At 44.3% G+C, this 218,725-nt stretch overlaps 8 protein-coding genes and 1 non-coding gene across 22 annotated transcripts; 4 read left to right on the forward strand and 5 right to left on the reverse strand.

The window, feature by feature from the left end:
- Positions 1-19,095: 19,095 nt before the first annotated feature.
- Positions 19,096-28,094, forward strand: LOC100380698 (cell division cycle protein 23 homolog). Of its 2 annotated transcripts, none has more exons than XM_014129368.3 (16): positions 19,096-19,366; positions 19,633-19,705; positions 19,824-19,961; positions 20,107-20,149; positions 20,273-20,378; positions 21,482-21,614; positions 21,795-21,972; positions 22,067-22,164; positions 22,248-22,329; positions 22,555-22,708; positions 23,032-23,151; positions 23,277-23,352; positions 23,469-23,530; positions 23,621-23,699; positions 26,992-27,111; positions 27,279-28,094. In XM_014129368.3, the coding sequence occupies exons 1-16, from the start codon at positions 19,260-19,262 to the stop codon at positions 27,429-27,431; spliced, it is 1,722 nt and encodes a 573-aa protein (XP_013984843.1). In that variant the 5' UTR covers positions 19,096-19,259; the 3' UTR covers positions 27,432-28,094. The 2 variants fall into 2 exon arrangements, with proteins under 2 accessions (XP_013984843.1, XP_013984842.1); XM_014129367.3 differs by having other exon boundaries at positions 23,621-23,714; positions 27,279-27,710.
- kif20a (kinesin family member 20A) lies at positions 27,725-34,866 on the reverse strand. 3 transcript variants are annotated; one of them, XM_045690092.2, is made up of 17 exons: positions 34,706-34,866; positions 33,356-33,552; positions 32,581-32,706; positions 32,349-32,468; positions 32,116-32,254; positions 31,817-31,992; positions 31,622-31,721; positions 31,215-31,427; positions 30,914-31,100; positions 30,624-30,767; positions 30,356-30,524; positions 30,108-30,254; positions 29,783-30,025; positions 29,439-29,670; positions 29,250-29,341; positions 29,003-29,140; positions 27,725-28,529 (listed from the first exon to the last, which is right to left on the reverse strand). In XM_045690092.2, the coding sequence occupies exons 2-17, from the start codon at positions 33,536-33,538 to the stop codon at positions 28,173-28,175; spliced, it is 2,766 nt and encodes a 921-aa protein (XP_045546048.1). In that variant the 5' UTR covers positions 33,539-33,552; positions 34,706-34,866; the 3' UTR covers positions 27,725-28,172. The 3 variants fall into 3 exon arrangements, with proteins under 3 accessions (XP_045546048.1, XP_045546049.1, XP_082814379.1); XM_045690093.2 differs by having other exon boundaries at positions 33,356-33,541; positions 34,706-34,833; XM_082958253.1 differs by having other exon boundaries at positions 33,356-33,579; positions 34,706-34,819.
- An 841-nt stretch (positions 34,867-35,707) lies between these two features.
- On the reverse strand, positions 35,708-35,780 carry trnaa-agc (transfer RNA alanine (anticodon AGC)). The gene has a single exon. It is a non-coding gene; the product is annotated as a tRNA-Ala (tRNA).
- Positions 35,781-35,807: 27 nt separating this feature from the next.
- brd8a (bromodomain containing 8a) lies at positions 35,808-51,129 on the forward strand. 3 transcript variants are annotated; one of them, XM_014129371.3, is made up of 20 exons: positions 35,809-36,068; positions 36,722-36,818; positions 37,054-37,123; positions 37,428-37,477; positions 37,673-37,795; positions 38,137-38,217; positions 38,477-38,541; positions 38,943-39,085; positions 39,302-39,493; positions 39,640-39,727; positions 40,071-40,217; positions 40,678-40,811; positions 43,037-43,496; positions 43,639-43,676; positions 43,808-44,076; positions 44,183-44,275; positions 44,389-44,457; positions 46,544-46,826; positions 49,540-49,584; positions 50,429-51,129. In XM_014129371.3, the coding sequence occupies exons 1-20, from the start codon at positions 36,050-36,052 to the stop codon at positions 50,486-50,488; spliced, it is 2,526 nt and encodes an 841-aa protein (XP_013984846.1). In that variant the 5' UTR covers positions 35,809-36,049; the 3' UTR covers positions 50,489-51,129. The 3 variants fall into 3 exon arrangements, with proteins under 3 accessions (XP_082814380.1, XP_013984846.1, XP_013984847.1); XM_082958254.1 differs by lacking the exon at positions 40,071-40,217 and having other exon boundaries at positions 35,808-36,068; XM_014129372.3 differs by lacking the exon at positions 49,540-49,584 and having other exon boundaries at positions 35,811-36,068.
- Positions 51,130-51,727: 598 nt separating this feature from the next.
- Positions 51,728-71,602, reverse strand: djc18 (DnaJ homolog subfamily C member 18). 2 transcript variants are annotated; one of them, XM_014129240.3, is made up of 8 exons: positions 71,008-71,602; positions 62,500-62,674; positions 62,143-62,288; positions 57,419-57,613; positions 57,163-57,275; positions 56,544-56,653; positions 53,333-53,505; positions 51,728-53,179 (listed from the first exon to the last, which is right to left on the reverse strand). In XM_014129240.3, exons 1-8 carry the CDS (start codon positions 71,132-71,134, stop codon positions 53,055-53,057), a joined length of 1,164 nt encoding a protein of 387 aa, XP_013984715.1. In that variant the 5' UTR covers positions 71,135-71,602; the 3' UTR covers positions 51,728-53,054.
- A 6,747-nt stretch (positions 71,603-78,349) lies between these two features.
- On the reverse strand, positions 78,350-82,257 carry ecscr (endothelial cell surface expressed chemotaxis and apoptosis regulator). 2 transcript variants are annotated; one of them, XM_014129374.3, is made up of 11 exons: positions 81,909-82,257; positions 81,552-81,602; positions 81,233-81,349; positions 81,077-81,130; positions 80,765-80,887; positions 80,264-80,395; positions 80,037-80,132; positions 79,175-79,208; positions 79,004-79,074; positions 78,722-78,810; positions 78,350-78,593 (listed from the first exon to the last, which is right to left on the reverse strand). In XM_014129374.3, the coding sequence occupies exons 1-11, from the start codon at positions 81,964-81,966 to the stop codon at positions 78,585-78,587; spliced, it is 834 nt and encodes a 277-aa protein (XP_013984849.2). In that variant the 5' UTR covers positions 81,967-82,257; the 3' UTR covers positions 78,350-78,584. The 2 variants fall into 2 exon arrangements, with proteins under 2 accessions (XP_013984849.2, XP_045546052.1); XM_045690096.2 differs by lacking the exon at positions 81,552-81,602.
- A 473-nt stretch (positions 82,258-82,730) lies between these two features.
- On the reverse strand, positions 82,731-142,470 carry LOC106563625 (protein phosphatase 3 catalytic subunit alpha). Of its 2 annotated transcripts, XM_014129375.3 has the most exons (14): positions 142,160-142,470; positions 121,708-121,908; positions 113,419-113,543; positions 112,292-112,403; positions 105,314-105,459; positions 104,805-104,944; positions 98,642-98,719; positions 98,403-98,497; positions 90,126-90,251; positions 89,762-89,845; positions 89,420-89,504; positions 89,141-89,238; positions 87,348-87,398; positions 82,731-84,643 (listed from the first exon to the last, which is right to left on the reverse strand). In XM_014129375.3, exons 1-14 carry the CDS (start codon positions 142,212-142,214, stop codon positions 84,453-84,455), a joined length of 1,587 nt encoding a protein of 528 aa, XP_013984850.1. In that variant the 5' UTR covers positions 142,215-142,470; the 3' UTR covers positions 82,731-84,452. The 2 variants fall into 2 exon arrangements, with proteins under 2 accessions (XP_013984850.1, XP_013984851.1); XM_014129376.3 differs by lacking the exon at positions 87,348-87,398 and having other exon boundaries at positions 142,160-142,469.
- Positions 142,471-146,898: 4,428 nt separating this feature from the next.
- LOC106563627 (ubiquitin-conjugating enzyme E2 D2) lies at positions 146,899-153,674 on the forward strand. The gene is made up of 7 exons (XM_014129377.3): positions 146,899-147,139; positions 150,651-150,714; positions 150,997-151,028; positions 151,118-151,195; positions 151,405-151,510; positions 152,796-152,889; positions 152,994-153,674. Exons 1-7 carry the CDS (start codon positions 147,116-147,118, stop codon positions 153,037-153,039), a joined length of 444 nt encoding a protein of 147 aa, XP_013984852.1. The 5' UTR covers positions 146,899-147,115; the 3' UTR covers positions 153,040-153,674.
- An 8,834-nt stretch (positions 153,675-162,508) lies between these two features.
- Positions 162,509-187,797, forward strand: LOC106563628 (CXXC-type zinc finger protein 5). 6 transcript variants are annotated; one of them, XM_014129382.3, is made up of 4 exons: positions 162,566-162,664; positions 162,791-162,848; positions 175,859-176,852; positions 186,501-187,797. In XM_014129382.3, the coding sequence occupies exons 3-4, from the start codon at positions 176,046-176,048 to the stop codon at positions 186,543-186,545; spliced, it is 852 nt and encodes a 283-aa protein (XP_013984857.1). In that variant the 5' UTR covers positions 162,566-162,664; positions 162,791-162,848; positions 175,859-176,045; the 3' UTR covers positions 186,546-187,797. The 6 variants fall into 6 exon arrangements, with proteins under 6 accessions (XP_013984854.1, XP_013984857.1, XP_013984853.1 ...); XM_014129379.3 differs by lacking the exon at positions 162,791-162,848 and having other exon boundaries at positions 162,509-162,664; XM_014129378.3 differs by having other exon boundaries at positions 162,575-162,848.
- The last annotated feature ends 30,928 nt before the right edge of the window (positions 187,798-218,725 follow it).

Consider the following 218,725-nt stretch of genomic DNA (forward strand, 5'->3'; position numbering starts at 1 on the left):
TTTCTCTCCCACTCCAGCCCATTGCCCCGATCTCCAGGGCCACCAGTCACCAGAGCCCATTCCCCTTCACCTAAACACACACATCCACATGTACACAACCTGCCTTAACTACAACAGGCCTAAGCTGTTCCCTCCAATTATAAGATTTGTCATCTCAAGTCACGATTTGTCATCTCAAGTCACAATTTATCATCTCAACACTTGAATTTAACCTGATAGTCTAGATGTATGCATTCTGGTTCCGTTCCCAGGTCTCGTTCAATTTAATGCAGTCATGTTGTTGCAGTACAGGTGCAAGCAAGCAGAGAGACTGTTGCTGGGCTCTGTTTCTAGCATTCCAATTATGGTCCCTATATCGTCGTGCTAAAATAAATGGAGGGGGCTACAGGTTTATTTTTTACCAGCAGCAGCAAGCTCCTATCTACAGCAATTAGGGGGATATGAGGCTGACTGACAGTAATTAATGGATCATATCAGCTGGTCCTGGGGGGGGGGGGGGGCAGATTTGGAGATGGGACAGGGAGGCAGGCAAGTAGCAGCCCAGCACACACACACCAGTGCGCTACAGTTAATGGTCCTAATGCACTGGCCGGCAGATAGCGTTCCAGATTAGCCAGGGGACGGACGGTCCTATCTACACTAATTTAATCAGCCAGCTTCCCCTGGACACTTTTATTAGCGTACTCTTTTTACTAATTCACTCCACTGAGAGAGAAGGGAGGGATCCTAGGAAAAGACAGGAGAAGGAGGAGACAAGGGAGCGGGCCACAGAGAGAAAATAATACATGCCTGTGGTCATGCTAAATGATATGTAAGGATGAAAAATGGATCCTTATATTTATTTATTTAATCAAGGACGGACTCTTTCCAGTAGCTTGGGCTGCAAACCAGAGCCACACACTGCAGCATTTTAACATATTCCACCCTATTTATTTGTCACGTCAGAAGGTCTCTCAGAATGCTATCACTTACCCACCTTTCCCTCTCCTTTACTTTCATCAGCTCTGTTTGAATAGAGCCTTCAGCAGCCTTGTACTGTTACCAGGCACAAACACATTGTTTTTCAATATCAAACCCACAACTAAAGAGCTTTAGATTTGTATTAATTATTGTGCTATACTCAACTGTTAAATTGTAAAGCTATTGTTTTCATCTTTATTGCATTTCTCTTGACTTGTAATCTCTGCTCTCATCTCAACTGAGCTCTTCTTGCCTCTCTGTCCCATTGACAACAATTGCCAGTACCATTGTCTTCTTCAATGTCTGTAGTTATATGACTTGTTTTCATCACTCAGGAACATTCTTGATGTTTTTGCAATCAGCTCCCATTGTGCCCCTGTCATATACAGTAAATGTATCTGTGGCAATGATGTTGTATGAGGCTAGAGTAAACGTCTTCCTTTCCTTTTTGCTTCAACAGAAAAACAGCAAGACTTTGTTCACTTGCAAAACAAAACCCCAAAGCAGGCTAAGTCAGAAGATACTATTCACAGCCATCTTCTGAAAGCTTTTCACCTCTTTATTTCCCACATTGTAAATTTGATTTCCTACGGTACAAACAACTCTGACATGTCAACATTAGCTCATGCTCTTATAAGATGTGAAATAGCAGTTGATTCACTTGATTGGAGCATAACATTGAGGGGAAATTATATTTCTAAAAGAGGAGCAGTTACTTGATACAAGGTTAACATGGGAATAATCTTTAATATTTTTGTACTCAAATACTAATTGAATTCACTCTGCTTGCAAAATGTATTGTTGTGAGAGAGCCCTGGCTTAACACTTGTGAAAGTGATGAATTCCATCCTTATTAGGATAGGGTAATGTAACTTTCTCTGCTAAGCATTGAATAAGCGTCTCTGCTGGATTTGAGTAATGTCAGGTCAGGGTTCATTAAATGAGTAGAAATCCCAAGACATAATTTGCTCCGGAAAACTATTAGTGTACATTAAGAATGTTTACACAGCCTTCAGTGTCCTAGATTATTCAACAATCGTTGTGATTCGGTAATGTGAAAATTCCATTATGTGCCATCTCAAAGCTGTTTTAGTTGAACATCCAAAATTACCTTCCAAGAATCTGGGCAGGGGACAGAAGTTCAAGAATGATGACTACTCTCCCACCCTTCTCCTCACCCTGCTCTGCTCTCTCTTTTTCTCTTCTCTCTCTCCCCCCAATTCAAGGGGCTTTATTGGCATGTGAAACGTATGTTAACATTGCCAAAGCAAGTGAGGTAGATAATATATAAAAGTGAAATAAACAATAAAAATGAACAGTAAATATTACACTCACAGAAGGTCCAAAAGAATAAAGACATTACAAATGTCATATTATGTACAGTTGAAGTCGGAACTTTACATACACTTCGGTTGGAGTCATTAAAACTAGTTTTTCAACCACTCCACAAATTCTTGTTAACAAACTATAGTTTTGGCAAGTAGGTTAGGACATCTACTTTGTGCATGACACAAGTCATTTTTCCACCAATTGTTTACAGACAGATTATTTCACTTACAATTCACTGTATCACAATTCATGTGGGTCAGAAGTTTACTGTGCCTTTAAACAGCTTGGAAAATTCCAGAAAATGATGTCATGGCTTTAGAAGCTTCTGATTGACTCAAATGATGTCAATTAGCCTATTGGAGGTGTAGCTGTGGATGTATTTCAAGGCCTACCTTCAAATTCAGTGCCTCTTTGCTTGACATCATGGGAAAATCCAAAGAAATCAGCCAAGACCTCAGGGAAAAAATTGTAGACCTCCACAAGTCTGGTTCATCCTTGGGAGCATTTTCCAAATGCCTGAAGGTACCATGTTCATCTGTACAAAAAATAGTACGCAAGTATAAACACCATGGGACCACGCAGCCGTCATACCGCTCAGGAAGGAGACGCGTTCTGTCTCCTAGAGATGAACGTACTTTGGTGCGAAAAGTGCAAATCAATCCCAGAACAACAGCAAAGGCCCTTGTGAAGATGCTGGAGGAATCAGGTACAAAAGTATCTATATCCACAGTAAAACGAGTCCTATATTGACATAACCTGAAAGGCCGCTCAGCAAGGAAGAAGCCACTGCTCCAAAATCGCCATAAAAAAGCCAGACTACGGTTTGCAACTGCACATGGGGACAAAGATCGTACCTTTTGGAGAAATGTCCTCTGGTCTGATGAAACAAAAATATAACTATTTGGCCATAATGTCCATCGTTATGTTCGGAGGAAAAAGGGTGAAGCTTGCAAGCCGAAGAACACCATTCCAACCGTGAAGCACGGGGGTGGCAGCATCATGTTGTGGGGGTGCTTTGCTGCAGGAGGGACTGGTGCACTTCACAAAATAGATGGCATCATGAGGCAGGAAAATGATGTGGATATATTGAAGCAACATCTCAAGACATCAGTCAGGAAGTTAAAGCTTGGTCGCAAATGGGTCTTCCAAATGGACAATGAACCCAAGCATATTTCCAAAGTTGTGGAAAAATGGCTTAAGGACAACAAAGTCAAGGTATTGGAGTGGCCATCACAAAGTCCTGACCTCAATCCTATAGACAATTTGTGGGCAGAACTGAAAAAACGTGTGCGAGCAAGAAGGCCTACAAACCTGACTCAGTTACACCAGCTCTGTCAGGAGGAATGGGCCAAAATTCACCCAACTTATTGTGGGAAGCTTGTGGAAGGCTACCCGAAAAGTTTGACCCAAGTTAAACACTTTCAAGGCAATGCTACCAAATACTAATTGAGTGTATGTAAACTTCTGACCCACTGGAATGTGATGAAAGAAATAAAAGCTGAATTAAATCATTCTCTCTACTATTATTCTGACATTTCACATTCTTAAAATAAAGTGCTGATCCTAACTGACCTTAGACAGGAAATCATTTGCTAGGATTAAATGTCAGGAATTTTGAAAAACGGAGTTTAAATTTATTTGGCTAAGGTGTATGTAAACTTCTGACTTCAACTGTATATATACCGTGTTGTAACAATGTGCAAATGGTTAAAGTACAAAAGGGAAAATAAATGTACATAAAAATGGGTTGTATTTGTAATGGTGTTTGTTCTTCACTGGTTGCTCTTTTCTTGTGGCAACAGGTCCCACATCTTGCTGCTGTGATGGTACACTGTGGTATTTCACCCAGTAGTTATGGGAGTTTATCAAATTTGGGTTTGTTCTTTAATTCTTTGTGGATCTGTGAAATCTGAGGGAAATTTCTGTCTGTAATATGGTCATACATTTGGCAGGAGGTTAGGAAGTGCAGCTCAGTTTCCACCTCATTTTGTGAGCAGTGTGCAGGTCTGCCTTCGGCTGCCTTTCTCAATAGCAAGGCTATGCTCACTGAGTCTGTACATAATCAAAGCTTTCCTTAATTTTGGGTCAGTCACAGTGGTCATGTATTCTGCCACTGTGCACTCTCTGTTTAGGGACAAATAGCGTTCTAGTTTGCTCAAGTAATTATCTTTTTGTTTTCTCATGATTTGGTTGGGTCTAATTGTGTTGCTGTCCTGGGGCTCTTTTTGTATTTGTGAACAGAGCCCCATCATCAGCTTGCTTAGGGGACTCTTCTCCAGGTTCATCTCTCTGTAGTTGATGGCTTTGTTATGGAAGGTTTAGGAATCGCTTCCTTTTAGGTGGTTGTAGAATTTAACGGTTCTTTTCTGGATTTTGATAATTAGCGGGTATCAGCCTAATTCTGCTCTGCATGCATTATTTGGTGTTTCTGCATGCAGAGTCTAATTCCGCATGCAGAGTCTCAATTTGGTGTTTGTCCCATTTTGTGAATTCTTGGTTGGTGAGCGGACCCCAGACCTCACAACCATAAAGGGCAATGGGTTCTATAACTGATTCAAGTATTTTTAGCCAGATCCTAATTGGTATGTTGAATTTTATGTTCATTTTGATGGCATAGAATTCCCTTCTTGCCTTGTCTCTCAGATTGTTCACTGCTTTGTGGAAGTTACCTGTGGCGCTAATGTCTAGGCCAAGGTATGTATAGTTTTTTGTGTGCTCTAGGGCAACGGTGTCTAGATGGAATTTGTATTTGTGGTCCTGGCGACTGGACCTTTTTTGGAACACCATTATTTTGGTCTTACTGAGATTTACTGTCAGGGCCCAGGTCTGGCCGAATCTGTGCAGAAGATCTAGGTGAATTTAACGGCTTTAACGACTGTAGGCCCTCCTTGGTTGGTGACAAAAGCACCAGATCATCAGCAAACAGTAGACATTTGACTTCAGATTCTAGTAGGGTGAGGCCGGGTGCTGCAGACTGTTCTAGTGCCCTCACCAATTCGTTGATATCAGGGGCGAAAATCTGACATCAACTTTGGAGGGGACAATTACATGAAATTTTCTCAAGAGCAATTCCTGAGGGGGACACCAAAAGTAGTGCTGTAACACATAGCCTACATTGTAATATGGTAAATGTATATTGAGGAACCAAAGAAATAAGGTGTTTGCCGTACTCCTAACTACCGGTACCCAAAACTACACAACTAATCACAACAGCAATACCATTGCCTTTAACAAATCTTAGTTCAGTCACCCGTTTAAGTTGAGAGTGGGGGTATCCATGGCATTTTCCAATTATGTTCCTATTTTACAAGTCAAAAAAATTGAGAACCTTTCATAATGTTGCCAAACATAGACTCAACAAACTTACCTGAGACTCCCTGTCTCTGCCAGTCTGTCCCTGCATATCTGTCCCCAACTCTGCTGTCTGTGTGCCATCTGTTGCCTGCTCTGCCTAATGACATCATTGTGAAACATTTCCATTAGAATTTCATTTCTTTCTTATGAACATTTTATCAACTAGTCTTTGAGATATTAGGCTACTAGGGTTCTTACTATGCGTTTTGGTGTATTGAAAAATACTCTGATGTCCGTCTTTTATTTTTCTGCCATTTTTCTACCTGGCTGGCTGGCTGGCTACACACACAGTGTGTAGGTTATTTACAGTAGGAGATGGGCTTCTATCATCTTCAATCATTCTATTTGGGCTTCGATCTAAAACGTAGCTAGCAAATGTGAAACGGATTAAAATGACAAGAGTTGACAGCTGTATGAGTTCACCATTTACACAACATATGCTGCAACCTTTTGTAATTTTAATAGTTTGTTTCATATTGGCTGGCTTCCAACAATAGCTGAATTTGCAAAGCTAGCGAGCACCAATTCAGTTTCAGTGGTGTTTGCTATAATCTTTGCTACCCGGGTTAAATAAAGGTGAAATAAAATAAATAAATAAAAGTTCCCTTGCGACAATTTAGCTTTTGCAACGAGACCATTAAATATATTTAAGACAATGGTAGAAGAGAGTGTAGTTCTGTTCAGTTTGGATTTCAGTTTATCGCTAACCTTATCACAGGGACTTTGAAGCACTAACTTACATCATCTGCATGCTGATCTTGGAATAAATTGACGATAGCAAAGATTCCATCTTTGACGACACCACATAAATGGAATAGGTACTAGCTAGCTTAATAGTTCATATTTGCGCACTAGCTCTGCATATTCAGCTAGTGTGTGTGCACGATTGACTGGATTAACCTCACGTCAGTTATGTGCATTGAGTGCCTTTCAGACAGTAGATACGACCTCTCTGTTACCTTGCAGGCTAAGGAACTGGCAGTGGATCAAACCATTGTGAGGCAAAGGGTGGGAGGGTCGCAATCTTTTGAAACTTAAAAACGCACAATTAAGTGTCTATAATCAGCACAATTGCTTTCATTGCGTATTATTAATATTATTTAAATTACATAGTTATGTTTCAGTGATATATTGGGGGGGACAAATCATATTTTTTCCAGGATGGGGGGGTCGTTCCCCCCCGTCCCCCCCGGATTTTCCGCCCCTGGTTGATATATATGTTGAAGAGAGTGGGGCTTAAGCTGCATCCCTGTCTCACCACACGGCCCTGTGGGAATAAATGTGTGTGTTTTTTGCCTATTTTAACCACACACTTGTTGTTTGTGTACATGGATTTTATAATGTCGGATGTTTTTCCCCCAACACCACTTTCCATCAATTTGTATAGCAGACCCTCATGTCAAATTGAGTTGAAGGCTTATTTTTTAAATCAACATAGCATGAGAAGACTTTGCCTTTGTTTTGGTTTCTTTGTTTGTCAATTAGGGTGTGCAGGGTGAATACGTGGTCTGTCATACGGTAATTTGGTTAAAAGCCAATTTGACCTTTGCTCAGTACATCATTTTCACTGAGGAAATGTACGAATCTGCTGTTAATGATAATGCAGAGGATTTTCCCCAAGGTTGCTGTTGACGCCAATCCCACGGTAGTTATTGGGGTCAAGTTTGTCTCCAATTTTGTGGATTGGGGTGACCAGTCCTTGGTTCCAAATATTGGGGAAAATGCCAGAGCTAAGGATGATGTTAAAGAGTTTTAGTATAGCCAATTGGAATTTGTTGTCTGTATATTTTATCATTTCATTGAGGATACCATCAACACCACAGGCCTTTTTGGATTGGAGAGTTTTTATTTTGTCCTGTAGTTCATTCAAGGAAATTGGAGAATCCAGTGGGTTCAGGTAGTCTTCAATAGTTGATTCTAAGATTTGTATTTGATCATGTATATGTTTTTGCTGTTTGTTCTTTGTTATAGAGCCCAAAAGATTGGAGAAGTTTTTTACCCATTCGTCTCCATTTTGGATAGATAATTCTTCATGTTGTTGTTTGTTTAGTGTTTTCCAATTTAGAGTCTATGGATTCTTCAATTACATTGAGCTGATTTCTGACGTGCTGTTCCTTCTTTTTCCGTAGTGTATTTCTGTATTGTTTTAGTGATTCACCATAGTGAATGGCGTAAACTCAGGTTTTCTGGGTCTCTATGTTTTTGGTTGGACAGGTTTCTCAATTTCTTTCTTAGGTTTTTGCATTCTTCATCAAACCATTGTCATTGTTGTTCATTTTCTTTGGTTTTCTGTTTGACATTTATAGATTTGATAGGGAAACTGAGAGGTCAAATATACTGTTAGGATTTTCTACTGCTAAGTTTACACCTTCACTATTACAATGGAACGTTTTGTCCAGGAAGTTGTCTAAAAGGGATTGAATTTGTTATTGCCTAATTGTTTTTTGGTAGGTTTCTACACTACATTCATTCCATTTATAGCATTTCTTAATATTACTCAGTTCCTTTGGGTTTGATGCCTCACAATTGAGTATTGTTCTGTTCAAGTAGACTGTGGTTTTGCTGTGATCTGATAGGGGTGTCAGTGGGCTGACTGTGAACACTCTGAGAGTCTGGGGACTGTTCTGCTGTGATGTAGACGTGGTCAGGGTCTGAGGACTGTTCTGCTGTGGTGTAGACGTGGTCAGGGTCTGGTGAGGACGTTCTGCTGTGGAGTAGACGTGGTCAGGGTCTGGGGACTGTTCTGCTGTGATGTAGACGTGGTAAGGGTCTGGTGAGGACTGTTCTGCTGTGGAGTAGACGTGGTCAGGGTCTGGGGACTGTTCTGCTGTGATGTAGACGTGGTAAGGGTCTGGGGTGGACTGTTCTGCTGTGATGTAGACGTGGTCAGGGTCTGGTGAGGACTGTTCTGCTGTGGAGTAGACGTGGTAAGGGTCTGGGGACTGTTCTGCTGTGATGTAGACGTGGTAAGGGTCTGGGGACTGTTCTGCTGTGATGTAGTCGTGGTCAGGGTCTGGGGTGGACTGTTCTGCTGTGGAGTAGACGTGGTCAGGGTCTGGGGACTGTTCTGCTGTGATGTAGACGTGGTCAGGGTCTGAGGACTGTTCTGCTGTGGTGTAGTCGTGGTCAGGGTCTGGGGTGGACTGTTCTGCTGTGGAGTAGACGTGGTCAGGGTCTGGGGACTGTTCTGCTGTGATGTAGACGTGGTCAGGGTCTGGGGACTGTTCTGCTGTGATGTAGACGTGGTCAGGGTCTGAGGACTGTTCTGCTGTGATGTAGACGTGGTCAGGGTCTGGGGACTGTTCTGCTGTGATGTAGACGTGGTCAGGGTCTGGGGACTGTTCTGCTGTGATGTAGACGTGGTCAGGGTCTGGGGACTGTTCTGCTGTGATGTAGACGTGGTAAGGGTCTGGGGACTGTTCTGCTGTGATGTAGACGTGGTCAGGGTCTGGGGACTGTTCTGCTGTGATGTAGACGTGGTCAGGGTCTGGGGACTGTTCTGCTGTGATGTAGACGTGGTCAGGGTCTGGGGACTGTTCTGCTGTGATGTAGACGTGGTAAGGGTCTGGGGACTGTTCTGCTGTGATGTAGTCGTGGTCAGGGTCTGGGGTGGACTGTTCTGCTGTGGAGTAGACGTGGTCAGGGTCTGGGGACTGTTCTGCTGTGATGTAGACGTGGTCAGGGTCTGGGGTGGACTGTTCTGCTGTGATGTAGACGTGGTCAGGGTCTGAGGACTGTTCTGCTGTGATGTAGACGTGGTCAGGGTCTGGGGTGGACTGTTCTGCTGTGATGTAGACGTGGTCAGGGTCTGGTGAGGACTGTTCTGCTGTGGAGTAGACGTGGTAAGGGTCTGGGGACTGTTCTGCTGTGATGTAGTCGTGGTCAGGGTCTGGGGTGGACTGTTCTGCTGTGATGTAGACGTGGTCAGGGTCTGGGGTGGACTGTTCTGCTGTGATGTAGATGTGGTCAGGGTCTGGGGACTGTTCTGCTGTGGTGTAGACGTGGTCAGGGTCTGGGGTGGACTGTTCTGCTGTGATGTAGACGTGGTCAGGGTCTGGGGTGGACTGTTCTGCTGTGATGTAGACGTGGTCAGGGTCTGGGGACTGTTCTGCTGTGGTGTAGACGTGGTCAGGGTCTGGGGTGGACTGTTCTGCTGTGATGTAGACGTGGTCAGGGTCTGAGGACTGTTCTGCTGTGATGTAGACATGGTCAGGGTCTGAGGACTGTTCTGCTGTGGTGTAGATGTGGTCAGGGTCTGGGGACTGTTCTGCTGTGATGTAGACGTGGTCAGGGTCTGGGGACTGTTCTGCTGTGGTGTAGACGTGGTCAGGGTCTGAGGACTGTTCTGCTGTGATGTAGTCGTGGTCAGGGTCTGGGGTGGACTGTTCTGCTGTGGTGTAGACGTGGTCAGGGTCTGGGGACTGTTCTGCTGTGGAGTAGACGTGGTCAGGGTCTGGGGACTGTTCTGCTGTGGAGTAGACGTGGTCAGGGTCTGGGGACTGTTCTGCTGTGGAGTAGACGTGGTCAGGGTCTGGGGACTGTTCTGCTGTGATGTAGACGTGGTCAGGGTCTGAAGACTGTTCTGCTGTGATGTAGACATGGTCAGGGTCTGAAGACTGTTCTGCTGTGATGTAGACGTGGTCAGGGTCTGAGGACTGTTCTGCTGTGGTGTAGACGTGGTCAGGGTCTGAGGACTGTTCTGCTGTGATGTAGATGTGGTCAGGGTCTGAGGACTGTTCTGCTGTGGAGTAGACGTGGTCAGGGTCTGGGGACTGTTCTGCTGTGATGTAGATGTGGTCAGGGTCTGAAGACTGTTCTGCTGTGATGTAGACATGGTCAGGGTCTGAGGACTGTTCTGCTGTGGAGTAGACGTGGTCAGGGTCTGGGGACTGTTCTGCTGTGATGTAGATGTGGTCAGGGTCTGGGGTGGACTGTTCTGCTGTGATGTAGACGTGGTCAGGGTCTGGGGACTGTTCTGCTGTGGTGTAGACGTGGTCAGGGTCTGGTGAGGACTGTTCTGCTGTGGAGTAGACGTGGTCAGGGTCTGGGGACTGTTCTGCTGTGATGTAGATGTGGTCAGGGTCTGGGGTGGACTGTTCTGCTGTGATGTAGACGTGGTCAGGGTCTGGGGACTGTTCTGCTGTGGTGTAGACGTGGTCAGGGTCTGGTGAGGACTGTTCTGCTGTGATGTAGACGTGGTCAGGGTCTGGTGAGGTCTGTTCTGCTGTGATGTAGACGTGGTCAGGGTCTGAGGACTGTTCTGCTGTGGAGTAGATGTGGTCAGGGTCTGGTGAGGACTGTTCTGCTGTGATGTAGTCGTGGTCAGGGTCTGGGGTGGACTGTTCTGCTGTGATGTAGACGTGGTCAGGGTCTGGGGACTGTTCTGCTGTGATGTAGACGTGGTCAGGGTCTGGGGACTGTTCTGCTGTGATGTAGACGTGGTCAGGGTCTGGGGACTGTTCTGCTGTGATGTAGTCGTGGTCAGGGTCTGAGGACTGTTCTGCTGTGATGTAGACGTGGTCAGGGTCTGGGGACTGTTCTGCTGTGATGTAGTCGTGGTCAGGGTCTGAGGACTGTTCTGCTGTGATGTAGACATGGTCAGGGTCTGGGATGGACTGTTCTGCTGTGATGTAGTCGTGGTCAGGGTCTGGGGACTGTTCTGCTGTGATGTAGACATGGTCAGGGTCTGGGATGGACTGTTCTGCTGTGATGTAGTCGTGGTCAGGGTCTGGGGACTGTTCTGCTGTGATGTAGACGTGGTCAGGGTCTGGGGGATGGTCTGGTTAATATAGCACTGTGTCATGCCAGGGGATGGTCTGGTTAATATAGCACTGTGCCAGGGGATGGTCTGGTTAATATAGCACTGTGCCATGCCAGGGGATGGTCTGGTTAATATAGCACTGTGTCTTGCCAGGGGATGGTCTGGTTAATATAGCACTGTGCCATGCCAGGTGATGGTTTGGTTAATATAGCACTGTGCCATGCCAGGGGATGGTGTGGTTAATATAGCACTGTGCCATGCCAGGGGATGGTCTGGTTAATATAGCACTGTGCCATGCCAGGGGATCGTCTGGTTAATATAGCATTGTGCCATGCCAGGGGATGGTCTGGTTAATATAGCACTGTGCCATGCCAGGGGATGGTCTGGTTTAAGATAGCACTGTGTCATGCCAGGGGATGGTCTGGTTAATATAGCACTGTGCCAGGGGATGGTCTGGTTAATATAGCACTGTGCCATGCCAGGGGATGGTCTGGTTAATATAGCACTGTGCCAGGGGATGGTCTGGTTAATATAGCACTGTGCCAGGGGATGGTCTGGTTAATATAGCACTGTGCCATGCCAGGGGATGGTCTGGTTAATATAGCACTGTGCCATGCCAGGGGATGGTCTGGTTAATATAGCACTGTGCCATGCCAGGGGATGGTCTGGTTAATATAGCACTGTGCCATGCCAGGGGATGGTCTGGTTAATATAGCACTGTGCCATGCCAGGGGATGGTCTGGTTAATATAGCACTGTGCCATGCCAGGGGATGGTCTGGTTAATATAGCACTGTGCCATGCCAGGGGATCGTCTGTGTGGAAGATGAGGTTACTGATGTTTCCATTTTTATAATAGTCAGCAAAAAGTGATATTTTCTTGCCTTATCATTCTTTTCATACAGAGGGTACTGTATTTTAATTACCTCTGAACAGCGGGAGGCAGCTTCTAAGGCCTCTCCATTTGGTTGGCGTAGACTGTGCGACTCTCCTGCCATTGTTGGGCTAAAGGGCTTTGACACCTCTCACTTGACACGTCAGTGCTAATTGAAGTTGTATCAAGCTTGGCAGCCTTAATTTAGCATTCAGTTCTTATAAAGTAATGTAATGTATTTTCTTCTTGGCTTTTGGAAATAAAATATAGCTTCAGACTAAATATTACTCACTCAGTTCCAGGTTGGATGGTGTTTTCAGGTTTCTGTTGTTTTCCAGAGCATTTGCTGTATAGCTTTGGAATAATAATATTTGGTAGTTGTAAACCTTCCAGGTGATTCCGTAATTCCGTCCAAAATCAGGTTGTAGGTTTTGACTTTTGATTTGGAGTGAAGGTTATGTTGTAGAGGGTAACATCCTGTATCTCTCTCAATTCAATTCAATTCAATTCAAGGGGCTTTATTGGCATGGGAAACATATGTTAACATTGCCAAAGCAAGTGAAGTAGATAATATACAAAAGTTAAATAAACAGTAATCTCTCTCTCTCTCTCTATCATCGTATCTCTCTCTCTCTCTCTCTCTCTATATATATATATATATATATATATATATATATATACACTGTGCTACCTCTGCGGAAGCACAGTTCCCGCTCAGCCCAGTCAAAACTGTTCGCTGCTCTGGCACCCCAATGGTGGAACAAGCTCCCTCACGACGCCAGGACAGCGGAGTCAATCACCACCTTCCGGAGACACCTGAAACCCCACCTCTTTAAGGAATACCTGGGAAAGGATAAAGTAATCCTTCTAACCCCCCCCCCCCCCCCCCCCCCCAAAAAAAAGATATAGATGTACTATTGTAAAGTGGTTGTTCCACTGGATATCATAAGGTGAATGCACCAATTTGTAAGTCGCTCTGGATAAGAGTGTCTGCTAAATGACGTAAATGTAAATATATATAGTCAGTCTATATATATCTCTGTGTCTGTTTACCTCTCGTTCATGTTGACATAGAGATTATGGAGGAGGGGATAGAGCTAAAGAGAGGCTGGGCAGGGGACAGAATCTCTCTCTCTCTCTCTCTCTCTCTCTCTCTCTCTCTCTCTCTCTCTCTCTCTCTCTCTCTCGGCTCCTCAGTACACCTGATTGGTTACATCTGTTTGGGAATTAAGTTAAAGTGGACTGTCATGCTGCTAGACTCACACTCTCATCCACACAAGACCCAGTGAGTTACATACAATATGAAATTATCAGACTTGGTTTAATTAAATCTGAGGGGAAAGGTTGGTTCTTTCACATAAAAATTGTGATGAGCTGACTGATTTAATGTAATGTATAACCAGGATTTATTCCTTGATTCCTTATTTTCACCACCAGACAACCTCTAAGCTACATTGCCATCTGTGAGCAGCCTATCAAAACCCACAGTCCTCAACAAGGGACCAAAACAAGGGATTGTATCACATTACAGGAAATAATAACCTTGGGATAAAACAGGGTGTTGACTGAGCTATTCCATATGTGAGATGCATTTACTGAAAAAGTTAATGTATTATATCAGTGATACTCCATTGATACCTAACCCCCATCATATTTTTCATTATAGGTTTACCATTGGATGTTTTTCTCGGTTAAAACTCAAACACACTTCTCCTGAAACTACACCCCATCCAACCAACCCCCCACTTGTCCCAGGGGACACATTAATCACATGCCCTAAATACGGCCCCCTTCCCTCCATGCCGCCCTCTCTGGCTGCCTCCATGCCTAGACATTAAACATCTGTCTCAGTCATTATCCCCAGCCTGACACCTCTCTGGAATACATCATACAGCACCTTGTCATAAAGGATGTGTCAACTACCTCTCACCAAGGTGTGTGTGTGTCATTATTCACATTTGCATGTATACTCTTCAAAATAAAACGGCTACAACCACACAATACAACAGAGACAAGTGTTGTGTTTGGAAACAATAGTTCAGTCAGTCAGTCAGTCAGTCAGTCAGTCACTCGGTCTCTGTCTCTGTGGTGCAGCCAGGGGCTCAGGTGGTGGCTGCCCTAATGAGGCCAAGCTTTTGGCTGCTATCCTCAGTCCAACGTGACGTCATCATCACAGCCTCATTACTGGGTCCTGCACCCGGCCTCTCAGGTCTGGCTGAGACGGACTGTGCTGATACAGTAGGATCTCACACACTCATACACAAACACATTGACAATGCTCAGAGACGTGGTGGCATAGAATATACGGTATACTTTGTGCCCTCTCCCCCCACACTGCCAGAAGAGAAGAGCTGAGGATACAGAGCTGAGGATACAGAGCTGAGGATACAGAGCTGAGGATACAGAGTTGCATTAGACGAGGATGGGAAGAGAAATTGGATGTGAAATGAAAGAGAATTGGGAGGTGTAATAAAGGCGACTACCACTGAGAGATACTGTGAGAAAGGTGGAGGTTACCTCTGTGTACACAGCTTTAGGACCCATGGTGCAGGGCTCTGTGGAGCACATCAGAGGCACACTGTCCCTTTTAATTACGCAGCAATCTGTTTCAGCAACTCCTTCACGCAGTTCACTGCTCTACCTGCAGGGCACAAGTGTGTGTGTGTGTGTGTGTGTGTGGTGTGTGTGTGTGTGTGTGTGTGTGTGTGTGTGTGTGTGTGTGTGTGTGTGTGTGTGTGTGTGTGTGTGTGTGTGTGATAGAAGCATAAATAGAGAGAGAAAGAGAGAGGAGGAAGGGAAGAAGGAAGCGGAAGGGAGGAGGAGGAGGAGGTGGAGGAGGATAGGAAGGAAGGAAGAGAGGGATGGGGCATATAACCTGTCTTATTGTGCCTCTTTCAACCTGCTCAGTGAGCCATGTGGTTGCACTTGTAAACTCTCTGGCAATACTTGATTACCTTGTCAGTCTATTACAATGGCTTTTGAACTGGAGGAGAGAGAGAGAGAGAAGCAACTGAGGGGATGTGTACTGAGAAAAAACAAAAAAAACGGAGAAAAAGGGTGTGCTCTGCTCTCTGCTTTTTTTTATATGTCTATAGAGAGATAGCCAATGGCCAGTGCAAATGTGTCTATCGAGAGATAGCCAGTAGCCAATAAAAATGTGTCTATAGAGAGATAGCCAATAGCCAATAAAAATGTGTCTATAGCAGTGGCAATTTTAGCATGTAAATCTTGGTGGGGCAAAAAAAAAAAAATGGGACACATGCCAGCAAAGCCACAACACAACACTAAACAATACATTAATTGCACTATAACGGTGACAAAAGGTGCCCACAAACTGTTCTACATAAAGCTGTCCCAACAGCAGAGTCCCAACAGCAGTCCCAACACCTTACCACTGCTGCACCTGGCGATCAGCGGAGCCTTGTCTGGCAGCGAAACAGTTCATTCAGCTTCATTTACTGCATTTAAAAAAACATAGCTAATATAGCTGACTTGCTTAAACAAATGTGGATTCTATTGACAATTGAGATGTACAAACTATGGCATAAGGGGACGACAAGCGGATAAGAGGCAATCCGTAATTTCAATTAAGACAGTAATGCAACGATGGATGTAGTCAATATAACTATTTGTTCAGCACTTTTGAAATGTACAGCAACAGAATTCAGAACATGGGCTGTTCTGACAGTGTACTGCTATCAGTAGCACTGTCAAAGCTGTACAAAAAAAGTTTGCAAACAAACACACACCGGCCACGAACGATGTGTTTACAATACCGCGTTGGTGAAAATAGACCAAATTATTAGGGTGAGGCACATGGGCTACTAACAGCTTACTACACAACATACACTTAGTATTACCTTCTTAGTTACAGTATACATATCTCTCTGGCATCCTACATAATTTATGAAGCAGCATAAGACATTTTTGGACTCACTTTGTTGTGATGTGCTTGAACAGGAAAGTGGTGCAGCTTCGTGGGCAAATTTTGTCATCAAAGAGAAAGATGCCGGACTTACAATTCCGAGTTGAATGACCGTTCAAAATGTATTTTCCCAGTTTGCGCTGTTTATTCCCGACTTCCCAGCTGCAATTAGCCACTGTCACCGATTCCTTACATTGTTGAATTTGCGATCTCCAAATTGTTGTGTAATGTTTATGTCCAATGAGCATCGATATGTTTTATCTATATTTTCTCTTCATTATTTATCTTCATATGACAAGGATTTTTTTATTTTATCTTTATTTAACTAGGCAAGTCAGTTAAGAACAAATTCTTATTTTCAATGACGGCCTAGGAACAGTGGGTTAACTGCCTTGTTCAGGGGCAGAATGACAGATTTTTATCTTGTCAGCTCGGGGATTCGATCTTGCAACCTTTCAGTTACTACTCCAACGCTGTAACCACTAGGCTACCTGCCGCCCCGATTAAAAATGATTTGCCAGTAGACTTAATTCATGATGATGACTGCTAGCTAAGATTGTGAAAGTAAGTTGACATGATCAGTCTAATCAAAGCTACAGTACATATAACGTGATTTGACGTCATTTCTGTGGCCAATGACCTTGAGCTTTTTTGGCGGAGCACTTCTAATGTAACTCTATGGCAGCACCCAAAGGCCTCACATTGTTGATGTCTTCTCTTACTAAAGGCGGGTGACGTAGTGTCCCTATGAGTGACAGAACACTGAGCCAATCACGGTGCAATGCTGAGCCAATCACGGTGCAATGCTCCTATTTTCTGCTGGCCTGCCCCACCAACACAGAAAGCACTGAGTTAGGCTGAAACACCTGTATTTTGGAGCTGCCTGTTTGTATGCGGCTTTATTAACTCAATTATATATATATATTTTTTTTTTTCATTGTTTTCAAACTGATATATGACACGTATTAAAGCCAAAATAACATGCAAAACAGGCAAGCCCCCCATAAAAATACATATACATATATTTTTCAAAAAGCCCCACCTGCCCTGAATGACGGGTCACCACTGGTCTGTAGAGAGCTAGCCAATTGGCAAGAAAAATGTGTCTATAGAGAGATGTCCAATAGCCAATAAAAATTTCCACAAAAAGATAGCCAATAGAAATGTGTCTATAGAGATAGCCAATAGCCAATAAAAATGTGTCTATAGAGATAGCCAATAGCCAATAAAAATGTGTCTATAGAGATAGCCAATAAAAAGGGTTGCATGCACATGCAGCACAACCTATTTCATAATTAGTAGGTCTATCAAACATGCCAGTCACTTTTTCTTCTTTCTTTCTTTCTTTCTTTCTTTCTTTCTTTCTTTCTTTCTTTCTTTCTTTCTTTCTTTCTTTCTTTCTCTTTCTTTCTTTCTTTCTTTCTTTCTTTCTTTCTTTCTTTCTTTCTTTCTTTCTTTCTTTCTGTACAAGGGTAGGGTGGTATGGTCCCAGCTGTTGTCTGTCTTCCCCAGCTCTCCCAGAGGAGGCTCCCAGGTAGAACCATGCCGCTGCCACATGCCCCAACCCCAGGATCTGTGCTCCACATAGCAAACGACAGATTAGCAGCATGAGACACAGTGTGCAAAACACACTCATACAAGCTGTTATCATAGCAACAGTCTGTTCAGAAAGTGACAACGGCAAGGATGTTTTGCGTCATGTTTGAGCCGAAATGCATTATGATCTCGTTTAGTCAGCAACGTTGAGATGGCAAGTTGTGAAGGGACAATTCATATGTACAATTCTGAAGGCACAGCATGAACAGGCACAACAGGAGTATGTGTACCTTGCCATTTAAGCTCTCTGTCTTCAATGCAAGGTCCAATCAATGTGCCAAGGCACATGTACTGGCACATTGATATCCCCTTGATTTGAGGACCGTTAAGGTACATGTTGTGCCTGTCAGATGTTTGCCACTGTGAATTTTACATAAGAATTGGCCCTTCACAACCTGCCATCTCAACATGGCTGGGACATAAGGGTTAGTATAGAGGGTAAACTGGGATTTTGTGAGTGGAACCTCAATTGCTTGCTGTTTGTCAGTAGCTAGATTTCCATCCAATTGGTGACAAATTTTCATGCAAATATTCTAAAATATGCATAAATAAAATATGCGCATTTTCCCACCAGAGATGTGTTTCCATTAAATTGACCTGATGCCTATAAAAGTATGTGCTGGATGACATAGTCCACATAAAACTTACTTTTGCGGTTAAATTCAAATGTAGCGAATAAAACATATACGTTTTCCATCGCATTTTCAGCTCTATTGGTGGTTTTGTCATAAAACATTTTGCGTTATATAGCGAATGTTTCTATTCTGGTATTGACATGTGGGCTCTAGACAACACTTTGCAGATACAGTGCATGTATAGCCAACACGTTGAGATTATTATGGACAAAGATTCGTTTTATTTGTCAAATGGCAGCCAAGCATCGATCATCATAAGACCCTCGATATTTATTGGAAAGGTGCATCAAGCTCATCACTGCACTTTCACCACCCTGTGAAGTTCATCATAATGTATTTAATCTGTAGCCTAATAAAGGGCATGCTTTCCCAAATCGTAGTGGGAGGACCATACATGTCATCCCGTGACTCAAAATGTACTTTGATATTATCAATATTTGCTCATAAAATCGTTTGATTTGTCAACATTTGGAAAGTTTACCGACAAATGTGCTGTTTCCATCAGGCCTGTCATACATTTTTTTATTCGACATACTGGAAACCTAATTAGCTGTCTTGACAGTACTGTAGCAAAATGCATCGTGTTCTGTGGTACAGGCTGCCACCCTCTGGATACATTCTGAACGGCATTGTAGTTGATTTCCATCTCACTTACAAATATTTAGGTAGCCTATTCTTAGAAGACTTCAACTCATTTCTAAAACTTTGTTACATTGCAAAGAAGAATTTCAGGTAAACAGCTGAAAAGCTATTGCTATAAATCGATTAGCCCTAATACTGTCCAATCGTGACTTGTGTTTTTATGACGTAAAATCAAGGTATGAAAAATGGCGGCCTTGTGTAGTGAGTTTGGCGATTTAGTTCAAATTAAAAAACAGCTGATCACTGTGATATCGCTTTGTAAAGAAAGAGGACTTGTACATAGCGTGAAATGGTAAGAAGCTCTATTCTTGATGTTATGATCATTGTATTTATTTCAGTGAAGAATAGCTTCAGTTGGTGAACTCACAGTTGTTAGCTAGCTTGTTAATGCTAACTAGCTATCCAACGATTAACTTGCAAGTCTTGTCAAATCTAGCCTATTTCTTTTCAGACCGGTTCAGGCTCTTATTTTCTTAATACAGGTTCATATTGAAGTTGATAAAACATTGAGTTAACTACGTCAGTGATATCACCGATGGTTGTGTGAAATTATTTTAGGGCTTCAGAGTTGGCATTTGCCTTGGACCCCCTTCCCAAGAATGAATTACCTCCATCGGCAACTTTTACTGAGGTTTGTGGCTAAAGATAATATTTCCCTTGTTAATGCAAGAACAAGTTGCTTGTGTTTTTGAATTGGAGGCCATTTGAGTGATATGTACAATCTGTTACCTCTGTCATCCTGGTTGTAGGAGGATGCTCAGGACCTGGATGTTCTTGGCCTGGCCAAGTCCTACTTTGACCTGAAAGAGTATGACCGAGCTGCCTACTTCCTTCGCGGCTGCCGCAGCCAGAAAGCATACTTCCTGTACATGTACTCTCGCTATCTGGTGAGAAGGTGTTTCAATTCACAGCAACATCACCTCTAGAAATCTAGTTGTCAAAATGGGAATAGAGACAATACATTTGTCCAGAACACTTGGAACTCCTCAATGTTGTCAAATTCTGACACTCATCTGTTTCCTTGGTTTCCAGTCTGGAGAAAAGAAGAAAGATGATGAGACTGTGGACAGCTTGGGTGAGGAGCTAAGCTTTCTATGCCACCAAATAAAAGCATCAATGCCACCTAAATCAAAATTGTGTCTCAAGACAGAGTTCAATGTCTTGATTTGTTGTTTTTGCCTGCTGTGATTGGCTGCAGGGCCTCTGGAGAAAGGTCAGGTGCGTAACGAGGCTCTGCGGGAGCTGAGGGTGGAGCTGAGTAAGAAACACAGTGCTGGAGAGCTGGAAGGATTCACTCTGTACCTGTAAGCACCTCGCACTATCACACACACTCAAATCAAATGTTATGTGTCATATGTGCTGACTACAACAACCTGTATTAAGCAGTGAAATGCTTACTTACAAGCCCTTACCAACAATGCTTTAAAAATTGAAATAAGTGTTAAGTAAAAAATAGAAAATTAAAGTAACTAATAATTAAAGGGCAGCAGTAAAATAACAGTAGTGAGGCTATATACAGGGGATACCGGTACAGAGTCAATGTGGAGGCTATATACAGGGGATACCGGTACAGAGTTAATGTGGAGGCTATATACAGGGGATACCGGTACAGAGTTAATGTGGAGGCTATATACAGGGGATACCGGTACAGAGTCAATGTGGAGGCTATATACAGGGGATACCGGTACAGAGTCAATGTGCGGGGCACCGGTTAGTTGAGGTAATATGGACATGTAGGTAGAGTTAAAGTGACTATGCATAGATTTATAAACAGAGAGTAGCAGCAGAGTAAAAGAGGGGTCTGGGTAGCCATTTGATTAGCTGTTCAGGAGTCTTATGGCTCCGGTACCGCTTGCCGTGTGCTAGCAGAGAGAACAGTCTATGACTAGGGTGGCTTGAGTCTTTGACAATTTTTAGGGCCTTCCTCTGATAACGCCTGGTATAGAGGTCCTGGATGGCAGGAAGCTTGGCCCCAGTGACGTACTGGACCGTACTCACTACCCTCTGTAGTGCCTTGCGGTCAGAGGCCGAGCAGTTTCCATACCAGGCAGTGATGCAACCAGTCAGGATCTGAGGACCCATGCAAAACCTTTTCAGTCTCCTGAGGGGGAATAGGCTTTGTCGTGCCCTCTTCACAACTGTCTTCGTGTGTTTGGACCATGATAGTTTGTTGGTGATATGGACACCAAGGAATTTGAAACTCTCAACCTGGTCCACTGCAGCCCCGTCGATGAGAATGGGTGCGTGCTCGGTCCTCTTTTTCCTGTAGTCCACAATCCTCTCCTTTGTCTTGATCACGATGAGGGAGAGGTTGTTGTCCTGGCACCACACGACCAGGTCTCTTACGACCTCCCCCATATACGTGTACAGTGAGTCTTTAACCTCACAAACCTGTGCGTTTGTGCAGGTATGGGGTGGTTCTGCGTAAGCTGGATCTACTGAAGGAGGCGGTAGAAGTGTTTGTGGAGGCGACCCATGCCTTACCTCTACACTGGGGAGCGTGGCTGGAGCTCTGTAACCTCATCACCAACATTGACATGGTAATACACACACACACACACACACACACACACACACACACACACACACACACACACACACACACAGATAATTTCTCCTCTGTACCCACTACAGTAGTTCCCAGATCTACTGGACTACATTACATGTCAATGAACTTATATAGAATATTACAATGATATACTTGTGGCTCCTCTCGTCAGCTGAAGTCCCTGTCTCTGCCAGACTGCTGGATCAGAGACTTCTTCATGGCCCACATGTACACAGAGCTGCAGATGATCAAAGAGGCCCTGCAGAAATACCAGAGTCTGATTGAGTCCGGCTTCTCCAAGAGCACGTATATCATCTCACAGATTGCTGTGGCCTACCACAACATCCGAGGTCTGTCAAGTCAATAAAGTAATATGAAGAAACATTCTGCTAGGTATTTTCTTTCCTCTATTCAGTTTCACACCTATCCTTTTCTTTGTCATAGATATTGACCAGGCTCTGGCTCTGTTCAATGAGTTGCGGGAGCAGGATCCCTTTCGCATTGAGAACATGGACACGTTCTCCAACCTGCTATACGTCCGTGTGAGACCCCACTTAATTGACTGTCTCCATCTGTCGGGCTCTGTCTTTATGAACATGTCTGACTGTCTGTTGTGTTTCCACAGAGCATGAAGCCAGAGCTCAGCTACCTGGCCCACAACCTGGTGGAGATAGACAAGTACAGGGTAGAAACCTGCTGTGTCATCGGTAAGGATTCTGCCACTACACAGCTAAACAGGACTGAGAAGAAAAAAAAGCAGGACAGAAAACCACACCTCTTCTCAAGTCAAAGCCGGACATAAACACCCTTACCAGAACTCTTTACTATGTTCAGTAATCACAGACAGACCTTTCAGGACTTAAGAAGTACAACCAACTCTACCTACAAGTGATATGTTATGTTTCTAACGAGTGTATTCTGTCTGTGTGTAGGTAACTACTACAGCCTGCGGTCGCAGCATGAAAAGGCAGCGCTGTACTTCCAGAGGGCTCTGAAGCTGAACCCTCGCTGCCTGGGAGCCTGGACTCTGATGGGCCACGAGTACATGGAGATGAAGAACACCTCTGCTGCCATCCAGGCCTACAGGTCAGACTGACTGTCCACTATGGCATGGCTTAGAGCTGGGACAATAAACCAAAAGTTATGGATACTGACCCAACCAGTCATTTATCGAGGACATTTTACTGATATTGATAGTAATGAGTAATTTTTACTTGAGAAATGTGAAGTTTGCTAGGGCTATTTCAAACAGGACAATTTATAGCAACAACATTCAAAATAGTAGTGGTTTTAAGGGTAATATAAAGAAATAACTGGTGCACACCACACTGGCATTACTGATCCTATGGGTCTGAGAGAGTTGTGCTCCATGCTTTTCTATTTCTGTGTATGTTTTCTTTGTTGGTCAGGCACGCTATTGAAGTGAACAAACGAGACTACCGTGCCTGGTATGGCCTGGGACAGACCTATGAGATCCTCAAGATGCCATTCTATTGTCTTTACTACTATCGAAAGGCCCACCAGCTCAGGTGTGTGTTTGAGTAAAAACCAAGGTAGAGGGTTCTGTTGTCAGTGGGTGCTTGGTATCGTGTAGTAAAGTCTTACCAAATCCTTACATACTGTAGTGTGAATGACGTGTCACTGTGGCCCTCAGGCCCAATGACTCTCGTATGCTGGTTGCTTTGGGAGAGAGCTACGAGAAACTTTCACAGCACGTCGAGGCAAAGAAGGTTAGCAACAGCAGCATTCTCTCTACCATTATTTTTCATTTTCCTGTAGATTTGAATGTAATATATGAACCACTGCTGTGATCTGTCATTAAGTTTTATTCTTCCTTTTTGTGCAGTGTTACTGGAGGGCGTACTCTGTGGGGGACGTGGAGAGAATGGCTCTACTGAAACTGGCGAAGTATGGACATCAAAGCATGTATATGTGTGGGTCCACTTAATGCTGTGTTGAGACTTTTTTATATTCCCTAATACATATGTATGTTGACAGACTTCACGAGCAGCTTAATGAGTCTGACGATGCGGCCCAGTGTTACATCATCTACATCCAAGACATCTTCTCCTGTGGGGTGAGCAACCCAATGGTGTGTGTGTGTGTGTGTGTGTGTGTGTGTGTGTGTGTGTGTGTGTGTGTGTGTGTGTGTGTGTGTGTGTGTGTGTTTATATTACACACACACACAGTACCAGTCAAGTTTGGACACACCTACTCATTCAAAGGTTTTTCTTTATTTTTACTATTTTCTACATTGTTGAATAATAGTGAAAACATCAAAACTAAGAAATAACACAGATGGAATCATGTAGTAACCCAAAAAGTGTTAAACAAATCAAAATATATTTTATATTCTTAAAAGTAGCCTTGATGACAGCTTTGCACACTCTTGGCATTCTCTCAACCAGCTTCATGAGGAATGCTTTTCCAATAGTCTTGAATGAGTTCCCACATATGCGGAGCACTTGTTGGCTGCTTTTACGTCACTCTGCGGTCCCCCACTTCCCAAATCATCTCAATTGGGTTGAGGTCAGGTGATTGTGGAGGCCAAGTCAACTGATGCAGCACTACATCACTCTTCTTATTGGTCAAATAGTCCTTACACAACCTGGAGGTGTGTTTTGGGTCATTGTCCTGTTGAAAAACTAATTATAGTCCCACTAAGTGCAAACCAGATGGGATGGTGTATTGCTGCTGAATGCTGTGGTAACCATGCTGGTTAAGTGTGCCTTGAATTGTAAATAAATCACTGATAGTGTCACCAGCAAAGCACCATCACACCTCCTCCATGCTTCACGGTGGGAACCACACATGCGGAGATCATCCGTTCACCTACTCTGCGTTTCACAAAGACACGGCAGTTGGAACCAAAAATCGCAAATTTGGACTCATCAGACCAAAGGACAGATGTTCACCTGTCTAATGTCCATTGCACGTGTTTCTTGGCCCAAGCAAGTCTCTTCTTTTTATTGGTGTCTTTTAGTAGTGGTTTCTTTGCAGCAATTTGACCATGAAGGCCTGATTCACACAGTCTCCTCTGAACAGTTGATGTTGAGATGTGTCTGTTACTTGAACTCTGTGAAGCATTTATTTGGGCTGCAATTTCTGAAACTGGTAACTCTAATGAACGTATCCTCTGCAGCAGAGGTAACTCTGGGTCTTCCTTTCCTGTGGCGGTCCTCATGAGAGACAGTTTCATTATAGCGTTGATGGTTTTTGCGACTGCACTTGAAGAAACTTTAAAAGTTCTTGAAATGTTCTGGATTGACTGACCTTCATGTCTTAAAGTAATGATGGACTGTCATTTTTCTTTGCTTATTTGAGATGTTCTTGCCGTAACATGGACTTGGTCTTTTACCAAACACTTTTTGGGTTACTACATGATTCCATATGTGTAATTTTTTTCATTTTGATGTCTTCAATGTAGAAAATAGTAAAAATAAAGAAAAACCCTTGAATGAGTAGGTGTGTCCAAACTTTTGACTGGTACTGTATGTAAATGTGATATTTCAATTTTTTTGCATTGTTATTATGAGGGTATTGTGTGTAGATTGATGAGGGGAAAAAAATATTTAATCAATTTTAGAATAAGGCTGTAATGTAACAAAGTGGAAAAAGTCAAGGGGTCTGAGTACTTTCCGAATGCACTGTATCTGTTTTACAGTTTAGAAATTAAAGCACTTTATGTATTTAGTCACCCATTTGAAGTTGTCATAAATATTTGGACAAATTCACTTAGTGTTTTTGAGTATGGTATTTGGTCACATTCCTAGAATGCAATGGCTACATTACATTGAACTAGTGGCTCTACAAGCTTGTTGGATGCATTTGCACTTTGTTTTGGATTATGTTGTGCCCAATAGAAATTAATGGTAAAAATGTTTTGTCATTTCGGAGTAACTTTTAATGTAAATAAGAATAGAATGTTTCTGAACACTTCTACATTTTAATGTGGATACTACCAGGATTGCAGATAATCATGAATGAATTGTGAATAATGATGGGTGAGAAAGTTAGACATATCATACCCCCAAGAAAAATGGCCACTGTTATGGTGAGAGGGGGGCATTATCTTTGCATCTGTAGCCAGGTTTGTGCGCAATGACGTAGTGCACATAAAATGTTGTTTTGTGGTTAAATTTCAATGTACCAAATAAAAAAAGTTAAATGGGTTTCCATCGCATTTACAACTCTGATGGTTTTGTCACACAAAAATGTTGCGTTATATAGCCCACTCTGGTCTTGGCATGTTGCGCTCTAGCCAACAGCTTGCAAAGTAGGGTAGGCTACCAACATGAGATTTTTATGGAGGAAAAAGAGTGAGATTATTTGTCAAACAGCAGTCAAGCATTGATCATCATGTCACCAGAATAAGAGCCTCTGTATATTGGAAAGGAGCATCAAGCTCCTCACTGTGCACTTTCACCACCCTGTGAAGTTTCTAAATGATTTCATCTGGAATCAAATAAATGTTTTCCAGGGTTGTAGTGGGAGGATCACACTCCATATTGCGTGACAGACACAAAAAGATCCCTCCTTGTCTAGTGTTTTTAATTGTGTCGACATTTGGAAAGTTTTCCCGACATTTTGCTGTTTCCATCAGGCCTGCCATGACACTTTCTTTTACTTATCAGACCTAGTTCACGCTCATAAAAAAGGTTGGATGGAAACCTGGTCAGTAACTTTCTCACTCATCATGATTATCCGTAATCATGGTAGCATCCACATTGTGACAAATAATATTTTATTTGAAGTGTTGAGAAACATTTTATTCTTATTTAGAATAAAAGTTACTCCAAAATGACACATTATTTACCATTCATTTCTATTGGGCACAACAATCAAAAACAACAAAGTGCAAATGCATCCAACAAGTTTGTAGTCATTGCGTGCTAGGAATATGGTACCAAATCTAAACTTCTAACAATTTTATTCACAATAGGTGAATTTGTCAAAATATTTATGCCTTCAAATAGGGCGACTAGATACAAATTACTTTAATTTCTAAACAGTAAAACACCCTCAAATAAAAGGTAACATTGTGTACTGTCACTTCATATAAAACATTTTATCGCAAATCCAAAATGCTGGAGTATTGAGCCAAATTGTTATGTGGGTTATTCCATAGGTATGTTTTAAGGAATGTTTGTACCATTGAGTCAGTCTAGAACCAGTCCCTGTGTTGGCACAGCTGGGGGCATATTCATTATGCCGATTCTGTTGCATAACGTTTATTCAAACGGAAGCAAAGAGACCTACCTAACTTTGTTCAATGGAAACTCGTTTTGCTCAGTTTGCTTCCGTTTTAACTGTAAACGGTTTCCATTATGAATATGCACCTGGAGTTAGTGAAACGTTTGTGCTTACAGGAGCAGCTGGAGCATGCAGAGGTGAGCACGGCCCTGCGTTACCTTGGCCAGTACTACTTCAAGAACAAACTTTATGACGAGGCTTCACTGTGTGCACAACGTTGCTGTGACTACAATGACGTAAGCAATGCCTCCAGTTGAACTGTTGTTCGTGGGAAAAAGTGTCCCATATCGAAATATCTACATACACTACTGCTTGTCCGGTACAGCTAAAGTGTCAGTCCTGTTGGAGTTGCAGACCAGATTTATTTATGGTGCTGGCTGATTGCTTTGGTGTCCCTCTACAGGCACGTGAGGAAGGCAAGGCTCTACTCAGACAGATCTCCCAGGTCAGAGACCATATGGAGGCCTCATCCACAGACCTGTTTGGACCGCTGTCCTCCAACAACACCCCAGTTAGGAGGGTGTCTCCCCTCGATCTGTCCTCCTTCTCCCCCTGACACACCACCCCACTGGCTAGCTGAAAGCTCTGCATCACTTTGACTAATGGGACAATCTCATCTCTGCCTTATATCCTGTTGGTTCCATATACAGTTATGGTGAATTAGTACTTAATGCCATAGAAGGAGACTGAATGTCTACCCTTATACATAATGTAAATATTTTCTGTGTATGTTTACATGTCGGTGCAGCAGTTGCCACCCTACTTTTGAATATGAAAGAATTCTCTGAACCATTGACAGTTGGGAGTGTTATTAAATCAATGGAAAGTAACATTAGCATGCAGTTAACATTTTTCTTTACAAGAATTTATTATAAATTTCACTGTTGCACCAAAGTATATTGAAAGACTGGACAAACATTGAAAGCAAAACCTTTACATTAGAAACATTTAAACTAAATGTCTAATTGTAACAACTCTTAAAGCACTTTAGCATGAGGTAATATGTGCATCAGTCCACATTCAACCAGAATCTCAAATGTTACCCTGCATTTTGACAAACATTTATTCTCAGATCAGAAACTGAAAAGTTGTAGCATTGTGTTTAATACTCAGGTATTCCAGAGTCCACTACAAAAACAACTTTTGTATTCATAAGGAAGATAGCTTAGCAGTGCAGATACTGTAGTAACACTTGAAATAAAAAGGCATTTAAAAACAATTGCAAAATAGTACAGATTAACAATTGTTTGCATAACGGTAGAGGATAAAATCAGCATCCTGACTTTTAGTTCTCAAGTCAGCACTTGGTAACCCTGTACCTGCCAGAGGGGCCGGGACTTGGGGGAGGGGACTGTTGGCGGGAGCGAAGGATCCGTGAGTAGGGTGTGGTTTGAGGTTCACGGGGGCGTCCCTGTTGTCTGCTTCGTGACGGGGTGTGTTGTGGGAAAAGGGAGCGGAAGAAGTGTCGTTTCTCTGGGGGCTGGTTCTCAGCGTTGCCTGCTGCCCCACAACCCCTCTTCTGACAGGAGCCGGGAGTAGCAGAGGCCGAGCCACAGGGGGGCATCTGACCCATCTGGGCCAGGGTCTCCGCCTTCCTCCTCAGGTCAGCCTTGACCAGCAGCAGGCCGTTCTGTAGCTCTACCAGGGTCTGGTCCTGAGGGAGTGGACAGGGTGAGGGGTGGACAGGGTTCTCTTCTTTACACTGGGGGGGCTACGAAGTCTACCTCCCACAGATTTCCAGTTGAATTCTGCCCCTTTGAAAAAGCATGTAAAACACCAACTAGTAGCAGCCCTCCCCTGCCTAGGATCACTAAGAACAAAGTGTCCCCTCCCGCCTAGGATCACTAAGAACAAAGTGTTCCCCTCCCCTGCCTAGGATCACTAAGAACAAAGTGTTCCCCTCCCCTGCCTAGGATCACTAAGAACAAAGTGTTCCCCTCCCCTGCCTAGGATCACTAAGAACAAAGTGTTCCCCTCCCCTGCCTAGGATCACTAAGAACAAAGTGTTCCCCTCCCCAGCCTAGGATCACTAAGAACAAAGTGTTCCCCTCCCCTGCCTAGGATCACTAAGAACAAAGTGTTCCCCTGCCAAGGAATGAAGTCCTATTGAATTCTATAGGTGTGTACCTGTTTGGCCAGTGTGTGGTCTGCAGCGGTGAGCGCATGGCGCAGCCTCTCCCCTCCAGTGTTGCGGCAGCATGCCCTCTCTCCAGACTGCAGGTTCAGACCCAGCCTCTGCAGGTCCAGACGCAACTGACGCAGGTTCTGCAGCAGAGGCACAAACATGTTAAAATCCCAGCAATAGTTAGTGTTTAATACAAAAAGGTACGGAGGTAATGTGAGAGGAGACTACGCCCCTGGCTGGAGTACCGACCCTCTGGCCCTCCCCCAGCTTGCGGTCGGCAGCGTTGGTCAGGGCGTCGGAGTGCTCTGGTGGTGTGAGCTGCCCCTGGACGCGCCTCAGTTCTGGAAGAGAGTTAGTTATAAAGACCCATGCCATTTGCCAATCAATCATCTAGACTTCCCTCGTTCCCAATTGTCCTGGTCCTCCCTCTCCTCTTACCTTGTGTTTTCTCCAGCAGCTCAGCACGACACTGGTCCAGCTCAGCCCTCACTCTGCTCAGCTCTCCTGTGGTTGTGGAGGCCAGGCGCTGGGAGCGACGGGGCGTGGGACCCTCAGCCTCTCCCCCCGGGGCTAGGGGTGGGAAGAGGGGGAGCGGGGCTGGCTCTGCTAGGGACACACCTCCCTTTTTCTCCAGGGCTGCAGTCAGTGCCTCAATCTGTTCATCACGCTCCTAGGATGGGAGGGAAGGTGGAAAGGAATCAACCATCTGTAGCATAGAAAACTCTATTCTAAACCCACTGAAAGACCTGATAACTTCATCTACAGACTGTCCTATCCCTCACCTCTATTTCCTGGTTGTAATATCTCTTGAGGCTTTTCTGCAGGTTGTTGATCTTGTCCTCAAACCTCTCCTCCATCAGAGCCTTCTCTGTCTCCAGGGTCTGGCTGAAGTCCTTCTCCATACCAGAGATGACCTCCATCATCTCAGAGAACACCTGCTCTCTGACGGTGGCCTCCAGCACCTCCTTCTCTTCCCGCTGCCTCTGCACCTCCCTCTTTAGTACCTCGATGGCCCGCAGCAGAGCCTGAACACAGCACAGACCCAGTCAGTCACTGAGGTCCAACACACACAAGTTGACATTTCATTCAGTGGGACGGAGGACATACATCTGAATCAAACATGGTGATGTCCCCATCTTCATCACTGTCCTCGTCTTCCTCAATCAGAGTGCTGTCATTGGAGTGAGGCTGGGGCTCCCGCAGCAGGGACAGGATGTAGGCCACCCGGGTCTTGGTGGATGGCCCATGGACCAGCTGAGAGAGGAGACCAACGACAGAGGTCACAACCACACCCACTGAATATTTCTCTGAAACCAAGGCTGTATTATTAACTGCAAGGCGAGAGCTGTTTGTACCTGTGTGGCGATGGCAGAGAACTTGAGGGCCTGCAGGGTCTCGTCGTAGGTAGAGGCACAGGGGTTGATGTTGACCACCATGCTGGAGCGCCCGCGGCCGCAGAAGAAGCCCTGGAGGACCCGGGTCAGTTTACTGTCTCTGAACGGCACCACTTGAGGGGGTCGCGACCTGTAGGGACAGGAGAACGTGTCATCTGGACAGTACAATGCTGGGATGCATTTAATTTACATTTGATGAATTCCTCTTGTTTAGATGTGTGTGGCCTACTTGTTGTTCTGGTTGTGCCTCAGAGCAGTGATACAGCGGCCCAGGGTGTGGAGGGAGGTGTTGATATTGTTGGCCTCCTTCATCCTCTCCTCGTTGTGCTGGTCCTTACAACGCTCTGAGCCAGCCAGGTCACAGACAGACAGCCTAGTGGGACAGAATCACTATTATACTAAGTCACAGACAACCTAGTGGGACAGAATCACTACTACTACCACCACCAATGTCAGATCAGACAGAACACTTAGGATAAGACAGTAGGTTGGAGAATGAGAAGCCTGGATGGGACGTACTCGCTGACACGTGTGGCCTGGCCCTGGTTAGCCTCTGGGTGGACGTGCAGGATCCGGGTGGAGAAGATGCTGTGGCTGCGGCTGGAGTTGTGGTTGAGGTGAGTGCTGGCAAAGCTCTGGTTCCTCCGGCCAGCCCTGAGCACTCTCCAAGCCTCCACTGCACTGCGGACCTGCACCCAGGTGAGATCTGCACAACACAAAAACAAAGGTCAGTAATGTGAATAAACTACAATGAAAAACATTAATACTATCTACATATTAGATATTATCTACAAGCATGTTCATAGTGAATGTGTGTTACCCTTGACGTAAGGGTTCCCCTGCTTGTCATCACTCAGCCGCAGGATGGCCCTCTTCTTAGGCTGGAGGCAGGGCGGAGCCTCAAGCAGGTCGTACAGGAACTCATTGTAGATCTCGTAGAAGGACACCCACACAGAGAACTGAACCCCCTCCTCCAGCTCCTCCCCTCCACTGTGAGACAGGCTGTCTGGCTCCAGACACACACTGTCAGAGTCTGCTGGGAGACAAGGGCGTGTTAAGCAGTGACCACACAACCTCCAGGATTATACTCTACATACTACCAATGCCTATATAAAAAAGCAGCTTTGTAAAGCGGTGTAAATGCTGTATAGGTCTAAATCTAGACTTGGCTTCAGGGCCCACCAGGCGTCAGAGAGCAGAGTCATGTTACACTCTGAATGCCCTCACCCTCTAGCTGGGTGGCGATGTGGCTGGTTATGGAGTGTCCACCGATACCGCTGTCCCAGGTACTAGTGCCGCCTCGCATCCGAGAAGTCATGCCATCCTCCTGTGATAGAGAAGACACAGGGAGAGGTGAACGTGGCATCATGTGACTTAGTTGACAAATGATTCCAGAGTGATTTGTGCTTCTGTTTCCCTCACATCTTTGAGCAGAGAGTCTCTGCGGATCTCCTCAGCCCGGACCTCACCGGCGTCCAGCTGGCGTACCTCCTGGTAGAGGACAGGCTTGAGGTCCATGGCCCCGTAGAGACGGCCCTGCAACTTCCTGAACAAAGACACCAGGGCCCGGGGCAGGAGGCCCGCCTCACGACCCACTCCTACAGGGGAAAGGTCACGTCAGTACTTTGTGGTACCCATCGCCACTGTATACTTAGCAAACAGCTAAACCAAGAGTGGAAATGTCTAGCTTTCTGTGGTTACATCAACCAATCCTATCTCACCCTGAATGGTGTAGGTCTTGCCAGAGTTGGTGACACCATATGTGTAGAGGAGCCGACTCTCTCCACGAAGCACGTCTCTCACCATCTCCTTCATGGTGCTCTCGAAGAAGTCCTGCTGTTTGGTCTCTGGACCAAAGATCTAGAGGTACACATGAAACGACATCTGTGATTAATGTAGTATGTGTCATAGTATAGTCTTATCTCTCAGGTCTTGTGTGAAGGTGAAACTGTACCTGTGAGAAGCTGAACTTGTGCATGCTCTGGGCGACTCCCCTCTCTGCACTCTTCATGTTCTGGGAGTCTTTGGGGGCTTTGAGCATCAGGCTCTCTTCGTTTTGCACACACACAGAGCCCTGAAATGAGAAGAGGGGAAATAACACCTGTCTCACAAGTACTTCAAAGTTGACATGGAGAATAGGATGGGACGATAATAGGATGGGATGGAATTTAGAGTGCAGATCGTACCTGATCCTCTCCTCTTTCCTTCTCTCCCTCAGTCAGGGGGCGGATACGCAGAAACACCTTCACTTTGTCAGTGTTCCCCTCACCACCGCTGCCTTGTCTGATCACCCCTGGCTTTGCCAATGCTTTCTGAATATTGGAGGAAAGAAAGTGGTGATAGTACTGTTCTGTGATGAACAGCATTGTTGAACATTTTCATACTATAGGCCTATCACTGACCCCCCCCCCCCCCCCCCCCTGTGTAAATCAGCTACACACTTAGAAAGTTCCAATGGAAATCTGTGTTTTTGGCGCAAAATGTTTATGAATGTACAAATGACAAGCAAAAAATGTCATACAGGATTGATAGGTCAGTTAGAGGGAGTAGTCCCTAAGCCAACAGCTTGTGTAACGTCTGACCAGAGAATAAAGCATTCATGTTTGTGAGTAATAAAGCACTTGTGAAAAGATGGCCCGTCTCATTGCCTTGTGACAAATCACTGCAACCAATAAATAACTGTCTAGAGTCTACCCTAATGCCCGTTGCAAAGAAAATGACAGTCTGGGAAAACTGAACCACTGTCCAACTTCACTGTCTTCAAAAAGAGTTGTATCAAGTGTTGCAGAATAGTCCGTGATGAAAGGTGTCTCTAAATAAGCCGTGACCACAATGTAGTGTTGTGCTACCTATTAACATTACATTCACTGATAAACAAGTACTGGTAGGCCTGTAATAAAGGAACCTTAAATATGTCTTGAGTGCAGAGTGTTATGAGTTCAGTCAGAGCTAAGGCCTCACCTCTCTGATGGATGGCCGAGGTTCTAGTCCAGGGGAGATGATGGAGATCTCAGGCAGAGTCACTTCGTTCAGTCGTTGTCCTACCAAGCCACCGATGTCAGCTGCCGTGGATTCAAACACAGCCATGCCCCCCTCCTCCTCGTCAGACAGGACTCCACACGGAGATGCCATAGACAACGCCATAACCTGTTGGGTGACTGAATTGAGATTCTGGGATCACAGAGCTGTCAAGAGTGAGTGAAATCTACATCAACACGTTTTCCAGGTTTACTAAAATAACTTTCATATGTAGAAAAGGGAGGAAGGGAAGCGCTGCTAAGGTACACAGTAGTAGGTTTTGGTAGACAGAAGATGCTCTTTGGTAAAGGGGTAAATTGGTCATCAAAAAGAAAGGAGGACCAAGGCACTCTTCATATAATGAATTAAAATGCCTTTATTTGTAAGGCATTTTGAATGGAAATGTTCAACTGGTCTGGCATGTTGAACATGCCATACAAATAAAGGCATTTTAATTCATTATATGAAGAGTGCCTTGATCCTCCTTTCTTTTTGACATCTTTCATGTGTATTTTACATTTTACTCATTTAAAAACTTACAGTAATGATTGCATACATTTTAAGCATTTTTTCGTACTAGTCCCCCATGGGAATCTAACCCACAACCCGGCGCGTTATGCTCTACCAACTGAGCTTCACGGGACTATGTAACTTGTTACAAGGCAATCTGATTAGAAGGGAACCTTGGATGACTCGGGGCCAAGTCAAGTTTGCTGGTCTGCAAAAGACTGGTGTTTATTCTAGAGGGTTAACTAGCCCAGTTTGTTTTCAGATCTAAAAGTGGTTTAAAGTCCAAAGTCCCACCTCGCGTGCTAGATTCAGCCACTTCCATGCCTCAATCCCAAATGAAATTATGCCATTACTGATATTTTTAGACATCTGAATACATTAGCTACAGGGCTGCTGCTGCAGTGTTGAAAACGTGGCCCAAACTTTTGAACCAACATAAAGCAATCCATTGGCTGGCTTGGTGATTGGCAGGTACACGCAAACAGACTAACTGCTTTGTCTAACTAAACTGCCTCGGTAACTAACAGTTATCTAGCAAATAGTTTCTTAATTAAGATGTGTTGCATTTAATTTACAAAATAAAAATACATTTGTAACGCGCTTTTCATTGTACAATAATAATCTCAAATGCACTAACGTTACCTAGCAAGCGCTGATTAACGTTAGCAAAAACAAGACAACTTAGCTGGCTAACGTTCGCCATTTATCTAGTAAAGGTATTTCGCTTCAGGTAACGTTAGTTTCATCAAGTGAATGCTCTAATTCTACAGTAAATCAAATTACCTCGTCAGTCGCGGTGAGTTATCTTCGTAAATGCAACCACCCCCCCAAAAACGACTATTTTAAACAGAAACAACTTGCTCTATCTAGCCATGAAATGCTACCTGACAATGCCCCTTGTTTTGTGCATAGACACCTCACTCAAAGGCGTCCACTGAATCAACCAATTCAAACATCGCGCTTCACGTGCACAACCAATCACAGGATAAAGATTACACAGACGCCACACACAGACCTTGACCAATAGGAAGCTCGTAACTACAGACAAAAATTACTAGAGGAATGCGAATTTAGAAAGTGTTTATTTGATCATTTGAATGTTTTAGCTAGTTATGTGTGTGTTATTTTATATCTACAAATGTTCTAATACTGTTATATAGGAAAATAGCCCTGGATTAAAAATCATCCCGTTCCAGTCCAGGGCGAGGTTTACATTTGGTTTACTCAAAAATTATAGAACTAATCTGTTATCTGTGGTTTAGTCTGTTCTGGGTCCGGGAAACTAGCCCTATACATCTATGGGGGGAACTGCTGACAAACCAGTGACTGTGATTACAGAGCAAGCAAACTGTGCGTACAGGGATGGGATTATCCCATTTCTGCCACAAGAGTAGCGATTCAGGTTTGAACAGAAAACTTGAACCAGGCAGGCAGCATCCCTGTAGGCAAAGAATAAGCACACAGCCATAAATGTCCTGACTCCCGACCTCTTGGTAGAATACTTTTTTTTTTTTCATGTTTTTGTAACAGGGCGTTCCATTGAGACCAGGTCTCTTTTGCAAGGGAGCCCTGCATTTTACAATTACACTACAAATAACACGGGAAATACACCAGAATATAATAATACAAAGAGAATACAGAAAAATAAAGCACACTCAGGAAAAACAATCACATTTCTCAGCAAACTGTTTTTCAACATACAGACAGCAATTAAAATAAATCAAAATCCAAAAGGTGTGACATCAATACAAGATTTTTTATTTTGTAAATTTACAAAACAGTTGTTGGAGGATGCGGGCATCGATCCCGCTACCTCTCGCATGCTAAGCGAGCGCTCTACCATTTGAGCTAATCCCCCGATATGTCAGTGCCGGACCACCGGACTATTTAACCCTGTAGTTATTTGATTCGTCGCTCTGCGGTGCTGTACATATAATGCAAAGAAAACATGAAATAGCGCAGATAATGTACATATCATTATAGTTCTACACAGCGGCAGCCACAGTGAGTCTACGCAAAATAAATATTTCCCCTTTTCTCTTTTTTTAATCTGAATGATCTAACTTGGTTTACTGTAGACCGAGTGGGTGGGTGGAGTGAGTACAGTATCTGCTATATAACAAGAAGATGGCGAGCGGGGTTGGAAGTGAGTAAATGAGCCTGTTGTCAAATTATATGATTTTTAATGCATGGCAACCAGATGTTCATGAGTCGTTTGCACTATAGTCTTGTGGATGATGTAACGTTACACGGCATTGCTAATCGGTGAATTCTTAATAGCCTACCCATGCTGGCATGAGCTTTGAATGAATGGCTCACTTTTCCCTTCTCGCTAGACAACGTTAGCTGACCAATTAGCAGAAGCTCGCTAGCTAGCTATTCTAAGTCACTAGCAAAATATTGCTAGTAGGTGCTTGTGCGGAAGTTCATCCTTCCATATGTCTGATTAGAAAGGTGTTGAGATGAGTGCTTCATGACTTTTGAAACATTCGTAGGGCATTTTGTAACAGCCCTCAAGATGGTAGCTAGCTTTAGGAAGCGCAACATTTATTTTCACCCCTCCTCCATACATGGCTTTGCTTGGTTTTCAGTGTGGCCTAACGGCCTCAGCTATTTATCTGGGAGTTTATTTCATAATAGTTGTACCTAGTTGACAGCAATGGGATTTGTTTAGCAGAATCTTGGGACATCCTGACCTGTAAAATAGGATGTGATTACCAGAAATTGTATTTTTGGATATTACATGTCCTGTACTGACTCTGTCCATACCCGTACTTCCCCTCCACTCCTTATCTGCAGAACACAAGTTGCTCTCCATGGGGCCAACGGAGCCATGGTCGGTGAGGGAGAAGCTGTGCTTGGCTACCTCTGTCATGAAGAGCGGGGACCAGAACTGGTAAAGCAGCACACGTTTAGGCCTACATCATGTTACTGTTCCTATGTTTTTGGACAGACCAGTCGAATCTTAGCCAGCCACCAACTTTCACTGAGTAAAGACTTCCAGTAATGGAAACAAGCAGTAGTCCATCTGTCACACAATTGATAATGTGAGAAAAGATTTTGGAATAGAATTGGTCAGTTGAATAGGAATTGTGATGATGCAATAATAGGATATCTATCAATACCCACAGGGTGTCTGTCAGTCGAGCCATCAAACCATTTGCAGAGCCAGGACGACCCCCTGATTGGTTCTCACAAAAGGTAGGATATGCTCCAATAAATGAACACCATGAACAAACAGGAACCTGATGATAGCATCTGAAAGAGATTTGCATTTGCTGCCCATGATGATGCAGTAACCTTATGGACAGGGGTTGATTGAGTGAGAGAGGTGGCATGGGTCCTTTGCATTAACTCTACTTTCCCTAGCACTGTTTGTTTTCCATCAGTGTTCTCTTCCACTGCCCTGGCCTGTCAATAAACTGAGTACATATATGCAGCCTGTTGAAATAAAGGAAATAACTGGCTTATCTTCTCTCTTCCTATCTCTCTCCTTTTCTTCTAGCACTGTGCCTCCCAGTACTCAGAGCTCCTGGAGACCACAGAGACCCCAAAGTGAGCACTGTTATTTTCTGTCTTTTTCTGTGTGTGGCTGGATCTGTGATTGTTCAGTTGTTGCATTTCCTATGATCAGAGGGGGGGGGTTGGAGAACATGGGCAGTATGTTAGTGTGAAGGGGGAGGCATTGGTTTATGGATAACATGCTCTTGTCTGGATGGCTTATGTTAATGGCATGGTATCTCTCCCCAGACGGAAACGTGGTGAGAAAGGTGAGGTGGTGGAGACGGTGGAGGATGTCATAGTCCGCAGGCTCACGGCAGAGAGGATTGATGAACTGAAGAGACTGATCAAAGACACACAGGAGAAGCACAGGTACACAGATTGTGGCAGGTAGGTAGCCTAGTGGTTAGAGCGTTGGGCTGGATCGAATCCCCGAGCGGACAAGGTAAAAATCTGTCGTTTTGCCCCTGAGAAAGGCAGTTAATCCACTGTTCCCCGGGCACCAAAGACGTGGATCTCGATTAAGGCAGCGGAAGACACATGTCAGTAGAATACATTCATTTGGACAACGGACTAGGTATCCCACTTTCCCTGTGTGCAATCTCTGATAGAGGGACAATCTATTCAAGAGACTATAATGGCCTTCAGTAGATATTTTCTGCTACTTGATTGACCCAACTCTGATGTCAGTTGTTGACCTGCTGCATTCACAGGAAGCTGAAGACCGAGGCAGAGCTGATCCAAGCCGGGCACCTGGACTCCAAGCTAGAGGATCTATGGGGAGAGATTGTGCAGTATGACCCTTTTATCTGTCAGCCTTTGTTACTATTTCTTCATCTATTTACATCACAGGAGGCTGCTGAGGGAAGGACGGCTCATAATAATGGCTGGAATGGAGTGAATCGAATGGTATCAACCACATGGAAACAAGGTGTTCGATACCATTCCATGTATTCCGTTCCAGCCATTACTATGAGCCCGTCCTCCTCAATTAAGATGCCACCAGCCACCTGTGATTTACATGTATATTTGTATTCTTTCTGTGCCTGTCAGGAAGAAGAAACAGGAACAGGACGAGGCAGACGTGAAAAGGAAGGTCACAGACACAGCCTATCTAGGTAAAAGATAACCCACTTCATGCACACCACCAGCTGCTTTTGCCTGTAGCTTTTCTTAATCTACTCAGTAAATATAACCGTATTTTCTGCTATTGCTCCGTGGGCACCCCTTTGTATATGTCTCACTCCAAACATTGTAAAACACAATATACCAGATAGTATACAGGTTGCTGAAGATGTAGTTATGTTTCTTCAATGATTCAATAAACCCACAGGGGATGTTGAAATTAAAAAACATCATGCCAAGGGGTTTGGATGAGGAGCTCTATCAGAAAGTATACCGAAGGCTGAGATAGATGTGTACACAGCCACAAAGGTGGTCAAAGTGAATAGTAGATCAATTGTAGTGTGATTGGTCAAACTAAGAACAGTCTCACCCCGCCGCCCCACCCCCCTTCCAGCCAGACAGGCGGTGAAGAACACCCCTAAACGAGTGCCCAGTGTGACCGTGCGCTCTCCCCTGGGGTGCGGCTCGCCAAGCCTCGAGTTCTGCCAAGGGGACACACCCCAGAGCACACCCGAGGACCCCAGCACCTCAGTGACTGTGAGTCCCTGTCAGCTACAGGGGAACGGGGCAGGGGCAGGGGCAGGTAGAGAGATGATTGGAGTTCAGTAGAAACATTCTTGATTTGATATCAATTAGATGTGGTGGAACGTGCTACACAGAATGCCTTTTCCTCGGCCTGCCTGCCTCTCCCTTGCATGTTATTCTCCCCCTGTTCCCTTTTCCCAACTTCATTTTCTCCCCTCCTCTCTCTAGGCACCAGGAGTAGCAGGGTTCATGCCCCTGACTGAGGCCTGTGGGCTGGGTGGTGCAGAGTCAGGCCTGGGCACTGTTCTGGATGAATCCCCACAAAAGAAGCTCTTGGGCCAGAAAGCCACGCCGCCACCATCCCCTCTCCTCTCTGAGCTACTGAAGAAAGGGAGTCTCCTGCCCACAAGCCCCAGACTGGTATGTCTGAGAGGAAATAGTATTCCATAGAGATTGTTCACTTTCATAAGATTTTAAAATGTAACTACCCATAGCCATTTAAACATCTCAGACACACCGTCAGATGAATCCTCTTGCAGCTACAGAGTGCTGTGTTTGTCTTATAGGTTGGAGATGGCGACCTGCCTGGTAATATGACAATAGCACATGACCTACAGCTCACAGGCTCTGTTCTACCTGGCAGTCTAGCAACAGGTACACACACTCATACTTGTCAGTCCCTCCAGGACTTTGCAATTCTGCGATCACAACTTTTTTTTGCAATATCAACAATTCCCCACATATTAAATTTGACCAATTACCACACTATTTCCTCTTAAAACTGTCTGATCACCACGTTACAAAAAGAGGGCTCGCAATTTGAACTAATCACAGCATTTTTACCGCCTAAATTAGTTCAACAAACGTTTTCCCCATCTAATAGTTCAAATGTAGTATTGCTTAGCGTTGCATTTTGATTAGATCAAGGCTCTGCCTGCTCTCTCTGCACGCTCTGTGTGTGTGTGTCCGCGTGTGTGTGTGTGTCCGTGTGCGTTAGGTGCCCCTACACTTTCTCGTCTGCTGGAGGCTGGGCCTCAGTTCTCAACTCCGCTGGACTCCTTGGCCAGCAGCACAGACTCCTCCAGTGTCCTTCTCACTGCTGCTTCACCCCCCACTATGGACTCCCCTGCCTCACTACACACAGGTCTCTCCCTTTCCCTTCCTGCCTCCCTCTCTCTGCTTCTATACTGTACAATCACTGCCCATCCATCCTCTTCATTTTTCCGTCAACACTTCTTCCCAAGCATCTCCTCTGTGTCTGTCATCAGATTGTGGCCATAAGTGTGTGATCAGTCTGTCACCTGAACGTCAGACTCCTGTACATGACTTGTCAGTCCATCTCATCTCCTCCAACATGAAGCACATCCCCATGATTATGTCCTCAGTCTGTTGTCTTTACGCAGAGATTGGATTTGAATCATATAAGGCTGTTAGTAATCCCTGTGTGTGTGTGTGTGTGTGTGTGTGTGTGTGTGTGTGTGTGTGTGTGTGTGTGTGTGTGTGTGTGTGTGTGTGTGTGTGTGTGTGTGTGTGTGTGTGTGTGTGTGTGTGTGTGTGTGTGTGTGTGTGTGTGTGTGTGTGTGTGTGTGTGTGTGTGTGTACAGGAGGGAATGAGGTGGGGGCCTCCCAGCCTGGCCCAGGGGATGGGACAGAAGAAGACCTAGTGACGGTGTCTTACATGGCAGAAGAATTGGACCTGGAGACAGTGGGGGACATCATCGCCATCATCGAGGACAAGGTGCTCCTTCTACGCCTCACACACCTAAAAACATGAGATGTGTTCGAATACCCATACTAACATACTGTATACTACAGTCGTGGCCAAAAGTTTTGAGAATGACACAAATATAAATGTTCACAAAGTCTGCTGGCTCAGTTTGTATGATGGCAATTTTCATATACTCCAGAATGTTATGAAGAGTGATCAGATGAATTGCAATTATCCTGAGACCATTCATGTGTGGGGTTGCTTCTCAGCCAAGGGAGTTGGCTCACTCACAATTTCGCCTAAGAACACAGCCAAAATAAAGAATGGTACCAACACATCCTCCGAGAGCAACTTCTCCCAACCATCCAGGAACAGTTTGGTGACGAACAATGCCTTTTCCAGCATGATGGAGCACCTTGCCATAAGGCAAAAGTGATAACTAAGTGGCTCGGGGAACAAAACATCAATATTTTGGGTCCATGGCCAGGAAACTCCCCAGACCTTAATCCCATTGAGAACTTGTGGTCAATCCACAAGAGGCGGGTGGACAAACAAAACCCCACAAATTCTGACATACTCCAAGCATTGATTATGCAAGAATGGCTGCCATCAGTCAGGATGTGGCCCAGAAGTTAATTGACAGCATGCCAGGGCGGATTGCAGAGGTCTTGTAAAAGAAGGGTTAACACTGCAAATATTGTCTCTTTGCATCAAATTCATGTAATTGTCAATACAAGCCTTTGACACTTATGAAATGCTTGTAATTATACTTCAGTATTCCATAGTAACATCTGACAAAATATCTAAAGACACTGAAGCAGCAAACTTTGTGAAAATTAATTTATTTGTGTCATTCTCAAAACTTTTGGCCACGACTACATACTTAATGGGTATATACAACATACTATTAGTTAATTTTAGTATACTGTAAATAAACGGTATCCTTTCAGTTGGGCATACTAGCGCTACGCCTGTCTACCGGAAGTTGATGCTGTTGCTATGCAACCTTTTGCTAGCTTGTTAGCATAACAAATGACTAGCTAGACATTTTACGACTTCGGGTGTGTTAGTAAATTCAATCTGGAGTACCAGAGTGCATTCTGGGCATTCGTAAATTCCTAGCATTGTCAGCGTTTCCCTCTCGGAGTGTTCAGAGTGTACACTGGACGCTCTGGCCGAGGAGTAGGGTTGATCCGAGCGTTCGTTCTGACCATCACAACACCGGCAGTCAAGCTCACAAGCTAACTGGCTAGCCACTTCCAGACACATATGAGAGAACACCTCACTCTGACCATTTTACTCGCCCTAGCAGAGCTGGTTAGTCTGTCTTCATGTTATCCAGACCGTTGGTGACTGTAACTGTGCTGCTGAAAACAATGTAATTACGCTTTTTGCCGACGTTTACTGACACCTGCCATATTCAATGGGTGTTGAGCGTTCGTAAATTCATCAGTTATTCTGCACTCTGGCACACTAATACGAGAGTGTTCTGAAATCAGAGTAGATAGCCAGAGTGAATTTGTGTCCATTGAGAACGCACAACGACTATACCACTTAGCTAAGAATGATGTGAATAATCAAGTCAATACATGTTAGTTAGATATCATATAGTTATTAAACTGGCAAGTTCAATGTATTAGTAGCCAACTAACTTTAGGTAGCTAGCTAACTAACATACCGGTACCTTAAATGATATGCTATGTGGTGCGTAAAGGATAGCGTAGCCAACATACCGGTATATACTGCTGTAATGCTATGTGGTGCGTAAAGGATAAGGATAGCGTAGCCAACAAATTGTCAGCCAACATAACTTGTAGCGTAACTTATTTGAAAAGTCATTACTTTATTACATTGCTCCACATTTTCTTAACATTTGTCATAATTAGTTAAAGCAATGAATTTGTATCCGCTCTCATCGGACTTATTTTCTTCAAATCTGAAAACGTTGTGAAGCCACGCCCATTTTGGGAAGAATTGCATTAATAGTGAAATAGTGTCCACTGCTTGTATACTTCGTATTTTGGCGAATGTAAAACGACATCCGGGAACTTTTGGCATACTAACTATATCCATATTATGACCAATAAGCATACTATATACAACATTTCCGTCACAAATAGTATGGTTAGTGCGGTTAGTAGGAGTATTCGAACACAGCTATGGATTGATACTCAACTGTTCTGCCTATAAAGCCATAGTGATATCAGCCTCCTGCGGTGTCTTAAAGTGACAAGCTGTGACCTGTCATCCTACAGGGTGATGAGAATACTGAGGCTTTGGATGCGGCTGCAGTGGAGGCTGCTCTGTCCCTGTGTGAGGAGACGGGCCATGCCCTGTCTGGCCATTGGGAGCCAGGGCCCTTCAAGTCCCCTGAGTCTGACCCTTCTGGGGCCTCACACCTCTCCTCCCTCGCTGGCAGTCTGGAGGTGAAGAGGGAGGTCCTGCAGTTACGGCGTGGGACCTCTGCATGTGACAGCCAGGACAACTGTCCCTCAGGGTACCCGCACCCCCTGGGCATCAGCGGCCTTCCTCCCTCCTCCTCTTCCTCCTCCTGCTCGTCTATGATGCTGGAGCACAGCCAGGCTATTGGGGCTCGTCTGCAGCCTGGGGCCATGGGCGGGGCCGATGGGGAGGGAAGCCCATTCTCTCCCCACGCCACCATCAGGTGTGAGAGTGAAGAGTGGACGCAGCAAGGAGCTGACACCCCACATGCAGGTCACTCATAGCCCTGGCACATCAGACTGACAGTCATACACAGAGGCTCAGACACCTGCCTTGGGCACAAGCTCTTGAGTAAACACGTTTGCCACCTGTTGTCATCATCTCTTTCTCTTTTCACTTTCTCTTTCTCCCTCAGACTCCGAGGATTGCCCCATGACAAGAAGACATTCCAAGGTACACCTCCCTCTCACTGAGGAGAGAACAGGCTTGTGCTGCTGATACCTGTTGTCCTTGTGTTAGAACCTGAAATCCACTGTAGATCCATCCAACTCACTCTCTCGCCCTCTCTCTCTGAACCTGTGTAGGACGTGAAGGAGGAAGAGGGGGTGAGTGACGGAGAGGAGGGGAGTGCCTCAGAGACTAAAGAGGGCCTGGATGGGGATGGGGGGGATGAAGGGGGGGATGAGGAGGGGGACGGAGCAGAGGCCTACCTGTCGGAGGCAGAGGGGGAGACCGAGCTGGAGCCCCCAGCCAGTGAGAGTGAGGACGGTTACAGTCTGCACACAGCCTCCTCCTCTCTGCAGCTCCACACCACTGCAGACTCTATCCCCAGCAGCCCTGCCTCCTCCCAGTTGTGAGTTCCACACACACACACACACACACACACACACACCACACACACCACCAAGCATGTCTATATCTGGTCAAAACTCCCTCTCTCTTTTTCTCTGTCTATTCAGTTCAATGTGCAGTGAGGACCAGGAGGCCAGACAGGCTCAGAAGATCTGGAAAAAAGCCATCATGCTGGTATGGCGTGCAGCTGCCAATCATAGGTAAGAATCTCACTCATGGAACCCTGGGCTATAACAGGATCCTACCTGCACCATGCTCCAGGCCTCTCATTTCAGCTTTTGAAAGTGATATATTTGCTGTTTTCCTGATGCAGGTATGCTAATGTATTCCTGCAGCCTGTGACTGATGACATTGCCCCAGGGTACCACAGTATTGTTCACAGGTAAGCACTGACATAAGGAACAGGTAAGCACTGACATAGGGAACAGGTAAGCACTGACATAGGGAACAGGTAAACACTGACATAGGGAACAGGTAAACACTGACATAGGGAACAGGTAAACACTGACCAATGACATAGGGGAAACAGGTAAACACTGACCACTGACATAGGGGAAACAGGTAAACACTGACCACTGACATAGGGAACAGGTAAACACTGATCACTGACATAGGGAACAGGTAAACACTGATCACTGACATAGGGAACAGGTAAACACTGACCACTGACATAGGGAACAGGTAAACACTGACCACTGACATAGGGAACAGGTAAACACTGACCACTGACATAGGGAACAGGTAAACACTGACCACTGACATAGGGAACAGGTAAACACTGACCACTGACATAGGGACAAGGTAAGCACTGATCACTGACATAGGGAACAGGTAAGCACTGATCACTGACATAGGGAACAGGTAAACACTGACCACTGACACAGGGGGAACAGGTAAACACTGACCACTGACATAGGGAACAGGTAAGCACTGACCACTGACACAGGGGGAACAGGTAAACACTGACATAGGGAACAGGTAAACACTGACCACTGACATAGGGACAAGGTAAGCACTGACCACTGACATAGGGAACAGGTAAACACTGACCACTGACATAGGGACAAGGTAAGCACTGATCACTGACATAGGGAACAGGTAAGCACTGATCACTGACATAGGGAACAGGTAAACACTGACCACTGACACAGGGGGAACAGGTAAACACTGACCACTGACATAGGGAACAGGTAAACACTGATCACTGACATAGGGAACAGGTAAACACTGACCACTGACACAGGGGGAACAGGTAAACACTGACCACTGACACAGGGGGAACAGGTAAACACTGACCACTGACATAGGGACAAGGTAAGCACTGATCACTGACATAGGGAACAGGTAAGCACTGATCACTGACATAGGGAACAGGTAAACACTGACCACTGACACAGGGGGAACAGGTAAACACTGACCACTGACATAGGGAACAGGTAAGCACTGACCACTGACACAGGGGGAACAGGTAAACACTGACATAGGGAACAGGTAAACACTGACCACTGACATAGGGACAAGGTAAGCACTGACCACTGACATAGGGAACAGGTAAACACTGACCACTGACATAGGGACAAGGTAAGCACTGATCACTGACATAGGGGAAACAGGCAGGTAAACACTGACCACTGACACAGGGGAAACAAACAGGTAAACACTGACCACTGACACAGGGGAAACCGGTAAACACTGACCACTGACACAGGGGAAACAAACAGGTAAACACTGACCACTGACACAGGGAACCGGTAAACACTGACCACTGACACAGGGGGAACCGGTAAACACTGACCACTGACACAGGGGGAACCGGTAAACACTGACCACTGACACAGGGGGAACCGGTAAACACTGACCACTGACACAGGGGGAACCGGTAAACACTGACCACTGACACAGGGGGAACCGGTAAACACTGACCACTGACACAGGGGGAACCGGTAAACACTGAGCACTGACACAGGGAACAGGTAAACACTGACCACTGACACAGGGGAAACAAACAGGTAAACACTGACCACTGACACAGGGGAAACAAACAGGTAAACACTGACCACTGACACAGGGGAAACAAACAGGTAAACACTGACCACTGACACAGGGGAAACAAACAGGTAAACACTGACCGCTGACACAGGGGGAACAGGTAAACACTGACCACTGACACAGGGGGAGCAGGTAAACACTGACACAGGGGAAACAGGTAAACACTGACCACTGACACAGGGGGAACAGGTAAACACTGACACAGGGGAAACAGGTAAACACTGACCACTGACACAGGGAACTGGTGCTTTCTTTGCTGGCTTGGCCTTCCCATTCAATCTATCTGTCGGATAACCTGACCACGCTCCTCTCTCCTCACCCCTCTCTCTCTCCTCCACCCCTCTCTCTCTCCTCCACCCCTCTCTCTCTCCTCCACCCCTCTCTCTCTCCTCCACTCCTCTCTCTCTCCTCCACCCCAGGCCCATGGACCTGTCCACCATTAAGAAGAACATTGAGACAGGTCTGATCCGCACCACGGCAGAGTTCCAGCGGGACATCATGCTGATGTTTCAGAACGCGGTGATGTACAACAGCTGTGACCACGACGTGTTCCACATGGCCCTGGAGATGCAGAGGGACGTCCTGGAACAGATCCAGCAGTTCCTGGCCACACAGCTCATCATGCAGACCTCCGAGTCTGGCGTCAGCGCCAAGAGCCTGAGGGGCCGAGAGAGCACCCGCAAGCAGGACCCCTCGGACAAGGTGTTCTGCTCATTGGGACGGCACGGGTAGAGGGTCTATAGATAAGAATGGGAGGAGAGGAGAGAGTGGGGGAGAATGGAGAGTCCAGGAGAGGAAAGGAAGGTGAGGATTTGGGGATGCAAGGAGAGCCAGATTAGGGGTCCGTTTAACCTCAGAGGAAAGGAAAGGGCACAAGTCTCTTACCATTGGCAGGCAGCAAAACACAAGTGTTTTCTTAATACATGATCTGTGCTTCACTGTTCATTTTATCCATTTCCCCATTGACATCCTTCACTATTCTCCACTATGAGTTGTCATGGATGGAGACCATACGGTTGGTTGGCTTCATGGGCTTGGATGGTGTTAAACTCATGATAGTAGATAGGAACCTGACTCCCTCAGATGTATGTCTGGTAATACTGTTGAATTGCATCACAGACAAGGACACAAAATAGTTGAAACACATGCACTGCTCCCATACCTGTGCATATATAAACTCAGCAAAAAAAGAAACGTCCCTTTTTCAGGACTCTGTCTTTGAAAGATAATTAGTAAAAATCCAAATAACTTCAGATCTTCATTGTAAAGGGTTTAAACACTGTTTCCCAAAAAAGTAATGAACATGCACCTGTGGAACAGTCGTTAAGACACTAACAGCTTACAGACGGTAGGCAATTAAGGTCACAGCTATGAAAACTTAGGACACTAAAGAGGCCTTTCTACTGACTCTGAAAAACATCAAAAGAAAGATGTCCAGGGACCCTGCTCATCTGAGTGAACGTGCATTAGGCATTCTGCAAGGGCAATAAATTGCAATGTCCGTACTGTGAGACGCCTAAGACAGAGCTACAGGGAGACAGGACGGACAGCTGATTGGCCTCGCAGTGGCAGACCACATGTAACAACACCTGCACAGGATTGGTACATCCAAACATCACACCTGCAGGACAGGTACAGGATGGCAACAACAACTGCCCGAGTTACATCTGGAATGCACAATCCCTCCATTGGTGCTCAGACTGTCCGCAATAGGCTGAGAGAGGCTGGACTGAGGGCTTGTAGGCCTGTTGTAAGGCAGGTCCTCACCAGACATCACCGGCAACAACGTCGCCTATGGGCACCAACCCACCGTCGCTGGACCAGACAGGACTGGCAAAAAGTGCTCTTCACTGACGAGTTGCGGTTTTGTCTCACCAGGGGTGATGGTCTGATTCGCGTTTATCATCGAAGGAATGAGCGTTACACCGAGGCCTGTACTCTGGAGTGGGATCGATTTGGAGGTGGAGGGTCCGTCATGTCTGGGGCGGTGTGTCACAGCATGATCGGACTGAGCTCGTTGTCATTGCAGGCTATCTCAATGCTGTGCGTTACAGGGAAGACATCCTCCTCCCTCATGTGGTACCCTTCCTGCAGGCTCATCCTGACATGACCCTCCAGCATGGCAATGCCACCAGCCATACTGCTCGTTCTGTGTGTGATTTCCTGCAAGACAGGAATGTCAGTGTTCTGCCATGGCCAGCGAAGAGCCCGGATCTCAATCCCATTGAGCACGTCTGGGACATGTTGGATCGGAGGGTGAGGGCTAGGGCCCATTCCTCCCAGAAATGTCCAGGAACTTGCAGGTGCCTTGGTGGAAGAGTGGGGTAACATCTCACAGCAAGAACTGGCAAATCTGGTGCAGTCCATGAGGAGGAGATGCACTGCAGTACTTAATGCAGCCTGGTGGCCACACCAGACACTGACTGTTACTTTTGATTTTGACCCCCCCTTTGATCAGGGACACATTATTCCATTTCTGTTAGTCACATGTATGTGGAACTTGTTCAGTTTATGTCTCAATTGTTGAATCTTGTTACTTTCATACAAATATTTCCACATGTTAAGTTTGCTGAAAATAAACGCAGTTGACAGTGAAAGGACGATTATTTTTTTGCTGAGTTTAGGAACAACGTGAGACAAAGGTCACTGTGAGTCCACGCAGTTCAATTTCTCACAACTCTCAATCTGATGCATACCTAACATGCACACACTTTCTTGTCCATCCTTTCACAGCCTCTGTGTCTGTTGGCTTTTTGTGTATGTGTGTGGGTTTGTGTGCACGTGTATTTTGTGTGTGTGTGTGTGTACCTCAGCTTGTTATATAATGTATGTGAAGACAGCCATGGCAATACTCCAACCTTGTGTTCCTCTGGAATTTCTCTAGCTCTGGCTGGTAGATAGCAGGAAAGAAGGTCACAGTTTAGGGAGACAATCTATTTTCAATTTAGCGGGACAGATCCAATTTTTATTATAGTATTTGAATTTTGCTATGCTACAAAATGTCATATTTGGTCACATGGTACATATTGTTACATATTGTCACTGGGATGTTTAATCACAAAAAATGGCTCCAACAATTTCTACATAATCCAAGTGAGGATTGGTTTCCCACCTGTTTTAAGAAAAGAAGTTGCCTCAGTTCTTGAACCACTTCTGTGAGATGGGTTCTGTACCTGCTGCTGTATGTTTGCCCACAGGGTTATATCGTATACAGTATTTATAGTGTCCACGAGTAGGGGTGTGCATTTATGTTATACCCTCTCTTGGATGGGTCTGTATCTTTTTAAGGTGGCGTATGTAGTTCTCTTTTCTCTGTTGTCGGGATGTGTGCTCCACTGCTCCTCTTCTTTCCTTGTTTTCTGTGTGGGTGTGTCTTTGATCCCTCTTTCTGACTGTATCCTTTGTCCTCTCACAGGACAGTGTCCCCATGGCCTCTCCTGCCTTCCTTCTCTCTCTCTTTGTAAGTACCCGGTCTGCAGTTTATGACCTGCAAGACTACAGCTGGGGTATTCACATTCTGCAGCTTATGACCTGTCAGACTACAGCTGGGGTATTCACATTCTGCAGCTTATGACCTGTCAGACTACAGCTGGGGTATTCACATTCTGCAGCGTATGACCTGTCAGACTACAGCTGGGGTATTCACATTCTGGCCCTAGGTCACATAAATCAAATTCAAATCAAATGTATTTATATATCCCTTCTCACATCAGCTGATATATCAAAGTGCTGTACAGAAACCCAGCCTAAAACCCCAAACAGCAGGCAATGCAGGTGTAGAAGCACACTGCTTGAATCAACTTTTTCAACATTTCAATGAAGTTACGTTGAACCAACGTGGAACAGACGTCTGTGCCCAGTGGGTAGTATTTTCTATTTCTTACACTTCCCCCCTCTCTCACTCGCTCCTACACACACATGCAGACATATAGCACAAAAACACAAATTGGTTCACTTTCATGCACACAAGCTAATAGACTCAAGCATTTTGGTTTGTAATTTGCATTGAATCTAAATGTTTTTTTATTTTACCTTAACTGACTTGCCTAGTTTAATAAAGAACAAATTCTTAATTTCAATGTCGACCTAGGAACAGTATATCAGGGGCAGAATGACTGATTTTTTATCTTGTCAGCTTGGGGATTTGATCTTGCAACCTTTCAGTTACAAGTCCAACGCTCTAACCACTAGGCTACCTGCTACCGCTGAACGACTGTGTTTTCCAGGGTGATGGCTAGTTTTTCAAGCTTCTGGTTGCTTTGGATCAGAGTTAACCCATCTCTTCTCTGTGCCTGTCTATACAGGATGGGGGCACCAGGGGGCGCCGTTGTGCCATAGAAGCCGACCTGAAGATGAAGAAATAAGCTGCAGGGAAGCAGCTGAAGACTGGAATACGTCTGATTGGTGTCCTCCATGGTCATGTCCCACTTGATTACGCTAACGAAGGACACCACAGTTGGGGTCAATGTCGTTTCATGTCCCGTCACTTCAATTGGACATGGCGTGACATGGCGTGTCTCGCTGAGAGAGCCATTCCTGAATTGCAGTTTAGAGAAAACGCAACGACAGCTGGGCGATAAACAAAAATCCATATCATGATAAATAGAATAAGTTTATAACATTAATGTGCAGCAGTTCTTTATTACCTTAATAACTAGTACTTTGAATGTTGTAGCTATCAATTGTCCCATTTAACTATCACCCATATTAGCAGACTCATTTAATTTCAAACTTCACATTTCTCCAGTATAGGCTTCTTATCATAATGAAAGACATCAGCAAAAAGTCCACGATAAGTGGTCGGTGTCGATCATTTCCGGTTTATCGTCCCAGCTCTAAACTCAACCCCAGCACCGAGAATCACTTATACCCCAACTCCTGAATGTGCCAACAGAAAACATATAGACCTTGCATTGTGTATGTCAATTGTTTTAAGTCCTCTGTATAGTATTGTACAGGCATGTCCTTTGTGTACATATGGTGGCCCAATAAATATTTGTCGCAAGATTGTGGTTCTCCAACTCAAAGCAAGTAGTGTGTGATAAAAAAAGCTATAATCCTTAGTTGACATGTCAATTTTTGGATTTAAATTAATGGTATCTATTGATTCTTGAAAAATAACTTCAATGCCTAAAACTAAGCTGTTGTACCCCATCAGAACCCAAAATATAAGACTGCTGTTCTCCAATGTAAATGAAAACACTGTTGAAACAAATGTCTCATGGATGGTTAGTCGATGCATAGCTCTGTCTATGAGAGTGGTCACATTTCTCCAGGCACATCCCTCAGTTTTTCACCCAAAACAGAGGCGGGGCGACTGCTTTGATATTGTTTCAATTAAGGTTTCTAGCTTCAAAAGAAATCCAACAAGGACTAAGGCTGGGATTTAATATGATTGTGTGTTGTCGACAATGTTCAGAGACCGCAATCACGGTAAACGCTGCATATGTCAGCTCAATCGAACAATTTGCATTGTCGACAGCGCAATCAGGCTGAAACTCTGCTGTCAGAGCTGGGGTGTAACACCAGTAGGGTGAGAGTATAGCCATCTGGATCAATGCTCTGTAGACATACTAGACAAAAGCAACCCATAGACACCAAGGGATTGTTTAACTTTTTAATAAACCAGCTTGAAAACCTGCTCTGACAGCACAAATCAACTGGACACCAGAGTTCAGCCAAGAGGGTCTCTAGCTAGCATCAGGGCTAATCTGTAATCCATTACTGCCCCAACCGCATCCTGTCTGTCTGCCACTAGTGTGGCTGTTAACCCTTCGTCTGCTGGATTTATGATCTGACTAAAGGAAGGTCAAGCATTAAAAGATTACTGAACAAATGTTCATTTGGAGAAATGTTTGAAAGCTCTTAGTAAAGTAACAGTTGATTAAATGAATGGGCAGGATGAGTGGATTTCTCTTAATAGTCCTTTCCAGAGGTGTGCTGCAGCAGCTATTGACTGAGCACCTGATGTGTAACAAGGACATGGATAAAAGAGAAAGAGGGCAGAACATGGGGCTGCATGCATTGGGGAATAGAGACTAGGACAGCAGGTTCCAAATATTACGTCATCAAGAAGTGCTTCAGAATGAACCAGAAGGACCAAATAATGGACAAGTACAACTATGGCAACGCCGTTTGGCAAAGTCTTAGAGCACAGCAAAATTAAAGAAAGTATCAATGTATTTCACTTACAATCTAACTGCAGATTTCTGTTTTAAGTGAATCTAATGTAGTAGAGATATAGTACATAGCTCTGGCCTTTAACCAGCAGGCATGACAAATCTACATTTTCTTCACAGTTTAAGACCATATAGATCTGTCTTTTCAAATAGAAGCTCTCGTTTGCCTCAGTCTCTGGAAACCTATTCTACAAGTTAGTGGTTTTCAGGTCCTTGCATTCTTTCTTCACAATTAAGAATGTTCTTTCCAATTAAAAAGTGACTCACTGCTCTTTCCAAGACCTACACAATATACTCCATTAAACTCACACCACAGAAACAAAACATGGAAATAAATGAGTAACCCAGCAGCAATGCTAACATGTTTCAAACAGGTGACTAACAAAGTGTACGTGTGAACAGAAACGTTGTAAGCAAGCCTATATTCCTTAATGTAAGGAAGCAGTAACAAGGCTCCTGTACATCAATAAAACAATCCCAGAGCCAGCCAGACTGGGCTTTATGTTGTTATCCACAGAGCCAAGGTGGGCAACTCATAGTACATGCACCTCCACTTTCTTCCATCCGAGATGAGAGAAGGCACAATGTTTCAGATCAAAGGGCTTTGGCTACCACTGTGCTCTATCCAGAGAAGAGATGTTCTTCAAAAAAGTGACCCGATTCAATAAATAAAATAAATAAACCATATTAAATTATTAAAGTGTAGAATTCCCAGCTGGAAAGAGATGCCTCCCTCTCCTGTCTAAGCCCCTCATTCTCCTCTCTGTCGGCCCACAAAGCGGTACAGCTTGTCACAGTTGTCCAGCTTCAGAGACTCAGCCTTCGCCTTCAGTCTGTCATCACGGTACAGTTGTGCAAGATTCGCCAAATCCGACTCTGAGGAATGAGAAAAACATCAGCTCATATATGGATACATTCATACTCTACAACATGAATAAACCATGTGTTGACTGAGAGAGCCACACGTCTCAGGTGGCTGTCAATGGGGACAGAGCCAAGCTGCCAGAACCTGAATGCAGCTGGACTTACTCTGTTGTTTCTCCTTCCAGCAGCTGCTCTGCAGGTGTTCGATGTAGTCACTCTCTATGGTCTTCTCCAGCTCTTCCAGGGACTCCCCACGGTACTCCTTCTGGAAGCCCTTGTCCACGTAGTAGGGAACACCCATGTTCTGGGTCTCCCGGGATACCACCAGGCCCATGGCCCTGAAATAAACATCAAATCAAATGTTATTTGTCACATACATATGGTTAGCAGATATTAATGCGAGTGTAGCGAAATGCTTGTGCTTCTAGCTCCAACAGTACAGTAATACCTAACAAGTAATCTAACAATTCCCCAACAACTACCTAATACACAAATCTAAAGAGGTAAATGAGAATATGTACATGTAAGTATATGGAGGAGCGATGGCCGAGCAGCATAGGCTAGGTGCAATAGATGGTATAAAATACAGTACACACACACACACGTGATATGAGTAATGTAAGATATGTAAACATTATTAAAGTGGCATTATTTAGAGTACATTGTATAAAGTGACTAGTGATCCATTTATTAAAGTGGCCAGCGATTGGGTCTCAATGTAGGCAGCAGCGTCTCTGAGTTAGTGATGGCTGTTTAGCAGTCTGATGGCCTTGAGATAGAAGCTGTTTTTCAGTCTCTCGGTCCCTGATTTGATGCACCTGTACTGACCTCGCCTTCTGGATGGTAGCGGTGTGAACAGGCCGTGGCTCGGGTGGTTGTTGTCTTTGATGATCTTTTTGGCCTTTCTGTGACATTGGGTGCTGTAGGTGTCATGGAGGGCAGGTAGCTTGCCCCCGGGGCGGGCGCCGCCCCCCTGTAATACAGCCCAACAGGATGCTCTCGATTGTGCATCTGTAAAAGTTTGTCAGGGTTTTGGGTGATAAGCCAAATTTGAGCCTTCACCACACTATCTGTGTGGGTGGACCATTTCAGTTTGTCTGTGATGTGTATGCCGAGGAACTTAAATCTTTCCACCTTCTCCACTGCTGTCCCGTCGATGTGGATAGGAAGGTGCTCCCTCTGATGTTTCCTGAAGCCCACGATCATCTCATTTGTTTTGTTGACGTTGAGTGAGAGTTTGTTTTCTTGACACCATACTCCGAGTGCCCTCACCTCCTCCCTGTAGGCTGTCTCGTTGTTGTTGATAATGAAGCTCACTACTGTTGTGTCATCTGCATGATGATTGAGTTGGAGGCGTGCATGGCCACGCAGTCAAGGGTGAACAGGGAGTACAGGAGGGGGCTGAGCACGCACCCTTGTGGGGCCCCAGTGTTGAGGGTCAGCGAAGTGGAGATGTTGTTTCCTACCTTCACCACCTGGGGGCAGCCCGTCAGAAAGTCCAGGACCCAATTGCACAGGGCGGGGTAGAGACCCAGTGCCTCTAGCTTGATGATGAGCTTGGAGGGCACTATGGTGTTGAATGCTGAGCTGTAGTCAATGAAAAGCATTCTTACATAGGTATTGATTTTGTCCAAATAGGATAGGGCAGTGTGAAGTGCAATAGAGATTGCATCATCTGTGGATCCGTTAGGGCTGTTTGCCTCGAAGCGAGCATAGAAGTAGTTTAGCTCGTCTGGTAGACTCGTGTCATTGGGCAGCTTTCGGCTGTGCTTCCCTTCATTGTCTAATAGTTTGCAAGCCCTGCCACATCCGACGAGTGTCAGAGCCGGTGTAGTACGATTAAATCTTAGTCCTGTATTGACGCTTTGCCTGTTTGATGGTTCGTCGGAGGGCATAGCGGGATTTCATATAAGCTTCCGGGTTAGAGTCCCGTCCTTGAAAGCAGCAGCTCTAGCCTTTAGCTCAGTGCAGATGTTGCCTGTAATCCATGGCTTCTGGTATGTACGTACGGTCACTGTGGGGGACGACGTCGTCGATGCACTTATTGATGGAGCCAATGACTGATGTGGTGTACTCCTCACTGCCATCGGAGGAATCCCAGAACATATTCCAGGCTGTGCAAGAAAAACAGCCCTGTAGCATAACATCTGCTTCATCTGACCAGTTTTTAATTGAGCCAGTCACTGGTACTTCCTGCTTTAATTTTTGCTCATAAGCAGGAATCAGGAGGATGGAGTTATGGTCAGATTTGCCAAATGGAGGGCGAAGGAGAGCTTTGTATGCCTTTCTGTGTGTGGAGTAAAGGTGGTCTAGAGTTTTTTTCCCTCTGGTTGCACATTTAACATGCTGATAGAAATTCGGTAAAACGGATTTAAGTTTCCCTGCATTAAAGTCCCCGGCTACTAGGAGCACCGCCTCTGGGTGAGCGTTTTCTTGTTTGCTTAATACAGCTCATTCAATGCTGTCTTAGTGCCAGCCTCAGTCTGTGGTGGAATGTAAACCAATATGAAAAATACATATGAAAACTCTCTAGGTAGATCGAGTATCTCATGATAAGCTGTAGACCACAGTACCTCAAGCGAGCAATAGCTTGAGACTTCCAGTGTGATGGCGATTGCATCGTCTGTGGACCTGTTGGGACGGTATGCAAACTGAAGTGGGTCTAGGGTGGCCGGTAAGGTGGAGGTGATATGATCCTTAACTAGTCTCTCAAAGCACTTCATGATGACAGAAGTGAGTGCTACGGGGCGATAGTCATTTAGTTCAGTTATCTTTGCCTTGTTGGGTACAGGAACAATGGTAGCCATCTTGAAGCCTGTGGTGACAACAGACTGGGATAGGGAGCGATTGAATATGTCGGTAAACACATCAGCCTGCACATGCTCTGAGGACGCGGCTAGGGATGCCTTCTGGGCCAGCAGCTATGTGAGGGTTAACACTTTGAAATATTTTACTCACGTCAGCCACAGAGAAGAAGAGGGAGGGGGGTGCAGGCCTTGTTAGCGGGCAGCGACGGTGGTACTATATTATCATCCAAGCGTGCTAAGGTGTTTAGTTTGTCTGGAAGCGTGACGTCGGTGTCCGTGACGTGACTGGTTCTTTTTGTAGTCCGTGATTTCCTGTAGACCCTGCCACATACGTCTCGTGTCTGAGCTGTTGAATTGCGACTCCACCTTGACATACCGTCAGTCCCACTAAATGTTTACAAAGGATACCCAATACACATCACACCTCACCCTCTTCAGGGTCCTCATGCACTCTGCACCCAGCATTTGACAGTTACCATGCTAACAGTCTGTGAAATAGGTTCATATGGAGTCTATTTGAGAGACAAACTTATCATCAAGAAGCTTGGTTGATGTTGCAGTGGACTCACGGTTTGTAAAAGAGACCGTAAGGAGGGTTGGTGGCCATCAGTTGGGTCACAACAGATATGAGGATCAGCACCAGAACAGGAAGAAGCTGCAGGAAGGCTGTGAAGGTGTTCTGCTGAGGAAAGGCAGAACCAGAAGAAGTTCATAAACCCATCACATAACTGGAAATACATTTAAATCAATGTACAGTAACGTTTCAAGGACTCGTTTGCTTACTGCAACAACAACAATCTGGTCTAGGCATGGTGAAAGCTTCTACTCTTATTCACAGCTGGTCTGTTTCACTGGTCAACCTTCAACCCCCACTGTAACTGATCCTCTTGGAGCAGCATAAGGTTCTCCATTTAACTGCCTATTGCAGCACCTCAGAGGGAGATGGTATCCAATGACAAACAGGATCAAATCTAAAACCCCCACCCAACCTCAGGGAGTGGAGTTCTTTCAAATCAAGGTCCAGCATCAATTGTAAACCCATAAACACATCAGCTGTAGCTCTGTTGGTTAAACTGTACACCCATAGGAAATCAGCTGTAGCTCTGTTGGTTAATCACACAGCCACAGAACATCTATGAGTTGAACTGGTGGGATTTTCTGAGATCTCTCATGTGGGCACCGACTGACCTGACTGCGGTTCTCCCCCACCTCCTCCTCGCGCCTCTCATATGCACGTCGCCGACGAGGCTGATAGAAGTTAGAGTAGGTGGCTCCTCTGTTGGTGTACACATGGATGTTGCCTGAGGGAGCGGAACAGACATGATTTACATGCTTTGAACTACTTAGCAACAACTGACAATGAGTCACTCAAATCCAAAATTCAAGTAACAGAGATAAACGCACATACCAACTCTCTCTTTCAGAAACACACACACAAACTGACCTGTGGGAAACCTTCCTCCAAAGAAGATGTTGAAGAGTTCCTCAGGGGAGATGTCGGCCTCAAAGTCCCTGTTGAAGTTGCGGTAGTGTCCGTGGCGAGCGTGGGCGGTGCTCTCAGACGGAGCCTGTTCTCCATATTGGTCATACTGATGACGCTTCTCAGCGTTGCTGAGCACCGCATACGCATTGCCTATGGCTGTAAAGAAAAAAATACTTATCAGGCCAACGATTTGGTGCCGTCTGATGTACAGAGCCACAACAGCATGAGAAGGGAGGAGCTAGTCTAATTATCTGCACCGGCAGTTCCACAAAAATACAAATCAAATCTAATTTTATTTGTCGAATGCTTGGTAAACAGCAGGTGTCGACTAACAGTGAAAGACTTTCTTACGGGTCCTTTTCCAACAATGAAGAGTTAAAGATAAATGTAATACAAAATGTAAATAGTGACACAAGGAATACATACAGTGAATAACAAGTAAAAATAACATGGCTATATACAGGGAGTACCAGTACCGACTCGATGTGTAGAGGTACAAAAAGTGCGAGTGTGTGTAGCGTCAGTATGCTTGTGTGCGCATGTACAGTTGAAGTCGGAGGTTTACATACACTTAGGTTGGAATCATTAAAACTCCTTTTTCAACCACTCCACAAATTTCTTGTAAACAAACTATCGTTTTGGCAAGTCGGTTACGACATCTACTTTGTGCATGACACAAGTCATTTTCCCAACAATTGTTAACAGACCTATTATTTAATTTATAATTCACTGTATCATAAGTCCAGTGGGTCAGAAGTTTACATACACCAAGTTGACTGTGCCTTTAAACAGCTTGGAAAATTCCAGAAAATGATGTCACGGCTTTAGAAGCTTCTGATAGCCTAATTGTCATCATTTGAGTCAATTGGAGGTGTACCTGTGGATGTATTTCAAGGCCTACCTTCAAACTCAGTGCTCAGCAAGGAAGAAGCCACTGCTCCGAAACCGCCATAAAAAAGACCGACTACGGTTTGCAACTGCACATGGGGACAAAGATCGTACCTTTTGGAGAAATGTCCTCTGGTCTGATGAAACAAAAATATAACTTTTTGGCCATCATGACCATCGTAATGATTGGTGGAAAAAGGGGGATGCTTGCAAGCCGAAGAACACCATCCCAACCGTGAAGCACAGGGGTGGCAGCATCATGGTGTGGGGGTGCTTTGCTGCAGGAGGGACTGGTGCACTTCACAAAATAGATGGCATCATGAGGTAGGAAAATTATGTGGATATGATGAAGCAAGATTTCAAGACATCAGTCAGGAAGTTAAAGCTTGGTCACAAATGGGTCTTCCAAATGGACAATGACCCCAAGCATCTCCAAAGTTGTGTTAAAATGGCTTAAGGACAACAAAGTCAAGGTATTGGAGTGGTCATCACAAAGCCCTGACCTCAATCCTATAGACAATTTGTGGGCAGAACTGAAACAGTGTGCGAGCAAGGAGGCCTACAAACCCGACTCAGTTACACCAGCTCTGTCAGGAGGAATGGGCCAAAATTCCCCCAACTTAATGTGGGAAGCTTGTGGAAGACTACCCGAAACATTTGACCCAAGTTAAAACCTCTTCGGGCTAGGGGGCAGTATTTTCACGTCCGGATGAAGAGCGTGGGATATGAATATAATTGGTAGATTTGGATCGAAAACACTAAAGTTTCTAAAACTGTTAAAATTATGTCTGTGAGTATAACAGAACTGATATGGCAGGTGAAACACCGAGGACAAACCATCCCCCCAAAAAAGAAAAATTCAGCTTACCTCTATTTTCAATGGCTAGTACTATAATTATAAGCCCAAATCCTCCCAAATTGCAGTTCCTAGGGCTTCCACTAGATGTCAACAGTCTTTAGAAAGATTTTCATGCTGGTTTTTGGAAAAATTACCCAGAAATTGTAGTTTTTCTAGGTGGCTCCCATTTTGGCTTGTAGTGTTTCAATGCGCATGGACGAGTGCGCATTCTTTTTGTTATCTCCGGTAAAGACAATAACGATTCTTCGTCTTAAATTTTATCGTTTATTTGCGTAATAGGATACCTAAGGTTTGATTATAAACGTTGTTTGACTTGTTTGGAAAAGTTTAGCAGTAACGTTTGGGATTCATTTTGTATGCATCTTGACAGAGGGAAACAGTGGATTCTTGACTGAAGAGCGCCAGCTAAACTGAGTTTTTATGGATATAAAGACGGACATTATCGAACAAAAGGATCATTTGTGATGTACCTGGGACATTTTCGAGTGCCAACAGAAGAAGATCAAAGGTAAGGCATTTTTTATATCGCTATTTCTGACTTTCGTGTCACACCTCCCTGGTTGAAAATGATTTGTTATGCATTTGGATGATGGGGCGCTGTCCTCAGATAATCGCATGGTTTGCTTTCGCCGTGAAGCCTTTTTGAAATCTGACACCGCGGCTGGATTAACAACAAGTTAAGCTTTATTTTGATGTATTGCACTTGTGATTTCATGAAAGTTTAATATTTAAAGGCAATGCTACCAAATACTAATTGAGAGTATGTAAACTTCTGACCTACTGGGAATGTGATGAAAGAAATAAAAGCTGAAATAAATCGCTCTACTATTATTCTGACATTTCACATTCTTAAAGAAAAGTGGTGATCCTAACTGACCTAAAACAGGGAATTTTTACTAGGATTAAATGTCCGGAATTGTGAAAAACTGAGTTTAAATGTATTTGGCGAAGGTGCATGTAAACTTCTGAGTTCAACTGTATGTGTGTGTTGGGGTGTCAGTGTAAGTGTGTGTGGGTAGAGTCCAGTGCAAGACAGTAGGTGCAAAAAAGGGTCAATGCATTTAGTCCGGGTAGCCATTTGATTAGCTATTAATTCAGTCTTGTTTAGCACTCTTATGGCTTGAGGGTAGAAGCTGTTCAGGGTCATGTTTCCAAACTTGTTGCATCGGTACCGCTTTCCGTGCGGTAGCAGATAGAACAATCTATGGCTTGGGTGGCTGGTGTCTTTGACAATTTATTTGGGCCTTCCTCTGACCCACTGGCCCATGCCAAATATCTACAGCCTCCTGAAGGGGAAAAGGTACTGTCGTGGCCTCTTCACAACTGTGTAGGTGTGTGTGGACCATGTTAGTTCCTAAGTGATGTGGACACAAAGAAACTTGAAGCTCTCTCGACCCGCTCCACTATAGCCCCATCGATGTCGATGGATGTGTGCTCGCCCCTCTGTTTCCTGTAGTCCATGATCAGCGCCTTTGTCTTGCTGACGTTGAGGGAGAGGTTGTTGTCCTGGCACCACACTGCTAGATCGCCGACCTCTTCCCTATAGGCTGCCTCATTGTCGTCAGTGATCAGTCCTACCACCGTTGTGTTGTCAGCAAACTTGGTGTTGGGAGTCGTGCACGGTTACGCAGTCATGGGTGAACAGGAAGAGGGGGACTGAGCACATCCCCCGAGGGGCCCCTTGTTGATGGTCAGCGTGGCGGATGTATTGTTGCCTACCCTCACCGCCGGTAGGCCCGTCAGGAAGTCCAGGATCCAGTTGCAAAGGGAGGTGTTCCGTCCCAAGGTCCTGAGCTTGGTGTTGAGCTTGGAGGGCACTATGGTGTTGAATGCTGAGCTGTAGTCAGTGAACAGCATTCTCACGTAGGTGTTCCTTTTGTCCAAGTGGGAAAGGGTAGCATGGAGTGCAATAGAGATTGAGTCATTTGTGGATCTGTTTTGGCGTTATGCGAATTGGAGTGGGTCCAGGGTGTCTGGGATGATGGTGTTGATGTGAGCCATGAGATGCCTTTCAAAGCATTTCATGGCTATATATGTGAGTTCTATGGGGCGATGGTAACCTGCCTAAATAACTTTGGCGTTCTTGGGCACAGGGACTATGATTGTCTGCTTGAAACAAGTTGGTATTACAGACCGGGTCAAGGATTGGTTGAATAAAGGACAGCAGGTAGCCTAGCAATTAAGAGTGATGAGCCAGTAACTGAAAGGTTGCTGGTTTGAATCTCCGAGCGGTGACAAATCTGTCAATGTGCTTTTGAGCGAGGCACTTAACCCTAATTGCTCCTGTAAGTCGCTCTGGATAAGAGGTTCTCCTAAATGACAAATGTTTTGGGGGTTTTTAAAGGATGTAAAATGTCAGTGAAGACACTTGCCAGGTGGTCAGCACATGCTCCGAGTAAGTATCCTGGTATTTTGTCTGGCCTTGCGAATGTTAACCTGTTTAAAGTTCTTACTCACATCGGCTACAAAAAGCGAGATCATACAGTCGCCGGAACAGCTGGTGCTCTCATGCATAGTTCAGTGTTGTTTGCCTTGAAGCTAGCATAAAACGGTAATTAGCTCATCTGGAAGTCTTGCGTCACTGGGCAGCTCGGGGCTGGGTTTCCCTTCGTAATCTGTGATACCGCAATCATCCAAATTAACGTTAGTGATCGCTGTTCTGATGTCCAGAAGCTGCTTTTGGTTTATAGGAAATTGCGAGACATTATGTACAACAAAAAAAACACCAGAAAATAGCAGAATTGGTCAGGAGCCCGTAAGATTGCAGCTATCCACTGCAGCGCCATCTTCTTACAGTGGCCCTATTTATTTATAATTTTAGGAGCACATGAGAAATTCTCACATGATCATCTAATGTGACCAGAGGAGGAGGAAGATCTGATACCGATAAGTCCTGGATCAGGAGAGGGAAACACAGCAGTAAGAGGCATCCCTTTACCTTTAAATGCATCTGTGGCTCCCGGGGCACAATTCTTATCAGGATGGAACTTCAGTGCCAGCTTTCTGTATGCTTTCTTCAGATCTTCATCACTAGCGTCTTTAGGAACGCCCAGGATCTCATAGAAATCCTTGCATTTCTTTATCCTGCATGGATCAAACAAAACAAAGAATCTTATGAAATCTGACATCACAACATTAATGTGTACAATGTGCACTTTTACTGGGTGGACATCTTAACAAAATGTAGCTGTGGTCTCGGAGTGCTCAAAATGAATGATGGCCTATCACTAAATAAAATATAGAAAAACTCAGGTAAAGACAGTGCGAGTATGATTTAATACTAGGGGGCAGGTACCTGAAAACACCCTGACGCTGATCCTCTGTGTAGGTCTGCTTTTCCTCACTGGCTCCTCTGCGTGCCTCCTCTCCATCCCCGTCCTCTTCATTTGATCGGAAGCCACGTGGTGGGGGTATGTGGGGCTCCTCTGGAGCAGCAGAGCTCCCATTCCTCACTATGGCATCAATTAGCACTGACGGAAGACCGAGAGATCAGGCAAGCGGGTAAATATCAATAGATGAGACATCAAGACTGAGGCTGGCTAAGATTAACTTTTGGTGTGGCGCGGGATCTTCCTTGATTAAAAGAGTAAAAAAACACAAAACAATTTGCGATTGTTTATACCGATCTAAAGACAACACATAAATCCACAATACTTTAGGCTAGAAACAAGCAGTAAAATGCCAGTGAAAGACGTGACTAACATGCTGACCAGACCGCATCACGCCAATGTTGATTTGTATCCTCCTACACCAGACATGATCAGGACGCGCAGGTTGAAATATCAAAACGAACACAAACTATATTAATTTGGGGACAGGTAGAAAAGCATTAAACATTTCTGGCAATTTAGCTAGCTAGCTAGCTTGCTGTTGCTAGTTAATTTGTCCTGGGATATAAACATTGGGTTGTTATTTTACCTGAAATGCACAAGGTCCTATACTCCGAGAATTAATCCACAGATAAAATATATAGTAATCTCTCCTACTTCAGGCTTCTACTTCTTTGCACTTTATATGGTGGTTGTCAACCAAACTTAAGGTGCATTACCAACTGGAGTGTAGACCTCAGTTCATCTTTCAAATCACCCACGTGGATATATGCTCCAAAAAACAATGAGGAGATGACACGCGAGTATATGCTCCTAAAAACCAATGAGATGGGAGAGGCGGGACTTGCAGATTTGTATCTGCTTTCAAACCACCTACAAAGGTGACTTGAAATATCTGCTTCCATGTGCTTGTTGGCTGTTGAGACTTCAGGAAAACCGATTCTAAATCAGACATGCAAAAAAAATGGATTTTAATAAATTCAAAACTGCCAATGTGAACAAGGCTTAAGAGAGTTCACAAATGATGTTTATGAGGACAAGGGAATCTTTTTTTGTAAAGCGTGCCAAAACTATCAACCACATGAAAAAGCAAAACGGTGGTGGAGCACCTGAGATCCAATCAACACCAGACTCGAAAGGCGAGCTAACAAGTATTTATGTAAATAACCTAACTTACTTATTTTGATAGTAGGGTAACAGAGTAGCCAACTCATTATGTTGCATAAGCTATCTTCACCGGTTGCAAACTGAGGTAAACTTTGCAGGCTAGCTAGCTACGTTAGATAGCTAGCTTGCACTAAGCTAGGAAACTATTTCGGAGGTAAAAGTTGTCTAGCTGTGATGTGTGTGAACTCTGGTGTGTGTGGGGGGGTTATCGGGTTCTGCCCGCGTGTGTGAGAGGGGGTGCTACTCACATCTTGTAAAAGTTGTCTAGCTGTGGTGTGTGAACTGTGTGTGTGTGTGTGTGTGTGTGTGTTGGGTTCTGCCCACGTGTGTGTGAGAGGGAGAGTGTGCGCAATGTACAGATGTGGCACATTGATCAAAGGCAACAGTGGTGAATATTGCTAGCTTTCCTAGCCTGTATTTTAATCACTGACCTAAATAGGTTCAGGAGGAAATAATGAACAGAACAATATGGGAAAAAAGCAAATTAATGATGGGGTGTCCTTTTGTGTGCGGGTTTGTTGAGATCTCTCTGTGTGTGTGTGTGTGGTGTGTGATATGTATAGTGCTTTTGGAAAAGTATTCAGACCCCTTGACTTTTTCCACATTGTTACATTACAGCCTTATTCTAAAAATGTTCCCCTCAATCTACACACAAAACTCCATGACAAAGCAAAAACAAGTATATTTTTTTATTTTAGAAATGTTAGCAAATGCATAAAAAAATACAAAGATGGAAATATCACATTTACATAAGTATTCAGACCCTTTACTCAGTACTTTGTTTAAACACCTTTGGCAGCGATTACAGACTCGAGTCTTCTTGGGTGTGACGCTACAAGCTTGGTACACCAGTATTTGGGGGAGTTTCTCCCATTCTTCTCTGCAGATCCTCTCAAGCTGTCAGGTTGGATGGGGAACGTCGCTGCACAGCTGTTTTTAGGTCTCTCCAGAGATGTTCGATCGGGTTCAAGTCCGGGCTCTGGCTGGGCCACTCAAGGACATTGAGACTTGTTCCGGAACCACTCCTGTGTTGTCTTGGCTATGTGCTTAGGGTCGTTATCCTTTTGGAAGGTGACCCTTCGCCCCAGTCTGAGGTCCTGAGCAGGTTGTCATCAAGGATCTCTGTAATTTGCTTCGTTCATCTTGCCCTCGATTCTCCCGGTCCCTGAAAAACATCCCTACAGCATGATGCTGGCACCACCGTGCTTCACCGTAGCGATGGTGCCAGATTTCCTCCAGACGGGACGCTTGGCATTCAGGCCAAGGAGTTCCATTTTGGATTCATTAGACCAGAGAATCTTGTTTCTCATGGTCAGAGTCCTTTAGGTGCCTTTTGGCAAACTCCAAGAGGGCTGTCATGTGCATTTTACTGAGGAGTGACTTCCATCTGGCCACCCTACCATAAAGGCCTGATTGGTGGAGTGCTGCAGAGATGTTTGTCCTTCTGGAAGGTTCTCCCATCTCCACATAGGTACTCTGGAGCCCTGTCAGTGACCATCGGGTTCTTGGTCACCTTCCTGACCAAGGCCCTTCTCCAATTTCTCAGTTTGGCCAGGCGGCCAGCTCTAGGAAGAGTCTGGATAGTTCCAAACTTCTTCCACTTAAGAATGATGGAGGCCACTGTGTTCTTGGGGACCTTCAATACTGCAGAAATGTTTTGGTACCCTTCCCCAGATCTGTGCCTCGACACAATCCTGTCTCGGTGCTCTACAGACAATTCCTTCGACCTCATGGCTTGGTTTTTGCTCTGACATGCACTGTCAACTGTGGGACCTTGTATAGGCAGGTGTGTGCCTTTCCAAATCAGGTCCAATCAATTGACTTTACCACAGGTGGACTCCAATCAAGTTGTAGAAACATCTTAAGAATGATCAATGGAAACAGGATGCACCTGAGCTCAATTTCGAGTCTCATAGCAAAGGTTCTGAAAACGTATGTAAATATGATAGATTTTCATTTGTCATACATTTGCAATAATGTCTAAAAACCTGTTTTCGCTTTGTCATTATGGGGTAGTGTGTAGATTGAGGGAAAAAACATTTAATACATTTTAGAATAAAGCTGTAACGTAACAAAATGTGGAAAAAGTGAAGGGGTCTGAATACTTTCCAAATGCACTGTATCTGCCTGAGAGTGGGACAGAAGTTAGTTTGGCCAAAACCAGATCATTTAAAGTTATCTTTGGTTTTTCATTTATATTATCCATGTTTTTATTGTTATCCTACTGGTCAATCAAGAATTCAGACTCTGGAAGAGTGTTTGGCTAAGACACTCTACGTCAGAGAGGAAGGAGTTGGTCCTGGACTTTGAAAACATTGATCGAGGCACCAAAGTTCTCCACGTTTCTAAACAAACACTCAAAGCAAGGAGGGAGTGTTCCTGCAGCATCCCATCTTTGCACTGAATACCTATCTGACCTTTACCCGCACTACATCCAGTATACCTACCTGAGCTTTACCCGCACTACATCCACGCAATCTTTGATATACTGAAGGGCAAGGATCTCTACGTAATCTTGGAAGAGACCACCGACACCTGTGGGAGGTGCCCCCTAAACATTCTACTTCAGCCAGTAGGTGAGATATCCATAATGGCAGACTTTACCTTTTTGGACAGGCCTTAAAATGAACGTGCCAAATGCGGGTAGATTTTGGCATTGGCGGGTAAGATGTCTATTTCACCAGCCGGGTGGTCAGGGATTCACAGTGGTAGCATTTGTGAATAAAAATAGTCAAGTACCAAGTGCCTTTAGAAGTGATTTACACCTTGACTTTTTCCACATTTTGTTGTGTTTAGGCCAGTGACACAATCTCAATTGAATCCATTTTAAATTCAGGATGTAACACAAAACCCTATAAGAGGATTATGTTTTTCGAAATGTTTACAATACAGTTTTTTTTATTGCATGCACTCACTGTGTGCAATAATAGTGTTTAACATGATTTTTGAATGACTACCTCATCTCTCTCTGTACCCCATACATACAGATCATTGTAAGGTCCCTCAGTCGAGCAGTGAATTTCAAACACAGATTCAACCAAAGACCAGGGAAGTTTTCCAATGACTTGCAAAGATGGGCACCTATTGGTAGATGGGTAAAAAATGAATTCAAAAAATAATAAAAAAACAGACATAATATCCCTTTGAGCATGGTGAAATTATTCATTACACTTTGGATGGTATATCAATACACCCAGTCACTACAAAGATAGTCGTCCTTCCTAACTCAGTTGCCGGAGAGGAAGGAAACCACTCAGGGATTTCACCATGAGGCCAATGGTGACTTTAAATCAATTAGAGAGTTTAATGGCTATGATAGGAGAAAATTGAGGATAAATCAACAACATTGTAGTTATTCCACAACACTAACCTAGAGTGTGAAAAGGAAGCCTGTACAAAATAAAAAATATTCCCAAACATGTATCCTGTTTGCAATAAGGTACTAAAGTAAAACTGCAAAAAATGTGGCAAAGAAATAAAGTTATGTCCTGAAAACAAAGTGTTATGTTTGGGGCAAATCCAACACGTCACTGAGTACCACTCTTCATATTTTCAAGCATGGTGGTGGCTGCATCATGTTATGGGTATGCTTGTCATCGGCAAGGACTTTCAAATAAACGAAAGAGCTAAGCACAGGCAAAATCCTAGAGGAAAACCTGGTTCAGTTTGTTTTCCAATTGACACTGGAAGACAAATTCACCAGGCCAAATATACACTGTAGTTGCTTACCAAGACAACATTGAATGTTCCTGGGTGGCCTAGTTACAGTTGACTTAAATCAGCTTAAAATCATTGGCAAGACTTGAAAATGGCTGTCTGGCAAAGATCAACTACCAACTTCACAAGAGCTTGGAGATTCAGCCCAGTCAAAACTGTTCGCTGCTCTGGCACCCCAATGGTGGAACAAGCTCCCTCACGACGCCAGGACAGCGGAGTCAATCACCACCTGCCGTAGACACCTGAAACCCCACCTCTTTAAGGAATACCTGGGATAGGATATAGTAATCCGTCTAACCCCCCCCCCCCCCCCAAAAAAAGATATAGATGTACTATTGTAAAGTGGTTGTTCCACTGGATATCTTAAGGTGAATGCACCAATTTGTAAGTCGCTCTGGATAAGAGCGTCTGCTAAATGACGTAAATGTAATGTAAATGAGATTAAAACAAAAATAAATGTGCAAATATTGTACAATCCAGGTGTGCAAAGCTCTTATAGGGACATAACTAGAAATGCTCACATTTGTACTTGCTGCCAAAGCTGATTCTAACATGCATTGACTCAGGAGTGTGAATACTTATGTAAATGAGATATTTCTGCATTTCATTTTCAAAAATTCTAAAAACATGTTTTTACTGTCATTATGAAGTATTGTGTGTAGGTGGGTGAGAAAAAAAATCTATCAATTTTTAATTCAGGCTGTAACAAAAACATTTGGAATAAGTCAAGGGGTATGAATACTCACTGTATGATCACATTTATAACTAAATGAATGCTGCAGTAGCTGTTTACAAAGTATTTCAGCTGTTTTGTTTCACAGCTGGTAAATGAATCGCATAAAGTCAAATAACTACAAATCCTATAGCCTATCCCACCTCGCGCAGCAACACTGCTGAGTGAAAGATTCATTTTTAGAAGAGCTGGCACAGGCATAAAAGTTGATCTAACTGACTTGAAATGAAAGTCTACTGAAGTGAGACTTAGTCCTTGTGTTTCTTGGATATTTACATTGTTTTGTTCACAAGTTAGGTTGTTTTAAAATGTTTGAGTTTCAACTGTTAAAAGGAAGAGAAGACCACACGTAGTCAGGCTCGCTCAATCTCACAGCAGAGATACTTTTAACTCGTAAATTCAGATAGACACGCTTGCTTCGCCCTCATGTTGGTGCTAGCAAGCTGGCTAGGTATCAACAGCCAATCCAGTAGGGGCTGGAAACTAAACTGGAGGGAGTAGGGGCTGGAAACTAAACTGGTCAATGATGACGCGTGTCACAAAGTATTTGCTTAAAGTTCATCTCCCCCAATTTTGGTCCCGCCCTGTTCACATCCCTCGCCCATGCTTGCATTACCCAAAGGTCCCCCTCCCACTTCGCTTTCCTTCAATGAAAATTAATGGGCTTTCCATGTTGTCACCCCCAAGATGCTATGTGGTCACAAAAAAATGAAATAAAATGGAGCAAAATGTATCATTCCTTCTTAGTAACATTATTTTAGAACCATTACAAAAGCATGCTCATCCTTTTTTTATTATTTTTTTTGTTGGCCCCCAAAAATATTTTGGCTGGTAAAAGGAATATCTGAGTGTCAGGTAGACCAAAAGCGTAGTTTCTGGCCTTGTTTTTGTACAAAGTTAACATTACAACAGTGTCCAAGCAGCTCAGAGCATTCATGCTGGCAAAGGACTTCACTCCTGTGATGCCAATCTACGCAGTACAGACCAGGTGGTGCTCGTGGGTCAGTGCTGTGGAGTGGCTGGCAGAGCACATGGATGTCCTCTCGGAGTTACTGGACACCTTTGAAACACCTGCCAAGTGTGTCTAGGATCTGAAGGAGCTGCTGGTGAACCAATAATACTCGCTGAAGGACCGTTCATCGTTGAACACAGTCTGGAGCTAGTGGTCCTTAACAAATTAGAGAAACAGAGCCATCAGCCCACAACATCAGCGACAAGCTACAGGACTTCGGAGTATGGCAGCAGCAGATGAGTGGCACCACCACACCACCACTCAGCTGGAGGAACTTCCAGAGCAAGAGAGATGGGTGTGCAGAGCACTTCAAAGCTGCCATGAGAGAATGTGCCATTAAGCTGCAGGCTGTAACGGAGAGGCACCCAAGCCTAGCTATCTATAACTCTATTCCACACAGCAGAAGTGGAAGGGTACAGGAAAGAGAGGAAGGATATTGTGCACATCATCGCTGCATTGAGTGAGGTGTCTGAAGAGGAGTGGCACAGGTGCATGTCAATAGACAAAACTGATGCCAGAGAGGTGAGAGCAGTGGATCTCGCTCTCTTCTTATTCAGGCTGTAACACAACAAAATGTGGAAAAATTCAAGGGCTGTGAATACTTTCTGAAGGCACAGTCTTTAGGAAATGATGTTGGCCCTGTTACATTTCTGTCTACACCTCTAGGTTTCGTTTATTTAGCAGACGGCCTGATTGACTCTTCAAACAAGTGATTCAAGTTCAGATATAAGTGTTCAACATATTACAGTGTAAGACTTATTTTGTCAATGAAATCCTTGAATCTTAGTTCCTACATACAAAAACACATGTTATTGAATTCAAGTTTACGGTCTGAGTTGTATACGCCACATTCCTTCATTGTTTTTAATTTGAAATGCATACATCCTCCAGGCAGAAAAGAGCTGACTCTTCCCACAGAACATTTCTCTCACTCTAGCAGAAACAGCATTAAATTCATGACACTATGTATATATTATATGTATTCACATCTGTTTACACTGATTGTACTGAAATAAAAAGTTAAATGTGGGTATAATGTTTTACATGTAACAGATTACCTTTATTTGTATACAATTAAGTGTCCCATTCAACTGCATGATGTGTAAACATACAGAGTTTAAAAAAAGCTTTATCCAGAAATCTCTGTAGAAAGTAAAACAAATTCCAGCAGATTCCATTTGGGCCTAACTACAAAATTCAAAAGTTGTGTAAAATAAATTGGACTTTGCTTTGGAAGTAATCTCATGCAATGTGTGAATCTGTTGACAAACTTTATGTAAACAAGAATATGTATAATTAAATTGAGGGTTCATATAAATTTGCATGACATTTTTCAAATGTGAAAATGGGGGCTCTAGGGGAAAAGGTTGGGAACCGCTGTATTATTAAAGTCATTATGTCCCTGAAACATGTATTCCCTAACCTAGTCACTTCCTATATTCAGACGAGTTACTTATGACAGTTAACCAAAAATTATACTAACTAACCAGTTTGGCTGGTTGCAGCTGCACCACCAGGTTAAGCAATAACACGGATAAGTTAATGAAAGAAACATTACTAACTAACGTAACGTTATACATTGGATTGTGGTTTACAGGCTAGTAAATCCACTTTTAGTTTACAGGCACACAAGTTATCGAAAGATATTACCTGCGTTATAAACCGACCATATTGTAAACATCATTCAGATGACATGTAGCTATAACATACGCTTAACATGTTCACTGATTCGATGGGAGCATACATTATCAAATTCACAAGATACAGACGTTGCACTTTCTATTTTAACATTCAAGTTGGCAAGCAAGGCTAACATTGACAAGACAGCCATTACGGCACATTTACCTCTGGCCCGGGTGCTGGGGAATATTTTCTGGGCTTCATACAACAGTTGAAGGGCTTTTTCTCTCCGCCCTGACCGCAAGCACAGCTTTGCTTTCTCTATCAATCGATCAGATTCCTGTTTATCCATTATGACAGCTATTCGATGGCTAGCTAGTTAGCTTATTCCCACCGAGGCCTGCAACCTCAAAAAAACTACACTCGCTACACAAAGGAGGTTGACTGCCTAAAATCTTAAGAATTTAGCTAATAGCTATTTTGTGTTGAGGTGTACGTGGGCGTTGTCTGTCAACTGAAATTAACGGTAGCTAGCTAGCTTTGTTTACAGATAACAAGCTAGCTAGCAATAGGTTAGCTATGAGATTTCACCGTAGCTATCAGGTATCATAGCGGTGACGACTCCCACATTAGAAGCCAGACATGAACACAGGTGTAAGCGTCTAGTCAATTCGTCCAAATACCAACAGAAAAACTTGAACTAGTTAAAATCCATGCAATACGGGAAGAAATGTAACACCGACATTAACCAGTCCCGTATTAACACAGAGCTTCTTTGATATTAACCTCCATTGCCAACAGGAAGCGGAAACAAGCAGAATTAAAAGCCAAGTTGACCAATGGAAAACCTCCACCCTTGACCTATGGACTCATCTGTAGTCCAGCAGTGTTACTTGTAGATTATTTTGGACATTGTTGCAGCTTCTGATCGCTGCATTGTTGTAGCATTATAACAAACATTTCAGACAGAGTTATACAATGTTGTCTTGTGAACAGTATATTCTATATTTTGTTTTATTGGCAGCTGTAATTCACAAATAAAAAAATGATTTACAAAAGTAGAAAAATATACAGTACCGTTCAAAATTTTGGGGTCACTTAGAAATGTCCTTTTTTTATAAAGAAATGCCAAAAGATTGTCCATTCAAATTGATCATAAATACAGTATAGACATTGTTAATGTTGTAAATGACTATTGTAGCTGGAAACATTAAATAGCCTTCACTTCTCAGAACAAGAATAGACTGATGAGTTTCAGAAGAAAGTTCTGTTTCTGGCCATTTTGAGCCTGTAAACAAACCCACAAAATGCTGAATCTCCAGATACTCAACTAGTCTAAAGAAGACCAGTTTTATTGCTTCTTTAATTAGAACAACAGTTTTCAGCTGTGCTAAGATAATTGCAAAAGGGCTTTCTAATGATCAATTAGCCTTTTAAAATTATAAACTTGGATTAGCTAACACAACGTGCCATTGGAACACAGGAGTGATGGCTGCTGATAATCGGCCTCTGTACGCCTATGTAGATATTCCATAAAAAAATCTGCTGTTTACAGCTACAACAGTCATTTACAACATTAACAATGTCTGCACTGTATTTCTGATCAATTTGATGTTATTTTAATGGACAAAAAAATGTGCTTTTCTTTCAAAAACAAGGACGTTTTAAGTGACCCCAAACTTTTGAACGGTAGTGTATATATATACAGTGAGGGAAAAAAGTATTTGATCCCCTGCTGATTTTGTACATTTGTCCACTGACAAAGAAATGTATTTGTAAGTCGCTCTGGATAAGAGCGTCTGCTAAATGACTAAAATGTAAAATGTAAATGATCAGTCTATAATTTTAATGGTAGGTTTATTTGAACAGTGAGAGACAGAATAACAACAAACAAATCCTGAAAAACGCATGCCAAAAATGTTATAAATTGATTTGCGTTTTAATGAGGGAAATAAGTATTTGACCCCTCTGCAAAACATGACTTAGTACTTGGTGGCAAAACCCTTGTTGGCAATCACAGAGGTCAGACGTTTCTTGTAGTTGGCCACCAGGTTTGCACACATCTCAGGAGGGATTTTGTCCCACTCCTCTTTGCAGATCTTCTCCAAGTCATTAAGGTTTCAAGGCTGATGTTTGGCAACTCGAACCTTCAGCTCCCTCCACAGATTTTCTATGGGATTAAGGTCTGGAGACTGGCTAGGCCACTCCAGAACCTTAATGTGCTTCTTCTTGAGCCACTCCTTTGTTGCCTTGGCCGTGTGTTTTGGGTCATTGTCATGCTGGAATACCCATCCACGACCCATTTTCAATGCCCTGGCTGAGGGAAGGAGGTTCTCACCCAAGATTTGACGGTACATGGCCCCGTCCATCGTCCCTTTGATGCGGTGAAGTTGTCCTGTCCCCTTAGCAGAAAAACAACCCCAAAGCATAATGTTTCCACCTCCATGTTTGACGGTGGAGATGGTGTTCTTGGGGTCATAGGCAGCATTCCTCCTCCTCCAAACACGGCGAGTTGAGTTGATGCCAAAGAGCTCCATTTTGGTCTCATCTGACCACAACACTTTCACCCATTTGTCCTCTGAATCATTCAGATGTTCATTGGCAAACTTCAGACGGGCATGTATATGTGCTTTCTTGAGCAGGGGGACCTTGCGGGCGCTGCAGGATTTCAGTCCTTCACGGCGTAGTGTGTTACCAATTGTTTTCTTGGTGACTATGGTCCCAGCTGCCTTAAGATCATTGACAAGATCCTCCCGTGTAGTTCTGGGCTGATTCCTCACCGTTCTCATGATCATTGCAACTCCACGAGGTGAGATCTTGCATGGAGCCCCAGGCCGAGGGATATTGACAGTTCTTTTGTGTTTCTTCCATTTGCGAATAATTGCACCAACAGTTGTCACCTTCTCACCGAGCTGCTTGGCGATGGTCTTGTAGCCCATTCCAGCCTTGTGTAGGTCTACAATCTTGTCCCTGACATCCTTGGAGGGCTCTTTGGTCTTGGCCATGGTGGAGAGTTTGGAATCTGATTGATTGATTGCTTCTGTGGACAGGTGTTTTTTATACAGGTAACAAACTGAGATTAGGAGCACTCCCTTTAAGAGTGTGCTCCTAATCTCAGCTCATTACCTGCATAAAAGACACCTGGGAGCCAGAAATCTTTCTGATTGAGAGGGCGTCAAATACTTATTTCCCTCATTAAAATGCATATCAATTTATAACATTTTTGACATGCGTTTTTTTGTTGTTATTCTGTCTCGCACTGTTCAAATAAACCTACCATTAAAATTATAGACTGATCATTTCTTTGTCAGTGGGCAAACGTACAAAATAAGCAGGGGATCAAATACTTTTTTCCCTCATTGTATAGGCCTGGACCCTCCACCAATCCATCACAACTGGTCTGCTGATATAATTCAGCCAATGTGATCTCAACCAGCCTCTGGGTTGTGGATGTTGGTGATGATCCATCTGCTAGGCACCGGCCCGCTAGCTTCCTGAACACCTTGTCTCCCACTCGCCTAGTGTTATAATCGACTACCAAACTGCTCCCTGTTTCATCTATTGCTGCTCATTGGACCCTATGATCTCTTGGCTACACAGCTGATCCCTGCTGGACAGTTCATTAACACAGTACTTCATTTTGTTTATCTGTCAACCCCAGCCTCAGGCCCTGTGTGTAGCTAACTGACCCTCTCTGCCCATTCATTGCCATTTACCCATTGTTGTTGTCCTAGCTCTTTAACCATTGTTGTCTTAGCTCTCCCAATAAACACCTTTATTTAAGAACAAATTCTTATTTTCAATGACAGCCTAGGAACAGTGGGTTAACTGCCTTGTTCAGGGGAACAACAACAGACTTTTACCTTGTCAGCTCGGGGATTCGATCTTGCAACCTTACGGTTACTATTTGACGCTCTAACCACTAGGCTACCCTACCACCCCTGATTGCTTTATGCCTTTCTCTAATGTTAATATGCCTTGTATACTGTTGTTTAGGGCAGCACTCCTTGTTTTATTTTACTGCGGAGCTCCTAGTCCCGCTCAACATCACTCAGATAGCCCCCTTGTCCCATCCCCACACATGTGGAGACCGCACCTAGCTTAACTGGCGCCTCCAGAGATACAACCTCTCTCATTGTCACTCAATGCCTAGGTTTACCCCCACTGTACTCACACCCTACCATACTCTTGTCTGTACACTATGCCCTGAATCTATCCTACCACGCCCAGAAATCTGCTCCTTTTATTCTCTGTTCCCAAAGCACTAGACAACCAGTTCTTATAGCCTTTAGCCGTACCGTCATCCTACTCCTCCTCTGTTCCTCTGGTGATGTAGAGGTTAACCCAGGCCCTGTGTGTCCCGAGGTGCTCTCATTTGCTGACTTCTGCAACCGCAAATGCCTTGGGTTCATGCATGTTAACACCAGAAGCCTCCTCCCTAAGTTTGCTTTATTCACTGCTTTAGCACACTTCACCAACCCTGATGTCCTAGCCGTGACTGAATCCTGGCTTAGGAAGGTCACCAAAAATTCTGAAATGTCCATCCCCAATTACAACATTTTCCGTCAAGACAGAACTGCTAAAGGGGGCATAATTGCAATCTACTGTAGAGATAGCCTGCAGAGTTCTGTCATACTATCCAGGTCTATGCCCAAACAGTTCGAGCTTCTACTTTTAAAGATCCATCTCTCCAGAAATAAGTCCCTCGCTGTTGCCGCTTGTTATAGACCCCCCTCAGCTCCCAGCTGTGTCCTGGACACCATATATGAATTGAAGGCCACCCATCTATCGTCAGAGTTCGTACTGCTAGGTGACCTAAATTGGGATATGCTTAACACCCCAGCTGTCCTACAATCTAAGCTAGATGCCCTCAATCTCACACAAATTATCAAGGAACCTACCAGGTACAACCCTAAATCCGTAAACATGGGCACCCTCATAGATATCATCCTGACCAACTTGCCCTCTAAATACACCTCTGCTGTTTTCAACCAGGATCTCAGCGATCACTGCCTCATTGCCTGCCACCGTTATGGGTCCGCGGTCAAACGACCACCCCTCATCACTGTCAAACGCTCCCTAAAACACTTCTGCGAGCAGGCCTTTCTAATTGACCTGGCCTGGGTATCCTGGAAGGATATTGACCTCACCCGTCAGTAGAGGATGCCTGTTGTTCTTTAAAAGTGCTTTCCTCACCATCTTAAATAAGCATGCCCCTTCCCAATTTTTTTAACTAACAACAGATATAGCCCTTGGTTCACTCCAGACTTGACTGCCTTTGACCAGCACAAAAACACCCTGTGGCATACTGCACTAGCTTCGAATAGTTCCCGCGATATGCGACTTTTCAGGGAAGTCAGGAACCAATACACACGGTGAGGAAAGCAAAGGCTAGCTTTTTCAAACAGAAATGTGCATCCTGCAGCACTAAGTCCATGGAAAATAAGAGTAGCTCCTACCAGCTGCCCACTGCACTGAGACTAGGAAACAATGTCACCACGATAATCGAGAATTTCAATAAGCATTTCTCTACGGCTGGCCATACTTTCCACCTGGCTACCCCAACCCCGGCCAACAGCTCTGCACCCCCTGTAGCAACTGGCCCAAGCCCCAAATCCAGACAGATGATGTTCTGAAAGAGCTGCAAAGTCTGGATCCCTACAAATCAGCTGGGCTAGACAATCTGGACCCTCTCTTCCGAAAATTATCCACCGCAATTGCTGCAACACCTATTACTAGTCTGTTCAACCTCTCTTTCGTACCGTCTGAGATCCTGAAGATTGGAAAGCAGCCTCTTCAAATGGGGAGACACTCTAGACCCAAACTGTTACCAACCTAAATCAATCCTGCCCTGCCTTTCTAAAGTCTTCGAAAGCCAAGTGAACAAATAGATCACCGACGATTTCGATTCCCACCGTACCTTCTCCGCTATGCAGTCTGGTTTCCGAGCTGGTCACGGGTGCACCTCAGCCACACTCAAGGTCCTAAACGATATCATAACCGCCATCGATAAAATACAGTACTGTGCAGCCGTCTTCATCGATCTGGCCAATGCTTTCGACTCTGTCAATCACCGTATTCTTATCGGCAGATTCAACAGCCTTGGTTTCTCAAATGACTGCTTCGCCTGGTTCACTAACTACTTCTCAGATAGAGTTCAGTGTGTCAAATTGGAGGGCCTGTTGTCCGGACCTCTGGCAGTCTCTATGGGGGTGCCACAGGGTTCAATTCTCGAGCCAACTCTTTTCTCTGTATTTATCAATGATGTCACTCTTGCTGTGGGTGATTCTTTGATCCACCTTTACACAGACGACACCATTCTGTACACATCTGGCCCTATTTTGGACACTGTGTTAACAACTTCTAAACGAGCTTCAACACCATACAACACTCCTTCCGTGGCCTCCAACTGCTCTTAAACGCAAGTAAAACGAAATGCATGCTCTTCAACTGATCGCTGCCCGCACCCGCCCGCCTGACTAGCATCACTACTCTGGACGGTTTTGACTTCGAATATGTGGACAACTATAAATACCTAGGTGTCTGGTTAGACTGTAAACTCTCCTTCCAGACTCACATTAAGCATCTCCAATCCAAAGTTAAATCTAGAATCGGCTTCCTGTTTCGAAACAAAGCCTCCTTCACTCATGCTGCCAAACATACCCTCGTAAAACTGACTATCCTACCGATCCTTGACTTCGCCGATGTCCTTTACAAAATAGCCTCAACACTCTACTCAGCAAATTGGATGCAGTCTATCACAGTGCCATCAGTTTTGTCACCAAAGCCCCATATACTACCCACCACTGTGACCTGTATGCTCTCATTGGCTGGTCCTCGCTACATATTCGTCGCCAATTCGTCGCCAAACCCACTGGCTCCAGGTCATCTATACGTTTTTGCTAGGTAAAGCTCCGCCTTATCTCAGCTCACTGGTCACCATAGCAACACCCACCCGTAGCATGCACTCCAGCAGGTATATTTCACTGGTCATCCCCAAAGCCAACACCTCGTTTGGCTGCCTTTCCTTCCAGTTCTCTGCTGCCAATGACTGGAACGAATTGCAAAAATCACTGAAGTTGGAGACATATCTCCCTCACTAACTTTAAGCGTCAGCTATCAGAGCAGCTTACTGATCGCTGCAGCTGTAAACAGCCCATCTGTAAATAGCCCATCCAACCAACTACCTACCTCCTCCCATATTTGTTTTTGTTTTTCTGCTCTTTTGCACACCAGTATTTCTACTTGCACATCCTCATCTGCACATATCACTCCAGTGTAAATTGCTAAATTTGAAATACTTCACCACTATTGGCCTATTTATTGCCTTATCTCCTTACTTAATTTGCACACACTGTATACAGATTTTTCTATTGTGTTATTGACTGTACGTTTGTTTATCCCATGTGTAACTCTGTGTTGTTTTTGTCGCACTGCTTTGCTTTATCTTGGCCAGGTCGCAGTAGTAAATGAGAACTTGCTCTCAACTGGCCTACCTGGTTAAATAAAGGTGAAATAAAATTACAAAATATATGAAACAGAACACACAACATTATCTCCATAAAGGCAGTTTTGATATCATCACACAAATACATGTGATATTTGTATTAGAATGGCAACATGAGACACAACGATAGGCCTAGTTCTAGCTTAATGTATAATATCCCCACAGGTATGAATTCAGGTCCTGTGTGGACTCCAGGTAACTTGATCTCAGATGTATAGAACAATCACTGTACTATTTTGTTTGAGTAGTTTGGTGATTTCTGTGTTTTGGAACGGAACATCTAGGGTCTTTATTTTCACACCAGCTGAAAAAAAGAACACAATATGCAATATTAACTTCAATCCATTGGATATGTGCTTTTATCCATTCTCTATAAGAAGTGGTTGTATCCATTGCAGTTAGTGCTGGTGAAGAGTTATTTCCTGAGCCCACCTTATTGTTCAGTAGGTCTGTGTTTAGCTCCTGCTCCTCATAGTCCAGTGTTGTACTGTGAATGGAGGAGACCTGGGGGGAGTCTGTGTCTGGGGAAAAAGAGAGAGATGTTTTAGGCTCACACCATACTCCCACATGTCTTGTATCACCGTGAATATCAAGCCCATTTCCCCCCAATAATCATCAGCAATTATAACTATTATAAGGAACAAAAACAGAGGCCCCTCAATATTGGTTTGGGGACTATTTCAAAGTGAAGCACTACTGTGACATTTTCCCTACCAGTTTCTGTGTTAATGGTCTTCATGGAGATCAAAGTGATGCTCTCTTTTTCTCCACTAAACGTGACATTGCTATGGAAAAAAATTGATGAATTACAAACATAAACAGAGACACATTCAGTTTTGTCGTACCCTATCAACACTATGCATGTGTATACTTTGGTGTGCATACCTTTCAGACACCACAGAATCACTGCTCTTTTTACCTGTGGAACAGAAACTGTGGTGATTCTCTTTGTCTGGCATGTTTGACATGATGCTCTTCATTTACTATAACTACTCTCTTCTCAAGCTGGCATGGGCATAGCTCTGGAGAACCCCAGGCATTAACAAGGCATTCTGCCTTGTCCCAAGGGTTCTCAGCTATAAGCGCTGCTTACCGGTGCGACCATGTGAACTGTAATCCAGAAGCTCTGTTTTAATGTTTAGCAACGTCAATAATCATCGCTTGCGATACACTTTTTCTAAACATATGGAACGTATCTTTCATATCAGTGAGAAAAAATCTTTCAAATAAAAAATATACACTTACTGTAGCAGGTTTGCACAGATGTATACGGCTGACAAACTACAGTTCCACTACACTTCCTTCCGAGTTATGCTTCCACACAGATGTTAGGAGCGTGCTATATAGCTAATTAGTACATGTGGTTATCTCTGTTGTCTGTCTTCCTTAAACAAGCGCTGTAACATGGGAATATGGCTGTGGGGGAACACTAACCCTAACCCTATAAAGGTGTGTGGTAATTTACATTTTTTTTAAATATAATTTCTCACTGACATGAAAGATACATTCCTTATGTTTCCAAAACCGTACCGCAAGCCAAAGTGTGTTAACGTTCAGAACAAGCGTCAGGGCACTTAACAAAACTCCCCCGGCCAGAAGATACCTTCATGAATAAACGCTAATGGTAGTTAGCGTCTAAGAAGAGAGATCTTTACAGGTGTTAACATGGATACACATAGCATACATATAGATACTGTTACTCTCATGTATCCATTTTCTCACATGAATGATCATCCTTTACATTTACCTTCCTCCTTGGAGTTGCTGCACTTGTCTTTTAGGTTGACCACTGTTACTAAAACCACCATGATAATGACGAGAATGAGGATTAAACTCATGACACCTGTAGGGGAGCAACATCCCAGACAGAGTTAGTTGTACTCCACCTGAGTATAGGATATTAACATTGCACTGTTACATAACAACGTTTTAATCATCGTCATCATCATCATCATCATGTATCGTTAAGCATACCAAAGGCGAGCATGGTGAGGCTCTTGTCCGGTGACTGAGTGGGAGGGATGTCTGTGTGTGTCCCTTTGGGTCCCTCAGGGGAAGTCACAGAGGTCGAAGTAGTTGCTGTTGCAGCAGCTGTTGATCCTAAGACTGAACACATAAACAGGCATGTAAGTCAACTTACAGCAAACACCACATGAGAAATGCTCATTTTCAAAGATATTAGGACATGGAGATTGTTATATGGCACACATGTAAGGTTGACCGTAAATGCAGCTTGTGATCATAACACACAAGTGACATGGCCAGGTCACAGTTGTAAATGAGAACTTGTTCTCAACTAGCTTACCTGGTTAAATAAAGGTTAAATAAAAAAAAAGTAAAAAAAATGTGCCCTGTGAATGACACATGGCTTTCTCAGAATTCCTCACCTCTGTAAAGCACAGCATTCAGACAAAAGGCACATCAACTTGTCATCAGTAGACAGAGGACTAAGACAGACAGAGAAATAGTGTTTACCTGGTCCAGCAGCAGTGTCTTGTGAGTGCGTACTAGGTATTTTAGTCTGAGCAGAGCTTCTGACATTAGGACACGATAGTCGAAGTGAGGATGTGGGTGCCTCATTGTCACTGCTGTCATTTCCTGAAACACGTCCACAACAACATCAACAAAACTCTTAATGCCTTAGGTTTATTGTAGCCCTCTGTTGGACGCTAGTAACACAAGGATTTCACTACACCCGCAATAACATCTGCTAAATATGTGTATGTGACCAATAACATTGGATTTGATTTTGATTTAGTACAGAATGCTACATTTTCTCTGTATTACCAGGTGAGGTTGTTGATTGCAGGACACTGAGGGTTGTCACAAGAGGGTTGTTCCCTAGAAAAACAACAAAATAAACGCAATACTTTCTCTCAGTTCTACTCAAACATTAGCAGTGAGAAAACACAGCAGATAAGCCCTATAGAAGACCAGAGTTACCTGGCGGTGAGAGTGCTGGGGATGATGTCACATCAGTCATTGGATGGGCTGTAGTTGGGGTGGTTACGCTGCCAGCCACATGAATAGTGTTGGATGACAGTGTTGTGGGTGAGGTCACTGTGGGTTGAAATATCTTCATCAAATAACAGTGACCTACATGGTCAGGTGATTCTTGAATGTTGACTACAATATCAGTTTCTGAGGATGGTTAAACAGCTCTGGTGATCAAGCAGTTCCCCAGTCAAAATAATTTATCCAACCAAATGAATTCATTCTTAACCAGAGTCAGAGAGTTAAAGCCAACTAGGCCTAAACTCACCCATGGAAACCTCTATCTGGTTGGTCTGATTGATGGCAGATTGGGCTGAAACTGTAACAAACAGCTCTAGTAAGGTCTAGCTTCCACTGAACACCACAGTATCAAAACAGCTTTTGTCCTCTGGCTAATTAAACACATCTGATATCATTAACAAGCACTATATTTAGTCATCTCCCGTTTCTCTAGCGTGATACGTTTAATGTACAAGTACAATTTCTATCAAGAGAGGAAACTGCTCAAAGTAATACGTTAACCAAATTGGATGTCAAACAGAGAGTTGAAAGACTATTGAAGCAATATCTATGTAAGACTAGTACCCGTAATCTGGCCGTGTTGCCTTTATTAATCTAAACCTACCTGCTGGAATGAGGAGAAACACACTCAGCAGAGGGACAGGATACAGAAGCAGATCCATGTCCAAATCCACAGCTTTTCCTCTGTCTGGAGCTTTGCAAATTCCCACTGTGTGTATGTATTATTGAATGTGTAAAATGTGTGGGGTCACTCAGGGCAAGAGAACCCACTGTCATGAACGTACTAGAGAGAGTATGGAGTCTCTCTGAGTGTGTCCGTGTATGGCAGCTCTCTCAACTTGTGGCCTGAGTGTGTGTCTGTGTGTATTTGCCTGTGTTAATGAGAGAGTATGGTTAAGGTCCTGGAAGCGAGATGTTGCCGTCGTGTTGCATAGAGTGGTGGTTAGTAGTTACTTGCCCTCTACCGTGGGTTCAGTGTGAGGTGGGAGTGGTTGCCATGGCCTGTCTGACGCTGTTCCCAGAATTTCCTGTGGAAGAATGGCAGGAAGCAGATGGAATGCCCTCATGGAAACTGTAGAGAAAAGCACATTCGCCCACTGTTTGGGATTCAGGTTGACTGTGAAAAAGCAGTTCCCTTGAAAACAGTGAAGCTGCACATTTTACACACACACACACACACACACACACACACACACACACACAGAAAAAAAATGTATGAAATTGTATGAAATGTATGCATTCACTACTGTAAGTCGCTCTGGATAAGAGCGTCTGCTAAATGATGTAAATGTTTATGTAACTTTATCCCACGGAGCATATTGTATTGGGCGCGGCCTAAATTGTGGAAAGGCATCCTAGTCCCATCCCGTTGCACAATGTGGGAATATATTTCCTATCTATTGATGAGAAACTGGAAGCCACACTATTGGTTCATGCATATTTTATTCAAGAGTAAAAAACGTGATTTGTCCCATAGGGCATGCTTACAATGTGTGTATTGTTTATGAAGTCAAATGGCAAAACTTAGTTCCGGAGAAAATTACAAGAAAAAACTGTCACAAAATCCATGAAATTCCTTCTTCAAAATAAACCACGTCTAGACCAAACAAGGATCAGAAAACAGTGGAAGGAAAAAATAACCTTAAGCTTAATTGTGAGAATAATACCAATATCATCAAGAATTATAATGAGAATATATTGTTTTCCTTTTAAAAGTAAGTGAGACACAGGATTTTCATTGTGTCCAATTTGTTTACATTTGAACAAACCATGCGATCATGCTTTGGCAGCCTGAATGTTGCTTTTCACTGAGTAATATGTTCATTCACACAATTGAACAACTTCTGTACACCAACAGAACAGAAAAAGGCTTCACACCTTAAAAAGAGCATATGTGCCTGTACAGCAAAACAATCAAATTAAATAAACCAAGAGTAATATAAAAAACGAAAAATATTGATGAAAAAAAAAAGAAAAACAAAATAATCAAAGGACGCAAGAATAAAAAATTATTATATAAAAACAAAGGGCAACTTTACAAATAAAATTTGATGAAATAAATAATTCAAGTCTACTATATTGAAACATCACAATTATAATTTCACATATCAATAAGGAACTTAATTGCATGCATCGATGCGTTCCATACCGTGGATGCTGTTAAAAAACGTTGTCTTCGTTATTGTCCATCTTTATAACTCATTATATATATATATTTTAGATCATTTTTTACTGCAACAGAAGATTTGACGTTCTATGTGCATTCTCTCTTTAGTTACAGGCAGGTGAGAAACAATCAGGTAGAGGGTGACAGAAGGTAGACCCCGAGCTGGGACATGACAGACTGTGGCTTTGGTTGGTGGAGAGGCCATAGTCAAGCCCATGTTCCACCCCTACCCCTTCCCCCGCAGGCTCATGGCATCTTACCACAAAATAAATCAAGAAAGAAAAGTTTTCAGGTAAGATCGCATTGCAAGTAGTAAAATCTACATATTTTTCATTTTCAAATGTCCTTTCTTACAAACAAGATTTAGTATTTTTTTTATTTGTATTCATTAATACTAGTAGCAAAACATGTTGACTAGCGAGATCATTTCTGTATGAGATGAGATCTTGAATGAAACTGATTCAAAATAGTAAAATGTGTGTGTGACATGGGTACTGTACCAGAGTGTCTTGTGTCAGACCCCATGAGGACGTACTGTAACAGACATGGGAGAACGCGTGGGACTCCAAACCCTGCCCACTTGGTCTGTGATCGGATTGAGAGAGGGAACAACAAACACACCCACAGGACCACACCCCTGGCCCTCATCCCAACAGGTTCCCCTACATCCCGCCCCCGCTGGCCTCTCCTCTCCTCCTCCCTGTCCTAAGCTCTGGCCCCACTCCCTTCTGTGCTCAGTTTCCCTTTGTGGGGACCTGGCGTCTAAAAAATAAACCACCTTACCCATTTGAACGAGATGTAACATTTGATTTGTTTCTCTAATTGGATGAAAGAGCAGCAGGCGGTAGATGCAGATGTTGTGTTGTCTGTGGGTGTGTTATGTTATGTCTATATTCTGAGGCCTGATATCACGATTTGGCGATGTCTTGGCACACAGCACGGCAGTCACATGGACTCTGGGGCGGGCCGCGGGGCGAAACATCACTGGCTGTTGCTGTTGTCATTGTCATTGTCTTCCGTGCCGTTGGCCTCGGACATGTTCATCTTGCCCATGGACTGTCCCACGTGGTTGACCCCGACTCTTCGGGGAGGCATGCGCTCATTGATACGGTCTAGGCCCTTGGCCTCCTCGAAGCTGGCAATCTTATGCTGGGGAGAGAACCCACGGATGGCTGCAGGGAGGACAGGTGGGAGGAGAGAGAGGACATACAGGGAATCAGTTTCACTGTATCATGACATAATTTATAAATTATAAACCTTGATTTTAAATCCTTTGATATACCTCTTTGTGCACTCTCATAGGAAAATGGTTAAACATAACCTACATTATATGCATTTTACATCAAATATTATTGGGAAGTACCATACTTTGGCCTGAATGTAAGGCTTCATTTAGACAGGCAACCCAATTCTGATTCAACCCAATTCTGGTCTTTTGACCAATCAGATCAGCTTTGAAAAAAAATCTGCTGTGAAAAGATCTGATGTGATTGATCAAAATATCACCTAATGTTGCAGGCGTAAAAGAAACATACTGGTCTTAAGAAGAAAAAAAACTGGCGGGGGAGGTTCTCTTCTGCACTGTTCAACCAATCCAGTAAATGTGGAGGAGGAGTTAAGATGGAGTGTCGCCTTGGTAATGTCCAAAAGCAGAAGTTGTGTCGCAGGCTTTCTTTCCATTTCCCATGAAAATTGGAATATCCAGTTGTTGGGGACTCGGCAGAGGATAGAAATGGGCTGCCTGTCTAAACGCAGCCTTTGAAAATGTTTATATTTTTGCTACGTTCTCATGTCACACAGCAGTCAAAGCTAGCATTGTGAATTCAAAGATATTTTGACACAAGTATTGAAAGACATCTGAACACAGCTGAGAGTAAAATAAAGACGATTTGAATAGATTTAATTGTGGACAGAGTGATATCAGAAACCTTAAGATATCCACAGGCTCCTCTGAAAGAAATATCTGAGAGAATGAGTCAACGACACTCAGCCAGCAACTCACAGACAAACAACCACGATTTACAACGTTTACAACAATAGAACCCTCCTTTACTAGAATAGCACACTTGTTTACAACAATAGAACCTTACTTTACTAGAATAACACACTTGTTTATAGCAATAGAACCCTCTTTTACTAGAATAGCACACTTGTTTACAACAATAGAACCCTACTTTACTAGAATAACACACTTGTTTACAACAATAGAACCCTACTTTACTAGAAAAGCACACTTGTTTACAACAATAGAACCCTACTTTTCTAGAATCGCACAGTTGTTTACAACAATAGAACCCTCCTTTACTAGAATCACACACTTGTTTACAACAATAGAACCCTCCTTTACTAGAATAACACACTTGTTTACAACAATAGAACCCTACTTTACTAGAATAGCACACTTGTTTACAACAATAGAACCCTCCTTTACTAGAATAACACACTTGTTTACAACAATAGAACCCTCCTTTACTAGAATAACACACTTGTTTACAACAATCGAACCCTCCTTTACTAGAATAACACACTTGTTTACAACAATAGAACCCTCCTTTACTAGAATTGCACCCTTGTTTACAACAATAGAACCCTTGTTTACTAGAATACCACACTTGTTTACAACAATAGAACCCTTGTTTACTAGAATAGTACACTTTTTTTACAACAATAGAACCCTCCTTTACTAGAATTGCATACTTGTTTACAACAATAGAACCCATGTTTACTAGAATAGTACACCTGTTTACAACAATAGAACCCTCCTTTACTAGAATTGCACCCTCATTTACTAGAATGGCACCCTCCTTTAATAACTTAGACAAACTTCCCCTCGTGGAAAAGCACCCTTGTTTGCTAGAATAGCACCCTTGTTTACGGTTGTTATAATTATGTATCATGAAGCCAACATGACATTACAGTACCAGTTGCATGACATAATCATGTGTAATCATGTGTATCACGTGTATTAGTTCATGCTCGTTCACTTAAGCCTGTCGCGATGCAGGTAGATGTTTAACTGCAGCTGTCAAATGCTGCATCATGACATTGTCAGGTCATTGTGAGAGCATCAGGTGTCCAGAGACTCCAGAGATGGAAGAGGAAGCGAGACATCTCACACGCTCCTTTTTTCTGGTTCATATACAGACAACAAACTAAGCAGACCAGACCCAGCTGCTAACACATTGGTGCCTATTGGAGAGCCACTCCTTAAGCAGACTGGATCTCTAACAATATTTTTCAATGGTAAATGGCCTGAGTGGGACATCTTCATTTATTCACTATCTTTGGAGACTCTATTGTTCACATAGATGACACATCATGCTCATGATACCATTCAATTGACTTCATGATGCATACTGTATTTCACCTTAGCGCTCGCCTGTCTCCTGTTCTCCCTGCATGCGATGCATCTTTGAACCAGATGGGGGCGGAAGATAAGCCAGATCCAAAAAATAAAAGAAGGAATCATGCCTGAGCATAAAAAGATACCCGAAACTATCATGCAGCTCTTGGTAGCACCTCACTTTGCATGACTTAAATTACTTACATACAATAACAAATCCATGTGTTTATATTTATGTGTAAGGTATCAAACTTGATCAAACTTCGAAAAGGCTTTGTTTTTCCTGAGCACACCATGTAATTAATGTAAAATACATCTCTTGATCCTTACATCATAACTGATATAGTTGAGATATCTTGTAATCAAGATACTGCAAAGTTCCGTGCTACCCATTCTAAATCCAACTGTCCCCCTGATAAGTTGTTAAATGCAGGCTGAATATGTACTACTATTGTAACTGATGGGTAGTTGACCCAATGCATGTCCTGCAGGCCAGCCTGCTGAGAGGAGTGGGGTGGGGGACACAGCTTTACCTTCTCCGTCCTCAGTTTCTGTGTCGATTGCTTCAATGGCCTCGGTGGTGGCTGGGGGGGGAAAGGAGGGGAGCGAGTTACTTCTGACAAAGCCATGCAGAATGCAGAATGCAGCCCCCGGCGGTAGGTAGGCAGCTAGCTAGAGACCAGCAAGAGACCAGGCAGTGAGAGACGCATGTGCCGCAGCAACACAGCCAGACTGAGTGGCCAGAGGCCTGGGGAAGGCTGGGCTTGAGAGACTCTGGAGGGCCACAGGACCTGACTGAACTCGTGGGAGGCATCCAGAATTTCGAAGGTCAACTCAATGGGAGTAAACACAGGTGAGGTGAGATGACTGGTGAGGTGAGATGGTGAGATGACTGGTGAGGTGAGATGACTGGCGAGGTGAGATGGTGAGAAGACTGGTGAGAGACGACTGGCGAGGTGAGACGGTGAGGTGAGACGACTGGTGAGGTGAGACGACTGGCGAGGTGAGACGACTGGCGAGGTGAGACGGTGAGGTGAGACGACTGGTGAGGTGAGACGGTGAGGTGAGACGACTGGCGAGGTGAGACGGTGAGGTGAGACGACTGGCGAGGTGAGACGGTGAGGAGAGATGACTGGCGAGGTGAGACGGTGAGGTGAGACGACTGGCGAGGTGAGACGGTGAGGAGAGATGACTGGCGAGGTGAGACGGTGAGGTGAGACGACTGGCGAGGTGAGACGGTGAGGTGAGACGACTGGCGAGGTGAGACGGTGAGGTGAGACGACTGGCGAGGTGAGACGGTGAGGAGAGATGACTGGCGAGGTGAGACGGTGAGGTGAGACGACTGGTGAGGTGAGACGGTGAGGAGAGATGACTGGTGAGGTGAGATGACGAGGTGAGACGACTGGTGAGGTGAGATGACGAGATGACATGACGAGATGACTGGTGAGGTGAGATGACGAGGTGACTGGTGAGGTGAGATGACGAGCTGACTGGTGAGATGAGATGACGGGGTGACTGGTGAGATGAGATGACGAGGTGACTGGTGAGGTGAGATAACTGGTGAGGTGAGATGACGAGGTGACTGGTGAGGTGAGATGACGAGCTGACTGGTGAGATGAGATGACGGGGTGACTGGTGAGGTGAGATGACGAGGTGACTGGTGAGGTGAGATAACTGGTGAGGTGAGATGACGAGGTGATTGGTGAGGTGAGATGACGGGGTGACTGGTGAGGTGAGATGATGAGGTGACTGGTGAGGTGAGATGACTGGTGAGGTGAGATGACGAGGTGACTGGTGAGGTGAGATGACGAGGTGACTGGTGAGGTGAGATGGCGAGAAGGCTGGTGAGGTGAGATGACTGGTGAGGTGAGATGACTGGTGAGGTGAGATGGCGAGATGACTGGTGAGGTGAGCTGGCGAAATGACTGGTGAGGTGAGATGACTGGTGAGGTGAGATGACTGGTGAGGTGAGATGGTGAGATGACTGGTGAGGTGAGATGGCGAGATGACTGGTGAGGTGAGATGACTGGTGAGGTGAGATGACTGGTGAGGTGAGATGGTGAGATGACTGCCTCTCTCTCTCTAGTGTCAGCTGTAGCTAAAGGGGGCAGAATCTGCAGGTCTCCAGAGTCAAGGGTGGCTGCCCAAACCTGGGTCAGAAACAAAGGGACCAGAGGACGAATACGAAGACAAAGACCCACGGAGAGAGGGAGAGCGACGGAGACTGTGACAAAGAGAAGAGTCACAGTGATAGAAAGAGGAACGGACAGACAGTGAGGGGAGGGAGGGAGGGATAGAACAGCCCTGGCCTGGGCCTCATCCTCACCACTCTGTAGGGTCTGTTTGCCCCCGGAGAGCACACCGCTGGGCAGCATGCCAGTAGGCGTCAGACCCTTCAGCGTCAACACGTTCTCACTCTCCTCCCTGCAGGACACACGGAACAGCACCACATACAGGTCAGAGGACATCCACAATGGTCACTCATGTATGCTTCTACTGTATATCCACTCTATTATAATAACTCTATGCTCAGTATTAGAGATGTGTTCATGTGCAACAGCTACAGTAGAAGGCTGATGTGAGGCGAGGTGGAGAACGTTTTTACCGAAGCACTTTGAACATCGTGGCCATTTTCCCAATGGCACGGATCTTGTTCCTGATCACCTCCTTCCGAGCTGCAGCTGCGTTGGCTAGAAAAAGACAACACTCATTTTCAGATATCAGGAGTGAGTCTATGGGCCACATTGAAATGATCCATTTATATTCTTTACTGGTAATTCAATGAGCCCCTCATAACAAATAAACACCCAGAGGACATATCATCTACAAATACCATAATAGTACGTGCTTTTACTTGTTTATCGGGACCTACTGTATGCCAGGGAGAAGAGTGTGAGACGCTGCAGTTCTAATGGGCTCTTAACAGTACTGTATACCAGTGACTCACCATCTAAGATCTCTAGGTCGTCTCCGTCGTTCATGAGCTCGTCGTCAGAGCAGATGCTCAACACGTTCACCAGCATCTCTGTGACTGGAGAGAGGTCAAAAGCTATCAGATGAGGGCGCTGCTGTACATATTTGTTTACGATAAAATGTAGCAAGAGGGTAAATCTAGAAGAACACGGTCATCTCTGAGCCCATCAGTCAGAGAACATGGAAGTGTCCTGCTGAATGTTTGTCTAGACTAGCAAATGAAGATGACTCTCACCACTCAGCTCAAATGAATGATTAAAATGATTAAAACAGCGCATATAGTCATCATTACACATAGACATGGTCTACTAAGGATTGGGAAAGGATGGTAGTGGTACCTTTCTCCCCCACAAACGGCAGGGACCAGGTGAATACGTCCATGAAGTTGGGCAGCCAGTAGGGATGAGGGGAGCAGTTGAACTGCCGGATGTTCATCACGTTATTCTCATACTTCAGTACTGCAGCTGTGGAGGGGAAAAAACACAAGGGTCATGTAAACATAAAAATGTCTGCATCTACAAGGATACACACATACTACACAAAACATAGTAGGTTTACAGAAAGAACACAGTAAGAAACGTCCATCAGTGTGTTGAGCACATCACGCTGTACATCACTGAGTGATACATTCATCACGCTGTACATCACTGAGTGATACATTCATCACGCTGTACATCACTGAGTGATACATTCATCACGCTGTACATCACTGAGTGATACATTCATCACGCTGTACATCACTGAGTGATACATTCATCACGCTGTACATCACTGAGTGATACATTCATCACGCTGTACATCACTGAGTGATACATTCATCACGCTGTACATCACTGAGTGATACATTCATCACGCTGTACATCACTGAGTGATGCATTCATCACGCTGTACATCACTGAGTGATACATTCATCACGCTGTACATCACTGAGTGATACATTCATCACGCTGTACATCACTGAGTGATACATTCATCACGCTGTACATCACAGGTGGTTTTAGTGTCATATCGGAAGGAGTTTAAAATGTGGCTGTTTTTGTGGCTGTTTTTACTGTCAAGGAGGTGTGTAAACAAAACTCCTTAAAAATTTGGCAAGACAAGAAGTTGGGGTATGGGGGAGACAAAATACTGATACCTACATATAAAAACATTTTTGGTTTACCCAAATAGGAACTGTTCACATTGGAATTTTCTTGGTCACAATCTTAAAAGGAATATGTAAGAATTTTCATACAAACAAAACTGCCACTTATTAAAAGGAATGGAATGTTCATCACGCTGTACATCATTAATGCCGTGGATTTCTCAATTTTGAGCCCACTCTTATATCAATGACGCAGCATGCGTTATTTTGCTGTGAGCGTATGCATGACAATACGTTTGAAATCCTGTCAATTCCCAAGACGGCATTGTTTCTTCCCTCTAACACCAACGTTCCATGCCTCCAGTTGCGGACAGAAAATAGAGCTTAATGATGTGCTTCTTCTGCAGGCATATTCACAGTGACTGAAAGGACCAAAGAAGGTCATTTTGAAGAAAACAATTTGAGAAAAAAAAGCACATCTTTGAAACAGCAGTGGTTGATGGGAGCTAGCTCTTGGATTATTATGACAGTCCTTCCCTATTTTACTTCCACTATATACAGGATAAGCATGATATGAGTTTTGTTTCTTGACAAACAGATGCAACAGGAAGGAACCTTTTTACTCAAAGAGGTAACACAATCCATGAAATCAAACAAATTCGTAAAAAAATAAAAGACATCTGTATAAAACAATGAAGAACATCTAATAATCTATCAAATCACAGCAAGAGCAGAGGTCTAATTACACACTGGCTGTTCAGAGTTGCCTGAAGATAGTAGGCTGGAGCAACGTCTTATGGGGGTGCACACCTTGATATGTGTATGTGTTTGTGTGGGTGTGTGAGAGAGACATCGACACAGTGAAAGAAACAGACAGAGACAGAGGAAGAGACAGAGACAGGAAGAGACAGAGGCATAGTGACAGACAAAGAAAGAGAGAAACAGAGCGAGAGAGAAACAGAGGCAGAGACAGACAGAAACAGAGAGAGAAAAAGACATAGCAACAGGCAGAGACAGAAACAGAGGAAGAGATAGAGACAGAAACAGGAAAAGAAAGGGACAGAGACATACACAGAAAGCGACAGAGAGAAACAGGACAGTGACAGAGAAAGGAGATGAGATGATCAACCATTAGGTGCACCTCTTGAGCCCCAGAAGTGAAGTGCTGACACTGATCCATCAGGAGATATAAAGCTACAGCCAGCCATAACGACAGTCCCTCCCACACTCTTACCATGGCTCACTATCCATCTCCATCAAGCCACACAATGAACAGCACCCACCAACACACATATGATCCAACATACATTCTGGTTCACATAGACTCATACATTAACACTACAAATGCATACCCTTATATATCAAATAAAATACACAAATAATATGGAGAAATATTCAGACCCCTTGACTTGTTTCACATTTTATTTCTGTCACGTGTGCTCCCTCTCTGGCCTCTAGGTCACCAGGCTGCTCACAATGGTGCACACCTGTCACCATCGTTACCCGCACCTACACGTCGTCAGACTCACCTGGACTCCATCACTTCCTTGATTACCTGCCCTATATATGTCACTCCCTTTGGTTCCTTCCCCAGGTGTCATTGTTTCATGTCTGCGTTGTTCGAGGTTCTTGGTTTGTATTATGTTCGGTTTATTTTATTAACACCCACTCCCTGAATTTGCTTCCAGACTCTCAGCGCACATCATTACAATTACGTTACAGCCTTCTTCTAAAATTGATTAAATAGATTTTTTCCCTCATCAATCGACACACAATACCCCATAATGACAAAGCAAAAACTGGTTTTAGAAATGTTAGCTAATTTATTAAAATAAAAAAACAAATACCTTACATAAGTTTTCAAACCTTTTACACAGTACTTTGTTAAAGCACCTTTGGCAGCGATTACAGCCTTGAGTCTTCTCATGTATTATGCTACAAACTTGGCACACCTGTATTTGGGGAGTTACTCCCATTCTTCTCTGCAGATCCTCTCAAGCTCTGTCAGGTTGGATGGGGAGCATTACTGAAAAGCTATTTTCAGGTCTCTCCAGAGATGTTCAAGTCCGGGCTCTGGCTGGCTCACTCAAGTACATAAAGAGACTTGTCCCAAAGCCACTCCTGTGATGTCTTGGCTGTGTGCTTAGGGTCGTTGTCCTGTTAGAAGGTGAACCTTCGCCCCAGTCTGAAGTCCTGAGCGCTCTGGAGCAGGTTTTCATCAAGGATCTCTTTGTACTTTGCTCCGTCCATCTTTGCCTTGATCCTGACTAGTCTCCCAATCCCTGCCGCTGAAAAACACCCCCACAGCATGATGCTGCTACCACCATGTTTCAACGTAGGGATGGTGCCAGGTTTCCTCCAGACGTGACACTTGGCAATCAGGCCAAAGAGTTCAATCTTGGTTTCATCAGACCAGAGAATCTTGTTTCTCATGGTCTGAGAGTCTTTAGGTGCCTTTTGGCTGTCATGTGCCTTTTACTGAGGAGTGGCTTCCATCTGGCCAATGAGCTCAATTTTCATTTTGATTCAAACGCATTAAGAAGGAAAGAAATTCAACAAATTAACTTTTCCACAAATTAATATCTGGGAGAGTTTGCTGGTGACACTTTCAGTGATTTATTTAGAATTCAAGGCACACTTAACCTGTTTGGGCTAGGGGGCAGTATTGAGAATTTTGGAAAAAATATGTGCCCATTTTTAACTGCCTCCTACACCAACTCAGAAGCTAGAATATGCATATTATTGTTCAGGTTTGGATAGAAAACACCCTAAAGTTTATAAAACTGTTTGAATGGTGTCTGTGAGTATAACAGAACTCCTATGGCAGGCAAAAACCTGACAAGGTTTCATGCAGGAAGTGGCCTGTCTGACAAGGAGTCGTGCGTCTTGCATCTCTTTATTGAAGAGTAAGGATCTTAGCTGTAACGTGACAATTCCCAGGGCTCCAATAGGCTCTCAGAACCCGGGAAAAACCTGAACGATGACGAGGAAGCCTCTGGCTGAAACAGATTATCGCCTTATCCAAGTGGCCGATCAGAGGACCATTGAATGAGGCGCGTGCACGATTCGCCCCCGTGGAGAAATTTCATTCGGCTGTTTAGCTTATTGCAGATTCCCGGTCGGAATATTATCGCTTTTCTATGAGATAAATGGCATAAAAATTGGTTTTAAACAGCGGTTGACATGCTTCGAAGTACGGTAATGGAATATTTAGACATTTTTTTGTCACGCCATGCGCCATGCGCGCGACCGTTATTTACCATTCGTATAGTGTCTAGAACGCACGAACAAAACAGAGGATATTTGGATATAACGATGGATTATTTGGGACCAAATCTAGATTTGTTATTGAAGTAGAAGTCCTGGGAGTGCATTCTGACGAAGAACAGGAAAGGTAAGAACATTTTTCTTATAGGAAATAGGATTTTGGTGAAGGCTAATCTTGCCGGGTGTCTAAATAGCTAGCCGTGATGGCTGGGCTATGTACTTAGAATATTGGAAAATGTGCTTCATCCGAAAAGCTATTTTAAAATCGGACATATCGAGTGCATAGAGGAGTAATGTATCTATAATTCTTAAAATAATTGTTATGCTTTTTGTGAACGTTTATCGTGAGTAATTTAGCAAACTGTTAATAAATTCCCCGGAAGTTTGCGGGGGGTATGCTTTTTCTGAACGTCACATGCTAATGTAAAAAGCTGTTTTTTGATATAAATATGAACTTGATTGAACAGACATGCATGTATTGTATAACATAATGTCCTAGGTGTGTCATCTGATGAAGATCATAAAAGGTTAGTGCTGCATTTAGCTGTGGTTTGGGTTTTTGTGACATTATATGCTAGCTTGAAAAATGGGTGTCTGATAATTTCTGGCTGGGCACTCTCCTGACATAATCTAATGTTTTGCTTTCGTTGTAAAGCCTTTTTGAAATCGGACAGTGTGGTTAGATTAAGGAGAGTCTTGTCTTTAAATAGCTGTAAAATAGTCATATGTTTGAGAAATTGAAGTAATAGTATTTCAAACGATTCAAAAATCGCGCCACTGAATTCAGGTGGCTGTTACGTAGGTGGGACGAATTCGTCCCGCCTTGCCCATAGAGGTTAACCAGCATGGTTACCACAGCATTCTGCAGTGATATGCCATCCCATCTGGTTTGCACTTAGTGGGACTATCATCTGTTTTTCAACAGGACAATGACCCAACACATCTCCAGGCTGTGTAAGGGCTATTTTGACCAAGAAGGAGAGTGATGGAGTGCTGCATCAGATTACCTGGCCTCCACAATCACCTGACCTCAACACAATTGAGATGGTTTGGGATGAGTTGGACCGCAGAGTGAAGGAAAAGCAGACAAGTGCTCAGCATGTTGGAAAAGCATTCCAGGTGAAGATGGTTGAGAGAATGCCAAGAGTGTGCAAAGCTGTTATCAAGGCAATGGGTGGCTACTTTGAAGACTATCAAATATAAAATATATTTTGATTTGTTTAACACTTTTTTGGTTACTACATGATTCCATATGTGTTATTTCATAGTTTTGATGTCTTCACTATTATTCTACAATGTAGAATGAGTTGGTGTGTCCAAACTCTTGACTGGTACTGTGTACAGTTGAAGTCGGAAGTTTACATACACTTAGGTTGGAGTCATTAAAACTCCTTTTTCAACTACTCCACAAATTTCTTGTTAACAAACTATAGTTTTGGCAAGTCGGTTACAACATCTACTTTGTTCATGACACAAGAAACTTTTCCAACAATTGTTTACAGAAAAGTTATTTCACTTATAATCCACTGTATCACAATTCCGGTGGGTCAGAAGTTTACATACACTAAGTTGACTGTGCTTTTAAACAGCTTGGAAATTTCCAGAAAATGATGTCATGGCTTTAGAAGCTTCTGATAGGCTAATTGACATCATTTTAGTTAATTGGAGGTGAACCTGTGGATGTATTTCAAGGCCTACCTTCAAACTTAGTGCCTCTTTGCTTGACATCATGGGAAAATCAAAAGAAATCAGCCAAGACCTCAGAAAAAAGTTGTAGACCTCCACAAGTCTGGTTCATCCTTGGGAGCAATTTCCAAATGCCTGAAGGTACCACGAAAATTATGTGGATATATTGAAGCAACATCTCAAGACATCAGTCAGGAAGTTAAAGCTTGGTCGCAAATGGGTCTTCCAAATGGTCAATGACCCCAAGCATACTTCCAAAGTTGTGGCAAAATGGCTTAAGGACAACAAAGTCAAAATATTGGAGTGGCCATCCCAAAGCTCTGACCTCAATCCAATAGAAAATTTGTGGGCAGAACTGATTCTGATAAATTCCCAATCTGGCCCTCATACCATCACGGCCACCTAATCATCCCCAGCTTACAATTGGCTCATTCATCCCCCTCCACTCCCCTGAAACTATTCCCCAGGTCGTTGCTGTAAATGAGAATGTGTTCTTAGTCAACTTACCTGGTAAAATAACAGTAAAATAAAAAATAAATAAATAAAAACTGAAGAAGCGTGTGCGAGCAAGGAGGCCTACAAACATGACTCAGTTACACCAGCTCTGTCAGGAGGAATGGGCCAAAATTCACCCAACTTATTGTGGGAAGCTTGTGGAAGGCTACCCGAAAAATTTGACCCAAGTTAAACAATTTATAGGCAATGCTACCAAATACTAATTGAGAGTATGTAAACTTCTGACCCACTGGGAATGTGATGAAATAAATAAAAGCTGAAATAAATCACTCTCTCTACTATTATTCTGACATTTCACATTCTTAAAATAAAGTGGTGATCCTAACTGACCTAAGACAGGGAATTTGTACTAGGATTAAATGTCAGGAATTTTGAAAAACTGAGTTTAAATGTATATGTACAGTGGGGGAAAAAAGTATTTGATCCCCTGCTGATTTTGTACATTTGCCCACTGATAAAGAACGGATCAGTCTATAATTTTAATGGTAGGTTTATTTGAACAGTGAGAGACAGAATAACAACAAAAATATCCAGAAAAACGCTTGTCAAAAATGTTATAAATTGATTTGCATTTTAATGAGGGAAATAAGTATTTGACCCCCTCTCAATCAGAAAGATTTCTGGCTCCCAGGTGTCTTTTATACAGGTAACGAGCTGAGATTAGGAGCACACTCTTAAAGGGAGTGCTCCTAATCTCAGCTTGTTACCTGTAAAAAAGACACCTGTCCACAGAAGCAATCAATCAATCAGATTCCAAACTCTCCACCATGGCCAAGACCAAAGAGCTCTCCAAGGATGTCAGGGACAAGATTGTAGACCTACACAAGGCTGGAATGGGCTACAAGACCATCACCAAGCAGCTTGGTGAGAAGGTGACAACATTTGGTGCGATTATTCGCAAATGGAAGAAACTCAAAAGAACTGTCAATCTCCCTCGGCCTGGGGCTCCATGCAAGATCTCACCTCGTGGGGTTGCAATGATCATGAGAACGGTGAGGAATCAGCCCAGAACTACACAGGAGGATCTTGTCAATGATCTCAAGGCAGCTGGGACCATAGTCACCAAGAAAACAATTGGTAACACACTACGCCGTGAAGGACTGAAATCCTGCAGCGCCCGCAAGGTCCCCCTGCTCAAGAATACATATACATGCCCGTCTGAAGTTTGCCAGTGAACATCTGAATGATTCAGAGGACAAATGGGTGAAAGGGTTGTGGTCAGATGAGACCAAAATGGAGCTCTTTGGCATCAACTCAACTCGCCGTGTTTGGAGGAGGAGGACTGCCTATAACTGCTGCCTATAACCCCAAGAACACCATCTCCACCATCAAACATGGAGGTGGAAACATTATGCTTTGGGGGTGTTTTTCTGCTAAGGGGACAGAACAACTTCACCGCATCAAAGGGACGATGGACGGGGCCATGTACGGTCAAATCTTGGGTGAGAACATCCTTCCCTCAGCCAGGGCATTGAAAATGGGTCGTGGATGGGTATTCCAGCATGACAATGACCCAAAACACACGGCCAAGGCAACAAAGGAGTGGCTCAAGAAGAAGCACATTTTGGTCCTGGAGTGGCCTAGCCAGTCTCCAGACCTTAATCCCATAGAAAATCTGTGGAGGGAGCTGAAGGTTTGAGTTGCCAAACGTCAGCCTCGAAACCTTAATGACTTGGAGAAGATCTGCAAAGAGGAGTGGGACAAAATCCCTCCTGAGATGAGTGCAAACCTGGTGGCCAACTACAAGAAACGTCTGACCTCTGTGATTGCCAACAAGGGTTTTGCCACCAAGTACTAAGTCATGTTTTGCAGAGGGGTCAAATACTTATTTCCCTCATTAAAATGCAAATAATTTTTAAACATTTTTTGACATGTGTTTTTCTGGATTTTTTGTTGTTGTTATTCTGTCTCTCACTGTTCAAATAAACCTACCATTAAAATTATAGACTGATCATTTCTTTGTAAGTGGGCAAACATACAAAATCAGCAGGGGATCAAATACTTTTTTCCCCCACTGTACGTATATAAAAACTCTACAAATACATGGAATAGACAGACTGACCTTTGTTGTTATAAACGTCAAGGTAGTTTGGCGCTGAGAAGATGGTGATGAGGGAGGGGAAGCCGGTGGTTTGGCTCTTCCGGTACATCCGGTAGCTATAGGACAGCACAGAGAGAGAGGGGAACGGTTTTCAGGTTAATCATCTGGATGAATCGTCTCTATTAAAGCTAAAAGTGTTTGTAAGACAGAGAAAGAAAAAGATATAAAGAGAGAGAGAAAGATGTGGCGTTGGTACATACCCGGCATCTTGTGCTTCATGTGCTCGGATGACTGATAATAAGTTATTGTTCTGTAGGAACTCACACACAGCTGGATAACTGCACGGCAGAAAAAAAAGGAGAGAAGGTTTTGGGATGGCATATCTAAATTCACACTGTTTGACACATATAACAGAGCAACACAGCTAGCACTGACCTATGTAACTAAACAACATGCAGAATACATACTGTAAGTATTGTGTAACATAGCATACCTGAATACACAGTGGAAAAACACTATATGACTATATTACAGTCACAAAACAGAGAATAAAATATGATACCCCTGGTCCAGCCACAGACTAGAACACTGACATTGTCCTACAACACAACAAAACAGTTCAGAGCGTCAGCAGGCGTCAGTGTGTTATCAGAGCACTGCTCAGTATGATGTAAGTCAGAGCAGCCCAGCCCATCCCAGCCCATCCCATCCCAGCCCATCCCAGCCCTGCCTATCCCAGCCCTGCCTATCCCAGCCCAGCCCATCCCAGCCCAGCCCATCCCAGCCCAGCCCAGCCCATCCCAGCCCTGCCTATCCCAGCCCATCCCAGCCCAGCCCAGCCCATCCCAGCCCAGCCCATCCCAGCCCTGCCCATCCCAGCCCATCCCAGCCCTGCCCATCCCAGCCCTGCCATCCCAGCCCATCCCATCCCATCCCATCCCATCCCAGCCCATCCCTGCCCATCCCAGCCCATCCCAGCCCAGCCCTGCCCATCCCAGCCCATCCCAGCCCAGCCCATCCCAGCCCAGTCCTGCCTATCCCAGCCCATCCCAGCCCAGCCCATCCCAGCCCATCCCAGCCCAGCCCAGCCAATCCCAGCCCAGCCCTGCTTATCCCAGCCCATCCCAGCCCAGCCCATCCCATCCCAGCCCATCCCAGCCCTGCCCATCCCAGCCCATCCCAGCCCTGCCCATCCCAGCCCAGCCATCCCAGCCCATCCCAGCCCAGCCCATCCCAGCCCATCCCAGCCCTGCCCATCCCAGCCCATCCCAGCCCAGCCCTGCCCATCCCAGCCCAGCCCATCCCATCCCAGCCCATCCCAGCCCATCCCATCCCAGCCCTGCCCAGCCCTGCCCATCCCAGCCCAGCCCTGCCCATCCCAGCCCATCCCAGCCCATCCCACAGCTCCCAGTTTGCCCCAAAGCAACCTAATACCACTCACTGGCTCAAAAACACAACATACCATGTCAGCTATTATTTGACTGCTAACTAGCTGTCAGTTCTACCCTGACAGGTAATGTGAGAGGGTTGCTACATTTCCCCATCCTTTAAGCCAACTGTTAACAAGATGGCCGGTTTGACAGCATTGTTCCTCCGCCTCTCTCTCTTCCCTCGACACAGATCACTCCTTCCCTTCCATCTCTCTTCCTATCACTTGCTCCAGTTTGGGCTGGAGGAGTGGGTTGTCATAGCAACAGCTCATTGCAGAGCCCCAGGGGAATTGTGGGATAGATGGCAGTGTTGAGCTGATACCGGCCCCTGCCCGGACTCTTGTTTTACACCCACGATGCATTTCAACCGCCTGGTTTGGAGTAGGAGGTTCCTATGCACATGTGTACTCCTCCTCTCATCTCCTCTACATCACTCTCCTTCAACCTCACAACCCCCGCCAGCAGTCTAATGTATCACCCCTCTGTATGTCACTCCGTCCTGCTGATTCAGACAGAGATACAGTTTTAGCTTCAGCTTGATTCCATTCCAATTCCTGAAGGTCTGAATGTGTATATGGTCATATAATCCTATAGTCTATTTTGTGAGATGATGAACAGAAAAAAGAGAGACTATGATCGCCATAATTAAAACATGCACATTTCTGTTAAATTATCAGATTCATAAAATAACAGGATAACAAAGGTTATGAAAAAATGGTATGCACATGCTGACGACTCAAGCTCACATACTGATTGGCCCGAATGTGCATAGTTTTTTAATCCATGGCTCAGTTGGTCAGAGGAGGGGGTCTTCTCATATCTGTGTCAGATTTGGCTCCTGGGGCATTTCTCTGAACCTGTGTATTGGTAAAACTTTCAGGTGCTGAAACCTTAGGGTTACAGGGTGACTGATGAGAATCATTACAGAGACGTTCCCTGAAGAAAATATTGTAACCCCTCACTGACAAACCAGGCCATAAGCCTTTTCACCTCATCATTTCAAAACAAGCTCAGTCCACCACCTAACAACACGGATGCTGGGTGAGACTACATAAAGTGTTTTGTGGCTGTCTGATAGTTCCCTTAATGTATTACTGTGGTCAGTCAGAATGAGACAGCACACATAAACACACAAAGCCGTTTAAACCTGGACATAAGCCAGCTGGGATCCGTCCACACCACCTACTATCACCAGGAATACCACATTCCCCCTCACAAACTGACTGACCAACACCCTGAGAGGTGCACTTGTTTCTGTGTGTAAATGCATCTAATGAGGATGTGTTAACCTAACCCAGCCATGCATTGTACGAAACGCTCCATCCATCCCAGGGCCACCACTAACTTTTTGGGGGCCCTAAGCAAGATTTTTTGGGGGGCCCCCAACCACCTTGCAGGCAAAACATTTTAGTGCCCTCCCTCTTGGCAGTGGACTTTTTTTTTGCAGTGTTAGAGTTCATTTCCTGCAACTCTACACATTTTGCCATCGGATGTAGAGAAAATGTTACAATGTTAAAGTTAATTTCCTGCAATTCAACACATTTTTCCATGAAGTGGAGAGAAGTTTTGTAGTTTTAAAGTTAATTTCCTGCAGTTCTAAATATTTTGCCATGACTTATGCCATGTTCAAATGATATCTGAGTAAGAGTGACTAACAAAATCATTGAGGGCGCCCTAGGGGTCAGGGTCCCTGGGCACATGCCCTTCTTGCCCAGTTGGTAATTTGGTGATAGGTTTAGATACAGTGGGGTCCAAAATTATTGACACCCTTATTAATAAAGATGAGCAATTATAACTGTATGAAATAAATCATTAAATACTGAGGTACGCTGCATGCTCAAAACATTTTGAAATTCTATTATTTTATACTAATATAACTGCTCAGAGAAAGAGATTCTGTTTAAGAAGAGATTTTAAAAAACTCAAAAGGTAGGGGTCAAAATTAGACACCCCTAAAGATTCTTATGAATAATGTAGACAAAAGTCTAGTATTTGGTCCCATATTCGCATGCAGTGAGTACAGTGCATCAAGCTTGTGACTCTACAAACGTGTTGGATGCATTTTGCAGTTCGTTTTGGTTGTATTTTATATGATTTTGTGCCCAATAGGAATGAACGGTAAATCGTGCATTGTGTCATTTTGGAGTCACTTTTATTGTAAATAAGAATAGAATATGTTTCTAAACACTTCTATATTGATGTGGATGCAACCATGATTATGGATAGTCCTGAATGAATTATGAATTGAAAGTTACAGAGGGTCAAAGATCATATCCCCAAGACATGCTAACCTCCCCTTTTATTGGTAATGGTGAGAGGTAATGGTGAGAGGTTAGCATGTCTTGGGGGTATGATCTTTGACCCTCTGTAACTTTCTCACTCATTATTATTCAGGATTTATTCAGGATTATCCGTAATCATGGTAGCATCCACATAAATGTAGAAGTGTTTAGAAACATATTCTATTCTTATTTGCAATAAATTGACTCCAAAATGACACAATACATTATTTACCATTCATGATATATCCATTGTTTAGCTGGAATAGAATGTCCGTATCCTGTATATTTGACTGTGATATGTGGTGGTCTCACCTAGCTATCTCAAGATGAATGCACTAACTGTAAGTCGCCCTGGATAAGAGCCTCTGCTAAATGACTAAAATGTCAAATGTAAATGTTTTACATACAGATCTCATATTACTGTACTGAATTATTATTGTTATTTTTTTTATTAATATTGGTGTCACAAATCTATTATTTGTACATTTATTTATAAACAAATATAGTTATTTGTTACATTTGACTGTGTAAAACTGTGTAAAAGCTTGCAGTGCTACTTATTTCTCTGAGAGTGAGCCGGCTATAGAACAGTTTTGTAAAAAAACACGAGTATTTGTCTCTCTGAAATGAAACCATCAAGTGATAGATTTGAAACAAATACAGGTCTCTCATTGAACAGCCCTATGCCTTTATTAGATGGTGAAAAAACACAACACTCTCTTCCATAATTTCTGTAAACAATAAAAACTAATTTACCAACATTTCTGAAAATGGATATAGCGTTTTGGAATGAAACTCTTCAATTGCAAAACTGCTGATGCACTACCAAATTTTGAAACTGCACATTGTGTATTCTACTTTTTTTTGCGTGTACTTTTGACCCCTTTTTCTCCCCAATTTCGAGATATCCAATTGGTAGTTACAATCTTGTCCCATCGCTGCAAATCCCTTACGGACTCGGGAGAGGCGAAGGTTGAGAGCCATTCGTCCTCTGAAACACGACCCTTCCAAGCCGTACTGCTTCTTGACACACTGCTCGCTTAACCCGGAAGCCAGCCGCACCAATGTGTTAGAGGAAACACCGTACAACTGGCGTCTGAAGTCAGTGTGCATGCGCCCGGCCCGCCACAAGAGTCGCTAGATCGCAATGGGACAAGGACATCCTTGCCGTCCAAACCCTCCCCTAACCCAGACAACACTGGCCCAATTGTGTGCCGCCTCATGGGTCTCCCGGTCGCGGCCGGCTGCAACACAGCCCGGGATCGAACTTGTTTCTGTAGTGACACCTCAAGCACTGCAATGTAATGCCTTAGACCGCTGCACCACTCGGGAGGCCTGTATTCTACTTGCTAACTCTCAAACAAATTTCAGACCCAGATTGAGTTTCTTTTTTGGGGGCCCACTAGCGGCCGTGGGGGGCATTAGTCTACCCGCAGTAGTATACCTGCAGTAGTATACCTGCAGTAGGATACCTGCAGTAGGATACCCGCAGTAGTCTGTAGTCTGTGTATAGGCAGAGGTTGAGCTGACCCATCCCTTCCTGCCTCCAACCCCTCTACCCCTCTACCCCTCCCCTCTACCCCTCCCCTCCACCCCTCCCCTCTACCCCTCCCCTCTACCCCTCCCCTCCACCCCTCCCCTCTACCCCTCCCCTCTACCCCTCTACCCCTCCCCCTCTACCCCTCCCCTCTACCCCTCCCCTCCACCCCTCCCCTCTACCCCTCCCCTCTACCCCTCTACCCCTCCCCTCTACCCCTCCCCTCTACCCCTCTACCCCTCCCCTCTACCCCTCTACCCCTCCCCTCTACCCCTCTCCTCTACCCCTCTACCCCTCTACCCCTCCCCTCTACCCCTCCCCTCAGCCACTGCCATCCACAGCCCCATCAAAGTTTCGTCAGCGTGTTAAAGATTTAAGTGTGAGAAGGTTTACTCAGGAAAGTTAAACAAACAACAGAATAAAGTCTGTGCCCTGAGCTCCTGGAGAGCCTATTGTATGAAGCACATAGATCCAGGGCTTTCCGCCCAAATTCCCTCCGCACCCAGAATGTAGGTCAGAGCAGCGGCTGCATCTCACACAGACATGACATATGACGCCACACACTATGGTTTACAGGATACAGAGCAGAGGCAACACAGATGCACATAGGTGGTGTGTATTTATGTGCTGTATATCTGTGTGTCTGTACAATTGTGTGTGTGTGTGTGTGTGTGTGTGTGTGTGTGTGTGTGTGTGTGTGTGTGTGTGTGTGTGTGTGTGTGTGTGTGTGTGTGTGTGTGTGTGTGTGTGTGTGTGTGTGTGTGTGAGATAGGATTTATTCCTTTTGGTTTGGAGGTACAGATGTAAGATCTTCATTTGAGCTAGTTTGCTATAGCAGGAGAATAATCCTGAAGCAACAGGAAATGTGAATTATTATGTGGATTACAATTAATGTACATTTTTTGTAGGAGTTGATACATTTTTCCTTAGGGCAAATCAAGTCTAACATTTTAAAGTGGAAATGGCAAACTTTAGAAGAATTTTTAAACCTAAAATACACAACAAATGTGCACTTCCAGCTGTGCAGGAAAATTCTCAACAACAAAATAGTGATCAAATGAAGATCCTACATCTGTAATTGTTTGGACAACAGATCCAGACGGTGGTACCTGATGGCTCAAAAAACACGAGGAACAGTAATGAGAGAAAGGGTTGAGGTGGAGAGAGAGCTGACCTGTAGAAGTAGGAGCAGCCTCGGACTGTGTTGTGGCTGAAGAACTCCTGGGTCTTCTCGTTGCCAAAGTCCTCCAGAGGATCAGACCACAGTAGGTCACACATGGGCCCAAACGCTGGAGGCTCCTTGAACCGGTCTATCTACAGCAGAGAGAAACATGTTGAATTCAGACACAAGCAAATACACACATTTTCAAAAACAAAAACATGCACACACACACACACACACACACACACACACACACACACACACACACACACACACACACACACACACACACACACACACACACACACACACACACACACACACACATGCAGGTTGGCAGGCACATACACTCATAAACACACACATACACTCATAAACACACACACACTCTCACACACTCTCACACACTCTCACACACACACAAACCAAATGCACATATACTGTACTCAAGTATGCAAAGACAAAAGACACAGTCAATGTGATATTCCTATGCATGGCTCGGTACTGCTGTGGTGCAGTACCTTCTTTATGTCATCTAAGGTGTGTATTTCCGGTGAGAGTCCTCCGTGGACACACAGGAACTGCTGGTTCATGAGGGCAGCCAGGGGAAGGCAGTCAAAAGCGTCCATACATGAATCATACACCTGCTCCGAGTACTTGATTTTACCTGATTACCACAGAGAGGGGCAGACAGAGAGACAACTAGATCAGTAGAATGATACACACAGGGACTCATCATCAGTAAAGGTGGAATCCTGATATGAGAGATGGGCTAATAGCTTCAATTGTTATAGAAGCTGCCCATTGACATTAACGCATGATTCAAACGTAAGAGAGATTTCAGCCTGGAATGGATACTCCAAGAAAGAACCAACACAATATCTCATTCTCAAGATCATCCAACCATCCTCTTTCTATACTCACACACACAGAAGATATGCTGTACTGTGGAATGAAACTGAGCAGAGATAAACAAGATGACCCCCATCATGCACTTCTTCATGGATGTATGAATAGAGACCTAGAGAACACCTCTACCTTCTGTCCCATTCCTCCCCAGACAACACCTCTACCTTCTGTCCCATTCCTCCCCAGACAACACCTCTACCTTCTGTCCCATTCCTCCCCAGACAACACCTCTACCTTCTGTCCCATTCCTCCCCAGCCAACACCTCAACCTTCTGTCCCATTCCTCCCCAGACAACACCTCTACCTTCTGTCCCATTCCTCCCCAGACAACACCTCTACCTTCTGTCCCATTCCTCCCCAGACAACACCTCAACCTTCTGTCCCATTCCTCCCCAGACAACACCTCTAACTTCTGTCCCATTCCCTCCCCAGACAACAACTCTACCTTCTGTCCCATTCCTCCCCAGACAACACCTCTACCTTCTGTCCCATTCCTCCCCAGACAACACCTCTACCTTCTGTCCCATTCCTCCCCAGACAACACCTCTACCTTCTGTCCCATTCCTCTCCAGACAACAACTCTACCTTCTGTCCCATTCCTCCCCAGACAACACCTCTACCTTCTGTCCCATTCCTCCCCAGCCAACACCTCAACCTTCTGTCCCATTCCTCCCCAGCCAACACCTCAACCTTCTGTCCCATTCCTCCCCAGACAACCCCTCTACCTTCTGTCCCATTCCTCCCCAGACAACACCTCTACCTTCTGTCCCATTCCTCCCCAGACAACACCTCTACCTTCTGTCCCATTCCTCTCCAGACAACACCTCTACCTTCTGTCCCATTCCTCTCCAGACAACACCTCTACCTTCTGTCCCATTCCCTCCCCAGCCAACACCTCTACCTTCTGTCCCATTCCTCCCCAGCCAACACCTCTACCTTCTGTCCCATTCCCTCCCCAGCCAACACCTCTACCTTCTGTCCCATTCCCTCCCCAGACAACACCTCTACCTTCTGTCCCATTCCCTCCCCAGCCAACACCTCTACCTTCTGTCCCATTCCTTCCCCAGACAACAACTCTACCTTCTGTCCCATTCCTCCCCAGACAACACCTCTACCTTCTGTCCCATTCCTCCCCAGACAACACCTCTACCTTCTGTCCCATTCCTCCCCAGACAACACCTCTACCTTCTGTCCCATTCCTCCCCAGACAACACCTCTACCTTCTGTCCCATTCCTCCCCAGACAACACCTCTACCTTCTGTCCCATTCCTCCCCAGACAACACCTCTACCTTCTGTCCCATTCCTCCCCAGACAACACCTCTACCTTCTGTCCCATTCCCTCCCCAGACAATACCTCTACCTTCTGTCCCATTCCTCCCCAGACAACACCTCTACCTTCTGTCCCATTCCTCCCCAGACAACAACTCTACCTTCTGTCCCATTCCCTCCCCAGCCAACACCTCTACCTTCTGTCCCATTCCCTCCCCAGCCAACACCTCTACCTTCTGTCCCATTCCCTCCCCAGACAACACCTCTACCTTCTGTCCCATTCCCTCCCCAGCCAACACCTCTACCTTCTGGCCCATTCCTCCCCAGACAACACCTCTACCTTCTGTCCCATTCCTCCCCAGACAACACCTCTACCTCCTGTCCCATTCCTCCCCAGCCAACACCTCTACCTTCTGTCCCATTCCTCCCCAGACAACACCTCTACCTTCTGTCCCATTCCTCCCCAGACAACACCTCTACCTTCTGTCCCATTCCCTCCCCAGACAACAACTCTACCTTCTGTCCCATTCCTCCCCAGACAACACCTCTACCTTCTGTCCCATTCCTCCCCAGACAACACCTCTACCTTCTGTCCCATTCCTCTCCAGACAACACCTCTACCTTCTGTCCCATTCCTCTCCAGACAACACCTCTACCTTCTGTCCCATTCCCTCCCCAGCCAACACCTCTACCTTCTGTCCCATTCCTCCCCAGCCAACACCTCTACCTTCTGTCCCATTCCCATTCCCTCCCCAGCCAACACCTCTACCTTCTGTCCCATTCCCTCCCCAGACAACACCTCTACCTTCTGTCCCATTCCCTCCCCAGCCAACACCTCTACCTTCTGTCCCATTCCTTCCCCAGACAACAACTCTACCTTCTGTCCCATTCCTCCCCAGACAACACCTCTACCTTCTGTCCCATTCCTCCCCAGACAACACCTCTACCTTCTGTCCCATTCCTCCCCAGACAACAACTCTACCTTCTGTCCCATTCCCTCCCCAGCCAACACCTCTACCTTCTGTCCCATTCCCTCCCCAGCCAACACCTCTACCTTCTGTCCCATTCCCTCCCCAGACAACACCTCTACCTTCTGTCCCATTCCCTCCCCAGCCAACACCTCTACCTTCTGTCCCATTCCTCCCCAGACAACACCTCTACCTCCTGTCCCATTCCTCCCCAGCCAACACCTCTACCTTCTGTCCCATTCCTCCCCAGACAACACCTCTAAATTCTGTCCCATTCCTCCCCAGACAACACCTCTACCTTCTGTCCCATTCCTCCCCAGACAACACCTCTACCTTCTGTCCCATTCCTCCCCAGACAACACCTCTACCTTCTGTCCCATTCCTCCCCAGCCAACACCTCTACCTTCTGTCCCATTCCTCCCCAGACAACACCTCTACCTTCTGTCCCATTCCTCCCCAGACAACACCTCTACCTTCTGTCCCATTCCTCCCCAGACAACACCTCAACCTTCTGTCCCATTCCTCCCCAGACAACAACTCTACCTTCTGTCCCATTCCTCCCCAGACAACACCTCTACCTTCTGTCCCATTCCTCCCCAGACAACACCTCTACCTTCTGTCCCATTCCTCCCCAGACAACACCTCTACCTTCTGTCCCATTCCTCCCCAGCCAACACCTCAACCTTCTGTCCCATTCCTCCCCAGACAACACCTCTACCTTCTGTCCCATTCCTCCCCAGACAACACCTCTACCTTCTGTCCCATTCCTCCCCAGACAACACCTCAACCTTCTGTCCCATTCCTCCCCAGACAACACCTCTACCTTCTGTCCCATCCCCTCCCCAGACAACAACTCTACCTTCTGTCCCATTCCTCCCCAGACAACACCTCTACCTTCTGTCCCATTCCTCCCCAGACAACACCTCTACCTTCTGTCCCATTCCTCCCCAGACAACACCTCTACCTTCTGTCCCATTCCTCTCCAGACAACAACTCTACCTTCTGTCCCATTCCTCCCCAGACAACACCTCTACCTTCTGTCCCATTCCTCCCCAGCCAACACCTCAACCTTCTGTCCCATTCCTCCCCAGCCAACACCTCAACCTTCTGTCCCATTCCTCCCCAGACAACACCTCTACCTTCTGTCCCATTCCTCCCCAGACAACACCTCTACCTTCTGTCCCATTCCTCCCCAGACAACACCTCTACCTTCTGTCCCATTCCTCTCCAGACAACACCTCTACCTTCTGTCCCATTCCTCTCCAGACAACACCTCTACCTTCTGTCCCATTCCCTCCCCAGCCAACACCTCTACCTTCTGTCCCATTCCTCCCCAGCCAACACCTCTACCTTCTGTCCCATTCCCTCCCTAGCCAACACCTCTACCTTCTGTCCCATTCCCTCCCCAGACAACACCTCTACCTTCTGTCCCATTCCCTCCCCAGCCAACACCTCTACCTTCTGTCCCATTCCTTCCCCAGACAACAACTCTACCTTCTGTCCCATTCCTCCCCAGACAACACCTCTACCTTCTGTCCCATTCCTCCCCAGACAACACCTCTACCTTCTGTCCCATTCCTCCCCAGACAACACCTCTACCTTCTGTCCCATTCCTCCCCAGACAACACCTCTACCTTCTGTCCCATTCCTCCCCAGACAACACCTCTACCTTCTGTCCCATTCCTCCCCAGACAACACCTCTACCTTCTGTCCCATTCCTCCCCAGACAACACCTCTACCTTCTGTCCCATTCCCTCCCCAGACAATACCTCTACCTTCTGTCCCATTCCTCCCCAGACAACACCTCTACCTTCTGTCCCATTCCTCCCCAGACAACAACTCTACCTTCTGTCCCATTCCCTCCCCAGCCAACACCTCTACCTTCTGTCCCATTCCCTCCCCAGCCAACACCTCTACCTTCTGTCCCATTCCCTCCCCAGACAACACCTCTACCTTCTGTCCCATTCCCTCCCCAGCCAACACCTCTACCTTCTGGCCCATTCCTCCCCAGACAACACCTCTACCTTCTGTCCCATTCCTCCCCAGACAACACCTCTACCTCCTGTCCCATTCCTCCCCAGCCAACACCTCTACCTTCTGTCCCATTCCTCCCCAGACAACACCTCTACCTTCTGTCCCATTCCTCCCCAGACAACACCTCTACCTTCTGTCCCATTCCCTCCCCAGACAACAACTCTACCTTCTGTCCCATTCCTCCCCAGACAACACCTCTACCTTCTGTCCCATTCCTCCCCAGACAACACCTCTACCTTCTGTCCCATTCCTCTCCAGACAACACCTCTACCTTCTGTCCCATTCCTCTCCAGACAACACCTCTACCTTCTGTCCCATTCCCTCCCCAGCCAACACCTCTACCTTCTGTCCCATTCCTCCCCAGCCAACACCTCTACCTTCTGTCCCATTCCCTCCCCAGCCAACACCTCTACCTTCTGTCCCATTCCCTCCCCAGACAACACCTCTACCTTCTGTCCCATTCCCTCCCCAGCCAACACCTCTACCTTCTGTCCCATTCCTTCCCCAGACAACAACTCTACCTTCTGTCCCATTCCTCCCCAGACAACACCTCTACCTTCTGTCCCATTCCTCCCCAGACAACACCTCTACCTTCTGTCCCATTCCTCCCCAGACAACAACTCTACCTTCTGTCCCATTCCCTCCCCAGCCAAAACCTCTACCTTCTGTCCCATTCCCTCCCCAGCCAACACCTCTACCTTCTGTCCCATTCCCTCCCCAGACAACACCTCTACCTTCTGTCCCATTCCCTCCCCAGCCAACACCTCTACCTTCTGTCCCATTCCTCCCCAGACAACACCTCTACCTTCTGTCCCATTCCTCCCCAGACAACACCTCTACCTCCTGTCCCATTCCTCCCCAGCCAACACCTCTACCTTTTGTCCCATTCCTCCCCAGACAACACCTCTACCTTCTGTCCCATTCCTCCCCAGACAACACCTCTACCTTCTGTCCCATTCCTCCCCAGACAACACCTCTACCTTCTGTCCCATTCCTCCCCAGACAACACCTCTACCTTCTGTCCCATTCCTCCCCAGCCAACACCTCTACCTTCTGTCCCATTCCTCCCCAGACAACACCTCTACCTTCTGTCCCATTCCTCCCCAGACAACACCTCTACCTTCTGTCCCATTCCTCCCCAGACAACACCTCAACCTTCTGTCCCATTCCTCCCCAGACAACAACTCTACCTTCTGTCCCATTCCTCCCCAGACAACACCTCTACCTTCTGTCCCATTCCTCCCCAGACAACACCTCTACCTTCTGTCCCATTCCTCCCCAGACAACACCTCTACCTTCTGTCCCATTCCTTCCCCAGACAACACCTCAACCTTCTGTCCCATTCCTCCCCAGATAACACCTCAACCTTCTGTCCCATTCCTTCCCCAGACAACACCTCTACCTTCTGTCCCATTCCCTCCCCAGCCAACACCTCTACCTTCTGTCCCATTCCTCCCCAGACAACACCTCTACCTTCTGTCCCATTCCTTCCCAGACAACACCTCTACCTTCTGTCCCATTCCTCCCCAGCCAACACCTCTACCTTCTGTCCCATTCCTTCCCAGACAACACCTCTACCTTCTGTCCCATTCCTCCCCAGCCAACACCTCTACCTTCTGTCCCATTCCTTCCCAGACAACAACTCTACCTTCTGTCCCATTCCTCCCCAGACAACACCTCTACCTTCTGTCCCATTCCTCCCCAGACAACACCTCTACCTTCTGGCCCATTCCTCCCCAGACAACACCTCTACCTTCTGTCCCATTCCTCCCCAGACAACACCTCTACCTTCTGTCCCATTCCTCCCCAGCCAACACCTCTACCTTCTGTCCCATTCCTCCCCAGACAACACCTCTACCTTCTGTCCCATTCCCTCCCCAGACAACACCTCTACCTTCTGTCCCATTCCTCCCCAGACAACACCTCTACCTTCTGTCCCATTCCTCCCCAGACAACACCTCTACCTTCTGTCCCATTCCTCCCCAGACAACACCTCTACCTTCTGTCCCATTCCTCCCCAGACAACACCTCTACCTTCTGTCCCATTCCTCCCCAGACAACACCTCTACCTTCTGTCCCATTCCTCCCCAGACAACAACTCTACCTTCTGTCCCATTCCTCCCCAGACAACAACTCTACCTCCTCACCTCTTGCCTGCTCCTCTCCCATATCTACCTGTCCTCCTCACCTACTGTCTCAAGGAACAAGGCATGAGATATGTTTTCATCAATAGTGCTCCAGGTGAGACATAGTATTGACAAGTCACCGTCAGAAGTAAACAGAAAGAAATAGAACATCTCTGTAGAGACAGAACTCACATTCTTGTTTGAAGGTGAAGTATTCTGTCAAATGTCTACATTCGTGGTTTCCTCGCAGTAAAAATAGTGTCTTTGGGTAGAGGATTTTCAACGACCAAAGATACAAAACACACTGTCAAGAGAGTAGATAAAGAGGGTTATTAGCTCAATTTATATACACACAAATACACACCATGATAAAATACACAGTTCGGGGGCCTGCACCAGGCTGCAGCTTGACAATAACAAAATCAACATTATATAACATGACATGGGAATGATAAAATCAGACTGTATCACAATCAATGACTGTCCTAAGCTCAAATCAGAAAGTCTAAAATTGACCTTTATTTGAACTCTAATAGGCCTCCATTTAATCATAGATGATTATGGATGATCTCAGATGAGGGACCCCCAGTCATTGATTTGGTGACAGCTGATAAAGATAGTATGATAATCATGAGAATTGGTGGAGCCAGTCTGTTTAAGGATAATCAACCCCTCTTGCCAACGGAAAAGCCCTCCTTTATGCAAATGCAGCGTGTCAGCATCGATTGCATTGTGACTGGATGATTGGTCCTTCCTCCTCACGGTTTTTCCAGAGCTTCAGTGCACTATAGCTCCTTGTCACGCACAGCGTGGAAGCAGCACGGTGCAAGGAGGGGCACAGGGAGGGATCTCAGTGGAAACAGCAGAATGCCTTCAATTTAAAGGAGAGCTCCTGATGGCTCCTCATAGGAAAGCCCTCCAGTCACAACCAAACAGGTAGAGAGATAATATTGGGGATTGGTAACCTTGGGCAGAAATCATCATAACCAGGTCTGGAGCAGAGGAGGCTAGTGGGAGGAGCTATAGAAGGACAGGGCTCCTTGTAATGGCTGGAATGGAATAAATGGAACGGTATCAAACATATAGAAACCACGTTTGACTCCGTTCCATTAATTCCATTCCAGCCATTACAATGAGCCCATCCTCCTATAGCTTCTCCCACCAGCCTCCACTGGTCTGGCGTGTGTATATGGTATATCTCTCTCTCTGTGCATTGGATTCAATTGAGGTGTTGAATTAAACTATGGTATACGTACAGACAAAGATACTAATAGTTTATGAGGATTAAGGGAGGAGGATGTTCAGTGGGTGTCTCTTACCTCGATACTGAAGTATCCCCGGTCCACATAGTCTCCCAGGAAGAGGTACCGGGTCGTTGCCGGCGAGCCACCCACCTCAAACAGCTTCATAAGGTCAAAAAACTGCCCATGGATGTCCCCACACACTGGAAAACATCAATTCCCACACCATGAGAACACATGAACACATTATCACTGGGTCTGTTAGCACTGCTACATACTGTACATAACAGAGGGGATTTTATAGAAGATAAAGGCTACAAGGGTGTGTGTGTGCTTGGATGCCTGTCTGTGTGTGTGGTACAGAGAAAAAAAGAGATTGTGTGATGCATGCTTTCCCTGTGTAAGTTAGACAGTAGAAGATCTGTACTGCTTCTCGGCTCATTGATTCTCCCAAGAAAGAGAGAGAGAGAGAGAGAGAGAGAGAGAGAGAGAGAGAGAGAGAGAGAGAGAGAGAGAGAGAGAGAGAGAGAGAGAGAGAGAGAGAGAGAGAGAGAGAGAGAGAGAGAGAGAGAGAGAGAGAGAGAGAGAGCTGTAGAAGTTGCAAACTCTTGTTGCTGTGGCAACCTGATTTTTATGAGAATAAATAATGAAATAAAGTAGTTTTCATTTCTCTCGCCCTCACGCAGTGTTGGCATGGAGATGCTGCCTGGGTTTATGCCCCAGATGCCTCTCTCTTTCTACCCCCATTAGGAGGTGTGGGTGGCTCAGGGACCCTGGGCCTGGGGGAGGGAGCCTGGGAGCTTGGGTCTGGCTGGCTGCTCCACTCCACTGAAGACAATAACAACTGGACTCTGCGAACTCAACACTGTGCACTACTGTGCAAACATATATTTTATTTTTTCATCTTTTCCGTTTTCTACTCTTTCACTCTATTTCTCTCCCACTCTCCTCTCCTCTCCTCTCCTCTCCTCTCCTCTCCTCTCCTCTCCTCTCCTCTCCTCTCCTCTCCTCTCCTCTCCTCTCCTCTCCTCTCCTCTCCTCTCCTCTCCTCCCACTCCACTCCTGCATCCCCTCTCCTCTCCTCCCGCTCCACTCCTGCATCCCCTGTCCTCTAGCCCCCCCTCCCTCCCTCTCCTCTCCTCCCCTCTCTCTCCTCCTATCAGCTCACTGTGGCCTTCGCCCACTCAAAGCTCAGAGCAATGTGAGTATGTGGGAGCCTCTGCTTGTGTGACTAAAGGAATCAAACACACACACAGACATACACACAAATAGCATATGTGAACAGCACATACAGTAGTACATGAATGCATAAACACACACAGACACACATTCATGCACAAGTACGCACAGACGTTTACACACAGTGCTAGCGAGAGCACAATAGTCCTACATAGAGCTCCACAGTTGCAGCTCCATGCTGACAGATGTCCATGCACTGATACACACATCATCATCCATATTTCATGCTGAATAAATAAAGCATGTTAGCCTCCTTTTGTGGCGCTAGTTTACCGGAGGGGGGAAGGACTACTCCTGCACTGTAACTAAGGTTTTCTTTCTCCATTTACCATCTCCCACCAATCAGTCAAGCATTTCATCAGTCAGTCCACCAATCAGTCAAGGTCAGTCAATTAGTCATTCGAAGGGAGAGGAGCCAGTCTACCAATTAGTCAGTCCCAAGCGGAGGAAACATCTGTGTGCTATGTTAATTCATATTTTGTACAACTGGCAACTAAGGCCTTTCAGAGCAGGAATTAAATGAAAATGGGTAATGATACCAAATTAATCAAATATTTTTAAGAACCTATGTTCCCTAATGTCAGTGATACAGAGTGTGCCTATTTTAAAGTAAATCATAGCACAGGACAGCCCCTGCCCCCTGTACAAATAGACTTCTAATCTCAATGGGATTACCTGTATAAACACAAGATAAAAATACAAATGGCAGTTATCCGACAAAGCAAAAGTCTCGTGTTACAGCCCAGTCTCATTGTTGCTGGATGAACACTAGTTATACTGATGTAACATGGTGAACTGGGAGTTCCTGTGTGCTAAAATACCTTACTCCAGTCCTCCTCTCCCTCCTCTCCCTCCATCTCTAATACCTTACTCCAGTCCTCCTCTCCCTCCTCTCTCTCCATCTCTAATACCTTACTCCAGTCCTCCTCTCCCTCCATCTCTAATACCTTACTCCAGTCCTCCTCTCCCTCCTCTCCCTCCATCTCTAATACCTTACTCCAGTCCTCCTCTCCCTCCTCTCCCTCCATCTCTAATACCTTACTCTCCAGTCCTCCTCTCCCTCCTCTCCCTCCATCTCTAATACCTTACTCCAGTCCTCCTCTCCCTCCTCTCTCTCCATCTCTAATACCTTACTCCAGTCCTCCTCTCCCTCCATCTCTAATACCTTACTCCAGTCCTCCTCTCCCTCCATCTCTAATACCTTACTCCAGTCCTCCTCTCCCTCCTCTCCCTCCTCTCCCTCCATCTCTAATACCTTACTCCAGTCCTCCTCTCCCTCCTCTCCCTCCATCTCTAATACCTTACTCCAGTCCTCCTCTCCCTCCTCTCCCTCCTCTCCCTCCATCTCTAATACCTTACTCCAGTCCTCCTCTCCCTCCTCTCCCTCCATCTCTAATACCTTACTCCAGTCCTCCTCTCCCTCCTCTCCCTCCTCTCCCTCCATCTCTAATACCTTACTCCAGTCCTCCTCTCCCTCCATCTCTAATACCTTACTCCAGTCCTCCTCTCCCTCCATCTCTAATACCTTACTCCAGTCCTCCTCTCCCTCCATCTCTAATACCTTACTCCAGTCCTCCTCTCCCTCCATCTCTAATACCTTACTCCAGTCCGCCTCTCCCTCCATCTCTAATACCTTACTCCAGTCCTCCTCTCCCCCATCTATAATACCTTACTCCAGTCCTCCTCTCCCTCCATCTCTAATACCTTACTCCAGTCCTCCATCTCTAATACCTTACTCCAGACCTCCTCTCCCTCCATCTCTAATACCTTACTCCAGCCCTCCTCTCCCCCCTCTCCCTCCTCTCCCTCCATCTCTAATACCTTACCCCAGTCCTCCTCTCCCTCCATCTCTAATACCTTACTCCAGACCTCCTCTCCCTCCTCTCCCCCATCTATAATACCTTACTCCAGTCCTCCTCTCCCTCCATCTCTAATACCTTACTCCAGTCCTCCTCTCCCCCTCTCCCTCCTCTCCCTCCATCTCTAATACCTTACTCCAGTCCTCCTCTGCCTCCATCTCTAATACCTTACTCCAGTCCTCCTCTCCCTCCATCTCTAATACCTTACGCCAGCCCTCCTCTCCCTCCATCTCTAATACCTTACGCCAGCCCTCCTCTCCCTCCATCTCTAATACCTTACTCCAGCCCTCCTCTTCCTCCATCTCTAATACCTTACTCCAGACCTCCTCTCCCTCCATCTCTAATACCTTACTCCAGTCCTCCATCTCTAATACCTTACTCCAGACCTCCTCTCCCTCCATCTCTAATACCTTACTCCAGTCCTCCTCTCCCTCCATCTCTAATACCTTACTCCAGTCCTCCTCTCCCTCCATCTCTAATACCTTACTCCAGTCCTCCTCTCCCTCCATCTCTAATACCTTACTCCATACCTCCTCTCCCTCCTCTCCCCATCTATAATACCTTACTCCAGTCCTCCTCTCCCTCCATCTCTAATACCTTACTCCAGACCTCCTCTCCCTCCATCTCTAATACCTTACTCCAGTCCTCCATCTCTAATACCTTACTCCAGTCCTCCTCTCCCTCCATCTCTAATACCTTACTCCAGTCCTCCTCTCCCTCCATCTCTAATACCTTACTCCAGTCCTCCTCTCCCTCCATCTCTAATACCTTACTCCAGTCCTCCTCTCCCTCCATCTCTAATACCTTACTCCATACCTCCTCTCCCTCCTCTCCCCATCTATAATACCTTACTCCAGTCCTCCTCTCCCTCCATCTCTAATACCTTACTCCAGACCTCCTCTCCCTCCATCTCTAATACCTTACTCCAGTCCTCCATCTCTAATACCTTACTCCAGTCCTCCTCTCCCTCCATCTCTAATACCTTACTCCAGTCCTCCTCTCCCTCCATCTCTAATACCTTACTCCATACCTCCTCTCCCTCCTCTCCCCATCTATAATACCTTACTCCAGTCCTCCTCTCCCTCCATCTCTAATACCTTACTCCAGTCCTCCTCTCCCCCCTCTCCTCCATCTGTACTGTCTTACTCAAGCCCTCCTGTACTCCATCTTTAATATTTTACTCCAGCCATCCTCTCCCTCCATCTCTATTGTCTTACTCCAGCCCTCCATCTTTAATATTTTACTCCAGCCATCCTCTCCCTCCATCTCTATTGTCTTACTCCAGCCCTCCATCTTTAATATTTGACTCCAGCCATCCTCTCCCTCCATCTCTATTGTCTTACTCCAGCCCTCCATCTTTAATATTTTACTCCAGCCATCCTCTCCCTCCATCTCTATTGTCTTACTCCAGCCCTCCATCTTTAATATTTTACTCCAGCCATCCTCTCCCTCCATCTCTATTGTCTTACTCCAGCCCTCCATCTTTAATATTTTACTCCAGCCGTCCTCTCCCTCCATCTCTATTGTCTTACTCCAGCCCTCCATCTTTAATATTTTACTCCAGCCATCCTCTCCCTCCATCTCTATTGTCTTATTCCAGCCCTCCATCTTTAATATTTTACTCCAGCCGTTCTCTCCTCCATTTCTAATACCTTATTCCAGCCATCCTGTCCCTGCATGGCCTCAGTATGGGAAGGTTTTCAGACTTGGGGGAGGGGAGAAAAGGCTGATGTGCACAGAACTGAACCACCACTACCACCCCCTCCCTGTTATTCCCTCTACCATGATCTCTCTATCTTTTTCTCTCTACTACCATTCTGTTTTTCACTCGTCCACATTTCCCCCATACCCACTATTTCTCTGTTTCCCTCTATGTCATTCCCTTCTCTGTCATTCTCTAACACCATTCTTCAATGTCTTCATTTCTGGAGGCAGTATTATGTAAGTTTGTCTGCATCTAGGATCCAATGACTACGGGGCTTAATGACAGAGGAACGACTAAATCCGATAACAACGAGGATGTGTATGTGATCCAGCATCAAGAGATGCGCGAGTCAGTGTGCTTTTGCTGCGCTGTTGTGTGTTTTCAGGTTTATGTGTGTACATGCGTGTTTTTACAGTAAGCGCCTTTGTGTGAGGGTTGTTTGTGTGCACGTGTTGTGAGTTAGTCTGACCCCTTTGTTCATAATGGCTTGCTCAGATTAGTCAAAACTAGGATGAATTAAACCTTGAAAACATGTATTATTAATGTCAAGACTGTATCAAATATGCAAGAAGCTATGTGCATGCTTAGTAGCTGTCATAGTAAATAGGTCTACCTCCTATCTGATTGGACGTTATGGCAAATATAATTACTCATGCTACTGTTTCCCAGTACCATCAGAAAGCAGTGTAGCTATACCATATGTCTATCTACAACAAACATGCATGCACCCACACGTAAACTCTCTCCCTCTCTCGCAATTGCATCTAAATGGCTTCTCACATTTAAAATATTCAAAAGGAGCATAAGATATTTGAAATGGTATATCAGTCCATTTGGACCACCTGGGTGGTGCTACAGCAGGCAGGCAGGCAGGCAGGCAGGCAGGCAGGCAGGCAGGCAGGCAGGCAGCTGTGGCTGGGATGTGATCATGCTCTGTGGTGTGGATGAGTCAGGACTGAGGGGTTGTTCAACACTACTATCACTGTGGGCTAGATGGCTGTCAGCCCAGGGACAAAAGTGGCCACTGTGCTCCTGGTAGAGTCAGTGTACAGGCAGACTGAACTAGGGGAATCCAGAGGGGTATTGTGTGACCTTGTCACAATAGTAAAAAAGTCAAATGGTGCTAGAGTAAACAAACAAGCAAATATAATTCCCACGGCCTTTTTAAACCTAAAATACACTAAAAGTATAAAATGTCCTGCATTTCAGGATTACAGTGCGATCAAATTAAGATCATACATCTGTACTCATATATATTGAGGTGAGTTATCCCAACATGATGGTGAGGTCATATGCAGGTGAGGTGACTATCTTACACTACGGCTCATAGGATAAACTGCTGCATTGATTGGTTGAACAAGCCTCAATGTACTGTGTTCCTCATCACGTACTGTTGTCATGACGTTGGCCTCTTTGAGTACAGGGAGGACAGTTGACCCCCTCCCCCTTGCACCATCCCCCAACCTACCTCCCCCCACCCAGGCCCTGTGTGAAGGGGTGGTAAAATTCCAGAGAAGAATCTCTTGCCACATGGCCCATAGAGAGACACAGGAAATTCTTCCAACTCACAGAATTGGGGAGCCAAGCGACATTTGTGTTCTGGAGAAGGTATGGAAGACTGGTGAAGAATCCAGCTACGAACTGGTCCGCTTGGTACAATTTTGTGATACTCAGAAGAGACAATATAGCCATATTACCATAAAACTGTTTATATAATAGCCTCAGCGATGGGACTTGCATCCAAATGGTTGTATAGAATGTATTAATAAGGATAAAGCTATTTTGTAATACATTGAGATGCTGTGTACTGATGTTAATGTGATAGAATGTAGTTATGTTCAAAGATTAAATCAGTCATCGGCACGCCCCCAGGGACACAGACAGGACCAGGCGTCATGTGACAAGCGTGTTCTATGTTCACTATAAAACCACCCCACCCTGATTTACTTTCTTCAGACCAGGCCTCCACTCCATTGCGAGTTGGCCAATAGGTTTTACCATCCAATTCCTCTACTGAAAGTGAACTATACCACGTGGTTAACTTTTAGACTATCGATATCGACAGAATAAGAACAAGTCTTTGATATTAATTAATAGTCTGCAGCTAGAAATTATATCATTGAACGCGAAGACCGACGAAACATCCATTCTATGACGACATTAATGAATGTCGCTTTGAAAGATCCATTCTAACCGAGAGAGAGAGAGAGAGAGAGAGAGAGAGAGAGAGAGAGAGAACGCAGACAAAACTTTCCAACAGAACGACGCTCCAACAAGGAGCCCGACGACACACTGAGCGTAAATATATATTGATTGCAATTGTTCCCGAATGAGTGAGCGTTCATGTGCAAAGAATTAGCATGTCAATTGTTCATATTAATGAACTCTGTGTGCCTCCTCAGCTGAAACTTTTATGACCCATTGTCTAACAGACCAGCCATGCCTGTTTAGACCACTAGGGCACATTACTCTACCAATTATTTGTGATGATAATTACTGTTTGTATACTTTCTGTGAATTACTTAGTTTAGTAAATAAATTATTTTAAGACAATTGATGTATGGATGACTCTTAGTAAAGACTGGGTTCGTGCAGATACAACAATTTACGACGTTTGGAATGAGACTGGACGCGAGGTAAAATACACCATTTAAACCAGAAGATAATCGGCCTATACTATAATAGAATATAATATATAATGTTATAATATAGGAAAGTTATATTAGGAAAATTATAACTTTGTAATCCGAATATTTTCCTTGGTGCCCCAATCTCCTAGTTAATTACAATTAAACGATTAATCAGTTTGATCGCGTGATAATAATTACAGGGAGTTAATTGATAAACATGTCTTCAGTTTAATGGTACCCCAAAGACACGACACTGTAGTGCCTGTCCATCCATGTCTGTCTGAGAGGCAGAACAACATTCAACATTCATCTGATTCTTGAAAAGACAAAGAGAGATGCAGAGCTTTTGATGTGCTGATGTGCTTAAGAAATGTATTATTGTTACATGACCATAATGCAGATGATACTGAAAGTGACAGCTACCTGCTATGGGATGCTGCATATACAGTCCTGCTTTGATGTCTGTACTCTTCATCTTCATTTTAACTCCTGTCAGGTGCTTTGGAGTTTATTTTTGTAACTCAGGTATTGAATTAACTCCCAGTCTCTCTTGTCTTCCTACTAGTATTTTCTTACAGTCATACACCTTCATACACAGACATATATTTATACACCAAACAAAAGTACATTCTCCCAGAGTTTACTCCAGAGCTCAGACTCTCAGACTAACCTGCTCATAAAAGAGTCCCTCAATTTGAAGCACTTTAAGCACACTGACCCACTTTCACAGTTACCAAGGCATAATACTCTATCTCACTCGCCACTGGACAAAATAACCAGCATAAATCATACCCATTCTGACAGTTGTATCTTCCACATTTTGATGCTACTTCCACCCTTCCTTTTCTCTGTTGGACCATTACGTGAATGCTGGGAATGTCAGTCAAAGTGTGTTTCACCAGAGTGTAAGTTAAAGGTGATCCCTCCTCCTAACCTGTGACTGGTGCTTCTATGTCCAGTATGGTTTTCTCCTGGCGCAGGATGGCGGCACCCTCGTTGACGATGCGTTGTGCCACGGCCTCCTCCACGCGTCCCTCCTTGGTGAGGTGGGCTTTGAGCAGGTCCACCCTGGGCTTCCCTTCACAGTCAAACACCTCCTTCAATGTGAGGCGATGACTCAGGGGGAAGGGCACGGCTGTGGAGAGAACAGAGACAACACAACTCAATGGGACAGAGAACACAGTGAAACTACGGAAAGCCATTCATTTTCAATGGAAGAGAAGTGAAGTGGGTGATGTGAGCATGGGTGACGGAGTGTGAACAGGGCGGGACTTAAGTTGGGGAAAGCTGAACTTTATACAAATACTAGGCGATTGTGCCACGATTGACCAATCGAAGCTCACTACAGCTTCCAGCCCCTACTGGATAGGCTGTTGATACCTAGCACTACTTAGCATGCTGTCGGCTTGCTAGCAACCAAATTCTGGGCAGAGCTAGTGTGGCGAGGAAAAATACAAATGCTAGTTAAGAGCTGCGGCGTGTCGCTGTTCAACAGCCATGGTGCTGAACCGGTTTACCAGTCCCTTGTTTAAGTCTGTTCAGATCGTATTGCTGTCTGCGGTGCTGAAGGTTTGTGCGGCGCTATAAGGACACAACAAGGCCTATATAGACTCTATCCTCCAATACTGTAGATGAAACTGCTCAACCCGCTTTTCAATTACGGTGTTTGTATGCATAAAGCTAACCCTGCCCTTAGAGACACCTAAAAGTGTCTTATAAATTGCAGAGGGTGAAAAGTTCTTTCTCAGATTGCATGACTGTAAACAGAGTGCGTGAGGTCTACCGTCAGTCCTCACAAAATGTGGCCTACTTTAATTATGGATGCTTCCAGAGTCTATTATCATTTATTCATCGCTGTAAATTGACAATGTGACGTGTGGAATAAAAATTGACTCTTTTTATGCGAGACTCAACAATCCATATTCTGAAATATGTATGAGCAGTTTAATAATGTCTGATCAGCAGAGAGTAAAAAGCCCTTAATTTACCACCACTATCCAAATGAGTAGTTAATGTATATATTTCTAAACCCTAATATGAGGGAAATTATTGTATTGTATCCAAACATGGGATGCAGTGTCTTCTGATGCAAAGCTAATAATACTGTAATACCACAGGAAACGATACTTGAATTTTAAGAAATCACTTCACTGGGTTGTTAATGAAATCTCAGTCCACAAATAAGGCAGTGGCTAGCTACCAGGGATCCTCTGAAAACATCACATCAAACCCAAATTCATTGCTTTGGGAGCAACAAAGGTAATGTTCTGCACTGAAGCTGATCTGTGTGTGTCAGTGGTCGAAGACACTGGTTGGCTTTTGTGTGCTGCATAATATAAAATCATAAAGTAGCCACGCTTGCTGATGCAGCAGCCTTTCTCATTGCTGGACCTGAGGCCTTACTATGAACTATGAACTCAGGTTTGAATTCCAATCAATCATATACAATTATGTTTCATTCAGATTGGATACTAAAATAAATCTGACACCATTGTGCTCTTAAGTACAGTGCATTCATAAAGTATTCAGACCCCTTCACTTTTTCCACATTTTGTTACATAACAGCCTTATTATAAAATGGATTAAATAAAAAAACATCCTCAGCAATCTTCACACAGTACCCCATAATGACAAAGCGAAAACAGTTTTTTAGAAATGTTTGCAAATTTAACAAAACAGAAATACATTATTTACATAGGTATTCAGACCCTTTGCTATGAGACTCAAAATTGAGCTCAGGTGCATTCTGTTTCCACTGATCATACTTGAGACGTTTCTACAACTTGATTGTGTCACAGATCCCCTCGGTACTGATGCTCATTCTGTTCACCAGTTCCGGAGGTCTACGTCACCGGCTTTCTAGGCTTCACTGAACGGGAATCATTATCATCAACTCCGAACTGTCTTGTCTGATTACACACACCTGGTTCCCATTTCCCCTGATTAGGATGTTATACTGTATATGTGCCCTCTGTTCCCTCTGTCATTGTGCCCATGTCCGTTGGTGGTGTGAGTACCTATGCGTTGCTGCAGCTGATATGCTGCGTGCTATATATATTGTGTATTACAGGTATCGTCCTGTGTCGTTCAGTGAGGTTTACCCTCGCTCTTTTGTTTAGGTAAAGCCCAGTGTTTTTGTATACGTGTTTGTTTTGGGTGTATTAAAAACCCTTATTCTGTATTCCAGGCGCCTGTCTCCAAATCCTTTATACCAGTGTGACAGATTGGAGTCCACCTGTGATAAATTCAATTGATTGGACATGATTTGGAAAGGCACACACCTGTCTATGTAAGGTCCCACAGTTGACAGTGCATGACAGAGCAACAACAAAGACATGAGGTCGAAGGAATTGTCCGTAGAGCTCCAAGACAGGATTGTGTCGAGGCACAGATTTGGGTAAGGGTACCAAAACATTTCTGCAGCATTGATGGACCCCAAGAACACAGTGGCCTTCATCATTCTTAAATGCAAGACATTTGGATCCACCAAGGCTCTTCCTAGAGATGGGCGCCTGGCCAAACTGAGCAGTTGGAGGAGAAGGGCCTTGGTCAGGAAGGTGACCAAGAACCCGATGGTCACTCTGATAGAGCTCCAGAGTTCCTCTGCGGAGATAGGAGAACCTTCCAGAAGGAAAACCATATCTGCAGCACTCCACCAATTAGGCATTTATGGTAGAGTGCCCAAAGGCACATAAAGGACTCTCAAAAAATGAGAAACAAGATTCTCTGGTCTGATGAAGCCAAGCGTCACGTCTGGAGGAAACCTGGCACCATCCCTATGGTGAAGCATGGTGGTGGCAGCATCATGCTATGGGAAAGTTTTTCAGTGGCAGGGACTGGGAGACTAGTCAGGTGTGAGGGAAATATGAACGGAGCAAAGTACAGAGAGATCCTTGATGAAAACCTGCTCCAGAGCTCTCAGGACCTCAGACTGGGGCGAAGGTTCACCTTCCAACAGGGCAACGACCCTAAGCACACTGCCAAGACATCGTAGGAGTGGCTTCGGGACAAGTCTCTGAATGTTCTTGAGTGACCCAGCCAGAGCCCGGACTTGAACCCAATCTAACATCTCTGGAGAGACCTGAAAATAGCTGTGCAGCGACAATCCCCATCCAACCTGACAGAGAGGATCTGCAGAGAAGAATGGGAAAAACTCCCCAAATACAGGTGTGCCAAGATTGTAGCGTCATACCCAAGAAGACTCAAGGCTGTAATCGCTGCCAAAGGTGCTTCAACAAAGTACTGAGTAAAGGGTCTGAAAAGTTATGTAAATGTTTAATTTCCGTTTTTTTTCTTTTCTAAAAACAGTTCTTTGCTTTATCATTAGGGGGTATTGTGTGTAGATTGATGAGGGATAAAAATAATTTATCAGTTTTAGAATAAGGCTGTAACGTAATAAAATGTGGCAAAAGTCAAGGGGTCTGAATCCTTTCCGAAGGCACTGTATCTACCTCAATTACCTCGTACCCATGCTCTTCAGCTCGGTACTGGTACCCCCTGTGTGTGTGTGTGTGTGTATATATATATTCTAACTGGTCTCTGTATGTCTCAGAGACCAGTTAGAATAAACAGCAGAAAACATCAGGCAGGTCCTTTCTGACCTACAGCACAATATACCTGTGAACTCCCAGTTATATAGAGCTGAGGGCCTTCATCAGTATTGGGGAATCTGCTTTGAAAATATAGTGACAATAAAATAACAATAATGAGGCTATATACAGGAGATACCGGTACAGAGTCAATGTATGGGGTACAGGTTAGTTGAGGTAATTTGTACATATAGGTAGGGGTAAAGTGACTATGCATAGATAATAAACAGCGAGTAGCAGCCGTGTAAAGACAGGGGGGGGGGGGGGGGGGGGGGTCAATGCAAATAGTCCGGGTGGCCATTTGATTAATTATTCAGCAGTCTTATGGCTTGGGTGTAGAAGCTGTTAACCTGTTGGGGCTAGGGGGCAGTATTTTCACGGCCGGATAAAAAACGTACCCGATTTAAACTGGTTACTACTCTTACCCAGAAACGAGAATATGCATATAATTAGTAGATTTGGAGGGAGAAAACACTCTAAAGTTTCTAAAACTGTTTGAATGGTGTCTGTGAGTATAACATAACTCATATGGCAGGCCAAAACCTGAGAAGATTCCATGCAGGAAGTGCCCTGTCTGACAATTTGTTGTCCTTCTAGAGCATCTCTATCAAAAATACAGCTGTAACGTGACATTTTCTAAGGCTTCCATTGGCTCTAAGAAGGCGCCAGAAAGTGGAATGAGAGCTCTGCAGTCTCTGGGTGAAAAACAGCAGGAGTGTTTGTGAGTGGTCAGGCAGGGAACACTGACACTGGAGCGCGCGTGCACGAGAGGACTCCATTTTTTTCTTTCTCTCTTTGAACGAATACAACGTCGCCCAGTTGGAATATTATCGCTATTTTACGAGAAAAATTGCATAAAAATGTATTTTAAACAGCGTTTGACAGCGTTTGACATGCTTCGAAGTACGGTAATGGAATATTTTGAATTTTTTTGTCACGATACGTCACGATACGTCACCCTTCGGATAGTGACTTGAATGCACGAACAAAACGGAGCTATTTGGATATAACTATGGATTTTTTCGAACCATAACAACATTTGTTGTTGAAGTAGAAGTCCTGGGAGTGCATTCTGACGAAGAACAGCAAAGGTAATCAAATTTTTCGAATAGTAAATCTGAGTTTGGTGAGGGCCAAACTTGGTGGGTGTCAAATTAGCTAGCCGTGATGGCCGGGCTATCTACTCAGAATATTGCAAAATGTGCTTTCGCCGAAAAGCTATTTTAAAATCTGACACAGCGATTGCATAAAGGAGTTCTGTATCTATAATTCTTAAAATAATTGTTATGTATTTTGTGAACGTTAATCGTGAGTAATTAAGTAAATTCACCGGAAGTTTGCGGTGGGTATGCTAGTTCTGAACATCACATGCTAATGTAAAAAGCTGGTTTTTGATATAAATATGAACTTGATTGAACAAAACATGCATGTATTGTATTACATAATGTCCTAGGAGTGTCATCTGATTAAGATCATCAAAGGTTCGTGCTGCATTTAGCTGTGGTTTTGGTTTTTGTGACATATATGCATGCTTTGAAAATGGCATAGTCATATGTTTGAGAAATTGAAGTTATAGCATTTATGAAGTATTTGTATTTTGCGCCACACGATTCCACTGGCTGTTGACGCAAACGTCCCACCTTGCCCAGGGAGGTTAACCTCTTACATCTAGATGTTCCGCTAGCGGAACATCGCTCCAATATCCAATGATAGGGCGTGGCGCGAATTACAAATTCCTCAAAAATCCCAAAACTTCAATTTTTCAAACATATGACTATTTTACACCATTTTAAAGACAAGACTCTCCTTTATCTAACCACAATGTCCGATTTCAAAAAGGCTTTACAACGAAAGCAAAACATTAGATTATGTCAGGAGAGTACCCAGCCAGAAATAATGGTGATGCGCCGGCCCGTATCGTGACAACATTTTTTTAAATATTCCATTACCGTACTTCAAAGCATGTCAAACACTGTTTAAAATCAATTTTTATGCGATTTTTCTCGTAAAATAGCGATAATATTCTGACCGGGAGACGTCGTTTTCGTTCAAAGACTGAAAATGTCAAATGGACTCTTCACGTGCACGCGCCCACCCGTTTCATTGTTCTCAGATCGACCACTATCCAAATGCGCTACTGTTTTTCAGCCAGGGACTGCAGAGTCATCATTCCCCGTTCTGGCGCCTTCTGAGAGCCTATGGGAGCCTTAGAAAATGTCACGTTACAGCAGAGATCCTCTGTTTTCGATAAAGATGCCCTAGAAGGCCAAGAAATGGTCAGAGAGGTCACTTCCTGTATGCAATCTTCTCAGGTTTTGGCCTGCCATATGAGTTCTGTTATACTCACAGACACCATTCAAACAGTTTTAGAAACTTTAGGGTGTTTTCTCTCCAAATCAAACAATTATATGCATATTCTAGTTTCTGGGCAGGAGTAATATCCAGATTAAATCGGTACGTTTTTTATCCGGCAGTGAAAATACTGCCCCCTATCCTAAACAGGTTAAAGAGCCTTTTGGACCTAGACTTGGTGCTCTGGTACCGCTTGATGTTCGGTAGCAGAGAGAACAGTTTATGACTTGGGTGACTGGAGTCTTTGACAATTTTTTGGGCCTTCCTCTGACACCGTCTAGTATATATGTCCTGGATGGCAGGAAGCTTGGCCACAGTGATGTACTGGACTGCACGCACTACCCTCTGTAGTGCCTCACGGTCAGATGCCGAGCAGTTGCCATACCAGGCGGTGATGCAACCTGTCAGGATGCTCTCGATGGTGCAGCTGTAGAACTTTTTGAGGATCTGGGGACCCATGCCAAAAATAAATAACTGTGTTTCCAACGGCGCGGTTTATTTACAAAAAAACCCCACCGGAAAACATAATAAAAGAAATCAATGGGTAACATAACCCGACGGACACCAGTATAGACATAGACATACACATACACTTACAATAAACAATCTCCGACAAGGACATGAGGGGAAACAGAGTGTTAAATACACAACATGTAATTGATGGGATTGGAACCAGGTGTGAAGGAAGACAAGACAAAACCAATGGAAAATGAAAAATGGATCAGTGATGGCTAGAAGGTCGGTAACGTCGACCGCCAAACACCGCCCAAACAAGGAGAGGGACCGACTTTCAACGTGGCACCGTCATAGGATGTCACCTTTCCAACAAGTAAGTTCGTCAAATTTCTGTCCTGCTAGAGCTGCCCCGGTTAATTGTACGTGCTGTTATTTTGAAGTGGAAACATCTAGGAGCTACAACGGCTCAGCCGCAAAGTGGTAGCCCACACAAGCTCACAGAATGGGACCGCCGAGTGCTGAAGCACGTAGCGAGTAAAAATCGTCTGTCCTCGGTTGCAACTCTCACTACCGAGTTCCAAACTGCCTCTGGAAGCAACGTCAGCACCAGAACTGTTCGTCAGGAGTTTCATGAAATGGGTTTCCATGGCCGAGCAGCCGCACACAAGCCTAAGATCAGCATGCGCAATGCCAAGCATTGGCTGGAGTGGTGTAAAGCTCGCCGCCATTGGACTCTTGAGCAGTGGAATATTCTGTGGAGTGATGAATCACGCTTCACCATCTGGCAGTCTAATGGACAAATCACGGTTTGGCGGAAGCCAGGAGAACGCTACCTGCCCGAATGCATAGTGCCAACTTTAAAGATTGGTTAAAGAGGAATAATGGTCTGGAACTGTTTTTCATGGTTCGGGCTATGCCCCTTAGTTCCAGTGAAGGGAAATCTTAACGCTACAGCATGCAATGACATTCTAGACGATTCTGTCGAGATCAGTGTGGAAGAACTTGAATGGCCTGCACAGAGCCCTGACCTCAACCCCATCAAACACCTTTGGGATGAATTGAAAAACAGACCGCGAGTCAGGCCTAATTGTCCAACATCAGTGCCCGACCTCATTAATGACTTGGAAGCAAGTCCTCGCAGCAATGTTCCAACATCTAGTGGAAAGCCTTCCTAGAAGAGTGGAAGCTGTTACAGCAGCAAATACAGGACCTACTCCATATTAATGCCCATGATTCTGGAATGAAATGTTTGACAAACAGGTGTCCACATACTTTTGGTCTTGTAGTGTATATATAGCAATGTGGCCAAGTTTTTCGGCTAGTGATTTGTGTTGCTCTGTGCATGTGGCTAAGGGGAGCTGCTGAGCTGAGCACTTGGGGAATGGAATGGAACAGAGAGAGGAGAGAGATCTGTGACTTGAGGCTCAACGTGATCAAAATGCTGCTAAATAATGGATGTTTGACTAGAGGGGGAAAAAGAGAAATCTCATGTTGCTGCTGCTGGGATAATGAGCCTGGCCTGGCATGGAATTTTGGGGAAAAGACATCCCAGTCAAGAGTGTGTGTGTGTGTGTGTGTGTGTGTGTGTGTGTGTGTGTGTGTGTGTGTGTGTGTGTGTGTGTGTGTGTGTGTGTGTGTGTGTGTGTGTGTGAGAAAGTAGGTTTGTTCGTGTGTGTGCCTACAGGGCCTTCAGAAACTATTCATACCCCTTGACTTATTCCACATTGTTGTGATACAGCCTGAAATGAATAAATGTTTTTTTCTCACCCATCTACACACAATACCCCATAATGACTACGTGAAAACATGTTTTTAGAAATTTGAATTGAAAATTAAATACAAAAATAACTCATTTACATAAGTATTCACATTCCTGAGTCAATGCATGTTAGAATCACCTTTGGCAGTGATTACAGCTGTGAGTATTTCTGTGTAAGTCTCTAAGAACTTTGCACACCTGGATTGTACAATATTTGACCATTATTATTTTTACAATTCTTCAAGCTCTGTCAAGTTGGTTGTTGATCATTGCTAGACAACCATTTTCAAGTCTTGCCATAGATTTTAAATTAAATTTAAGTCAAAACTGTAACTCGGCCACTCAGAAACATTCACTGTATTCTTAGTAAGCAACTCCAGTGTATATTTGGCCTTGTGTTTTAGGTTATTGTTCGACTGGAAGGTAAATTAATCTCCCAGTGTCTGGTGAACCAGGTTTTCCTCCAGGATTTTACCTGTGCTTAACTCCATTATGTTAATTTTGTATCCTGAAAAACTCCCCAGTCCTTAACGATTACAAGCGTACCCATAACATGATGCAGCCACCACTAGGCTTGAAAATATGGAGAGTGGTACTCAGTAATGTGGTTTATTGGACTTTCCCCAAACAGAACACTTTTTTATTCAGGACAAAAAGCTAATTGCTTTGCCACATCTTTTGCAGTTTTACTTTAGTGCCTTGTTGCAAACAGGATGCATGTTATTCTTAATTCTTTCCATTCTGTCAATTAGGTTAATATTATGGAGTAAATACCACACATCCTCAGTTCTGCTATCACAGCCATTACACTCTGTAACTGTTTTAAGGTCCCCTTGGCCTAATGTTGGAATCCCAAAGCGGTTTCCTTCCTCTCCGGCATGTGTATTAGGAAGGACGCTTGTATCTTGGTAGTGACTGGGTGTATAGACACACCATCCAAAGCGTAATTAATAACTTCACCATGCTCAAAGTGATATTCAATGTCCTATTTTTTTTTTTACCCATCTACCAATAGGTGTCCTTATTTGTGAGGCATTGGAAAACCTCCCTGGTCTTTGTGGTTGAATCTGTGTTTGAAATTCACTGCTTGACTGAGGGATCTTACAGATAATTGTATGTGTGGGGTACAGAGATGAGGTGGTCATTCAAAAATCATGTTAAACCCTATTATTGCACAAAGAGAGTCCATACAACTTATTACGTGACTTGTTAAGCACATTTTTACTCCTAAACTTAATTAGGCTTGCCATAACAAAGGGGTTGAATACTTATTGGCTCAAGACATTCCAGCTTTTCATTTTTTATTAATTTGTTAAAAAAAATCTAAAAACATAATTCCACTTTGACATTATGGAGTATTGTGTGTAGGCCAGTGACCAAAAAATTGCGATTTAATCAATTTTAAATTCAGGCTTTAACACAACAAAATGTGGAAAAAGTCAATAGGTGTGAAAACTTTCTAAAGGCACTGTATGTCACGCCCTGATCTGTTTCACCTGTTCCTGTTATTGTCTCCACTCCCTCCAGGTGTCGCTTATTTTCCCCAGTGTATTTATCCCTGTGTTTTCTGTCTGTCTGTGTCAGTTCGTCTTGTATGTTTAGTCAAGTCAACCAGCGTGTTTTTCCTGTACTCCTTTTGCTATTCTCCTTTTTCTAGTCCTCTGGTTTTGACCCTTGCCTGTTTCTGGACTCTCTACCCGCCTGCCTGACCATTTGCCTGCCTTGACCACGAGCCCGTCTGCCACTCTGTACCTCCTGGACTCTGATCTGGTTTTGACCTTTTTGCCTGTCCACGACCATTCTCTTGCCTACCCCTTTGGATTATTAAACATTGTAAGACTCCAACCATCTCCCTCCTGTGTCTGCATCTGGGTCTCGCCTTGTGCCTTAATACTGTATGTGTTTTGGGCTTCTGTATTTGCCTGAACAGTAAATGTTAATGTGATTGTTTCTGAGCTTACATAGACTGTAGGTGTGTATGCCTGACTGTATTGTGTTTCCACATATAGGCATATCAACAAGTTTGTGCAACTACTTGGAGCGAATAAATGTGCCTGTGTCAGGACACGCTGTACATTCTAGTGAATCTGGAGGCTCCAAAGTGTTCCCCCTCAACGTTATGAAGCAGATCGTGTTCTCATCGTTAGCAGAAACGGGACGAGGCAGATCTCTTTGATCAAGAGAACGTGTCACATTCTAATGGACCTAAAGAGCCAGAATGATAGAACTGTAATAGTAGAGACCAAATAAAGAGACTAGAGATACTTCATCATAATAACACAACACACAAAACAGAACGCGGTCGGTCTACTCGTCATCCTCCTCCTCCTCCTCATCCTCCTCCTCATCAGCGACATGTCCTGTATAATTGTTGACGTGTGTTTGAGTATGTGAGTGTGCATCATTGACTTAGTGTATGTATTAACTCAATAGACCGTACTGTCCTTCTGATACTCTCCAACTCTAAAAGATACAGGAGGTTAATTAGAGACGGGGAGAAACAGAGGGCAAGAGGGAGAGAGATGAGAGCGTAGAACGGAGAGCAAGAGATAAAGACACCTTTGAAGAAACCGAGAGAAATAGGGAGGATTTAGATGGAGAGAAATGGAAAGGAAAGGGAAAAGGGGATACCTAGTCAGTTGTACAACTGAATGGATTCAACTGAAATGTGTCTTCCGCATTTAACCCAACTCCTCTGAATCACATGGAAGGCAGTAATGAGGAAGAGAACACGAGGCCTGGTGAAAACACACTAGTACATTGAGAGTTGAGAGAGAGAACGAGAGAAAGGCAGAAGCAGAAGAGAGAGAGAGACACACAGACAGACAGACAGGACAGACAGACAGACAGACAGACAGACAGACAGACAGAGAGAGAGACAGAGGACAGAAAGAGAAAGAGGTGAGATGTGAGACAGCTCACTTCGACTGGGAGCCCAGGCTGAGCTGAGCTGTGGTGCATGTTGCCGGGCAACAGCAGCTGACTATTGGAGGAGAGCCAGTGCTGTATACTGTGATTTGCATGGGAGGCTCACATAGATGCAGATCTATATAGTCCTTATTTTTCTCCTTATCTGAAGCACACATTACCCCCAAAAATGCTCTAGGCCACTGGTTCTCAACTGGTTTTGCATTGGGACACAAATTGAACCAGGTTGTCTCAGTTGCGATCCAATATTCGCTTTGCTATTTTTGTTGTTGCCTATATGCAATCTGGAAAACTATTTTTAATACTACATTGATGGTAAATATACCAATTATATGACAAGGGAACAGTCCCACCTTTTTCATTGTAGTAATTCCATTTTGCCCATATTCTTGATAAAGAATGTTAAGCTCACTGGTTTGAGACCACAAAATCAACCAAATACGGTAAATAGCACTGCTAATAACTCTATATTGGAAATACTATGATTTAACTATTTTTGTTCTGAGGTTAAATTATAAAAAATATAGGTTCATTATAATTTCTACACACCTACCTGGTTTTAGTCATTTAAGTTCAGACTGGAGTATTTTTCATAAAAATTTATAAATAATCATATTTGACCAAGAAGGAGAGTGATGGAGTGTTGCATCAGATGACCTGGCCTCTACAATCACCCGACCTCAACCCAACAGAGATGGTTTGGGATGAATTGGACCGCAGTGAAGGAAAAGCAGCCAACAAGTGCTCAGCATATGTGGAACCTCCTTCAAGACTGTTGGAAAAGTATTCCAGGTGAAGCTGGTTGAGAGAATGCCAATAGAGTGCAAAGCTGTCATTTGTTTAACACTTTTTTGGTTACTACATGATTCCATATGTGGTATTTCATAGTTTTGTCTTCACTATTATTCTCAAATGTAGAAAATAGTAAAAATAAAGAAAAACCCTGGAATGACTAGGTGTCCAAACTTTTGACTGGTACTGTATATAATAAAACATTTTACTCAGACACTCGTGACTCATTCAAAACCACCTGCGACCCAAATTTGGGTTGCGACCCACCAGTTGAGAGTCGCTGCTCTTGGCAGAAAGGGAAGCGACATTACAATAAATTGAAAAAGGATTTCAACAACACTGGAGACCAACAAAACAAATATAGCTTTTGACCCATTCTGTTATTCCGACGTCTTATCATCATTGTGTAGCCTACGCTAATTAACGTTACCACCAGATAGACTTCTAAGAAACAACCTTCAGTAATTCATGGTAATATATGCATTTTCCTTTGCTACAGCAGAAAGATGTTCCTTGTACCTAAATCCTCCACATACTACAACACACCAGAATACACCACTAGCTACTTTTCTCTCTACCTCTCTATAGCTGTCATGAAACATTACCAGGCTGGATGCTGCAGACTGACAGAGAGATATCTAGCAGAGAGAGAGAGGACTGTAGGTTGAACACTTCCAGGTTTCAACTATAACTTATAGAACACATGGCAGTAGTGACACTGGAGTACATTAATACTCTCCATCCAGCCCTGGCATCCAGTCAAATATGTTTACATGTACAGAACACTACGCCCCCTCTAGATGCACCTGTCTGTCTGTCTGTCTGTCTGTCTGTCTGTCTGTCTGTCTGTCTGTCTGTCTGTCTGTCTGTCTGTCTGTCTGTCTGTCTGTCTGTCTGTCTGTCTGTCTGTCTGTCTGTCTGTCTGTCTGTCTGTCTGTCTGTCTGTCTGTCTGTCTGTCTGTCTGGTCTGGTCTGGTCTGGTCTGGTCTGTCTGTCTTTCTGTCTGTCAGGTCTGTCTGTCTGTCAGTCAGGTGTGTCAGGTCTGTCTTTCTGTCTCTCAGGTCTTTCTGTCGGTGTGTCTGACAGGTCTCTGGCCCAGTGTTAGCTAGCTGCACCTCTACCTTGTCTCAGTCCTGCCTCTACCACACCTGCTGACCCCCTCTGTCTGAGCCTGTAACATCTTCACTACCAACCAATAATGTAGCAGGGAGGGATGTTGGTCCAGGACTACAGCTCTTGTGGTTTATGTCATCCTAACTTTGTAATGTGCATAATAACTAGGAGTAGAATTCAAAATCTCAATGCACTCTGCACACAATTGAGGGAATATACCATATGTCTACTATTCCAAGTTGCTGAATCACACTACTTGGCTACAGATGCCCTAAGCCATATGCAGTGCTGCCAGCATTTATTTTACTGAACAGACAAACATTGGAGGTATTATAAATAACTTGGCAAACAATGTTGCATATTCATTTGGGTGACAAGATGTTTTGCTGTGGTTCCGTCTCCAGAGTACTGTGAGTACTGCACTGTGAATCACTCTGACCTTTAACTATCCAGACAATACCAATTTTGATGTCCCATCTATTTTGTTCAGTCTGTTAGTATTGTCATGATGAACTGGTTCCTTCATTTCATTTGGATAGTGTAGCTGTTGGGCTAACTGAAGGGTTTGTTATCATAGCACTCAACAGGCTGAGATGCACATGTTTGAAATGGCTAAATGTGTGTGTTCACCGATTGGACCTACACGGACCCCATTTCTTTCCTGTGCAAAGCACCAAATGCGCAGGGCCCCTAAAGTGAGTGCATCCTTCCTGCCTGCTTGCACAGTCTGCCTGGCAGAATGGCAGCTTGCAGCCTTCAGATCAGCCCATGCATGAAACCCCAATATGCTAGAGACTGGGAGGAGAAGGAGCCAATGAGGAAGCAGGGATCTGAACAGAGAAGCCAGGACAGGGCAGGCACTAGGCAGTGTGTGTTGACCAGTCTACATTACTGATGATGGCCAACAACCATAACAGGTCACATGCACATGGCTCTTCAATTATGCATAGAGCATTCATTTGAATATTCACAAAATTACAGAACAGAACTCATTATTCGGGGGAAGGTAGTATGAGGGTAGGGGTTTAGGCTGTGTGTAGGGTGGGGGGGAAGGTAGTATAAGGGTAGGGATTTAGACTGTGTGTAGGGTGGGGGGGAAGGTAATATAAGGGTAGGGATTTAGACTGTGTGTAGGGTGGGGGGGAAGGTAATATAAGGGTAGGGGATAAGGCTGTGGGGGGAGGAAGGTAGTATGAGGGTAGGGGATAAGGCTGTGTGTAGGGTGGGGGGGAAGGTAATATAAGGGTAGGGGAAAAGGCTGTGGAGGGAGGAAGGTAGTATGAGGGTAGGGGATAAGGCTGTGTGTAGGGTGGGGGAAGGTAGTATGAGGGTAGGGGATAAGGCTGTGTGTGTGGGTTGGGAAGGTAGTATGAGGGTAGGGGGTTAGGCTGTGTGTGTGTGTGTGGGGGGAAGGTAGTATGAGGGTAGGGGGTTAGGCTGTGGGGGGGGGGAAGGTAGTATGAGGGTAGAGGGTTAGACTGTGTGTGTGTGGGGGGAAGGTAGTATGAGGGTAGGGGATTAGGCTGTGTGTGTGTGGGGGGAAGGTAGTATGAGGGTAGGGAGTTAGGCTGTGGGGGGGATGAAGGTAGTATGAGGGTAGGGGATTAGGCTGTGATAGGGTGGGGGGAAGGTAGTATGAGGGTAGGGGCTGAGGTTGTGCGTGGGATGAGGGGAGGAAAGTCGCTTCAGGGTAGAGGGTGAGGCTGTGTGTGTGTGGGGGGTAGTATGAGGGTTGCTTTCTCTTCAATACATCTCTTATTTTCCTTTTCTCTGTCTCCATTTCCTTTACCTCCTTCCTTCTCCCTCCTTTCCTATATCCTCCTTCCTTCTCCCTCCTAACCTATATCCTCCTTCATTCTCCCTCCTTTCCTATATCCTCCTTCCTTCTCCCTCCTTTCGTATATCCTCCTTCCTTCTCTCTCTTTTCCTATATCCTCCTTCCTTCTCCCTCCTTTCTTATATCCTCCTTCCTTCTCCCTCCTTTCCTATATCCTCTTTCCTTCTCCCTCCTTTCCTATATCCATGCTCTTCCAATCGTTTCTCTTTTCTTCCCTTCTGTCTCTATCCCTCCCTTCAGTTCCTCTGCCTCTCCATCTCTCCGTCTCCCTTCTCTACACCCTCTCATCACTAGACCTCAGGGAAGTTTCATTATGTAAGTGGCCTGTGTGCAGTAAAACACTGCTGAAAAACCAATGCTTAAATAATTCACCCACACTGCTAAATAAAGCCTGTACATATCATGCATGCAGATACCTTGCGCCTAGCTCGCCCCCTCTCTTCCTCTGAAGGCTATCACACCATCAAGATCCACAACGTCTACTCACACACATCTTAGGGAGGTGGGCTCTACGCTCTCTGGCCAATGAGACAGAGTGGTGAAGGTGCAACGGCGCCTCTTCAACCTCAGGAGGCTAAAGAAATTTGGCTTAACACCTAAAACCCTCACAAACTTTTACAGATGCACAATCAAGAGCATCCTGTCGGGCTGTATCATAGCCTGGTACGGCAACTGCACCGCCCACAACCGCAAAGCTCTCCAGAGGGTGGTGCGGTCTGCCCAATGCAAACTTCCCACCCTCCTGGACACCTACAGCACCCGGTGCCATAGGAAGGCGAAAAAGATCAGAGGACATCAACCACCCGAGCCACTGCCTGGTCATCAACACTTCTACAGCAAAAGATAAACAAAGAGTCAACATAGAGACCTATCCACTACTTTCACAACCAGTGAGAACACAACCACACAACGAGGCTGCATTTCACAGTGAATGTCAGAAATCTAATTGTGGGTGTCGAGAAATGGATCAGAAATGGCTGAATGTTTACTGTAAATATGGAGGTACAAAGGATGGTCACCATTCCAGAATTATCTCTCTCCAGCATTATCTTTGGGAGACAAAAACAGAGCTATATTTCATATTCATATTTCGGAAGAGATTCGCCGTGTGCTGACTGACTGACTCTCTAAATCCACCAGTGCCTTTACTGATCGGTCAGCCCTTTCCATGATTGTCTCGGTTTTGTTCTGAAAAGAAATCTGGTATTGTGAGGTTCCCCTCTGTCAGACAAAAGCCATTTGATCCACAGGATCCACAGTGATTCACCAAGCCCCACCAGACCTAACACGGATAATGTCCTAGAATCACTCTAAGAGAAAGTAGGCCTCTTGGAGCCTGTTCACATTCCCCAGAGAGGCCCAAATATGGGACCAGGCCAAGTGGCTGACACTGTCTCCTCCAATAACCAGTCCCTTGCCTGCATGTCACAACAACCCTACTCCTAGACATCACTAACATCAGCATTCCTCTACCAAGACTCCAAATCACATGATCCCACCTTCCAACACAGAGTAGGTACAGTGGTCCAGCTTTGTGCCAGAGAGGAACAGCCCCTAGGATAGCTTTATCAAAGAACCCTCTTCCCCTCCGTTCCATTTCCTGTGTGGGAGATATCACAGTGCTGAAGAGTGAGGTCAAGACACACTACAATTCTGAGACCATACTTGTCTTGGAATTGTACACTCTTATAAAAAAAGGTGCTATCTATAACCTAAGAGTGTAGCAAGTTGACATATGACAGAATCTATCGCTGGGGAGGAAAATTGGGGAGGAAAATTATGTGATGACATCTGTAAAGCGTGAAAAGGTTAACATCTTACCACCTCATTCTGTAAGAGAACATACAAGTAAGTGTGACATTGCAAAAATAAGCGCTGAGTAACATCAAACAGGAAAACAAACACTTACAAACAGATGAGTCATTTACAGGGCAGTGTGTGTAGCTATGTGCTGAGCTGTGCTGCAGTAAAGGAGTGTGTTAAATTGGATCCGATGATGCAATTTCCGCTTGCAACATCACTGGGATTGGATATGCAGTTATTTATTGATGTAGCTATCTTTGTACACAATACAATTCGTCAATTATACATCAACTGGGAGGGGTCCAACCCTATTTGTGAGCAGTTTCTCAGCAGGAATGAAAGAGGTTTAGGAGTTGAGCAGAATCCTATTGTGGTGTGGAGGAGCCACTCTGCCACCACTGCTGCTCCAGCAGGTCCCCATTGCGTGTGCCATGCATCCACCATGCATCCACACTGTTACAGTCTAACTCAATGAGAAATAGGAGCACATGCACCTGCCACAGTGGCATCCCTCTCACAGCTTTGATCTGGATTATTTTAAGAATCTATAGTATGTTGGTATAGAGAAGCCAATAGTGATGCACTTCAAACCCAAAAGAATGACCAGTGTAAATATCCAAATGTTTCTATTTATTTAACCTTTATCTTGACAAGGAGTCAAAGCTGAGACGATGGTGTCTTTTTCAGATGAGCCCTGTAGAACACAACAATACAGATCAAAGTACAGTAGGCACATAGTGGCGCCCCGCCCTCCAGCTGCCAGGGTATATGTTTAGATGGACACGTTTGTGATGGCACCCTTTACATATTTGCCACAGCTGTATAAGGTACTGGGATCTCTGAGCAAGTACTAAGTAGTGCCACAATGCAGCAATCTTCAGCCACCTCAAATGAGATGTTTTTGTGAGCAGCATGAAGGAATTGCTGCAATTGATTAATCAATTTCTAGTGCAACGCGATTGCTGCATTTACCAGTCACACCAGAGACGACACAGCCTCCTCCTCCCATTGATCTTGCTGTGGCCATGAATAGATTCTCTATGTAGAAATCCCTTCAAATTAAACACACAGTCGTCGTGGTTCATCCATTGAATCCCTCTTCCCTTATGATGAGACTGGCCCACATAAGATGGAATGTTCCTTTGAGAGAATTGTGTTCTGTATTACAAACAACTAGAGTCAACTTTGAGTGAACCCATTCCACTGTTAACCTCCTCCTCCTCTCTGCAAACACTCCCTCTTTGGGATGCAACAAAGCCACACATGTAAAGCTGTCTCTGTACTGTCACCTGTTCGTAAATATGTAGCTATGCCATCAGAATGGAATTGAGAAATAAGGGATCCATATTTGCAATCCTTGCTAACTCAGGGCTCTATTAAATCTGTGTCGCTGAAGCATTACAGATTATGAGATGGAAATGTAAAGGTGATTTCTGATCGAGGTATAAACACAGCGTTTACCGTAAAACACAGTCTTCGGTAATGCGAGAACATTGGCTTTAGATTACAATCACACTGTAAAGCTGAACTTCCACGATGTGGATTGAATAGAGCTTTTACTATCCTGTAGCACATTCATTTGCTAATTCACTATGACTTAAATATGCTATGCTTCTAAAGAGTTTATTCAATTCCCCCATTGGCAAAGCCCCAGAATGACTATAAATAACAAATAAATTATGATTGATGTATTTAAGGTCAATGGTTACTTAGCAACAATACGTGAGATAATATGCAGGAATACATTATGAGAAGACATAGCCTATGAATATTCACCTCATAAGTAGATGACAGCCTATGCATATTCACCCCATAAGTAGATGTATCCTGTACCAGTCTTATGGGCCATTGATTTTCATATACTGTACCTGTAGGCAAAATTAAACAGTATAGAACTAGGCCTGAGCCTGCTACGGTATGTGAAAAATTATCATAGGCTACATTTGATGTGTCTTGTAGCTTTGGCCCTATTGGAGGTGTGGGTGGGGATAGTCCCATCATCATCAGATCATGTTGCCCATCATAGTTGGGCATTATATATTGTACATTCATAATGGTGGAGCAGTGTACATTCATAATGGTGGAGCAGGCAAAATGTGTATAGTGCACAATGTCTTGTGTGATGTATTGTTGTAATAATGATGTAGACCGTTTTTTTTTTTTTTTGTGATGTCATTTTGTTCTTGTTTGGACCCAAGGAAGAGTAGCGGCTATTGAAAGCAGCTAATGTGGATCCAAATAAAATACTAAATACGACTGTAGACGCTCTGAAGAACCCGCTAGTTCTGGAACATGTCGAAGTACTACCAATCCTGCGTGAGGAGCGCAAACCGAGGCAACATCCAAGACTGGCCATTATTCCGGTGTTGTAGGCCTATCAAGCGTATATGTGACAGTCGTCAAGGGCTTGGTAGGTATACCAGGCAGTGATATTTTTATAATTTTGACGTGTTCTGCATTAATTACAGTCCCCTATGAAACACGGACCAAATATATGGTTCCTACCCGATCACATTATGATAAACCGATAGGTAAACCTGTCGGCCTATTTTCAATCAGGTGCTAAAGTATATATTTTTTAACAATGCATCTTATATCACAGCGCTGCTGTCCGAGCCTGGATAGGTGCAGCGTCGAACTCGGGTTTACATTGAATTAAACCTCGCCTGCGATTGCAGACAACTGCAATAGCGTTTGGTGTGCAATTGGGCCTCGAATAGTAAATAAAATGCATCAGAAATAAAGAACTCCAATATTGTAAAGCGGTAACATTTATAATGAAACACCATTTAACATGAATGAGACTGCAAAGACAGTTATGTATTCCTGAAGCTCAGGCAACACTCATGTACTTGTGGCACAGCCTCCATTCACTTCATTGCAGACCACAACACTTTTGACGGAAGAAAAGGTTATTGTAGAGACATTAGACCTATTGAAAGAAAATACTACAGGCCTACATTATATTATATTTTGGTAACACTTCAATTTTAAGGGATCCTTATTACAGCTTAGCCTAATTAAATATGTAATTACACTGTAACAAGTATTGTAGTTAATTGTAATAACACATAGTTACACTGTAATAACATGTACTGGTGGTAGGCTATATTTTTATGAAATCTCGACTAATAGCCTATTAATGATAGACGGTATTGGCACGCGTGCCAAACAAATATGAATATAGGCCTAATCGAAATGAGTGCGTGGTTTCAAACTCAAGACCCAAGCAACACTATAGCCAGCCTATGTTTTACTCATTGACAGTGAAAACTGTTACATACATGCCAATATAGATTGCAACCCACCCCCTCCCCCAAATGAGCAGATCCAGGGATTCGCCAGGCGCCCTCTATCACAGTGCCAGCGAAATCCTGCTGCATCACTGCCTTAACCGCAAAGACTTCATCGGCAACTCTGCCTCATTTAGTCTCCTCTTCTGCCTATCCGTGACTAAATTCAATCACATTGGGACAGTGAAAAATATATTGCTCGGAACACGATTATTAACTAAATATCCCATCCCCCACACAGACAGTAGGCCTATAGCCATAAACACAGTCACTGCCTTTCACTGTTTATCAACATCACAGGTCTAGAGCAAAGAACATTCTTTATATAATTTAACACATCGGACATCCACAGGATGCAATACCCAACTCTGTAGCCTACGAGATCTTATACAGTAAATAATTGATATCATATACCTTTGTAACCTATATAAAATAAATTAAAAAAAGAATGAAAATGCACTCACTTTTTACTACCCGATCGGTGGCATTTAAGACTGTGTCTACGTTAGACATCTTCATGGGCAGTTGCGGTCTCGAGGCAAATGCGTTTGTATTCCTCCTTGTAGAAGTGACTGTTTTATTCTCGGTGTGTTTTCGCGGTTGCGAGATGCGGTTGGTGCAGTGGCATCACTTGGATGCGTCCCTTAGTTTATCACTGCCTGCGCTGGGGTCTGGGGATGACTACTGCTACACAGTTAAGGTGGATGCTGCTGAGGAGGCTGCTGCGCTGTGCTAAGCAGTCGTGTGGGGGAGGATGGAGGGAACGAATTGGGAGGGGGCAGTAGTGAGAGTGAGTGAGAGAGAGAGAGAGAGAGAGAGAGAGAGAGCGAAAGAGGGTGGATGGGGGCTCTGCTCAGGAGATCCTCACTGCACGCTGCACCACCCCGACATTGGCATTGAAGGGAACTCCCACGCTAATGTTTCACGGGGCTGCCTGATGCTGCCATCAGGTGGAGGCAGAGCCGGGGTTTCCCAACAACACGCGCGCGCCATGATTTTATATTCGATGCACTTGCTGATGGGGTGCGGCCTGAGACGCATAGGTCTGCACTGTATTAATTATGGTCATATCAGTGAAGCTTAAACATTGTGTCATTGCTTTTGTGTGAGATGTTATTTCTCCAATATTTTCAAATAATCAGATGACAAGTCAAAATGGCTTGTGTGTGTGTGTGTGTGTGTGTGTGTGTGTGTGTGTGTGTGTGTGTGTGTGTGTGTGTGTGTGTGTGTGTGTGTGTGTGTGTGTGTGTGTGTGTGTGTGTATGCATGCGCCAGGGGCAAACAGTTCTGCCTCAACAACTTTGTAGCTGGATACCAAAGAATCTGGGAGCAGTATGCCTATCAGGGGAAATGGGGATGTGAACAATCACACAAATGTCAGTCTAACAGAAGAAGACTTTCTTACAGCGACAAATCACATCAAATGTTATGTTTCACATGCTTCATAAACAACAAAGGCCCTTCCCAACAATGCAGGGAGAAAAAAAGAGAATAAATACACAATGAGTAACGATAACTTGGCTATATACACGGGGTACCAGTACAGAGTCCATGTGCAGCAGTACGAAGTAATTGAGGTAGATATGTACATATAGGTAGGGATAAAGTGACTAGGCAACATGATAGATAATATACAGTAGCAGCAGCGTATATGATGAGTCAAAAATAGTAAGTGCTAAAAGGGTCAATGCAGATAGTTAAATAGTTAACTAATAGCTATCCGGACTAACTATTTAGGAGTCTTATGGCTTGGGGATAGAAGCTGTTCAGGGTCCTGTTGGTTACGAACTTGGTGCATCAGTACCGCTTGCCATGCGGTAGCAGAGAGAACAGTCTGACTTGGATGGCTGGAGTCTTTGACAATTTTTAGGGCCTTCCTCTGACACTGCATGGTATAGAGGTTCTGGATGGCAGGGAGCTCGGCCCCAGTGATGTACTGGGCCGTACGCACTACCCTCTGTAACGCCTTGCGGGCGGATTCCAAGCAGTTGTCATACCAAGCGGGGATGCAGCCAGTCAAGATGCTCTCAATGGTGCAACTGTATAACTTTATGAGGATCTGAGGGCCCATACCTAATCTTTTCAGCCTCCTGAGGAGGAAGAGGCATTGTCGTGCCCTCTTCATGACTGTGTTGATGTGTGTGGACCATGATAATTCCTTAGTTACGTGGACACAGAGGAACTTGAAGCTCTCGACCCGCTCCACTACAGCTCCGTCGATGTGGATGGGGGCGTGTTCGGCCCTCCGTTTCCTGTAGTCCACGATCAGCTCCTTTGTCTTGCTGATGTTGAGGGAGAGGTTGTTGTCCAGGCACCACACTGCCAGGTCAATGACCTCCTCCCTATAGGCTGTCTCATTGTCATCGGTGATCAGGCCAACCTCTGTTGTGTTGTCAGCAAGCTTAATGATGGGATTGGAGTCGTGCGCTGCCACACAGTCGTGTGTGAACAGGGAATACTGAAAGGGATCAAGCAAGCACCCCTGAGGGGTGTTGGGTCAGCGTGACGGATGTGTTGTTGCCTACCATAACTACCTGGGGGCGGTCCATCAGGAAGTCCAGGATCCAGTTGCAGAGGGAGGTGTTCAGTCCCAGGGTCCTGAGCTTAGTGATGAGCTTGGAGGGCACTACGGTGTTGAACGCTGAGCTATAGCCAATAAACAGCATTCTCACATAGGTGTTCCTCTTGTCCAGGTGGGAGAGGGCTGTGTGGAGTGCAATAGAGATTGCGTCATCTGTGGCTCTGTTGGGGCAGTATGTGACTTTGGGTGGGTCCAGGGTGCCTGGGATGATGCTGTTGGTGTCAGCCATGACCAGCCTTTCAAAGCATTTCTTGGCTACAGATGTGAGTGCTACGGGGCGATAGTCATTTAGACAGGTTACCTTGGCGTTCATGGGCGGGCACAGGGACTATGGTGTTCTGTTTAAAACATGTACAGTGCATTCGGAAACTATTCAGACCCTTTGACTTTCTCGACATTTTGTCACCTTACAGCCTTATTCTAAAATGGATTAAATCGTTTTCCCCCCTCATCAATCTACATACAATCCCCCATAATGACAAAGCAAAAACAGGTTTTGGAAAATTTTAGCAAATGTATTAAAAATAAAAAACGGAAAAATTACATTTACAGGCTTATTCAGACCCTTTACACAGTACTTTCTTTAAGCACCTTTGGCAGTGATTACAGCCTCGAGTATTCTTGGATATGACGCTACAAGCTTGGCACACCTGTATTTGGGGAATGTCTCCCATTCTTCTCTGCAGATCCTCTCAAGCTCTGTCAGGTTGGATGGGGAGTGTCGCTGCACAGCTATTTTCAGGTCTATCCAGAGATGACCGACTGGGTTCAAGTCCTGGCTCTGGCTGGGCCACTCAAGGACATTTAGAGACTCTTCCCGAAACCACTTCTGAGATGTCTTGGCTGTGTGCTTAGGGTCGTTGTCCTGTTGGAAGGTGTACCTTTGCCCCATTTCTTGTAAGTGTCTGGATTAGTGTTCTTCAGTTCCCTTTGATAAGACAGTCTCAAACGGACCTCGTCCATTTTGTTCTCTAATTATTGTACGTTTGCCAGTAGAACAGAGGGTAGAGGCGGTTTATTTACTCTCCGACAAAGTCTCGTCAGGGAGCCCACTTGTTTGCCTCTCTTGCGCCGTCTCTTCCTCTTTCGAGTCCCGGGGAATAGGGTCTGGTCCGGAATGACCAGTCCATTCACAGCTGACGACACGAGGTTAGTGATCGCTGTTCTGATATCCAGAAGCTGTTTTCGCTCACAGGAAATGCTGGCAGAAATATTCTGCACAAAAAAAGTTAAGATCAGCTTAAAAAAACCCACAAAATAGCAGAATGGGTCAGGAGCCAGTAAGACGGAAGCTATCCACTGCAGCCCCACAACAGGTGCATTGAATGAATCTTCTCATTATATGAGCTGCCAGAGCTCAGCACTGTGGTTCTGAAACCAGTGACCAGTCAGTTTATGGACATCGCAGCGCTGTCCATGGTGCTGAATGTTTGCACATTCCCTGAGGCTAATTAGATTCACTGTGACTTCTATAATTTCAGTTACAAAAGACAAACAACTTGTTCTGCCAACTCAAAGACACAGGGGGTTGTGGTGTCACAAGACTATTTTCCTATTTCCCATCAATCTTTTTTAGCCGGCCAGGTACCCTATGATGCGTGGGACCAGCTTCCCCATGAAGCTAGGATAGCAGAGTCCCTGCCCATCTTCCCGAAAACAACTGAAACCCTACCTTTTCAAACAGTATCTTAAATAATCTGCCTCCTCACCTCGCCCCCCCCCCCCCCCACTCTGAACCAGGACTTGACCAATTCTAGTTCTGACTCTACTGATAGCTACTTTATTGAGGAAAAATGTACTTTCTATGCCTGTGATATGTGGTTGTCCCAACTAGCTATCTTAAGATGAATGCACGAACTGTAAGTCGCTCTGGATAAGAGCGTCTGCTAAATGACTCAAATGTAAATGCGATCATGAGGTCTACACGTGTCTTACCTATCTGTCTATTGCATACACACGTTACAATTGACTATGGGTGCGTTCGTAAATTCACTCTGGAGTGCCAGAGAATGCTCAGAGTGTGCTCTGGGCGTTTCGTTCTCGGGGCGTTCAGAGTGCACACTGGACGCTCTGGCCAGGGAGTAAGGTTGGTCCGAGCGTTCTGACCTCACAACGGCAGTCAAGCGCCCAAGCTAACTGGCTAATGGTGGCTAGCTTGCTAGACACCAATGGGAGAACACCTCACTGACCATTTTTCTCGCCCTAGCAGAGCTGGTTAGACTGTTTTCATGGTACCCAGAGCGTGACTGTAACTGTGCTGCGGGCAAAAATGTAATTACGCTTTTTTTTTGCCGACGTTTACTGACACGGGTCATATTTAACAGGTGTTGAGCGTTCGTAAATGCATCAGTTATTTTGCGGTCTGGAACACTCAGACGAGAACGCTCTGAAATCGGAATAGATAGCCAGAGGGAATTTACGAACACGCTTTACATTACAGCTATGGTAGACCACAGTGGAGTCTAAACTGTGGCCACACAGTATAGGTTGCTCTGAAACTACGAATTTTTATGATTTGCCTCAATTTGGATGCCTTCTTCATTCCCATGTGAGTCAGAAATGATGCCAGTTGCATAGCTCTAACCTGTCTCACGGCATCCAGCGGATGTAGCGTGGGCGGACGTTTGCAATGCATCACAGCTCTTCCGAGAAGTGATGCGGTGCCCAGTTCTCTCAGCTGCTAGGATGAGCCGTAGTGTATTTCAGTTTCGCTAGACTACTCCGCTACTCAGTCGTTGCAGTGTTTTGTAGGATAACAATTTAAAAACGTAGCTAGCGGTAAAATCGTCATTTCACATAAGTAAACCGAGGTCACATTGACAGCATAACAAGCACAGCAATGGCCCTGAAAAGAATTCATAAGGTAAGGAAGTAACGTTAGCTTGCTTCTACCTACCTAGCTAGCAGACTATCTAACGTTAATCGTTAGCCGCTTTTGGCCTTCTCTTTTTCGGCACGCTTTCGAGCTACTGGCAGGCTACAGTAAGAAAGCTTGCTAGCCCAAATTGCTTAGCTATTTGATACCACTTTCGTTGTCTGCCGCCTGGTCAGTGGCTACCAAAGCCATATATTAGCTAAAATAAATATGGCTGGTGATGGCTACTTGTGATCACGGATTAATTTGCTTTTGAATGCTAGCTAACTGGCTAGTAGCCCATGTAAAGTTAGCTCACACAGTTTAGCGGCATATGACAACATCGATAACTAGTGAAGGTAGTTTGCTAACAAGCTAGTTCAGTATAAATTATTGTCTACTTGTTAACTTGGTAGCTAGATAACAGTTAGCTAGATTAACACGCTAGTTAGATTTTTTAAAAGCAATTAACGGTAACGTTAGCTACCTAACTAGCTAGTTACTGATACTGTATGTAGCTAACGTTAGGTAGGCAATATACTAACTAACGTTAGCTCGCTAGTTTGGCTAACTAGTTTTAATCATAATTTGACAAGTTTAATGTTAGCTGACGTTAGTTTCGGGGAAGTCCTCAGTCCGTCATAGGCCTGTTATTCCGCGTTCCTTGCTAGTATCGTTACTGTACTACTTCCTACTGTAGTAGTAGTAAACAGATGCACATTAGCTGGCATCGTTCACTTTAGTCCAAGACAAATCACGTTTGGCATAATGTTAGCTAAGTTAGTTACAAATCGGCAAGCGCAAACTTTGTTCTACCATTGTCTTCAGTATCAAAAGTCAATTATGCTCTGCTGCTTTCATCTGACACTGGCTGATTAATGATCCATGAAAATGATTGATGTTGACGGATTGCTAAAGTATATTTATTTGAACTGAAAATATAATAAATATCCATCAATGTCATTCTGAATCCAGTACAATTCCTCTGTTTCAATTAGGATAATTCACTGACTTGCTGCAGAAACGATGCTTCGCTCAGGTCTGACCACTGTTGTTGGTGGACCTTGAGTGACATTAGTTTAATCTTGAGAGATTTGTTGTCAGATGATGTAGGCCGTAGCCCACTATTAGACCTCTGATTAATTATTGAATTAATAAATAAGACTTTGTCTAAGGGCATTCCATAGCGTCAACATTCGAGAAGTCATGGTCCAATGACTGTACCTGCTAACAGCACAGCCTGGTCTCATAGACTAGATGTAACATAGTAAAAGTAAATCAGAGACACTCAAATTGGTATGATACTTTTGTATATATAGTATGTGGACACCCCTTCAAATGAGTGGATTTGGCTATTTCAGCCACACCCATTGATGACAGGTGTATAAAATTGAGCACACAGACATGCAATCTCAATAGACAAACATTGGCAGTAGAATGGCCTTACTGAAGAGCTCAGTGACTTTTAACGTGGCACCATCATAGGATGCCACCTTTCCAACAAGTCGAGCTGCTCCGGTAAACTGTAAGTGCTGTTATTGTGAAGTGGAAATGTCTATGAGCAACAACGGCTCAGCCACGAAGTGATAGGCCACACAAGCTCACAGAACAGGACCACCGAGTGCATGAAGAGCGTAAAAATAGTCTGTCCTCGGTTGCAACACTCGCTACCGAGTCAGCACAATAACTGTTTGTCGGGAGCTTCATGAAATGGGTTTCCATGGCTGAGCAGCCGCACACAAGCATAAGATCACCATGCGCAATGCCAAGTGTTGGCTAGAGTGGTGTAAAGCTCGCCGCCATTGAACTCTTGAGCAGTAGAAACACGTCCTCTGGAGTGATGAATCACGCTTCACCATCTAGCAGTCCGACGGACTAATCTGGGTTTGGCGGATGCCAGGAGAACGCTACCTGCCCCAATGCATAATGCCAACTGTAAAGTTTGGTGGAGGAGGAATAATGGTCTGGGGCTGTTTTTCATGGTTTGGGCTAGGCCCCTTAGTTCCAGTGAAGGGAAATCTTAATGCTACAGCATACAATGACATTATAGACGATTCTGTGCATTCAACTTTGTTGCAACAGTTTGGGGAAGGCCCTTTCCTGTTTCAGCATGACAATGCCCCTGTGCACAAATCAAGGTCCATACAGAAATGGTTTGATGAAATCGGTGTGGAAGAACTTGACTGGCCTGCACAGAGCCCTGACCTCAACCCCATCAAATACCTTTGGGATGAATTGAAACTCCAACTGCGATCCAGGCCTAATCTCCCAGCATCAGTGCTCGACCTCACTTATCCTCTTGTGGCTGAATGGAAGCAAGTCCACCCAGCAATGTTCCAACATCTAGTGTAAATCTTCCCAGAAGAGTGGCGGCTGTAATAGCAGCAAGGGGGGACCAACTGCATATTAATGTCCATGATTTTGGAATGAGATGTTCGACAAGCAGGTGTTCACATACTTTTGGTCATGTAGTGTAAGTTTTGTTTGGTATGGTTACATAAGACAGATGGTTGTAGGGTGGTTAGTCGGATGCATGGGTGGGCGTGTAACGTGAACATCTAGCAACCCAAAGGTTGCGAGTTCAAATCTAAACATGAACAACTTTAGCATTTTTGCTATTTAGAATTTTTTTTGCGGCTTACTGCTTTTTTTTGTTACTTTGCAACTACTTAGCGTGTTAGCTAAACCTTCCCCTAACCCTTTTAGCTAACCCTTCCACCAAACTCCTAACCCCTAGCCTAGCTAAAGTTAGCCAGCTAGCTAAAGTTAGCCAGCTAGCTAGAATTCGTAACATACCATACGTTTAGCAAATTCGTAACATATTTTATGAATTGTAATTTGTAACATATCTTATTGAAATCGGTGATGGACATCCACAAATTAATATATACCATACAAAACGTAACATATCATACTAAATGAAGTGTATCGGATTTACGTATGGAATAATACGAGTCCAGGTTGAGCAGCATCTGTCCCATGTCTGAAGCGACATCCATTATTGGCTTTTTGCATCGTAAACAAGAAACTTTTAAATCTAGTTTAGATGATACCCCCCCATACACCACCAAATCGACTACTTAGCGTGTGAAGCTAGAACAAAACATTGAGATCCATATTAGATTTTGATTTTAGGGTATCTAAATGGGATTTCATTTTCTTTTCACTGCCGGGTGACGCAAACGGCGATTCTCCAATCAGAACCGATTTTTATGGGTGTATCTTCAGACACGGGAAACATGCTGCTAGCAGGTACAGTCATTGGACCATGAGTTATCTTCAATGTAGTCGCTATGGAATGGCCAAAGATGCCTCATCTTATTCATTCATGAAATAATAAACTAATATTGGGATAGTCTAGGCCTACAAGCTCAGGCCTACTACTTCCAGCCCACATTCAGCATTAGAGACATGGTATGCAGTTTGGCTGAACTACTGAAACCATACATATTGAAACAATACATATTGTTAAAGTATTATACTTTTCTGAGGAAATGAAAGCTCTTTTCTTTGTCCCTAGGAGTTAAATGATTTGGCTCGTGACCCTCCAGCACAGTGCTCCGCAGGACCTGTTGGAGATGACAGTAAGTCTCCTCAACCACACGCAGTTCACGTTCACCATCCAAAGCACATCACTTTCCACCCATTTCATTCAATATTCTTGATGGATTATATCTTTGTTTATCATAGAATACAGGATTTGACTCCAAAAGAAACCTGTTGCAATGAAATGTAGCCTGTAGATACAAGCCAATAAAGATGAATGACCAGTGGTCTTCTGCATCATGGCACGGAAATCTAATTCAAACAATGTACTTTATAAAGGTGCTTATAGTGTATTAAGTGTTTTCTCCTCTCTTACCTAGTGTTTCACTGGCAGGCTACCATAATGGGACCAGTAAGTATATCCTCCTGTCCTGTAGTTTGGTGGTTCACAGCTTTTGCTCTGGGTCATGTAATAGTAACCATCTATTTTGCTTTCTACAGAATGACAGTCCGTATCAGGGTGGTGTGTTCTTCTTGACCATTCACTTCCCCACTGACTATCCCTTCAAACCACCAAAGGTAAGGGATGTGTCCTGGAACTCAGCTATATGTTAGAAAAGTGTTGACAGATTTTTTTAAATGGAGCTGTGAATTAGACCTACGTTGATGGGAAATAATAATTCACAACGGTTTGTTTTCAGTACATGAGATGTAACCGACAATCATTTCTGGCCCGTCAGTGTTGTAAAGGAGATGCTGTAAATGCAATACATTTGTGTCCTCTAAAGGTTGCATTCACCACAAGAATCTATCACCCAAACATCAACAGCAATGGCAGCATCTGCTTGGACATCCTGAGGTCGCAGTGGTCGCCAGCACTCACCATCTCCAAAGGTAATCCCGGAATGGGGCTCTTGGTTGATGTTTTGTATGTGGGTCTAGATCACTTATGGTTAGTTTTAAACCAGTATGGTTTTGAATTTTTAACTGCAGATTCTGGTAAGTACACTACATAACCAAAAGTATGTGGACACCTGCTCGTTGAACATCTCATTCCAAAATCATGGGCATTAATATGGAGTTGGTCCCCCCTTTACTGCTATAACAGCCTCCACCCTTCTGGGAAGGCTTTACACTAGATGTTGGAACGTTGCTTCTGGGGACTTGCTTCCATTCAGCCATGAGCGTTAGTGAGGTCGGTCACCAATGTTGAGCGATTAGGCCTGGCTCGCAATCGGCGTTCCAATTCATCCCCAAGGTGTTTGATGGAGGTCAGGGCTCTGCAGGCCAGTCAAGTTCTTTCACACTGATCTCGACAAATCATTTCTGTATGGACCTCGCTTTGTGCACAGGGGTATTGTCATGCTGAAACAGGAAAGGGTCTTCCCCAAACTGTTGCCACAAAGTTGGAAGCACTATGATTGATGCAGGTACCCAGATTCGTCCGTCAGACTGCCAGATGAAGCATGATTCATCACTCCAGAGAATGCGTTTCCACTGCTCCAGAGTCCAATGGTGGCGAGCTTTACATCACTCCAGCCAACGCTTTGCATTGTGCATGGTGGTCTTAGGCATGTGTGCAGCTGCTCGGCAATGTCATGAAGCTCCCGACGAACAGTTCTTGTGCTGACGTTGCTTCCAGAAGCAGTTTGAAACCCTGTAGGTAGTGAGTGTTGTAATGAAGGACATGTTTGCCCTGCTAGAGTTGCCTCTGTCAACTGTAAGTGCTGTTATTGTGAAATGGAAGCTTCTAAGAGCAACAACGGCTCAGCCGCAAAGTGGTAGGCCACACAAGCTCACAGAACAGGACCGCCTAGTGCTGAAGCGCGTAAAAATCGCCTGTCCTCGGTTGCAACACTCCAAACTGCAGTGGAAGAGCTGTGACTTTCAACGTGTCGGAGTCATAGGATGCCACCTTTCCAACAAGTCAGTTTGTCAAATTTAATTAGTGCCAATATTTGTCTTTGGAGATTGCATGTCTGTTCTCAATTTTATACACCTGTTAGCAACAGGTGTGGCTGAAAGAGCCGATTCTATTAATTTGAAGGGGTGTCCACATACTTTTGTATATAAAGTGTATGTCCCAAACTATGCTCATTAACAGGTCAGAGATTTACATTGATTGTCACAGTAATTTGTCAGAACTGTGTTGACTCTGTTGTTGTCGGTCATCCTACAGTCCTCTTGTCCATCTGCTCACTTCTCTGTGACCCAAACCCAGACGACCCACTAGTGCCTGAGATCGCACGCATCTACAAGACAGACAGGGAAAAGTAGGTCTTACAGTTTCAACATTCCATTTTTTTTGTACAACCTGTCTACTACAAGGATAGTGATTTATTTATTTAATAATTTATTTATCCTCCTTTCATTCCAGATACAACAGAATAGCCCGGGAATGGACCCAGAAATATGCTATGTAGTCTCAAGGCATTACAGTGGAAAATCTGCCTTTTATATTCAAAGGCTTGGGGAGCTTTGAATGAAAAGAGGAAAAAAGTATTGTTGGTTTCCTTTGGAGTGATTTCTTTGAGCCACACCCTTCCTCTCCCTACGCACTTGACCTCCTTCCCCCTGCCTCACCCCCTTCAACCTGTCCAGCTGCCATGATGTACATATTTGAGACAGCAAATTGTATACTCCACGATGTCCACCAGGACCCATGTAGGACCACTCTTATTTGATTCCAGGAAGCATTCCTTATCATTTTTATGAACCCAAGGTTTGCTTTCCCAAGATTGAGGAATTTTATGTCTGTGCTCTGTTTCTCTGGTTGTTTTTCTCCCTCTGTGCTTCCAGCTGTCCTGTGAGCTGATGGGAGGGGTGGGAAGAGAAGGGGCTTGGAAAATGTTTTTGTCTTCTATTTGGCTATAATAAGAAATAGCCTTCAATCGTTCTGGAAACCTCTAGGGGACTTTCTCTGTTTGGCAATAGGATGCACAGGATCCTGCCTCATAGCCCCTCCACAATGTGAATCACTCTCATTTAAGATCGTAGTTACCCATGGAACCCTCCACACTGTATGACGTGGGACAATAAAGTAATGAGACTATCTATATATATTTACTGAATATTACATCCAAAATAACTTTTCCCTCACCCTAGTCAAATGAAATACTCTTGTGATGTTGATTTTGCTAAAGGAAAAAGATAGTACCCTTTTAGATCGCCCTTTGCGCCTTCATCAAATTATTTTAGTTCTCTCAATTGTGGCAAGTCTTTGTCTTCTGGGTGATGGTCTGATTTTTAAAATGGCCAAAGTTAGTTTGGATCCAAGTTTGGCAGCTAAATTGGGTGGTACTAGTACACTGAAATGGTATTAATCTTGCTTGATCATCTATTTTTATTTACATTCTTTCTCTGGTTTCAAGTCCAGCCTGAAAGGACGAAGATTTGGCATTAGTAATAAAGCATGTTGTTCGAAGGCAACGCCGAATGACAAGCTCTAAAATCTAAATCTAAAAGCGACTTTAGCACTAGACAAATATGATGGACTTAAAGTCTTACCTCAAGTGGGCTAAATGGAAGGAAATCAGTCTGATTGGGGTGGATTTTCATAAAATAGAACAGTGACCTCATTCTGTAATCACACTTTGTATATTTGAGCTGCCATCGTTGACATTGAAGCTCCAACAACTCCCTGTCTGGATCAGAACCCTGGACTTGAGTTCCAGACAAACAAACTTCTGTATATTTAATTACCTGAGAGCTCATTGAGCTTGTGTCTTAATTAAACTGTAATAAACATGATTATTAAAGTTATGGGTTATCACTGTTTTTATTTGGCATTGATGCGCAAATATGCGTGCTTTTGGAATTTATATGAAAGCTTTGTCATTTTGAGAAGACATTAGTATTTTGTACAATTTGTTAGTTTTGCATGTGTCCTATTTATGTTAGAGATATATTGCTGAGGTTTTGATAGCAACAAGGACACTTGGTATGAATCAACTGGAATAATAATACTATCACTTTGTCTCAGCTATGTCCCTTTTACAGCAAACTCTACATTGAGGCTTAGGACTTCACCTGGCTGCTCTTATTTCTGCCAACTCATTTCATTCATTATTACATTATTTGAAGCAAAGTTACAGAACCTGCAACTACACTATCCTCTATTTTTTTTACACCTTTTATTTAACTAGGCAAGTCAGTTAATTAACAACACATTCTTATTTACAATGATGGCCTAGCCTGGACAATGCTGGGCCAACTGTGAGCCACCCTATGGGACTCACAATCACTGCCAAATGTGATGCAGCCTGAATTCGAACCAGGGACTATGATTTCCAGTCGTATATATTAGTGCTACGCTGCTCTGATAGTTGGCATTATGTCATATTTCAGAAACAACTGTCCTGACTTGTTAGCAAGACTACAACAACAAAGCTGGGCCACGATCAGCATAATATACATGGACCTGTTCACCTGTCTCACCATGACCCTAAATTCGATTTTTCAATATTTTTGTGCCACTAGATGGGGCTCTATCATTGGGTTTGGCAAACATGTTAGTTTGATTTTTCATAATGTACCTAACTGCTTGTGCCATTCATGAGGGCCACAATCAGCTAGTCACTATGGAATTTATAGGATTTGTGGAAGTATAAATTAAGTTAAATGTTATTAGATACCACAAACAGTCATTATATAGATATGACCTATAACCTATATGAACATATTATGGGTAGTTTGTGGCCTATTACCTTCCAAGTGCAGAGAATGAGCATGTGATTGGTTGCTGCCTGAACAGCAAATCCTTGTTTAACATCCCACCAGTGTTGACCACCAGCAGCTTGGAGCGATGAGGCTCAGGTATAGTCTACTCCACAGCATGTTTACATCCTATACTTTCTGGTGAAAAAATGTACCCATATCACCTACAAAAATGTTTTTTTTTTCACTCCAGGGCCCAATACCCTTCTCCAATGTCTGTGTCCTTGAATTTGGCAATGCTGAGGGGACTGATGAGCCAGGAGGAGGAGGTGTGGATCAGGGGCAGCCACAGAGACGGGCCAGCCAGATGATTGGGATGAGCCTCGACTAAGACAGGTGTAAAATGGGGAAAACAATAGAGGTGAGGTAGTGATGTGGGGTTAGGCAGGTCAGAGGGGGAGTGGGAAAGGGGGACTGCACTGTTTGGAGAGCTTGCATAGCTTGCAACATTCCTCAGTGTCTGAGAAACCGGACGTTCATCTCTCTCTTTCTCCCTACACTCACTCCACTTTTAGGTTGTTTTTAGGGGCTCTCCTGTGGCGCTGGTCATGTGTGCAGCTGGAGGAGGCCGTGTAACACTAATCCCCTGGCCGGCTCAGGAAAGTACTCTGCCTCGCTTCGCACAGAGAGAAAACAACAAAGAGCTGAGTGTGGCTGCAGCCCCAGGGCTCAGTGCGCCCACCAGAACTTCTCCTGTCACAGCTTGCTGCTCCCTCCTACCCATGGACTCTCTCTCACTCACTCACTCACTTTATGTCCCCCCTCTCTCTCTGACTGACTCACCACCCACCACGTGAAAAAATGTCATTTTTAAAACTTTGATGCCTAATGTGTGTGTGAGAGAGCGCGAAAGATTGACTTCTGAGGGTCAAGAGCAGGAATGTAGACAAGCCTAGAGCGGACAGGAATGTGGTCAGTCTGGGCATTGTACATGGAAAAGCCCCGTGCTCTTCAGGATACCAAATTCAAGCGAGGACTGTAGTCTGCGTGCTTTCAATCAATTTGAAATGAGTAGGCGTATGTGACCAATTGCAAGAGTTGAGTTAAAATAGTGTCACAACACCACCTTTTGGTAACGTGGTAAATATGGAACACTTGCAGTGCAAACGCCAACGCGCTGTTATTTTACATGCACACCCTACATCAGGCTTCCCCAACTGGCTGCCCGTGTGGTTTTATTTGGCCCCCAAGTTTTCTGAGCAAAAAAAGTCTAATACTTTTGTGTAGAATTTTCATTGTTGAACATAAATGACTGTAATAACATCAGGAAATCAGCTCCAAATGATTTTAATTCAAGAAATCTGTTCCCAGGTATTCCCACGCATAATAGAGAGACCCTTGATCATATACAAATGTAAGCAAGGTTCGAAATGATTTTGTTTTAGTCAAACATATCTGTTTGGGCTTCTTGCAGTCAATTTTCAGTCTACAAATGATTTGTAATTATGTGTCATCGTCCCCCCACCATCTGCTCCAGAAAAGAATCATCCAGAATCGAGTTGATGGTCCCACATTAGGTCCACACCACTATGCACATGCCTCAGAGCTTGGAGTCGGTGTGGTTGGCATTATTAAAGTAATTTCCAAAGGCGCAAATGATGACGAGGGGTTTGGCATCTGCTTAATATGAGATAGGGTGAGACCAGGCATATTGCCAGAGCCATGCTAGACACCAGGGATTACGAAGCAATGCGTGTCCAATTTATGCACGTCGTGGGGGAATGGATGCGACCATTGTGCAATTACCTAGAACGGAACCCTTGGCTGCACGGCCACTCAATAAACAGAATCCTAGAGATAAAAAATGTAATAATCATCTTAAAACCAAACAAATAAAAGTCGTTATAAGAGATAATCATCCAAACAAACAAAAGCAATGGAATGCAGATGACTTTTTATCACATTTTGCTATGGTATTTAAATAAATTATAAAGGTGCTACTGCTACCAACAGCCCACTCAAAACACCAACCTATATGGAGAGAATACGCGCTTGGCTGGGTGACAACAAATGGCACGTTGAGTTAAACAAACAGGGAGATAAGTAGTCACGAGAAACCAAAACTAAGCGATTCACAGGGCTACATGAGGTGCTCATCCCAATGCTAAGGCCTACCTGTCGCATGCTCTTCATTTGTGATTTAGCCATTAAACATGAGTAACAATTCCACTTTGGTTTCAAACACATTACTTAAGTCTATGTTTGGTGCGTCAACAGATGGCTCTTGGGTGTCCGAATAATTCCAATGTTTAAACATTATGCAATGCTTCAACATTGATGACAAAGTTTGTCATTTTAATAGGTCATGTCATGGGGATGTTAATTACAATTAGCATTGACCAATTACATTATTTGTTATTTCTTTTTGAGGATGTGAACACAATTCACATAAATGCATTGCTCATTACGCATGAAGTTTCTCTGCTTACACTTCATAGTAAACGCAGCCTTGCTGCATTTGGTGACAGATAAAGGTTTACTATTCACTGTGTGTGTATATTTGTAAGCGGGTGTTTTGTGTACGGAAGAAGGGTTGGCTGGCGAGTACCAGTGTTAGAACAACCCCTCCCCTCTCTCTCCCTCTCTCGAGCTTCCGCGTTATTTTCCAGCTCGGAGCCTCCACCGCACAGCTCGATCGATTCGCATTGATTGTCCCTGACGAGCTGCTCCACTTTCTAGCCAATGTCAGCCCGTCTGCGATCGGGAAGGAGAGAAATGAAGGAAAATCTCTGCCGCCCTGGCGGTGTCATTTCCACACACTTCGGTTGGGCGCCTGCCAGCAGACAGGACATTCGAAAGAGGTGGAGTGGACTCTTGGTTTGAGCGAGAAGAGGAGCCGAGCGCACCGGTCATGGGCGAAAACATAGCGAGTTGCAACTGAGCACCGCGTGGCCACTCCTACGCGCACGCACAGCAACGAGTGTGAAAAACAACCCATCACTTAATTACGCTACATTGACCACTGCGTAATGTAAACCAGTAGAAACCATCAGTGACATGTCACATGTAAAATTGACTTGTTATTGTCATAAATTAGAACATTAACATGTTATTAATGAAAGACAAGATGTCAATTTATAATATAATTTATAATATGTTCTGCCATTAAGACCATGAGTTATGTTTTTTTTTCTTGCAAATCAGACTCCTTGCTCCTGAAGGGCAATTGCAATAGCGCATGTTGCCATATTTTGGTGCCATTGAACACATTTCTGAATTAGGTGATAGCCCAGCCCAGGCCTGGATTTTTTATTTCATTTTATTTAACCTTTATTTAACTAGGCAAGTAAATAAAGAACAAATTCTTATTTACAATGACTTCCTACCCCATCCAAACCCCAACCCAGACGATGCAGATTTGTGCACCGCCCTATGGGACTCCCAATCACGGCCGGTTGTGATACATCCTGGAATTGAACGAGGGTGTGTAGTGACGTCTCTTGCACTGAGATGCAGTGCCTTAGACCGCTGCGCAACTTGGGAGCCCCCCAAAATGGACCATTTGCATAAATAGGCTACAGCTACTCTATATATACAAAAGTATGTGGACAACCCTTTAAATGATTGGATTCTGCTATTTCAGCCATACTGTTGCTGACAGGTGTATACAATCAAGCACACAGCCATGCAATCTCCATAGACAAACATTGGCAGTAGAATGGCCTTACTGAAGAGCTCAGTGAATTTCAACGTGGCACCGTCATAGGATGCCACCTTTCCAACATGTCAGTTCATCAATTATTTGCCCTGCTTTAGCTCCCCTGGTGAAAGTGCTGTTATTGTGAAGTGGAAATGTCTAGTGGTGTAAAGCTGCCCGCCTTTGGACTCTAGAGTAGAGGAAACACGTTCTCTGAAGTGCTGAATCACGCTTTACCATCTGGCAGTCCAATGGACAAATCTGGATTTGGCGGATGCCAGGAGAACACTACCTGCCCCAATGCATAGTGCCAACTGTAAAGTTTGGTGGAGAAAGAATAATGGTCTTGGGCTGTTTTTCATGGTTCGGGCTAGGCCCCTTAGTTGCAGTGAATGTAAATCTTAACGCTACAGCATACAATGTCATTCTGGACGATTCTGTGCTTCCAACTTTGTGGCAACAGTTTCAGGAAGGCCAAAATGGAATGCCGACTGTGAGCCAAGCCTAATCGCCCAACATCAGTGCCCAACCGCACTAATGGTCTTGTGGCTGAATGGAAGCAAGTACCCGCAGCAATGTTCCAGTATCTAGTGGAAAGCCTTCCCAGAAGAGTGGAGGCTGTTATAGCAGCAAAGGAAGGACCAACTCCATATTAATGTCCATGATTTTGGAATGAGATCAAATCAAATCAAATGTTATTTGTCACATAAAGCAAATACAACAAATGTAGAACTTACAGTGAAATGCTTACTTACAAGCCCTTAACCAACAATGCAGTTTTAAGAAAAATACAAAAAAAAATAAAAAAAATAAAAGTAACAAATAATTAAAGAGCAACAGTAAAATAACAATAGCGAGGCTATTTACAGGGGATGCCGGTACAGAGTCAATGTGCGGGGGCACTGGTTAGTCGAGGTACTTGAGGTAATATGTACATGTAGGTAGAGTTATTAAAGTGATAATAACAGAGAGTAGCAGCAGTGTAAAAGAGGGGGGTGGGGGGCAGGGAATGCAAATAGTCTGGGTAGCCATTTGATTAGATGTTCAGGAGTCTTATGGCTTGGGGGTAGAAGCTGTTTAGAAGCCTCTTGGACCTAGACTTGGCACTCTGGTACCGCTTGCCATGCAGTAGCAGAAAGAACAGTCAATGACTTGGGTGGCTGGAGTCTTTGACAATTTTTAGGGCTTTCCTCTGACACCGCCTGTTATAGAGGTCCTGGATAACAGGAAGCTTGGCCCCAGTGATGTACTGGGCTGTACGCACTACCCTCTGTAGTGCCTTGTGGTCAGAGGCAGAGCAGTTGCCATACCAGGCAGGATGCTCTCAATGGTGCAGCTGAGGATCTGAGGACCCATGCCAAATCTTTTCAGTCTCCTGAGGGGGAATAGGTGTTGTCGTGCCCCCTTCACAACTGTCTTACTGTGCTTGGACCATGTTAGTTTGTTGGTGATGTGGACACCAAGGAACTTGAAGCTCTCAACCTGCTCCACTACAGCCCCATTCGATGAGAATGGGGGAGTGCCCGGTCCTCCTTTTCCTGTAGTCCACAATCATCTCCTTTGTCTTGATCCCGTTGAGGGAGAGGTTGTTGTCCTGGCACCACACGGCCAGGTCTCTGACCTCCTCCCTATAGGCTGTCTCGTCGTTGTTGGTGATCACTATTGCGTAATCAGCTAACTTAATGATGGTGTTGGAGTCATGCCTGGCTGTGCAGTCATGAGTGAACAGGGAGTACAGGAGGGGACTCAGCACGCACCCCTAAGGGGCCCCCGTGGTGAGGATCAGCGTGGCGGATGTGTTGTTACCTACCCTCACCACCTGGGGGCGGCCCGTCAGGAAGTTCAGGATCCAGTTGCAGAGGGAGGTGTTGAGTCCCAGGGTCCGTAGCTTAGTGATGAGCTTTGAGGGCACTACGGTGTTGAACGCTGAGCTGTAGTCAATTAATAGAATTCTCACATAGGTGTTCCTTTTGTCCAAGTGGGAAAGGGCAGTGTTGAGTGCAATAGAGATTGTATCATCTGTGGATCTGTTGGGGCGGTATGCAAATTGGAGCGGGTCTAGGGTTTTTGGGAAAATGGTGTTGATGTGACCCATGACCAGCCTTTCAAAGCATTTCTTGGCTACAGACGTGAGTGCTACGGGTCAGTAGTCATTTAGGCACGTTACCTTAGTGTTCTTGGGCACAGGCATTATGGTGGTCTGCTTAAAACATGTTGGTATTGCAGACCCCGACAGGGAGAGGTTTAAAATGTCAGTGAAGACACTTGCCAGTTGGTCAGCGCATGCTCAGAGTACACGTCCTGGTAATCCGTCTGGCCCATCCGTGACAGCTGATGCTCTCATGCATGTTTCAGTGTTACTTGCCTCGAAGCGAGCATAGAAGTAATTTAGATGTTCAACAAACAAGTGTCCACATACTTTTGGTCATGTAGTACGACCCTGCCTTACACAGGAAGCGGCGCAGGTCCTAATCCAGGCACTTGTCATCTCCCGTCTGGATTACTGCAACTCGCTGTTGGCGGGGCTCCCTGCCTGTGCCATTAAACCCCTACAACTCATCCAGAACGCTGCAGCCCGTCTGGTGTTCAACCTTCCCAAGTTCTCTCACGTCACCCCGCTCCTCCGCACACTCTACTGGCTTCCAGTTGAAGCTCGCATCTGCTACAAGACCATGGTGCTTGCCTACGGAGCTGTGAGGGGAATGGCACCTCCGTACCTTCAGGCTCTGATCAGTCCCTACACCCAAACAAGGGCACTGCGTTCATCCACCTCTGGCCTGCTGGCCCCCCTACCTCTGAGGAAGCACAGTTCCCGCTCAGCCCAGTCAAAACTGTTCGCTGCTCTGGCACCCCAATGGTGGAACAAGCTCCCTCACGACGCTAGGACAGCGGAGTCAATCACCACCTTCCGGAGACACCTGAAACCCCACCTCTTTAAGGAATACCTGGGATAGGATAAAGTAATCCCCCCCCCAAAAAAAAGATATAGATGTACTATTGTAAAGTGGTTGTCCACTGGATATCATAAGGTGAATGCACCAATTTGTAAGTCGCTCTGGATAAGAGCGTCTGCTAAATGACATAAATGTAAAAATGTAAATGTAGTGTATGTTAGTCACACCAATGTAGGCTTAGTCTATGTTCATCAATGAAAATCAAATAATTGGCCTACTGTAGCCCACGAAAAATATTAGCTTTCAACATGTTCAATATTCACATTTGGGTATGTTTCCATATTTTTGGATTGCACTGTTAAAGTTATCTGTAAACATGAATGTGTTGAAGGAAAGTTTAGTCTTAAAGTGGTATGACGAAATATCAACTTGCGCTCATACAGAGAGAAAATCATATTGTGCATATGCACTGATTACACAACAGCTAGTAAAATGCATCTCAGAGGCATACTCATGTAAAGCTTTAATAACAAACATGTTCTTCATCACGCGACCCTTGAATATTCAAAGTCGAGAACCTAAAAGCGTCGAGGAGGGAAATACATCTCTATATTTTAAAAGGTTTTGGCGATATATTATTAGCCTAGCTGTCTCTACGCTGAAAAATCCAGTTCGGTTTTTCCGCGAAGCTCCAAAAATCTATGAAATGTGTTTGCATGTTCTTCTCCGCGAGCGGGGATGTAGAGGTGGGATTGCGAGAATCGAAAGGTTGGAGAGCCCGCACGCTCAGCTTCCGAGAAAGTACGTTTTACAATAATGTATTATTCTATTTCTCTCTTGTTCTATACAGGCTAGGAGTATATTAATTCAGTTGGTTTAGTGTAAGGTTGTCTTTCTTTTTTTTTTTTACATCAATCTCTACGGTAGGCTTGGAGACGGTCCGCTTGGACAGTGGGAGCCCTCCCCTCCTCTTCGTTCTGGTTTGGTAGGTGCGAATAAAAAAGGGCCCGTGTTTGCAAATATGCAGATAGGCTACATAAGAGGGAGGGAGGGGGGATCATACTTTGTCGAAGTCTGCTGAAAGTTGGGATGTCATCTTCCTAACGATCAAGTTAACTAGGGGAATGGGAGAATGGTTCTTCTATCTATACCCTCAAACGTGCTGGTGCAGACCATACGCTGGCACCGCAGAGACCGTGGTTTCAGATCATTGAGTCTAGACAAAAGGTATTTTTGTGCTTTAATATTAGATACAATTAGGATTCTCGGCTCTCAGACGCATGTGAAATGATGCACACGCTGTTTTTGGGTTAGAATGTCCATAATGGTCATTCTGCTCTGCCATTCTCATTTGCTAATTTTCCTCGGATAATGTTGTCAATGCAGAAAATGTTTGTAGATATTGTGGAGAGCGGTTCTTTCATTCAAAGATTTTTAGGGGTGAAAATTGAAAGTGTGAATCATCTGTTAATGACGTGCGCTCCAAGAAACTTGACGCTCCACTTAAATGTTTTCCATTGAAATTATGGCACTTTGCATTGGATCTTGATTATGTTTATGAATGTTATGCTTTTAATGACAGGTGGTGATGAGGCATCTCTTTACCTGGAGATAAATCGAAACTGAACTTTGTTTTCTGCAGTGTTCTCTTTAATCATCAACAAATGTTTTTGTGAAAATGCCTAATGGATGAAAAAGAGCAATATTGTTTAATTTGTTTATGATTTAGTTCGTGCATAGCCTATACTTATCCTAAGAACAGTATGCCAGTTGTTCTCAGAGTGATTTTATTGTAGAGGAACATGTTTGTTCTTCATTGTTCCGCATGCGACGACCAGCCAGTCTCCTGCGCGCGATGTCCCCGTGACATAGCAGTTGCAAGCCGGGATTTATCGCGACCCCCTGGTACTGCCGCAATCCGCCACCGGCAGTGGCGCTCGTATGGGCTTCATGTTCTTGTAAATTAGTCACGATTTAACACACAGTGGCATGCATACAATTTTGACTATTTTAACTCGGGAATGGAAAAGAAACAGAAAGGCGCAGCAGGTTGTGGGATATTTAATTCTGTTCCTTATAAACTTCAATGGGTCTCGTGCACAAATGTGACTGTGTGTGTGTCTGTGAGTGAGTGAGTGTGACGTGAGTGCGTGACTGCTCGTGTGTGAGTCAGAGCAGGGAGGGGGTGGTTGAGAGAGGGGGCTAGGAAGATATGTGTGAGTGTCTGCGTGACCGCGGTCTGGAGGGAAGTGTTGCATTTGGCTCTGCATTACCTGAACTAATAAGTAGCCTATAGCCGAGCTATCTGGCAACGTCCCATAAAATATTAAACTTTTTGGCTTGTTGTCAGATGTTTTGGTTTCACGATTGATGACAGACATGACTGGGTCTATTTATTTATGAATACATACAGTATTTGAAAAGTGCCATATTGACAGTATTATCTAGCCTACTTTTGAAACTCGCATATATTTACAGTCAGGCATTTTTTTATAGGCCTAATTAATAATTTATGAATACAAAAATATTTGGAAGAATATTATGATATGTTCTAAACATCTAAATTAGTCATAGGCCTATATCATAACTTGAGTGTGACTTTTTTTTAACTTGAATATTCCAAAGATGTTTGAATTATTTTAGTGGGTATGTCCATTATGCTTATAGATTCCATACAGTACCCCTTCTCGTTGGCCTTGGGGAGTCTGTATGGTCAGACTGTTCGGGATGGTTATTCAGCCGAGAGGGGCCAATTACCGCCGCGCGCTGAGCTCCAGGGAGGAAGCACGAGCCATGTCTCCAGCAGCTCCCACTGACGTAATCAATGTAGAGTAGACCTATATAAGGGGGGAGAGTAGGTGCTTCGGTGAAAGCATAGTGGGAAAGTGTTATTATGTTTGATAGTGGCAGTCCTATTTGTGATGCTACCAGGAGAAGTAGACTAGTTGGGTGATACAAAAGGAGCTGTGGTAGAAGTCATAACTGCAGAAAGTATAGATAGCCTTTATAGATCCTTAGGCTGCTACTGGCATGATGCTAATGACGTCATTGAGGAAGATGTAAACAACAACAATGTCTACACAAACAACACTGTATTTCTTTAATATGTAAGACATTGGTGCATTTCTTTTTATCATATAACAATGGATACACATAACCTTTTCCCAGTAATATAACCAGCCTGTTCCTCATTATGCAATCATTCTTTATTTTTCTAATCATCATCATTATCATCATCATTATCATCATCATCTTAGCAGTAGCAGAATTTGGGATAATTCTATTCAGAGAGAATACAGTGATTGGTTACAGAAACTGGGGGGACTGTTGAGTGACATAGAAGAGAGACTGTGAAGTTCAGTCTAGGGGCTTGGAAGATATTATTTTAAACATTTTATTGAACCTTTATTTAACTAGGAAAGTCAGTTAAGAACAAATTCTTATTTTACAATGACGGCTAAACCCTCCCCTAACCCGGACAATGCTTGGCCAATTGGGACTCCCGGGCCCTATGGGACTCCCGATCACAGCCGGTTGGGATACAGCCCGGGATCGAACCAGGGTCTGTAGTGACGCCTCTAACACTGAGATGCAGTGCGTTAGACCGCTGGCATTTAAATGCATAGGGAGCATGTAAATGACATGGAGGAGGAACAGAGTGAGAGTGATATTAAGAGAGGGTGAAAACATGAAGGGAGAGACTGTGAATGACATGGAGGAGGGATGTAGGCTGTTATAGAGTCATTGACATTGGAAGAGGAATGGTAGACTGTGAAAGAGGGACTGAGATGGTGGGAAAAGATAGACTATGAATGACATGTTCATGTCTGATGGAGATGGAGAGAGTGTGAGGGATATGGGTCAGACAGAGAGACACTCTGAGTTTGATGGAGTGAGACTAGGACACCAGGAAGAAAGAGACACACAGACATACTGTATATGTCAGTGTAGCAGGCGGGTGGCCCTGCAGCAGTGTGAGCGAGATAGAGCAGAGCCCTGTTCAGACTCGAAGCAGGAGAGTGAGGAGCTGAGGGGCTGAGGGGCTGGCTCAGGGGTCCGTTGGCGCCACGGACCCCTGAGCTGGTGAGAATGCGGGGGCTGTGCTCCTGCCTTTGAAGCTTTACCTCCCACTAATTCTGGCCTTCCAATTTCCACATGCTGCACCCCCCCCCCCCCCCAATGCTCTCTCCCACCCCTTCCCTTTGTTTCCCATATAAGGACTGGCCCGGCCATTTCTTCAGCTTTTCTCAGGGAGGTGCTTGTTTGTGAGTGGGGACAGGTCAGTGGAATAGTAGGATAGTGTCTTCATAGGAGGCTGGCCATTGGGATGTTTCAGTTTATTCAGTACACACTCTGAATAAAGCATTGGAGTCAAATTCATCTCAGTCCATTTTAATTTATGAATGGAAAAAATACCCACCCAATAAGTGTGTAATTTTTCAATTGGATTGTGGACATTAAATGGGCTCATAGTGAATAACAGCATATTTCCGCAGAGGGACTGTCAAGGAACATTTAAAAGAGCCAACCAACACTACAGTAAGTGCTGATATCTAGTTGTATTTATAGACGTGATCAATTATGTTTAGTCACATTTACATTTTAGTCATTTAGCAGATGCTCTTATCTAGAGTGGCTTACAGTAGTGAGTGCATACATTTTTCATACTTTTTTTCTATACTGGTCCCCAATAGGAAATGAACCCACAACCGGTGTGTTGCAAGCTCCATGCTCTACCAATTGAGACGCACCACACTGTCAGGGAAATGTATAATAGGCAGAGTCTAGAACAGTGAACTTCTGGCAAAAAATCTTCAAGGAAGGAGACATAAACATATAGTGCTGTGAAAAAGTATTTGCCCCCTTTCTAATTTTCTCTACTTTTGCATATTTGTGACCGACCTGCTCGATTCGGTCTTATGTAGCAACATTTGAAAGTGTTTTTCACATTGGATAAAAATAGAAACTTAGAGCTAGAAAATGGTATATCATACACTACAGTTGAGGAAGTTGGGAAAGTAATTCTGTTTTGAAAGTTGATAAACTTGTAACACCACTTTTGAAAAAAATGGCCCTTGAATTTTTTGGTGTACCTACTGGAGAGCTCTTTTTTGGCTACACCCATTCAGCATGGTTCACACCCTCTTCAGCCTTAGCCCCACCCATCTCTTTAACCTCTCTAGGGTAGGTGGCACCAAATCGTCCCACCTACGTAACAGCCAGTGTAATCCCGTGGCGCGTTATTCAAAAACCTAAAAAATGCAAAAACTTCAATTTTTCAAACATATGACTATTTTACACCATTTTAAAGACAAGACTCTCGTTAATCTAACCACACTGTCCGATTTCAAAAAGGCTTTACAACGAAAGCAAAACATTAGATTATGTCAGCAGAGTACCCAGCCAGAAATAATCAGACACCCATTTTTCAAGCTAGCATATAATGTCACATAAACCCAAACCACAGCTAAATGCAGCACTAACCTTTGATTTTCATCAGATGACAACCCTAGGACATTATGTTATACAATACATGCATGTTTTGTTCAATCAAGTTCATATTTATATCAAAAACCAGCTTTTTACATTAGCATGTGACTAGCATTCCCACCGAACACTGCCGGTGAATTTACTAAATTACTCACGATAAACGTTCACAAAAAGCATAACAATTATTTTAAGAATTATCGATACAGAACTCCTCTATGCACTCGATATGTCCGATTTTAAAATAGCTTTTCGGTGAAAGCACATTTTGCAATATTCTCAGTAGATAGCCCGGCATCACAGGGCTAGCTATTTAGACACCCAGCAAATTTAGCACTCACCAAAGTCAGATTTACTATAAGAAAAATGTTATTACCTTTGCTGTCTTCGTCAGAATGCACTCCCAGGACTTCTACTTCAATAACAAATGTTGGTTTGGTTCAAAATAATCCATAGTTATATCCAAACAGCGGCGTTTTGTTCGTGCGTTCAAGACACTATCCGAAAGGGTAAATAAGGGTGACGAGCATGGCGCAATTCGTGACAAAAAAATTCTAAATATTCCATTACCGTACTTCGAAGCATGTCAACCGCTGTTTAAAATCAATTTTTATGCCATTTTTCTCATAAAAAAGCGATAATATTCCGACCGGGAATCTGCGTTTAGGTAAACAGACGAAAGAAAATAAAGCATTCGGTCGACTCGGGCACGCGCCTAAGCCCATAGTACTCTGATCGGCCACTTGCCAAAAGCGATAATGTGTTTCAGCCAGAGGCTGCCTCGATATCGTTCAGCTTTTTCCCGGGCTCTGAGAGCCTATGGGAGCCGTAGGAAGTGTCACGTTAGAGCAAAGATCCTGAGTCTTCAATAAAAAGAGCCAAGATGAAACACAACTTGTCAGACAGGCCACTTCCTGCATGGAATCTTCTCAGGTTTTGGCCTGCCATTTGAGTTCTGTTATACTCACAGACACCATTCAAACAGTTTTAGAAACTTTAGGGTGTTTTCTATCCAAAGCCAATAATTATATGCATATTCTAGTTACTGGGCAGGAGTAGTAACCAGATTAAATCCGGTACGTTTTTTATCCGGCCGTGTCAATACTGCCCCCTAGCCCTAACAGGTTAACCTCTATGGGCTAGGTGGGACGCAGGCGTCCCCCCCGTGGTGCACTCCATCAACAGCAGGTGCATTTCAAGAGCGGCAAATTTGAATCCAAATAAATGTCAAAATTCAAATTTTTCAAACATACAACTATTTTACACCCTTTGAAAGATAAACATCTCCTTAATCTAACCACGTTTTACGATTTCAAAAAGGTTTTACGGCGAAAGCATAAATTTAGAGTATGTTAGGACAGTACATTTACAAGAGTTGTGTGTAATGTTTTGTCAATTCAAAGACAGGGTCACCAAAACCATAAAACCAGCTAAAATGATGCACTAACCTTTTACAATCTCCATCAGATGACACTCCTAGGACATTATGTTAGACAATGCATGCATTTTTAGTTCTATCAAGTTCATATTTATATCCAAAAACAGCGTTTTACTATGGCATTGATGTTGAGGAAATCGTTTCCCTCCAATAACCGGCAGTGAAATCAGCATCACAAATTAAATAATTAAAATGAGAAAACATTGGTAAAATATTATATTGTCATTTAAAGAATTATAGATTTACATCTCTTGAACGCAATCAACTTGCCAGATTTAAAAATAACCTTACTGGGAAATCACACTTTGCAATAATCTGAGCACTGCGCCCAGAAAAATACGCGTTGCGATACAGACTAGTCGTCATGTTGGGGAGATCTAAAATCGAAAATACTATGTAAATAATGCATTACCTTTGATTCTCTTCATCAGATGTCACTTCCAGGTATCACAGGTCCATAACGAATGTAGTTTTGTTCAAAAAAGCTCATCATTTATGTCCAAAAATCTCCGTCTTGTTAGCACATGATCTAAGCCCGCCGGACTTCACTTCATGAACGAGGGGAAAAATATATCTTTACGTTCGTTCAAACATGTCAAACGTTGTATAGCATAAATCATTAGGGCCTTTTTTAACCAGAACATGAATAATATTCAAGGTGGACGAATGCATACTCTTTTATAACGTATTGGAACGAGGGTACCCAACATGAACTCGCGCGCCAGGTGTCTAATGGGCCATCATCGTTCCATGGCTCTTGTTCGGTCAGATCTCCCTCCAGAAGACTCAAAACACTTTGTAAAGGCTGGTGACATCTAGTGGAAGCAATAGGAAGTGCCAAAATATTCCTCAGCCCCTGTGTTTTTCAATGGCATAGGTTTAAAGGTAATACAACACATCAGGTATCCACTTCCTGTCAGAAAATGTCTCAGGGTTTTGCCTGCCAAATGAGTTCTGTTATACTCACAGACACCATTCAAACAGTTTTAGAAACTTTAGAGTGTTTTCTATCCATATATAATAAGTATATGCATATTCTAGTTACTGGGTAGGATTAGTAACCAGATTAAATCGGGTACATTCTTTTTATCCAGCCGTGCAAATACTGCCCCCTAGCCCTAACAGGTTAAGGAATCACATTTGAGGCCATGTGCTAAACAGAGTGGGTACGGTAGGATACTAAACAACCAAAGATTTCAAGACTAAAGGCTGGTTTATACTACGTCTATCGACATGTCGTATACAATTGTCGCAGTGATATCTTGAACATTCTATTGTGGTCTGACATCAAAGTTGTCATTGTGGTTATTTAAAAGTATAGACACAAAAACGACAGGCTGCATGACATCAGCAGCATGGTGGTCCAAAATAGCAGAACTGGTGTATTTTAACACCAACAAACCCATCCGTTTAAAAAGGAATTTAGTATATGTCAATCTAGCAAACCAGGCAACTAAAAGCAACTTTCTAAACAATGTTTTGGTTTGTTTCTAGATTGTTAGCTAGCTAGCTAACGTTAAGTTAGCTGGCTAGCCAGTTCAAGTAATGACCATATCATATAGCTGACAATGTCTTCACTTTAGCTAATTTGTTTTCATTATTACAGGAAAATAAACTCACAAGAAGATCATTATATACAAGTTAATGGCGAGCTAATTACAGAAAGTAGGTTACGGTTGTGAGTGTGACGAAATAAAAGCAGGGCATTCTACCGGAGAATTTTGGAACTTGGACACTGTCTCATTGGCCTAACGTTATATCGTAATTTGACTTTGGTGCAGGTCATGTTGCCCTTCACATTACCGTCTCTGGTAAATACACACTATATCAAATAAAATCCAAGTTTTTTTTGTCACATGCACAGGATACAGTAGGTCTTTTGTTTATACATGTAGCTAGAAAGCTAGCTAACAATGAACCATAATCACAACTCATAACGTTACCACCCTTCATGAATATACAGGTAGCTAAAGCTAACCAACTAGGTTCAGTGTTAGTTAGCTAGCTAACATTAGGCTATAACTAGCAATACAAATGGATCTGAGAAACGAATAATATTTTGACACAGATCATACACGTAACGTTAGCTAGCGAGCCAGCCAGCCAGCCAGCTAACATTAGCTAGCTAGCTAACAGTACACTTTAACTTGCAATAAAAACCACTTTCTGACAAAATGAGAAACCTATAATATCTGAAAATGTAGCTAGCTAGACTCTCTTACCCGTATACATGGATGAACGCTTCTTCCTCTTGTTCACGGATGCCATGGTTGCCCTTAGCCTGAAGATTTAATCCGGAGAACAGTGTTTTATACAACAGCCTTCAGTGTGATCTCTTTTCGACTCCCTCCGCATATTTGCAATCAAATGCCAGAATTTTCTCCATCTCCTTAGTTATCATATTTTGCTTCCACCGGGCATTCCACTGATTTCAAAACTCGGTCCTCCAGAACGTGGAGAGCATTAGCAACACTTTGCAGTTCTTCGTAATATCTTTCAAAAAAGCCATGTTAGAAAGGATTACCTACACATACTGAGCAGCTCATGTTATAGACAGAAGCGTGCTACATGGCAGACCAATCGAACTCACCTCTCTGCATGTCCAGCCCATCCATTATCTCAGCCAATCATGGCTAGCGGGGAGGTTCCTGCCCTTTTCCATGGCTAAACAAACTAGGCTCGTAATTTAACAATTTTATTCGTATTTACAGATGGCATACAAGTTTGATATTAAGGCACATGAAAGTTCACATGTTCCAGAAGGCATTTTTGCCAAAAAACACATTTTGATAAAGAAATAAATGTTACGTTCAAATTCCGCTCCTGTGAAGTAGTGACGCGCGACATGTCTAGATTCCTGAAAAGAGTCACATTTTTGATACTGAATGTTATGAGATCTTCAACCAAAACCTAATATGAGATAAAGGGAACCTAAGTGAACAAATAATACAACAATTACATACTTATTTCATTTATTTCATAAATAAAGTTACGGAACACCCAATGCCCCTGAAACAAGCAGGATCGTTTGGTTGGAGTAATTGCAGCTAAATGTGGCACAACCAGTTATTGAGTGTAAGGGGGCAATTACTTTTTCACACAGGTGAACTGCATGTTGCATATCTTTGTTAATTAAATACATAAAATAAGAATACACTTGAAGTGGGAAGTTTACATACACATAGGTTGGAGTCATTAAAACTTGTTTTTCAACCACTCCACAAATTTCTTGTTAACAAACTATAGTTTAGGCAAGTCAGTTAGGACATCTACTTTGTGCATGACACAAGTAATTTTTCCAACAATTGTTTACAGACAAATTATTTCACTTATAATTCACTGTATCACAATTTCAATGGGTCAGAAGTTTACATACACTAAGTTGACTGTGCCTTTAAACAGCTTGGAAAATTCCAGAAAATGATGTCATGGCTTTAGAAGCTTCTGATAGGCTAATTGACATCATTTGAGTCAATTGGAGGTGTACCTGTGGATGTATTTCAAGGCCTAGCTTCAAACTCAGTGCCTCTTTGCTTGACATCATGGGAAAATCTAAAGAAATCAGCCAAGACCTCAGAAAAAAGTTGTAGACCTCCACAAGTCTGGTTCATCCTTGGGAGCAATTTCCAAACGCCTGAAGGTACCACATTCATCTGTACAAACAATAGTACGCAAGTATAAACACCATGGGACCACGCAGCCGTCATACCGCTCAGGAAGGAGACGTGTTCTGTCTCCTAGAGATGAACGTACTTTGGTGCGAAAAGTGCAAATCAATCCCAGAATAACAGCAAAGGACCTTGTGAAGGTGCTGGAGGAAACAGGTACAAAATTATCTATATCCACAGTAAAATGAGTCCTATATCGACATAACCTGAAAGGCCGCTCAGCAAGGAAGAAGCCACTGATCCAAAACTGCAATAAAAAAGCCAGACTACGGTTTGCAACTGCACATGTGTAACCGATGTGAAATGGCTAGTTAGTTAGCGGTGGTGCGCGCTAATAGCATTTCAATCAGTGACGTCACTCGCTCTGAGACTTGAAGTAGGGTTTCCCCTTGCGATGGGTAACGATGCTTCGGTGGGTGTCAGTTGTTGATGTGTGCAAGGGTCCCTGGTTCGAGCCCGGGTTGGGGCGAAGAGAGGGACGGAACCTACACTGTTACATTGATGCTGTTGACCCGGATCATTGGTTGCTGCGGAAAAAGGAGGAGGTCAAAGGGGGGGTGAGTGTAACCGATGTGAAATGGCTAGTTAGTTAGCGGTGGTGCACGCTAATAGCATTTCAATCAGTGACGTCACTCGCTCTGAGACTTGAAGTAGGGTTTCCCCATGCGTTGCAAGGGCCGTGGCTTTTGTGGCGCGATGGGTAACGATGCTTCATGGGGTGTCAGTTGTTGATGTGTGCAAGGGTCCCTGGTTCGAGCCCGGGTTGGGGCGAAGAGAGGGACGGAACCTACACTGTTACACATGGGAACAAAGATTGTAGTTTTTGGAGAAATATCCTCTGGTCTGATGAAACAAAAATAGAACTGTTAGACCATAATGACCATCGTTATGTTTGGAGGAAAAAGGGGAGGCTTGCAAGCCGAAGAACACCATCCCAACCGTGAAGCACGGGGGTGGCAGCATCATGTTGTGGGGGTGCTTTGCTGCAGGAGCGACTGGTGCACTTCACAAAATAGATGGCATCATGAGGGAGGGAAATGATGTAAATACATTGAAGCAACATCTCAAGACATCAGTCAGGAAGTTTAAGCTTGGTTGCAAAGTCTTCCAAATGGACAATGACCTCAAGCATACTTCCGAAGTTGTGGCAAAATGGCTTAAGGACAACAAAGTCAAGGTACTGGAGTGGCCATCACAAAGCCCTGACCTCAATCCTTTAGAAAATTTGTGAGCAGAACTGAATAATCGTGTGCGAGCAAGGATGCCTACAAACCTGACTCAGTTTCACCAGCTCTGTCAGGGGGAATGGGCCAAAATTCACCCAACTTATTGTGGGAAGCTTGTGGAAGGCTACCCGAAACATTTGACCCAAGTTAAACAATTTAAAGGCAATGTTACCAAATACTAATTGAGTGTATGTAAACTTCTGATCCACTGGGAATGTGATGAAATAAATAAAAGCTGAAATAAATTATTCTCTCTACTATTATTCTGACATTTCACATTCTTAAAATAAAGTGGTGATCCTAACTGACATAAGACAGGGAATTTTTGTGAAAAACTGAGTTTAAATGTAGTTGGCTAAGGTGTATGTAAACCTTCGACTTCAGCTGTATATTTTTTTATTATTTGAAAACTCAGGTTCCCTTTATCTAATATTAGGTTTTGGTTGAAGATCTGATAACATTCACAAAAAAAATATATGCAAAAACAGAGAAAATCAGAAAGGGGGCACACTTTTCACTTAGGAGATGAAATATCAACCAATCATACCTTCTATGACACTGCACTACATTCAAATTTGTAGATTCGGTTATTTTAGCCACACCCGTTCCTGACAGGTGTATAAAATTGAGCACATAGCCATGCCATCTCCATAGACAAATATTGGCAGTAGAATGGCCCATACTGAAGAGCTCAGTGAGTTCCAAACTGCCTCTGGAAACAACTTCAGCACAATACTTTTCGTCGGGTTGTTTTTCATGGTTCGATCTAAGTCCCTTAGCTCCAGTGAAGGGAAATCTTAATGCTACACCATAGAATTACATTCTAGACGATTCAATGATTTGTCGAGATCGGTGTGGAAGAACTTGATTGGCCTGCACAGAGCCCTGACCTCAACCCCATCAAATGCCTTTAGGATGAATTGGCTTCCTAGAAGAGTGGAGGCTGTTATAGCTCATGATTTTGGAATGAGATGTTCGACGAGCAGGTGTCCATATACTTTTGGCCATGTAGTGTATCTGTGCATATTTTCTTTTTGAGTACAACATTATTGATTATCATAGGCTATGCCATTACATGTGAATATAGCTAATCGGACAGAAATGTAGGGCATCCACAAGTCATAATGATGATGAGTTATATAAATACTACATTACAATCTTCTATATGTTTTGTGGTTGGAGGGTTGATGATGTAATCAAGAATAATAACCAATGTACTTACTGTGTTGTAAGTGGTCAACCTGTGTGTTTAAAAAATATATATATCTTTGTGTATGGCTGTTTTTGTGTTTTTTCTTCAAATATCTGAATATACAAGTGAATATATTATGCAAAATAGGTCAACGCCTAATAAGTTAAATAAATGTTTAACATATATTTTTAGATATGTGTGTATTGTTGTGAATTGTTCTGTACTATTGCACTGTTGGAGCTAGGAACACAAGCATTCCGACTACACCCTCAATAACATCTGCTTAATTATTATGATTTGATTTGATTTCCGTATATCCTTTAAAACCAAGAGGTGTGGCCCTTACCAGCAGATTCACCACCACTAAGACTAAGTTTCTGTTATTAGGAGATAGTGATGTCAAAATGGGGATTGTTCATGGTCTGAAGTCTTAATTCATGTGAAATGGATTTTAATTTTGTCTGTGTGTAGCGTGTGGGAATGATTGTTTCAAATCCCTTTGATGGAAAGTGTGACCATCCACAGGCCAGCTTCTCTTGGTTTTCTTCTGGGAAATACAATAGCTACATTCAACCTATCCCTAAAGGGTGGGATTTAGTATTGTACATCGGTCAAATTGGGAGTAGAATACATAGAAGTGCCTTTTCTCTCCTGTCACTGTCATTTAGTATTTTCATGTTTTGCTATGTTCTGAATATTCTTATTTGTCTTATTGTGTATTGTAGCTGGGGGGCTTGATGAACTTTAAGTTGTGTAAGTGGACTCATCTTTCCTGGCTATTAGTGGTTATGAGATGTTTGGGATACATACTATCAAACGGAGCTGCCTCATTGGCTTTTTAGCTGTGTTCAATCTAATAAACAGGTAACATAAAGGAATGGCAGAGTAGCTGTCTTATGTAACGGAGTCTGTTGTTTACTAAGATGCTGTCTAGGTCCAACACTGAGCCTGTTATTGAAGGACCCTTCTCTCTCCCTGTGCCAGTTTGTAGGTTGACAGTGGAAGGATGTGGATGAGGGCTGAAGTTTAGACAGAGCACAAGGGCTCTAAGGCCTGCCTGTCCGATTCGTCCACAGTGGGGAGGCGCCACCTCACCTGGGCTCAGAACAGACTGTGAGAACCTCTCGGCTCCCCCTCCCGCCCGCCCCCCCAGCCCTGCACGTACTGGAACATGTCTAGCGGACGGTCGGAGGGAAGCCGAGACCGGACAGCCGAGGCCCTAGAGCGAAGCAGCTGCAGTGAGGATGTCCCTGTCATCGAGCGCAGGAACCGCAGTGGCATCATCAGTGAGCCCCTGAGTAAGAGCCTTAAGAGGTCTCGCACCCTCTCCCAGTACACAGCCGCCTGCCCCACCAACACTAATGGACACGCACACCACAATGGAGAGGCCAAGAGCCACCCGGCCAAGCCCCAGCCACCCCCACAGCCCCAGCCCACTGTCTCAGCGCTGGCGGCAGCCAAGCTGGACCGGACCCTGGAGCAGGTCCTGGAAGGACAGAACGGCCTGCTGCACTTTGCCCAGGCGGCGGTGCTGTTAAAGAGGGCTGGGATGGAGCACATGCTGCTGCCGGGGGGCATGGGGATGGGGATGGGGGGTAGCGATTCAATCTCAGGGGCAAACGACTTGGATGGTGCGTCTGCTGCGGACTCCATTGGCGGTATTGCAGACTTCCCGTACGGTGTGGGAGGCGGCTTCCCGTTCAATCCGGGACTGTTTATCATGACACCGGCCGGCGTGTTCCTGGCCGACAGCGCTCTGCACATGGCCGGCCTGGCTGAGTACCCGGCGCAGAGCGAGCTGGCCTCCGCCATCAACTCCGGCAAAAAGAAGCGGAAACGCTGCGGCATGTGCCAGCCCTGCCGTCGGCGAATTAACTGCGAGACGTGCAGCAGCTGCCGGAACCGCAAAACGGGCCACCAGATCTGCAAGTTCCGCAAATGTGATGAGCTGAAAAAGAAACCATCTGCCACTCTGGAGGTAAGAGTTCAGTGAGGAGACAGAGCTGGAGATGTCATAGAGAGAGGGTCACAGAGGGACAAAGAGGGACACAGAAGGTCACAGAGGGATACAGAGGGTCACAGAGGGTCACAGAGGGACACATAGGGTCACAGAGGGACACGTAGGGTCACAGAGGTACACATAGGGTCACAGAGGGACACATAGGGTCACAGAGGGATTCAGAGTGTCACAGAGGGACAAAGAAGGACAGAAGGTCACAGAGGGACACATAGGGTCACAGAGGGATTCAGAGTGTCACAGAGGGACAAAGAAGGACAGAAGCTCACAGAGGGACACATAGGGTCACAGAGGGATTCAGAGTGTCACAGAGGGACAAAGAAGGACAGAAGATCACAGAGGGACACATAGGGTCACAGAGGGATACAGAGGGGTCAGGCAGGATGGGGCATAGGGTTGGAAAGAGTGTTTGGAATGTACATTAACCATTAAACTTTATACGTGTATGTATGGAGTGTGGCACTTTTCTGATTTCTTTGCACAGTGTGGATATAGCTCCAAAGTGAAGGGTTAAGTAGAGGGGTGTGGAGGGGCTTTTTGGTAGGGCAGTGCTTTGGCTGGGCAAGGGAATGACAGGTGGTGGGGAGGGGGAGGAGTAGAAATGCACCATGGGGTCTCTTTAGTCTGTCCTCCGCAGTGCAGCGCACGCCCTGAATGAACATCCCCTTGTCCATACCCATGATACACAGCTCTCATTTTACCCCCTCACAAAACAGATGGAAAGACTTTCTTAATTGGGGGTCATTGCGTGTTTAGCAGTTCACACAAATGTGTGTGTGTGTGAGATTGTGTGCATATGTTGCAAAATGAGTATTGCCTTGTGGGTATGCACGAGTAGGAACGAGGAGATAGAAATAGAGAGAGATGTGACAGAGAATGTCGATGGGCTATTTAGGATTTTGAGAGTTTGTGTATTTGTAGGTGTGTGTTTGACAGTGTGTGTTTGAGTGTGGCAGTGCGTGATACTGTTTGTGTGTATATGTTTTTCATGGGTATTATGTGTGTGGTAGAACATACACTACATGACCAAAAGTATGTGGACACCTGCTCGTCGAACATCTCCTTCTAAAATCATGAGCATTAATATACAGTTTGTCCCCCCTTTGCTGCTATAACAGCCTCAACTCTTCTGGGAAGGTTTCCACTAGATGTTGGAACATTGCTGCGGGGACTTTCTTCTATTCAGCCACAAGAGCATTATAGAGATCGGGCACTGATGTTGGGCGATTAGGCCTGACTCGCAGTTGGCGTTCCAATTCATCCCAAAGATGTTTGATGGGTTGAGGTGAGGGCTCTGTGCAAGCCAATCAAGTTCTTCCACACCGATCTCAACAAACCATTTCTGTATGGACCTCACTTTGTGCACTGGGGCATTGTCATGCTGAAACTGTTTCCACGAAGTTGAAAGCACTGAATCGTCTATAATGTCATTGTATTCTGTAGCGTTAAGATTTCCCTTCAAATCAAATCAAATCTATTTATATAGCCCTTTGTACATCAGCTGATATCTCAAAGTGCTGTACAGAAACCCAGCCTAAAACCCCAAACAGCAAGCAATGCAGGTGAAAGAAGCACGGTGGCTAGGAAAAATTCCCTAGGAAAAACTCCCTAGAAAGGCAAAACCTAGTAAGAAACCTAGAGAGGAACCAGGCTATGAGGGGTGGCCAGTCCTCTTCTGGCTGTGCCGGGTGGATATTATAACAGAACATGGTCAAGATGTTAAAATGTTCATAAATGACCAGCATGGTCAAATAATAATAATCATAGTAGTTGTCGAGGGTGCAACAAGCACGTCCGGTGAACAGGTCAGGGTTCCATAGCCGCAGGCAGAACAGTTGAAACTGGAGCAGCAGCACGGCCAGGTGGACTGGGGACAGCAAGGAGTCATCATGCCAGGTAGTCCTGAGGCATGGTCCTAGGGCTCAGGTCCTCCGAGAGAAAGACAGAAAGAGAGAATTAGAGAGAGCATATTTAAATTCACACAGGACACCGGATAAGACAAGAGAAATACTCCAGATGTAACAGACTGACCCTAGCCCCCCGACACATAAACTACTGCAGCATAAATACTGGAGGCTTCACTGGAACTAAGGGGTCTAGCCCAAACCATGAAAAACTGCCTCAGACCATTATTCCTCCTCCCCCAAACTTTACAGTTGGCATTATGCATTGGGGCAGGTAGTGTTCTCCTGGCATCCGCCAAACCCAGATTTGTCTGTCTGAGTGCCAGATGGTGAAGCGTGATTTATCACTCCAGAGAATAGGTTTCCACTGCTCCAGAGTCCAATAGCGGTGAGCTTTACACCACTCTAGCCGATGCTTGGCATTGCGCATGGTGATCTTAGGCTTCTGTGCGGCTGCTTGGCCATGGAAACAGTTCTTGTGCTGACGTTACTTCCAGAGGCAGTTTGGAACTCCTAGTGAGTAATGGAACTGAGGACAGGCGATTTTTACGCACTACGCTCTTCAGCACTTTGCGGTCCCGTTCTGTGAGCTTGTGTGGCCTACCACTTCACGGCTGAGCCGTTGTTGCTCCTAGACGTTTCCATTTCACAATAACAACACTTACAGTTGACCGGGGCAGCTCTAGCAGGGCAGAAATCTGATGAACTGACTTGTTGGAAAGGTGGCATCTGAGCTCTTCAGTATGGGCATTCTACTGCTAATGTTTGTCTATAGAGATTGCATGGCTGTGTGCTCGATTTTATACACCGGTCAGCAACGGGTGTGGCTGAAATAGCCGAATCCACTAATTTGAAGGGGTGTCCACATACATTTGTATATATAGTGTAATTGTGTGTGCTTGTGGGTATTTGATGGCTGTGGCAGAATGTGTGTGTGTATGTGTGTGACATGGTCCATCTGGCCATGGGGCTGTCATCTGCAGCACCAGGTGTCATTGTGGTACAGGCGCCCCCCTCTCTCCCTCTCCCTTTCTCCTGTGGCACGCCCGTTTGGCTAAATGGCCTCCAAACTTGTCTTTTGGGTCACCTCAGTAGCACAGGACTCTTTTCCTCTGTAAAGTTCATGTGGCATATTACATTCTGTTTTTAAACCACTTAATTTGACAATTAAAGCCAGTACTGTATAAAGATGTCATAAACACGCAATGACAAAATGACATAACATCCATGACAATATTTTGGTATATTGCCATGGCATGTTATCAGGTGATTTATATGACCCTCAATTGTCATGATGACTTTATGCAATGATGAATTACCGTTAATAAGATGAGTAAAGCAACTGATCTCCATTAATTATACAGAGGACGCGACCGTCACATAAAAAATGGTCAGATTCATTTATTGTTGCTTTTTAAGATGTAAATACAAGGTTGATATGATTAGGCTCTGCCGTCTTCTGTCTTTTAGCATCCTGTTCTTCCTGTAAGGATGCAGACATATATTATATGAGCTATGCTAGTAGACAATGCTGTCCAGATCATGACAAGTGTGCTTTCTAACAATGTCCGCATGTTCACAAATTAATTATCACACATTTTAAATTCTTTCTTGTGATAATGACTATTTTGGCCAAAATACAGTCTGTAGAATACATCCGGAATATCCCCTATGGCTGTATGTACTATGCAATGCTACAACACTCACGTTCATGAGACAGAGGGTGATCAGTTTGTGTAATCTGGTCGTAAAGAGTTGCGCTCCAAGCAGACGTGCAACAACAGATTAATCAAGGCTTGACCCGCATGTTAGCTAGTTGTGACTTTTGTAATCAAGACAGGATTCCATTTTTAAATGTCAACTCTTATGATTTCACTGTCAACATTCCTACCTTACTCTGAAAGGGTTCGCTGATGTACTCAGATGCTTGTGAATGTGTGTTGGTAATAGGACTTATTGTATGTTATTGATTGACAGTATGCTGCTGTTGTTCACATGGTAGCAGTGACCACCAGTCAGTCGTTCACGGCATCAGATCAACAACAATGACTGCAGCCTTTACTATGAAGTTAATGTCTGCATTTGTTCTCCCAAACCAAAAGAAAGAATCACACAAACTAATCTCAGTTTCTAATTGATCGATGTCACATAGTTTTTAGAATTGTACGCAGCTAATGGAATCAGATTGTTTGTCGTTGTTATGTTTTGTCACACACCAACATTATGGCCATAGCGCGGGACTTGATGTAATAATAATCTGTTTAGCATTTACGTTTTGGAATAGTTTATCTTCAAATGAACTGTTGACTTCTTCAGATTGAGTCAATGGTGTGCCTCATCTGCACTAGCAGACCAATCCTGGCTGGAACTGTTCTGTGTCAGGGTCAGCCTTGAGCAACAGGCCAAGAGGTCAGAGAATAGTCTTGCAGTCAGTCAGTCAGAGTGATGTCATAACACCAGGTCAAAGGTGAGAATAATGACAGAAGACATATTGTGTACAATAACACATCTGATATATGCCCATGTATCCTACATTGATCTTACAGATTTATGTGTTCACGTTGATCATTTATTGGCGCTTGTCTGAGAGGACTGCCATTCATATTGCCGATGGAGGGTGTTCTTTCAGGCTCTACAGAAAATAACATTGCTTGTACTATGAATCCATATTTCCCTATCAAGTATTACCACACTGTAAACAGTACAGATAGCATTATCTAAGTTACTCTGTTTTATGTTCTGTTAACTGGGGCATTATGAAATGGTTAAACATATTGCCCATCCCCCCTCAACCCTCCTGGTCACTGAGGTTAGGACATGTTCAGGGGCACCTGGGCAGCACCTGGGACAAAATGGAGGACCATGGTCATCCGATCCGGCTCGTAAGCAGCATACCACAGTCTGTCATCTGCTGTTAGCTTGAGCTGGGGTCTAGAAACAGCCCCAGAGAGTCACATCTCACGTGCACGCAGTCCACTGTCTAACAGGGATGCTAATGGATGGAGATCACTTAGCCATAGTGCTTATAGTGTGTGCGTGTGTGTTGTAAAGATGTGTCATGTGATTCAGTATTTTGATGCTTGGTTTGTTTTAACCTCTTCAGACGCCCAAAATCAGGGAAAAAAATTGTTGTTTTTAATCAATCCTTTTGATAACATATTTATGATTCCTTTATGACACATTTGTAATTGTTAGTCTTTTTATTGTTAGTGTATATTGTTAGCGTACATTATTTGAAGTTGATGCGGTCCGATGTGGTGTGTTTATGTGAGAATAGGGAGAGAGGCCGGCGGCTCTGTGCTTTGATGATGGTTTCCATGGAAACCTCATGGCAGCCTAAAGATGGCCATAAAAACAGAGTAAGGGGAGGTGGCGTGTCGAGGCCTTAGCGTGCCGGGGCCTTAGCGTGCCGGGGCCTTAGAGTGCCGGGGCCTTAGAGTGTCGAGGCGTTAGAGTGCCAAACGTTAGCCTGCCGGGGCCTTAGCGTGCCGAGGCGTAAGAGTGCCGAGGAGTTAGAGTGCCAAATGTTAGCCTGCCGGGGCCTTAGCGTGCTGAGGCCTTAGCGTGCTGAGGCCTTAGTGTGCCGAGGCTTTAACGTGCCGAGCCGTTTAGTGCCAAGCGTTAGCGTGCCGAGGCCTTAGCGTGCAGAGGCCTTAGTGTGCCGAGGCTTTAACGTGCCAAGGCCTTAGTGTGCCGAGGCGTTAAGAGTGCCGAGGTGTTGAAGTGCCAAGCAATAGCCTGGTGAGGTCTTAGCATGCGGAGGCCTTAGCGTGACGGGGCCTTAGCGTGCCGGGGCCTTAGAGTGCCGAGGCGTTAGAGTGTCGAGGCGTTAGAGTGCCAAACGTTAGCGTGCCGAGGCCTTAGCGTGCCGGGGCCTTAGAGTGCCGAGGCGTTAGAGTGTCGAGGCGTTAGAGTGCCAAACGTTAGCGTGCCGAGGCCTTAGCGTGCCGGGGCCTTAGCGTGCCAAGGCCTTAGACTGCCGGGGCCTTAGCGTGCCGAGGCCTTAGCGTGCCGGGGCCTTAGCGTGCCAAGGCCTTAGACTGCCGGGGCCTTAGCGTGCCGAGGCCTTAGCGTGCCGAGGCCTTAGCGTGCCGAGGCCTTAGCGTGCCGGGGCCTTAGCGTGCCGGGGCCTTAGCGTGCCGAGGCCTTAGCATGCCGAGGCCTTAGCGTGCCGAGGCGTAAGAGTGCCGAGGAGTTAGAGTGCCAAACGTTAGCCTGCCGGGGCCTTAGCGTGCTGAGGCCTTAGCGTGCTGAGGCCTTAGTGTGCCGAGGCTTTAACGTGCCGAGCCGTTTAGTGCCAAGCGTTAGCGTGCCGAGGCCTTAGCGTGCAGAGGCCTTAGTGTGCCGAGGCTTTAACGTGCCAAGGCCTTAGTGTGCCGAGGCGTTAAGAGTGTCGAGGTGTTGAAGTGCCAAGCAATAGCCTGGCGAGGTCTTAGCATGCGGAGGCCTTAGCGTGACGGGGCCTTAGCGTGACGGGGCCTTAGCGTGCCGGGGCCTTAGCGTGCCGAGGCCTTAGCGTGCCGGGGCCTTAGCGTGACGAGGCCTTAGCGTGCCGGGGCCTTAGCGTGCCGGGGCCTTAGCGTGCCGGGGCCTTAGCGTGCCGGGGCCTTAGCGTGACGGGGCCTTAGCGTGCCGGGGCCTTAGCGTGCCGGGGCTTTTGCCTCTTCACACCTCGCTGGCCCAAGATGTCTGGATTTATTTTTGGAATGCTACGTTTGAATGGAAATAAATAAAGCCCACGAGATACACTTCCTTTCTGCTGCATGTCTGAGTTTTCACCACTAGTCTCAGTCTCACGGTTGGTGTTTGCTTTGTCGGTGAGAGAGAGAAGTTTTGGTTTTATGTCAACATGAGTTTATATTTGTTTGGTTATGTGTTTCTTTTAATGCTAGTGTGTTTCTGTACTCTGGTCTGCTGATTGGTCTGCTGGATATGTGTTAGTTTATTTGTTAAAACCTGTTCTGTCTGTCTGTCTGTCTGTCTGTCTGTCTGTCTGTCTGTCTGTCTGTCTGTCTGTCTGTCTGTCTGTCTGTCTGTCTGTCTGTCCTTTCTGTCTGTCTGTCCGTCTGTCCGTCTGTCCGTCTGTTCTGTCCGTCTGTCCGTCTGTCCGTCTGTCCGTCTGTCCGCGTCTGTCTGTCTGTCTGTCTGTCTGTCCGTCTGTCCGTCTGTCTGTTCCGTCTGTCTGTCTGTTCCGTCTGTGTTGATGCATCATGGTCAGAGGACAGATCCAGCCGACCCACTACAGGTATTAAATGTGTGGTGACATGACATGGCCAGTTTGAGGCATGCAGACACTGAGCCAAAGAGCTTTCACTGAGTGTTGTTACCCCCTCACACAGACATGCAGACTGACACAGAGACACACAGACATGTAGACTGACACAGAGTCACACAGGCATGCAGACTGACACAGACACACACAGGCATGCAGACTGACACAGAGTCACACAGGCATGCAGACTGACACAGAGACACACAGGCATGCAGACTGACAGAGACACACAGGCATGCAGACTGACACAGACACACACAGGCATGCAGACTGACACAGAGACACACTGTCATGCAGACTGACACAGAGACACACTGATCAGTAGGCATGTTGCCAGGCCGACACAGAAACTAGTAGGAGTAGGACAGACAAGTACAGTCAGACAGACATACAGAAATACAGACACAGACATACAGACAGACAGACAGACAGACAGACAGCAGTGGAGTTATTAACTCTCTTAGCCAACCTATGAGATGGGAGGGGCGAGTTGACATCACAGTCACAGGTGAAAGGGTTCTTGTTACCAGTGGACCTGGGGCTGTCCAATGGGAAGTGATTGATGGGAGTATTTAGCCTAATGCTCTGCTCTAAAGAGAATGTTCCCCTATGGGCTGGTCCTGGATCAGCTGTCCCTAACAGAGTCACACTATGTCAGAACAAATAAGATAGCAAATTAGATACTGGAGCCACATTTCGGAGTATGAAATGTTCTGCTAACCGTGCTAGAGCAAGGCTAGCAGGCCCCTGGGTTGGGGAAGTGTAGGCTAAATGCAGTGTCCATTGAGGAACGTAACAGCAACATGTTCATAGTAAAATCAATAAACAGAGATTGAGATGCTGGACATTGAAATGGACGCCTGGAAAGGATCGTGACCTTGGGAGCCCCTTCCCCCTTAGCCAGACATGACAAACAATCATGTTTATGCAGAATGGAGGTCACAGGTGTTGGCTCAGATTGTTTTTCCTTTAATAAGTCATTGGTGAGTTCACAATGAAAAGGGTATTGAGCTTAGCGTCTAGGTGCCTGAGTGTCATAGGTGAAAGGTCATTAGTGAGGTGCTTATGGCCCTTGCACCAGCTTGACCTCCTTGCTTTTTTAGTGTTGTGAATATTCCAAAGTGAAAATGATATGACAGAAGAGAAAAGTTGATTATGTTAAATACTATTTTATTTCTCTCCTTGTCCTCCCCTTCTCTCTTTCTGTCCTCCTCCTTTCTCTCCTCCCCCTCTCTCTTTCTCGCCTCTCTCTTTCTCTCCTCCCCCTTTCTCTTTCTGTCTTCCTCCTCGCCCTCTCTCTTTCTATACCCTGATGAAGACAGCTTGAGTGTCGAAATGTAGGTTATAAAATGATTGTATCTGAGGTCTTAGAGTGTGCGACTCTCCTTTTATTTTTCCAATACTATTTTCCCCGTATTCTGAATTGTTTTGTGTAGTCTGTGATTTATTTTAAGTTACTACATTGACATCGACTAATAAACCACAAAGCTAGCTGTAGCATCAGCTTTGTGGTTTATCAGTGTGATAAGTATATTGTTCTTGTGCTATTTTATGTATTTCCGTGTATGTAGGTGTGTGTGTAAGTGTGTGTGAGGAAGTGAGTGTGTTTGCGTGGGTGTATGAGTGTTTTTCGAGCTGCCTCTGACTGGCTCCAGGCAGTGCTAGCTAACATGTGAGATTTTGTGCTGCAGTAGAGTTGTGCTTCTCAGAACGCCAGCCGTGCTGCAGCTCCGAGGTCTGAGCCGAGCTTGAGCCCCAGCGGTCCTCTATCTTATGACTGGCAGGCGACCACTCAACCCCTGCAGCTGCATTGCTTTGGTGCCTGCCCTGCCTAGTGCAATGCAATCAGAGCTAGAGATCCCACTCTGAGAGAAGAGTGAGGGAGGAACAGAGAGAGCAGTGTCACCAGTGAGAGCGCTGTGGTGTCATGGGAGATGGACGTGACTGCGTGGTGACTAAATAATAAATGTGCCATATCAGGTTTCGCGTGGAGCCAGGGCCATGGCCATGGCTGTTGACGGCCAGAGCGAGGTGAGGGAGGAGGGGAGGGTACGGGATGGCGGGGGATATGTCTGTGTGGGATGCAGTGATTTCCATGAGAGAGAGAGAGAGAGAGAGAGAGAGAGAGAGAGAGAGAGAGAGAGAGAGAGAGAGAGAGTGGGCAGGGAGGGAGGGTGATGGTGTCTGTTAATGTGTTTGATGTGGAGATTTGATGAGCATGTTGTTGTCTGAATCTATTCAATAATTAGACTGGCGGAAAAAAATGTCCAGGGAGAGAGAGGGAGAGAGAGGGAGAGAGAGGGAGAGAGAGAGAGAGAGAAACTGCAGATGTAGCAGTTTAGGATGGGTCTAGGGATGTGTTATCTTCTCCAAGCTGCGTCCACTAACCCGCTCCTTCTCTCTTCTCTCCCTTTGTCTTTTTTTTTCTCTAAGAAGGTGATGCTTCCTACAGGAGCAGCATTTCGGTGGTTCCAGTAAGACTCTGACCCTCCACTCTAACCCTTACCTACACAAACCCAAAGCTCTGCGATCAAGTGCAATGCCAACTCTCGCTTCGATTGTATCGGGCATGGACACTGGCTGACAAGAAAACTTACAACAAATAAAAAGATATAAAAAAAAATTACGAAACAGGAATGATACAAAATAATCAACTGAGTAATGGATGCACCTAATTATTCCTTGAACCAAAAATTAAATATAAAGAAAATAATCTATGGCAACTTTCATTCATTCCCTTTTCTATGTTCCCATTTTGGTACATTTTGTCCTGTTTCCAGCAGGTCTTTTCTGTCGCTCAGACATGGAACTGTTCATTGCTAAACAGAAATGACTGACTGAGTGTGGACAATCAACACATGTCTGTGTTTGGTGTTAATGTTGTTCACATGTGGAAAGATACAGTACTTGTGTAGAGAATGTACATTTATGGCTATATTTTAAAACTAGTGGCTAATGGCAGGCACTATTGTAATTTAGCACCATTGTTCTTATCTAAACCCTTGTCTATTTTATGATTTATATTGTTGCAAGAATATAGTTTGAAACGGATCAATGGTTGTCTTTTAAAAGAAAAAGGAAATGTTTCAAAATGTAAAAATCCAGATTTCTGATTCAAATGAAAAAGCAACTCTCATCCTATGGGGCAGAAGTCTAGGGGACTCTTTAGCAGGATGATCCTAACCTCCAGAGAACTCACTGGAATCTCCCCAACCAACCAACCAACCAACCAACCAACCAACCGTGTTTTCCTCGCCTGTATTTCCAAGCTTTTTATTTAGTGAAACTGGCAGCCTTACGTTCCTATGGCCCTAGCGACTGTGTCTGGCATGAGGAGGACAGAGGGCGACATCACTAGGAGGCACTTGTTCTGAGTCTACCCATTTGAACGCACTGAAACATGAATTTATTTGTATTTTTTATTTGTTAATTTTTTTAAATTATGTTGCTGGTAGCTACATCTTTTAAAAACAACAGCGATGTTTGTATTCATTTAGAAAATTGGACTGGTTTTGTGAATAAAAACGAATGCATGTATTTGTGTAAAAATTTACAGTTCTGATGTTTGTCTACTTGTCTTTGCATGTTTTTTTCCCCTAAAACAGCGGGTGAAGTATGAAAATGTCCGGTAAATCTTTCAAATTTGTTCCCTTTTCATATCATTGGATGCTATAATTTAAAAAAAAAATATTGGGCGAGAAATACAAATCATTAAAGCAGAAGGAGGAAATGGTGTGTTTCATTCAGATGTTTCCTGTTGCTCTAGCATAGATACCCAATACAAACAACACTGGTAGTGACAGGGTAGGAACCAAAGTTTTGGTGAGTGTTTCCCAGTGTTTCCCAGGGGGCCCTAATTAGTGTTCCTCATGAAAGAGTGTTGTACTTGAAGGTTCTATGTAGAGATAGTGTGGAGTTGTTGCAATGGGTAGATTGATGTACAGGTAACTGCCAAAATAAAGGATACATCAACATAAAGTGTCTTAATTGGGCGTTGGGCCAGAACAGCTTCAGTGCACCTTGGCATAGTAGAGTCTACAAGTGTCTGGAACTCTGTTGGAGGGATGCAACACCATTCTTCCACGAGAAATTCCATAATTTGTTTTTTTGTTGATGGTGGTGGAAAACACTGTTTCAGGTGCTGCTCCAGAATCTCCCATTAGTGTTCAATTGGGTTGAGATCTGGTGACTGATACACTCGTGCCCTGTGGATGGGGGCATTGTCATCCTATAGCCATGGTAGACAAAATAATGGCCTGCCCAGAATTTGTTTACATGACCCTAAGCATGATGGGATGTTAATTGCTTAATTAACTCGGGAACCATACCTGTGTGGAATCACCTGCTTTCAATAAACTTTGTATTCCTCATTTACTCAAGTATTTCCATTATTTTGGCAGATACCTGTGGCATTGTAATGTTAAAGTGAAACCAAACCAACATCAAAATGGAGAATATAGGAAAGGAATCTATCTGGAATGTGTTGTATATCCTCCAAATCTATGGAGTCACTTCCTCCACCCTCCTCAAATGTCCTGCTCCCCATGTAAAAACAAAACACAATTAGAAAGCTATGAATAATGAATATTTCCTCAATATTGCTGAATTACAGTGTTGTCCTCAAAGCCACAAAGGAGAGGGCTGTTTAAGAGTAAAGGGAAGCTTTTTGGATGTCAGGACTCAGGCCCCCACTCTGGTGACACACATGGTCCTGTGACATTTATCTAACGCAAGCTCTTTATGAGACCTTGTCCTCTAAAAGAACTGGTCAAAATGAAAATAAAATACATTTGTATTTTTCACGTGCCAAATACAACAGGTGTAGACCTTAAAGTGAAATGCTTACTTACAAGCCCATAACCAACAATACAGTTTTAAGAAAAATACCTAAAAAATAAGAAATAAAAGTAAATAATTAAAGAGCAGCAGTAAAATAACAATAGCAAGACTATATACAGGGGGTATCGGTATAGAGTCAATGTGTGGGGGCACCGGTTAGTCGAAGTAATTGAAGTAATATGTACATGTAGGTAGAGTTATTAAAGTGATAATAACAGAGAGTAGCAGCAGCGTAAGGGGGGGGGGGGGGGGGGTTAATGCAAATAGTCTGGATAGCCATTTGATTACATGTTTGGGAGTCTTATGGCTTGGGTGTAGAATCTGTTTAGAAGCCTCTTGGACCTAGACTTGGCGCTCCGGTAGCGCTTGCCGTGCGGTAGCAGAGAGAACAGACTATGACTTGGGAGGCTGGAGTCTTTGACAATTTTCAGGGCCTTCCTCTGACACCGCCTGGTATAGAGGTCCTGGACGGCAGGAAGCTTGGCCCCAGTGATGTACTGGGCCGTATGCACAACCCTCTGTAGTGCCTTGCTGTCAGGGCTGAGCAGTTGCCATACCAGGCAGTGATGCAACCCGTCAGGATGCTCTCGATGGTACAGCTGTAGAACCTTTTGAGGATCTGAGGACCCATGCCAAATCTTTTCAGTCACCCGAGGGGGAATAGGTTTTGTCGTGCCCTCTTCACGTCTGTCTTGGTGTGCTAGGAAGGACTATGTTAGTTTGTTGGTGATGTGGATGCCAAGGAACTTGAAGCTCTCAACCTGCTCCACTACAGCTCTGTCGATGAGAATGGGGTGCTCCTTTTCCTGTAGTCCAACAATCATCTCCTTTGTCTTGGTCCCGTTGAGGGAGAGGTTGTTGTCCTTGCACCACACGGTCAGGTCTCTGACCTCCTCCCTATAGGCTGTCATTGTTGTGTCATTGGCAAACTTAATGATGGTGTTGGAGTCGTACCTGGCCGTGCAGTCATGAGTGAACAGGGAGTACAGGAGAGGACTGAACACGCACCCCTGAGGGGCCCCCGCGTTGAGAATCAGCGTGGCGGATGTGTTGTTACCTACCCTTACCACCTGGGGGTGGCCCGTCAGGAAGTCCAGGATCCAGTTGCAGAGGGAGGTGTTTAGTCCCAGGGTCCTTAGCTTAGTGATGAGCTTTGAGGGCACTATGGTGTTGAATGCTGAACTGTAGTCAGGGAATAGTATTCTCACATAGGTGTTCCTTTTGTCCAAGTGTGAAAGGGCAGTGTGGAGTGAAATAGAGATTGCATCATCTGTGGATCTGTTTGGGCGGTATGTAAATTGGAGTGGGTGTAGGGTTTCTGGGATAGTCCCGTGTGGCTCAGTTGGTAGAGCATGGTGTTTGCAACGCCAGGGTTGTGGGTTTGTACGAAAAAAAATGAAATGTATGCATTCACTACTGTAAGTCGCTCTGGATAAGAGCGTCTGCTAAATGACTAAAATGTTAAAAAATAATGGTGTTGATGTGAGCCATGACCAGCCTTTCAAAGCACTTCATGGCTACAGATGTGAGTGCTACGGGTCGGTAGTCATTTAGGTAGGTTACCTTATGGGCACAGGGACTATGGTGGTCTGCTTGAAACATGTTGGTATTACAGACTCAGACAGGGAGAGGTTTAAAATGTCAGTGAAGTCACTTGCCAGTTGGTCAGAGCACGCTCGGAGTACACGTCCTGGTAATCCGTCTAGCCCTGCGGCCTTGTGAATGTTGACCTGTTTAAAGGTCTTACTCACACCGGCTGCAGAGAGCATGATCACACAGTCGTCCAGAACAGCTGATGCTCTCATGCATGTTTCAGTATTACTTGGCTCAAAGCGAGTAATTTAGCTCATCTGGTAGGCTTGAGTCTCTGGGCAGCTCTCAGCTGTGCTTCCCTTTAGAGTCTGTAACAGTTTGCAATCCCTGCCACATCTGACGAGCGTCGGAGCCAGTAGTACGATTCAAACTTAGTCCTGTATTGATGCTTTGCCAGTTTGATGGTTCATCGGAGGGCATAGCGGGATTTCTTATAAGCTTCCGGGTTAGAGTCCTGCTCCTTGAAAGCGGTAGCTCTACCCTTTAGCTCAGTGCAGATGTTGCCTGTAATTCATGGCTTCTTTTTGGGGTATGTTCGTACAGTCACTGTGGGGACGACGTCATCAATGAAGCCAGTGACTTGATGAAGCCAGTGACTGATGTGGTGTACTCCTCAATGCCATCGTAAGAATCCTGGAACATATTTCAGTCTGTGCTAGCAAAACAGTGATGTAGCTTAGCATCTGCTTCATCTAACCACTTTTTTATTGACCCGAGTCACTGGTGCTTCCTGCTTTCATTTTTACTTATGAGCAGGAATCAGGAGGATAGAATTATGGTCAGATTTGCCAAATGGAGGGCGTGGGAGAGCTTTGTACGCGTCTCTGTGCGTGGAGTAAAGGTGGTCTAGAGTTTTTTCCCTCTGGTTGCACATTTAACAGGCTGGTAGAAATGAGGTAAGACGGATTTAAGTTTCCCTGCATTAAAGTCCCCGGCCACCAGTCTGTTATACCGGATGCTGGAGTGAGTAGTCGTGCTGTACTTCGCTCCGCGGGTAATATTACATTTCATTACATTACAATGGAAACGATTTGATTTGATTAGCTAGCTAGCTAGCTACATAGTTGTCTTTGTTGTCTTTGTATCAAGGATAAGGGTGTAGCTTTGAGAATCTAACAAGGTTAGCTAGCCAGCTGTATTCGTTCGCAGCGTTTTCCAAACGGCGTTTTCCAAACGGCGTCAACACCACAACACCACAGCCACTGCTAGCTAGCCAACTTACCTACTAGCAGTACTGTAGAAACTAAATACATTACAACGGAACGTTTTGATTAGTGTAATGTTAGCTAGCTACATAGTTGTCTTTGTATCAAAGATAAAGGTAAACGCAGCCATTGCTAGCTAGCCAACTCTACCAGCTAGCAGTACTGTATTATTTTTTTGTCAATAACATTTTTGCAACGTAAGCTTAACTTTCTAAACTTTGGAGATGTGTAGTCCACTTGTGTAGCTAGCAGGACTGACTTTGTGTTAGCTAGCCAACGTTTAATTACTTCTGCGTTATGAAAGGAACTAGACACGGACACGAATGATCCATTGGTAGTTTGTTGTAACCAAGTATTGGTGCTAACCGTGTGTTATTGGATGCTAGCATGCTAGTTAGCTACGGCGTCATAGGATACGGTGCACTGGGTGGGTTTCACGGAAGAATACTGTACCAAGTTATCTAGCTGAATAAACTAAATTTGAGCCTATTCCTGGAAACATTGAACCACTGTAGTTTACATCAATTATAATTTCTAAAGTGGAAGTTGGAAAAGTTATATTTGAGTGTTTCAGTGAATGGTTAGTGAGGGAGGCCCTGCTCTCTCGCTTCCCCAGTTGTTTAGTTAACTTTCATTCCAATCGCCTTTGTATTAGCGTAGCCTCTCCTGTAGCCTGTCAACTATGTGTCTCTCTATCCCTGTTCTCTCCTCTCTGCACAGGCCACACAAATGCTTCACACCGCGTGGCCGCTGCCACTCTAACGTGGTGGTCCCAGTGCGCACGTCCCACGTGGAGTTCCAGGTCTCCGGCAGCCTCTGGAACTGCCGGTCTGCGGCCAACAAGGCAGAGTTCATCTCAGCCTATGCTACCCTCCAGTCCCTCGACTTCTTGGCGCTGACGGAAACATGGATTACCACAGAAAACACTGCTACTCCTACTGCTCTCTCCTCGTCTGACCACGTGTTCTCGCATACCCCGAGAGCATCTGGTCAGCGGGGTGGTGGCACTGGATTCCTCATCTCTCCCAAGTGGACATTCTCTCTTTCTCCCCTGACCCATCTGTCTATCTCCTCCTTTGAATTCCATGCTGTCACAGTCACTAGCCCATTCAAGCTTAACATCCTTATCATTTATCGCCCTCCAGGTTCCCTTGGAGAGTTCATCAATGAGCTTGACGCCTTGTTAAGTTCCTTTCCTGAGGATGGCTCACCCCTCACAGTTCTGGGTGACTTTAACCTCTAGAGGATACAATCCCGCTAAAGGGATTGGTTGGACAACAACCAGTGAGATAGCACGGCGCGAAATTCAAAACAAAATAATCTCAAAATTAAAATTCAAGTATTATACGGCATTTTAAAGATACTCTACTCGTTAATCCAATCACATTATCCGATTTCAAAAAGGCTTTACGGTGAAAGCAAAACATTCGATTATTTTAGCATAGCACCACAAAAAAAAGCCATTTTCCAAGCACGGATAGCCATCACAAAACCAGATATACAGCTAAAATTAAGCACTAACCTTTGACAATCTTCATCAGATGACACTCCTAGGACATCATGTTAGACAATACATGCATTTTTTTGTTCGATCAAGCTTATATTTATATCCAAAAACCCAATTTTTACATTGGCGCGTGACGTTCAGAAAATGTTTTCTCCCCATAACCCCCGGTGAATAGGCACATTTAATTTACAGAAGAACTCATAAACGTTGACAAAATGTATAACAATTATTTAACCTGTTAGGGCTAGGGGGCAGTATTGACACGGCTGGATAAAAAACGTACCCGATTTAATCTGGTTACTACTCCTGCCCAGTAACTAGAATATGCATATACTTATTGGCTTTGGATAGAAAACACTCCAAAGTTTCTAAAACTGTTTGAATGGTGTCTGTGAGTATAACAGAACTCAAATGGCAGGTCAAACCTTAGAAGATTCTGTACAGGAAGTACCCTGTCTGACCATTTCTTGGCCTTCTTTGCCATCTCTATCCATTACAAAGGATCTCTGCTGTTACGTGACACTTCCTACGGCTCACATGGGCTCTCAGAAGGCGGCAAAAAGCTGAATCGTGGCATTGCAGGCTCTGGCTGAAAAAAAGTAGCGCGTTTGGGTAGTGGCTGGTTACAGTACTGTGAGACTCAGGCGCGTGCCCGTGTTGACCGAATGCTTTGTTTTCTTTCCTCTGTTTACCTAAACAGAGATTCCCGGTCGGAATATTATCGCTTTTTTACGAGAAAAATGGCATAAAAATGGATTTTAAACAGCGGTTGACATGCTTCGAAGTACGGTAATGGAATATTTAGAATTTTTTTGTCACGAATTGCGCCATGCTCGTGACCCTGATTTACCATTTCGGATAGTGTCTGGAACGCACGAACAAAACGCCGCTATTTGGATATAACGATGGATTATTTTGGACCAAACCAACATTTGTTATTGAAGTAGAAGTCCTGGGAGTGCATTCTGACGAAGACAACAAAGGTAATCAAACTTTTGTAATAGTAAATCTGACTTTGGTCAGGGCTAAACTTGGTGGGTGTCTAAATGGCTAGCCGTGATGGCTGGGCTATCTACTGAGAATATTGCAAAATGTGCTTTCACCGAAAAGCTATTTTAAAATCGGACACCTCGATTGCACAAAGGAGTTCTGTATCAATAATTCTTAAAATAATTGTTATGTTTTTTGTGAATGTTTATCGTGAGTAATTTAGTAAATTGTTAGTAAATTCCCCGGAAGTTTGCGGGGGGGTATGCTAGTTCTGAACATCACATGCTAATGTAAAAAGCTGGTTTTTGATAGAAATATGAACTTGATTGAACAAAACATGCATGTATTGTATAACATAATGTCCTAGGTGTGTCATCTGATGAAGATCATCAAAGGTTAGTGCTGCATTTAGCTGTCTTCTGGGTTTTTGTGACATTATATGCTAGCTTGAAAAATGGGTGTCTGATTATTTCTGGCTGGGTACTCTGCTGACATAATCTAATGTTTTGCTTTCGTTGTAAAGCCTTTTTGAAATCGGACAGTGTGGTTAGATTAACGAGAGTCTTGTCTTTAAAATGCTGTAAAATAGTCATATGTTTGAGAAATTGAAGTAATAGCATTTCTAAGGTATTTGAAAATCGCGCCACGGGATTCAACTGGCTGTTGCGTTGGTGGGACGAATTCGTCCCGCCTAGCCCAGAGAGGTTAAAGAATTAGAGATAATCTACTCCTTTATGCAACCACTTTGTCAGATTTCAAAATAACTTTACGGAAAAAGCACATTGTTCAATATTCTGAGTACAGAACTTAGCCTTCAATGCTAAGCTATACAGTTAGCCTACAACCACAGCGTCGACAAATCTCTAAAAATATGTTGGAAATATTTACTTACCTTTGCTGATCTTCGGCGGAATGCACTCGGATGGGCACCCACTTCCACAAGAAATGTTCATTTGTTCTGCAAAGTCCATCATTTATGTCCAAATACGTCCATTTTGTTGACCCATCCAGAACACTTTACAATGCCATGTGGCGTGGACGCAAATCCATTGACGAAATGTTCAAAGTTCCATTACCGTTTGTAGAAACACGTCAAACGATGTTTACAATCAATCCTTTTGGGTATTTTTTAATGTAAAATTGCGATAATTATACAACAGGGCAATAGGTATTCATCCCAGAAGAAAAATAAAAAACAACGAAGTCATGTGCACGCGCGTCACAAGACACCTGTCCTCAGACTGGCCAGTGATTGACTGAGCCACAATTTTCTGCCCGGTAACAGGTGACGGATGAAACCAGTTCCTAAAGATTGTTGACAGCCAATGGAAGAGTTAGGAGGTGCAACGTAAATCCTATGTCTCTGTAGTTTTTCAAGGGATTCAAAAGAAAAACTAAATTTCTAATTTCTTCCACTTCCTGATTGAATTTTTCTCAGGTTTTTTGCCTGCCATATGAGTTCTGTTATACTCACAGACACCATTCAAACAGTTTTAGAAACTTCAATGTTTTCTATCCAAATCTACTAATAATATGCATATTCTATTTTCTGGGCCAGAGTAGTAACCTGTTTAAATTGGGTACGTTTTTCATCCGGCCGTGAAAATACTGCCCCCTAGCCCCAACAGGTTGGACCTCCCTACGTCTACCTTTGACTCATTTCTCTCTGCCTCCTTCTTTCCACTCCTCTCCTCTTTTGACCTCACCCTCTCACCGTCCCCCCCTACTCACAAGGCAGGCAATACAATTGACCTCATCTTTAGTAGATGCTGTTCTTCTACTAATCTAACTGCAACTCCCCTCCAAGTCTCCGACCACTACCTTGTATCCTTTTCCCTCTCGCTCTCCTCCAACACTACTCACTCTGACCCTACTCAGATGGTATTGCGCCGTCGCAACCTTCACTCTCTCTCTCCTGCTACTCTCTCCTCTTCCATCCTATCATCTCTTCCCTCTGCTCAATCCTTCTCCAACCAATCTCCTGATTCTGCTTCCTCAACCCTCCTCTCCTCCCTTTCTGCATCCTTTGACTCTCTATGTTCCCTATCCTCCCGGCCGGCTCGGTCCTCCCTTCCTGCTCCGTGGCTTGACGACTCATTGCGAGCTCACAGAACAGGGCTCCGGGCAGCTGAGCGGAAATGGAGGAAAACTAGCCTCCCTGCGGACCTGGCATCTTTTCACTCCCTCCTCTCTACATTTTCTTCCTCTGTTTCTGCTGCTAAAGCCACTTTCTACCACTCTAAATTCCAAGCATCTGCCTCTAACCCTAGGAAGCTCTTTGCCACCTTCTCCTCCCTCCTGAATCCTCCTCCCCCTCCCCCCTCCTCTCTCTCTGCAGATGACTTCGTCAACCATTTTGAAAAGAAGATTGACGACATCCGATCCTCGTTTGTTAAGTCAAACGACACTGCTGGTCCTGCTCACATTGACCTACCCTATGCTTTGACCTCTTTCTCCCCTCTCTCTCCAAATGAAATCTTGCGACTTGTGATGGCTGGCCGCCCAACAACCTGCCCGCTTGATCCTATCCCCTCCTCTCTTCTCCAGACCATTTCCGGAGACCTTCTCCCCTACCTCACCTCGCTCATCAACTCATCCTTGACCGCTGGCTACGTCCCTTCCGTCTTCAAGAGAGCGAGAGTTGCACCCCTTCTCAAAAAACCTACACTCGATCCCTCCGATGTCAACAACTACAGACCAGTATCCCTTCTTTCTTTTCTCTCCAAAACACTTGAGCGTGCCGTCCTTGGCCAGCTCTCTTGCTATCTCTCTCAGAATGACCTTCTTGTTCCAAATCAGTCAGGTTTCAAGACTGGTCATTCAACTGAGACTGCTCTTCTCTGTGTCACGGAGGCTCTCCGCACTGCTAAAGCTAACTCTGTCTCCTCTGCTCTCATCCTTCTAGACCTATCTAGACCTATCTGCTGCCTTTGATACTGTGAACCATCAGATCCTCCTCTCCTCTCCACCCTCTCCGAGTTGGCTCACTCTTGGATTGCGTCCTACCTGACTAGTCGCTCCTACCAGGTGCCGTGGCGAGAATCCGTCTCCGCACCACGCGCTCTCACCACTGGTGTCCCCCAGGGCTCAGTTCTAGGCCCTCTCCTATTCTCGCTATACACCAAGTCACTTGGCTCTGTTATATCCTCACATGGTCTCTCCTATCATTGCTACGCAGACGACACACAATTCATCTTCTCCTTTCTCCCTTCTGATAACCAGGTGGCGAATCGCATTTCTGCATGTCTGGCAGACATATCAGTGTGGATGATGGATCACCACCTCAAGCTGAACCTCGGCAAGACGGAGCTGCTCTTTCTCCCGGGGAAGGACTGCCCATTCTATGATCTCGCCATCACGGTTGACAACTCCATTGTGTCCTCCTCCCAGAGTGCTAAGAGCCTTGGCGTGACCCTGGACAACTCCCTGTCGTTCTCCGCTAACATCAAGGCGGTGACCCGATCCTGTAGGTTCATGCTCTACAACATACGCAGAGTACAACCCTGCCTTCCTGACACAGGAAGCGGCGCATGTCCTAATCCAGGCACTTGTCATCTCCCGTCTGGATTACTGCAACTCGCTGCTGGCGGGGCTCCCTGCCTGTGACATTAAACCCTTACAACTCATCCAGAACGCCGCAGCCCGTCTGGTGTTCAACCTTCCCAAGTTCTCTCACGTCACCCCGCTCCTCCGCACACTCCACTGGCTTCCAGTTGAAGCTCGCATCTGCTACAAGACCATGGTGCTTGCCTACGGAGCTGTGAGGGGAACGGCACCTCCGTACCTTCAGGCTCTGATCAGTCCCTACACCCAAACAAGGGCACTGCATTCATCCACCTCTGGCCTGCTCGCCTCCCTACCTCTGTGGAAGCACAGTTCCCGCTCAAGCCAGTCAAAACTGTTCGCTGCTCTGGCACCCCAATGGTGGAACAAGCTCCCTCACGACGCCAGGACAGCGGAGTCAATCACCACCTTCCGGAGACACCTGAAACCCCACCTCTTTAAGGAATACCTGGGATAGGATAAAGTAATCCTTCTAACCCCCCCCCCCCCAAAAAAAAAAAAAAGATATAGATGTACTATTGTGAAGTGGTTGTTTGTAACGCCCTGGCCATAGAGAGGGGGTTTTGTTCTTTATTTTGGTTAGGCCAGGGTGTTACATTGGGTGGGCGTTCTATGTTCCTTTTTCTATGTTTTTGTATTTCTTTGTTTTGGGCCGTGTGTGGCTCCCAATCAGGCACAGCTGAAGTTCGTTGTTGCTGATTGGGAGTCACACATAAGGAGCATGTTTTTCCTTTGGGTTTTGTGGGTAATTGTCTTCTGTTAGTGTGTTTTCCTGACAGGACTGTTTTGCTGTCGTTTTTGTTTATTTTTGTAAAGTGTTCTCTTTTTCATTAAATACCAAAGATGAACACATCCTCCGCTGCACCTTGGTCTAATTCTGACGACGGCCGTTACATTGTTCCACTGGATATCATAAGGTGAATGCACCAATTTGTAAGTCGCTCTGGATAAGAGCGTCTGCTAAATGACGTAAATGTAAAATGTAAATGTAGGAGCGCCGCCTCTGGATGAGCGTTTTCCTGTTTGCTTATGGCCGTATACAGCTCATTGAGTGCAGTCTTAGTGCTAGCATCAGTTTTTGGTGGTAAATAGACAGCTACGAAGAATTGTGATGAAAACTCTCTAGGTAGATAGTGTGGTCTACAGCTTATCATGAGATACTCTACCTCAGGCGAGCAAAACCTCAAGACTTTCTTAGATATCGTGCACCAGCTGTTGTTTACAAATATACATTGCCCATCACCCCCTGTCTTACCAGAGGCTGCTGTTCTATCCTGCCAGTTGTATGTTATTCATGTCGTCGTTCAGCCATGCCTCGGTGAAACATAAGATATTACAGTTTTTAATGTCCCGTTGGTAGGATATACGTGCTTTTATTTCGTCCATTTTATTATCCATCTATTGTACGTTGGCCTATAGCACCGATGGCAAAGGCAAATTATTCACTCGTCGTCTGATCCTCACATGGCACCCCGATCTCCTTCCGCGAAACCTCCGTCTCTTTCCCGTGCGAATTACAGGAATTAGGGTCTGTTCGGGTGTCTGGAGTAATTCTTCGTCCAATTCAAGGTGAGTAATGGCTGTTCTGATATCCAGAAGCTATTTTTGTTCATAAGAGACGGTAGCAGCAACATTATGTACAAAATAAGTTGCAATTTTTTTTTTTTTTAAATAGCACAGTTGGTTAAGAGCCCATAAAACAGTAGCCATCCCCTCCGGCGCCATCTTTAAAAAAATTGTATTTATAAATATTATTATTAAATTGGAGGTAGTGACTATAACAGGTAAGATATGACTTCGGTTGCACTGAGAATGTCATTGTCCTCTCTTTCTTTATCTTAGTAGGACTATGAGGCTTTTTCAGAACAGTTCTCAGGTCCAAACGGCATGAAGGTGAATTTCCAATTCCTCTGAAATAATGAAAATGTCAGATAGTTCCAAACCCTGGCTACATACAGTTAGCAGTGTGGATGTAGATACAGGTTTCTACCATGATTATAATGGTGAGTTTTTTTAATTAGTGTGTATCCACGGCGGAGGCCCAGAGTGGTGGGCTGGTGTATGTGTGTGTGCGTGTGTTTGAGAGAGCTGGTGAGCAGCTTGGCTGTGCGAGGGTTGGAGAGTGCGTATTCCCAGCTCCCCCCTGGTGACAGTGCTGGGCTGGTGCCATCGCCATGGCGCTGGGGGGGTAGCTGAGGCCCTGCATTATTAATGTGCGCCGCGGCGTCCTCCGCGCCTCCTCTGCTCCTCACCGCCCGCACTGCTCCATTCAGCATAGCACAGCTCACTGCCCAACCTGCCATGTGTAGGAGGATCAGAGCTAGAGTGGACTCACTGTTTAATTATTATACTTCTATTTGATGCTTGCTGCTGAGCAAAAACACAATTTTTCTAGGTTTAAATCAGGGTAGGAATATAAACCACCAATGGTCAGATATTAGTCCCCTTCCCAAAACAAATAGAGTATCCAACAGTGGAGGCTGCTGTGGGGAGGACGGCTAATAATAATGGCTGGAACGGAGCGAATGGAATGACATCAAACCATATGTTTGATGTATTTGATACCGTTCCACTGATATCGCTCCAGCCATTACCACGAGCCCGTCCTCTCCAATTAAGGTGCCACCAACCTCCTGTGGTTTCCAAAACCACTAGGTGTGGTGAGAGTTGAATGAGGTTGGTGATGATAGTGAGGTGGTGTAGTTGTAGTTGAGGGTCAGGTGATGGTGGTGGCGGTGCGGTGTGTTTCTACAGAGTTATGGTGGGTAAGCAGGCCTGTCACAGTGGGAGAATCCTGGAATCTTATCACCGCCTCGCAGACACTGAGCTGCACTGATCTGCTCACCCTCTTGGCCGGTATGCCCTTCCCCCATCCAAATGCCCCTGCACAGGCAGACCCCTTCCCTTCTCTCTCCACTCCGGTCGCCTCCTTCCTCGTACAGAAAGGATGGTAGGACCTGATGCAGTCCTTTATTTCTTAAACGTCCCGCACAGTCATCTTATTTCCCATGTCAAAATAAAGCCTTTGAATGACCAAAACATCACCCATAATATTTTTAAGCTATTTAAATGCTCAGAAATGAATACATTGTACCTTTTCTCTCATCTCTAATTACCAGGAAGCCTGAAAGAACAGGCTGAGTAGGTGTGGAGCTTATATTCATGAGCTCAACTTGACTGACAGCTCTTTGAAACGCCCTTGTGGTCATTGCCAGGTAACAAAGTAGACAATGTGTCACATGTCTTTGATGACAAGGTAAACAATGGGCCACGTCATCCTGAGTCTAAATAGTCCCAGTCGGTATTAGATATTATAAACTGGGTGGTTTGAGCCCTGAATGCTGATTGGCTGACAGCAGTGGTATATCAGATCGTATACCACGGGTATGACAAACATGTATGTTTACTGCTCTAATTACATTGGTAAGTAGTTTATAATAGTAATAAGGCACCTCGGGGGTTTGTGGTATATGGCCAATATACCACGGCTAAGGGCTGTATCCAGGCACTCCGCATGGTGTCGTGGATAAGAAAAGCCCTTAGCCATGGTATATTGGCCATATACCACACCCCCTCGGACCTTATTACTTAATTATACCATGGCATTGGTCAATACTCATTTCTGATTAGCGTAAAGGGCATTCTAGAGCATGCATTATTTCCCTATAATGCACTGTATATCAGCAAGGTAGAATTCAATGGCTATAGTTCATTCTTACATGTTCAATTGAGCTGCTTTTGAAAGCAAAAGTCGAATTGAAAACATTATTGGCTTTGTTGAATTCGATTTTCATAATAGCAAGCTAGGACTCATTGTTTGGTTAGCTAAACTTGCAAGTCTGTTTGTTTGGTTACCACGGCAACTACTGTCGCTATCTAGTAAACTTGCAGTGGATGTTGAACACATTTCTATCTGCAAATGAACACACTGCTAGCGGCAAAGGTGTGCAATTATAGCCATGGTGTAAAAGGATAATCAACTTGGGGCTCTATGCGTTCTCTGGAAAATAATGCAACTTTGTGGAAGGTTAGTTCCACTCCACTAGCACGTCGTGGAATACACCTTTGTTGATTATCCCTTATGAACGTTGCGACCCTGTCCGTGTGTGGGGAAAACGTAACCTTTTATAAACACAATTTTCTTGTCTTTTTTATTTATTTTTATTTATTATTATTATTTATTTTTAATTTTCTTGTTGTCTACTTGATTTAGGCAATTACAAAACTAGATTTAATCTAAAGATGACTTTTCAACATTGCCTGCTCCCTAGCGTTCTCACCACTTAGAAAAACCTAGTATTGTAGGTCTTCCCTCATATCCCTTTTCATGACAATGCTAGTAGCCACTTGAGCGAATGAGTGAGTGCTAGCTAGCTACATATCAGAACATTAAGCTAGCAAGACCAACAACACAAACAAACGGACTATATACTGTAGCTACAAGTAGTGAGTGAAGTTTCAAATGGACTGTACTAAACAAGTTAACCTTTTACTGCAGTTGGCTAAATCAGGGTCACATATAGTGTTTCTTGGTAGTCTTAAACAAATCTATTTGGAAACAAAAGTATTAGTCTCACACACATGGTTATGGGCTTAAAAAAAGAAGACACCTGTACCATGTCAGATATAGAGTTTAAATGTATGACATTTTGAGGTTGCATCACAATAGACATAGAAACACAGAATCTTCAGCTTTAAAAAAAAGTAATGTTAATGAATTATGAAATTATGGAATATATGAATAACATTCCAACCATTAGGGCACTAGAGTGTGATTTGGGAATTTAACTGTAGGAAAGGGCTACCTGTCTTACCTGTGATGAAATGTTTTCCACACAAAGCTACGTGTAGCATACTTGGGCACCGTCTCCACACATTTCCCACTCTCCCACACAGAATAGCCTGAAGCCACAGGGCTCTTCTTACAGGTTATATTTCCCATACAAAAAGTGTACTGGACAATTTATTGATGCCTCTGCATTAGCATTATAAATGACAATATGTTCAGAATTGTATGTATTGATCAGACATTTATTGAATCATTTACAATAGGCCAGCATAGCCAAAATATTGATCAACATGAACACTCATGATGAATAAAGGTGAGAAATAATGGTGCGACATCATTTGATATAAAAATAAATAAAAAATCATTAGGATCTCGCTTTAAATGACATTCAGCTTATAAAGGCTTCATAAAGCCTTCATAATGCCGTAATAAGTACTACATAAATGTGTCAAAGTATCTATAACCATATGTCATGCTTTAAAAAGGGTTCATAAATGTGGCATAACTGTGACATAATCACCAATGTCAAATGTGACATAACCATTATGTCAAATATAGTATATAAATATATATATATATATGTGTGCTTTATAAAGAGTGACATATTGTGCTGAAGGATGGCATATGCTCTAAAGTGATGTCATGCTAGTCACATTGCACCTAATCTCGTTCCCAGACAGTTTCGCCCAAATGCGTGGAAGTTTTGGCAGACCAATGCATCAAACTTGTCCTTCATTAGTTAGGGATAGGTTTAAAATAACATTTTAAGAATTTCCATTTTGGAAATGGGCAGGGTTTAGCAGTGACAATGACAATTACTTTACTCAGTAAGGTCCCTCCTATAGAATTCTATGGTCACTCCCACTAAAGCCAACTTTGAATGGTTGATATCCCAGGTTCATATGTGCTGTGTGTGCGCCAAGATGGCGTAGCAGTGTACACGTGTTTGTCATTGTCCTGTGTAAATGTTTTTCTTTCTCGTCTTTTTTTTGTATATACAGTGGGGGAAAAAAGTATTTGATCCCCTGCTGATTTTGTACGTTTGCCCACTTACAAAGAAATTATCAGTCTATAATTTTAATAGTAGGTTTATTTGAACAGTGAGAGACAGAATAACAACAAAAAAATCAATGTCAAAAATGTTATAAAATGATTTGCATTTTAATGAGGGAAATAAGTATTTCTCTAATGTCAATATGCCTCTAATGTCAATATGCCCTTATCTCTCTAATGTCAATATGCCTTGTATACTGTTGTTTAGGATAGTTATCATTGTTTTATTTTACTGCGGAGCCCCTAGCCCCACTCAACATGCCTCAGATACCTCTTTTGTCCCACCTCCCACACATGCGGTGACCTCACCTAGCATAACTAGTGCCTCCAGAGATGCAACCTCTCTCATCGTCACTCAATGTCTGGGTTTACCTCCACTGTACCCGCACCCTACCATACCCCTGTCTGTACATTATGCCCTGAATCTATTCTATCACGCCCAGAAATCTGCTCCTTTTATTCTCTGTCCCCAATGCACTAGACGACCAGTTTTGATAGCCTTTAGCCGTACCCTCATCCTACTCCTCCTCTGTTCCTCGGGTGATGTAGAGGTTAACCACGGCCCTGTATGACCCCAGGCGCTCTCATTTGTTGACTTCTGTAGCTGTAAAAGCCTTGGTTTCATGCATGTTAACATCAGAAGCCTCCTCCCTAAGTTTGTTTTACTCACTGCTTTAGCACACTCCGCCAACCCTGATGTCCTTGCCGTCTCTGAATCCTGGCTTAGGGAGGCAACCAAAAATTCAGAGATTTCCATCCCCAACTACAACATTTTCCGTCAAGATGGAACTGCTAAAGGTGGTGGAGTTGCAGTCTACTGCAGAGATAGCAGTTGTCCGGACCCTTGTTGTCCGGACCCCTGGCAGTCTCTATGGGGGTACCACAGGGTTCAATTCTCGGGCTGACCCTTTTCTCTGTATATATCAATGATGTCACACTTGCTGCGGGTGATTCCTTGATCCACCTCTAAGCAGACGACACCATTCTGTATACATCTGGCCCTTCTTTAGACACTGTGTTAACTAACCTCCAAACGAGCTTCAATGCCATACAACACTCCTTCCGTGGCCTCCAACTGCTCTTAAACGCTAGTAAAACTAAATGCATGCTCTTCAACTGACCGCTGCCCACACCCGCCTGCCCGACTAACATCACTACTCTGGACGGTTCTGACTTAGAATATGTGGACAACTACAAATACCTAGGTGTCTGGCTAGACTGACTGGCTAAACTCTTGTTCCAGACTCATATTAAGCATCTCCAATCCAAAATTAAATCTAGAATCGGCTTCCTATTTCGCAACAAAGCCTCTTTCACTCACGCTGCCAAACATACCCTCGTAAAACTGATTATCTTACCGATCCTCGACTTCGTCAGTGTCATTTTCAAAATAGCCTCCAACACTCTACTCAGCAAACTGGATAAAGTCTATCAAAGTGCCATCCGTTTTGTCACCAAAGCCCCATATACTACCCACCACTGCGACCTGTATGCTCTCGTCGGTTGGCCCTCGCTACATATTCGTTGCCAGACCCACTGGCTCCAGGTCATCTTTAAGTCAAATCAAAATCAAATCAAATGTATTTATATAGCCCTTCGTACATCAGCTGATATCTCAAAGTGCTGTACAGAAACCCAGCCTAAAACCCCAAACAGCAAGCAATGCATGTGAAAGAAGCACGGTGTCTAGGAAAAACTCCCTAGGAAAAACTCCCTAGAAAGGCCAAAACCTAGGAAGAAACCTAGAGAGGAACCAGGCTAAGGGGTGGCCAGTCCTCTTCTGGCTGTGCCGGGTGGATAATATAACAGAACATGGTCAAGATGTTAAAATGTTCATAAATGACCAGCATGGTCAAATAATAATAATCATAGTAGTTGTCGAGGGTGCAACATGTCAGCAACTCAAGAGTAAGTGTCAGTTGGCTTTTTCATAGCCGATCTTTGAGAGTATCAGGCGAACTACAGTCTTTGCTAGGTAAAGCTCCACCTTATCTCAGCTCACTGGTCACCATAACAACACCCACCCGTAACACGCGCTCCAGCAGGTATATCTCACTGGTCATCCCCAAAGCTAACACCTCCTTTGGCTGCCTTTCCTTCCAGTTCTCTGCTGCCAATTGACTGGAACGTTTTGCAAAAAACGCTGAAGTTGGAGACTTATATCTCCCTCACTAACTTTAAGCATCAGCTATCTGAGCAGCTCACCGATCTCTGCAGCTGTACACAGCCCATCTCTAAATAGCCCATCCAACTACCTACCTCATCCCCATATTGTTTTTATTTACTTTTTTTTGCTCTTTTGCACACCAGTATATCTACTTGCACATCATCATCTGAACATCTATCACTCCAGTGTTCATTTGCTAAATTGTAATTACTTCGGTACTATGGCCTATTTATTGCCTTACCTCCTTACTCCATTTGCACACACTGTATATAGATTTTTCTATTGTTATTGACTGTACTTTTGTTTATCCCTTGTGTAACTATGTGTTGTTGTTGTTGTTGTCGCACTGCTTTGCTTTATCTTGGCCAGGTCGCAGTTGTAAATGAGAACTTGTTCTCAACTGGCCTACCTGGTTAAATAAAGGTGAAATTAAAAAAATGTAGTTCGCCTGGTGATGATGTTACACCAAGAAACACTTACCTTGACGAAAGCCCCCAACCTAAAGACATTGAAGTGTCTTTCTTCTGGAACCAAGTTACATGTTCCTCAGTACACAAACACGCACAAAACAAACACGAACCATACAGTGTGGTGCTGGACCCAGTCAGGTCTTTGACACATTCACCCAGTCCCCTGCTGACAGATCAGCCACAAAAATGTTGGCACCATTGTAACAGGTTGTAATCAAGCCCTGGTCTCCAGCATGGGAACAGAAGAGGAATACCTGGTGTGGTAGTCTCAGGTTGGACTACTCCAAATCATCTTGGATTTGACACACATACACACACACACACTCTCACACACGCACACACAAATGCGAGCTTTGCAGGTCCATCAACCCATTTAAATACCTCTCACACCCTACAGTAACCTGTGGATCATGAGAGAACCTTCATAAATCAGCAGAACTTTAATAACCTATTTATTGACACTTTATGTAGTGTCCTGTAATTCGTATTTGAAGTGAGACACCTTTGGTCATTCATAACACAGCCATAAAGACTATATTGCATGACGCATTACTTAATTTAAAGTCAGACCCCTTTGGTCATTCATAACACATACATAAATGCCTTATATCATATGATGCTGTACTTACTATGAAGTCAGACACCTTTGGTCAGTCATAACACATACATTATGGCGTAATTATGTGAACACAAATGTATTAACACTTAGGGAATTATCGCTACCAGCTAAAACAAATAAACATTAAAGATATGTTTGAACCATACATTTTTTTTTTAATTTGTGCATTTTTAAAACAATACAAATACATGGAGTTTAAAAAGTCCAATAATGCAATTACATTGAACATTACACAGGGCTGTGAATAGTGTAGCTTGTCCCTGAGCTGGCAGACAAATAGTTCTTGCCTCTCTTCCTTGCTTCTACACCTGCATTGCTTGCTGTTTGGGGTTTTAGGCTGGGTTTCTGTACAGCACTTTGAGATATCTGCTGATGTAAGGTTGGTTCCAACCTTAAAAGTAACAACAAAGAAAGTTAGCAAGTCTGTTAGGAAATGGTTTTCTCACACCATCTGGATAAGGGACTTTCTGTGCTGTGCCAGAAACTCTAAATGGGAAGATGGGAAACTCCATTCAATTCGTATTATTATATTAGTCTTTAATTTACAAATCTCATGACGTGACTATGAGACAAGGCTGTATCTAGGGGGATTTGTATTTAGCTGAGCCTGCTAGCTAGCTAAATGTTGGCTTGTTAGCAATTGCTGTGAAGTCACCGAAATGATTTTTAATAACAATTGCGGTAGCTACTGTATGTAATCTAACTCAACATTTAACTACTACAAACTAATTGAAATTACAATAAATAACGGTTAACTTACTTGTTTTCGCTGTCCAGTGGCAGCAAAAGTGGGGCATTTGGTTTGCGAACTCATCACATGATCAACATCTCGTCAGCAACACTAAAAAAGTACTTCCGGGTCACAGAATTTTGGAAATGTTCTACATAAAAGTCCCCCACATAATAGTACAAAAGTGTCAATAACCGTTCAGATGATATGAAAAATAATTGTCTAAACATTAACAATGTTACATATTTGTTCATATTTAAGTGACATTTGCTTTACATTTTGGTTTTAATATAAATGCTCCCAATGCGAATCACTATATATGAAATACATATTGGCTTAGAGCAAGAACTATTCTGGGTGCTGCAGTAAAAGTATTGTAGGGGATACTCAGTAGGGTCTCTAGAATGTATATATGGTGTCATTTCATGGAGCTTTGAATAATACGGGGTATTGCTGGCCTTTTACTCCAGCTATTCCATTTGCGGCCGAGTCACATCACATGTGCTTACTGCTCTACTGAAAACCTGCTAACCAAACAACAGCACAGGGCATGCTCACTGAATTAAAAGGCAACTTAACAAAAAAGTCTATGTTTCTTAGATTTTTCCCAGACCTCAATAGTCATTCCCTGGTGCGGTTTAAGCATTGTTGTGAACACAGAAAATCCACGTTTGCTCTTTTTCTATTTAAAAAGTGTGAAAAAATGGGGGAAACCAGAAAGAAATTGGGAAATCCGAAACCTGGAAAAACTAAACCAATAAAATGTAATTTGGGAAAAAAACTAGTTAGGCAAAAAATACATATTGGCAAGCGGCAAGTGGTACAGGAGCTCCAAGTCTAGGTCCATCCTAGCGATGCAATGCTCTACCAAGATGCATGACAGGGTTATAAATGCTTTTTAAAGCCTAAATGTAATGACTTATTAGGCCTTTATTAAGCAGTGCTCATGCCACCCTTGGCACAGGTTTATGTTATATTTTACATATTGGGTTATGTCACAATTCACATTGGTGGTTATGTCAAACAATTATGCTACATTTATGAACCCTTTATAAAGCATGACACGGTTATAGATTATTTGTAACACATTTATGTAGTGTATATGAAGGCTTTATAAAGGCTGAAGCGTTTATAAGCTGCATGCCATAGCAGGAACACAATGGGTCCCATAAGCCTAATATAGGCACCCGGCCGCTTTACATTGTGCAGGAGCCATTGATTCATACAATTTGTAACACATTTCACCTGTCCGAATGCTTGAAAAAAAACAATACAAAGTAATGTGATATCAGCTTACCCCCCCTTCTTTGCCTTGAGAAAGCTGATTTTGTATCACAGCATTCCTGCTGTGGTGGTTGCCTGGGAAGCTGTGCAGACAGAGTAGGTTTTGAATTTTCTAAAATGTCTCTTTACCGTCCAAATATTGAGGAGGCTAAAAGGAGGCTAAATGCTTGATGGCATCAATCAATCAAATGCTACAGTGGCAATAAGTTATACTCTTTTGTTCCAGACAGCATCAGATACATGGGCTACACATCAGTGGAGGCTCCTCAGGGGAGGACCATCCTCCTCAGTAAATTTCTGAAAAAAGTATATAGTGAAATATAAAAAAAGTTTTCCTTTTTACATACAACTATTCATGTCACCAAATAATTGATGAAAACACATGGTTTTGCAATGTAGGTCTACAGTAGCCTCAACAGCACTCTGTAGGGTAGCACCATGGTGTAGCCGGAGGAGAGCTAGCTTCAGTCCTCTGGGTACGTTGACTTCAATATAAAACCTAGGAGGCTCATGGTTCTCACCCCCTTACACAGTAATTATGACAACTTCCGGAGGACGTCCTCTAACCTATCTGAGCTTTTAGAGCATGAACTGACATGTTGTCCAGCCAATAAAAGGGTCAGAGAATGAATCTAGTACTGAAAGCCTAAACAACAGTTAGCTAGCACTGCAGTGCATAAACTGTGGTGAGTAGTTGACTCAAAGAGAGAGAAAGACAATAGTTGGACAGTTTGGAACAAACTGTCCAACGGAAACTGTCCAACAGAGAGAGAGACAGAGAGAGATAGCTATATTTCATTTGTTTTCACTTTCATTACTAAGCTAACAAATCAAATCAAAGTTTATTTGTCATGTGCGCCGAATACAACAGGTGTAGACATTACAGTGAAATGCTTACTTACAGGCTTTAACCAATAGTGCAAAAAAGGTGTTAGGTGAACAATAGGCAAGTAAAGAAATAAAACAACAGTAAAAAGACAGGCTATATACAGTAGCGAGGCTATAAAAGTAGCAAGGCTACATACAGACACCGGTAGGTCAGGCTGATTGAGGTAGTATGTACATGTAGATATGGTTAAAGTGACTATGCATATATGATGAACAGAGAGTAGCAATAGCGTAAAAGAGGGGTTGGCGGGTGGTGGGTGGTGGGTGACGGGACACAATGCATATAGCCCGGTTAGCCAATGTGCGGGAGCACTGGTTGGTGGCCCAATTGAGGTAGTATGTACATGAATGTATAGTTAAAGTGACTATGCATATATGATAAACAGAGAGTAGCAGCAGCGTAAAAAGAGGGTTTGGAGGGGGGCACACAATGCAAATAGTCCGGGTAGCCATTGATTACATGTTCAGGAGTCTTATGGCTTGGGGGTAAAAACTGTTGAGAAGCCTTTTTGTCCTAGACTTGGCACTCCGGTACAGCTTGCCATGCGGTAGTAGAGAGAACAGTCTATGACTGGGGTGGCTGGGGTCTTTAACAATTTTTAGGGCCTTCCTCTGACACCGCCTGGTGTAGAGGTCCTGGATGGCAGGCAGCTTAGCCCCAGTGATGTACTGGGCCATACGCACTACCCTCTGTAGTGCCATGCGGTCAGAGGCTGAGCAATTGCCATACCAGGCAGTGATGCAATCAGTCAGGATACTCTCGATGTTGCAGCTGTAGAACCTTTTGAGGATCTCAGGACCTATGCCAAATCTTTTTAGTTTCCTGAGGGGGAATAGGCTTCGTCGTGCCCTCTTCATGACTGTCTTGGTGTGTTTGGACCATTCTAGTTTGTTGTTGATGTGGACACTTGAACAAACTTGAAGCTCTCAACCTGCTCCACTACAGTCCCGTCGATGAGAATGGGGGCGTGCTCGGTCCTCCTTTTCCTGTAGTCCACAATCATCTCCTTAGTCTTGGCTACGTTGAGGGATAGGTTGTTATTCTGGCACCACACGGCCAGGTCTCTGACCTCCTCCCTATAGGCTGTCTCGTCGTTGTCTGTGATCAGGCCTACCACTATTGTGTCGTCTGCAAACTTAATGACGGTGTTGGAGTCGTGCCTGGCCATGTAGTTGTGGGTGAACAGGGAGTACAGGAGGGGACTGTGCACGCACCCCTGTGGAGCTCCAGTGTTGAGGATCAGCTTGGCAGATGTGTTGCTACCTACCCTCACCAAATGGGGGCGGCCTGTCAGGAGGTCCAGGATCCAGTTGCAGAGGGAGGTGTTTAGTCCCAGGATCCTTAGCTTAGTGATGTGCTTTGAGGGTACTATCAAATCAAATCAAATCAAATGTATTTTTATATAGCCCTTCTTACATCAGCTGATATCACAACGTGCTGTACAGAAACCCAGCCTAAAACCCCAAACAGCAAGCAATGCAGGTGTAGAAGCACGGTGGCTAAGAAAAACTCCCTAGAAAGGCCAAAACCTAGGAAGAAACCGAGAGAGGAACCAGGCTATGGTGTTGAACACTGAGCTGTAGTCAATGAATAGCATTCTCACATAGGTGTTCCTTTTGTCCAGGTGGGAAAGGGCAGTGTGGAGTGCAATAGAGATTGCATCATCTGTGGATCTGTTGGGCGGAATGCAAATTGGACTGGGTCTAGGGTTTCTTGGATAATGGTGTTGATGTGAGCCATTACCAACCTTTCAAAGCACTTCATGGCTACGGACGTGAGTGCTACGGGTCTGTAGTCATTTAGGCAGGTTGCCTTTGTGTTCTTGGGCACAGGGCACAGACTCAATCAGGCACAGATTCAATCAGGGACATCTTGGGCACAGACTCAATCAGGGACATGTTGAAAATGTCAGTGAAGACACCTGCCAGTTGGTCAGCACATGCCCGGAGCACACGTCCTGGTAATCTGTCTGGCCCGCAGCCTTGTGTATGTTGACCTGTTTAAAGGTCTTACACATGTCGGCTACGGAGAGCATGATCACACAGTCGTCCGGAATAGCTGATGCTCTCATGCATTCCTCAGTGTTGCTTGCCTCGAAGCGAGCATAGAAGTGATTTAGCTCATCTGGTAGGCTTGTGTCACTGGGCAGCTCTCAGCTGTGCTTCCCTTTGTAGTCTGTAATAGTTTGCAAGCCCTGCCACATCTGACGAGTGTCGGAGCCGGTGTAGTATGATTCAATCTTAGCCCTGTATTGACGCTTTGCCTGTTTGATGGTTCATCGCAGGACATAGCAGGATTTCTTGTAAACTTCCAGATTAGGGTCCCGCACCTTGAAAGCGGCAGCTCTACCCTTTAGCTCAGTGCGGATGTTGCCTGTAATCCATGGCTTCCTGTTGGGGTATGTACATACAGTCACTGTGGGGACGACGTCCTTGATGCACTTATTGATAAAGCCAGTGACTGATATGGTGCACTCCTCAATGCCATCGGAAGAATCCCGGAACATGTTCCAGTCTGTGATAGCAAAACAGTCCTGTAGTTTAGCATCTGCTTCGTCTGACCACTTTTTTATAGGCCGAGTCACTGGTGCTTCCTGCTTTAATTTTTGCTTGTAAGCAGGAATCAGGAGGATAGAGTAATGGTCAGATTTACCAAATGGAGGGCGAGGGAGAGCTTTGTACGCATCTCTGTGTGTGGAGTACAGATGATCTAGAATTTTTTTCCTTCTGGTTGCACATTTAACATGTTGATAGAAATTTGGTAGAAGTGATTTAAGTTTCCCTGCATTAAAGTCTCCAGCCACTAGGAGCGCCGGCTCTGGGTGAGTGGTTTCCTGTTTGCTTATTTCCTTATACAGCTGACTGAGTGTGGTTTTAGTGCCAGCATCTGTCTGTGGTGGTAAATAAACAGCCACGAAAAGTATAGCTGAAAACTCTCTAGGCAAGTAGTGTGGCCTGCAATTTATCACAATATACTCTACTTCAGGCGAGCAAAATCTAGAAACGTCCTTAGATTTCGTGCACCTGCTGTTGTTTACAAATATGCACAGACCGCCCCCCTCGTCTTACCGGAGTGTGCTGTTCTATCTTGCCGGTGCAGCGTATATCCCGCTTGCTGAATATCCATGTCGTCATTCAGCCACGATTCCATGAAACATAAGATATTACAGTTTTTGATGTCCCATTGGTAGGATATTCGTGATCGTACCTCGTCTAATTTATTGTCCAATGATTGCACGTTGGCGAGTAGTATTGATGGTAACGGCAGCTTTCCCAGTCTCCTTCGCCGGGTCCTGACCAGGCATCCGGCTCTTTGTCCTCTGTACCTGCGTCGCTCCCTCTTGCAAATAACGGGGATGTCGGTCCTATGGGGTGTTTGGAGAATGTCTTGTGCGTCGTCTTTGTTATAGAAAAAATCTTTGTCTAATCCGAGGTGAGTGATCGCTGTCCTGATATCCAGAAGCTCTATTTTGCCGTAATATATGGTTGCAGAAACATTATGTACAAAATAAGTTTCAAATAACGCAAAAAACCCCCACATAATAGCACAATTGGTTGTGCGCCCGTAAAACTGCTGCCATTTCTTCCGGCGCCATTGCAAATGCAGCTAGCTAGTTTAGCCTACTCAAACACCCGGCTCAAACAGAGAGGGATGCTATGTTAGCTAGCTGGCTATGGCTATCCAACACTGGAACTCTTCCAAGTCAAGGTAAGCTTTTGGTTTTATTAATTTATTACTGCCCGAGCCTGCCAGTGTAACTGCTGAACTGCTCTCTGACTGTACACCGTACTGCATGATTGTAGCAGGTTTTCTAATACGTTAGTTCTAGTAGCTATGTTGACTAGGACGTTATAATAAGGTGACAACGATGTAGGTTGTGTAAAGCGGTTACCGGGTATGATATAAAGGTTTGGCTTGTAAATATTGTTTTGCCTTGTCACAGACAGCTGATGTTTTGTGCACCGAAAGTCCACAAGTGAAGAGAAAAGGTGAGAGGAGAGCGCAGAGTTCGTTGCGAGAAGGAATTACATATACAACGAGCAAAATGAACTTGCTGTTTTTATGTGGCTGCTATGAAAGTGAACTGTGTTTGCGTGTGATCAGGAGAGTATTTATTTTCGCAGATTCTTGAAAAACGTTTCTTAAACAGAAGCAAATGGAACAAAACGGGTATAAACATACCTGGATTTGTCCAATAGAAACTCTCGTTTGCAACTGTTGGACTAATGGTTACAACCTAGATCAGCTAGATGCAGACAAGAGTGTGCAAGGCGGAATTGAATGTGTCACTGTCACCTTGATTACTCTAATTTCTCTCGACCTGTGCACCTAGCTGTGCGTTGTAAACTTTCGTTCATATACCAGGTTGTAGCAACCTCATGACGGGTATAGGGAAAATTCTAGTATCATGTAGTAGCCTAAACCTATCGATGTTACATTGAACAGGGTGAATAGAATATGAATGACAGTCATCCAATATGCTGTAATAGAAGTAAGGTCGTGCTCATAAAAAAAAAATAATGAGACAGAGGGGCGCTGTTTCTCTCGCTCTGATGATTTCTCCGGTGAGATTCAGTCACTTGCGAATTGACAGAAAATTCTGAAAACACAGAGAGAGGCGAAAGATAAATTATTGCATAATTGTAATCTTTGGGGAAGCCTGGCTTCCCTTGGCATCCATGAATACACATCACTATGTCTCAGTTATCTCAAGGCTTAAAAATCTTTCTTTAACCTGTCTCCCCTTCATCTACGCTGATTGAAGTGGATTTAACAAGTGACATCAATAAGGGATCATATCTTTCACCTGGATTCACCTGGTCAGTCTATGTCATGGAAAGAGCAGATGTCCTTATTGAATATAAATGATTTAAGATGATAAGACACTATCATTGATGTATTTAAATGAGTTAAGATGACAAGACACTATCATTGATGTATTTAAATGAGTTAAGATGATAAGACACTACCTTTGATGTATTTAAATGAGTTAAGTTGATAAGACACTACAATTTTTTTACCTTTATTTAACTAGGCAAGTCAGTTAAGAACAAATTCTTATTTTCAATGACAGCCTAGGAACAGTGGGTTAACTGCCTTGTTCAGGGGCAGAACGACAGATTTGTACCTTGTCAGCTCGGGGATTCGATCTTGCAACCTTTCGGTTACTGGTCCAACGCTACGCTGCCGCCCCTGATGTATGTATTACATTGCCGTCTTTATGTGACGTTGCAGAAAGCAAGAAGTAAATCCTTGGTAATGCCTGTCTCCTGAATCCAAGTGTTTGACACAAGGGAGGGGACCAGTAACTTTATGTCATTTTTCATACTTGGGTCACCCTACTTTGAACTGGTTTCATCCAAATATCATCCAATTTGATAAAAAAACATAATTTTTTACTGACCCTGTTTGGGATCTTGCACTAAAAAGAAAGAGGAGGATGTATGTTTCTAGAATGGGTATGAAGACACATTTAGGAATTTACAATGACCATTTGATGGAATGAAATGACTGACCACTATGAATATAGCTGTCTGGTTGGAGAGCTACTATGCATCAATCTAAAAGCTGATTTCAATGTGACTGCTCAGTATTGGAGATGCTTGAGGAGTACCTCCATCTGGCTTAGGTTAGGTAATGCAGGCAGTGTGAACTCAGTCACATGCTGATTGATTAACAGTGACGACCGTTTCCTTAGCACTCTTGTATCTTTGTTTCTGCTGTGGCTTTGAGGTTCATGCTTTTGACCAGTAGCACTGGTCCCTTTTATTTTCATGTGCTAACAGCGTCCGTCTACAGGCTCAGAATGTATCCGTTATGCTGACTAGCTTCCAGCAGCTGACTTTGACCAATTATTCACACTGTGTGTGGGTCTGGGAGCTGAAGGGTATGCCTCATCTCTGGTGGTGGTCATACACACCTCCCCCACTACCACTACCCAGGGGTACTGTGTTTATGTGTTTATGTGTATGAGTTGTGAGGGCCAGCAGTGTTGAAACTGCTGCAGGATGGTAGGATGGTACTAAGGCATAATGCCTCAGTGACATACTCAGGCTATTCCTGTGACCTGTTAGTTAGACCACAGCAAAAATCATATTGACAAGCCTGACTCATGTAACAAGATGACATCCATAGGGCAGGAATCAAACAATACTATATAAACAATAATATCAGTCACAGGGTTTGGGAATTGATTGTAGAAAAGACACAACACTATCTTCACTACTTGTTCTGTCTCACGTCAGATAACACAATGATTCCACCTGCACTGAGGGACAAGTGCCATGTAGGAGCGACGCCACCTGTCGGAAGACAATACATAGACATTTTTTTTCTTCCTTCTTTTAACTAGGCAAGTCAGTTAAGAACAAATTCTGATTTTCAGTGACGGCCTAGGAACAGTGGGTTAACTGCCTTGTTCAGGGGCACAACAACAGATTTTTACCTTGTCAGTTCAGTGATTTGATCTGCAATCTTTTGATTACAAGTACAGCATGCTAACCACTAGGCTACCTGCCGCCCCCCATAGACATAGATATAGACATAGACAATACATAAGCATAGACATAGACAGACAAGACATAGACATAGACAATACACAGACATAGACATAGATATAGACATAGATATAGACATAGACATAGACAATACACAGACATAGACATAGATATAGACATAGATATAGACATAGACATAGACAATACACAGACATAGACATAGATATAGACATAGACAATACATAGACATAGACAATACATAGACATAGACATAGACAATACACAGACAGACATAGATATAGCCATAAACATAGACAATACATAGACATAGACATAGATCTAGCCATAGACATAGACAATACATAGACATAGACATAGATATAGACATAGACAATGCATAGACATAAATATAGACATAGACATCCCCCATAGATCATCGATGATAGATGAGACAAAAGGCAGCCTACCTGATGAATACATCGGTCATCCAAAAGACAATCACTACATTACTTAGGTCTGTAGTTGTGTCACAGCTACAGTTCATCTTGTTGTTGTTATTTGAGGACCTCTTCTAAAGACAATGCTATAAAATCCAAAATTATGGGCGGAGTTAGAGTGTTGGCTGTATTACAATGTATTACAATGTAAATGTACTTTTAATCCCTCTGTGCATATTTCAAGACATGGCATATGAGAGTGCAATGAGATACCAGATGGGTTGGACAATACTTTCCTCGTCAATCATCTTGAAAATACTTTCACATAAAAACTGGAAATCAACCAATCCTCTATTGTTAACACAATGGAAAGGTCAAATTCTTTATCTGAATGTTGAAAGTGCGTGGGTGATAGAGAGAAACAAAATGGTGCAGTTTGAAGCCATGTGGCGGAGAGTGATGCTGGAGATGGGGGTGTGAACAGGTGGGTCTGGGCAGGGGTGATGTTGTGGATGTTGATGAGCGTCTGTATATTGTAGTTTGTGTATGGATGTTTTGTATTGTACAGAAAATCTTAAAAATCAAATCAAATAAAAAATATAAAAGGAAAGACAATAACATATTAGTTCACAATGAGTATTTCATGATATGTTGGCAAGAGACTCCAGTATTGATGTCAAATCTTTTTTTAAATAAATGTATATAGTCAATATTGGTAAGCAACAACAACCTAAGCAGATACAAACACTGTATTCCAAACATAAGGAGCTTGTGGATGTTATATTTTTTCAACATAGATAACAGTGGAGGTTTGCACGATGGGAAATCACAATTAGGTACATATAGAAATGTGAAAACAATGCAGAATGGGCCCAAATTAACATGGACACACACACACACACACACACACACACACACACACACACACACACACACACACACACACACACACACACACACACACACAGTGAGAGAGAGAAAGAGAGAGAGAGAATCCAAGCTCATCCACACTTGTTCCGCACACACACACACACACACACACACACACACACACACACACACACACACACACACACACATGTACACACACACACACACACACATGCAAGGACACAGAAACAGATTAATCCCAAATCAGGCTGTGGCTCGAATTTCACCCAGGGTTCTCGTTAAGGCCTGACGCAGGCGGCTGAGGCTCAGGGGAAGTGTTATTACCAGGGTGATGGTTGATAAGGCGCTCGTTCCTCCACGGTGCGTCCCGCGGGACAGATGCATCGTGCAGCCATGGTAACCGTAAGGCTAGGTGTTATGCTATAATTGGGCCAGCGCTTTTAACAGCACAGCCGCACAGCCAGGTACGCCAGCGTCTTCAAATGAGAAATGATGGTGCAGCGAGGGGAGAGAGAAAGCCTTGGACCTTCACCTCCTTTCCTGTTCCTGGGTAATTTGTAATGTCCACTAACATACGGACAGACAGGTGTAGTATATCTGGAGGATTCTACTGAACAATATCAGAAATATACTTTAGACATTAAAAGGTGAAAGGTTAAAGTCTTCCTGCTTCAAAATATGATACAGAGAGATAACAGACATACATATCTGTATTTTAATAATAACACTTGTGAACATACATGAGTAATAGTCATTAAAACTAATAATACCAGTTGGTGTGAATAAGAAATTAAAATGGATACACATACAAACACAGTCTTATAGAACTCACACACCTTTCCACATCACAAGGTTTCCCCATTGTTTACATTTCCTTTCAAATCAAAAGAAACATACACTCAGAAAAAAAGGTGCTATCTAGAACATAAGAGTTCTTTGGCTGTCCCCACCGGTGAAAACCTTGAGGAACCCTTTTTGGTTCTAGGTAGAACCCGTTTGGGTTCCACATAGAACCCTTTCCACAGAGAGTTCTACATGGAACCCAAAAGGGTTCTACGTGGAACCAAAAAGGGTTCTCCCTGGAAACAAAAGGGTTCTCTTATATGGGGACAGCCGAAGAACCCTTTTGGAACC

Source organism: Salmo salar, chromosome 11 (assembly GCF_965601325.2).
Source record: "Salmo salar chromosome 11, fSalSal1, whole genome shotgun sequence".
In the NCBI taxonomy this organism is placed as follows: Eukaryota; Metazoa; Chordata; class Actinopteri; order Salmoniformes; family Salmonidae; genus Salmo; species Salmo salar.

Excerpts from the sequence above, each read along its gene's own strand:
- LOC100380698 (XM_014129367.3), top strand. The coding sequence starts at position 19,260 with ATGGCGGCCTTGTGTAGTGAGTTTGGCGATTTAGTTCAAATTAAAAAA. Across the intron at positions 19,367-19,632 it reads CTTGTACATAGCGTGAAATG|GGCTTCAGAGTTGGCATTTG; the intron begins GTAAGAAGCTCT and ends AAATTATTTTAG. Across the intron at positions 19,962-20,106 it reads ACATGTACTCTCGCTATCTG|TCTGGAGAAAAGAAGAAAGA; the intron begins GTGAGAAGGTGT and ends CTTGGTTTCCAG.
- kif20a (XM_045690092.2), bottom strand. The coding sequence starts at position 33,538 with ATGGCGTTGTCTATGGCATCTCCGTGTGGAGTCCTGTCTGACGAGGAG. Across the intron at positions 30,768-30,913 it reads CAGGCCACACGTGTCAGCGA|GCTGTCTGTCTGTGACCTGG; the intron begins GTACGTCCCATC and ends CTGTCCCACTAG. Across the intron at positions 28,530-29,002 it reads ACCACACACTGGCCAAACAG|GACCAGACCCTGGTAGAGCT; the intron begins GTACACACCTAT and ends CCACTCCCTCAG.
- brd8a (XM_014129371.3), top strand. Across the intron at positions 38,218-38,476 it reads CTATGGGGAGAGATTGTGCA|GAAGAAGAAACAGGAACAGG; the intron begins GTATGACCCTTT and ends TGTGCCTGTCAG. Across the intron at positions 44,077-44,182 it reads AGCCCTGCCTCCTCCCAGTT|TTCAATGTGCAGTGAGGACC; the intron begins GTGAGTTCCACA and ends CTGTCTATTCAG.
- djc18 (XM_014129240.3), bottom strand. The coding sequence starts at position 71,134 with ATGGATAAACAGGAATCTGATCGATTGATAGAGAAAGCAAAGCTGTGC. Across the intron at positions 62,289-62,499 it reads CAGCGTCAGGGTGTTTTCAG|GATAAAGAAATGCAAGGATT; the intron begins GTACCTGCCCCC and ends TGATCCATGCAG. Across the intron at positions 53,180-53,332 it reads CTGGAAGGAGAAACAACAGA|AGTCGGATTTGGCGAATCTT; the intron begins GTAAGTCCAGCT and ends CTCATTCCTCAG.
- ecscr (XM_014129374.3), bottom strand. The coding sequence starts at position 81,966 with ATGGATCTGCTTCTGTATCCTGTCCCTCTGCTGAGTGTGTTTCTCCTC. Across the intron at positions 81,131-81,232 it reads CCCAGCACTCTCACCGCCAG|GGAACAACCCTCTTGTGACA; the intron begins GTAACTCTGGTC and ends TTGTTTTTCTAG. Across the intron at positions 78,811-79,003 it reads GACCATTAACACAGAAACTG|ACACAGACTCCCCCCAGGTC; the intron begins GTAGGGAAAATG and ends CTTTTTCCCCAG.
- LOC106563625 (XM_014129375.3), bottom strand. The coding sequence starts at position 142,214 with ATGAAGATGTCTAACGTAGACACAGTCTTAAATGCCACCGATCGGGTA. Across the intron at positions 89,239-89,419 it reads ACGATGTTCAAAGTGCTTCG|GGAGGAGAGTGAGAACGTGT; the intron begins GTAAAAACGTTC and ends TGTGTCCTGCAG. Across the intron at positions 87,399-89,140 it reads CAAACAGACCCTACAGAGTG|CCACCACCGAGGCCATTGAA; the intron begins GTGAGGATGAGG and ends TTCCCCCCCCAG.
- LOC106563627 (XM_014129377.3), top strand. The coding sequence starts at position 147,116 with ATGGCCCTGAAAAGAATTCATAAG. Across the intron at positions 151,196-151,404 it reads ATCCCTTCAAACCACCAAAG|GTTGCATTCACCACAAGAAT; the intron begins GTAAGGGATGTG and ends TGTCCTCTAAAG. Across the intron at positions 152,890-152,993 it reads TACAAGACAGACAGGGAAAA|ATACAACAGAATAGCCCGGG; the intron begins GTAGGTCTTACA and ends CTTTCATTCCAG.
- LOC106563628 (XM_014129379.3), top strand. The coding sequence starts at position 176,046 with ATGTCTAGCGGACGGTCGGAGGGAAGCCGAGACCGGACAGCCGAGGCC. Across the intron at positions 176,853-186,500 it reads AACCATCTGCCACTCTGGAG|AAGGTGATGCTTCCTACAGG; the intron begins GTAAGAGTTCAG and ends TTTTTCTCTAAG.